At 39.9% G+C, this 269,629-nt stretch overlaps 3 protein-coding genes and 1 long non-coding RNA gene across 20 annotated transcripts; 3 read left to right on the top strand and 1 right to left on the bottom strand.

Moving 5' to 3' along the window:
• Positions 1-48,591: 48,591 nt before the first annotated feature.
• Positions 48,592-64,498, top strand: LOC113972518. Its single transcript, XR_003535930.1, has 3 exons — positions 48,592-49,560; positions 61,310-63,037; positions 63,723-64,498. It is a non-coding gene; the product is annotated as an uncharacterized LOC113972518 (long non-coding RNA).
• A 21,164-nt stretch (positions 64,499-85,662) lies between these two features.
• On the top strand, positions 85,663-165,172 carry ARMC2 (armadillo repeat containing 2). Of its 11 annotated transcripts, none has more exons than XM_027693521.1 (21): positions 85,668-85,719; positions 86,261-86,313; positions 88,712-88,828; positions 90,386-90,617; positions 91,873-91,945; positions 94,092-94,260; positions 95,475-95,685; positions 109,641-109,711; positions 113,418-113,510; positions 117,409-117,587; positions 118,881-118,983; positions 121,863-122,083; positions 127,311-127,456; positions 129,686-129,785; positions 140,957-141,278; positions 142,694-142,816; positions 144,654-144,767; positions 146,476-146,608; positions 147,904-148,061; positions 152,316-152,472; positions 165,059-165,172. In XM_027693521.1, the coding sequence occupies exons 3-21, from the start codon at positions 88,813-88,815 to the stop codon at positions 165,063-165,065; spliced, it is 2,628 nt and encodes an 875-aa protein (XP_027549322.1). In that variant the 5' UTR covers positions 85,668-85,719; positions 86,261-86,313; positions 88,712-88,812; the 3' UTR covers positions 165,066-165,172. The 11 variants fall into 11 exon arrangements, with proteins under 11 accessions (XP_027549373.1, XP_027549322.1, XP_027549386.1 ...); XM_027693530.1 differs by lacking the exon at positions 85,668-85,719 and adding an exon at positions 85,751-85,873 and having other exon boundaries at positions 117,412-117,587; XM_027693510.1 differs by lacking the exon at positions 85,668-85,719 and adding an exon at positions 85,751-85,873.
• SESN1 (sestrin 1) lies at positions 156,574-234,313 on the bottom strand. 2 transcript variants are annotated; one of them, XM_027693610.1, is made up of 10 exons: positions 234,035-234,313; positions 166,256-166,321; positions 165,167-165,367; positions 163,989-164,171; positions 162,446-162,688; positions 161,030-161,177; positions 160,095-160,207; positions 159,664-159,854; positions 159,288-159,432; positions 156,574-157,692 (listed from the first exon to the last, which is right to left on the bottom strand). In XM_027693610.1, the coding sequence occupies exons 1-10, from the start codon at positions 234,296-234,298 to the stop codon at positions 157,606-157,608; spliced, it is 1,641 nt and encodes a 546-aa protein (XP_027549411.1). In that variant the 5' UTR covers positions 234,299-234,313; the 3' UTR covers positions 156,574-157,605. The 2 variants fall into 2 exon arrangements, with proteins under 2 accessions (XP_027549411.1, XP_027549420.1); XM_027693619.1 differs by lacking the exon at positions 234,035-234,313 and adding an exon at positions 173,858-173,874.
• Positions 234,314-234,924: 611 nt separating this feature from the next.
• On the top strand, positions 234,925-260,256 carry CEP57L1 (centrosomal protein 57 like 1). Of its 6 annotated transcripts, none has more exons than XM_027693660.1 (11): positions 234,928-235,039; positions 248,805-248,949; positions 250,748-250,927; positions 251,506-251,627; positions 252,049-252,165; positions 252,437-252,514; positions 254,165-254,263; positions 255,000-255,077; positions 255,186-255,415; positions 257,044-257,188; positions 259,265-260,255. In XM_027693660.1, the coding sequence occupies exons 2-11, from the start codon at positions 248,808-248,810 to the stop codon at positions 259,478-259,480; spliced, it is 1,407 nt and encodes a 468-aa protein (XP_027549461.1). In that variant the 5' UTR covers positions 234,928-235,039; positions 248,805-248,807; the 3' UTR covers positions 259,481-260,255. The 6 variants fall into 6 exon arrangements, with proteins under 6 accessions (XP_027549478.1, XP_027549461.1, XP_027549471.1 ...); XM_027693670.1 differs by having other exon boundaries at positions 234,928-235,065; positions 248,801-248,949; XM_027693632.1 differs by lacking the exon at positions 234,928-235,039 and adding an exon at positions 246,706-247,367.
• Positions 260,257-269,629: the final 9,373 nt, after the last annotated feature.

Raw genomic sequence — 269,629 nt, 5'->3', positions numbered from 1 at the left:
TTTGGCATTGCCCCACTGGTATTTGGCATAAAAGATGAGAACGTTTGGTCCAGTGAGGTGCCAGGGCAAGCTCTGACCTGAATTGAGGCAGGGGCAGCAGCAGCAATGACGAGCTGATCAAATTCTTTGTGAGTTTTGTGCTGAACCTACTTGGTTGTGTTGTACAATGCCTTAGCTGTGACTTTCAGTTCACCTGGCCTTGGAATAGATCATTCTTATCTTTCAGAGTACTTTCAAAATAAGTCCAAACATTTTTAAACTTCTCCAAGTTGTCCCAGAAGACAAAAGACTTTTCAAGTTGCTTCTGAGGCTGGTGAGGCAACCGAGAGCTATTTTAGGAGCTCCTCACCACATATGCTGAGTTGCGAGTTCAACCAGCCCAGGGAAAACAGTATTTTACAGCTCTTGTTTGGCTACTGCTGCCAAGGAAGTTAGGGGTGCTTTCAAGAAGTTTGAGATAAGTAAATCTGGGACGCTACCTCTTTTACTGGTGGAGTCACCGTGACTGGAATCTCCCTGTTCAAAAGGAAGTCTTCTCGGATGATGTGGAGCCCAAGCCAGATGGAGTAGATACTGCTCTTGCTGGTGCACAGATTCATCCTACTGCCAGCGGCTTCTGCAGTGTGTCAGGGCATCTCTGTTTGCCCAACTCAGCCCACAGAACTTTTTTTCCCACTGGCTCTGCCTGTGAAATTTTTTAAAATGAAAATATATTTATCATGTAAACACAAAACATAAAAAATTCCATTAGAACAAAAAAAAAATTAAGCTTTTTTTTTCTTAACTGCTATTTAAATCTTCAAGAAACTTTGTAATTGTCTGACAAAATTCAGTCTTCAGTTTGGAATTTTTACTTTTGCACCTGGATTTTCTTTTCATACTCATGACATGAGCAGTTTTGCGTATGCCAAAACATTTACTTATTAGAACAAAGCATTTCCTGCTTTTATTGTTTGATGGTTTGATGACATACCAAGGAGCAATTTAATCTAGAAAATGAGATAAAATGTCCCAATTCAGTAGAGCAATTGGCCTTAATGGGGGTAACTGTTGCAACATTCTTTTAATTTTACATTATGCCATGCAGGTTTAAAGATGTCTATATCCTATGAATGATATCTGGTGAAATGGGGGGAAAACAGTAAAAATAAATGATATCTCATAAAAAGTATTTCCAACTTCTGAGACAAATATAATCCTGATCAGGACTCCCTTCCCTCAATTTTCACTCTTTTTGAGGTGATACCCTAAAACTTTGGTTTTCCTGAAATTCAAAGCACAAAGCAGTTCCCAAGTTGTTGCCTTTCTCTGGACATTAGCCTTGCAGCAGTGCTTATCAACTGTGCATGCTGCCCTGCAATGGGCATTGAGGCTGCTGATAGCACCTGTGGAGCCTGACCCCATGTGAATGTCAGGCTTTGGCTCTATTTCATGCTCTGGAGGCCTCTGTAAGCCCTGAAAGATCCCATGGCTGGTTGAGCAATGTCCAAGGTGAGAGAATGGGGAGGACATCAGTGCGAGCAAAGCACAGCAGATGCCAGCGCCCTGCTCTGTTATGCGATAACCTCTCTGAAGCTTCATCTGCTGCATGGACAACGGTTCCTTCTTCTATTTGTAACCACATTGGAAAAGGATGACATTGGTTAGAAAGTGCTAATCAAGAAATATGGGTATACACTACCTCTGCCATCCAAAGCAAAAGATGGAGAAAAACTGTGCATTGGCACAGCCACTTCAGAGGTCCTCACTGGGGAGCAGGAGGGAAAGGTCCAGCCTTTCCAAGCCTCTGCTGTGAATGGCTGGCCTGGTGTCTGTCTTGCATTTGTTGTTTCTGTAGAAAACTCATACTTCACTAACCCTTTACTTTAAATCCCTATGGCCTCCTCTTACTTAAGGCTATCCAGGTTTGTACACCATTAACTAGTTCATGGATGAATGTTGTGGAAAAAAGTCACTACTTAGAAAGCAGTTCATAAAAGACATACAGTATGAGTAATTTTTTAAAAAGTAGTCCTTTTACTCATTAAATGAAATCCAATGACATTCTCACTTCTCTTGAGAGTCATACTTGCTATATCAAACTGTGTTGCCAACCTCGGCGTGCATCTCTTAGGCAAAATTTATGGTGAGTCTGTCTCATTTATACAGAAGTTTTGCTATGCACTGTCACTCAACCTAGCAGACTCCCATGGAAAAGCCACAGTTTAAGTAATAATTCTACTGTGCCTGAGCAGTGATAAAATTATAGTGGCTTTCAGAGCTGGGAGATATAAAAATCTCTTCCTAGAGAAGGCACCTACCTTTGCTTGTCTGCTCTGAAGCTTCTGCCTCTGGAGAACATAGCAGAGGGGGAGGTCAGGCACGGATATACAGGGGGTCTTAACTTTGCAGTCGAGTTGTGTTTGCTCTGAAGTCCGGGTGAGGTGGGCTGCAGTGTTGTCCCCAAAGGGTCAGTGCTGACCACGTTACCACAGAGCAGAAGGGGTTATGTGGGAAGTTACCTTGGAGTACCACAAATGCAAAGCCTCTCTTCCCTTTTCCTAACCCATAACTAGCACTTCAGGGTGAGCCCATTTCACTCTGTTTTTCACTAAAGGACTTCAAGGTGACAAGTTGTCTGCAGAAAGTGCCCTGAATCGCTGGGTCTTCGGGGACATGGCTGAGATTCTGCTGCTACATTTCCAGCCTCTTAAATCTCCTGCCTGAATATCTTTGCTTTTCCACAATCACCTCACCTTCCCTTCCCAAAGCTTTGTTCTCTTATTAAGAAAGGGCCTTAGGGATGATGACATGATGTTGCTGTTAGCAGGAGCCTCTCGTGGTTTGGTTTTCCCACACAAATGCATGTGTGAGTAGCAGGGGGGGTGGCCAGCTCCCACCTTACCTATCCTATGGACCATGCATCTGAGCGGACATCTCTGTCTGTGCACAGAAAATGTCAAGAGATAAGAGCACACAGGAATGGAAAATAAAGCAGCATGTGAAAAGGGCTTAATAAACGACTCTGCCATGGGGGCACCTGAACCACTCCTTCATTCCCTTCAATCATTCTTCCATTCATATCTAAAGTCACCAGTGTTTTCCATTGCTGTCAGCAATGATCTTTCTATCTTTTGATCCCCACAAATCTTTCTTTGGAATGAAATATTTTTTTTCTTCTTTTTTTTTTTTCCTTTTCCCATTCTCTGTTTTTTTTACTTTCCCTGTTTTTCTAAGGCCAGTTATTAAAATGTTTGTGGGGTCAATTATGTAAGTTGTGAATACAATTATTTTTTATAATGCTTTTGTTTAAGCAAGAAGCCCAGGTAACACAGTTACCTGGTAAGAGCTCATTGCCATTACAAGTCACACCACTCCAGCTACACCAGCAAGAAACACATTTGAGTCTGAAGATGCAGTTTGCTGCTCTAGCTGCGTGAACCACCTTTTCCTAACACAGGCTAAACCCTGAACATAGTTTCATGCAGAAGAGTAGTAAGTTTGCAGCCAATGTGGTCTGGTGGCTGTATTCAATGGTCTGCTAAGATCAAGAGATGCAAAGCTGAAAGCGCAAATGGTTTGTGGACTTCTTACCACGTGTGGTTGCTCAAAGGGACACGAGCACACCACTTCAGAGCAAACTGCTACGGCCATAGGAATGGGAAAAAATGAATGCCTTGCTCTTTTAAAAAGTGTCTCTCTTTGTTCATGCTCTGCCAAGTCTTTCTGTGAGAAATGGATGTTGTGAGGTAGCTTTGTACAGCCTAGGTGCAGCCTAGAACAACCAGCTACAGAGTTGACTGTGGTGTCTGCCCTCTGGCAGTGCTGGCATTCATGACCTGCAGTACTTCCCTGGGCTGTAATCTGCAAAATAAAATTGAAAAACTCTGATTCTCTCTATTTCAGTGAGTCAAGAATCTGCAAACTTTTCCTCTTAAAGGTTAACAAAATTTCAACAATTCTTGCTGATCACCTCATCCATAAGGTAACAAAAGACTTATCTGTTTCTTTTCCACTATAATTGACAGTCCTCTGTAGGCACATGTTCAGCATTTCAAGACTAACTTAAAGGTCAAATTTACCATATGGGCAGATTGGATGAGTTCATGGTTGAGGAAAGACCATCTAAAGGTGACTTGTCTAACATAGCTGTACAGACACACACACATACACACACAAAGCCCCCACACATTTCTTTTTGGTCTAGCCTTGTCTCAGACATGCCCCATGTTCCAAGAGTCTCAGGATGAAGCTGTACTAGAAGTGTCAGAAGTGGATTGAATTTGGCACCTGAAATATAATAATAAGGGTCTGACAAAGGAAATATTTTAAGAAACAGATAGAGCAGATTTTCATTGTTCTGACCCCTTTTATCTGAAATCTGAAGTATGCCAAACTGCTGAAGTACCTTGTTTGTGTTTAAGCAGTTAACTCCCAAATTTTGTATCCAGACATGGGGCTGTGCTACACCAGAGAAAGTGTACAGACCCCTACACCTCTCTGCACGTGTCCATGTTCAGCACAGGTGCTGCAACAGCCAGTAACAGCACCTGAAACAAACCCTGGGGATCCTTATACCCCACATGTGGGACAGTCATCCGCAAACAATGGCCTGTAACAACACCTGGGCATGTGCTAAGTCTTGCTCAGAGCACAGCTACCAGTGAAAGTACTGCACCTGCTTGGCTTCTTCACACAAAATTAATGTACAGAACTCAAAGTATGATAAAACTGCAGGCACAGGTGAAAGTATGAAATGAGTAGGGAAGGTGCATAACTTTCCCCAACTAAAATTTGTGTTTTCAGCAGCATCCCCTGAATCCTATTTGGTAGGCCATTATGGGATGCAGGCTCTCCTGTTGGGAAATGATTATGAGCTGAAAGTCCCTTTCCCCCAGGAATTTCTCCTTTATGTTCCACAGACTTTCTTTGGCCAGTTGTCAGTTTTCAGCCCATCCTCCTTTCACCTGGCAGAAAAACCACATGTGTTTGGCCACAGAGGAGGAATTTGGAGGTAGCAACTGGTTTTTCACCAAGATACTTCAACAACTATCGGCTCTCTTGTATGTGTTTCCAAAAGTAGAACTTACATGCTATCTCCTCTCCTAACTGTCCTGTTCTCCTCCTGTGAGCCTAATCTCATGCCACACTTGTCCCCCTGGTCCCACTGTCACCTGTCCCACCCAGCTTGGCTGGATGCCCATGGCCACAGGGCCTTGGAAACCCGAAAGTTGGCAGCAGCCTCAGCTGGTGTGTCAGCCAGCCCAGCAGCTGGAGGACACGTGCCCCACACGCAAAGCAAGGCCCTCGTGCAGAATGAGGAGTGCCACCATGTGCCAACATGAGGAACTGGAAGGGAATATCATCCAGGTGAGATTCAATAGACAAAGGTGCTGTGCTAAGGAAAGGGATCAGCTGCGCAAACACCAAGTGGGGTGCAGGGAGCAGCCCTCAATAAAAGGCACTGTGGGTAGTAATGAGCTAGAAACTGTCTGAGCTCCTGCTGTGGTGCTGTGGCACTGGGGCAGTCTCAGGTGTTTGAGCCATCCTGAAGACTAAAATGAGCAGAATCAGTGAGAACGGGGACCTATGGGAGAAGGCTGATTTTATTAGAACGATTTGAAAGGGGACACAAAATACCTTTATATTACTGAATGTAGAAGATTACTTTAAAACCCCCACCCTTCATGCCCACTAAGGAGAGGACATAGCTGTGTTTCATCTGCAACAAATGTAGGTTATGTTCTCTTAGCTATAAGGATAATTAACACATTTCCTAGAGGTGTGGACTTTTCTTCACTAAGGGTGTTTTTGGGAGCAAAATGTTTGCCTGGATTTTCCTTGGCCCTGTCTCAGAGCAGGAGGATGATCTCCTGAGGTCCCTTCTAACCCCATGCTCCTATGGTGGGTCTTAAAACAACTTCAAAAAAACAAGGCCAAAAAAAAAAAAAGAAAGAAAAAGAGTGCAGAGACTTCTGCCCTTTCCTGCCTGAGGCACAGGTCTCTATGTACAGTAGCAAATTGTTATCTTTTTTCCCAGTTTGAGTGTAAGAGGTATTGAGTAATGTTGTCTCAGTGTGGTGACACATGAGCCAGGGTGTGGCCCAGACCCCAGAGAGGTAGTGATGTAGTACAGCCACAGAGTCCTAGAATCAGGGATTAATCTAAGTTGGAATGAACTCGTCAGGATCATTGAGTCCAACTCCTTGCCTTGCACAGGACACCATGTGCCTGAGAGTCTTGTCCAAATGCTTCTTGAACTCAGACAGGCTGGGGTTTGGTTTTCTTCTGTTCTCTAGTGTCTCCCTTTGCCCCAGAGAAGCTGCACATTGTTCTGATTCGTTCTCCAGACACATTTCACTGCAAACAAGTTACTCTCTCCTGTTCCTGGCGAGACTTGAAGCTCTGAGAAGATGTCCTGTCCTGTAGGTTTTGTTTTACTGATGACACCAGTGCAGAAAGTTCTCTTCTTTGTGGCACCCCATGCTCCAGCAACTGTCTATCCCTCTCATGGCTGGATGTCTGCAAATCTGAAGGACTGGAAGTATAAATACAGATGAAAATACAGATATTCCTGCAGTGGGTCAGGTTTATTTCAGAGGTGGCCTGCTTCCCCTGCTGAGGGCACGTGTTGGCTCTTCTAGAAGGGATGATGGGCTAGACCAGGAAAAGATGCAAAGCCCCACCGACTGTGAGCAGCAGGACTGGCATGGGCAGGGACATGGGAGACATGTCAGGGAAAGGCAACTTTGGGCTAGCACCTGCTTCTCAGAAAACCCAGGCCCTGGTGAAAGATGCAGCCTGAAGCCATTTGGGGTGTCCCCATTGCTGCTGTCAGGCTATCAAGGCTGCTGTCTGGGAGGGTGTCCCTCTGGGTCAAAAGGAGTCAGACAGCCCATGCTAGCAACCGTGGGCAAAGCTCAGGTGCCTGAGCAAGCACGTGATGGGCTGTGCCAGAGAACAGCAAGGATGTTTATGGCAGGATCAGCCTCCTCTCCTGCTGGCAAAACAGAATGACAGCTGCCTCCTTGCCCTGCAATGGGGCCAGCAGTAACCTCGCACAACGGAGTCCCAGCATAGTCAATCAGTAAATTGTACCAGATTTGGGCTCCCAGACAGAAAAAACAAACCCCTGCCCGTTTGATGTTTACATTAGATGTTTATTTTACAGTTCATTTCACAATCCGTTTTTCTTTTCCCTTTGCTGCGAGGTGATTTATGGTGCTGCAGATCCTATCTGCCTGCCCTGCCCAGGGCACAGACCTGGAGGAATATCTGCCAGGGGTCTGTCCCTGTTGTTGTTGCTCTTTTGTCTACAACTGCCCTTACCTATGAGTAAAACTAAAGGAGTTTCTTCCAAACAATGGTAAATTAGTCTCTTGCTACCTTGTGCTTGTGTTAGTGTTTTGAGGGGTGGGTGGCACAGAGTCTCTGAAGAAAACAAGCAAACAAACAAGGTGAAAGGGGCTGTCCTAAGTTTCCATCCGGCTGACTACTGCCCTGGTCTGACCGGTGGGGTGTAGAGTACTCCTGGCACACCGTGGAACTGTAGACCCTGCAGCCCATCCACTGTGCCCCTGTGATGAGGAGATGCCATTCCTGACTGTGGGGCAAGTCTCTGAGCTATTGGGATGGTCCATGACTGCAAGAGATGGCTGGTCCCTGCCTACCCTGCACCATAAGGGACTGTCGGGGGCTGCTGGGATTAACAGGGATTACTTGCTCCATGGTACATTTAAATGCTGATTTTTATGCTACTATGTCTTAGCAGAATTTGGCGAGGTGGTTTGCCCTCACTGGTTTAATCAAGTCCTTTCCTCCACTGCTGAACATGCAAAAAAGATATGCTGCATTTTATTGAGAAAATAGGAGATTTGATCTGAAGATACAGTGAGAAATCCCTGAGTAATACTTGACCTTCCTTGCTGTCTGTGAAGGTGAAAGATTGAACTCTTCCTTGTGCAGAGCCAGATGCTCCCTGTGAATAACTGGACCCAACCTAAAAGCAGGAGGAAGTGTATATAAAAAAACAGAGGTGTGGTAATGACACTATCAGGCTTCATGTGCGTTGTGTAATTTATGTATGCATGTTCCCCAGTTGTGGCTAAGTCACTCCTTAAAAACAATGACAAAATTCTAATAAGTTGACTGGCTAAAGGTGTTTGTTCTTTTTCTCCAGGAAAATTATATTTACCTCAAGCAAATCTGTATTTTTGTGGACTGAATGCTCAAGTGACAAACATAGTGGCTTGACATCCAAGCCAAAAGAAGTTTTTGAAAGAAGTTTTCTGTTCCAATTTTTTTATCACCACTAATTGTCCTGATGTTGACAGCATGTATGGATGGTAAAAGACAGAACACTTTCACATGGAGGGCACTGCGAACCTATGATTACCCCAATAAATAGCTAAACAAGTGTCTCCCCGTAAACTTGTTTAGCAATTTACACCTTTCAAATTGCAGTTGTTCCAAGTGGGGAGTTTAATGTTAAGAAATTGTTTTCATGTTCAACTTGATGCAAACTAGAAGTCTAGAAAAAGGGAATTGATTTGGCAATACATGTACTTGAGCTCTAGGACACTGGTCCAAATTTAGTCCATTCCTACACTGGTAGCAGTTTTTAAAGGCAATATGAAAATACCTGTTTTTTCCTCCTTTCCCACCAAAAGCATATATACTTTTATTTAACCGAGGAATCATTCTTTCTTATCAGTAATAATTCTCCAGGCATTGGAGGCTGATGTTGGAAACGGAGAAAGAAAATGGTCAGGGAAGTACGAACTTCTCTGCTTTTGTGCACATGACTAAATACTTAAAAGGAAGATCTGCTACATTTCACTATTTTATGTCAATAACACCTCCAAACAGTACATTAAAAAAATAATAAACCAACACTCTGAGTATAAAAATTGACCCCAGGTTAGCTAGAATTATATCTGATAAGCTCCAGTAAAGCTTAAACCATCTGCACCAGCACTGTGAAGCTGAGGTAGGCGTTGTGGGTTTCTTTTCCTCTAGTTGAAACTGCACATTTTAGGAAAGGAAGCAAGGCTGACACTGCTCAGCAGCCTGGTATAGAGACATTCCTGAAAGCTTATAAGGAAGTCAAAGGTAGAATTGAAAAGCTGAGGGGTGGCAGCACTAGGTAGGGCAAAGACGATTTCTGCAGAGTGATCAGGAGGTGCATTTTGTAAGAGAGAAACCTTCTCCCAGATAATTTTTCATAGCTAGCAACCATGCCTTGCAGTTTCTGTCTTGCAACACAAGTTTTATGTAGAGATTGTGTCTCCCTACCTGACCTGCATGCCCTGAAAGAGGGTCATGAAGCCTCAGGGAAAAACAGGGCCCCTGGGGAGTCCTGAGGATACCTCCTTGGTTGCCTCTTTTCCCCCACAGGTCATGACTGATGGGTCTGCAGAAGGGACAGCCCAGTATTGCAGAGGTGAAGTGGGGAGTCTGACATTGCAGAGATGCCAAAGGTGCCCAGGCTTTGCAGAGGTGCCATGTGGACTCCAAAAACTGCTTCTTGTCCCTGGTGTACTCTCCGCCCAAGAACCATTGCAGAACACATGCAAACCTGCCTTTATGTGGAGCAAAAGTGGAGGGATTGTCCCTCTCAGCTCCTGCCAGCCTCGCCGTCCAGACCAAATTCAAAATCCCAAAGGAAAAGATTCAACTGGTGTGTTGCAATATCCTTCCTCTGTCTGTTTTTGCCAACCCTGTTTCTCAGTCTCTTGGCTAAGATCAAGTATAGTATCTCAAGGACACCTCAGCTCCAGAGGGGAAAAGGAGAGATGCAAACAGTTTTGAAAACACTTGTTTACATTATTTTGTAACTTCTTGGGAATTCTAAATGAAATACAGCCACCCATGAGATGAAAATAAGCCTAGGAAAGCAGTTAGTAAAGGAATTGTCAATATATGCAATGAGAACCGAAATATAACTCTGCTAAAAAGAATAGAGATATAGCTGCTGAGGTCTGTGTTTCTGTGGTTTGTAAGTCAGCGTTAGTGCCCACTGAGTATGCCTAGTTCCCGGTTTCTGAACAGTTTTGCTCCTGAAGCTCTGCTCCTTGCAGGAGGCTCTGTAGGTTTGCGTCTCCACAGTTCTTTTCTCTAAAAATTCTGGCAGCTCATGAGGAATGGTTTTCTAGCACTTTATTCTATTACATTTCCCAAGAATGCAGTGTAGGACTAAGAAAAATCTATGATATCTTTTCAGTGCAGTTTGTATTTAGCAGCACGATACCTGCAATACCTATACTGGTAAACCTTCCCCTAAAAGTAAGTGCCAGACATAGGGTATAAGCACAGGGCTCTCCCAGCCTTGTCTTAAGAAGGTACCCAAGTGTGACAGTGACAGGGCAGCCAGCAGCTGTATCCCAGGGAAGGGCAGCTTCGTGCGAGATTGGCAGCCTGGGAATCTGCCACGGAACAAACCGTGAGAGCTATAGACCATGGGCATGCAGACCAGATGTAAAGGAGCAAGCTGCTGGCATAAAAAGAGTTCCTGCTCTTTATTTGGCATTCAGAAATGGCCTATGATGCTACAAAGGGATGGATCAGAGATCTGTGGAGCACTACTTTTTTGTGCTGATTGCAGGGGACTGCATTAATAGGGCTGCTGAATGTTGATGAGAGCTGCTATAGTGAGAGAACCCAACTGATATGATAAGAAATGTATTTTTGTGTCATGTTTCAAGCCATCTAATAGCACTGGGTGGGGGTGGGGTGAACAGGAGCAAGAGTTGGGTTAAAAGATGTCCTTTATGTTAGAAAAATCTACTTGAACTCACTTTCCTGTAGTCTAAATGAGAAACTTTGTTAAATTAGTCCTGATAAAGCGCTAACTGCATGAATTATTGTTCACAGGCAGGAAAAGTGCAAATTTCTATCACAATTCTGCCCATGCATCCTTCTAGTTTTGGGGTGGGATTTTTATGACCCCCCCCCATAGGACTGTACTCGAGGCCTTTCTCAAATAATAGAATCAATTGTAAGAAACTGCATGTGAGGATTCTGCATTACCACTAACCCAGGAACAGGGTTGCCAAACTTGCTTTCATTGTGGATGATTTGATTAATCTTTTATTGAGTCTGTGAAAGGCTATTGAACTGACTCAGACACCTTTTCTGTCTTTCAAAGACGCAAGGTGGTTTTTTCATCCAGTTCCTCCTCTTTCCCTCTGAGTGCAGAAAGCCTGCAATTATGGGCAGTTTTCAAGGATGGCAGCTTTTGCTAACAGCCAGGACTTGCTGGGGCACAGAGTGGAGGAGCTGAATTGCACTTGGACCAGAATGAAAGTTATTTCAAATGATGCCACTCAACCCCCAGGGCTGGGACCTCCCCTCATTTCTGGATGTGTATGCTTGGAGGCTAGGATTTGGCCTTGGAGCAGGCATCGCCCATCATTCCAGCTGTAATCAGTTTCTCCTCTGCAGTGGGGAACAGACACCCAGTGAACCTATATGCATTTCCACGTACTCTGCTGGCACTTCTAACTTCTCTGGCCATGTCTACAAGTGCAAACCAGGAAAGGGTAACATTTGCATGAAAACTCGCAGGAACTGTGTGATCACAGAGATCCTCACATCCTGCCATGCTTGACTGAAACCAGGTAACGGTTTCAAGAGCTTCTGTACAGGGAGCGTCTGACCTTGTATGACTTGCTTGTGTAGAAAACCAAGCTTGAACAAATCTTGAGCAGACCTGAGTGCCTTTGCAGAAGATGAAATTTCTTCACTTGTCTCCTGTTCCCTGGAGCCCTTCAGAGAGGGTTCTGGGTCTTTTCATTATTTTTTTTCAAGTGCCCACTCAAAGCCTTACCTGAAGCACTTTAATGTAAGGTGTATTTTCATCAAGAGGCTATGGCAGCATTAGCATGTGGTAACACTAGGTGAGGAGAATAAAAAGGGTATTGCTGGAGAAAAGGGAAAGGCATCTTGTATGAGCTCTGGTCTTCTTGGTGAACCTCAGGACCTTCCATTAGAAGATGGTGACCTGTTCCTAAAATTTTACTGTGATGAAGCAGCTTCCTTTTGTAGGACTCACCAATCTGCTCTGATGTATCTCATTCTACATTCAAACCTAGGTGTCCTGGTGAGTGCTTCATGGTGTCACACTTGTCTCTGGATGGGATCTGCCTCTGGCACTGCAGTCAGCTCTGCTCTCTCAGCCTCCAGTCTAGATACTTAGCTGATTTTTACAACAGTGCAGTATGCTTGTGGAGGCAGTGGGATTTTTGCTCCTTGCAGAGGCAATTCTGGATCTTTCTGGCAGCTTTCTGTATTGACTCACAGGGCTGTTAATGTTGTTAATGGTTGTAAAATTATTGCACCCTTTCCTAATATCAGTTGACTTTGGCCTTGAGAGACGGTGCTACCCTTTACACTTTAGCATTTCACAAAGACTTTAAATGTTGGCAATGAGAGCTGGGTATGAACTAATCTGGGCAGCAAGTTACGGGTTGCTTCACTTAAGCTTTTCCATGTGTTGACTTCAGGATCCTAGTTTCTATGGGACTCCAAAGTATGTAAATGTGAGAGTTCATTTTTCCCCCTGCACTTGCGACTTAGCTTGAAAAATTAGTTCCTCTGAAAGCCAGTCTGTTTTAGGGTTTGCTGCAGTGAACCTCTCTTTCCAGGAAAGTGGAGTACTGGGCTAAGACTAAGCTTTATGATTCAATCCTTCAGTTTGCAGCCACTACTCTCCTTGGCACAAGATTGAGGTGACACAAGGTACAGATCATTTTCCTTCAAAGAAAAAGCAAAATGTTCTTCTAAGAAGACCTGAAATACCAATGGCCTGAAAACTCCTTCAGGAATGTAATTTATGGTGCATGTTTGGGGATGGGGGGGCTGTGTCAGGTAGACATACCCCATACATTTTTATCTGCACATCATGCATATTTCTTTCTAAGCTCCTTCACCCAGAATTGTATTTTAATATTACAACTGAAGAAATGTATTTAATTATTGTGGTCCCTATAAGAAACTCCAGGCTATTCTGAAGTCCTCTGAAAGTGCAAAGTGTTTCACAATGTATGAAGAGGTAATTTGCATTGAGAATCAATATGCTAATTATTGTGTCAACACTTACTGTTTTGGCATGTTTCTTGGCTTCTTGTCCCAGAGTATACAGCCACGTATGGTCTTAATTCCTTCGTGAGATGTAAGATGTGCCTTGGCTCTGCAACAGTCACAAGACTTGTTAAAAGAGATGCAAACCGAAGAAGACTGGCACAGTTTGTACTGTCTTGTCCAGTCTAGCTTCATTCTATTAGAGAACATCAATTAAATCAGATGAAGAAATTAAGGAGCTTTTGTCTAGCTGGTAAGTTAAATAAATAATGACTAAAATAAAATGATTGTTAAACAGATGAGTCAAAATAACTCCCATACCAATCTGTATGTTTATACAATGTCAAGTGGTGTGGGAATACACGTGTCAAATATAGGCCTAGAAATGTTCTCCTTCTTCATTTTATTTATTTCGAAGATGGTTGTGCTCTGAGTCAGGGACTAGGAATAGCTGTGCCAGGCACTGCACTTCCTCAGAACAAAAAGATGAACTTTGCCTCTTGGCTTCTTCTGCAGCCTGGCAGCTCTTTGGGACACCGGAACTGTGCAGGTGTTGGGAGGAGGGTGAGAAACAGGCAGACAATACAGCTTTTAACATCATGGCTCCAAGCATGAAATGCTATAAACACAGGGTGCACACAACACGTGGCTGCAGAGCATTGGGCCACAGAGTTTCTGACGTGACTCTGTGACGGGGCTGTGAGCCACCCAGGATGGCAGTCAGGATGGTCCTGGGAGCCTAGAAAAAGCAACCCGAAAACACCATCTCTCCCTGCTAGACCTATTAGTTCTTAATTGCTCCATGGCAACTAATGAATAAGCTGCATAGGAAGAACTATAATGCAAACTTGGATTACGCTTCCAGTCTTAAAGTGCTTGCTTTAGGGGCTATGTATATGTGTGAGGCATGGTGAAGGCTGGTGAAGTGGAAAGGTGCTGTAGGTCAGGCTAAGTAGTCATAAGAGAAGAATGTGACTCTTTTCTCACCCTTACTGTCCCTGGGTACAACGCAAAACAGTGCAGGCAAAAGGGACGGGTGTGCACCTGAGAGCTCCTCACTGTCCAAGTGTTCACAGCACAAATAAGAGTGGCTGGATCTCCTTTAGTTGCCCAAATGACCCCTGCAAACTTTCTGGCAGATCACTTTGCATTTCCCATTGTTTCCTCCTCACCTGGGAAAAAGGCTGTTGGATTATTGCTTTGCCAGCCAGATGCTAAACTGCTAAGCCGGCACACAATCAAGTCTGAGACCCCACTGGGCTTAAAGGCGCTCACCAAACCCCATTACTCACCTTCCAAGCAACAAAACGGCTCTTATGCCCACCCTGTACATGTCTTCCCTGGGACACATATATTTGTTGGGGATTCCAGACATAGGGGAATAAGCCAGGGGCTGGTGATGGGTGATGCTGGGTCAGTCACATACCTTCTCCATGTTTACTCCCCACCACCAGCACAAGGAAAATAGTTACATAGTCTCTAATGCAAAGATAAAAAGTAAAAGCTATGAAGGATTTATAAATCTATTTATATTTACTAATAATTTTCAGATATAATTTTTCTAAGTCTTTGTGATCAAGAGCTAGGAGAAAAATATTTTAAATGGTGCTACTCCCCACCTCAGGCAACCATCAAAGACTTTTTGTCACAAGTAGTTCTAGTTTTACTTTATCAAGGCTACCAAGGACTTTCTGAGCCTGATGACAAGCCTTTTAATTTGAACAAGCACGTATTTGGATGGGTTTTCTCACAAAAGGTGAGAGATGATAAACAAGCAAGGTGAAGTTAACCTAGAGATGGCCTGCCCTGCTGCTGGCTCATCTCATTTTTTGGTCTCTGATTTGTTTTACTGGAAAATTTCTTGGTTTTGTTTGTTAGGTTTATATTCTAACACTTAATATTTTCACTTTACATGTCAGCTTTTCATTTTGAAATTGCTAACTACTATCAAGTAACTAAGCTTAACAGAGGTTTCTTTCTCTAGCTGTAACTTAGATAGCAGAGAAAGAGTAGATAATATTGAGAAATCCCACTCAAAATTTCGCAGGGTGCTTTTTCTTCTTTACCTGCAGTAATTAACCTTGCCTCCTGCAGCCCCTGGTCAGCAGCTCTGCCAGTGGGACACCTCCAGCAGCCGCTCTTGCAGGTAAGCACAAAGGTTCACAGAGCAGAAATGCCTTCAAGCCCCCAGCATGTGAATAGGTCTGCTCAGCTATGCTGAGTTTAGTCATGCATTTTAAGTTTCTTCCTGAGCTGAGGTCTTAATTCTTGTGCGATTTTACCAGAACAAAGAGGTCAGATTATTTATAGGTCAGTCGCCTTTGTGTGCACGAGGCTAGCAATGCCTTCAGTGCTCCAATTTCTGGGACTCTTTTTCCCTCCGGTTCTTAAGTCCCATCTATTCTCTCCTAATGCAATAACAGTAATTATCCTATCGCCGGCCACCGCGGCACCCTCCATTAGCACCTGCCTTACCCAGCGCAAAGCACAGGCTGGCAGCCAGGTAATATCCCTGTAATTTATAGCTCATCAGAGAAGCCAACCAGCCCACGGTCTTCCTGTTTTGTAAAGAGACAGACTTATCACCTAGATGCTGCTGTGATGGGTGCACTGGAAAGGCAGGAAGATAAAAGTAGTGCACAGGCAAGCTCTGGCCCCATCTCTGTTTGTGTTCTCTGTTGTTTCATCCCGGCATGCAGTCAAGTAAAATCATCATGGCTCGATGCAACTAGAAGAAAATATTGACATCTTTTTGCTTCCCAGTAGACCCATGATATTCCACAATTTAATTGTTGTTTCGCATCCAGTTGTTGAACGCAGAATGAAAGATGCGGAGCTGGGCATGCTAGGGTTTCTCTGCTAAGGCCAGGATTCAGCACAAGGATGACCTCTTAGATGTTTTATGTAACCACTGTCCTATAGCATCCTATAGGGTGTGCTGTGTGGTGCATGCACTGACTTCAGTGCTTCTTTGGTCCTTGTACGTTTTCATGACCAGAGGGATGGAGCATCTCTCCAATGAAGACAGGCTAAGAGAGTTGGGGTTGTTCAGTCTGGAGAAGAGAAGGCTCTGGGGAGACCTTACAGCACCTTCCAGTACTTAAAGGGGGCTGGAAGAGAGTTGGAGAGGGATTTTCTCAAGGGTGTGAAGTGATAGGCTTTAAACTGAAATAGGTCTAGATTAGATATAAGGAAGAAATTATCTGCTGTGACCGTGGTGAGGCACTGGAACAGGCTACCCAGAGAAGTTGTGGATGCCTCATCCCTGGAAGTGTTCAAAACCAGGCTAGATGGGGCTTAAAGACCACCTGGTTCCAGCCCCCCTGCCATGGGCAGGAAAGTGTCCCTATCCATGGCAGGGTGGTTGGAACCAGGTGGTCTTTAAAGTCCCTTCCTGCCCAAACTAGTCTATGATTCTATGAAATTCTCCTTCATGACAGCACTTGTGGTGTGTCTGCTCTTGGGAGGAGCAATTCTTTTTCTTTAACTGCTAGGCTGACACATCCAGCAGGACTTGGACAGCAATGGTATTTGGTGAGGATAGATGAAATGTAGAGCAGATCTTGAGAGGATCACTCCTGACACTTATCCGAGCCTCATGCAGGCAAGGCCAGATAGTCCTTTGTGCAGAGGCTGCAAACACACACACATCTACACTGGAGAGATCAGTCAAGTGAAATCTTCGATACCATTTGGACTTGGCCTGCTTCTGTTCTTCAGGTAGCAAGGAACATTTTCCAATGTGTCTTAGAACACTTGAGGGTGATAACCACATGCTTACCAGCACAGAAGTTTCTGGCAATGTATTGCTGAGAAGCTTTTGCACTTCTGATGGTCCCACAGCCTCTGAAACTCAGCAGGAGAAAAGCTGCAGGATCAGAAATACGCTTTCTCTTTGTTTCTTTATCTGCTGTTCGTGTTTTTGGCTGCGATAAAATCTCCTTTGGAAATTATTCATGTCTTCATTCAGTGCTTTGGCAATCTGAGGAGACTGCATTACTCAATGATGCTTCCAGTTAGCAGTGGTAGGGCCCAGATATCCTTGGATTTGACAACCAACAAACATCTTCATCAGTGAAGTCATACAAGGCAATGTTGTTTTGATGTGCAATTAAGTTACCAGGGATCTAGTCACAGAGCAGAGCTTTGAACTAAGTAGCTCTCCCTGTTTGAAGCAAATGGGGGAATAAACACAAATACGTGTGCATCTGAGACTCAGTTTGCCAGCGGGCAAACTAACAAGTGGGGCGATGTTCCTCAGCAAAACTGGCTCTAGTGGAGAAGGTGGAAGCTTTGAGTGCAGGAGAGGCACAGTCAGGTGTGAAGGTGAGGCATCCTGCACCCTGCCTGCTTGCTCCACGTAACTGTGATGCTCAGTTCTCTGGTTAATCCTGGAGAGCCTTGCAGAAAGAGGACTTGATCAAGAGGTCAAGAAATACCAGCGTGAGTGTCAGAAGCAAAGCTGAACTGACACTTGCAAAGTATTCCTGAAAAAAATGGGAAAAACTTCTTCAAATCTCGGTGTAAGAGAGGAAGAAAAGCAAAGTCAGACTGGAGTGCAGTAAATGAGATTAAAGATAATTTAGGCATGGCCTGCAATCAAAGGAGTATTTTACCTCTGCTCTGGTTTAAGGAAGATAAATCCTAGGGGCAAAAGCAGGCTGGTTAATGGGAACAGGGATATGGAAATAGAACTGTTAGTGTGTTCAAAGAGCAGGCAGTGTTACTCTTGGGAGCCTGTCCAGGAGTTCTGGAAAGACCAGCATGTAAGGTGGCACCTCTAATAGCAACTGTTTTTATACATCTGCCAAGTCAGAGAAGGACCCCATGACTGTGGGATATCCATTACAATGTGTTCACTTGTGCCAAGTTAAAAAATAATCCAGTCAACCATCATCGTCCTTGTAACTCTGAACTCACTGGTATGCAGGGCTTTGGAACATGCCTTGAAGGTTAATTAAAAATGCAAAGGCACATCAAAAATGGGATGAAATGCAATGAAAGGTACATCCTGCCAGACTAACCCGATGGTTCTCTTTGATAAAACAATTATTTTTCCAGACAGGTGATATCTGCCAGATTTCCTTTATCTAGACTACTTTAATGTATTTGCTATGATGTCAAGTGAGGAACCACTGATGTTGCTGGAGACAAAATAGATTAATAGAATTGCATCGCTGGTAAGAAGAGGAGACGAGTGCTGATGCTGGAGATCTCAGGTCAGGAGGAGTTATCTAGGAGAGTTTTTCAAATAGGAGTTTTGGGACCAATTTTGTTTCAATGTTTGCATTAATGACATGCTCCTGGCCCATGTGAGCACTGTGTTGATGAAATGTGCTGCACAAAGCCGTGACGCATCACTGGCACAGAGGTGGTTTGCAGGCCAGGCAGGATGAGCCGGGCACCTTGAGAATAGCTGTAATAAAAGGAGGATGACATTCAAGTAAAAGACAAAGAGTCATGCAGGTGAAAACTGGTGTCAGAGGCTGCTTTTGCTATTAACAGTGAGTGAATAAGTTGGGAAAAGATTAAGGAAAAAGTAAAATCAGCATTACATAGTCATAGGAGAGTTGTGTGCTGCCAGTTTGATTCCTAGGCTGCATCTATTTCCAGTTGAGATTAGGAAGAATTAGTGCCTAGATGAAATCTCCTCCCTTCCCACCCCTCCTTTTGGGAATGATGCATTAAGAGCAGAGCAGCAGAGAAGAGCCGCAAGGGAGACCAGGAGACTGGAGATCCTCTTTTCTGGGAGGTAAGTGAAGTTCCTGGAGCACATGAATGGGGTGATGGGTATGGAGTTTGATGGAAAAGGCACCCTCCTGCAGTCTCAAGTATTCAAGTGCTCCTGTTCCAGCCTAAGGCCAGCCTTCATTGTTGCCAGCCATTAGCACATCTGCATCTATTTTCTTTGAATTAGGGTCAAAAGCAGTCCCTGGAATAGGTAGCATAAGTGGGGGTAGGGTAGAGGAGGGAGGAAAGGCCAGACTGGACCAGCTCAGTGGTGCCTGCCAGTGCTTTGGTGCCAAATGAACCTGGATGCAACGTTCCACTCTCCATCCCAGAAGTCCCTTCTACCACCAGTGCCTGGTAGTGGAGCTGTAACCTTGTGGGTCCAACTCCAGCAGTGGTATTCTCTGAGGAGCAGTCGCAGTTGCATGCAATTCCATTGGGTTTAATATTTTTCCTCAAAGCTTGGAAAAGTAACCGAAAAGAATGAATAAAAACAACTGCCTGTCTGTGTGATTTCACAGCCAGAGCAACCAACTACATCTTTCTCTGCCTGGCAATTACCAGGAGTTTTTATGCATATGTTGAAGAGAAGAGAATTTGCAGGAGTGCCCCAGGTGGAGTTTAACCAAACAAGAATGAGCAGAGTCTGACCTTCTAGCCATTCTTCAGGCCAGTTAGACACAGAGCAACATGGATCTGAAAGATGCACTGCTGCCTTTGTTGGAGATGCATTGGGAGAGGGGCTGTTGCTGTGGACTGTCAGATAAGGCCCAGCAAGCAGCTAAGAAATGGCTTCCAGCCCAGGTTTGTTGCCCAAATACTCAGGTCATCAAGGGGAGCAGAAGTGCCTGCAGCAAAGGGCTGCAGGGCTGTGCCTTTTACAGAGGGACTGCAAGGTTACATTCCAGAATTTCTTCAGCTTCTCTAGGAGTTCATATTGCCTCCATCACTACTGCCTTTCTAAAGTGAGGGGTGAGAGGGAAAGGCAGATTGTGAGAGGAGGGTAAATGAGAAAGAGAAGAGCCGGATGCCCGTGCAAAACTGCAACAATTAAAAGTGGCGGCTCTTAAAGCTTGTGTAAGACCCACACAGCATTTCCAGGCCTGGCAAAGCAGTCAGGCAAGCTCTGGCTCCTCTTGCGAGAGCAGTCAGGAGCAGAGTGGGACTCTCCCACAAGGGAGCCCTGGCAGGCTGTTGATTAACCTGTTGGTGTTGAGAAGCTAAGTCAAATACAAGTATTAAACCGATTATTCATATTCCACTCTGTTCACTGTGGGAAGATTTTGGGGTTATATTTATGGCCATACAGATTGTCAGAGTGAATCTAATTAGCAAGAGAAATCCAAATGGAACAATGACTGGTAATTGTTGTTAATGATGCAAGTGTTTTATACCAGCTCAGATGAAATCTTGGGTTGCAAGCAGCACTGAAAGGCAAAGGAATATTTACAGTAGTACATAAAACACTACAAGTCCTTACCTCACTGCTCTCAGGTGTGGTTGAGCTGAGCTCCCACCTGTAAAACCGCAGTGACTTGTCAAATGCTTCCTGATCTCCACCAAAATAAAATGCTGGAAGAAATGAATGACCTGCAGAGCTCTAGTAGGAGAGGTGGTCTGTGGGCTGAAAGCTATGCCTTGCTTTGCTTTCACTAACACAAACCTCAGCTACCTACAGAGCTGATTTTAAAAAAAAGGGCCCTTTTACACTTTACTCTGTCTCCAGCCTGGGGGTCAGAGCATCCTGGGCTGCCAGCCGTTGGTGCTGCTCTTGGCATGCTTTTCCAGCTCCACCAAGCAAGTGTGGGGCGGGCCGCCATCCAAATATTTTGAATTCAGTTTGGATCGTGAATTATGCAATACACACAGGCACACACACAAACCCTATTTTATTGTTTCTGCCAAAACAGGTGGCAGAAACAACAGGAGGTGGGCATGTAGACATTTCTGACTATACAGTGAGCTGTGCATCTGAATTTGTTGGAAAGATCTGGTCCACTGCCTGCATTTTCGTTAGCAGTCCCCAAACTAGAGTGCTGATCACTGGCATTCTCAATCCGCGGAAACTGCCGTGCTTAAACAGCCAGTGGAGCCAAGACAACTTGTAGCAGTCATGGATTTGGTCCAGTGCCGATCTTCAGCTCTCACGTGAGATGGCCCTGATTCCATGCCTTGTTTCTCTCTTTCTAGCTTTCAAAATGTTTTGGACTGGTCTTTAGTTCAAGACCTACTTATTCCTCTGAGTTTTTGTGGTAGGATGGGTTTGTGAGAGATGAATTGTACAGAAATATTGAGAAAGGTGGTTCAAGCTGCAACATTTTGTTACACAAGTTACATGGTTCTTTGGCATTACTATAAATGTAAATGTGATGGGAAGTCTGGACAATTGAAACATTTTCTGCTTATTCATCCTTCCAAATGTGTGTGGGTAACACAACCTGGTACAGGCAAAAATGCAGAATCTCCCTTGCATTATTAACATTTTCTGTGGCATGAAAGATGAGAGTTATAATTGATAAGAGTAAGTGTAAGGAAGTGTAAGGAGGAATGAGAGTGATAGTTTTAAGACCAGTGCATTGGATAAGACCTCCATGTCTGCAGAACACTGTATCGTGGACCACAATGTGCAAGCTGGCTGATAAATATCCCTTCATTCTTATGGTGTTGGAGTGTTGGAGATGAAGTTGGACATTCAGCTAAAATGAAAATATTTTAGTTAAAAGAGAAAACATATTATATTAACATTTGCAGAACTTGAATAAAAACAAACAAGGGGGCTGGTAAAATCTAATTCAGATACTTTTGTTTGAAATACCTTTTAAGATTGGTCTGAGACAGTTGATGTCTTATAAAAACTCTCAAAATTTCAGCAATAATTTTCAGTATTTTTTTAAATATAGGTTTTGCAAAAATTTTAAAAACATAGAGGAAAGAAACCTTTCCTCTGTGTAGTCCTCTTCCTAATGCAGGTTTGAGTCATTATAATGAGTCTATGATAGGCAATCAGTTCTGCCAAGGACATGTAAGGTTAAAAATTAAAAACCTGTGAAAGTACTCAGCACATTTAATACATTTGAAGGACTTTTATTTGAGGTTTTTTCCAATGACTGGCATAGAAGTTTTTTCATGTATCTAAATTCATACTTAAAAATCTATTTTTCACAGCTAAGAGTGTCATCATAACCTCAATTTTGTCTTACAAATAATGATGAGATTTGACTTTTTCTATGCTTTTATTTCTTCAGGATTATAAATGTTTTTTTTTTATTTCTCTTTGCTCTTCAGATGTGTCAAGGAATTTTAAAGGTAAACACAATTTTGCAATTGAAAACAAAATTCCTACACTGTCAGACAACCCTTACTTGAAACACCAGGAGTAAATTGTTTCTTTGCAAATTATTTGCACAAGTGAATACATAAAAAAACAATCTCAGTTTTTTTGAGATATTCAAACTCAGTTGAACAAGGTACTGTGGAGCCTGAACGTAAAACGTGGTGTAAAACCTGGTCCAGCTCTGAGCAGGGGTTTGTACCAAATGAGCTCCAGACGTCCCTTCCAACCCAAATTATTCTATGTTACTAAAATTAAATTTTCTTCACAATTTTTAGTATAGTCTTTCTAGACTTATTTGAATCTAGAGCTCTTCCAGATTTGAATACTTTTTTTTTTTAAAATCAAAACCTGGCTCAGAGTTCATTTATCTTGTCATTATTATAAGTTATAATAAACAAATCTGATATCTTCAACTGGAGGGATAGGGAATGATTAAAAATTACAAGGAGACCTCTTGGTATCACTTTAACAAGAGTGAACAAATGCTCAAGAGGAATCTTCACAAACCATTTTGCTAATTCACTTACAAATACTGTGTAAGAAGGCATAACAGAACCAACTGGATCATATTATAACCAAACTTTATTCTCTAACAGCTTCAATATACTAACAAAAACCTTATGTCTTTATTACCCAAAACCATCACACTGTAGCTAACGTAAATCACCTGGTGTTTTAAATGTACTTTTACAAAGAAATCTCTGTAATGCAAAATTCTCACTTGAAATTATCAGTTGATGGATCATTTAAGAATACAAAAACAGGAGAAGTATGGCAGTACAGGTCGAGATGGGCTCTCCAGTATAGAGCTGGACTCTTTCTTTTGCAGTAACTCAGGGAACATGCCATACCATACATATAGTCCCCACAGTAGTCAAGAAGAATGTAAGTCTTATTTATTCTAGAATCCATGAACCTGCATAAGTGAAAATAGTTTGTGTTGTTAAACCATAGATGAATCTTCCAAGTTTGTTTCTTTTAGCACGGCTCCTGTGGGTTTTCAGAAGCTATAACTATCCCACCTGTGACTGAGTGACCTAGAATGACTCTTTCTGTGTCACAGGTACAGAAGGTTTTTATCAGAAGCCTAAAGAACAAAAATTGTAATTACATTTATTGATTCAATGGCTTCCTCACTTTTTTTTTTGGATGTACGCTCAATGTTATGCCAAGATGTCCAATGTCAGTGTCCACTACTCCTTTTTGTCCACATGACTTCTCTATTCATTTGCTTTCCTATGGGTTGATGTTCTGTCTTATCTATTAATACAGAACTGGAGAAATTTGTTCCCAGCCTGTGAACATGGAAACGTGAGAGAGATCTGTGTCAGAGCAGGATGAGGTTTACAGCTTCTAAATTCCACATCAGTCCAAACACTTAATCTTTGCTGCTGGACATTTGTTCATCTCCTGAAAAACATTGGCTAAAAAACCCCCCACCAATACTTTTTAACGTCACCTCCTGAATGCAATAAACCTTCTTAACATTATTAAATGTGATTATCAAAGAACAAAGAATTTGCCCTACTGTCTTTATGATGTACAATTTATATACTACCCCATCCTTCCAGTACTGGTTGGTAATTTTTAAAGGGCACTAAAATATGATAATAACAAGTATGCTTGCTGATGTATTATGAAATGTATCCCATTAGTCACTTTATATCTGAAAGGCAGAAAAAATTTCCACCTAGCAACAGAAAGGCTTTTAGGATTAAAAAAAATTTTTGGCAGGCAGTAGGCGTGCTAAACTACACCAGGAGGAACCCAATTGGATGTTTCTAGAAACAACAGGAGCATAAATAAGTTGTCATCAGTGTCTTCCACCACAGAGCTGGAAGAAAATTCAAAGCTTTGTAACCTGAAGGAGCTACAGAGAAGCAAAGGGCAGCCTGGTGGCAGCCACGAGCTGGCTGTGGAGATCTCTGGAAGGAACCACTGCCCTCCAAAGCCACAGGGAGAAACATAACAGCAGATACTCCAGCTCACCTGATCCCCTCTGTGCCATGCTCCTGCTTGTCATGTGGGCCACAAAGACGACACTTCACTTTCTTAGCTTAGAAAAAATGATCTACTACCAAAAATGCCCAATTAATGATGGTACTGGTGAGAAAGAGAGTGAGATTCTTGCTAAGACTTCTTTTTTTCCTTCCTAGATAAGAATATAGCTGGTGCAAGAGATCTTACCATTGGAAAGCAGAACAAGCAGAACACTTCAATTTTGGACACAAGGCAAGCCAGGCAAACAACAAGAGCTTTTCCTCTTTATTTTTATCAAACACTGCCTAGAAAATTTTGTTTTCTGTAACTTGTAATTTATTCAGGAATAGAAATGTCCTTCATGGGCCAGGCAAAGGCTTTTTCCAAGAGAAATGTGTTTTAATCACATTAAAATTTTTATTCAATTCTTTTCCTTTGGAGAAGGAGATCTTTTAGCAGAAGAGGACTATGCAGCCAGCAAGCCTCCCTGTGTAGCTCAAGAGTGGCCTGCTGAGGAGAAATAGGAAGCAATACTTAATTTCCCAGATGTGTCCAAGCTCAGGACCAGGGGGTTCAGAAGGCTTTAGTGAAGATCAGAAATATTTTCTTGCCTCAGCAGGACATGTACCTTAGCTACACAGCACTACATTCCCTACAGTCATCCTAAAATGAGATGAAGGAATTGCTTTTTCCCCTTCTGAAGTGACACCGCTTTCATGTCTGATCACAACGAGTAAATGAGCAAAATGAATATAAACAGGAAGGACATCGACTGGTTGGAGCAAGTCCAGAGGAAGGCCACCAAGATGATTAGAGGGATGGAGCGAGCACCTCTCCTATGAGGAAAGGCTAAGAGAATTGGAATTGTTCAGCCTGGAAAAGAGAAGACTTCAGGGTGACCTAATTGTGGCCTCCCAGTACCTGAAGGGAGCCTAGAAGAAAGACAAGGAGAAACTATTTACATGAGCATGTAGTGATAGAACAAGGGGGAATGGCTTTAAACTAAAAGATAGTAGGTTTAGATCAGATATTAGGAAGAAATTATTTATTGTGAGGGTGGTGAGGCACTGGAACAGGCTACCCAGAGAAGTTGTTGGTGTCCCAAACCTGGAATTGTTTAAGGCCAGGTAGGATGGGGCTCTGAGCACCTCTAGTGAGAGGTGTCCCTGCCTATGGCAGGAGGGTTGGAACTAGGTGATTCTTTAAAGTCCCTTCCAAACCAAACCATTCTATGGTTCTATGATACTATTACAAGAGCATAATGAATGCAGATCACCTCTCTGTCTGGCTTCTAGTCCTGGAGGAAGCTGTTTTATTTACAGGACACTCTTTCTGCTGCACATTGAAGACCACCAGAGGAAAGAGGCCTGAGAAAGGACAGGCTTTTTCAGCCCCAGCCTTATTGAAGAGGCAGGAGATACACCTGCAGGAGTCAATGTTCCTGCTCTCTCTCTACGAGTCATTACATGGACGTTTCTGGACGCCTGTTTGTCAGGAGAAATGGACCACACCCTCAGCTGGGACACACTAACACCCTCCTCCAGGAGGAGGCGTTTGCCTTATTTTATTAGTAGTGAGCGACAGTATTTGTGCGAAACCTTCAGGAAAGGCTCTATGCCGCACAAGAGGGCAGCAGGGTCACTCCGAACTGAGTGTTTGACAACACTGAAAGGAATGAAACACTGTCTGTTCCTCCTGCAGCCTGCTCTCCAAATGCCAAGCACAAGTGGCCCAGTGGCACCCCCATGGAGGATGCTAGCGAGCAAAACAGTGCTGGACAGGGGAAAGCGGTGTGCTGCTGGTTATCTGAGAAGACATCAGATGCTTTCTTTCATATTCACACCTACTGGAGAGGGTGCTGGGACTGATAAACCTCTGCCTGGAGTAAAACTCTTCCCACCCTTTATGTTAAACAGAACCCACTTTACTCTAGTTTGGAGACAAGTCATAAGCTATAATTTGAGGATACCTAAAATGGCTGTGCACTTCCCTTCTGTTCAACCTAGTCTTTGTGTTTCCTATCATGAATTAGGTAAGGCAAAAATAGCCAGAAAAAACATGGGCTGAAACCTGCCATCAGAGCTCGGCCCCATCACACAACCACTGCCTGAGGCTGGAATTCGATCATGAGTGAGCTAATAATAACAACACACAGCAAAGAGCAGAGTACCTTGCTGCTGTTGCTGAAAGCATGAAAAATACCATCTTAATTCAAAGAATTATTATGGCATATTATGGCAGGGCATGCCGATAAATGTGGAGCAAGCTAAAAGTGCCGTGATATGGTATGTACTCCTATTGCAATAATAAAAGAAATTACCTTCTGAAAGGTAATTACCTTCAGTTTCAGAAAAAGAAAGTATGTTCTGCTGTTCATTCAACAATAAAGACAAAAAAAGCTATGACAACCACAAAATACTCTTTCCTCAAAGTGGGCAAAAAATAAACTGAGCCAAGTCACTTTTCTGCCTCTGAAAACCTGTTAAATGCCCCCATGGCCCAAAATATATTTCACACAAATTATCTGGATCTTTTTCAGATTTGTTTTCATCATTTTTAATGTGTCCATTTTATAAAATTTTTTTCTTAAAAACAGTAAAGCTCACAGTCAAAGAAACACAGGAACTTCAGAACCTGGTGGCACTTCATGGCTTTCATTTTACCTGGAAGTGAGAAAAAAACTAAAAACCTTTAAGATATTTCCATGAGCTCAGTTAGGATGCAGTGCTTGCACACGTGTCAAAGTCAGCAGCATACGTGCAGGACCCATCAGTTTGCTAGGCTGCTTCTTGTGCTGCTCCTTCTGGGAAAGAAGAGGTGGTCTGCAGACCTGCTGGAGGCTCCCTTAGTTGAAGTAGGATCTCAGCTTCAGAAGGCCTGAAATCCCTTGCTCCTTGCTGCAAGGGCCTTGGCTTCCCAGCAGTCTGGGAACAGTACAGGTGAAGAAACTTAGGCATACCGTGGGGTTGCTGTTGATTGACACCCCTCAGAGCCATCACTGGTACTCTGTCGGCACCAGGGCTCCCCAGTGTCAAGCAGAACTCAGGCTGTTCTTTGCTTTTGCACGACATCCCTGTAGCAGAGTGGATAAAGCCACCATAGTACAGGAGGAGGCTGCACCACCATCCGCACAGTCAGAGCTTTCCACATGCACCCTGGGAGGTGACCTGCATTTCATTTAAGAGCAGCTTATAATTATTATCTGGGGTTTCTTAGTGAAATACTAGAGAAATCCTAAATTCGATTGGAAAAAGATCAGCCTTTTCTGTTTGCAGTTACTTGCTGGAGAGATTATTCTCAGGAGCTATAAACCATTCTCCAGCAAGGAAGGAGTGTTTGGGATTTCCAGCGTTAATGCTCCTAAGAAATCATTTGACTGTCACTAATGTTATGTAAATAGATGGTTCATGTTTATACTTTACAAAATGCATTTACAAGAAAAAGGCTGACTAATTCCGAGGTCAGCTTCTAATTCAAGGTTAGTGCTCAACAGTTTTTTTCCTTGCCAAATAAAACCACTAAAGGCTAAATTAAAACCATGTGCTCTAACCTACCTTTATGTAGTTACTGATATAAAGAGGGTGGAAGCAATTTTGCTGTCAAATTTAATGCCACTGTCTAAGGAGTGAAGTAAAACATCCTACAGAAGCTTTTGCACAAGGACATGCATCACAAGTGCCTGACCTAGAAGGTGTGAAGTGCTCCAGTACATGAAAGCCACCTTTCAGTGACCTGTTTCTGTTATGGATTAGAGGCTTGATTTCCCAGGAATACATTGAAATAAATAGCAATTTAATCCGCAAATTATCCTCTTCATTAGGAAGAGCAATTGGCTACAGGGGAAAAAAAAAAGGTCAGCAAGTAAACATTTGATTCTCTTTTAGATGTTTGGATATCCCAGTGATGGATATGGTGAAAGAGGTTAGGTCCATTAACTCCCTTTGACTCATACTAGATGGTAATATTGAAGATGGCTACCAAATTTCTGAAAACTATCAATTCCAAAATTCGTACAAGCATTTTATTCTCCCTTCTAGCCATTTGTTTATTACTGCTTAAACATTATCTGGTCTTTATCTTTCTTTATTTTAAACATTATCTTTCGCTTAAAACTGAAATGAAAACTAAACCCCACCCTTTCTTATTAGCTTCTTGAGTGTAAATAAAACTTTACCTTCCCTCAGCATCTTCTTAAAACATTTCGCCTGAAGAGAGTGGGAGTGAGTGCTCACTTGAGCAGAAAGCCAGTGATGCTGCTCAACTTCTGCCAGACTAGAAGTAGAGTGCAATGTTTCTGTTTAGACTGATGAACATGCTTCAAAATGGTTTGAGGACAGAGGTCTGTCTCCATGTCTCAATCCCCCTGTGTCTAAGAAATATTTGGCCCAGGTCTGTGAATGTGTGTCAGGGTGACAAAAACCCAAGCAGATGTAGTGCTTGTTGAGCGATGGGACTGTGGGGGGCAGGCAACTAGCTCCCGTGCAGAGCCAGCCTGGTCAGGAGCTTCTCAGCTCCTTGGATACTGAGCTACGGACCCTGCTTGGGGTCATGTAACCTCTCCCACAGATCCCAAACAACACTTCTAGTGATTACAGCTGCAGACAAAAACCTTCAGTTTATGACTGGAGAATTCAGCTGTGAGGCATTCATCTGCAGAGCCAGCTAGCTCAGAGAGTAGATTTCTTTTTGGCAAAATCATTGTGGTTATCTGAAGTAATCTGCTAACTTTGAAGTATAAAATACAAGTTGGATTATGAAATAAATAACAAATATTTGCACTTCATTGCCTCAGTAAAAACAGCCAGTTAATTTGTATTACTGGTGTTTCCACCTGTTCCACAGCATCAAATATTTCATCTGTCCAAGAGCTCAAGTGTCCTATTTCCCACAATGTCCAGCTTTCATAATACACTCATACATCACAGCGGCCAAGTGCATAACACAGACTACAGGGGCTGAAGGAAATACAAATAACAGTTAACTGCAGGATATATCTTCAATTTAGTGAAGGCCAGGAAATAAAGAGCATCCATTTATTTAACAGTGCCGGGCAGGGACAGCACGGGCATATGGCAGCCGAGTGCAGGGCTGGGTTTGCTGTGCTTGGCTGTCTGTTTCCACCCAAGTCAGGAAGGCTCCTCTCCCCTACGCAGGACTGGAAGGGCCCCTGCAGCCCACAGCCAATCCAGGGTGGAGGTGTCAAATGAGTCTCCCAAATGCTGGATATTTGCGTTACCTGCAAATGTGCCCTGTCCAAAATAAAAATAACAGACGTGGCTCCGGGTTCAAGGCGCTGGCTCAGACACTAAACTGAGGCTGAAAACCTTTGCCTGAAAATTACTGAATCTGTCCAGAGCAAAACAAAGATCTCACAACTACTACGAAACGTGGTAAGTATTCACTCTCCCAAGAGGATTTCTCAGATACTGAAGCTTATCTTTCTCTGCTGAAATCTCTCTTATTTCCCAAACCCTCTTCTCATTTCAGGTGTTACATCCATATAGTACCTTTAAATCCAACAAATCCTAAATTTTTTTTGCCAAATTGAACTATCATCAAAATGTAAAAAGACTCCTTTTAAATACACGCCCAGACTAGAGGTGGTGACACTAGAAGAACTGCCGTTAGGATCATCTCATATGCAAAATTTTTGTGTCTAAAAGTGGTGACCATATGCTTTTATAGTAGGCTCAGTACTGTCTGCAGATTTAACACAGTATCCAGGGATGGGACCCGGCACTGAGTGGTAGTAATCAGAGGGATTATAACCTAACATTGGGTCTATATAACTTTAATGGCTCACACTGCATCTGTACCCAGATTCTGACTATGACTGTAGGGGTAACATGACTTCCATGAGGCAGGATATGCTGCCTGAAAAGAAAGAGCTTTAGCTTTTTGGATTAAGTGGAGAAATGGTTTTGAGTGGATCAGCCAAGATAGCAATAATTGTCATGAGGTTTAATTTAGCTTGTGCACTTTCTCAATTGCTTATGGTGGATTTTCAGATATAAGAGTAGGCAAATTGAGAAGACTGTGAAAATAATCCTAGCATAGCTTCCAACAACAGAAGTAAAACTTTTTTGTTGCTAAGAAATGTGAAATTACAAAAAACAGTAATACCAGTTGCTGTAGAACCAACAAAACCATAAAATATTGTTAGCTGCAGTCATTCATTATACATCATCTGATTAAAAGAACCTGAGAAGTAGCATTTTCCAAGACATGCCCTTAGACAAAATTATATGTTTTGGCAGAAAAGGTCTTCTGTAGTGACACGTACATAGCGAAGTTCTTTGTGTGCTGAGAAAACAGTTTTAAAAAACTTTACTGAAGAGAGTATATTTTTGCCACTTTTCAGTAAAGACTCAATCATCTTAAAACACTTCCACAGATTTTTCACTGTTTGAACGGGAATTAATCAGTTATTTGTTTGCATGATTTCAATATGATAATGAAGTAATGTTAGAAATTTTTGAAAAATAAAATAAAAACCAGATCACAACAAAATTATTTGAATTTCAATACTATCCTTAGTTGGAGATGCCAGTATTAACTTTGGGAGATGCTACTTTCTAAAAATCTAATGAAAAATGAGAATGAATGATTGCTGCCAGCTAACTGTTGAAATAATATATATTGCATACATCCATAATAGATGATCATTTAATCTTCATTTAATCTTGAGGGTTATGCTTAGCTTTCAGTCATTCAGGGGGTTTAATCATCTCTACAAATGTCAGAATTACCATCCTTTGTCAAAGTTCAATTCATGGGAAAGATAAGGCATGCTTTCACATAGCAGTTTATAACCTAAAGTTGAAAGATCTTAAAATGTTTTCCAGCTAATAGAAGTTATTTTTGTCCAGTAGCTAAGAATTGCTCAATTGCAATTTTAAAATTCCTTAAGGATGAGAAAGATGATGATGAAGAAAAGATGTTTTCGGTGAGTGAATACTCCTTATCTTCATCTCATGCTGTGCTAAAAGTTTGACTGCTCTAATTTTAAAGCTATCTAATCTTTTATGTGCTAAAGCATATGAAATCATCCATTATTAGAAGTATGAACTACAAGAAGAGTTCATTTATTTGGTGTTATATATAACCTTTATATAAAATACATTATGTGATTAAAAGTTTTTCACTTAGTAATATTCATTAAGTCTCAAACTTTTCTTTCAGAGAACAAAATTGCTTCAACCTGATTGAGATATTTTATCTGGGGAAAAAAATGAATTACTTTTTTACAAAGAGGATAATCATCAGTGAATAGTTTGATGCTTGAATTGGATGTGAATCCCGTGTATAAAGGATGTTCTTTACTGGGAGATCCAGTCAAGTGAGTGTACAGGCCTCAGGAGCCTCACACTGGAAAACAGTCACATATTCTTCCTTCAGAAATGCAAGTTTTTAAATTTCTTAGAACATGTGGAATGTGTTATATTCATTTCACTGTTGCATCTGAGGCATGCATGAATATTTTTGTTGTACACACATAACTGGAAAGAGTGCAAAAATCTATTAAAGGAAAACTCTACTTAAGGTTGAGCTTTCAATTTAGAGTGATTTTAATTGTAAGAAATTTTATAAATTGATTTTTTAAAAGACATGTTTAAGTGTAGGAAAACAATGCCTATCAGTTTACAAATAAACGGAAGCTTATCAGTGTGGAATGCCACTCTTGAGAGCAGTGGACATTTTCAACTTGGAGAAAATCAGACAATACTTGAAAGGCAAAATAGCTTTCCCCTGAAATGTTCTTTAAAATAATGTTCCTAATTCCTACCCAAAACGGTGGCCAATCTGTCCAAGAATTATGCTTTCAGGACAGATGATTTGTTTTACAATGAAAACACAGTGTAAGCCTGCACTCATGGTTTTAGTTTAGTCCTAGGACTTGGGGGTTTGTTTTTTTGTTTTCAAGTGTCACTAAATCTTTCTCCCTGCTCCTCTGCTGCTAGATTAATTATTTTCTGTGCAAGGGCCCTTCTTTCAAAGTCCTCCATTATTCTGTTTTGACCATACTGGGGAACTTATCCAAGTCAACAAAAAGGCAGCCTTGATCACAGAGAGGCTGTTGATGAAGTGGATGGTTTCATATATTACTGGGGCAGAATTGCCTTAACATTGCCTATTCACACTGCTGTGCCAGGTGCATCCACTTACATGGCTCAAAACGCTGCTACCACCATATCCTCCGCTGCCAAGACCATTATGTGCTCTGAGTGATGGAGCAAGAGCCAGGACTTAGATCTTCTCTGTTGGGAAGCAGAGGGAGAGAGACCGATCTTTGTGTCTCAAAAAAAAATCTGCTGTAGGGAGCCTTTTAACTCGCTGCAGCTCTGCAACTGTGAGTGCTTTGGAAGAAGATGGGAAGGAAAATAGCAGGAGTTTAGAACAAGACTCTGCTCTGCATCACTGCCTCAAGATACTGTAAAGAGGACAAAGGGAAACTGGGATATAAATAGAGAATGACATTTTCCTTGCATTGTCCACAATGAATACATTTGTACATGAACAAAATCGTTGGAACGAGACAACATGCATGCCTGATGTTGAAGAAAAGCTTGTTTGTGCTTAGTACATTGGAGACATTGTTCGAAAATAGTTCATCCTTTTGTAAATATTGCCTCGGCATTGGTGCCAGGGTCACTGTTGCTTTGCGCTATCAGCTGAATAAGTATCAGTCATGCACATGCTGCTGGGAGAAATTTTAATATGGGCACCAGATTTAAAAGGAGAAAATTATTCTCTTAAGGACTGTCCCCTTCGTTTGTAGTTAATACTCCCTGCTTTACTCTTACTATTCTTTCTTCCAAATTTGCCCTATTTTCTTGCACCTAAAGGGTGTTTCATATGTGTCACCAGGAAATAAAACTTGTCCCATCCCTCAGGCACTGCTAGTGTGTGTATAGAAAGCAGACATCCTTTTCTGACAAAACCCTGGTTGGAGGACATCTTGCCTTTGCTTTTCATCTCCAGTGATACAGCTACAGTAGAGCCAGGCTATGCTCCCTTCTCGTGCAAAGTGGTTAATGTCAGCTGAGCGGCGCCACGATGGAGATCTTGGCTCTTTGGTTTGTTTGCTTGTTTTCTGGAAAGACATTTATGTGGCAACATTTCTTTTTTTTCTTCAGAAGTTCTGAGAATTCAGCAAAACAAAGACTTGTACTACATGCAAAACCAATAATAAAGTATGTTCTGCACTCAGTGAAAGCCTCCTTGTATTCCCTGAGCAGAAGGCAAATATGACGAACAAGATACTTTTGTATTCATCCCCATACCCAGATATTTTGGCAAGATAAACCACAATCTGAAACTACAAAAATTGCAGGAACCTCCAGCATTTCACAGTAGCAGGCAAATACAGATATCCCTCTGACACAGGCAAATAGATGAGGGGAAAGTGAACTCCTGACTTGACCAAAAAGTAGGCAATGGTAAAGCTGAAAATTATACCTTTAAAAAATGCTATGATGTCCAGGCAATTTTGAAAATGTTTCTCTGCCCTAAAAAAGGTATAGTTCAAGTTCAAACAAGATGTGGTAGTAGCTATTGTACCAGGTTTACACAGTGTCTGAATATAATGATGCCACACATCCCAAAGATTACAATATTCTGCCACTCTCTACTTTTATCTCTATGGCCATGGCCCAGTGCTGAAAAGTGGCACCCTTCAAATCAGGCCTCCAAATTTTACAGTTGGAAGTGGGATTTTCATTAGGCTCCCTGACAGAACAGGGACATCAGAAGTGTTTTTATTGCAGCTTGCAGTGCACCTGGTTTGAAGTTAAGCTGTGTTGTGCTCACCCACCTTCACCTGGGCAAAAGGGCCAGGAACTCAATGGTGGAACAGAGGTAAGGGGACAAGAGTCCTGCTCTGCTGCTGCCTTGCTTGGTGACAGCAAACAACTTCTGAGAGAGCCCTCTGGGAAGGAAAAGGACAGTGGCGTAGGTTGGAACCTAGGGAGGCTTTAAGGTCCTTTCTGACATGACCAATTCTGTGATTTGTGATAGGTAGGCACCATGGGAATCCCAGTTTGCTAGGAGGCCCATATGCTTTAATTCAACAACTGCTTTTATGCATTTGACCTCTGCTTGCATTTATGGCACAGAAGATGTTCTCTTCCCTGCTCAGATAGACTTGCCCTTTTACAACCTTGATTGCAGTTGTGGGGTTTTTTTGCCATGTTATTTTTGTCATGTTATTGCCTTTTATTTTTTGCCATGTTATTACAATAATAAAGATTTCATATTCCGCTATCTCCTTAAAAAAAGGTAAAATAATCTACATGTCAGGGATGAATGTCCAAAGACTGTAATAATTAATTAATGGAAAATTTACTTCATATCTGATAATAATGATTTGCTAGAAATTACTCCATCCTATGTCACTTCAGGCTTTCCTGATAATACCTTAATGCAGGCAATTTTTATGTCTTCTACTTCAGGTCTGCCATTCAGGAGCTATTTGGAGTTTGTGAAATATTAGATAATTGTCTGCATAACTGTTGACCTTTTTTTTTCACAGAAGTGATGCCACAGCCCCACCCAAACTAAAACATACCTATGCTTTCACAGACTTAAGAGTCAACTAACAATGATAAAAAATATAGAATTGGAAAAGAAAAAAAGGCAGACCACTAAAATTCATTGTTCACTCTTTATTATTATTACTCCAACCTTTTGTGGCTACTGCACAAGGTGATAAATGGATTTTTATTTTTTTCTAGATTTGTTCTGTAGTTTTTGTAACTAAAATGTTGAGAAGACTGCTCAAAGAAAACTACACTATCCAGACATCTTTTTTTGAGCTCTGAACACCCTTAGCCCTCATCTCAGTGTAGTTCTCTGCACATTTTCCAGTACTGCAGTGAGGCCAGAATTCCATCCTTCCTCTCTCAATGGTTCAAAAGTAATAAGAAAATCTGGGGGTCAAAGGAAAACAAAATTCTTTTGCAGTAAAATTAGGTTGACTAGAAATGTGAATTTAAAAAAGAACTAGAATCTATTTCTGTAGCATACACTGCAGTGGTTGGCTTTCATATATGGTAGAACTCAGCAGACTTTATGAGTAAAATTTGTAAATTTTATTCCAAAAAATCAGAGTAAAATGTTCCTCCAGTCCAGCAGAAAACGAAGATCAAAAAGTTGCCATTATAGAAGTCTGGACTGATTACTCAAAGAAATAGAGGACTTAGTAGTCAAGGAGACAGTATATAGTAATCCTAAGCAGATATAGCTTCCCTCCCTACTTATGCTTTGCAGTGGGTATAGAGCCTCAATCTTGTGCCATATTTCTGGTAAATAGAAAGGAAGTTTATCCATACCTTCATAGGACAGAATGATAACGAAAACATTGCAATACAATGGAGTTATTTCAAAATACTGCTTCTTTCAGTATTGGGTGGTACCTTGATAGACCATAAATATAAATATTCAAGAGAAAGCACTGTCAACAAAGGAATGTCCTATCTTACATCCTGAGAGTGATTTAAAGTAAGCAATTTTATTAATAGCATTCTAGCAGTAGCCTATACAAGGTTTTACCCCTGTCTTTAGATGACACCCTGACATTATAAACACAATGTATTATTAATTATAATTTGCTTTTATCATCCAGGTGTCCCACTTCAGACCAGGGACCTTTCCTCTAGGCACTGTAAAAATTCATTAGAAATGTGTCTGGAGAGATTAAGATGAGTATCTGGCTACATCTTGGCCTTGATTGCAAAAGAGCACACTGTCAAGAATCTTAATAACATATTTACTGATGTTCAATTAGATGCTAGAGAACAAAATTGATTACCGTGATAAAAATATTTGCTGCCGCCTTACAGCAGTGAAAAGTGTTACCATCCATCATGTATACGGCAAACCCGTTGGCTGAACATCAGTTCCTGCAATCACCCTCCATGCCTTGCAGAAGAGCTGCTAAGTGGATCCAGCCCTGCTTCCTCCTTGCCTTCAGTTTTCCAAGTGTACCTGAGCAGCAGGGACAGGGAAGGCTGTGGAAGTCTGAGAATAAAAGCCCTCTGAAAATATGATGCCCTTCCTGTCCATCTTTGGTTAATGGATACAATGCTTTTTAACTAGTTCTTGCGAGACAAGCTCCACGTTGTCCTGAATAGCTTTCTGCATGTGACTGTGTTTCACATTTTCTGAGCACAAGTGATCTGAATCACAAATGATATCGCAGATGCAATTTAGTCAGGAAACCAGATACTAGAAATCCCACATATGCACTTGCTATAACCTACACGTTTGCTTCTTTCCCAGCTGCATCCCTCCAGTGTCCCACTGGGTCAGTTCAGGACCTTTGCAGACTCTCATATTTAACTTGTAAGCTCCCATCTGCAGTTGAAACTCCTACTAGTTCTTTAGTGTGCAGACATGGATTTAATTACATTTTTACTTCCTTTATTAATGCACGGGACACAGTCATTCACTTCCACTACAACAGCCTAGTCCTCTTGTGTATCAGCAGCAGCAGCTCCCTGCTCTTGCCTTGTTAGCAGATTTCATCAGTACAGTGGATACATGGGTTGTGTTGTTGGCACAGGGTCATTAATGAAAATATTAAATAATCTTGATCTCTGAGTTATTCCCAGTTGCCTCATCTAGGAAATCATGTCAACAGAGTCTGCTATCATGTCTCTTCTGCCCAGTGTTTTGTGTGCTTTAGTGTTACAACCCAGGCCACAATGCTCTCTCTTACTTATCAATAATTTTTAGCATGGCACTGAACAACTCCTTTACTATTATTAATACATTTGATCTACGAGGATAAAAGAGGGGAAGAGAGGTGCAAATGAGGGTCAAAGTATTCCACGTACTCACCTTCATCACCCCTAAGCGTGTTTCCAGCAGTGCCATGGCTATCCTCTTACGCTGTTTCTTTTCCTTTTGGCTTTTCTGAAGGTGGAGGAGAAACCTGTGAAGCAAACTGTTGTTTTCCTTTACTACAGTGGGATTTTTTTGTTTGTTTGTCTGATATTGGCTTTCTAGCTTTGATTTTGCAATGTTTTTTAAACACACGCATTGCCATGCATTTATGCTAAAGGCAGCCAGGCCAAAGAAACATGTGCAAGACTTGGAAAGTGGTAGAAAAGTTTTATACAGCACCATAATAATAGGGTTTTTTAAAATTTTGTTCTCTGTCCCTTTCTTTGTAATTCCTAATGTTTTGCTTGCTTTTTGAACACTGCCAAGCAGTACATTGATGTTTTCATGGAAGCATTTTTTAGAACCTCACGACACTGCTCCGGAGGGGTAGCAGCCAGCTGAGACCCAGTCATTCCCCCCTGTGCATCACAGGGAAGTTATCTACACTGAGGTTCATCTGCTGTTTTGTTGCTCAGTTACTCAGCTTCACAGTGTCCTACCTCATCCTGTCTTCGTGTTCACAGTAATCTCTGCAACTTTTATTCATGGCCCTTCACAGAATATTTCTGAGCATGCTGTAATGCTGGTGGAGGTGCTCTGCTATTTGACTCCCATCACGTTCATTTCTGACCTTTGCTTCCTCTCTTTTCATGTGATGTTTGCCCACGTGAGAAGCTGCCTCTTTGCCCATGCAGCTTAACTCCTTTGAGAGCCTCCGGTAAAAGATGTCAAATGTCTTTTTTTAATTCCTGCTAAGTGTGTTGACAAGATCTCCCCTCCCCATACAGAGGGACTCATGAGGCACCGCTTCCCTTTGCAAAAGCTGCCTGTTTCTTCCCCTATGTCATGCTTACTTACCCATTTGGTCATTAATTCTTTTCTTTAACTAGTTCACCTGGCTTGGTTATCAGGCCTAATAGTCTGTACTTAACTATATCTTTCTCTAGAACCATTGCTAAAAATTAGTAACTTGAGCCAGTGAGTTTTCCCTCAAACTAATTTTTTTATACAGTTGATAGTGTTTTACATATATAATCGGCCAGATAGATGTTCTTTTCTGATTTTTTCAATTGGGTATAACTTCAGGTTTTTAAAGGATGCTTTTTAACTTGTAGCAACCTTAACCAAGTTGTTTAACTATGTTCACACTCTTTTTAAGACTTTATAGAACCTACAGGATATGACCAGCCCTTGGCTGGACTAGAAGGGAGTATGAAAGTCTTGGAGCAGTAAATTGCAGGATTTAGATGCTCCTATGTCTGTGGTCTTCTCAGCTACATGCTAAAGACTCCGAGAAAATCCATGTTTCATCACCATCTCTGTGAGTGAGCTTCTCCATGAATCCTTTAGATGGAGGTAAAATGGCAAAAATCTTTAAGTTTTGTTCTGACTTTCTTAATTTCTGGGTGGGAAAACTTGGTCCTTGAATCCAAGCAGAAGAGCAGTCACCTCAAATAGGATTTTAGAAGTAATCAGAGTTTAAAAGGATGAAAAATTGGGACTGCCCATCAAGAATTGGGATGGGAGGAAGCATGGGATAAAATTGGATAAATAGAAAGTAAGAAAAACACTACCAAGCTTCCCTAAGAATAGATTATGGCACACTAGTCAGACATTTACAAAAAAACACCAAACCCTACTTTTCTACTTCAAGGAAATGGGTTGACCTAATCTGAATTTCAGGAAAACATTTGTTAATATGCTACTTGAAAAAAAAATAAACTAAGGAAGACAGCAATTGCTAAATTAACTCTTAATATGAATAAGAGCCTGCAAAGTCGTTTTGAAGGGAAAGTCTCAAGCTAGAGGAAAATTCATAGTGGACTTCCTTAAAGAATTATCTCAGACAGGTCTTACTAATTATTTTCACTGACTACCTTAACCTAGGAATGATCATCTGAAGGCACAAAGTTGGGGTACTGCTTGAATGAAGTGGGGGTGGAATACTGTATAACAAAGGGCACAAAAGTCCTATTGGACTAACGCCAAAACCAACAACAACAAAAGAACCAAACAGATTTTTTTTGTTTAATTAGAGACAGTAATAATGTTACTTAACTTCCACAAGCACAGCAGAACAACTGATATCCTGCAGATTCTTCTATTAAGAAAAAAAATAAAATTTCCTACTTTTAGATGTTATTCAAGAGTATTATACAACTCTTGTACATCCCGTTCCCCCTTCAATTTCATGGGCATCACCTGTAAACTGAAAATTAACCTACAGGATCAATAGAAACAATATAATGTGACACTAAGTCCATATCCTCTGTTGATCCTGTAAAAATGTTTCAGAATTTGGTTTCTTGCTCCCAGAGCTGTCAAACAAAGCCAGTGCAGAACATTGAGTCAGAAGTACTGTACAGCTTTTGGAAGGCTTACCTGAAATAATACCCTGTGATGTGCCTGAGGTAACCTAATACTAGAGACAACTCTTTCGTGAGCTAAGCTAGCTCACCTGTAACGCCCTGCACCGTATCATGTGCATGTGCCAGCTCACGTCCATAGTCGTGAAAGGCACAGAGGTTCCTGAACAAATCTGGACATGCCAGGAAATTCAGAGGAAGCCCATGGCTTGGATGAAACTGATTACACCCTTTTATAAAAAAGCCTTTTGACACTCTTGTAATGTAATACCATTATGATAGTGCAAAGGTCAAGGTCATAAACTAGGAATGAAGAACTTCTGCTGTCAGCCTCCATAAAAAAGGGGTAAGTTGGGTGTTTCAGTCAGTCCTCAAGGCTTTTGAGATATCGACAGCAGGTAGCTCTAATACAAAAATAAATAAATAAAAATAAAAATATTCCTTGTTGTGTATCTAGCAGGAATAGAAAGGTATTAATGCCACCATGAAAGACCCTAGCAACACCTCATCTGGAGCACTGTGCCTGCTTCTAACCCTGCAGATTAAAAGAGATTTATTGGAAATGAAGGTGCAAAGAAGGGCTAGAAGAACAGTCAGGGAAAAACACTGTTCTCTATGACAGGTATGGCACAGCTGGGTTGGCTGAACTGAGACTGAGCAGGTTTTGGCAGTAACCTATGAAAGCTCAAGGGAGGACAGACTGGAACGGACTTTATGCCAGGAGAGAGAAATACTCTTTAAACTGAAGTCAAAAACCCTGTAGAATGTGAGAGTTTCAGCTGATCATGATACACATTATCTGAAATCTTTAACCATACAGAGGAACATAAAATCAGCTGATGATAGGGGTAGCTTCAAGATGGAGTCTGGTGTCTCTGCATGTTAAGTTGAAGAGTATAACATGGCTGCCCGTGATAGAGAGGATCAGGCCCAACAGCAGAGGAGGTCTTCTCCAGCCCTGCCCACGTCAAGGACAGAGCAGACTATGAAAGCTCAGATTTTCAAAATATGTGTCAGATTTACACATTTGTCACCAGCCAGTTTATCACCACCCGCTATCTTATATTCAATAGTGTTACACAAGAGTGTAAATTAATGTGGAGTGCAATCCTCCTAATTATTACAGTTGGGGAACAAATGGGGCCATGCATATGCAAGTATCTAATTAGTCACGTCGTGATTGCCTGTCTGTGGAAATACCCTGTTTGACTATGAAATCATACAGCCTGCTTTGGCTTATACAATGATGTGTGTTGCTGTGACTCTTGCATAAGGAGAATTAGTCCTTCTGTTTTAATAATACTGCACCATTCTGCTCAGTTCTGAGCCCTTAATCTTGCATCACAGTGAAACACTGTAGTAGCAACATATAATTGTCTATTTTTCAAATTTTCCATTTTGTAAAACACTAATTCCTGACCTCTGCTGAATGTGTAGAGTGGCCTACCTTGACACAATATTAGATTAATATTAACTGAAAAGAGTCCCAGTGCAGCTGTAATAGAAAAAAGAATATGACTTCACCTACCCCTGAATTCCAGGTTTCGGTGTTCTTTTCTTAGAAGAATGTTATCGTCTCACTATGACACATGTGTAGTTTCACAAGTTCTGTTTGTTTTAGACTGAGATGACTTGGCCTTAATAAGGCTCCTTCTATCCCCTTCAGTTTTGGTGGGGCCCCAAGTGCCTCCTTAACAGTATTACAAAAGGAAATCCCCATAAACCATATAAATCCCTAAAAAAGCTGAAGGCAAAACTGAGCGGATCTCTGCTCTGGCAGGCAGCGTCCTCCCCTTGCACCGTGCTGCCACGGGTGTCAATGGCAGCTCTGCAAAGAGACAGAGAACAGCACAGCAGCCTGCAGGTTTTGCTTGCTCTCCATGGCTGAAAGGACACCTGCAACCAGAGTACCTTTCCTATATTTGCTCAATGTTTAAGGGAGCTTATTGCTGGGATTTTCAGGGCACCATCATCACTGTGGCCGTTCTGCAATTTACATATAATGGGTGATGAAACAAATGTAGTTTGGAGGACCAGGCATGATACAGGATCATGTTCTCTCAGGCTGGCAAGATACTTGTCTTCCTGTTCAATTTGTAGGGCTACTTGCTCATTTCTGATTTATCACTACTTAATTTAGATGAGCGTCAGCAATGGACAGTAAAAAAAATGTTTTGTGGTTTTAAATACCTGGACCTTTTCTCCAGAATATGATAATTTCTTATCTTATTGCTTATATATAGCAATTCAGATTCCTCCCAATTACTAATTAATTTTACAGTTATTTTTACCTCCTTCCCCCTCTCCCAACATACAGAAATGTATATGCTTATGTACATGCACATACGCATACCTCATCAAAATTAATTCAGCAGAAGTATGAATACCACGAACCAAAAGTTTGGCATCCCTGCTACTGTGAAAGATGACTGCCACCTATGGGTAAGAGCTCATGTTAACATTTAGATAAAATTTTAATATCATTCCTTTTAGTTAATTCAATTTGTAATTATCTAGCAGGACAGAGTTTTGATTCATTTGATATATATTTTGTCAATAACAATCACTACTCATCCTCTGAAAGTTGGGTATTGAACTAACTCCCTTAGGAAAGAACATCAGCTTTACAACAAATTAAAAAAATAGGGTACGACGTTCTTATTTTTCTTATTCTGAATAAAGACAACATAGAAGTACTCTAATTCCCCATGCAAAGAAAAAAGACTCATTGCTACACAGCATATTAGATAATGCTGTATTTAATTACTATAATTTTAAAGTTTAGCCATCTCGAGGTTTTAATACTTTGCTTGCTGCTTTCTTTTACTAAATACATACAAATAGCTTAGCTACGCAGCCCCATGAAAATATTTATATAATCAGTATGTCATAGTAAGTTTCTTCTCAAAATTTTTCATTTTTCTTAGTAAAATGAAAGCTAAGTGGGGGAAGGGAGGTAGTAGAAAAATGAATGGCTTGATTACGTAAGCCTCGATTTTTCTGATAATCAGTCTATGCAGCATTTACCTAGAAAACTCAAAAGTAAGTACAGACGGGAAAGCCTAACTTTTTATATCAAAAATACGTTTTTTCTGATTCAGCTTTAAGGTACTTACAAGCAAACAGTCCAACAACTCTGTATATCCAACTACCAAAGAGAAAAACGCTCCATTTCGGCTGCTATACTATAGTAAGCTGCATTAAAATGGACATCGGTATCTATTTCTCAGAAATACCACACATAAAAATAGCTGGAAGTCTAGCAAATTAATGCATGTATTTAGGTTTGGGAAAAAATCATTTTGCTCCAGTAAACAGAAGCTAATTGTAGCCATTATATTTCCCCCTTTCGGGGCCAGGGCACAGTATTTTGGAACAAAGAGTGATGGAACTTAACAAAAGAGAAAACTGTATTAAAAAAATAGCAATTAATACTAACTAAGAACAAGTCCAATATTAATTTTTTTAAAAATCTCCGTTTTAAAGTCATCTTAGTCCCAGGCCACCTCATTTTTATTCTACTTTACTAAATATGGTAATTGGCCCATCTAAAAAACCTGAAATCAGTATTACACTAGTGCTTACCTCATACATTTTCACTAAATTTTTATTACTAAAACTATGTTACAAACTTACAAAATACTGCAAAAGCGGTCAGTAAATGTCGCTCAGATATCTGAGGTTCACACATCAACATTTCATGCTTGCTTTCTGACAGCATCGGAACCCTTTATAATCTACATAATTCAGACGCTTGTGGTAAAATCCTTGTGCTTCATAGGCAAAACCATCTTCTGCTCCACAGAAATGTATTAGTGATGTGTTTTCCTGACATGTTTCAAACACTACAAAAAAAAGCATTCTCCAATTTACTTCCTTGCATCCACTTTGGCTACTGAATCAAACTCTCACTGTCCAGTAACGTTTCCCTGTATTTTCAAACCACAGTTTAAACTTAAACCACTTAGTCTCCTTAGATGGGAACTTCGTATCAGACAAAAATTACTCCTTATCGTGTTTGATGAATCTAGCTTAAAATAAAATACCAGCACTGCATGAATATCGGCAACAAATTACTTGTTTCTGTAATTCTGCTCTTTCTTATTTTATCTGGAGAACAATTTTGTAGGTATACTGTGTTACAGTGCAGACCTCCTCTCACCAACCCACTGCTTGCAAAAGGAATTAAAAAAAAATATCTTCCATGTGTCATAACAAAATCTGAACAGAATATAGTTGAACCTTTCAAAATGATTACAAGTAATAAAATGGAAATAAACAAATATGCTAGTACCTCAAATTTATGAGAGCAACAAAAAGATTAAAGAAATTTAGAAATGCAATAGAGGATTGTTAAACTAATAGATCTATCAATGGAATATGAAACCAACCCTCCTTTCATGGTGACACATCACTGAGTTACTACTTGTATACTTCTATTGGTATAAGGGAGAGCAAAATTTTTCTATATATAGTCAGGATGACAAATTTTGAGATATTTCCATTTCAATACCTTTAAAACCGAGGCCTTCTTAAAGGACAGGGCACTCAAAAAGATCTACGTGACACTGGGAAATCCAGACAGGTTTCTCCTGATTTTTTGCCACCAATGATCTCTGTGTTTCACAGAGGAAAAAAAAATCTCACAAGTCAGGCAGTGTTCCTAATTCTCTGAAGAGCTTGCTGTTAATTTTACACCTTTACAAAAAGACAAGTAAAATTCTACTTCCTAAGTAAAGAAATACAGAAGGTTGCATCATGGCTGTAAAAAAAGGATTCTTTCTGTTCTATATAGATGTCTCATCAATTTCACTTGAATGCTGCTTATAACAGAGATTTTACTTTAAATAATAGTACTTAATGCCTATATGGATTTTTTTTGTTACCTAATAGCTTTGCTAGATTGGTCATGGATTTTTTACTGTGCTATGTATTCTTTCAGTACTTAGTTATATGCTTTCATTTTCCAACAGACGTTCAAAATATTACTGCATTCTGGTCTATTCCACTGTGTTTTGACACTGAAGTGCATTCAGATACTCATAATATAAAATGCTTATAGACGCACCTAAACAAAAAAGCAGACTACCGTGTGATATACTGGAATGAGTGGGACTTTCTTCTGATGGGGGAAAACCTGTTTGTTCATAATAATTTAATTTAAAGCTGGGAAAAGGAGCAACGCACCTGGAATCAACTCACTGTAAATTCCAGAAATGCAAGGAGCTTCACAAAAAGTCTGCAGTTACCTTGTTTTTTAAGTAACCATGCAGAGCTGACAGCTATTAGCAGTAGCAAGGACTTGCATAACGACGACTGGAAGGAAAGCTTAGTGCTATCCATGCCGGAGTGATTTTAAGAGAATGAAGGCACGTATTTCTTTATGATGCATTATGTAACAACACAGAGGGCACTCTGAGGCACTAAAAAAAAATACGGGACCCGCATTTGATCCTATACTTGTTATTTATCACACAAATATGTAATAGTGCTTATAGCGCAAGGCTTATGAAACACCTAACATAGGAATGTTATCTGATACAAATTAGTTTGAAAGGTTTTAGATGACATATTTTACGTTCTGTACATCTTTAGGAAAATATAATAGGTCCTATAATTCATTTGCTTCAAACTTCTGCAATACATGCAATCTCAGATAAAATAAAATTGTCAAAATCAGTGATAGCTGGATCTTCTGGTTCACATTAGTGCGAAGAGAAAACTGCTGTTGAGCTGACACATTGATAGATTATGAGTTCTGCTGAAGAATAGCTAAAAATGGTGATTCAATCTTGTCGCTACTATATAAGAAGAATAACAGAAGTGGAGATGGTACTCATGATATCATGTCTTTTATCAAAACCCTAAAGGGTTCTGTGCATCGAACACATTCTCTTCCTGAGAGCTTCTGGCTCTAAAAAATAACTGTGTAAGAAACTGAAACTAAATTGGCCTATTAAAAAAAACAGTTCATTGGTGTCCTAAATTTATTTAAACATTAATATAAAGAGCAGATTGTTAAAAGACTATCTTTGGGAGGGAGGTGGGGAGGTGTTCTCTCTCTTTTTTTTTTTTTTCCTACAGTAGAGATGCTGGTCTTGTAATGACAAAATGGAGAGCTAGGAGGATTATGAAACACAAGTAACATGAAGGGAAAATCTGACTGAAAAAGAGGCAGAATACTATTCTAATTATTTAAAACTTAGCTGGGTTAGTGCCTTCACTAACTTAAATCAATACAGTTCCCCTGAAATCAATGAGGTGACACAGATGCATCCAAGATATATCTAGCATTTAAGATAATGCGGATCATCATCTCCTGTTAGGACAGTAAACATAAGCACATGTGTACAATCACTTTTCTAAACATCTCCCTAATCTTTAGATACGCAAAACAGAACTTTTAAAAGAGGCACCTTAAGTACTTCTGCTATTCTACCCCTGGTCCTCTGTTAATCCGAAACTTGCATGGTCATTTACGCTGAAGCAAAGTTAAGTTTAAACACTGACTTCTGTCCCTCAGTGCTTCATACTTCCCTGTGCTGCTGCATATCACCATGGAAGGCTCAAGATGGAGGGAACAGGGCCTTGGTGGCTTGTGCCTTCCTCCCCCAAACATCACCAAATGCTCCCAGCGCTTACTTCCGATACATCCATGGAGTTCTGCAACAACAGAAGGGAAAAGAAGGCTTCACAGTCCTCATCCTTCACTGAGAGGAATAACAGGTAAGGAGAAGGAGGAAACAGAAACACGGGGGAGAATGGGAGGAACGATTTCTTATTAGAGGCTCACCTTTCCTAAAGGAACAGAAACCTTGACACAAACTTCATGACATCACAAAGATGCAGACAGGCAGGCACTTCAGATTTCTGATAACTCAGTGGGTTTGTTTCAGGGGAAGATTAAGCATTCTTTTAATTTTTATTTTTACTTTTACCAAGGCCTCTCCAGTAAGTATTTGCAGCTTCTCCTGCAATAATTAATGTTTCATGTTGTATAAGAATTTCTTATCTTATTTAAAAAAAAGCTCTCCAACAAAACTGTGACTTAAGCTGTGTTCTTAATTTGAGGAGGAATGGGGAAGAAAAGTAGCAAGGCATAAAGTTCATCACTCTGCTCTAAAATGTAGGGAGAACCAGAAACTGATATTACATTAAAAAAATTGTCTCAAGCCTGTTCTGTGTTTTGCCTACACTTTTTGCACACGCATTTGCCTTTTGAATGCAGGCCGACATCTTTAGGATATTCAGGCGACGTATTAACACATTGTGGATACAGGAAAAAAACAAGTCAGAAATATTTGGAGGGTGTGAAGCAATAAACAGTAACCAAGCAGAAATGTTTTACGCAACGCTATTAGGGCTTGACAGCAAAGTAGATTTATGCATTCTCCTTTCAAGCTTGTAAGCTTGGTAACAAGTGAAATGGGTTAAATTTTCTGAGTTTGGAATGCAATGGATTTATGTTTGTTCCACGATGCTACGCAGCTCTTAAATGTACGAGCTCTTGCGGCTGAAAGTCTGCTTTTAGGACAGGCCCTGCAGTGACAGGCTGCGGCATGGCAGGGAGAGACCCAGGTAATTCTGGCGGGGCAGCGGCTGGCGATGCAGGACCCAGCAGGTATCCAGCCATCCATCCAGCCCGCCTTACGTAAGGACTTCATTTTCGTTAGGCTACATCTCGCCGCCGCGCGAGGCACAGGAGAAGAGGCTATTCCATCTCCCCGTGCAGCCCAGTCCCCTGTGCCAGGCCCAACATCCGCATCCGCATTTTTTAATTTATTTTTTTTTCTCCTTTCCGAACAGCACATCTACACAGTGGCGTTTACCTATTCGCTCGCGCCGCGGCTGCCATGCAACCTATGTGGGCGCCCGGCTGGCACAGCCCACGTTCACCGGAGCGATGCCGAAGAGGAAACCCCCGGTCCCTCTCCGGGCGAGGGGCGCGCTGCGGGCCAGCTCCGGGCGGGCAGCTCTCCCTCCTCGGCGGCGGCGGCGGGAATGCTCCGCTCTGCGGCCAGCGGCGGGCAGCGTCCATTGCAGCTCGGCGGGTCCGAGTCCGGAGTCCGAGGGCTCCGGCAGCCAGCGGGGGGACCCGACCCCCGCTCCCCTAAACACCGCTGGCCAGGTGCGTTTATTTCTCATCCCGTCCGCTTCCCACAAATCCACCGTCTGCGGCCGCCGAGCCCCGGCAGCAGCCCGGCCAGCCCACGAGGCACCACCGATCGCTCTCCCCTCTCTCTCTCTCTCTCTCTCTCTCTTTTCCAGCTCTTCCCGAGGAGGAAGGAGCACGGCGGGGCCGCTCGTCCCGTATTTCACCGCCCCGGAGACGCCGCCACCGGAGCGATTAAAACAAAGCGGAGAACCGCCACTTTCCACACTCTTCCCTTCTCGCGCCGAGTAACGCGGCTGGCTACAGGAGCTCGCCTAGCAGGGACGAAAAACAAGGAGGGGGTAAGGGAGGAGAGCCCACCCTCCACCCCGGCAGCCCCCCGGCTGATGCCCGCGCCCGGCGCACCCCAGCGCTGCCCAGCGCACCTGACAGCCCGCCGCGCCGCGCTGTATTTCCCTCCCTTAGCGACAGGGGAGGGGCGCGCCGGCCGCGGCGCCGCCATTGGCGGAGGGGAGCGGCGCGGCGCCGCCATTGGCTGCGGCGGCGGCCAATGGTGCGCGCTGTATCCGGGAAGCAGGAGGCTGCGGAGCTATTTAAATCCTGCCCGGTGATGTCAGCGCGGGCTCGCGGGGGGGAGGGGGTTACGCGTGCGCCTGCCTGTCAGCCCGCGTTAGGCACAGCGCGACCCCGCTGCCCGCGCGGGGCCGTGAGCGGGAGTGGCTCGGCACCTGCCGAGCCGCCCCTGCCTTACGGGACCCCGCAGCGCCCCCCTCCCCTTCCCCGCGAACTTGTCCCGGTGGCGGACCTGGAAGATGCGGGTTAATTTCGGGGTGTTGGCGAGTGGCGCGCTGGGAGCGCCCGCCAGTTGTGCGAGCGGAGCGCTAAGCTCGCAGAGAAGGCGAAAGGGCAGCTCTCTGCGTTAAAAACGCTTCTGCAGCTGTTCAGGGGGAGAGATACCTTCACTGTTCTTTATTTGCACGCCGTGCCTTCCCACAGGCTCGGTGACATTGCCCCTCAATTCAGGGAGGGCACTGAGTTGCTGGAACGAGTCCAGAGAAGGGCAATGGAGCTGGTGAAGTCTGGAACACCAGTCTTATGAGGAGCAGCTAAGGGAGCTGGGAGAAGAGAAGGCTCAGGGGCGACCTTATCACTCTCTACAACACCCTGAAAGGAGGTTGTAGCCGGGTGGGGGTCAGTCTCTTCTCCCGGGCAACCAGTGACACGACAAGAGGACAGTCTTAAGCTGCAGCAGGGGAGGTTCAGGTTGGACAACAGGAGGAACTTCTTCACATAAAGGGCGATTAGACATCGGAATGGACTACCCAGGGAGGTGGTGGAGTCACTGTCCCTGGTGGAAAGGCTGGATGTGGCACTTGGTGCCATGGTCTAGTTGACAGGGTGGTATTAGGTCATAGGTTGGACTCAAGGACCTCAGAGGTCTTTTCCAACCTAATTCCTTCTGTGAATTTCATACTTTGAAGGCACACAACTTGCCCCTTGGTGTCCCAGGGTCGCCTGAAGTTGCCTCAGGTTTTGATCCTGAAGGACTGCCACAGGTGGGAAATCCTGAAGTGGTTTAAAGGTGCGTGTTTGGGCTATGAAGCACACCAACAGTAGCTATAGCCACCTGACTGATTTTCCTCTTCCATTTCTGATTCTGGTCATGGTGGGTCCTGTTCTGTGGGTCTCAGGGAAGGCTTTTAGATACTAAAACCTCACAGATGCTACTCATCACAAATGTTCTGTTTTCTATTGTCTTCCCAGCACAGCAATCACAGATGGAGCTGAAATGGTGCTAGGTTACAACAGAAGAAGAAGCAGCAGCCAAGATCAAAATGCTCTGGTTTGTCTTGGCAGAAAAGGTAAATTGCGCTGCGCTTCAATATGCTGTAGACCTGTCCTGGAGCTCATCTGGTAGCCTAATAATGGCTGAAAAGTGGGATTAAAGTTGAGTTGTTTGACCTGAGGCATGTAATCATCCTGCCTGCAGTCCAACACCCAGTACCCTGATGGTTGCACAGTTCTTTCCGTATCATGTGACCCAAACTGATCCATCATGTGACCAAAACACAAGCATCTTCCTTTACACAAAGGTATGTCACTTATAATGGGAAGACCCATAAACATCAGGTAAGAGACTGCAAGATTTTCTCAGTTCTCTGCAGATGTATGTGTGCTGTGACTATAGATTTTTTTGGCCTATATAACTACATGCATTTTGGTTGTCTAAGGATGTGTGTTCAGCTCTGTGGCTGCAGAAGAGCATATGGTGAGGTGACATGTGGAAGTGATTCCCTAAAAGCAATTCTGTGATGTGGTAAACTGAATACACAGGAGGTCACTGAGCTGAACATTGTTGGTGCCAGAGATTTATCATGAGGAAATTGGGACAGGAAGCCAGGAGCAAAAAGGCTTCTGACATCTAGAGGACTGAAGATCTCAACAGCTTCCCAAACAGGAAAGCGGGAGCACACAGCCCATGTTGTTTCATGATGAAGCTTCATAAATTCAGAGTCCCAGTTGGTATGAGAAGCCAGGTTTGACCCAGGACTTGACAATTACAGCTGAAGTAGGGAGAGAGGTGGTACCCCCAAGGAAGGATGAAAAGCCCTTACTGTTAGGGCTGGATCTTTTTGGACTTACTGGATCTTTTTGGACTTCACAGTTATGGCATAAACTTACTGGAACAGAAAGGAATGTGAAGAGTTTATATGGTCCATCCCACAATTTCACTACCATAAAGCAGGATCCAATCTCCCCATCTTTTTCCTGGTAAATATCCAAATTATGCAAATAAGGGATGAAATTTTATAACCTCCCCAGGCATCCCTTTGAGTGCTCTGCTTTCCTTAGGCTAGGACAGTCTTCCACTGCCTCCAATTAGAAACTCCTTATGTGCAGTTTAACCCCATTACTTCTTGCCCTATCCATTTAGAGAACAGGTTGTTCCTTTCCTTTTCACCACAGAATTTATGCTTTTGAAGACTATCGGCATGTATACCTCTGGTCTTCTTTTTTTTTATTTTTTTTTTATTTAAGGTTAACTAAACTTGTAATCTGTCCAATTTTTGATCATCAGTAGTTTTTTCTAATTCTCTTCATATGACCCTGGGAGACTGCAATTCCTGACCCCTCCTCACTTTGTTCTACACATCTGCTTAAGAAAGGTCTGGAGAAACAAGGCTAGTAGTTATGCCAACATTTCCTCAAAGTCTTATTTTTTTTCTTGTAAACAACTGTGCTGAATGAACAAAATTAATGGCAGGTGAAATTTGCAGCCCTGGGAAAGGAGGATGCACTGCAGAGGAAGATGGATGGATGATGCTGAAGTGGTGACGTCAGCTCTGAAGAGAAAGATAGGGTCAGCTGGGCGCAGCTCCATTGAAACAGAAAAAAAAGAACAAATCCCAAATTTTAGGATGTTTAAGGAAAGAGGATGTTGGATGATGAGCAATAAAATATTACTGTAAATGATACTCACTGGAAATCATGGTGTGTTGCAGCAGCTCAGCTTCAGAGTTTTACAGGGTCTACAAAGATTGCAGTTAAAGCTGAATAAACTGAGGTGCAGAAAAACTAGGAGGCATGTGAATAACTGAAGCTCAGACAAGGCAGAACTCCTCTGGAAATCTCCTCCTAGTCTCAACTCTGTTTCATCCTGGCCAATCTTTAAAAATCATTCCTGCTTCATACTAGTGATATGTAATACTGTCGTTTTGCAGAAGGGTCTATAACACTGTGTAGGAATCAGCTGAATTCAGGCTACAAGAGGAGGTTACTGCAGTCCTCTGATTTAAAATATCACTGATAAAAATTTTCTTTTAAATGTTCTGGTCAGGACTAGTGAAGCTTTTCAATTTTTAAATGTGTTTTGTGTGGAAAATCCCTCTGTTAAATAATTAGCAAGTGCTTTGAGCGTTACTGCATATTTTATATTTCATATGCCTGGAAGAAATGGATGGTTCTGTTGCTATAGATTAACCACAATTTATTTTGTAATACTCTGACTGCTGGAAGAGAGAGACTTATTAGTTTACTTCTTTTACTTCTGATTATTCAAGGAATGGGGTTGGACAGAAGGGTTTAACTGTAACTTTTCTTCTACTCCCAGTCCCAGCAGACATTTGAGTTCACAAGGAAAGAAATCTGTACAAGCTGAAAATGTGAAAACCAGAGACTGAGGGGTTCAACAGTACGAAGGATTGCAGGGCTGGATCTTATTTTCTTGGCAGGCACTGGCTATTATGGTTTGTTTATTTTACCTTTGACATAGCCTTATTCCACATTTCAGTGTATTTTTTTCTTAGGCAGAAAAAAAATAAATCATTGCTGCAGCTGCTGGTGCGTGAATTAGTCTTAGATACCAATGGACACTAATTGTGTTTAAAATTAAGAATTTGGCACAAGAAGCTGTTCAGATTTAACCTTTTCCTCACAGAAATGGAGTTACAAATGATTTTTTTTTTCATGGAATGAAGGATAAGATCACCTTTTAATTTGTTTTGATGATCAGATCTGGGTTTTTTAGGCTCTTTGAAGAGTAGGTTGTGTCAGAAGTGTGGCCTTGGCTCTACTGTAGGTATTTTTGTACATCTCAGGGGTTTTAGGCTATACCAGTAGGCCTCAGAAAGCAACACAGCATGGTAGCTGTCACATCTGTTTTCCTAGAAAGTTGTTTTGTCCTGTTTTCAAGACAAACTTTGAATTCTGAGATGGCTTTGTATCCTTAGCACTTCAATTGGCAGCATAATTCCTGAAGGAAAAAAATGCTTCAATATTCATGTGTTGGACCTAAGGCCCTCCTGGCAGTCAGTGGGAGGCTTTAGTGTGGCAAAAGATGCAGTCTTGGGCTGGTCAGCCTGAAGAAATTTCCCTATATTACAGAATACAGGCAAACGTTGATTAACCAAATGTGCCTACAACACATAAAAGTTCTCAAAGAGCATAAGCTAACCTCCCAGTTTTCTCCTCTGGTGTAGCAGCAGTAGTTCAGATGTCTAACCAGTCATCTTCTTAATTTCACAGCCCTGCTTAGGTGGCCAACCCAGTTTGTTTTCTGAGCTATTTTATACAGAAAGCCATTACCTGCACATACTGTCTCTGAATGCACTGGGGCTCAGGTGTATGTTTTGCCCACATCAGTTTCTTCCACAGTGTTGCCTGGTTAGCACTTGCAACAAGCATCCTGTGCAGCCTTTAGAAAAGTCTCTTCCAGCTTGCTGGAGACAAACACGGAGGATGCTGATGACCAGCAGGGAGTATAAAGAGGTTGCAGTGGTACTTGGTGGTCTGTTAAGGGCCAGATCCCTAGTCAAGCCAACCAGGATTGCAGGGAAAAAATGAAGGGCTTGAATAAAACTAATTCTCCATTCTGGCAATCCAACTGGGGAAATACGTGTTTCCTTGCAGCCCTGCTGTGGCTTGCAAAAACTCTTCCATCTCCAAAACACTGCCGAGACTGATGCCAATGAAAATAACACGCAGAAACATTTTTTAACATTTGTGCCACTCATTTGCAATTCAAGTATGGGGAACTCATGTGTGCTGAAATTAAAGGAGCAGAATAGAACAAACCAATCTGTTTATGAAGACTGGAGGGTTTATTTACCATCACTGAGATTTAGAGGGGGTTTTTTCATGTTATTTATTGATATTTCTAAAATGCTGTTGAACTGTAGCTTTCCTGTTGTGATAAAGCTGAATGACTAGCATCTTGATACTTTGTTAGTAGCTTGGGAGCACATATCAAAAGGCAGAGGACACCAAAGAAGGGTGTAAGAATGTGTTCAAAATAGCATAAGGAGGAATTTGATGCAGTATTTCCTATGTACAATGTTCCTAAGGCAGTGTGAAATTTTACTTTATTCTTTCATGAAACATCTTTACATATAAGACAAAGTCTATTTTTTAAATATTGGCTTGTTTGGGCAACTACTCTTAGGTTTGGGATGAAGTATAGTGTGACGTGATATCATGTCACTACGTAATATTAATTTCTGCATAATTTTCCATAAAGGGCAGGGAACTTAAGAGGAACGTCCTTTTACAATCCTCTATAATGGAGGGGGAAGCTTGTCCGCTGAATTGCCCAGTTTGTGGATTATTTTTGGTTTTAAAAGTTATCTGTCACTTTTCAGTGTTGCCTTTTTCTCCTCACAATCCAGAAAAAAAGACTATTCAATAGCTAGCATAAAATTTAAGTCCAGAGGTGACTCTTACAGTAAATACCAGCATGACATTTAATATAAATTCTTGCCTAAAATACCTGTGATAAAGCTTAGATCCTATAGGTATGCGTATGTATTGGTCCTAGCGAATGATCTAGGTGGGGGTTAAGCGCCGTGCTCCAAAAAAGCAAATCCATGTAAACCACTCATCACCTCTTCATCATCTGAGCATATGCAGACACCTGCCATTTTTGTGACACTGTTTTAATCCTATGTGGAATGGCTTCATAAGGACAGCTGCATCTTTAGCATACATGAAAGCTTACTGAGCTCAGTGCAGGGCTATTTCCAGCTAAGAATGCAAAACAGCAGAGATCATTGTTGTCCACCTCATTCCTAATGGCTGGCTAATTACAGGATAGAGAAGGACTTACTGAGCAAATCAGACTTTCAGCACCCTCAGACAACAATTCTCACTTATTAGATGACAGATCTCACTGGATGAGAGTGGAATCATGACACATCCTCTTCCATGGTTTTCAGAGTTGATTTATACTCTCTGCCATGCTTGCATGAGACTGTTTTACTTTCTATAACCACTTAAAATGCTCCTCCGGTTTCTCTGGAATTCGTGGTTTGTAGTAAGGAAAGGGATAATTTTAACACAAGAACTGAAATCGTGTCTGACTCCCGAGTAAACAGAGAAAAATATCTCTAGTGCTATTTCCTTAGGTCTTTGATTTCAAAGATAAAAAATGTACATCTTTGTTCTGGTACACATACTTTCTACCTCAACTTCTCTTGCATCCTTTGAATAATTATTCTGTTAGGAGTTGTAAGTCACACAGTGCTTTTCAATTCATAAAATTTAGCATACAGGAGAAGTACATATCAAATTTAAGGACCAAAATGGAGTCATCAACCACTCACGAGGCAACACTGGCAAGAAGGAGCACTCACAGCTTCTAGTCCTGAGCAATACAGAACACCAAGCAGCTACTGGGTTAACTTGTCCTAACACAGAGCAGAAGCCCCTGGAGTGAATCCAGCATTACTTATCTAAGGTTGGTGTCCTGTTTTGGTTTTGTTTTTCCAAGGGAATCATAACTCATTTGCACAATCCCTAGTCCATAATGAATACACCAACTGGGATTTATAACAGATAAATTAAAGGAGATGTGCTCATGAGACAGCAAAGCACGCAGTAGTAGAAAGGATAAGGAGTACCCTTTTCATTCTGTTGGTAAGAATGGTCACTTAGAGCAGGATCTAATTTTAATTTCTAAGTTATCCAAATACCCGCATCAAAAAAGGAAAACAAAGAGAAAACAGGTCATTATGGGCAGACTGGTATCACAAGTGCTTTGGTATCTTGCTTTTGTATGTTGCATTCAATACCTGGTAGGTTACATACAGCACCAAAGTAGACAGGATTTATAAAGATGTCATTAAAGAATGTGACAATCTAGGCTGCAGGAGACAGTAAAAAAAAAACTGGTCCCACTAATAACTTTCCTGAATCTCACATGATGCTTTTCAGTGTAAGCCAAACAAGGACTGTTTAATCAAGTGGCAAGTCAGCTGCTGCTCAGAAAAAGAGGTGCAATGCTGTATGACATCCTTAAAAAATAAGAACCAAGAAGAAGTTGTGATCTGCTGCAGAGAGCTGAGGGTGCGTGTTGGTCTTCAGATTAATTTAGGTAAATTTAATTTATCAGTAAACCAACTATGATAGGATGTTGGAGAGAGATAAACCGGTTGTAAGTGTGGGTGGGAAAAATACATACACAGCAAAACAAGCTGGTTGGGTATGTGGAGAAGCGTGTTGCTGGAAAATCTTGTGAGACACTTCATACTAGCTGCAGTATCATATATAAACTTGTGTCACATGCTGTTGATCAGGCAGAATTCAAATGCTGAAGGGACTGAGCTGCGGCAGAGTCTCTGGCTTTGTGTGATTGCCAAACAACCCAGTATGGAACACTTGGTAGCATCTTACTATCTACCTTCTGTTTGTTATGACTACATAGTGCTGTTTCCTGGTAATTTTGAGGTTATTTGAAGGGCTCTGGAGAAGGGAACCTGACTGGCATACAGCACTGGAATGGACACAGCAACTGCTGGAAGATGCAAGAGGATTCATAGGGGAGGAGAAGAGCAGAAAGCAACAGAGAGAAGCAGAAGTGAACAAGCACGGAGTGTAAAGATGGAACAGAGGTGTACCATTAGGGTATAGTTTAAGATGTTACCTAGGGATGGAAGGACCTGTGGGAAGCTGAGGAGTGTAACAGTGTTCTTTGCTTAGCATGGCAGATCTGTTTATCTAATTCTTTTATCTGTGGTATTTCTAGAAGTAATGTGCAAGCTGTACTGCAATGTAGAGACAAGCAATAAAGGCAGTTCAGCTGCTGGGATCTGTAGATGCTGATGCCTGAGATCCCTCATAATCTGGTATGCGGCCAGCAGGAGAGGACAAGGCATAGTAGAGGAGAGCCATAGTATGCTTGGTTTACAGCTGTCAAACAATAGTGTTTCTTGTTTGGGAGTGAGCTTGGGTTAAAGCTCTTCAGACCTATTTGCCTAGGGCAAGGCTCCAGGCTGGAATGCTGTTAGGAATTTGCAGCTTAATGCTCCTTGGCAGCAGTTACCATTTTTCAGCTTTTGTGGCAGTGGAGCAGATTCCTGAGAACAGTAAGGGAAGTCTCAGAAGGTATTTGTGAGACACCTGGGAGATGTTTGTAGGGATGGGGAGGGAGTCTGGGAGAAGTCAGCAGGGTGTCATGGATCTGTAGCAGACCTGGCAAGGCAGGGGAGGCTGTACTCAGTTTCTTTCCCTCCTCTCAACCTGTTCCCATCTTTCCCTCCCCAGGGGTGGATCCTCATGTTCTTAGGAGTTTGCAACTTTTGTCCAAAGTCCACAACTGTCTCCTTCCCACCTTATAGCTGTCTTCCTCTATCAAGTCTATTCTACCTAGAAAAAAACCCTCCTTGTGGCTTTGTTGTGGCCTCTAATTATTCTCTGCTGAAAAGAAAACAATGCTGGTGTGTCTTCTGTTACAGAACAAAGAGGGGGCAGAAGGTGGGTGAGGATTATTTAGGCCAGAGCAGCAGGTTCTGTCTCCCAAGTCATAGGCAAAATCCTTCACAGTCTTCAGCTGCCTCTAGTGAGCTGATGTCATTCAAGTAGTCACACTGATGTCAGAAGCTCCCAGTTCAATCTTCATTGTTTTGCTATGTAGTTGTCAGAGATGTATCTTTTGTCAGGTAAAGCAAAATCAGGCAAGTGTTATTAAGAAAACATGATTGGTAGAAGTAGCAGAACTAACCTAATACAAGAATACTTGCCCATGTTATACCCATCATCAAGCAACACTTTAGAATAGACCACCAACCAGTAAAGATCAGCTAAACTGAATGGTGCTCTCTACCTCGTAAAACTCATCTACCTCAATCTGAAGGGAAGTAGCAGAGCCCTGCCTTCAGAGACATCTGGGACCAAGCTTGTGTAGGTGGAACCAGCACAATTAATGTTACTCCTCCTGATTACTGACAACCACTGGTCCTGGCAGCAAGGAAAGGGGAAGTAGAGATAGCCATTCTTCTGTAACTTTGTAGTGTCCTTTGCATTATTAATCACCCTTTAACAGAGGTGATGAATAGCCACACTCCTTCCCACATATCCAGTTATTGCATAATAATGAATGTTTGCATTTAGCCCGCCCTGACCTAAACCACAAGATGCTGAAGTCTCTCGTGTCAGTTCAAGACTGCCTTGTAGGTTTCTAAACCGGGACCAATTAATGGTAGGTAATTCCTGTACACTCTCTCCAAGCTCCTCTCCCAGTTTCTACTCTTTCCTTTCTAAGTCTGGTTCCTAGTGCAGTGCTGGTCAGGCAGGTGTGGCTATTGAATACATCAGGATCACAGCTCAGTGGAAAGAGACCTGATAGGCACACTAGCCTCTTTTGTCTCAACACCTTTAGGTGTATATAGAGGCTACATTTACGCAGCTTTGCATCTAGTTTAGATGGGCAACATTTAGTTCCTAACTGAATGTACATGGATGGAATAAGACATTTTTCTCTTCATTCCAGATCTGTTTTCTATCCAAATTAAAATCTTGGCCAGTTGACCTATCCACCTCATTGATAATGTCCTCTGTCTCCTAGCATAAATAAGCCACAGCTGTATGTGTTTCTTGCAAGTTATCCTGACTTAATTGACAAATCAGCTCTTCATTCATGTATTACCTTTGGTCTTCTCAGGGTCCTAATATCCATGCAGTGTGTAAAACTAGATGGTTCTTTCCCTCAGTTATCCCTAAAATAGTTCAGTCTTCTTGAAAAATTGAAACTTATCTGGACTTGTCTCATCCCATAGCTTTATTAATGAAAGATTGGAGAAGGCGTTGGAGAAGCTCTTTGTTCTCTCTCCTGGTTTTCAAGGAAGTTGGTTCCTATCTTTACTCAGGTAATTCTTCCATAATACTTTGTCTATCTGAGTTTCAACTCATGCTTCAAAATTCTTTCTTCCTCACTAGTCTTGAAGTCTGAATTGTCCTTTACAAACATGTAAGGTAGGCCACTTTAAATGTTATCCTTCTTTCAGTCACTCTCCAAAACTATCTGTCAGGATAGGCTTGTCATGGCCAGAGTTTAGTTGCAGGGATTCTGGGATTTACACTCACTATAGTAGCCACACCTCTCTGCATCTACTTCTCTTTTTCCTAATAATTAAATTGCAAAATCTCTGTGATCAAGAACATTGTCATATTGCTTTGTATCTAGAGTAATTTCTATTACGATTGGCTTTTCATTCATGACTGGAATTCCTAGGTGTTACAGAAATACAGATTTTTTTTTTTTATTTTATTCATGTATTCATTTAAAAACACCATGTGGTTTTAGGGATTACTTTAGGAGATTTTAGTGCAATATTCCTGAGAGGAAATGTAAAATGTCAGTGATTTGGGATTCTATCCACAAAATTGTTTCTCCATTGCTCAAATTGCCATGGAATCCTTCTTCTTGTTTGTAAAACCAATATTCTACACTTTTAGTATTTATATGGACCCACACTACAAGATCATAGACTGGATCAACCTTCACTGCAAGAATGCTGTGATATTAGGACAGAGCAGTTTCAAAACCTCAGCAACTCTGTATTCTTTTAGATACTTAAAGTAATAGATTTTCTAAGCTGTATAATCTCACCAGATTCTTAAAGGACACCATCTGTCTGTACCATCACAAAAGTCCAAGTTGGCCCTCCCCCTCCCAAAAAATGCAAAATGTTTTTGAATCATGACTGTTGAATGTATTTTCACGATTTAAGAAATTTAACGATGCATTTGAAGATGAAAGAGCATTAACAAAACTGAGAAAGCAGATTACGGGAATTTTCATCCCTAGACCTGATAGGAATGTGGAATTTGAGCAGTGTTTGTCCTTTATTCCCTCAGCTCAGGAACACCATTCTTTCTGAACTAGGGACAAAAATCATAACACAGATCTCTGGATGTACCGTGGGAATAACAAGGCAGGATACAGAAATTAAATATTTACTTCTGACCAAGTCCCACTCCATTTAGTGCTTTCCCAAATTAAGAACATTACTAGCAGTAGATCTGATGAGCTTTCTCATGAACCTTCTTTCTACTGAACTATGACTTTCTAGTATCCTGCAAGCCCAAAGGACACAGCCCAACTGTGGGCAGCTGAGCTGCATCAGGGCCTGATATTGACAACCCTAAAAGATGAGAAGAGCTCTGTGTGTGGAGGAATCTGAGACTCCATTAAAACCTTATTGCGTGTTACTGCACATTTAAGATGATCTACAACACTCCATCTGGCTGAGGTATGCTACAGCCCACATGTATATGGGCTTGTTTTCCCAATGAAAACCCCTTATATTTTTGTGTACTCCCATTACTGTCCATCAAAAAAGTTTTTTTAGTATACTCAAAAGTGTTCCCTCTCTGCAAGCATCACTCACACTTCTATTCATATAATTTAGAAGTATAAATGTTTGCATATGTGATTTAAAGGAAAGGTATATATATATACACCTATAAGAAGAAGAAATGAGAGATGAACCGATATTTACAGATAGTCCTAATGCAGAACCCCTTTGTAGGCAGGTGGGAAGAGTAGTGTTTCTTTTCATAACTGAAATCACAGAAACATTTACAAAGTAGAAGGAGACTTTTGTTCGAATGCCTATTCTCTGTATACACACAACCCCTGAAAGCTCTGCTAAGGTGAATTTCAGTTCTCATTCTGGATTTCAGGAAGATGCTGAGAAAAAAAGTCCCACTCAAAATGTCTCATCTGATCTTACTTGAATTGGTAGTTGAATGGGCAGAGTTCCCGCTTGTCTCAGCTCTTCAATAAATGTATTTCTTTTGTACCCATGATGGCAAAAGGAGCCATTCTCTATATGTCATGTTGCTGATGAGAGAGCCTTCCTACACTCTCAGAGACGGTCACTCCATCTCCTTTCTCAACAGTATCATTAAATCTTATGCTGGCGTGGGTTTTTGTGGAAATCCCTCATGCACATAAATGAGTAAAATGATAATGATAGCAAACTGCCTCAGGCTCAAGTATCAGGATGCAGTTTCACAATTAGCCTAGGCTGGTCTCAGTCTGTTTTGCTGTATCCTTCCCCTATGCCCCACACCTGCCAACAGCAGAAGTGGTCCTACAGTTAGATACAGACAGATCAGCCACCCTATTTGGCAAAAACCAGCTGATTTGGAGAGGGGATAGTGTTTGTTTTCTGCTTAGGCAGGTCCCTTCCTTGACTATATAGCACCATGAAAGCCAGTACCAACACACAGCAAGGGAGCAGGGGCAGGACATAAGGTTGTCCGTATCTTTAGCAGAAATGCAGATAACTTGTTAAAATCTCTCACTAAAAAAGCTCTTAGAACAGATTGATAAAATTGAATTGTGCAAATTGCCAGGACTTGACAGTATCTATTCCTGAATTCCAGCATAGCTGAAATATGAAATTGCTGTGTTGATTTTTGTGGTGTGCCACTTGAATTGGCTTGGGTAACAGAAGAATTGAAGATGGAGGCTTTGGGATATTTTTGGTAAACATAAGCCAGTATGGCTGATTTCTGTACCAAGAAAATAAACTAAAACTGTAATCAAAACTGGAACTAGTGTTGCAGTAAGTGGCTACTATAAGAAGAGTCAATATAGCTTTATGAGATGGAAATTGTACTCCAAAAATCTATTGGAGTCCTTTATGATGAGTGAATGAAAGCAAACAAGGAGCTGAGAGGGGTCCAGTTTGGTTTTCAAAACACTTTTGACCAGGCCCCTCAGTAAAGGCTCATAAAAAATTAAGTTTCTGATGAAGCAAGAGACAAAATCTGTGGCTTGGTAACTGTTTAAAAGCTGTGCAGCAGTGGATAAAAATACAACTGATTTCACAACAAAGATTTGTTACAATTTCACTATTATTGGTCTTTTATTACTAAGTGATGCTGAAAAGGTGAAGAATATGATACAGTGATGAGGCTTACTGATGACACTAAGTTCTTTGGGATACTAAAATCAAAAGCCAGCTGTAAAGTATTGCAGAAGAACACTACAAATTGCTGACTGAGAAAAAAGCTAGCAAAATTAGGTTAACTTAAACAAATCCTAACTTTTCCATACAGGCTAACGTTTTCTGAACATCACTACCATTCAAGAAAGAGGCCATGGAATCATTTTGACCAGTTTGATTAAAATAGTCACAGTTCAAAGGTAAACCACAAGGAAGGAAACCGAGATTACACAGGAAAACACTGGTATAGCACTCTACTTTTCTCTATCTTGTATTTTTCTAGGTTACAAGGAGGAGCAAAAGGAATGATCAAAGTTGTGAAACCTATCCATCTGAGGAGATAGTAAGTGAAAAGTAAACAGACCAAGATGTTTCTATTTGGAGAAAGGGTATGTGAGGGGATACTATGGAAGAAATCTATAAAATGATGAGGGGTGTTAGGGCAGATAGGGAACAGTCACGTACAGCTTCTCACAATAAGAGAACTGAATGGAAGTCTGTAAAATTTTTGTTTGGCAGATTCAAAACACAAGGAAGTAATTTTTCCCACAATGGAGAACTGAATGTAGAATATACATAGTATGGTAATAAAAATGGGAATGGGTTAAAAAAGGAATCAGAATAATCTTAGAGACAAGCCTATTGAAGACTATTATGCAGCGGTCTAGAAAGAAATCTCCAGCTTGGAATTATTGGGAGCTACAGGATATGCCCTGGAAAGAATCAATCTATGTCTAATGAGCTTTTCATAAGCACCCACAATTCGCCACTGTGGTGAAAAGGGAATCGAGCTACAAATACCTTTGGTCTGGCCAAGTACAGACTTTTTAAATTCTACTTTCCAAACAGAGTAAATGACTTTATTGAGGGTTCTAATATCAACCACATAATTTGAGGTTAGCACAGGTAAAGGATATTTTAGATGTTACATCTAACTCGATATTGCTTTGATTAACAGCTATGAAATATCCAAAGGGCATTATTTTGCATCATTCAGGTGGCATTGGTCTTATGCCATGAATGCAACAAGCTAATGTATGAGACCAGAGCTCTTTCTCCTGGTAAACACCATGCCATATGTTTTTATCAGGCATTAATTTGGAGGAGAATTAATCTTGAGAAAGTTATTATGTTCGAGTGTCCTAGTTATGTCAAAGTATAGAGCTGGGGGCTTCTTCATTTATACAAATATTGCTAAACATTTAATTTCAGATTCTCAGTCTGGTGGATAATAAAAAATGACTACCCACCAAACTTGTAGCATTAAATAGAGACTTTATTTTTGGCAGCTCATTGGAGAGGGATTAATATTACTGGAATGGCTTTGTTTCTCAGCAATGCCTCCTTAAGAACAGCTTCCTCTGAACATATATTTCTATTTTATTGAGAAAAGGAAATACGGTATTAGAAATCAATGTTTTTAAAGGGTAATTTAAAGAAATCTAATCTTGGCAGATGCTGAAATATTTTCAATTTAGAACAAATAGTATTTCTGTCATCCAGTCAGCTTTTTAAAATTAGACCATTACTCCTTGATAAGTTAATTACAAAACAGAAAGAGACTCAACCAGTCTAAAAAAGTGTTATTAATGAAAGTATAGAGCACATCTCTAAAAGCTGCTTTTACTGATTTATGGGTGAAATTTTACTTTTCATATGAAAAACCTTGTCTCCAATGTCTTAAATCATAGGGAAAAATGCTCAATTTTTCACCCTATCACAACTAATTTTTTACACTGGTACACTGATGGACTATTGTTTTTCTGTGCTACCATCCATTATAAAAACTGACAGCATCATAATTGAAATTATTTAAAATATGGTGGATTTAGATAATTCTGTACTTCGGTATAGATATGACTACACAAGAAATGCTGCTACTGGAAATTGCTAGGATGAGTTACCAAAACGGAATTATTGCTCAGCAGGCCATACTCCTCTGGGGGTAGGAAATGAAAAATACCATAAATTCCTTTGAAATGCGGAAAGATACAAGGAATGGAAGGAACATTTTTTGTTGTGTCTGAGGCCTGGTCATCTTTAGTCAAATCTCTGTGCTCCAGGGCAGATGCCCAGTATCACAGACTGCAGAAGTTTCACACTGCACAGACACTCAGGCTCCATGCAGACATAAGAAGCATGGAGTATGTTGCAACTATGAGTTGAAATGTCTCCAGGTCCACCAGCTGAATCCTGGTCTCACTAAAATCCCCAGAAAGTCTTTCAGATCAATGGAGTCACAATTTCACCCCAAGGATTTTGGGTAAAAACAAGTAAAACTCACAAAAAAAATTGCTCTTGGTGATTAGCTTCATAATATCTGCCTGTGGATGTCTCTGTGCTGCATGGCTGCGTTTTGTGATTCTTGCAGTAAGAACCTGCCAAGGTGCCCAGTGGAAATCCTTCCTGGTTAGTGCTGGGGTCTGAGCCAAAGCCGTGTCAGGTATCAGTCAAACAATTTAACAATATGAATAGTGGCAAGCTAAAACCCAAACTAAATGCCCTGCCTCCGAGTAGTTTACCAGTATAGAAACTGAGCCACAGAGCCAACTGGTTTGGCAATCTCTTTGGGAAACTGTCACTTAGCAGTGTGTGATGACTGGTAAACCCACTTCAACTAAAATCATATTTAGCCTCAAACAACAGGAATAAAATATAATGGAAGACGAAAAGGTTTTAAACCGTACTAAAAGTATCAACATACATCTTTCTTACAACAAATGTTGCTGTCCTAAAGTGAACAGGCAGATTTAGCCTTTCCAGATACTGTACAACTTCATAGAATTTCACACAATTTCACAGAACTGGTCAACTGCAGAAAAAGCCTGGCCAACTGCAGAAAAATGGCAGACATAACAAGTCTAGGTTATGGGAGATGTTGTTTCTATGAAACTGTAGAGTATCTGAAAAGGCTAAATCTACTTGTCCACTTCAGGACAGAAACATTTTTAGGGTAAGAAAATATATATTACATTACAAATATATTGAACAGTACTGGCCCTAGAGCTGAAACTGGAGGAGCACTGCTGGTGACTGGTTGCCAGCCAGATATAGCCCTGTTCACTGCAACCCTTAAACTGTTGGACACCAGGTAAAATCATAAGAAATTTAAAGGGAAAATGTTTGCAGGAAATTTCTGTACTTCAAATACAGAAAAAAAAAGCATGGGATACAGCAACCCCCTCCAGCTTTCAGTATATACTGTCCAGTGGTAAATCTAAGAACCTAGAACTTTTGAAAAACAGGTAATTTTTTAAATACATGTGAATTCTTCTTTATACAAGGCCATATTACTCCTCACTGAAAAGTTTGTAACTTTATACTGTTACATGAGAATAACCCATTACACAATTATCTCCATTATCAGAAAGTATACAAGTGCAGTGTCCAGCATCATCTCCAGATGCTTAGCCACATCTCAGGGGACACTGTAATAGGAGAGCTAAGTTTGACCAGTCTGACCGTTTCTTTAAAAGTTGTATAGCAGGTGATATCTTTTAGCATGTATACCTGCAATTATGAAGGTAATTAAGTGGCACATTCCAGATGAGCCCAAGGACCACCTTAAATTAAATCCCTGAGCCTCACAATGATATTGTAATTAGCTGTCTGTCTTAGTAGGGTTTTTTTGTTTATTGCATCTACCCTGTGTGCTAGGGATGAAAAAACATAATTTCACACAAAATATTTTAAATGGTTTATTACTGAGATGAAGGCTTATTTTCATTTTTCCCAGACCACATGTTCTTTCTTTCCTTTGCTTTTAACTACAAATATTCACAGCAGTGAGAATGTTTAAAACTTGAGAGGATATTTTATTGTCTATTGCTTGCAAAATAAAGTAATGATGTTTGTCCCTTCTATTTAGAGGGAAAACCTGTCTGGTGATGTTTGTTTTATCTTCACCTTACAAAGTAACATAGTTTAAAGACCCTTAAGGACAGGCATGTTAGCTCTGCAGTTTTGATCTGGGATCGTTCCAGGTTAGACCATTTTCCAAACACCACTAATTACCACTGTGGAACAGTTTGTATTTTGATATAAATGAACTCCCTTTCTTTAAGTGCGAACTTCTAATTTCTACAGTGGAAAAAAGGAAGTCAGAAGTTCTATATGAAAAATAAATATAAGCTGCATTGAAAATTGGACTAATTATTTATTAGTTCACATTAACATGCATTAGGGAAGTTACTGGGAGCATGGCAGCAGCATTCTGACCCCAGATTCCAGTTCTGTCCCTTGCCTTGTGGCTTTTCAGCAGCAGTTTCTTGCTTCATGGGGGAGCAATGTGCAAGGTCAAGTGGGACTGCATTTGACTCTGTATTTATCATAGTTATTAATGTAGCAGCTCAAAAGGTCAAGTGACTTCCATGAAATTTTCAGGTTTTATTTGAGGAAAAATGTGTCTCTGGCCTTGTGCTTCTGGAGAAAAGGCTTAAGAAGTCATTAAAAGACATAATAAACATGAAGAATCTTTGATCTGATGTTATGATCTGGGGGATGAATTCATGATTTTTGAATCACGGATGGGAAAGATGAGGATGGACAATAGAAAAAGGGGTGGAGCAATCTTCCAAAATACAGATTATTTAAACAGCTGTTGTCACATGTTTAAAACTTGTGAAGATATTTTATTGTCTGTTGCTTGCAAAATAAAATTATGAAGAATCCAAGCAGTGTTGTAGACTATGACCTTTCTGGCTGTTATCTGACTTTAGTCAGTGGTAATTTTACTAACCAATAACTTGACACCTGTTGTTCAAAGTAGATCCACAAAACCCATATCTGCCCATGTAGCACAGAATTTCTCTTCCACCACAAGGGCCTCAAGAATTTCTCTTCCACAAGAGCCCTGCTTCAGGGCTCTTCCATCTCTGAGTATCCATCACAGAGGCTTGGTGATGGAAGCATGGGGTAGAAATCATGGTATCTTGCACAGTGAAGTGGGGAAGGAATGGCTGTGCTGCTTGCATCATTTGCCATTACCCAGTGGATCTCCATCTGTCAGCTGTTGCCGGAGGAAGGTTTCAGTCCTCATTCAACTAGAATGAAGGTGACAGTGAGTAATCACAAGTGCAGTTGCACACTCCAATTCTGGCTTGGAGTTGTTGTACTGGCCTTCAAAAGATGGGATGCAGAGTTTCTATTTTCTACTATGAGTTCTAAAAAATACTGCGTGATGATGGCCTGTAAGTGGTTAATTTATTTTCTCAAATTTCACTATTGGACTGATTTATAAAACTAATTTACAGTGTGTAATGCAGCTTTCATTCTTTTAATAGTTCTCTGTAAGAAGAAGGCGGAGTGGGTTATTGGGGTTTTTTTAATTCCTTTTGTCATGGATTAACCCTAGCCAGCAACTCAGCCCCACACAGCCACTTACTGACTCCCCCACGGTGGAACGGGGGAGAGAATGGGAAGGGTAAAAGTGAGAAAACTCGTGGGTTGAGATAAAGACAGTTTAACAGGTGAAGGAAAAAGGCACACGTGTGCAAAGCAAAACAAGAAATTCATTCCTCACCTCCCACAAGTAGGCAAGTGTTCAGCCATCTCCATGCTTAACAGTGACTTGGGAAGACAAACACCATCATTCCAAGAATCCCCTCCTTTCTCCTTCTTCCCCCAACTTTACATGTTGAGCAAGTTGCCCTATAATATGGAATATCCCTGTGGTCAGTTGGGGCCAGCTGTCCCAGCTGTGTCCCCTCCAAACTTCTCGTACACCTCAAGCCTCCTCGCTGGTGGGGTGGGATGAGAAACAGAAAAGGTCTCAATGCTGTGTAAGCACTGCTCAGCAGAAACTAAAACATCCCTGTGTTATCAAAAGTGTTTCCAGCATAAATCCAAAACATAGGCCTGTGCCAGCTCCTATGAATATAATTAACTCTGTCCCAGCCAGAACCAGCACATCTATGCTTTATTTTGTTAGATTCCTCATTAATTTGCAGTTCAAATTTGCAGTGTGTCCTTTTCTTGGAAAAACATTGCTCCTAACAAAGTGAATTTGTATATCATTCAGGGATCAGGATCCCCACAGAACTTCCTGGAACTAGAACAAGTATTTTCTTATTAGTGTTTGGCATTGCTGGCGGAGTACAAAGAGAGAATTTCTCTATTGAACTTGATGACTCCAAAATTCCATTTTGATTAGCTAGCCAGTAGTCAAATTTTAATGGGCCAAATTCTGAAGCACAGCTGCTTCAGAAGTGAAGTCTACCATTTCTTCATAAATGCTTTTCCTTTCATATCCCCTGATGTAAGGCAAAACCTCAATATCTGAGAATTTTACAACAATTATTTTCTAAAAATGATAAACTTAGAAAATTTTCTTTTAGTGACCATACATCCTTAGTTTTCACTTTGAACCCATTCTTTGTTGTTCAACTTCATTTGTTTGATTCATCTATCACTTGCAAACTGATAACACCCTGGCATCCAGTCACAGCCAAGTCTTCATAATGTGAGATGATATATAAACACACTAGTAAAATGATGTTACATCCAAGACCCAATTGTTGTTCAACACAATCCTAAAGATGACCAGAAAGCCAAGGAAGGAGGAAGATTGTTGGTCAATACACTACAGTACCATAAAACACAACAGGCTGGATTTAGCTTGGCAGTAGGTCATCTTTTGGCACATATTTGTAGTCTTAGGGTTGCAGCTGTACAATAAGAGATCCTTATTTGCTTCTTACAGTTACTAATATTATTTTATTCTTGTATCACAGCTGGAGAGTATTAGAAAGTATTTGAGAGCTTACTGAACAAAGCTCCTTGTGTGGGCTCGCTCCAGAAGCAGTAAGTGAAGAACTGAAAGGTAGAAAAGAACTGCCTGAAAAAGTGGTGTGATGAAAGAAGACAATTAAAGGCAATACTGGAGCTTTTAAACCTCTCCCACCCACCAAATGCTGTTTCTTATACTTTCAGTTTCATCTGCTTCTCACAGTCTGTCTATACTACCAAATATGCCTGCCTTCCAAATTTACCCCAGCTTTGGTCTTGCAGCTGCAAGACCCCATAGGGTGTGATTATCTTATTTCCTGTCTGTCGATTATGTTTAAACATATGCTAAACTGTAAAGGTCATTTTTCTAGCATGACTCCGGAGTACACTTAATGATAGTCTTGTTACTGACTGACCTCCTGTACATGACAGAGATTAAACATCTTGGACAAATTTTCATTGCTTGAATCTGTGTCAAATCCTTCTAATGTGTGAAGGACTGATCACTTTTAAACTAGTGGTGTAGCACAAATAAGGTTCAGTCATTTGATGCCAAGATGCCTGACTGATTTTTGCAGTAAAGAAACAGGAATTCATAAACACCATGGGAATAGCAAAAGAAAATGTATCTGTGCAGTTCTTTGTCAATAGCCTAATCTGATTCCTCAGTATGTCCTGCCTGGACAAGGTTAAGTGATGCTGCAGCAGCCAGCAATGCCACAGCCATGTTACCTCACATGATGAAAACACAGTTTCTGTGTCCATGCTTTATCATCAAAAACAACCTCAGCTTTCAAAATAAGAGGTATACTTTTAAAGTATTCATATTGTGGAAATGAAGGTAAAATAGACCATGTTGAAGTATTGGTTTTAGCAAATTGTACTTACTCTACCTCCAGCGTATTTAGACTTGCACATACCTGAAAAATCCTATTAAATCTACAATGGGGCTATTTTCAGGGGTTTTTTTTAATGTTCCACTGGCTATTAACATTTCACAGCATGTTGCAATGCTGGCCTTTTTGATTCTATTGAGCCTTGCTGAATGGGAGTTTTTGTATCATTTAAGAGCAATTCTTTGCACTGCCTGTATTCTATATCTTGTCCTCAGAAAAAGGGATGATGACAGGTGATGTCTCAAAAGATAAGTTATCTTCCACTACATACTCTCTGTCTACAGTAAGTTCTCTAGATGTTGTAGATGAGGTTCACCAGGAAAATTCATCACGGCATATTACCTACTTTATTTATCCATTCCACTTTATACACCTACTAAAAATAGCTGTTCTTAGATGTGTGAGTCTTTTCTTCTCACATGTGTCAGTCCGCAGGATCTAATTCTGTAACTAATTTTACAAAACTGAAGACTCATAACATGAATGGGCTGCATTCATCTACTAACAAAATGTGAAATTGTATCCTCCAGGAATATTTTGATGATTTAAAAATCCTTACAATAGATGTCAATTAAAAGGAAAAAGAAAGAAGGATTCCATGCACCATTTCATGCTTACTTACTCTTTTTCACTGTGTTTCCCTTTTATTGCATTGATGCCTGCTCAGCTGGTGTTACGAAAAAAATTCAGGAGCCGTAAGCTGGGGTGAGATAAGAAAGGGTTTAATTATGCCAAGGCAAGAGATGTTACACGGCGCGCCGGGCTGTGCCCAAGATGTTACATTTATAGCAATATCTGCCCAATCCCAAGTGTGTCCATCCTCTAACTTTTGGCCTGGTCCACCCCCTGGCCCGCCTCTCGGAATTGGGTCTGGGGTGCTTTTTGGGACCCCCTCTTCATCATCTTCGTCATCTTCAGCGTACAGAGAGCAGGGTGACCCAGTTCTTTGACTCTGTCCTGCGGTTTAGGCCAAGATACAAGCATTCTCCAAACAAGACAGGCTTACCTTGACTAAAAGACTAAACATCATCTACTGGATATGGGGGTAGGGTGATATAGGGAGTATGGAATGTATAAACTAAGGGGTGCTACAGGGAGGAGGGAGAAAGGGTTTCTAAAATCTACTTCTATTACCTATAAAACTTATAAGGTAGAAAAATAAGAAAATCATTATGGGCTTAAGGCATCACATTTATCCTCAGATAAGCTTCCTGTCACCAAATTAATATTGCCATTTTGTATGTCTTTTCTCTTCTTTGCTTTTGCACATTTGCTGTGCTTTAACCTGTCAGGCAGCTAAATACCACAGAGCCACTCGCTCGCTCTTCCCCACTCCAGTGGGATGGTGGAGAGAATTGAGTAAAAAAAAGTAAAATTCATGGGCTGAGATAAAGGCAGTTTCATAGGACTGAAAAGGAAAAAAGTAAAATTAAAAAAAAATAGAATTAGTATATGCAGAACAAGTGATGCACAATGAAATTCTTATCACCCACTGACAGATACCCAGCCAGTTCCTGAGCAGCAGCCTCCAGCCAGCTTTCCCCTTAGTTTATATACTAGGCACGATGCCATATGGTATGGAATGTCCCTTTGGCCAGTTTGGGTCACTGTTTCCGCCTGTGTCTCCTCTCAACTTCCTGTGCCCTCCAGCCTACTTGCTGGTGAGGTGGTGTGAGAAGCAGAAAAGGCCTTACTTAGTGTAAACGCTGCCCAGCAACAAGTAAAACATCCCTGTGTTATCAACATTATTCTCATCCTAAATCCAAAACACTGCAGAGTAAAAGTTACTAGGAAGAAAATTAACTCTATCCCAGCTGAAACCAGGACAATGTTCTAGGTTACACTACTACTATGTGAGATATCTCTACTTATCTCCAGGTATTTATTGCATTTTTATTATTAATGACAATGAAATTGGAACCAAGTTCAGCATCAACCGGTGGCTAATTGGTGGTCTTAGTGGTTGTGATAAGAATGAGCAGATAACAGCCAATTTTGAAGGAGAGGGTAATGATTATAAAATTTTGCTCACACCCCGGACTTTTGTTGATATTCTAAGTAGAAAAAGTAGATAACTGAATTTAACAGTTTCTCACCACTAGGATGGTTTTCCTTACATCATGACTGAAGACTGCACTGACAGGAGACCACAGAAAAGCTTGCAAAACCTAAGCTGCTGGTTTAACATTGACCATAAATCTCCCTAAGACAGAAAGAATGGAACAGATTGCGGTTTACTGGGCATAGAAACAAGGACAGAAGGAAAAATAATTCTTTCACCCAATCCTTCCTTTCTGTGCTCAGGGACAGGTTGTAGAATACAAGAAGTGATGAAAAACAGCAGCTGTAAAAATACAGAGCAGCCCAGCCTTTCTTCAGAGGTGATGCTGAGCAGGCCAGCAGTGTTGCAAAAGGAGGTGGGCTTGGCACAATTATGAAGAGTGTACATCTGCAACAGTGACAAGGTCACGCGAATATCACTCAAATATCTATAAATATTTGGGCTGCAGTTGCTGTCAGAAATTAAAGTGGGTGTTTTTCCCAGTGTAATTCTACAAGTAGAAATACATCTTTGTATGTAGGAGAGTATCAGTCCCCACAGGAAAGTTTGTGTTCCAAAATAACAAAGAATACCTTTTTCCTTAGTTTATTTATCATGGAATAGAAGTGTCCACAAAGAGAGCTTTGCATTCCTAAATACATTGTTAGATTTTCACTGGTTCATTTCTCAGTGTAGGCAAACCCTAAAACTTGTACTTGATTAAAAAAAAAAAACCCTTGAGGAAGAACAGGAATAGTATTGATACTGGTATGTTCTGAGGATGGTTCCCTTGTATGCAAAATCCATTGCTGACTTCAGATGAATATGGACCATCACACAAAACACTGCCAGCTATGAAGCACTGTGTTTAGCAATTTAGGAAAGAAATATGATGCAATGGAAAGGAATCCAAAGAAGCAACAGAGATGGTAGACACTTGGTTGTGTGTTTCACAAGCACACAGCTCTCTTAAAATAACATGTAAGGAAGAAAGAAAAGCCAGAAAATTACATATCAGCAGTACTATTTCTAAAAATAATGGTTTTCAAACTTTTCCATGAGGCATTAACAGCTCTTTAAAGGATAATCTTTATTGCTTTGTAATGTACAAAGCAATAAACAGCTGCTGAGATTGATTAATAGCCAAAGCAAAGTTGAGGCATGTAATCAATCTAAAAAGCCATTTATTTTGAGTATACTACAAAGCAATAGAGATTATTGCTGTTGCACAACAAAGCATAACAGAGAAAACACACAGATTCATACATACACACACAGAGCAAAAACAGTTGTTTTCTTTTCAAGGCTCCCAGTGTCATGCTGCCTTTTTCCTGAGCTTTTCTCTTTGACTAAGGCAGGCGACTGGCCTGCAAACAATCTACTGGGAAAAGTAATGCTCTAATAACTTCAGTGATATCTGAGGAGAAATATTAGTTCTGTAGATGGAAATAAAAAATTCCACAGGTATTCATCTTTTCCTTGGTAGCAGTACTGCTATTCATATTACCAAGAAAAACAAAGAAATGGCTCACCAATCAAAAAATTATCTAATTCATGCTAATGCAGAGCTCATTTAGAAATGAAGGATGTTTACTTCTGTGTTTTTTATGAATGGCTACTAAATCACTTCAAAATTTTTCAGAGGAATGGGACAACTGGATCTCTGTTCCAGCTATTTCTGGCAACTACCTCAACCCATTCTTTTTATACCACTTTAATACAGCTCTTAATATATTTTGGTTTTTGACTCCTCCAGTCTTCCTGAAAGGCTGTTTCAGAATCTTACTTCACCAGTGGTTTTAAATCTTTTAAAATATTTGCATTCTGATTTTTCCAGGTCAAATAATGCTCATTTGTTCCTGAATCAACATTGCCTTTTAGCATAAATTGCTCTTTATCTTCTTTAAAGCGATGATATGAAGAGAATCTCTCACCCTTCCCTTTGGCAGAATAAACAAGCTGTGCCACTGTAGCCTTATGCCATGATAGGCTTGTCCCTCAATCAGTCTCACTAACCTTTCTCTGCACTCATCCCAGTCTCAGTCCCTCTCTACTGAATGTGGATGCTCTGGATGACAGTGAGCTACAGAGGAGCTCTCAGCACTGCCTCCTCCAGACACTCACTTGCACTGTCTACTGAAATATGTCACCCGGTAGACTCTAGGATCAAATTTGCCTTTTTCACATCCCTTTAACATTTGAAGCCAGTCATTAACTTGCATAGGCACAACTTGCATATTTCTGTTTCTGAACTGATGACCTTGCAGCTTATGATAGAAATTTGTATTAGTACAGAAGGGCACAAGCTTCCAATTTGCACTATTAAGTTTCACTCCATTTCTATTACTCTAGTTCTCAATGTTATTCAGGTCTTCCTGTATCATATTGCCGTCCCTTTCCTTATTAATGATGTCTCCCGCTTCCGTGTCATCAGCAAATTTCATTAACAAAACTCCATCTTCCTATTTTAAGGTAATGAATAAAAATATGACTGGAGATGTATCCTTGAGGAACTCTTTGTAAAATACCACTCAAAGTCAGGTATCACTATAGTAGGAACCGAATTCTCTGATGTCACATTTGCAGGAAATACAATTCAGCTCAGTGGAAATTAAATTTTAGATCCTAGTGGATATAAACTTTCCAAAGTATTATCTTCAAAAATCAGAACTATTTCATACCTGAATTTACCAAAAATTTAATAACACCTATTTAATAAAATAGGATTTTCATAAATTCATGTACATACCTCTTTAGAGCTATAAAAATTTGGAGCGTTAGATTTGTACTCATGATGTAGTGGTCACTTTGATTATTTCTATGCATTTGACTCCAGTAGTTAAAACAATTGTTTTAAAGTTATTTTTGCCCTAGCAGTCAATTTTACCCTTTAGCCAGTCCTATATTTAATTTCTTTTCACTTTCCTACTATTCCTGCAAATCACATCTTCCCCAGAGAAGATGATCCCAATGCCTGAGATGACATTCTCCTCCTTTTTCCACTTCGTGCAGCCATACCATTCTTCTTTCAGGAAACACTGGGCCTTGATTCACAACCTTCTTAACCCTTACCCACATTTTATTTTTTATTCCAGTTGGAGAGTTCAGCGTCAGCAAAATCAATGAAAATCTTTCGCAGAATCACAGAATGGGTCAGGTTGGAAGGGACCACAGTGGGTCATCTGGTCATACCTCCCTGCTCAAGCAGGGCCATCCTTGAGGACATGGCAAAGGATTGTGTCCAGAGGGTTCTAGAATATCTCCACAATCTCTCCAGGCATTCTGTTCCAGTGCTCAGTCACCCACACAGTAAAGAAGTTCTTCTCCACGTTTAGGTGGAACTTTCTGTGCATCAGTTTCTGCCCATTGCCTCTTGTTCTATTGCTTGGCACCACCAACAAGAGCCTGGTTTCATCCTCTTGACCCCTTCCCTTCAGATATGTACATGGATAAGGTCCCTTCTCAGTCATCTCTTCTTGAGGCTGAACAGGCCTCTCTTGACCTATTCTCACAAGAGAGGTGTTCCAGTCTCTTAATCATCTTTGTAGCCTTCCACTGAACCCACTCCAGGAGCTCCATACCTCTCTTATACTGCAGAGTCCAGAACTGCACACAGTTCTCCAAATGTGGCCTCGCTAGCGCTCGGTAGGGGGGCAGGATCACCTCCCTTGACCAGCTGGTAATGCTCTTTCTAATGCATTCCAGGATTCTGTAGCAATGGATACATGGAAAAAGTCCTGCCAAAGATGGGCTGGTGAATCAGAAGTTTTTAATGTTGTTTGAACTCATGTTAAGATGGCTCTTTGCAGAGTCACTGCTTTTCCCCGATACCTTCTGTTGACCCCTTATCTCTCAGGTAGGAGTGTCCTGGGAAGATGTCCCAAGGTGCTCCCATTGGTCCTTTGTTAACCCCTTCCTTATTGGCTGTAAACTCCTTACCTGATTGTGACCCCCTCACCTGTGATTGGTCCCCTTTGACCCTCCCAAGGGCTATATAAGCCCCCATCCCTCAATAAACTTCCTCTTTCGTCCGTCTCTCCCCTGGTGGTCTGGTGAGTGCTCCATTGTGGGGTCTCAGGGCCATGTGGTGGGGGGAAGGGTGGAAGGGCATACACCTTCAGGTAATGGACTGAAGCAAACCTGAAGGATCTCCCCCTCCAACGCATCTACCGTAAATGGTGCCACCGTGGTGAGGTAGCGGCTGTTTAAGCTCTTCTGTGAAGAAACGAGCAGCTTCAAAACACAGGAGGGGGCGATCCTGCATTCCGATGGTACACCGGTGCCTAAGCGGTCGAGATATTGGCAGACAGCAGTCACCACGACTCAAACCTTCGGGAAAGCAGTCTGTTGGAATATCTCTCAACCTCCCTGACAACGAAGATCAGGTAGGAGCAGGCCCGGGAAATTCCCTTAACTTAACTTAAACAAAAAAACCAAAAACAACAACAACAAAAAAAAAAAAACCAAAAAAAAAAAAGGGGAAATCTCTCTCTAAAGCGGAAAAACAGAATTATAAGTGTTTGAAAGACTTACTGACTTGTAACGGCAAATCTACTAACAAAAAAGCTTTAAAATGCCTTTCAAAAGTTATGGCAAAGAATGATTTTGAGCTCCCGTTTTGTTTAACATCTAAAGATTGGGACTTATTGGGAAGACAGATTTGGATGGCTGCGAATTCTAATGATAAAGCAGCCATCCATGCGAACATTGCCTGGAGCCACGTTTTAGTAATACTGGAAATGCAACAAACCCTGCAAGAAAACAACGCAGCTTCCCTCGTGGGTGCAGGAGAAGGGGGGCGACCGGGGTTGCCGTGGGAAACAGGTAATGCTCTTTCTAATGTATTCCAGGATTCCATTGGCCTTTTTGGCCACAAGAGCACACTGCTGGCTCATGGACAGTTTGTTGTACACCAGGATCCCCAGTTTTTTTCTCTGCAGTACTGCTTTCCAGCAGGTTGGCCCCAAGTCTGTAGTGGTGCACGGTTCAATAATTATCAGTAATTTTTTTTTCCCCTGCAAAAGTGACACTGTATTTGCAAAGTGATTGCCACTGAAGGACATAATATTTTGTCAAAAAATTTAAAGAAAATTTCCACTTACCGCAGCCAAAATGAAGCTCATACCTGTCTCAGCTGTGTCTAACCCTACATTTGTGCTGCTGATCAGTCTGAGATTGAAAGAGATCTTGGTTTTTTTCCAGCAGAGCGTAGATGCCATTTTGTTATCATTTAGCAGAAAATTACCTACTGGAAGCTGGGTTTACTGCATTGGCACAGTACTGCAGAGAGGGGGCTGCAGGGTGAGTAAGCAAAGATGGACAGTTGCTCTGCAGCCTAGAGAGAAGTGCTGTGTAATGCCAATGTAACTGGACCAAAGAAGAAATCTTCTGTAGATTAACCATTGAATACCAAGACTTCATGCTAGCAGAACTTCAGCCATAAGACCACCTTGCTCAAACAAGGCCGGCAACAGGAGCCTACAGAAGAGGAGATACAGACTATGATGTATGTTGGCCTGGGTGTTGGAGGAGAAGGGCAGCTGGGCTCTTCCCTCAACTCTTGCACTGCTGCCACTGTGAAAGCAGCCACCAGGAACTCTGCTCATGAGGCATCCCGAGGCTGTGTAACTGCTGTTGCTGCTGTTTCTGGCCTTGTTTGAACTAGAAAGTTTTACTGGCAGAAGTTCTGCTGGCATGTGCTACTGACATATCTGTTTTGGCAGGATGTGTTCACATTTGGCTGTTTTTTAAAGCTGCAGTGTGTCCTCAGATCATCAGGTTTTTATCAGCAAAAGAAGTCTGGCATTATTGGAAGCTGACCCAGAATACCTCGTGTTGCCTTCTGGTAATTCTTTGCAGCACATTGTGGAACTGCCATTGTATACTGTGAGATACAATGTCCCATCACAAAATCAGTGTAAATATTGGGTCAGATTTAAAAAAAAATTCTTCTATTTTGTGCAATAACCTATTTTTATACGTGTTGTTTCTCCATATTGCAGATTTCTCACTGCCAGAAGTCCAGACTGTATCAAACAGCAGAGCTCTCTAGTTCATTTAGGGCAGATGAAAGGATTCTTTCATATCCAAAGAGGAGCCTAAAACATTGGGCACTGTGGATAAGTGGGACATAGAAACTATGAATGGGAGCTAACTATTTGCAGTAAGTATTTGCTAAAGTACAAGAACAAATTGTAGTTTCGAGACATACTATAAACACTGGATACAAGAAAATTTCAGGGTTGGATGTCAAGTTTGTGTTATCCTCACAGCACATTCACCCTGAGTTAAAGAGCTGCTTAAAGAGGAGACAGTGGGGAAATAGGTGGTGCCACCTTTCTGGAAAGCTGTGCCAATCTGGATGTTTTGGCATTATTTGAAGTGCTCAAACTCCAGTAAGCTACACAAAATCAAGTACTTCCTGCTGCACAGTCTTTTTATGCTGGGTAATGTACTGGAAGTAAGAGATACAATGGGCTTTGCTGATTGTGGTGGAACAGTAAATAAGGTTTATGTCCAATTCAGTCCCATCTTATTTTGAATACCCAAATGAAAGCAGTGCTTCTCTGTGGTGGTCTCTCTAGACAGCATTTTATATCAGTGTTGTTTGTGAGAAAGCCCATGCTTTCCTTCCCATCTATTCTGTTGTCATTAATAGAGTTACAAGGCCAGCTCTGGCAATGGGACAAGGCAGTTCTGGTTGGAAAGGTGTTTGTAAAAACAAAAATGCTGTAACTGGAAAAAAATAACAGACATATCCATCAACCCACAAAATTTAAATTTACCAGTCTCCTGCAAAAAACATTCAGAGTCTAATAGGGTCCCTCCATTTGAATGGAGTTTTATCCGGTTTCCTGAATTCAACACTGAGTCAGTGGCAGTGCTTGGGTTTTACTCCATGACATTTCCAGATATTAGAGACAACTGCATTCCTTAGATAGCTATCATACATGTAGAATATATAGGTGAATAGAAGACACACAGAGCTTAGAGACCATATGTATGTATGGAATCTGCTGGACTTGTGTATAACCACATGTGTAAGGTGAGTTCCAAACAATGAGTTTGACATGTTACGGACATGGAGCACCTGTGGTCTGCAGGCACCCTGTACACATGAAGACACATTGAGAGGCTTGGGGTTGTTCAGCCTGGAGAAGAGAAGGATCCAGGGAGACCTTGGTGCACCTTCCAGTACCTACAGGGGCCAACAAGAACGCTGTAAAGGGCCTTCTTACAAGTACCTGTAGTGATAGGACAAGGGGAAAAGGCTTCAAACTGAAAGAGGACAGGTTTAGATTAGATATTAGGAAGAAATTCTTTACTGTGAGGGTGGTGAGATACTGGAACTGGTTGCCCAGAGAAGTTGTGGATGTCTCACTGCTGGAAGTGCTCAAGGCCAGGTTGGATGGAGCTTTGAGCAAGCTGGTCTAGTGGAAGTATACTGGCCCATGGCAGGAGGATTGAACTAGATGATCTTTAAGGTCCCTCCCAACCCAAATCATTTTATGATCCTACAACTTTTTGAACTTTTGCCAAATACTAATATTTCAGTACTCTTAATATTCCTTTCCATCAGCAGCTGATAGATACAATTTGACAGGAGAATCTGTTAGGAGGAAGACAAGGAATGCTGATGTAGAGACTTTGAGAAAGTAAAAAAGATCACCATGTTAATGCACCAGCTCTATTCCCTTCCTCTATTATCTAGGTGTGTTCAGCAAGCTCCCTAAAGGGTTCTACATCTTAACCGTTTTGACTTTATCCACATCTCTGTCCCCAACAATCTCTTCAAATTTAGCCAGTTCTTGGTATTCTTCACCACAGGCTTCTGTGAATGGTAAGTGTCGTGTCCGACCTCAGTATGCTCCATAATGAATGCAGAGCTATCGTAAGTTCTGCACAGCAAAATGCTCATAAAAGAAACTCTTGGAATCACTAAACTGAAGGTTGTATCTTGTGAGAAAAAAAAAACGGCCTTTCTTCTTCTTCACCCAGTACTTGTTCTTATCTTGACTTTTAGGCTTTACACTGGATTGCAGCCTCCATAATCTTCATATTTTTCTTCCAAATCTATTTGTTCTTGAAAAAAGGCTGTTTCCCCAATATCCATTCCAGCTCTGGCTGTAGAAATTTGAGTCTTAAACTGAGAGGCAGCACCAAAGTCATGTGGAGCTCTGCCTGTCTAGTTGCATCAAAAGGCAGACTAGAAGAAAAGCAGACATTTTGCTAATAAGCCAGGGATTTCCAGTCACTGACAGAGGCAGCAGAAATATCACGAAATCAATGAAAGCACTCATTGATGTAGGGACAATTGCATAGTGGGTGTACAGCTGGTATTTTGCTCATGATGCTTAGTTAGTTGGTACAAGAGGTCCTTGCATGCCATGTGTCAGCACAAACATACCAACAGAGGGGTATTTAACTTGGGAAGCTAGTGTAACTTCACTGGGAAATCTCAGCTTTTTACTGAAGGGACTGAACAGTGAGCATGGAAGGAATCAAGTGCTGGTCCAAGAAAGGGTAAGGTGCAGAGTTTGCAGGATGCAGTGACCAGACCACACTAAGCAATGGAAGCTAGAGATTGATCACAGCTATTTCCAAAATCTAAAATTTCAGTCAAATCTGAATAAGATTTCAAGGAATTAAAAAAAAAAATTACATCTACTATGGAATAAATAAGGTTTGAAGTAACCTCTGGAGATCATCTAGGCCAAGCCCTTTGCTCAAAGCAGCCAACTAGAGCAGGTCACTCATGGACTTTTTCAATCAGATATTTAATACCTCCAAAGATGGAAACTATACAACCTCTAAGAGGAACCTGTTCTAGCGTTTGACCACCCTCATCATAGAAATTTATTTTTATGTTTAAATGCAGTTTCCTGTATTTTAGTTTGTGCCTTTTTCCTCTTGTGTTTTCACTGGACACCACCAAGAAGTCTGTCTCCATCTTCTTTGCACCCTTCTTTCAGATATTTATACACACTGATAAGATCCCACCCAGACCCTTCTCTTCTCCAGGCTGAACAGTCCCAGCTCTCTCGGGCTTTCCTCATATGAAAGATGCTCCAATCCCTTAGTCATTTTAGTGGCCCCTCACTAGACTTACTCCAGTATGTCCTTGTTGTACTGGGGAGCCCGTGACCGGACCCAGCACTGCAGTTGTGGCCTCATCAGTGCTGCACAGAAGAAAAGGACCACTTTCTACATGCTGGCAATGCTTTTCCTGATGCAGCCCAAGAGGCTGTTGGCCACCTCTTCAGCAAGGGCACATTGCTGGCTCATGTTCAACTTAAGTGTCAGCAGGGCTCCCCAGGTCCTTTTCTGCCAAGCTCCTTTCCAGCCAGTTGGCCCCCAGCATGTACTGGTGCATGGGGTTATTCCTCCCTGGGTGCAGGACTTAACATTTCCCTTTGTTGAACTTCTTGAGATCCCTTTTGGCCCAGTTCTCCAGCCTGTCCAGGTCCCTCTGAACGGCAGCACAACCATCTGGCATACCAGTTACTCCACCCAGTTTTGCATCATCAACAAACTTGCTGAGGGTGCATCCTGATGACTGGCCTTCTGCTGCATTTTGTACTGCTGATTTCAACCCTTTGAGCTCTGCAGTTCTGCCAATTTCAGTGCAGCTCTGTATCTACTCTAATGCCCCATATTTATCAGTTTGTCTGTCAGGGTGTAATGGGAGACAGTCAAAAAGCCTTACTTACAGTGTACACCACTCTCCCCTTATCCACCAACTAGTCATCTCATCATATACTCAGCACTCTTTCTAGTGACAGATTTCCCTGCTGCATATAATGGAGATCTTCATAAACTTGTTTTATAAAACCTACTAGGCCACTTAGTATAGGGGTTGTTTCTAACTGCTGTAAAATTAACTGTTCCACCTGCCTTTGTAATGAGCTACAAGTGGTATGAAACACAGAGCTTATTTAACATCACATACCAGATGGTCTATGCAAAGTTGAATATGACGGGAAGATTTTTGCCCAGATTGGGGGTGGGACTGTTGTTTTGTTTTGAAAAAGAGGAAGGAAATACAAGGGCATGGGGACTGCCTTGCCACTTGTGTTGCTCAAGTTGCACTGGAAGCTGTTTTTACAGGTCAGCTATTGGAAGCAGCAAGTGTAATCAATGAACACTCAGCAGGCAAAGTGCTTAACACTGTTAACTAGTTCTGAATTGCACTGAAATATAGGCCTTGTTTGCTTGGATATTCAGGTAAGTTTCATCTCTAGACAGATTTAAGTTAGCAGAACTGGAAATTGAGACTGGATACCAGCACAAAATCCCTTTCATGTTTCTCAAATTAAAAAAAAAAAAATAAAAAAGAGAAGTAATTTGAATGAATACGACATAATTGGATACTTTGTATTTTTTCATTAGTTAGGCAGAAATGCTCAGAGCACATTCCTTTCACCTCAGCAATCTCTTGAGCAAATACTAGCTTGCCTAGACCAAGTCAGTTTACATGTTTTGATGATACTTCCATCCTAAAGCACTGTTATTGCAAATAAGATTTAATTATGTACCTGCAATTAAAATAGGTGCTGAGAGAGTTCATTCAATAAAAAGCACATAAGAGAAAGGATTTAAGTGAGAAAGTTGTAACAATTGAGACAGAGCAGAGAGATCACAAAATAAATATTTGCTATAATTGCCAAAGCTCAGAAAATGAATAAAATTTAACTCTTCAATTTGATGATCTAGAAAATAGAGAGAGGAAAAATAATGTGCATATGAAAAGGATTAAAGAAGAAGCCAAGAAAGAAGGCTGAGTGGGTTTAACTGGGTGGATTTAAAAATTGACTAAAGAATGATGAGATGATAACAGTAAAAAGAGATTCAAACTGGCTTTACTAAGAAACAGATCTAAACACTTTTCTGTGAAACTTCCCTTGCATTATTTTCATAAAAGAAAGGTGCAGAAGAAAGTAACAGAGAAGAAGATAACTGATCTGCAAAATAGCATGCATGCACATGCACACGCACAGATTATTTTCACTTTTAAGGAAGAATATACAAAGAAAAGCAAGTACAGTAATAACAAGATTTTCATTACTTCTGAGGTATTGAACTTGGCTGCAGAAGAAAGAGGACTAGATGTCTAATAATTAGAGATAAAGTAGAAGTTAGCAGAGATAATGGCATGTGTTATGTAAACCAGGTAGAGTTATGCATGGAGATCTTTTTACTGCTATCATAACGCCTGTCAGAATAAAAAAAGAACTGGAAGATGGTATTTTTGTAGAAAAGAGGGGCATAACAAGACTTATAATAATAATAATCAGAAAGACAAATTAAATTTAAAATATCAACAGGGTTCTTGTCTAACAAACCTAAGAAATTAAAAGTTAGGTTAGCAAGCAACTAGTTAAAGGAACTTCATGCCAGTATATATATATATATATATATATATATATGTTTACATATAAGTATATGTACAAGGTGCATTTATTTGGAGAGTGCTTTTAGATATATCTGAAGCACATAATAAAGGAAGAAGCTTGGTCAGATGGGCCTGTATTTGTTGTGTTTTTCTGTTATTCACAAAGAGGTAATAACTACCCTCCTACAGCAATTTTTAGATAAATTTCAAAACGCATTCAGAGATAGCAAACGAAGACTGTCCTTGTCAGTCATGAACAACCCACTTGCCCCAAAAGGCCTGTCTTTGTTGTTGTTACATATCTGGAGATTTTTTGATACGAGTCATGATCACATCACCCACCGCGATAACAGGAGGCATGCAAGGAAGCTGTTGAGCGAGCATCTGGTGCACCAGGACACTGAGATCCTGAAACCTGGAGGTGGATGCATTTCTGGTGGGACCTTGCCAGGAGGCAGCTTGGGGGAGTCACTGCAAGTGACCCCTTTGTGCCACTCCAATTAAGCTATCAGGCCTGTGGGACCCATTTATGCAAAGCTCTGCTACAGACAGTGTGAAAATGTCCACCTTTTGGCCTTCCAGAGAACAGGAGGTGAGCGGGAGATGCGACAGTGCTTCTGCCCTGGCAGGGAGCTGCTGAAGGGAGCAATCCAACCCTCAGTGCCGGACCAGAATGACCCAAGGATGGGATGAGGGTTTGTGGCTGCTGCTACACTGTGACTGCGACTCCTGGTTTTTACTGTGGAAAACTTTCAATGTCTCCCTTTCCAATGCGTGAATCGGCTCAGAGAGAAGATTATCACAATGATGCTGACACCTCAAGAGTCAGAAACAGTTAACAATTTGCACAGAGAGTTACAGAGAATGAGAAAGGGGTTGCGAAACAGTCTTGCCTTGTCAGTCCTCATAATTTCAAAGGAGGGACCCTGAACTAAGGACCGTCTGGGCTTTTATCGAATAGTCTGGGGTCTTTCTGTGTGGGGTCTTTCTGTGTTGGCTCCTTCTGTGTCACCTATCTGTCTATTGTGTCGTGCTGCGTCTCTTGTCACCTGGTTGGCCACAGATCCCTTATAATGCAAGGGATTGGTGCCATTTCACAGCCTCTTGGGTCCAGCAGTGGGAGATTGAGACCACCACAGACCACCAACTCAAGAAACCCACTGACTCAAAAGAAGAGAAAGATTGAGCATGTGGAGTAATTAGCATGAGAAGCAAGAGAATAATTTAACCAATAGAAGGTAGAATATGAATCAATAAGAGAACTAGCCAATGAACTGCAATGTCTTTGTTTGCTAAAGTGCGTGTAGAGTGTAATTGGAATGGGCTATCCAGGGAGGTGGTGGAGTCACTGTACCTGGAGGTGTTTCACGAAAGACTGGACGTGGCACTTAATGCCATGGTCTAGTTGACATGGTGGTGTTCAGTCATAGGTTGGACTTGATGATCTCAGAGGTCTTTTCCAACCTAATTGACTCTATGACTCTTTCTCAGACAACTGCAAGAGAAGCGTAGGGAACAGAACAAAGGTCTCTATGTAACCTTTGTTGATCTCACCAAGGCTTTTGATACTGTGAGCAGAAAAGGTCTATGGCAGATTTTGGAACGTTTAGGATGTCCCCCCAAGTTCCTTAAAATGATCATCTTACTTCATGAGGATCAGCGCGGCCAAGTCAGATATGGCAATGCACTTTCTGAGCCCTTTCTAATTACCAATGATGTGAAACAAGGCTGCATTCTTGCACCAACCCTATTCACAATCTTTTTCAGCATGATGCTCCAAAGGGCCATGGCAGACCTCGATGATCAGGACAGTATCTACATTCGATATCGTACCGATGGAAGCCTATTCAACCTAAGGCGACTGAAGGCCCATACTAAGACCTTAAATCTTCTTGTCCGGGAGCTGCTTTATGCTGATGGCGCCGCCCTTGTCGCCCACACAGAAGCAGCTCTGCAGCATTTAACATCCTGCTTTGCAGAGGCTGCTGAGCTCTTTGGGCTGGAAGTCAGCTTAAAGAAGACAGAAGTTCTCCATCAACCCACACCACAGGAAGTCTTTCGTCATACCCATATTACCATTGGCGAATCAGAGCTCAAATCACTCCAGCAGTTCAATTACCTAGGTAGCATCATCTCCTTGGACAGTAAGATTGACGGAGAGATAGACAACAGGTTAGCAAGGGCATATAGTGTTTTTGGAAAACTCCATAAAAGAGTTTGGTGAAATAAACACCTGAAGAAAAGTACCAAGATCAGTGTTTACAGAGCCATTGTGCTGTCTACTCTTTTATATGGATCCGAATCATGGGTCATCTACCGTCACCACCTGCGTCTCCTAGAACGCTTCCATCAACGCTGCCTCCGTACAATCCTAAACATCCACTGGTCAGATTATGTGACCAATACGTCTGTTCTAGAACAAGCAGCAGTCACAAGTATTGAGGCCATGTTGCTGAGAACACAGCTGCGTTGGGCAGGGCACGTCTCTAGGATGAAAGATCACCGCCTCCCTAAGATCCTGCTTTATGGTGAACTTGCCACCGGCTGCCACAAGAGAGGAGCCCTGAAGAGATACAAGGACTCCCTGAAACAACACCTCAGCCTTGGCCATATTGATCAACATAACTGGTCTATTCTGGCCTCCAGTCGGGAGGTCTGGAGACACATTATCTTTAACGCTGCTGATGCTTTTGAGAAAGCACGCAGGATCACTCTTGAGGAGAAAAGACAACGCAGAAGAATCGTGTCTTGCAGAATATTCCACCTAAGGAGTCCTTCTGCTGTGCCTTTTGCAATCGGACCTGCCTATCTCATATTGGCCTTTTTAGCCGCCAGCGTGCTTGTAACAAATGTGGGTAGAGCCCTTCCCAAATCTTCGTTCACGAAGCCGAGCCATGATTCTATGATTCTGTACATTTTCGAGAATTGGAGTGCTTGATTTGGGGAAAACTTCCACCTTGCACTCTGTGCAGAATAAACAATGTCTCCTTTCTGAACTGGGCCCCGTGTCTGTGTTTAGAGAGTCCTAAACTGGCAACAGGTCATACCAAGTAACTTCTGCCAACTGAACCCTGGGCTTTTTCCAGCCGCTATCGCTAAACGTGAGGCAGGACTGGCCGGGAAGAAGCGCCCTCCACCAGAAAACCACCGCCCTACGGGCCAACGCTGCGGCACAACCCGTCCCAGACCCCGCGGCTGGAATGCAGGGACGTCGCTGGGATGCGGGGACTCCGCTCCGCTCAGGCAGCGGCTGCGCCGCGCAGGCGCCCGCAGGCGCTCGCGCGTGCGCCTCGGGGTGCCCGGTCCCCCCCGGCGGCGGCGGAGGGAGCGCGGGGGCACCGGCGGCACGGGCGCCGCGGCATCCGCCGGCAGAGGGTAGTGAGGGGTCCGCCCGGCCCCGGCCCCGGCCTCGGCCTGCTCCTGGGTCGGCCCCGCTGCGGCCTCGGCCCCGTCCCGGCGGCGCCATGGTGTGTACTGTTGCTATGGGAACGGCGGGGCGGGAGGATGAGCGGGACCGGGGCCCCGCGGAGGCGGTGGCGGTGGCTGTGCCCGGGGATGCCGCTTCGCCGGGCTGTGGCGGACGGCCGGACTGTGCGGCGAGTTAGCCCTGAGATTAGTTCGGTTGGTTAGACATGGTGCTAATAGCACCGAGATTGTGGGTTCGATCCCCATAGGGGCCATTCGATCCCGTATGGGACATTCAGTTAAGAGCTGGACTCGATGATCCTTGTGGGTCCCTTCCAACATATATGAAAGTTGGGCGGGAGGCTTTGGAAAAGCGGACGGAGAGGGAGAACCCCTGTGCCGTTTCCCGGCAGCTGGCAGTGCCCCGTTCCCAGGAGAGGCTTGTTTGCCGGGTTTGGGCTGGGTCCGCTTTTACTCCACAGGTGCTGCTTATTTGGGGAGTTCCTCTTGGAGATGTTATCTCACGGCTATACTGGAAACCTCGCTCTGTTAAGGGTTGCAGACTTCATTCTGATTAACTTTGTTCTCGTTTCTTTCTGATAGTGATTTCTCTGCTTCAAAATTTCACCAAGCTGAAAGTGTATCAGTTGTGATTGGTAAGTTGCTGGTGTTTAAATTGCTGGTGCTTAAAATCATGTCTAGTAATAGCTATTATTTGCATATTCTTACTAAACCTAAATGTTTGTGTGCTAACTATTCTGGAGATTTACTACAACTTGAGTACGGGGCTTCTCCTCAGTGTGCTTTGTGTTTGCAAGGATACCCACTCTTCACCCTAGCAATAAAATGACACCAGTTTTGGGCTGGGAGAGAGGATGGTGGAGCCAGTATGGCATCTGATGTAGTCAGCTGTGCTTCTCTCATCTTGATTGACTTAAGTGCTGTGAGGGTACAGACATCGCTAGGACTAATCTAGGGTTCTCTGATCCTACACCATTATCTGCTGCTTTCAGATCTTCCTGTACAGCAAAGACCAGACCTCTGGAGTAAACAACTGGGGAAAAAAGACAAGAGCCCAAGTATGGCTTTCCAGACACTGCTGTGATAATCTTTCCAATGGAGAGTCAGAGGAGAGATCTGCATCTGTGCAAGTTAAAGGCTACTTGGGAAATGGTGACAGCAGTGGTTGTGCTGTCCCCATTGACACTGTAGCAGTCCCTCTGTCTGTCTCTTGCTGGGATTGGGGAGCAAAATGGGTACGCTGCTGGATTTTCAGAGAGAAGCACTAATAATTGGAATTATTTCTTTGCAGCTAAGATACTTTATTTTTAAAAGTTCCTAGAGTTCACAGAAAAAATAGAAATCCTTACAAATAAATACAGAACCAGGCTGAACTAGTCTCGTATAAAGCAAGGGTAAAAGCAGATTGTGTGCTGGGCAGCCAGTACAGTCATTTCTTTTCCATTCTTGTGCTTCCTCTTTATCCTATACATCTACCTTGTGCTTGTTGCAGGCTGTTGCAACTTATTTAAAATGAGTCTTTGGTGCTGCAGTTGAATGACTCAGGTACCTTATGCTCATCAAAGCCAAGAAAGCTTCTGGTGTCTTTATCATTAGGAGGCTTATCATCAGAAAGCTTATTGGTACCGTGTCACTAGGCCAAATCTGAGCGTGTACAGCGCTGCCTTACGCAAGTTGACGTACTCCTTGGGCCAGTGCAGGGTTCTGCTAACTTGTGCCCCGCTGAGACACCTCTTGCCTTGCTCCCCTTGCTGCCCTCTGCCAGCCTCCCTGCTCCAGCTGCAGGGAAAGGCTATGCTTTCCCTCTCCTGTGAAGCAGCAGTGCAGCAGTGAGCTCAGTCAAGCATTCAAATGAAGTCAAGTTCCCTTTGTGATTGTAATTGAGTGTTGTTTTATAATGGATTGGAAGGGCGGGTAACAGTGCTCAAATGGTAGGATTAACTAATTAAGCTTTTAGTAGAAAAGTTCCTTTGCCAGTTTAAAAGAAACAGGTGAGATGTGAAAGCATCAAGAGAAAGTTATTATAATGAAAGTTTGGTCTCAGCCATGGCAAATAGATGTACCTGTGTGATAGAAAATTTGCAGTTTCCAGCAGAAGTAACAAAACCTTTGTGGATCTGTTCCAGCTTCTGGTTCTGTGGTCCTATTATTCTATTGGAGATAGTCCTGTTCCACAGAAACACATTATGTCTCTCAGGTTGCTTCTTAGTTTAACTGTGAAGAAGGTATATGTAAATCCCATAAAATACATATTTCAGTGTCAGAGGACAGAATCCATTTTAAGAACTAAAGAAAACTCTGTCCTTCAGAGGTCAAATGTAATAGATTAGATTATGTGAGAAGATTTATTTAAAAATTTATCAAGGTGAATTGAAATATATAGATCAGAAAATAAGAAATGTGAATTAATTCACATTTCTGATTTGTATTCTTGTTGATTATGTTTCAGTGTATATCCACAGCACTTTTTTCCACGTATGCTGGATAATAACACTATCAGACATATGGCTTACACAGAAGACCTTCCACCTAAGGTCAAAATCTTGACTCCAAGTAGCTGGGAGAATAGGGAATGATAATCTACTTTCCCTTTCCTGTGAGGACTGACTGGATAACTGCTTCAAACACTCCACTGCTGCAGTGGAATTCCTTACTTTTTTTGAATCACATTGTAATAGAAGGGAGAGTAGGGAGCATAGAGAACCGAATTCAGTCATAGTGAAGATAAGTAATATATTAAGGGTAATCAGAAATCTTAAAAAAACTGACAGTCTCAGTTTTCTGATCTGTTCCTGTGTTTTTTTAATTACACATCATTTAGTGAAAGAGGTCGGTGCACTTCTCCTTAACATCCAGTTTTATGTTGGGTAGTTCTGCTTTAAGGGTTGGGTGTATATCAGTGAAAGACACTGTGCCAGAATGTAGAGGCTGTCAAAGGAAGAAAAAGCAGTTGGAAAAGTAAAAATGCAAACCAGGAAGAACTGAACTGAGAAATTAAAGAAATAAGATTTTTTTTTTTACTCCGTAGTTTAGAAATAACCAAGATGATGGTGTCTGATCTACTGTCAGTTCATTGTCATTAACTATGTGAGAGAATAGAAGTTACCAGATGGTCTGAGTCACAGTGCAGAAACATGTTTTTCTTTTTAGGTAAGTTTGAAAAGCAGAAGAGGAATTTTGGATGGTTTAAGACTCAGGATAAGTTTGCTGTAAAATGACAAGGATGATATCTACAGAGAACTGCACCATGATAAGCAATTGGGTTTGCGGGGCTTGAGAGATGTTGGAGCAAGTCTTTCACTGGCCACTGCATTTGCCAGAAGATGCAGGAGGACAGAACAATGATTGGAAGTTTGGGTCGACAGCTTATGTTACATTAGTGTTATCTTTCTTTTCATGTGCTTGGGGGTGGGTTGAGGAATAATTTCTTTCAGAGGAAGAAAATGGATTGCTTGTTCTTCTTTGTCTCTGCTTATCAATTGCTGATAACTGTGCTTCAGTTACTGATAGTAATGCCTCTTTGACGTATTAGGAAGCTGCCCTTGGTAAGGTTGATAATATATATTGGGTTTTTCCTAAACTGGAAAAATCCTGTCTCTTTACAGCATATTATTGAATTCTTGTTTTGGCTGTCTTGTTTCCTAAGTAATCAAGTGTCAAGAAACAGATTTTCTATGGTATTGGAAAGGATCGCGTTAGGCCCATGTTACGACCCGCCCCAGGAAAACGGGAGGGGGGGTAACTCAGTTTTTTATCAATAATTCCCTTGGGGTGGATTAGAGTGAAACGACACTAAATAATCGGTGTCTGAAAACATATATTGGTAAGGTTTATTTCAACAATTTTGTATCAACAGGCATGCTAGCATTTTGGGTGTTGTCATACAACAATGCAACATAGAGATAACCTTTGGGGGGGGGAGAAACTGCTTAGGGGAGAGAAAACCAGGATAAGAGTAAGGGAAAAGAAAAGCTGAGAGTGAAAAAGAAACGTGTATAGTCGCCGCCCACAGGGTCCAGCGATGACACTTGGTAGTTGCCGCTTCCATGTCTGTTGGTTGAAGTGGTGGCCTTGATCTGCTGGGGGTGAAGGAGGGAAGCCCTCACACACGAAGAAGTTATGAGTTATTATATCCATGGTTAGTGTCACAAGCCATGTCTTGAGCCTCCAACCTCTCCCTGGGCCTGCGCAGAGTGTTTGAGTCTGGCCTGGTTCCTGCCTTTCAAGATTGGCAGAGAGGGGGGGATGGGCCCAATTGCCCATCAGAGGTGTAAGGCAAAAGTCAAAAGCATGCAAACTCGGCTCTTCACTGGAGGGAGGGGCGGGCCCAGCTGCCCATCAGAGGTATAATGCAAAAATCAAAAGCCTGCAAACTCCTGGAATGCATAAATCATTAACCATTTCAGTCTCTGACAGCCCATGAAGCATGGTGGTATATTTTAGCTCCCTGTAAAAAACTAAGGGTCCTCCATGTCAGATGCTTTCTGCTCTTCAGTATTTTCCTACAGAACTGGGGAACAGAGGGGGAAATGCAGTATCAATGAGTCTTATTTTGCACTAGTTCAGCACCGTCTAGGATGTAGTTATTACGTCCTTTTTAACCACATTGTGGTAGCATTACTAGTGATGAATTAATAGTTTGTGGCTTAAAACTAGCATAATACTTTGTACCTTTCACATATATTATCCAGTGTTCTTCCTGTGCAGTACTTTGCAGAGGAATGCAAGCCTCAAAGAGTGAAAATACAAAAAAGGCAGAACCATTCTACTGGCTTACAGTGGCAAAGCAGAAGACCTGTTCTGAGATTATAAATGAAGCCAGAAATGTTCTACGAACAGTAGGAACTCGAAGACCATTTACACCTACAGATGGTCAAAGGAAACTTTTTGGATCTGGATCCTTGCGAGGTCCTCAAAATAGACCCCCTTCAGTTTTTAGGTACTGTGGCTTTAAGATTTTTTCAAATATCCGTTAACAGCAAGAGATTTGATTCTGTAATTATGTTTCCGGTGATTATTTTCCCTGTGTTAATCTGTATTCCTAATCACATCCTTTGCCTTCTTCTAATGATCCTTACTGTTGGTGTTAATCTATATGTCCAGGAAGTTCCTGTGGATTAGAGCTGCCAGAGGCAATCATTACGCTAGTTTTCTATATGGAGAATAGTATGAGAAAATGGTCTGTTATTTACCTTTTTCTAAAATTCTAAATTGAATGCTTTTAATTGAGATAGTCTTCATCTTTTTCCCAAGAACATGTGAAAGCTTATTTGTTTCCACATAACCTGTATGCTAGATCTTTTTTCAGAGCATTCTCAGATCTTTTAAATGTAAAATCGTAGGTCTTGAAGTTTGAAATGTTCATTTTCAACCAAAATTTATGCTACTTCAGAATTATTTCTGTGTGGAATTTTGTTACGTACTAAAGTTCACAGAGCTCAATAGATCTGTCTATTATGACAAAAGAGAAAAAAATTATATAGTGAGCTATTTTCAACCATTTTCTCAATCATCTTTTAACTCTCCTTATGTACCCGTTCTATAGTGACTGCAGGGAGGAGATATGAACTGTATTTGTAATGTTAGGTGTCAGGCATGCCAGAAAGAATGCTGAAACATGTTTGACCATATAAGCCAGTCAGTGTCCGTGCTGTTTTCATGGCAGCATGACTTCAGGAACTCAATTGATACGATACTCCTTAGTGCATAGTGTTGTGCCCTTACAGAAGGCAAGAGCCTGGTAATCAGGTAATGAGGTCTCTGGCTGACATCCGTGCTTGTTCTCTCTGTGCTGCTTCTTTGTGTGGGAAGGAGCACGTCATGCCTGCACAAGCCTGGATTTTCTGCCCTGAAAGGTTCAGTGGCTTGTGTGAAATAACTTGGGCAGTTGGGTTTGTGCATGAATTTAGGCTTACATTAGAGAATTGTTATAGATGTATAAAATAAACTGTATCATGGCAGGTGTGCAGATGATCTTGTAATTCTTCTTCCTTATTGTGCTGGATTCCCAGATATCAAAGATGAATAGTATTCATGGAAGAAGAGGAATAGTGTGAAGTAGTTTGTCACTCTACCTTTCTTCCTTCTTTTCCCCATATTCATTGGCAGAGTGATGAAACATAAAATTAAAAGAACTAACTGATCGCAAAACACTGGGTCTGCTTTATTCATTTTATGTTCCATTTCTTTGTTAGTCTTCATGCATCCAGTTTTGATTTGGCTGAATCAAGACCAGTGTCTGGTGTTCGTCTTAGTCCACTGGATCATGTGAGTACTCTGGAAATAACTCATGCAGTACTGACATAAATATGTGTCTCAGTAATGTTAGGAAAAGGTATGATGTTGGGGGAAAATGGAGGCCTGTTGTAATTTTAGTCTGAGACTTATAAAGTCAGTTTTGTTATTTTTTCCCCAAAAGAAACCTGAAAATAATTTAAACTGTTAAATTGCATTATAATTCTAAGCGACATTACCAAGAATCAGAAGACAGATACTTGAGTCAGCTTTCTTGTGTAAGTTTGCTAAAATAGAAAATGTTCATGAGCATCAACGTGAGCCGACAACATGCCCTTGCCATTAAGAAGGTGGCTGATGCTATCTGGGGCTGCATTAGGAGGAGTGTTGCCAGCAAGTTGAGGGAATTGATCCTTCTCCTCTACTCAATACTGGTAAGGCCACACCTGGGGTCCTGTATCCAGCTCTGAGCTCCCAGGTACAAGGAAGACATGGAGCTAGTGGAGAGAGTCTGATGGAGGACCGCAAAGGTGGTGAAGGGACAGAGATGGGAACATTCGGCCTGGGCAAGACTAGAGAGGATCTTATCCATGTGTAGAAATACCTGAAGGGCAGGTGGAAAGAGGATGGGGTCAGACTCTTTTCCATGACACGACCAGAGGCAGTTGGTACAAACTGCAACTTTTCTGGCTGTGAGGTTGTCGAAGCCCTGGCACAGGTTACCCAAAGGATCTTCAAAAGCTTCTTGGACATAGTCCTGAGTTTAGGGGGCCCCTACTTGAGCCACAGGGATTGGACATCCAGAGATCCCTTCCAATCTCATCTATTCTCTGTCTCTGTGATCAGTAATTTGAAAGTAAATATGTGGTTGTGCTTTCAGCTTTACTTACGCTTCCATAAAATGTAATGATTGTAGTTTATTTCTAAACAAACAGAGGTACTTGGAGAACCCCTTTTCACTCTCTGGGAAAATTGCAAATTGTTTTTAATTTGTAAGTGTATCTGCTCTTTTAAGTTTGGGATTTTTTTATTTGATCTTTAAATAGAAGATTAAATCACAATCGTTTGTTTACTACCTGAGAGAACAGAGATGCTAAATCAGTAAAATATGCTTGCTGTATACATTGCTTCTTCAAGGCAGTAATGTAAATATAGCATTCTTTCAGAAATTAAGGGAAAAAATCCAAGAAATCCAAGTAATTTTGATAAGGTAATGTATTTATATGAATCAAGTTAAAAAATTCTGACCATACTTCTATTTAGATTAAATACATCTACAGTTGTATTTAAGTACTGGTGTTGAATTTGTGTTTATTTCGTGTGTGAGAATGGAAAAAAATTAGAGAAAACTATTGACCAATGCAAAACTTGCCTTTTTTGCTTTACCAATAGATATAAGACACTACAGTGTAAATGAAGGACTTAGTCATAATGGTTATGGGGAGTGGGTCTCACCTCTTGGCTGTCTTCAGCTAATACTGTGGAGAGCTCAGAAGGATAGGCTGGAGACTTTCTAGTGGATTCTTTATTATGAGGAAATTAGTAGAGAATCTTGGTGTTACAGGTCAGTGCTTTTATGTAGGGAAAGGGCACATCAGGTGTTTTGTACGAGAGGTTCCGGGGGTTGGTCACATCCTCTAAGATGCAAGACACTGGCATAAATAAAACTTGGACTTCGTTCTGGATCTACGTGATTTGTCTCAATGTGATAGGAAGTAGTACATATGAACACATTCAAAGTGTTTTGGAAATACTATTTTAGTGCTCAAATACGAATCAAAGAATAGATGGAGCTCTAGATTTGCTAGCACAAGTCTTTGGCACATTTTCTTTGATAAATAAGCATGTTGCAGATGTAATTAAATGAGCATTTATGAGGAATAAATAATTCTGAGCTTTTCTACTCCAGCTAGTTTTTGTTCTCTGCACCCTGAGTGTTGGCTTTTAATTGCTTTCTATGGTGATAATGGTATAGACATCTGGTTGTTTGGTGGAATGATATCATCAGATTCTGGATATGAAAATTTCTTAATGAGCAAGCCTATGTAATTTCTGTTCTATTCTGAACTTAGCCCTTTGTTATGAATCATGTGGGTTTCTATTTTTTTTTAATTTTTGCTTGTATGAAAATGAAATTATCTGTGCTTTTATTTAAAAGTCTTCTTTATCTTTGTCACAGAAACCAATATTAATCACTTCTGCAAAAGATGAAGATTCTTCTGTTTTCCTTCCAAAACCTCCTGCTGAGGCTGCAGAGGTTAGAAAAGTCAGCACTGCTCGGGCATGCTTATGTAGAACAACTTCTCTGGGAAGTTTATTTTCTGCTAAAGTGGTTCTTCCAGATCAGAGTAAGAATGTTTTGATAAGTATTATTATTTGCTAGAAAAATAACTGCATGATGGGTTTCAATATTGTTAATTACATGAATTATTATATTGAAGGTCCTTTCAGTGTAAATTTTGAAAGTATTAAAACGGCTTTAAGGCAGTTTTGAAACTGTGGTTTCCAAAAACGATGCTGGCCTTTGCCTCTGAAAGTGAGTTGAAAGCTACTCAGGTGCCTCTTTTTCCTATAGGTTTACAAGTAGTGGAATTTTACTGAAAGTTTTCTTCAATGGGTAAAATTAACATTAAATGGTGACACGTTTAAAGAGATAATGAGATACCATTCATCTAAGGAGATTCCCTGATGGATTATTGAGCATAAAAGGAGGAATAAAAAGGAATGATATGTCTTGACAGGCCTCTAACTACATCGTATTTGTTATTAAGAGTTTCTTTAGTGGAGACTTAATAAAGGTCGCTAAATGTGGGATTTAGAAGTAATTTTCTTGCAGATGAGAAAGGCATCTTGGCTTCCTGCATGTTAGCTCATAATGAAATATGCTGGGACTCTTGTCTTTAATGAAGACCCATCTGTAATAATGACAATTCTTACATTGTCTGGGATTGTTACTTTACATGATAAACTGAATATCTCACTTTTTACCTTATTGCAAAATAAGTCTTATACAAAAAGTAGTAAACTTTACTTTATTATTATGTACTTACTCCATAAATATATCTTTATATAATGTCCCCCTATAGGTAGTTTAATACATTAGTCTTATTAAATTGATATTAGTAGTTGAAGAAGTTGAGAACCTAATGTAGTTATAGCCTGAGTTTACGTGAGGATTTTTTGTGGAGATTCTTATCATGTGTACATACCAAGGTACGAGATTAACAGCTATCTTCTTCTTGAGTTCCTTCATAATATTCAGATCCTGAAAAACAATCACTTTTTTTCACAAGGTAAAATCCACTTATCTGTAAAAAGGAAATAAAAAAAGATGAAATGTTGAGATGTTAAAACCCAAAACTGAAAGACTTAAAGAAATGCTGCTCATAAGAAGACATTGATTACTTTACTCTTAAAAGTCTTAAGCTTTCTTTCCTTTTGAATTGGTACAAGCAAATTTTGATAATGTAACACGACAAACAGTAATTAATTTTGAACTCTGTTGTGTGTGTATATTGTGTAAGGACCCTTCTACAAAATGTATTCTTTTTGACTGTTTCAGACAAAATAAAGCTAGATTCTGAGGAACCAGCTATGATGATGAATAATCTTGGCAGAAGTAATAATAACTACTTAGCAGAGCAAAGGTTGTACACACCAGTTAATGATAAAAGTAGACAATTAATTTGTAATGAGCGTATCAGCATATCGGAGAGCGAAGACTTCATGGAAGGGACATCAGGAAAATTTTCATTTCAGCTGACAGGAGAAAGGTCAGTATTGGTCAAGGATGGTAATATGCATCTTCCACATAACCCTCTTCCTAAATGTTCAATTATGCAAGTATCAAAATGTTCAAAACTGATGGAATTTGAAGGTAACACTATATATTCTTTAAAATGAAAATATGTTTAGATTATTAGAAAAATTTACATTTCTTCTCTTAGGAAATTTTTGCACTCAAAAGATTAACTTGTAAAAAAATAAATAACTTCTATTTTGTTTGATCATCAACATTTCAAAACTAAATCTTCTAATCATTGTATGTAGAATACTCAAGTGTAAATTCAGTGTGCTTACTTTTGCAGTTCAGTCCTGTTTTAAGGTGCTATATGTTTTTCCCTTAGCTCAACAGATGAGTAGAGCCCTTTTCAGTTCTGGTATTGGGGAAATAGTGATCATACACCAAAAACAGGCTTAAACTCATTGGCAATAGAGGCAAAATTTTTTGTGGTTTTGAGTTTTTGGGTTTTTTTCTTTTCTTTTTTTTTTTTTTAGATGACTGAACAGGTGTAAGAAATTAATGAGATTTACGTGCATGCAGTCTATTTTTACTGAACCTACATTATTATATCCATTCTTTAATTCACAATTAAGTAAATTGTTTTTCTTTTGATTCCAACTTGAATTCTTGCAGAGGGAGGAATAGTCCCTCCTACTGAGCACTTTGCTCAGTAGGTGTATCAGTTGCTGCTTTAGTGGTTGGATGAACAACCATTTTGTGCTAATAACATTGTCAGATCTGTCAATCTCAACAACAAAGAACGAAACCCACTTTATTTTCAAGAACACATCCTTATAAACACTTGTTCACTCTTACAGATGAATATTTGCCAGTAGATATCTTCTTTCTAGCATGCCTATATGTTTAGGAAAAAACTATTTCCTTGGATATTCTTAAGTATCTCTCACATTAAAGATTATATTCTTAATTTTATAAAATGAAAGGCCTTTAATTTACTAACTTGATGATAGCACTAAATAATGTTGTCCATTGAGGCTGTTACAGCAAATGATACATAGCAGAGCTATCGTAGCACTCTTTTTTATATTAAACTGTAAGCAGAATTTAAAAAAAAGACAGAATCTGAAAGACTGAAGACTTTTGTTAGCAAAGAAAAGGCTTCATGAGTATGGAGGGAGGGAGAATGAGAAAATAAGCCTAGCAGTGAACTATGTAGGTGAAATAAAGGAAAGTACCAAGGATAATGCTTCAGTGCAAAATAATTTTCTAAAATCAGTGATCCAAAAACTTCTTAGAAAAAGACTCTATGGATTATCATACTACATAAATTACTGTAGTTTGAGTTTTATTTAGTAAAGGCGTGGTGGGAAGTACTGTAGTGTTGCAGTTGAAATGAGTAGTTCCTTTTGTGGAATGTGCATCCTGCTGTTTTCAGTCCTGCTTTCAGTTTGGGTTCCTGTTTCAGTTGATGGTATCCAAGTGTCTCTAATAGAAAAGGGGTCAGTTGATATTTTTATTCATTGGAAAGAATGACCTTCCTTCTGAGTCATAATTTTAAAACTTGCAGGTATAATTAAACAGTTAACCTATTAGACATGCTGTCTGTGTGTTCAAAATTATACGTTTCTCTTTATAAGTTTGAGAACTCTGCAAGTTTTTGAGTTTGGGTTTTTGTTACTGGTGCTTTTTGCAATCATGAATCTCATGCATCACTTAAATTAGATCTCAAATTACTGACCTTAGGATAATACAAAAAATTTGTTTTCCAATATTGTTCTGACTAGTTTTCTCCAAAATAGAAGAGTAATATAATATTCCTCCATCATTCTGTGTTGCATGCAAGATCTGTGTTTTTGAATAGTCTGTTTTAACCTCTCCTGTGGATTGTGCATGTTTTCTGTGTGCTTGAGTGAGAGATGGTTTATGCCAGTGCTGCCTAAGCAATGCTGCCTGACACTATTTAGGTGCTCTTACGGCTCAGAGTACCAGACATACCTGCAGAGCTGCAATATGCTCAAGAATAATACAAAATGCTTTCCCTTTAGCAGAGGACAAAGATCCCTCATCTATGTCAGCCTAAGCAGTTCATACTATTGTATGATGGAAAGGCTGTAGATAATCTCAGCTGCTCCAATACGTTCTAACTCATTGCTGAGACTTGCACCAATGAACACATTGGTCCAGTATTTATGTATGATACCACACGAGTCAGGCAGACCTTGATCTGAGTTCAGAGATGTCATTCTTCATCTGACAGGGCAGTTGAATGGTACCACAAACCTAGCCTTCTATATAGTTTGTTGAGTTTGGTCTTCATAGTAGTTGTATATAAAAGGCTCCAGAACCACAGAGGGCTCATTTCAGTAAGAGTGTTTTGGCAGTCTTTCTCAGTAGAACACGCTTACAGGTACTAGATGATTGCTAGGATTAGATTGCATTCTGTGTCGTAAATACTTAAGGCATCTTGTATGAAGTTACAAGATATTTTCTATTTAAAGTATGTTGTATTTGGGAGTAATAGGATGAAGGCTTAAAGGAATGTGAAATCTTTTATTACCTAGAGTCCTGACATTCTCGATATGAAGCAGTTGTGTCAGCCTCCATTCTGTATCCCAGTGATTTAAAATCCTTGCTGGAATTAAGCAAGAGGATTGTAGGATTCTTATAGGAGAAGGTGTTTGAGACTCCTTAATCCCCTTTCCTCACAGTTCCTATATATGTACCGAAATAGCTTTTCTAATAAAACTGGTTTCCTGCTAATGATGAAACAGTAGAGCATGCCAAAATAGCGTGGCAGATCCCTGCCATTAATGCTATCACATTTATTTTAAAGAGAACAGAAGGAAGTATTTTATTCCAGCAAGAGAAAAGGACTTTTTGAGGCGAAAAGTTATTTGTCATTTTGTTTGCAATTCTGTTTTGCAAATAACCATCTAGTTGTAATAGAATAGGTGTATTAATTGAAGCAGATTGAATTTATTGACATGTTGCCTCAGGAAAGCAAGAAACGATCTCTGACAATCATAAAGAAGCTAAGTTTTGTTTATATATTCTTCCAGCCATTGTGCCTTGCCATCTATTGTGACTGCTATAGAAATGAAACTTCTAAAATGTTTTCTGCATTCATATATTTCAACAGAAGTGTCAACAGTAATGGCAGATTTGCTGATGAAGAGCAACAGTTTCCCTGGTGAGAAAAAATGTTTGTTTTTTTCCTACTCCAATTTCTCAAAATTCAGAAGGCTTATCATGTCATTCCAGGACTCCTTAGAAACATAAGTGCCTTCAGTGAGGAAAAGTTTGGTGGCAAATAGTTCATTCCCGAGTGGCCTGTTCTACACTTGTTTTAATAAATGATTTCTATAAATAGCTACAAAAGGTTTAGCAGTTGCTGTAAAGAAGATATACTGTACCCTGTTTTCTCTCACTGTTGCTCTCCTTATAAATGCCTATTTGGCAGCATCCTTGGCATGTATTCATCAACTGCTTCCATGACACTACTTTCTCTTTCTTGTGCTTTTTAGAGTTTTGGAATGTTTCAGTAGAAAACGATAGCACTAGGGGACAAGCGAATGATAGATTCATAGAATAGGATGGGCTGGAGGGAACCACTGGAAAGTACATCTGTTTGATTGCTTAAACTACCTTCACATCTGTCCCCAAAATATACATTCCTTTTCTCTTCAAAGAAAAGGATTCCTACAGAGAAGAGAAATTTCTTTCCTGAAGGGAACACCTTTTCTGCTCTGAATGATTTTTTGAAATGAATTACATGGTGTGGATGTTAGTTTGTTGTATAATTTAGCTGATTCTCCAGACTTGTTTTCAGGATTTGTCTTTTTCTTCTATATGTTGACAACTTCTGAAGTTCTCATAAAGACAGGGAAACAGGAAATTAATCTACTTCTAACTAATATTTCTCTATTTCTGCCTCAGTTCCACTTGCTATTTGGACCACTAATTTAAGAAAGAAACAACTGAGAGTTGGGAAATCTTTCACAGGTAGAACTTTCTCCAGAGTTTTCCAAAGAAAGAATGACAATTACCCTTCCAAGAAGGTGCCTGGTTTTGTATAGGGTTAGGGGATACTGAAAGAACATTAGGAATGAAGAATTGTTTTCTTTAGAACTTTTTATAGACTTTTAAATAAAATATTAACAGGTAGCAATTACCTCTGGTCTCTTCACTGGTGGAAGAGACAGTGGAGGTTAGGTGCATTTTTACTGCGTACTCCAAAGAGAGTCTTTCCACTCTAGTCATAAGTTTCAGGACAAGGTCACTGATCTCCAAATCTGGGAGATCTAGGTCTTGAGAGTCCTTATTACTAATTGAATCCTTATTACATTGAATTGTAATTCTAGAATGGGAAGGTCTGCCACACAAAGAGTAAAGAAGGAATGCCAATTCAGTCTAGGTAGAGCTTTAGTAATAAAGGATTTAATTTTTTGTTTGTTTGTTTAAAATTGGAATACTTATGCAAGATTCAGGTTAGGAAGATGAAGATGGTGTGGTTTTCAGACTCAAATATACTTAGGCTAGTATTTTAGGTATTTTTCATGGTTAGCATTAGGCTATCAGTTGTCTAGTGGCTTAAAGATGCCCTGCCACGAATCGATATTGTTAATATTTTCTCTATTATGCAGAAGGTGCAAAGACTGTGAAGAATAAAAAGGATAAGGATAGAGACTTCTTATCAACCTTGATTATTCTTTTAAGGCATACTGTTTAACATGTGCATGAAGTTCTTCATTAACAGCCTGTGTAAATAAGAATACTATCTTCTTTTTATCACTGGAGTTGTCATAAGAAATGAACTATATGTGTAATAGTGTTTATAGAAGAATTGTTATTTGGTGATATCTAGGATGACTCAGAGTGTAGTTGGCCTATTCGTCAACATAATTTTGCAAATTTTGTTGCCTTTCTGCTGGTTATCCTTTCTCATATCAGTGGTATCAGTTATAGAGCTGATTATAGTTTTCACTCCGTTTATTTTTGTCTTTTCTTATGATGTTCCTTATGATATAATCCTCTACAATTTCTGAAATAATTTCAGGACATCTATATTACTAGTTTTTCAATTATTTGCATGCTTTTGAAAAGTTCTAGAGTTGAGAAATAGGACTGACTAGAGGCTTACTACTTCATTTTATATCTCTTTTAGCTGTCTGCAAGTAATTTGCTGTCTCCATTATTTTTTCTAAAAGAAAACAGTGTTTAAAAATTGAGCTGTTATAGTTCTTTTTTCTTTGAGGCACACCTATTGCTTATTTCCAGATTGTGTTTGTATCTGTCTTGTTTGTTCCTCATGTGACACCATAGAATGGAAGATTCTGTGGTAGCTGAGCAAAATAGGGACACGTCCTCTTAAGTGGCTCAGTAAAGGTCAAGTCTTCGTCTAAAAAGATAGAGTGCCTTTCAAGTGCTAAGTTATGGGTCAGGAAGAAATCCCTTGCTTTAAAACAAAAACCACAAAAACATATTCCCTACTATTCAACTAATGAAAGACAGTACAAAAAGCTAATTCTGGTGTCCTTCTGGGAACATAAAAGGTCTGGATAGTATAATGAAATAGGAATAGGGGGATTAATAAAAAATGAATATGTTAATTGGCATGTGGAAAAATTAATTTCTATGAGAGTAAATGACAAAACAAAATACATATTTTTCTCATTTTGCCAAAAGCTAAAACCAATTCCTGTTAGTTGCTTTGGCAAAAATACTAGATGTTGTTTTTTCTTCCTTTCAAAGTCTACAGAGTAACGTTGTTAACATCAGTAATTATGGTTTAGAGTTAGCACTCTTACTGATCACTAAACACTTACGGGGGAAGAATCATGGTAGCAGGGGCTTGTGTCCTGAAGCAGTGGTTCCTAAGCATTGTGTAGATGAACCTTCTCTGAGAAGATCCGTTGCAGCGTTTCTCACTCGCTGCAGCTCCACATCTGACTCCCCTCACTTTAACTTTCCCTGGAGCTGCTGTCCTTCTTTTTGAGATGAAGCTGCTGAGTCTGGCTGCGCCCTGCTAAACTTGGTCTAGAGCCACGTTTATCTTTGCCCAGTGCTCCTCAGTGATTCTGCCAAGAGATCTGATGCACAGTTCTTGAGACCACAGTTCTGAATAATTTAGAAAAAATGATAACTGACAGTCAGGATATAAACAACCCGTTGACTGATACGCCAGAGGGTTGTCTGGAGGAACCTCGACAGGCTGGGGAAATGGTTTGACAGGAACTTGATGCTTTTAACAAAGTTTAACAAAGACGAGTGCAAAGTCCTGCATCTGGGGAGGAACAACCCCTGGCACCATTATATACTGGGGACTGTCCAGCTGGGAGGCAGCTTTGCAGAAAAAGACCTGGTATCCTGGTGGACACCAAGTTCATAGAACAGCTCAGGATGGGAAAGACCTCAGAAGATTGTCTGGCCCAATATTTTGTGGAAAAGAGAGCCTAGATGAGATTACCTAGCACCCTATTCATGCACGTCATGAAAACCTCCACCACACCTGGACTTTTCTTGGACCAGTTCTGGGCTTCCCAGTGCAAAAGAGATGAAACAGCTGGAGAGAATCCAGCTACTAATATATGAAGGGAATCCTTTGTATGAAGAAGGGCTGAGAGATCTGGGACTGTTTAGCTGGAGAAGAAAGGCTCATCAGGGGTCTTATCAATGTATATGATACCTGAAGGGAGGGTGCATTGTGACACCGTCACTGACTGTGTGAGGAGCTCGCTCTTCTCCCCCATGGCAGGCACTCAAAACAGGAAAGGGTATTTACCCATGCCTAACTGTTCTTTTTAAGGATTTATTGGTTGTATATACTTTCACAACCTCCTTGCAGCTTTTCCTTTGTAGTCCATGTAGAATTTGTAAATCTTTGGTTGAAAGTACCCAACTGTTTAAATAGCCAAATGATCCTTATCAGTAGAAGGCATGCCGTCCTGGATACCTCTAGCAATAAAAATAAACCCAGTTTACAGTGTAGATGTAGTCATACTCTGAATATACATGTGAGTAACATATCAAAGAACAGTCTTTTTAAATGGCATATCTGTTTAAGGAATATCCACAGTCGGGGGAACTGAACTCTGATCTAGTCTGAAAGAACACCTTTGTGCCTAGTAGTCCTTTTGATACATCTGGCTTGCCTAAGTAGGCCCCCAGGATCTGCTTAACATTTCTGTAAATCTGTTCTTCATAACACTTAGTAAAATGTCTTGATTTTTGGGTGTAGATGCATCATGTCTGGCATTCCAATGCACACAATGTATGTTTGTAAAATCAGATGTTCAGTGCTTGTATTTATGTATAAACAGTCTGCATCTTTTACTCACTGCCTAGTGCCTAGAATTTTATCAGAGCTTTGTGAAAAGTTAGAAATTGCTCTCCTGGACTTTTGCAGACCTGAAAACATTGATATATGTAGGATCCAAAATCAAATTTGTAAAAATTTGACTCACATTTTTGTATTTTAAATAAACTAGAAAAAGAAAAGTTTTGAGGGCTGAAGGGAGTGGAATGAAGGAAAATACACTGGGGACAAATTGAGTGACTTTGGAGGGAAAATGGAAGAAAAGAGAAAGGAGAATGGGGAATGCATCTGGGTGAAAAACATGAAGGCAGAAACTGAAGGAGAACTGTAGGGAAGGCACCCTAACAGCACCCTCACTTTGCTGCAGGCATCTGAAAAGCTTTTTGGTCACTGTTAGAGGACACTGAGCAAGGTGGACTTTCAATGTGACCTATTATGACTTCAGTATATTTTCTTTACATAAATGGCTAGTGTACTTTTAGATTAAGTAGGACTGGGTTTGTTTACCTTACCAAAATAAAGACAAAAAATAAAAGGGCTCTCAGGATAAACAATGAAACTGTCTGCGTCTTAAATTTCCTTATGATGAAGGAACTTAGAAGATAAGATTTGTGGTTCCATGGGTATAAAAAAGATTCTGCAGATACAGATGTTTAGAAATTGTGCGCTTATAATTACAGTTTTCTGACTGAATAAAAAGGGCATCAAAGAAACAAATTGAGAGGCAATGAACTCAATTACCTTAGAAATTTGTTTAAAATAAACAGAATCCCCCGCCCAACTAAATATTACTTTACTTTAGAACATGCTACTTAGCAGTGAGGCCAGCATTTTATCGAGAGCACATGGGTGATCCTTCAGATGATGGCAGCACAGACTAAGGCTTCTTAGCAGGAAGGAGCTTCTGAAGAGGTTTTTCTGTGAGCGTCTGTACTTACCAGTTTTATGTCTTATTCTGATACACTGTAAAGTTGAAGACAAGCTTTTGGACCAATTGAAGCATGTTCTGTTTCATATTTTTATTAACTGTATGTAAACGTGGGTTCTGTAAATGTCGGTGCTGTTGTAGTTTATGCAGGTGATGCCTTCAGAAGGCAACGTGCTGTATGTCTTTCCAAGTATCTTCCAAGGTACCTTTTTTGGTTTAAATGTTGCTAATGATTAGATTTACAACTGTTTGGGAAGTTTTGCATGGAGCTGAGTGAGAGAAAATGGTGTTTTGTTAGTCAGTCTTCAGAAAGTCCTCAGATGTTAAACCACCTTTTTCTGTTAGTGGAAACCAGTTTTGTGGATCTGATATCTTCAACCACCCCCTGCCCCAAAGAAGTTGCCTTAAGCAGTCATATAGCATTTGCCAACAAAATATACCCGTAAGTACAAACTTAAGGGTGCTCTGCGGAATAATGTTATGTTCTGGATCACAAAGCTGGCAATCCATTTTCACTTCCTTGTTTAAAAATGGAAAAGAAATCTGTTTCCAGACGCCAGATAATGTCTCCTCTACGACTTTTTCAGAGCATTTACTCACGGCGTGATGCACAGTCTGTGTGTTAGTAGCTCTCTGCCTTTTAAGAGTCTGTTCAGATTCCAGTTTACATGGGATAGTCCCAGTTCCTGTCTCTACTTCAAGAGAGAGTCCACGGATTCAGTTTACATGGGTGCAAAAGAAGAGCCTCATGACCTCTGGACAAGCAAAGTTGTGTGAGGCCTTAGCACTTGCAGAAGCAGATAGTGTGGGGCTTACGATGTTTTGCATCCCTGCTGCCCTTGTCTTTTGCTCATTCCGTGTTATTCCTACTCTTCTCTCTGAAAACAAACCTGTATATTCTTCATCCTATATTGTACTCTATCAGGGTTTAATTATGCTGATACTTTTGGTCTGTGTTTGGCCCAGCGACCTGTAAAAGTTTTGTTCTTTCCCTGCCAAGTTATGAGAAAACAAGCACTGATAAAATGGGAACTTCATCCTTGAAGAGAGTTCTTGTATAAATTGTTAATTGCTGTTTTATGATTGGCTAATCATCCTCCAAGGTCACTTGAAGGAGAAATTGAAGACTATAGCGATGAAGTAAACCCCTAATCTCATCTGGAAAAGACCCCCCCGGGTGCAGTATGCAGGCACAGGGAAAGCCACACATGCGCAGAAGAGATATTACTTGCATAATGGGGGGTGGGACTGATGGCCTCTAGCTGAGTGGTGCTGGTCACGCCTGCCTAAGTTGAGGTCACCCAGTTAATTGTATAAAAGCAGATAGCTCGTTTTTGGGGGGTTGCTAGCTTCACATCAAGGACAACGTTGCCTTTGTTTTGCGGGGACGCCCACTATGTGTGAACCTGCCGACTCCCTGAGTATGCAGCTTCTGCTATGGGTATTTCTAGGCATTTGGGGTTGGTAAGATAACTTTATAAGCAACAGCTGGGTGACTGGGGGAGTCATACTGAGGGCTTATTTCTCTCCTCCTTCCTCTCTTTTGGGTTTGTTCCTTTTGTTGGCCACCTCTTGGTAATAAATATCAGTTTTGTTGAGCTTTCAATGGTGTTATGGTTTCAGCTTCAGTATGTTCCAAACTCTCCCTAATATATGCACTATCTCACTTACTGTGCTTCTTTGTTCTTCTCCCACTTCCATGTTATCTAGCTTTGCTTCCCAAAGCTGTAAGGATATGTAAGGTGTTACAGGAACCTTACCATGAGGAGAGCAGGTAGTGTGGAGAGGGAATGCCTTGAAATTGGACAATTCAGAAAGATTATCATGTTCTCTTTTTGTTCTAGTTAAGCTTTGTTACCTGACTTATCACAGGTGTTTGGTAGAGACAACTATGCAGAGAAGCATTAATTTGTTAGTATTAGGCCATGTGTCTCTCTTAGCTAGTAACTAAATAATTGGGGGCACCAGGGATACATGTGTACTAATAATTGATAAAAATTAAACAAAGGAGTTAGTCTCTGGATTGGTGGTCAACTGCTGTGTCATGGGTTATGTTAATACAATTAAAGTATTTTTAATTCCCTCCCTCCCACACACAAGGTACTGTCTGGGATTTTCCCTACCTCTGCTTATCTGTGCCCTCTGCCCAGCCATTTGTCAAGGAAAGTACCACCTTTCTTGGGCCAAAACTGTACTAGGGACAATGCTAAGGGTCTAAATCTAAGGAACAGTGTCACCCAAAATTCAGGCCCATTATCAGACTCTGTTTTGCAAGTAAAGAGATAGCCAGGTTCTCAGATGTTTGAGGCTCAGTATGAGGAAGGAGCCCAAGCACTGTTCCTCTATTGGAATCTTACATTCACATTTGTGATTCAAACGTTGCTATGGTGTGCAGCTTCTTTGGAGATTACTAGTTCAGTTCTTTGGCTCTGGAATGTAGTTTGCAGAAATGTAGTTTTCCCTGGAATACCGTTGAAGGTGAGAGTTTGCAGATTTACCATTAACAAGAGGCTCATGGCAGGAACAAACAAGTAAATGTCTAAACATGCAGAAAATCTGAATAAATGCTGCTTTCATTTAATTATCCATTCTTTCATGAGGGAAAAGTACTGAACATGTATTGGGGCTAGCTGAGATGGAGTCAGTTTTCCCCGGAGCAGCCCTCACAGTGCTGTGCTTTGCATTGGTAGCTAGAAGGTGTTGATAACATACCAGCGTTTTGGCTGCTGCTGAGCAGTGCTCCACCAGCATAGTGCTGTCTCTCCAACATTCACCCATCACCAGTAGGCGCCACCACTGGGGGTGGGCAAGACCTTTAGAGGGGACATAACCAGGACAGCTGGCCCAAACTGACCAAAAAGATATTCCATATTGTGTGATGTCTGCTCAGCAATAAAAGCTAAGAGAAAGGAAGAGTGTGGGCATTCATGGTTATGAGGTTTGTCCTCCAAAGCAACCACTACACGTACTCAAGCCCTACTTCCTTGAAAATGATTGGACATTGCATGCTGGTGGGAAGTTGAGAATAAATCTTTCAGTTTCCTTTCCTTTTTCTTTATTAAACTGCCTTTATCTTGGCCCACAAGTTTTTCTACATCTTGTTTTCTCCCTCGGTCCTGCTGAGGAGGGGAGTGGTAGAGCGTTGTGATTGGGTACCTGGCATCTGTCCAAGGTCACCACACCACACTACTGCAGTGCTGGCTCACTTTCCTTTTGGAAGTCCTCTCACTCTGTGTACATTCAAGAAAGCAGCATTCTTCATAGAGACTACGATGATTTCTTTTATTTGAGAAGGATAGAGATGATCCAGTTGCCAAGTTCCTTTTCTTCTGTTGATCATCAGAGCCTCTGTCAGTTCATTTCTTGATGAGCCCCTTATCAGATGATCAGATTTCTGCCAATTGACTTTGTTTCCTAGGCAACCACTCTGAAGCCAGTTCCCTTCAATAGTAGGTAACTTATTTTATAGAGTAGGTTGATTACATTTTAACTGCATTGTTCTTAACAAGATACTTAAGTTTTAGTAAAAAAATTTAAAGATATGTAAAGATAACAAAGCAAAGGTTTCTGTAACTAAAATGAAGTTGGCAGAATGGTGAAGATATATAAAGCGATTTTATAATCTCTCACGAAATTCGTAAATTGGACATACTCCCTAAAGATAAGCCTGCCCACCAGTCATTCTCATTTATGTATGTATTCAGTGTATTCTTTTTTCTGAAAATAATGAGAGTACCAGTAATTTACAAGGATGTTTCCCAAAAGCACAGATAGTTGGATAGAATACCAGCAGTACAGCAATCTGCTTTCCTACTCATTTAAGTCTCTAAACTGGTTGATACTGGTGTTTAAGAAACAATAGGTTCCAACCAAACTTTTTTTTTTGTGCAGTTGTCATGGCCTTACTCTACATCTCACATATATGGTATTTCTATCTAGTAAGTTACCATATCCTTTGCTTCAGTGTCTTTTTCTATTAATCTGCTTTTCTTTCCAACAAAACTCATAGGATTGTCTTTGTTAAGGTTTCTTGGATTCATTGTGGGGATTTACATCTTCAGGGAAGAAGCACAAATGGGATATAGTTACCAAACTCTTCTTCTGAGGAAAGCAAACTCTTCATACAGGCATGTGGTATCATCATGCTGAATTTGTTCTCGTGCTTATCCAGTGACCTTTCAGGTTATAGTCTTGGTTTCAGGGATGGCTGAAACTTGTAGAAACATTCTGAAACTTCTGAAGTTTATAGGACAAGGTATTCACATAAATGGAATCAAATTTTAGTTTCTGTCAAGGCGTTGAACTGTATTTATTTAACGTGTGCTGTAAAATTCTTCTTTCTTAGAGGTGTCAGACGATTTTAGAGATGCAAACACTTGTCTTTTTTAAAAATTATTATTATTTTTTAAGGCATTACTTCCTCAGAGGAGTAGAAATTGCTGTATATGAGCTGAAATAATTGTAAGATAGTTTGTGTAAGCATTTGGGTTTTGGAGCACTTAAATCCACATGCTGTAAAATGAAAGCATTATTCACTGTTAGCCATAATGAAGCAACTGTTCCTCTGTAATGTGATTGCTTGGGAAATTTTTGACTGATCACAGTGAGCTCTCCAGTCCCTTTTGTAGGCAACTGATCTTGCAAGAGCCTTGTCTTTTATTCTGTCTCCATCTGTTGATAGGATGACTTACATCTTCTGTCTGGACTGACGGACAGGATTTAGGCGCCAATCCAGCAAACCACTTAAGCAACAGTTCAGCTTTAAGCCTTATAGTAACTAAATTAACTGTTTAAAAAAATCAAAATCACATTGCTAACACACTACTGTCATCTTTAGAAGGAAATTCAGGAGATTGGGTTGTATTGGTACATGAACTTTAAATGGAATAAGAAGTGTTAAATTAAAGATACATTGAGAATAGAAAACACTGATTAAGACCTTTGTCTTTAGTACAGAATTTAAAGGAGGAAAGACTCTAGTTTAGTAATAGAGGGTCTACATCTTGTATATTGCTTTTAGATCAGTGCTGCTTGACTATGCAGATAGGCAAACAGAATAAACAGACTTATTACAGATGTATGTAATAGTTTCCTCTGGCCAAAGAAAGACTGACCATAAAATCAGCAGGAATTACAGCATTACTTACTGTTGTTTGACAAAGAAATGGCAACATTCCTGCTTCTTGTACTAACAGAACTAGTGACCACTATGCAGTTAGCAATAATTTACTGGCAGACTTGGAAATTCTAGTATATTCTTTCAAGGTTATTAACATGTTTGTTTCTTTGAAAAGTCTTCTCATTAAATCTTTTTAAAATGGTAATTCTGTCAGAAAAATAATACTGTCCTTATGAATGGATGAAATTACGGTTTTAAGCTAGTTGAGTTTATATTCAGTTAGTAAAACTGATGATAAAATAAAAATTGGCTCTTTCTGAATTGAGTTTCGTTCATCTTTTAGTTTTATTGTATGAATAGAAATGCTTTAGGTTTTGTGTTCCATAATGGTGACCTCTTGTGGTGTGAATATGTCAGTATTTCTGAAGGAGCTTTCTGTAACTGGTACTGGAGGAAGTTGTATTTACATGTCACTTTTAATGCGCAGGTAACTTACTAACTTAGTAAAATAACATAATCTTTTCCAATTAGCTATTCATATGCTGAATGTATGTGAAGAAACAAGCATTTTGAGAATTGCATTCTGATATTACTTTTGTGTGTCCATACTGTATCTTTTAGTGACCAGATGAAAAAGCCTGGCACAAATCCATCATGGCCAAGGAGTTCAGACTGGAAGAGAAGAGTAACAGGTACTTTGTAAGGCATTTCAATGTCCATTCAAAAATGTGAAATCAAATAGCAATAATCTAATTTTTTGTGATTTGAAGATCTCTTTATTATTCACTGAACAGTATTTTTGTTTGTCTAGGTATATTGGGGTTTTTACTGAAGTTAGTAAAGAGAAACAATATTCAAGAGATCTTCATTCTAAAAGTCTTTTGATATTTTTCTCTCTTGCTTTTCCCATATGTGTAGGCTTAAGAATTTGCCAGTTTGTTAACATCTTGTTTGCCCATCACTTTTTGTAATCTGTTGTAGTTGCACAGAAACTAATAACGTTATGCCAGGCTATATTATGTGAAGAAACAGATTCTGGATTGCCATGTAGGGATGGGTTTTGCTTATTTTACATACCAGATTTTAATTAATATTTCCTCGTAGCTGGCACGTTTGGTACATCGCAAGTGTGTATTTGAGAGTCTGGTATGGAAACCTGAAGTTTCTACTGCAATGTCATTATTTTTTATTACTATTTTTCTAGAATTGAGAAGTTGTGTTATTCTGGATCATTCTGGACAGGGCTGTAATGTGCTCTGCTTTCATTTCCTTCAGAGAGGCTGAGAGTATTTACCATGTCATGGGAGTTAGTATTCTTAAAAGCCTTTTAATTTATTTGTGCTATTTTATTTGTGTTATTAAAAAAATCATGTGTGCTATTAGGATTGTTTCTTTTTATATCTACTTTTCTTAACATTATGTAGTTTCCTTAGTCTGTGCATGCTTCATCTTTAATCCCAGAATAAACAGTAGGATAGCAGTAGGAATCCTCCATCATTTCTTCTCTATAGTGGGGTCCTGGGTGGAGTGTTCATTTAAAGATTATTTCTATATTCTGATATGATTTGTGTTCATGTTTTTACCTTTTAGAGAGGAAATACACTGTTTTAATATTGATCTGTTCGTAGCCACTCAGTATTCAGTGAAAAGGCTAAACATTTTAAGTCAGGCAGCATACAGCTTTTGAAAGCTCAGTGTTGCTAAGGCTCTTGTATTTACATGCTAAAAACAGCAACCAATAAATGTAGACTGATTAGTGATTTTTTTTTTACCAGAATGCAAAGCAGCATTTAAGGCCTATGAAAAACTGAGACAACCAACTCCAACTTGCTGCATTCTTTTGCTTGAGTATTTTTCCTGTTCAACTGTGATTCACTCAATTGTAAAGTTCAGGACAGCTTCTGCAATATTTTAAATACAGCTAGTACCCTAACTTTTCATCGGCAAAAAATCTCCCAGGACTGAGACACATACAAGTTTACAATTTATTAATGATTTATTATAATCATGTATTTTCAGTTCATTCTTATTGCTAGGGTTAATATTGTTTAGTAAAAGCTGATTATCTTCTTTTTTCCTAGTTATAAGAGATATTTGTTTTAAAAAATTATACCATGATGACTTTCATTTTCTGATGAATATGAGACAAGTGAAACAGAGTGGTACAAAAAAATCTGTTCTTTTTGTTCTGAACTAAAAATTAAATGGCTTTGTTAATTTTTTTTTAAGTGAGAAGTTTGGTCCTATCTGCAAATGCATACCTGTACTATTCTGTTTCTTAATGCCTAATGAAGTTAAGCATGTGTGTACTTAGAAAATCAGTCTCATCTTTCAGTTTAAGAGAGGTAACTACAAATCGGAAAGAAAAGAAATAATTGAGTCAGTATGTGGGTTTTGTGGCAGGAAGGAACAGTGTAAACTATTCTGGTGTTCTCATTTCACCTGTGCTATTACATTTCCCCGAGCAGAACTTTCACTTTATTGCAAATGCTGCATAGTGTTTTATTAATAAAGCTACTTATCAGTCTAAATAAGATTATCAACTCATTTGATCTAGTAGATAAAAATGGTCTGCAAAATAAGTAACAATAGTATTAGCTAATAAGATGTACTACTATGTATATATGCAAAACCCAACAATATATAGTTATTCTAATAACAAACATACTTACCAGTGTATTACTTATGAAACAGCATTTTTGTATAATCTGTTGAAATAGATGTATATGATAGATTCATTATGTAAAAAATGTAGGTAGACAATTAAAGTTAATACAGATCAGAAAAAGAATCTGGATTATTTTCTGAAGAACAAGCTTTTAAATTAGGAAGTTTTTAATTGTTTCGCAGTTCCAAGTAATGCCTAGTAGACAGTCATTGTTTCAAGGTCTGAGATACTGCTCTCATGATGCAACCTTCTCATTGGTGTTCTCATGTAGTATGGTATTTTTGTGTTTGATGATGATTATGCTAAGAATTTACATTGTCATTTAAATGCAAGAGCTAGTAGTGAACAGCAGGAGACACTTTCAGACAAATATGTCACTTAAAAAAAAAGTATGTATTCTAGTCTTAATGACTTTTTTCATGTTATTTAGTGGTGCTCTGCGACTTTTATTTCCCTTTAAAAAAAACCCACAAAACAAACACAACACAAGCCAGACCCCATCTTTATAACAACAACGTTGGTTGCTTGCAGGATAAAGAGCTTAACCCAGTCTTGAACTCCAAACATATGCCTGTATGCACCTTGTAAGCAACTGTTAGATCCTTTAAATCTCAAGTTGCACAGAAATTCTGGCTCTCCATCTGTAATGGGCCAATGGTTAAGGCCAGAATTCTGTCATTTCTCATAGTGCTAGGTGAACATGAAAAGAATGTTCAGCAAGTCAGAATAATTCCCTGTGATACTGCATCCATATGAAAGTCAGTCCTGGAATCCACTTTTTAAATAAACCGTGTTTCACCAGCTCCCGTGTCCAATCTGAACATAGATCCATGCTCCCAGTCCTGTTTCCAGGAGAATTCTAGTCCACTGATTTTTTGCTCTACCAATTTTTAACTTGATGTCTGTGATAGATTTTTTTTAAATTATTTTCTTTTTGAAACAAAGTATAAAAAAAGCTGAAATATTTTTAAACACTTATCTTTGCAAAGAGGTTTCTGATAATGAACAGCAGCTTTTTCTCAGTCACAGGAAATTGTTTGAGTGTGACCAAGAAAACTGGGAGCTGGTTGCCTTCAAGATTTCTAGCATGTTTATTGGAGGCAAAACATTTACTATTAATTCCCAGGTTGCTGTGTGAAAAATTGTTGAATGCAATAAAGAATAGGAGGGAAACATGCATTTTACAAAAATTTAGTTGTAAAGTTCTCAAAAATAATTGCATGAAATAGTTAGAATGGCTAACAGGATGTAATAACTAACAGGACTGTTTTCACTAGCTGACCAAAGAGTCGGTGAATCAGTTTTAGTATAATATCATGCACGTGCACTAGATAAAATTGTACAATCCTAGAGGATTGTCTGTAGTATGAATTTTTTAAACACAGAATAAGGTGTCATGTGGACACAGAGCTGAAAAATAGTAGGACATGTTGATATACAAGTAGTCATTACCTTTAAATTCAGCAATCAAATGAAACATTGATGTCAGCAAACAAAAGCTTTATAGTACAGCTTTACATATCAAAATACTTATCCATCTAGTTTTGTTTGAAACTTTTCTTTTTGAGAAAATGTAAATAAAAATAAAAGCTTGAGCAGGTGGAGTAGCCCAGAATATAGCAAAATGGGTTTTTTTTCTGACTGGCGAATAAAGTATTTGTAGCTATTTATTTGTGTAGAAATTGAAACCATCACTGAATGTATCCTTTTGTTTTGAATGTATTTTGAAGGCTTAGAGAATGAAACAAGAATAAATGAGTGGGAAGAGGAAGAAGTCTTTTGGCGTATAAAGATTCTGCCAATTCTGCATGAACTGAAAAAAAGTGGGTAACACTTTTTGAAAGGGTTTACTTTCTGTACTGTTTCCTGTGGGAAGCATGGGACTCATTTGTGTTTACTACAAAATAGTAACAGTAATTGGACTATGTGGCCTTTTATGCTTTCATATGTTCAGTGACTTCACTAGTATAAAACTAGCCTGGTCAGTCTAGGGATCACCTGTCTCTAGGTGGCCCTCCTTGACCAGAGGAGTTGTACCAGGTGACCTGCAGTGGTCCCTGCCAACCTTATCCATTCTGTGATGCTGTAAAAAAACAAACCAACAAACAAAAATGGTTTAGATAAGATCTTGTCTGACTAAATTACCTTACTTTAGATCACATAGCTCTGCTAGCTTAGCAGTCAGTGATGAGGTAATAATTTTAAGAATAAGGTACTGCACAGATTTACTGCTTTAACCATAGGCTGTATTGAAGGTCTCAGTTAATTTTAGAAAACTAAGGAAATCTTAATGAAAATTTCCATTTATGCTTAAAATATTAGATGTATCAGAAAAGTATGTAATGACCCAGAATATTGAAGCAAAATTGAGTAAATTAAATATGGTTTGAAAGATTAAACTTTGAAATCCATTTTAACATTTCATTCAAAGGGTTGTTCAGTTGCTTTCAGCAGACACTATGTTTATCTGAATGGTGGGAATATAGAAAGTAGATTTGCTTTTACAAGTGGTTCTGTTTTACAGGATCCTTTGCAGTGTTTGTTATAGCATGATACAGATTGAAATTTTTTTTGCATAGTTTTGCAGATGTTGATGAGTATGAAACACCAGTACAGTACTAAGTGATTCCCAAAATATGTAATTATTTTAAAAAGACAGGATTCTCATTCCCACATCTGTCACTGATGGGTAGAAAAACAGTGATCAGGAAATTTGAAAACAGCTATGCAACTTCACATTTTTGTTGCTTAATGCCAGGATTGTCAAATATGAGCCACTGAGTTATAGTTTTGCGTAGTGTGATATTTTTATTGGTAAGCAAAATAAAATTTAGAGGTAAAATCTAATCATGTCTTTCCTTTCTCATGAATGTAGCTAAGGGAAATCAATTTTCATGCTCCTTTTCCTCAGCCTTTACTTGTTTTTTTTAGTGTGTTGGGGTTTATTTAGCTTTTTGAACACTTGATTAGGGCATAGTTTTTCTAATAATAGTTGACATTATCTAATGATACTTTCTCACCAGTTGATTGAATGCAGTGGTACAAAAACCTTAAAAGCTGAGTTTTGCTGCTTCTTGAATATTCACACAAATTGTAACTGAATTGCATCATTACCTCCTGCAACCATGTGATATATTGCTTTCTTTAGGCTGTTTGGTGCATAGTTACAGTTTTTCTTATAAACTTGAATATTAGAATTCCATAATTTTAATGTTTTGAGTAGGCCTGTTAGTAATTTAATATTTTTTAATTTCATGTACAGTCATTTGCTTCATACCTTGCAGCTGATTCCCTGCATATGCATTTAGTTCACATTTAGCTTTTCATATATTAATAGAAAAGCCTTTTTCCTCCCCTTTCTCCCTCAAAAATATTTGTGGAAAGCCTTCCATTCAAGAACAAATCTGAAGTCTGATCTGGAACTTAATTATTGTCTAAAATCTTCTGATTTTTGCTTCAGATGATTGTTATATGACAAAAACTAATAGAGCCCTGAAGTCTCTTTTTCTAGAGGAACAAATAATTCATTTTGTTACATACCGGTGCTCAGGAGTATAAGCTTCAAAAACGCCCCATGGGATGAGTGGTGAATAATTTTTGTTGTTGTTAATTTTGATGAAATGGAGTGTAAGACCATTCCGTTTTGGTTCCTTGCTACTCCTGTTTCACAGCTTACTGGAGCAGAGGTTTAGAATAATGCTAAATTTTGTTAAATTTTCTGTCATGGTGGGAGTAGAAATGGAATAGTCATTGCTGTTCCTCGAGTGTGATGATTGCAAATTGAGAGCTTCCAGGCACTACTCATCATGAGAGATGGGTCCTTAAATCTGCCGACAGGTTTGGGGCATCAGACATGTTTTTTGTTGTAATTTCCTGGCAATACATATTTCATCACAAGTGCTTTACCTCCTTGAGTATGATCCCCAGGGATCAGTGTTGGGCTCAGTTCTTTATATATCTCTATATATCTTTATTGATGATTTAGATGAGGGGATTGAGTCCACCATCAGCAAATTTGCAGATGTCACTAAGTTGGGGGGAGTGTCGATCAGCTGGAAGGCAGGAGGGCTCTGCAGAGGGACTGGACAAGCTGGAGGTTTGGGCTGATTCCAACGAGATGAGGTTCAACAAGGCCAAGTGCCGAGTCCTCCACTTAGGCGACAACAACCCCCTGCAGTGCTACAGGCTGGGGACAGAGTGGCTGGAGAGTAGCCAGGCAGAAAGGGACCTGGAGTTGGGATTGACAGGAAGCTGAACATGAGCCAGCAGTGTGCCCAGGTGGCCAAGAAGGCCAGTGGCATCCTGGCCTGTATCAGGAACAGTGTGGCCAACAGGATCAGGGAAGTGATTCTTCCCCTGGACAGAGCACTGGTGAGGCCACACCTGGAGCGCTCTGTCCAGTTCTGGGCCCCTCAGTTCAGGAAGGATATTGAGGTGCTGGAGCAGGTCCAGAGAAGAGCAGTGAGGCTGAGGAAGGGACTCAAGCACAAGTCCTATGAGGAGAGGCTGAAGGAGCTGGAATTGTTCAACCTGGAGGAGGCTCAGGGCAGACCTCATCACTCTCTATAACTCCCTGAAAGGAGGTTGTAGCCTGGTGGGGGTTGGTCTCTTCTCCCAGGCAGCTATCAGTAAGACAAGAGGGCATGGTCTTAAGCTCTGCCAGGGGAGGTTTAGGTTGGATATTAGGAAGAAATTCTTTGCAGAGAGGGTAATCAGGCATTGGAATGGGCTGCCCAGGGAAGTGGTGGATTCTCCGTCCCTGGAGGTTTTTAAGATGAGACTGGATGTGGCACTTAGTGCCATGGTCTAGTAATGACAGTGGTGTTGGATCAAGGCTTGGACTTGATGATCTCAGAGGTTCCTACCAACCCGTCTGATTCTATGATTCTATGATTCTATGATTCTATTTTAGCTGGGAAGTACATCCTGAGTAAATGCAGAATTTATACAGGCAGCTTAAGTGGATTTACATGGTGCTTTGTAAGTATCACCTTATAGACAAAAGCAAATGTAAGAAAAAAAAAAACTCACTGTTGAATATTAAAAATAGACAAGAGTTTTCTTTTTCTCTCTAAATTAAACATGTACTTGATTCCATTGTGCTGAGATGTGATTTTTGTAATAACTTACTGTAGGTTTTATCTTTGTATCTTTTAAATAGAGTTTGGGTGACTTGGGTGAGGAAGTAGATGGTTTTTTTGTCACTAGGCCAACATCCTGCTGAAATATATCTTGCACCTCTGCTATACATTCTAGTTTTTACACAAATAAACAAGTTTTTATGTTCAGTTACTCTTAATCCCAGCAAGGTTTGATATATAAGTTTATGTATATGGGGAGAAAAATATTCCTTAACTATCTCTTTTTCCCATGTAATGTTTGGTGGGAGCACTTTAAAGAATATATTCAGAGCCACAGTTTCCTGGTAGACATTTGATCAATCTGATTATTAAGCATTAAAGGTGAGTTTCATTTTAGCTCTAGGTGTTATTTTGGCTCTGTGATTTCTTGTCTTGAGTCTCCTCTTTTTGAAAAAGCAAAATAAAATTCTTTCTGAGGATCATATTATCATTTTAAGAGGTTTATTTGGTGCCTTATTTTTGTTGTTGTGCAACCCATTCTTTATTCTGTTCTCCTCTGTCTTTATCTGTTGAGATGCTCTGGATAAGGTGGCACTGATAATTATTTTTTATTTTTCTCTCCCTTCCTACACCCTTCAAGTAGAAGACAATATAGAAAATCTTTGTCTGGCTTGTACCAAGCTCTATCAAGCATTGAATGAAGGAAATATGCTTGGAAAACAATTTAAAAGAAGAAGTGAGCTTCTGAAGATATTGTATAAACTTGTAGATGTTGATTCAGATCCACTTTGCCTGAAGCTGGTAAAGATTATTCTGGCTGTAAGTGTTTTGAAATGCTCTTTGGTAGAATGTGAAGCTCAAAATCATGAATTACAGCTTGCATTTAATTCTTTATTTCATATTTTTAAACTGCATCTAAAGTAACACTTTCCTAAGTACAGTTCACTACCACGTCTCCCATTCATCTACATCAGCACTTGTTGAAGCTTATTTTTTTCAGAGAAATTACATCTGGAGGAGGAAGGAAGGGCATAAAATAGGATAGCTGGTGTATGTTAACAGGAATATTGTATAGGCATGGAAAAGAGGCAGTGTCCTAAGCTGGGATACACATGCAGGGATTTGAACAAAACAGCAATTAAAAATTTACGCATGGAAATGAAACTTAGTTTTTTAGTAATATCTCGACCTTATTAAACACCTTTATCTGAAAATACCAAAACAGAATTTTGGGGTTTTTTTGAAAGTAAGTGTAATTAATCTCTTTCCTTTAGTATTTCTGGTTAAACCTCTTTGAACCTCTTGATTCATGTTCTATGAAGTATGTATGGACGGACAGTCACTGGTGAAAGGATGCCAGCTAACATTGTGTTGGAGACATTTTAGTAATGTGTGTGTGTGTGTTGGGGGAGGTGTGTGTGCTCCTTTAAGGCAGTGTAAGTTATTTTAATCAGAAGATACAGTTCTTTACTCAAATACTACATAGATGTTAAGTGGTGCTTATTAAAAGAAAAGTTCCCTTACAGACATTTTTTATGTGGAATCTTTTAAAAAATCGTGAATATAGAAGAAATTGTCTTTGAAATGCAGAGGAAAGGAAGACATATGTCATTGTATTTTTAGCACTTTAACTTCCCTTTCATGATCTCTCAGTGACCATTAGTACATCATAAGATCTTTTCTGATATCTGAGCATAATTTTCGTTATGACATGTACTGTTGTCCTGGAGTTGTTTGTGGTATGACCATAGATGCCAAACCAATGATTTCTGTACAGAATTTCTCTGTAAGAGTGAATTAGAGGAAAAACTACAAGTTACTGATATACTACCTGCAGGTTTATATACTTACTACATTAAAAGTTTGCATATCACCTTATTTTAAAGTCAGTCAGCGCAGTGCTAAATAAAGCTTAAACTATCTGTGTTTCAGAGTCCTTTGATTCTGCAAACTTTTTCAGTTTGGTTTAGTATATTGTTAGGGTTTCATCTGGAATTTAATAGTTCGCTAAGAATACAAGTTTGCCATGGTGTCTGAACTTGTAGAATGTTATGGTGCATTTTTGTGTGTAGATTTTAGTTGTGATTTTTATGTCTTTTACTTTTTTTGCAGATGAAAGTGGATGGAAAAAATCTTCTTAGTGTTTGCAAGCTAGCATTTAAAATTTGCAGGAATGAAAAAAATGATTACATCGTTCAAAATGATAGATTATTGGGTATGTATTCTGTTCTTGTCTGTAAGTTAGACATTGAAATTCAACAGATTGTTCATCTTTCAGGAAATGTTCTCAGAATTAACTTAGTCACAGATTAAAAATTGCTTACTACATCAAACTAATGATTGGTCTAGTCCAGTATTCTGTGTCTAACTAACAATGGCAGCAGGGGATGCTGTCTAGGGACAGCATCAAAGCCTACATGTTTTCTGTGATGTTTCCCCTGTACTCCCCCAACATTCAGAACTGTTATATTCTTTTAGGGACATTAGATGGTGCATCCCTCTCTAATTCCTTTTTAATCTCTGTTTATAGGTATTTTGTTCATTAATTTGCCTGATTCCTTTTTGAACTTTCTGATTCTGTCTGCTTCTCCAATTTCACAGAGCAACAGTTTCCAGAAATTCTATGTCTGCTGTTTTAAATCTATGTACTTTTCATTATCTCCCTTCTTGTAGTTTTTGCAGGATTTGTGAGAGTTTCTAGTCAGCTTACCCTTCACCTTCATGATTTTTTAAACCATATTCATATCACATATCTCTGCCTTATTCTTTTCAAGACTGAGGCATCTCAGCCTTTTAGCTCTCTCTTTGAAAGGATATTGTGTCATTCAGTTGTTTTATAAGCCCTTCTCTGTAGCTTCTCAAACTCCAGTAGATCCTTCTTGAGATTTACAGTACAAAACTGTATAGAATTCAAGCTCTGTCTGCACCAAATTTTATAGGAACAAAATAATGCTGACTGTATTGTTGGCCATCATCAGGGAGGATCTTGAGAACAATCACTGGGGTTTTTTTATAGCTGCTGCTGCACATTGAGGCAATGGTTTTGGAGAATTGTCAGCAGTGGCTCTAAGATCTTAGTGATTGTAACGATGTTTGTCATGCACACATGCATGACATGCAAATATGAGAAATATGAAGAAAATGAGAGTATATGAATGACACTCAGTATTCATTTGATAGTAATTTATTTCATTAAAACTTCAGTATGTTTTGTTATTGTGGGCCTTGATCTTGCAAACCTTTATTGCATGTGTGTAAGTTAAGGCATATGTGTATCTGCTTAACTAGATGAGAGTCATTCTTTAAGTTTAGTACACAATTGTTGTCAGAAATAAAGACAAGATAAGCCATTCCAGTACAAAGGAAAGGACTCACAGAAAAGAGAACAGCTCAGGTTGCTTTGACTTTGGATACTGAAGACTACAGTTTTGTAGAGGTTAGCATCATACATAGCATCTGGACAAGTCACATGGCTATGTCTATGTCATCATGGCTAGGCTTTGCGAACGAAGATTTGGGAAGGACTCTACCCACGTTTGTACAAGTGCGCTGGTGGCTGAAAAGGCAAGATAGACAAGTCCGGTTGCAAAAGGCACAGCGGAAAGACTCCTTAGGTGGTATTGGCAGGACACTGTTCTTTCTGCGTTGTCTTTTCTCCTCAAGAGTGATCCTGCATGCGTACTCAAAGGAAGCGTCAGCGTTATAAATAGTGTGTCTCCAGACCTCCCGATTGGAGGCCAGAGTAGACCAGTGATGATGATCAATACGGCCAAGGCTGAGATGTTGTTTCAGGGAGTCCTTGTATCTCCTCTTTGGGACTCCTCTCTTGCAGCAGCCAGTGGCAAGTTCACCATCTTCATTCACTTTTCTTTCACTTGCTCTTCTTTCTCTGTATTTTAAACACTAATGAAGGAAAGAGCATTCTTGGTAGGGGTTAGTTTGTTTGCTTGTTCACTCTATGTTTTGGACCCAGCTTATCCAGGCAGAAGACATGAACCTGGATTTACATCATAATCACCCAGATCCCTGTTGCAGTCACTGGCTTATATATTTAATTTCTTTTTCCTCCTCTGGCCCTGTGAACTATTTATGTGCAATGGAGCAGCTCCAGTAGAAGAAATAAGTTAATTGTTCATCCCAAGATAGACAACTACTGTTCAAGACCCTGTTTGAGCAGGAACCTGAAACTGATTTCTTACATTCCCACAACCCAGGTGATTTAGTTGGTGAGGGGGAGAGTTTGAGCAAGAGCCTGGTGTGAGTGTACCTCATTCATATAACCTCATATACTTGAAGAGAGTTTCAGTTAGGGTTGAGATAGAAAAAAATTTTAAATATCTAAAAAACTCTTCAGTTTAATGACGTAGGAAAATGTTTTTATTCAACTGGAACTTGATGGAACATAGTAAGCAGAGATAAATATCTGTTTCAATCAGTTACTAGAAATTCAAAAGTATAAAGTTGGTCAGGATTACTTATTAATTTAAGATGCCCTCACCAAATTCAGCATGTCTCAGTTTAACTGTGAAAGATACACTGGGCTTGTGCCCATTATCAGCTGTTAATTTTAACAATTCAGGTATCTGACAGTGGTAGCATAAAACAGGACTTTTACAGTAACTTTACCTACATAAAAAGTAAATCTGAAAAGGCTACAAACAGGTTTCAAATGTGAGATTTGAATTAGGTCCCTGTGCGTTTTAGTGGTCCATTAGAGAGGCTTTAAGACATTTGATTTTTAAGGAAGTAGTGAGAATAAACCTCTTTAGAATGCGTCAAGTTTAGTACACAAAATTCCAGGCACAGACAATCACTTTTGCAAATCTTGACTGGTGATTTCAATGATTCCTGCTATGTGTTTACAACTTATGCTGATTCTTGAAGCCTGGGAGAACAAAAGTCAGGCCCATTCTCTTATTCATTGATAATTGTTTCTTGGTTTCAATCCAAATACCCAATTTTTCTAGCCCACTTGCTAGAAATGTAAGAGTTCAATCTGAGTTTTTTTTCCCAATTGTTAATCTCTTCAATGACTGGACTGTATCAAATATAAATGTTAATATTAGAGTTTCTGAATAATAATTTTCCTTTTAGATTGTTTGTTGGAGGTTCTGAGAAATGAAGATATACACAAAAACAACGAAGCTCTCCTCTATTGCATGGGAGCTATAAAATTCATGTCTGGAAATGCAGTACTCCTTAATGAAATGGTCAACAAAGGAGCTGTTGAAATGTTGCTGCAATTAATGAAGCAGATTAATAACGTAAAAGAAAATGACACGTATTTCTCCAACTTGGGCCACTTATTAGTCCAGGTTAGCATTTACTTTTATTTCTAAAAGTACACACTTCAAGGGCAAATTAAAAATTTAATTAGAGGAGATAAGCTAACCCTGCATGCCACTGACAGAATTGTATGTATATTTCAGTAGACTTCTTCTTAAGAAGTTTAATGAAGTTGTTCAGGACCTAAATTTAATTACCATAGATATTTTTTGTAGTCAGTTTTAAAGGCTTTAGAAATTCTGAAGTTAATAGAAATATTTTTAGGTACCTAATAAACCAGTTTCTCATTATTGCTTTATGATGCTGGCAATGTTCTGGATATTATAGTAAACAGATAAAAATGTGCTCTCTGTTTAAATTCTTTAGCTGAAATACTAAATACAAACTGGTTCTGCAATACTTTAGGAGATTACAAAAAGCTTTTTGTTACAAGAATAATGTATTTTAAATATGCATAAGAAAATATAGCTATGTTTCTTTGACAAAGTGTTTTTGAAGAACTGTAATATAAGGAAAAAGTGGATGCAAAAGCGAACACTTTTTGAATCTTTTGAAAGTAACAGACTCAAGCACCTTGATGAGTGGTGGCTATGAAAACTAATCCTTTGCTCTAAAGCTGTTTAAACCTTAGTGTTTTAGAAACAGAGTTTTTTGTATTTATCAAGGTAGATTCCAGGCATTTGTCGCTTCTGGGGACTTCATAGGAAAATATATTGGACAACTTGCTGAGGTAGTATTTGCACTAAGTTTGTTACTAATTATGCCAGGTTTCTTTAATTCTTTACTAACTTACAAGGAACGGATATTGTACTTCTTGAAATTATATGAGAAAACAAAAAGCATGTGTCATCATGTTACTGTTACTGATTTTGATCTGTTTTTTTAGTGGTGCTGTGAGGTATGTCTGTGCAGAGTAGTGTGTATAATCTTACACAAACATAAACAGATTGGGAGATGCTATGAAACACTGAATGAAATGGTGTGGCTTAATACTTACATTTTGCTAAAGAAGTGGCAAATTGCTTCAGGCTGGGAGAATATATGATGAAACTGGAAATGTTGTGCTTGTTGTGTTCCTATTTCCTTCCTTTCAGGTCCCGTCATCATTAAGTTCCTGTATTTGACATGTTAACTTTCTTGGGGCACTGTGGATTCCCCAAACAATTCTAAAATAATCTGTGCCATTTTTTTGGTATCACACCTTATATTCTGTACAAAAATTGTATATGGGATTTCCAAGCCTTTTTTTTCCCAGAGAAGATGTACAAACTTCAGGGTTTTGCACATGGTCAAGATTTTAATGACCATATTTTTCTTGAATGATGCTGGTTAGACTTCAGAAGTCCTGGTACTACTGCAGTGTCACCTTAGGCAATCATTTTAGGTAGAAACGCCCTATTGAGGGGTCCAGAACAGATTCTGTTCTCAGTGTAATTTGCAAGATGATACTGACTTAAAATACCTAAACTATAAGGAAAGTAGCTTAGATGAAGAAGTAGAGAGTGATGCCTCACATATGGAAGCTGAGTGGTCATTTCAGTGAGTGCATAATCAGGTTGTATTTTTGGTAGGCATTTTAAAACCTAAATTAGAGACATGTCCTTTATCTTTTTTCATGTCTGTGTATTTTAAAAATATTTATCCTTCTGAGAGCAAGAAGAGAATGGTTAAAAGCAAAGTATATTACTTACTGACATTTGATGGCTGCTGTTGGCATCAATCGTATAATACATATAATGGGAATATTGATGAGTCGAAAGAGATAGAAATTTATGTCAGTTAGATATAAAAAGAAGTCTTTGCCAGTGGGGGGATTTAAAATAACAAATGATGTCTAAATAACAAAACTAATGAATCAATTTATTTTCAGCATTTTGACTAGCTGTCTGAACTTACCCAGAACTTCGCAGAAATGTTTTTCTTCCATTATTTGCATGCGGATGAATTTAGTTTTTTAGATCAAGGGTTTAATTTGTAAATGTTACATTTTACACCTCTTTTTTTAATCTCTCACTCTCTGCTGTTTTCGGTAGAATTGGAAGCGTAGCAAAACTGTTTTGTACAGTTTGGATAGACTGGCTGTTTCTAAGAAGGCCTTGAGTTCCGTGGAGAAGTCATACTGACAACTGTCTCTCACTGAGGTTGCTCTTTCACTTGTTTGTCTTCTCCTCTATAGTAGTACAGATACTTCATTTTTCTTCCTCTTGTGAGAAAAGTAGTGATTCCTACTGCTATGGAATTCCTGTGCAACTTTCTCATATCAGTTCCTTCAGCAGATCTGTGTGCGGCACTTCTTCCATGTGAGTTAATTGTTCAGTTGTCATAGATGAAGGAATAGTTCTGTTTCCAGGGATAGAGTATCAAAGGAAGTTTTTTTTCTGTGATTCATGTCCTCAGAATAAACATGATTTTTGTAGCATAGTGTAACTTCTAGCAACAGATTGAATATCCAGTGACATTCAGAAATAAAGAATAAATACAAGTCTTCAGGGATAGAGAGCAAATTTTACTGGGGAAGAAAAGCACCTTAAATAGTCACAGTGTGGTCTCTGAGGGAGGCTCTGCCACCTTTTAATCCTGATAGCTGAAGTATCTCAATTAACTGGGACCAACTCTTCATTCCTTAACTGTATAATTGCACAATCACCAGATGGCAGTGTTATACATAATCTTGCTCAATCCTTTTTGTGGGAATAAAGTCCCTATCTGATTTCTTCATTCTTCCACAACTGATTTTATGGAGAAGTCTCACAATACAAGAATAAAAATGTTTGCAATAATTTGGCTTTTTTTTCCTTAACAGAGACCATAAAACCGAGGTCATCTTTGGCTCATTTTGTGTTACTTAACCTAATAGTCTGGTTATATTTGTACAAAATATGGTAATGCTTATTCAAAAGCCAGGGTTTTTGAGGTGTCACTGATGAGACTTAGCAAGTACTCCATTTTCTTTAATTGAAAAGCATTTAAATGTCTTCTCCTTTAAAAATAGCATTTGTCTACAGTTAAATTTTCTATTTGGGTGAATTTGATCTTTCACATGGCAAGATAAGGATTAGGGCTGGTGGGGAGTGCTAGAGCCAGTTGTTATGCATTTCTCCCTGAATCATGGCGTCTGCTTGAAGCAATCCGAATCTCTCTAGAATTCATCTGCTGTCTAGCTTCTATCATTTTTTAAATTGTACTCTTCAAATTTCAGTTGCATATTAACTGTTCCTTTGTGGATATATATATTAATGTTCCTTCGTGTTCTATGAAGTGCTGAATATCATTGTCTTGCCACATTTAAATGTATATGTTATTTTGCCTTGCTTTTCCTTTCCAACCTGTCTTTGTCTGAGAATGGCTCTTGATAAAATTTACTGCTGGAGGATTTTGAACCATCTGTCTCGGGCAGTGAAAAAGTTTACTCTCTTTTTGGAGACCTCTGCACCATTATCTAGTGATAAAGATTTGGGGTTTTTTCATTATCTAATATGTAAGTCTCTCTTCTTCAGTAAAAGCTCTGGTCTGCACTTGAGCAACACTTTTAATATGTGAATTTATCCTCCATTTTCTTTGTTGCTAAGCTTAGCTAGAATTCAACAAATATCATTCTAGGCTGACTGTGAACATCTTGTATGCGAGCATTGAATGGAGTCTTTTGTGTCTATTCCATTTGACACTTTTTCTCCCAAAACTTTTGAAAAGTAAAGTATTTCCTCAAAATATTTTTATTAAAATATGTCTCCAGTATTGTGTTAATTTTTGAAGCATCATGTCTTGAAAAAGAATGTGCATCTGCAAATGTCTGGTTTTTTGCACTTGTTAAGTTAAAATAACAAAAAAACTCCAGGTATCTTCTTAAAATATGAGTGATACGATGCAAATGGCTTCTGTAGGTCCAGTTTCTGTGTATTCTGAGTATAGTATGGATTTCATATTTAGTGCTGAAGCTAAATCCATTCACGTATCACATGCACATTATCACATAATTTTTCCCCCCCTGTGCATTGCTTCTCCATTTTGACCCATTGTTTCTTCTCCTGTTGCTCCAGAACATCCTTTGGTAATTGAAGACATGTCCACTTTTGTCAAATTTGTTGAAATAGGACAGCAAATTTGAAAGCTGCTGGAGAATGGACAGAGTAGTGCATAGAATCCTATGTGCAAAAGCTCAAACACAACAACTTAACCTGCTCCTTGTCAGAGTTTTTCTTTAAAATTAGCAATTACATATCACTGGACAAGCCGTGCAATTTAGCGATAGAAGACTTAATTTCCAGAGCTTTTTGTGATAACAAACAATTTGAACAGATAGTTTGTGTGCCTTATCAACCTGCGTTTAAAACCAAATTAATGTTAATAACTTCACTCTTTGAATAAGGGCAATATGAAGAATTCCCATATTCACATAAGGTTGAATGACTTCACATTCATTTTATAGTAAGTTCTGGATTAAATCAAGATTAATTTGCATGTCATTGTCTGTCTGACCTTGGCATTTGAATACTCTTACCTTGGAAGACAGCCGGAATATTTTATAATATGCAATAGCTTATTCATTTTGTATATCTCCAAATGTTAGAAATTTTATGCATAAAGCTCCTTTAAGTTGAACAGTATCACATGAAAATATTTTGATTGCTCCAAGTAAGCTTGAGCACTTAAGCTTTTCATTTTTATATTACAAATATATATTATAAATATATATTATATACATAATATATAATATACATATATTACAGTGGATTTCTCTTGATCTTGATTAACTTTTAATTTTTTTAATTGGAATAAATTTTATTGTATTTTAGAATAAATTCATTTTAGTTTGCAACTTACAGTTATTATTAAAATTTATATTATATATCAGTATTAGTTTGCAAGACTTAAATATAAATTTTCAAAATCAGACATTATGCAAAAAATTACTTTAACCATGTACAGCATTTCACCTGTTTTCCAGTTGGTACAGGGTCGTAGACACGCACGAAAGATTTTGAAACATATTAAAGATCATGTGTCTCTCAAAGGAGGAGGTTACATGCACACAACACCAATATCTTTCATTTTCAGTTATTTCAAATACACAATCTTGTTGCTTACATGTTTCCTGTTGTTATTTATTGGTATATACATACCTGCAGAATGTGAACAGGACATTCAGACTGCCTTAGATGTTACAAATCAGACATGGGCTTTATTAAATTTTCAAAGCAATGTGTATTCTGTTGTAAAAAGGTGTGATTAACAACTGTTGAAATATTCTGCATGCAGCTGACAGCTACTCTGCGAAACCTGGCTGACTTGCCTCCGGCAAGGTGCCAACTCATTTGCAGTGGTGCCGCCTCTGAGCTCTGTGTGGCGCTGGAGCAGCGTGTGAATGATCAGGACGTCTGCACCTACATTGTCAGGATACTCAGGTACCTATAGAACACAGTGCTAGTTCTGCGTGCAGTCAGGTCCCTGTTACTGCTTCCAGTGACCTCAAAGGAGGCAGGATCAAGCACTAAAGCTGGAAGATTTACATCAAATTGTGGTTTTTAAAAAGCTCTGTGTAGAATTTAATGATTTTGTATGATAATTGTGTCCTTATTAATACTTACAGAATTTTTTATTTGTAGCCTTACAAACTCAGATTCATTGTGCCTGTGAAGAATGTTTTGTTATATTGTGTCATCCTTTGATCCCACAGATTCTGATTGAGATTTAGCATTTCTTGTGTTTTAAAGCTGCATACATTATTAGGTATTTATTAATCCTATTTTAGGCCATACTTTAAAAAAAAGAATGACAGAAATTACCCAAACTGAAGTTATATCAGGGACTGTGTATTTTGACATAAAATACAGAAGAGAGAAAATGTGACCAGTGTTCATTGTTCTGAGCTGTCACAGAGTGTTTGAGGGGATTAATCTCTGGGATCAGGGCTTGAGTGTGCAGATGGAAGCACTGAAAGAATCTCAGTTTTATGAACAGCTCAGTGGCTGCTTCCCAAGTTGTGCTTTTGAGAGGGAGATCAGCATGAGTGAGTCACCAAAAAGATCATTTTGCAGTCTGAATAGTTTCTTAGTCAAAAATTACCAGGTGCAGTTACCAAGCACCAGCTTGTAATATCCAATGCTAAGTGGATTTGCAAACAATTTAAAGATTTTGAAGAAGTTGTGAAATCAACTGTTCGTAATTTCAGGAGTTAGTTGGGTTATAACGACAGTTTATGCATGATGTTCTGGATTAAGTGTTTGCCATTGCTGTTTTGTTATTGTATTGAGTCATGTTGCCTGTGGCTCCATGTTCATTGAGATTCTGATATGGACTTCTTTTCCTGTTCAGCCCCTCCAAATCATCTGTCGTATTCTCCTTTCTGGATGAGATCGGGTCAAAGAGCAGCTACATATAAGGGGCTGTCATTGCTTCCTCTCCACAGCTAAAAACAGGCAAATCTGGTCCTTTGCTATCCGTAAAGCATGTGAATTGCTTCCCCAATTCCATGCCACCTTCTCCACATCTGTTTCTAATTTTATTCCTAAAAATGAGTTCTGGCAATGATTACAGCACTTACAGCGTATTTGCTTCTTCTGAGGAGAGAGCATTTTTTTTTACTTGGAAAATGCCATGGAAAGTGGGGTAATGGGTTTGTAATTAAGTGTAATCAATAGTTACACTGTAGTTCTGATAAGGACATTAAGGACATTGAATCTAGAATTCAATATGGAGCAAAAATAATCTGTCTTATTTAAAGTTTTCTACTGCTTCAATTTTTTTTCATAAGTTTAGAACTGCATCTTCCAAGGATACAAATTAGCCATAAAATCAATTTAATTAGCTTTCTGGAAATTGCAGTCACAAAAAAAAGTGTACTGTGCAGTACGGAGCTCAGATTTGAATTTTGTTTTGTCTTCTAGTAATACAGAATGATTATTCTTTTCTCTCAATCAGTAACTTTAGGCAACTTCTTCGTAGAGAATATGTTCAATCTCTTTAGATTATTCATTTCTCTAAGTCTGTAAGTCTTCCTGTAGTTGGTTGTAATTGAACATCAACATGGATCTTTCCTGATTTTGACTATGTGGGAGGTAAGAGGTTATCCTAGATCATTCTGTTATTGCAGTATTTCTGGTGTGACCGAAGCATGTCTGATTCTCTGTTTTGGCAATGGTCAAGGTGAGCAGTGTGGGGCTGGAGCAGCTGTCAGGGAATGCACAGAGATGGAATTGTGTCTGTAAAGAGGCAGGTTCTCCAGTTTGCTGGTGAGAGATGTGTTCTGTTAGTGCTGTCATTGGATTCTAGACACGCAGTAGGAAGGGACCCTCTATTTCCTCTCCTGTCTGACTTTGCACGTCATCTTGACATTACAGTTCTCCCATTTAGCGCTAAGAAGTGCTAGTGTTGGCATACTGTGCCCATATGGCAAGCAGGTTGGGAAGCTCCTTATGTTCGCTTCTTCCTGTAATTCACTGTGGCAAGGATATCTAGACTTCTGTTGTGCTCTTATGTAACTGCATATGACTGCTAGAAGTCAGAGTATTGGCATTTACTTCATTTGTTGGAAAATACAGCTCTGAGAGTCAAAAGCAGAGTGATTTTTTTTAAAAATCTTTTGTGGAAAAAAGTAATTTCATTCATTTATGTTTTATTTTTTCTCTTTGTAGCAAACTTTCTTCCTACAATGACTTCTGTGCAGCTTTAGCAGACTGCTCCAGATGTTACACCTTATTTTTAGCCCTACTAAACAAACACCAGAAGCAGCAGGTCAGTTTTTTCATCTCTTGATTTTTATATGTTAATCCTCTGATGTGTCTGTGTATTATTGTGTATAAGCTTGTTTTCAGTGACCTACTTTTAAGTATTTACCAAATAAAAATTTTAAATGGTTGACGGCATTTCGAAGTAGTAAATAAATGAAGTTAAATAATTTAGGTTAAAAATTCAAAGCAATATAGAGGACAGTTGATTAACTTGTCTGTCCTTTGCATGTGGAAACAGTCATTTGAGTACTTTTTTTTCCTTGGTTTTAAAAAATACTTTTGAAAGCAAATAGTTTATTTGAATGTTTAATAGTAGGAAATTGTTGGGATTTCTCCTGCTGTCCTCTCGTGCAAAAAAAGTGTGAATTTTCAAGAGTTAAGCAATGGGAAAGCAGAGAAAAATATGTTACTTGTTAACTGCACAAGCTATCAAAATGTATCTCTCCTCTACTAGAGAAAACCATATACCTAGAGTACCACATTTGGGACATTCATGTAGAAATAAGTGTTTAGACTTTCTCGAAATGCACCATATAAAAAATAAAATTCTGGGTATAATTACTACCAACTTAATTAGAACTTCAAGACTTGGGTGTTGCTGTATTGTCCTGCTATATCATAGTGATCTTTCCTGCGTTTACTGGAGCACTGGGCTCTTAGAGTTTGGTGCAGGATCACAGTCTTACAAGATTGACATGCTTGTAAGACTGGGGAGCAAATTACTCAGCTCTATTGCCAGGTAAGTTGTAAAATGAAAATAATTTTTAGGTAAGGCATAAATGTTCAAAGGTGGAACAAGGTTTCAAAACATAGAACATTAAATCACATTAAGATTATTCTTAAAAGTAAGGAACTTTCTTGACTGCTCCAGCATTTAAACTAGTTTGAGGACATTTAGTTATCCAATGTATTTATCCCAGGGCTAGTAATTCCTGGAAATTTGTTGGAAGGATGGCTTTTGTGCTGCTGTTGTTAAAGTGAGTTAGGGAAGGTAACCAGATTGGCTACGCTGAACAATCTATTCTTTCTCCTGCCAAATAAAAAAATGGCTTCTCCCTTTCCTGTTTACCTGCATCCCTGTTTTCTGTGAGAATACACATAGAAGAGGAACAAAGATGAAGTTGTTTCTAAATGTCTGCTGATTACTACTTCTGCAGCATATCTGAGTATTTCTACATTCAGGTTGCTCTTGCATTTTATAGTCTTCAGAGACACTTTAGTAAAATGCTATGTAAATGCTATGTAAATAACATGAGAAATATCAAAGGCATGATATTTTCCTAGACTTACAGTTGTTCTTCCTTGTGACCACTGTATTAAAAATGCAACCAATTATGGAATTGGGAATAAGGAGTTTAAATTAAGTAACATCTTCCTCCCAATTCTTAATCTGTAATTTTAAGAGGAACTTTTCTAGGCTCCTGAGGTAATAGCTTTGTGTCATAACAAATTATAGGCTCATATATACCTTCAAATTCTTTGTTGTTAGGTAGTTCTTGTTTGTCTGCTTTGTTAAGTGGTCCTGAAATACATCTTTATTCACTAGATTAACATTGCTTTTTGTGTTAAATTGTCAGTTATTTTATTAAAATACAAATTAGTAAAGAAATAGCTTGTGTATTTAAAAAACTTAGCTATTATGTTGTGATGATTATATATGCAGCACTTTCAGAATAATTATTTCTTACTGCAGTTTTGAAACAAACATGCAATTGTCAGTTGTCAGCTTAGTGAAGCCCTGCAGAAAGAAGAAAAAGGGATATAGATAATGTAATGCATCACTTTTTCTGTAGTGTATAATAAACACTTGAGCTATGGGGAGTGCAAATGTTTTTCCTGAGGTGTAGTTGGCGCTGTTAATCTTTGTTTTAAAATGCTGACAGCTAGTGACTTACAGCGTGAGTTGGTATGTGTTGAAAAGAAATCAAGTAACCGCAGTGTGAGTAAGATTGTCTGTGGTGGGAAGAAGCAAAGAAGAGGATAAAATCATCATTATTAACACAAAGCATTAAAAGTCCTCACGACCAAAAACTGATACGTGAAGAAAGGAAGTATGTGAATGTTTTCTGAGTTTTCAGGTTGTAAAGTTTGTGATATCAGGCTTTTTACTGGCAGTCATGGCAGCTAGAGACATACAGTGGAAAAAAATAGAAGAAAAATAGCATTCAGACTTTCTCAGGTGCTTTTATAATTGTGACTTTAAAAATAAGTATTAAGTATCATGAAAGTAAAAATGTGAGCACTGGAAATAGGATTAATGATTTGCACCCTCACCGTAGACTGAATTCCACAGATGCCACCCAGATAGTCTCTGTTCTTCTCACTACACTGCAGTTTCAGCTCTTTTTTTTTTCTCAGCTTGTTTCTCTCTTGGGTAAAAGAATCAGATGGAATGGAAGAGTAGTGATTTAGCTCTATGGGAAAGACTTTTGGAGAGACTGAGTTAGCGAGACTTGCTAAATTCCATGTGTCATAGTCTTAGGTAAGGAATACAGAAAATTGCAAAGCTGGATCTGCAAGGTAGAACTGGGGAATTCAACGGTGCTTTTGTACACATATGAAATATGTTTGTGGTTGGTTTTGGAGCTTATTTGTGTGGAATAACAAAAAAATCTTTGGTGGCTGCCACATGCTGTGAAAGCTGTCAGAAGTATTCTTGTAGAGCTTGTCTTGCAGGATGAGCTTTCACGCTTCTGTTTCTAGTCAGCATTGTAGACTTTTGCCCATCTTGAGAAATCTTTCAGCAAGTGGCTCTTCCGCTTTCTCACATCATTATCATCTCCAAAGTTTTCAGATAAACTATATAAAAGGTGACTTCCTCAGGCTGTGGTTATTGTCATAAGTCACGAGAAGGCCATGCTTTTGGAACAGGCACATTGCCTAAATAGGGCAGTAGCTTCTGTCAATACTGCAGGCACTACCAGAGCTTAGGTGCCCTTTTGGGGCCCTGCCAGCTCCTGTGTAATGTTTTAGCAGTTAGGAATCTATTTTCAATCCTAAGTGCACAAACGCAGAGTGTGATACTAAAATTTGTATCGAAGCAATCTTGTGCCTGTTGTATAGCAAAATCCCTTTATACTTCAAAGTATCCAACATTTTAAATTAGGAAACATTTGTTTAAGAATCTGACATCACTGGGTGCAGTAATTGCCCATTCAGCAAAATAATAATCACATTGGATCATATGAACAGTTCATCTAGTCTACTATTCATACTCGGCAATAGTGAAAGATGTCTAGAGAACAATAAAAATAGGCATGTGTGATACTCCCTGTGTATACTTACCAAACCTCCAGCTCTTTCCAGTTTGGAAACATCTTCAGCCAGCTGTGTATGAAATAAACCTCAGTTGACTTTTATTCTGTGAAATTCTAAAGTCTCTTCTCTACCTCGCATAAATATGTTAAAGATCTACTGGCAAGGAGTTGCCATAGCAAGTAATTCCTTTTGTTTGCTTAACTATCTTTATTTGATACCTTCTGGTTCTTGTATTGAAAAGGCAGTGAATATTTAAGCCCATTGTTCATTTCACACCTCCCTTGGCTTTCTAGACCTTTATCATATCCTCTTTGAGTTATCTCTTCTTCATGCTGAAGAGTCCTTTCTTAGACCTTTCTGATATAGAGACTATTCCATACCATTGTGTATCCATGTTGCTTTTCTCAGGGTATTTTACAATCCTGATTCCTATCTCTTTTTTTGAGGAAACCAGAACATGGCAGTTAAGATGTGGCCATATCATAGATTTGCATACCTGCATAAATATATTTCCCAATAATTCCTAATATTTTATTTGCTTTCTTGACCTTCCATGAGCATTGAACTCCCATAAGGAATCTGTCATTAACCCCAGGATTGCTCTTCAGGTGATTATGGTTGGTTCAAAGGCAGTCATTTTATACATGAAGGTATATTTGCTCTGGTTTTTTTCCACACATCATTTCATGTTCATCTGCATTTAAATTTGTGCATATTTTATTACCAATTGACTACAAATCCTTTTTCTGCTCTTTGGTCAGCCTTCATCTTTGCTACTTTGAATATCATAGTGAAGTCAGGAAACTCTCCCATATCACTGCTGCCACCCACTTTTCTATGTTGTTTATGGACAAGTTGAACACAACAGATCCCAGCACAGAACCCTGTGTAATTCCACTGGTCATCTTCCACCATTGCAGGAACTACTAATTTACCCTGTTTTCCATTCTCTAATAATTTATCTGTACCAAGACATTTTCCCTTACAGCATGAGTCCTTAGTTTTGCTAGGATTTTGGTGAGTGACTGTTAAAAATCTCCTGGAAAGCCCCGTGGTGATCTCAGATGGGTCTTAGAAGCTGATTGTGTTTATCTGGCTGTCCACAAATTTTTTTGTTCTTTTTCTTGTGGTCTGTATTAATTTATCTAGTCCAGACACCAGACTTGAATCTCACTTGGGATGTTTTTGTGTGTGTTACCCTTCCAGTTCTTAAGCATAGAAGCAGTTTTGGGAGGTTGCAAATTGCTGTTAGTAATTAAGCTATTTCATTAATTAGTTCTTTTAGAACTGTTGGGTAATTATCCGGTCCTGGTGATATGTTACTCTTTATTTTGTCAGTTTGTTCCATAAAATCTTTAAGAATTGTGATTGCTTGAGTTTTTGGACAGATCCTCTGATCAGTCTTCCCTGAAGAAGGCTGTAGCATTGAGATCTCCCTCATTGCTTTCAGAGTGGGGATGAATCAATGCAAAGAACTCATTTAGCTTCTCTGCAATGACTTTTTCTTCTCTGAATGCTTCTGTTTTATCCTGATCATCAATTAGTTCTGCAGATTCTGACAAACTTCCTGGTCCTAATGTGTTTGAAAAGATTTGTTGTTATTTTTGCATCTCTTGCATCAGTTAGAAAAACTGGACTGATTTTCTGTTGTAATTTGCACACTGCTGTTTGATTTAACAATCAGTTTGTCAGAAACAATTTATTAAATGAAGAATAGATTGGTGTTGCCTTATTGTCCTCTCTAAGGATATGTCTACATTTATCAGGTTCACTGTGCCTGGATCTGCCCAGCTTTCTTTCCAAATGCATCTACCAGGTACTGGGTCCCAAATCAGCTTGTGGTCCTCTGTGAGCAAGCAGGCTTCTGCTTGTGAAGCTAGTTTTTGTCGCCACTCCCCCCAAAATATCCCCACTGTTGAATGCCCTTTTGGCTCTTAGAATTCCTGCAGTGGGGAAGGTTGTCACAGATGAGGCCTGTAACTGCAGGGAATTTTCCCACTTTGTTTTGACTTTATTTATTAGGCAAAAGCATATCTGCATGCAGTGACTGGTCTTTCTGTCTGGTGTTTTGGCTGGCTTATGGAGAATTCTGTGATGAGCTCCCAGGAACCTGTTTCAGTCAGTCATATAACGTAAGTCATGTAATACCCAGAGGCAAACACAGGCTCTTCACAGTATAGTGTAATGTTGCAGCTCTGTTTAGTTTAGATATACATGTTTGCCTTTTATGTGCCTTGAGAGTGTTATTGATACTCTGCTCAGTGACATCACAGTCTTATACCAAAGGTTTTTTTTTATTATTATTGTTATTGGGGGCAGTGGTGTGTTTCTTTATCTATTGCTTGCTTTTAAAGAAATGGTCATCAGTGCTGACCTAAGTGTTCTTTGTGTTTTGGTTACTCACTTTTTCCAATTGTGCTGTCCCTCATTTGGACTGAGGACAGTTTGTGTGACAGCACGATACATCATGTCAGAGAACTGACCCAGCTTCCAATAGCCTTACAACCGAAAAAAAGAATCCCAGTCCTTTCTTGAGTTATCACCTGCATTGCTTTCCAGTCTAGTTTGTTGAACAGCCACACAAATACTTCCTTGATCACAAATGCTGAGGAAATAATAGGTGAGAAAATAAATTGTGAGTGGAAAGGAGATTGAGTGCTGCTTATGCCATCACTTCTACTGAAGTGCTTGTCAAGGTAACCCTACAAAGAACTTGCCTTGATAATGTGGTTCTTTTCTCCTACATTTACAAATACATATTTTTAGTTGTATTCCTCCTCTATCTAGCCCAATATTACAATAGTGCCTAGGACAGTTAAAAAAGGGAATATAGTAATTGACCATTAAAGAGCAAAAATATAAGATTTTCTCCTGTGTTTTGTGTGTGCACATGCATATTCATAACTCATTATTCATTCTCTCTGAATTAGCTATTTTTTTCAAGAAGGAAGTATCAACTTTAGGATAAATATTCTGACAAATGTGAGTAACCACAGAATGTCACTCTTTCCCTACAATATGATTTCTGGTAGTATGCCGAGCTGATAGTGTATTTGCATCTTCCTAATACTTTAGTTGTGATATTTTTTTCCTTTTTTTCCTTTTTTTTTTGTCTGAAAGAAAAAGCAAAAATGGTAAGAAAAGGGCAGAATATGTGATATATACTCTGAGTATAAAATTACCAGGAACATAGAGCTCAAAGTTTGTAGTCAACCAGCCTTCACTGGTATGTATAATATAGAAGCCTGCTGTTCTGATGTATCAGAAGATGCAAGTGAATGTATGTAATTACTAGATAGGTAAATATTAGAGTATCAAATAAGAAGAAGATATTACTGCTTGGTGAGACACTCTCACTAAAATATGTTGCCTTAGTTTTTGGTATTAATTTCTACGAAAGATGCTGAAAGTTTGGGAACACCTCTGAAAAGAGCTAAGGAATGATTAGAGTTAAAAAAACCCAAGCAAATTAATTTATCCATGACAAAGGTCAGATCATTAGCAAGCTGCCTGTTCATAGAATCTGCACAAGGAGGACATTTCTTTTAGTAGACTAGTCTTTAATCTAGAAAAAAGAGCTAATAAGAAATAGTGGCTAAAGCTGTACAAATTTAAACTAATAATAAGAATAAAGATTTTAACTAGAGAGATCAGTAATCAGAGTGATACTGTGAGGGATGTGGTTTTCAACTTTTTTTCCCATTCATTTAATTTCTGAAATTTTTTTTTTAGAGAACGTACACTGCCTTTCATCAAATGTTGTTCTGGTGGCACCGTGCTTGCTTTTCTTTGTTACCTTTCCCAGATCTCCAGGTGTCCACAAACAAATCTAAGCACATGAGTTCCTAAAAGTCACTAAGTGCAAATGAATCCTTTTCTGAAAAGTTTAGCTTAACAGATCATATTTTGGGGTGTAGAAATTATCAGGTAGGGTCCTGTGATATGGATACACAGAAGTATAATTACATACTTCTAATGGCCTCTCCTTATCAAATACATCCATATAGTCATATGTGGGGGGGAAGGGGGTTCCCTTTTTACTGACAAAGTACTCCCTGCTATCACTATGGCAAAGCTTCTCCTCTCTGCTCTTTATTTCACATTCCTCAGTCAAGAACTTCTTTATTTGCTTTCGATACTTCCAGGTTATTCTACACCATTCTAAGCACAGTTCCCCCTCCTCCCCCCGCCTTTTTTTTTTTTCTCTTTAAATTGAGTTTCATTTTGTGTCAGTTGTTATTTCTGGGTTTGAACAAGAACTTTCACAGCTAGAATATCACTTCAAGATGAATCCATACTGTGTTTGCAAGAGATTAGCTCCAGGATGGTGTAACTACTGCAGTTTTTTCTGTAAGTAGACTATCAGACCCTGCAAAGAGAACTCCCAGATTTTCTTTCCAAGGTGCATAATAAAGCAGAAATACAAATTTGGAAGTGAAGTGTAAATTAGATTTGAATGAGAAGCAGGGCAGATGGTAGAATTTTGACTAACTCCATTGAAGTTTGTGTAACATGGAGAGCACATTTCATTTACAGCTGATGATTCAATAGGAACGCAGCTGCTGGCATCTGACCTTTTGTTTTGTACTATCCCTCCCCTTCTGAGGGCGCAGGCACCAAATAAAGTAACAACAGGTACTTGGCCAGCATGCACAGACTCTGGAATGGACTCCCCTTCCTTATTTATCTTGTTTTAGTTAGAAACTATTGACCTAATTTGCTTTCCTTTCCTACTGATAAGTAAGCCTGTACTGTTTGTACCTCTGTTCATCAGGCTTTACACTGAAAGGCAGGTATACTTTAATTGCCAAGATAAACTGTTGTCAAGTTCTGTGACTCAGCAAGTACATGAGGTACCTTTGCTACTAGGGCAGTGCAAGGAATAGATTTTTACAAGTAGATAAGCGAAGAAATCTTTCATATCTGTGATCAAATGTGAATGTTCCAGTTGCCAGAAGAATAAGAGTTAAATGCTGATGGAGTACATGGTGGCACTACCACCTTAAAAACAAAAATATCACAGTTTCTTCACAGATAGCAGCAAAAAAACCCCCCATCTTCTCAAGTTTTTATTGATTTTTTTCTTCCAATTTGTTTGTATAAGTGAAGCTGTGTGGCCTCATATATAGCCTTCCACTCAGGTTTGGGTACTCTGTGGACAGCATGTCTCACATGAATGCCTCACTCTAAAAAGATGAAATAACTGACTGTAATTCCTACCTTTAATTTATCTTTAGTGTGATACATGTTAAAACCTCCATATTATATAAACTGATCTGATAAATGTAATTTTTCTGTAAGTGTGCAAGAATGTCTGAAATTCCATATGCAGTTAATACTCAAAAAATTTGGAGATGCATAGTAATCTTACTTATTTTGTTATTTTTTTTTTGCTGTGTACAAAAAGGCCCATGGGCCTTGCACAGGTTTAGTCTTGCAAGCAGTTTCAAGATGTCATTCAACTTTGCATGTACTTTTAACACAGAAATTCTGAGATGTGTTTTTTACTCTTGCAATACTTACCCATGAGCATTTAAAAAAATATAGCCAAAAATAATACAAACCCTTGAGCATTGTACTACTCAGGAGAAGTCAATACCAGCTTTCCTCTTTGACTCTGTTAGTTAAATTTTCACTGGAAGATAATGAATCTTCGATACTATTCTATTAAAACCGGATATGCTTAGCTAAAAAAGAAGTGTTTTATAAGTTTGTTTTGCTAGGCTGTAGGTGGAAAGCACAGCTGAGATCACACTTCTCAAAATATCAGTTGATTGCTTTGCGGTACCTGTTTGTCTGTTTCCTGATTGGACAGAGCTGTTGCTGGGCTGATACCATTTTGACCAAAATTAGAAAGTCAATATAAACGAGTTGAACTAGACTGCCTGCTTTTTTCAGTTCTCTCTTCTGATTCATCAGTTGTTTGTTTCAAATTTTTACAGCCTATGTGAATTGGGTGTTATGCCAGCAAAGGTGAAAGCTCTTAGTGGTTAGTCAGTAAGAATGCTCATAAAAAATTTGTCTTGATGACATTTAGATGCTAGCAAAAAATATGATGCCCAGTTAAAAAAAGTGGAAGCAGGTCCTACAAAATGATACTAAAATTAAATATATGGATGTGAGAACCTGTTCCTCACTTAGAAGACTGCTGCTTCTCATGTACGATGATAGCACTCGTGTTCCCGAGAGGATGTTATTGACAATGTCTTGTGGCGGAGGCTCAAAACCTGGAACTTACTGGTGAAGGCCTGTAGGAAAGAAGAACTTGCTGCTTACACATCTTTTTTTCCTTCAGTATTAGTATGTATACTTCAACAGAGTTCGACAGTGCCTGGTTAACTTACATTATTAATACCAGGGAGGATTAGAATATGTGTAAATATAATTCAGATATTTGAAGAAAAACAGCATGTAAATTGTTTAGCAAAATTCTAGGTTAGTGCAAGTGCATCTGTAAGGGTAGATGGCCCTGATATACTTGAAGAAATGCTGTTACTTTACCTGCACTGTTAAGATAAAGCTACAGATTTTTCTTTTTGGAAATGAGTAGGTTTTGATACAAGTGACAGAGGCAAATGTTTTATTTAGTTTAAACTTGGGTCAGTTCAGACTTTCAGAATTTTTTTTTCTTGCCTCATACAGGCGAGTAAGAAAAAGATGGGTATGTTGGTAAATGCCATTCAGTTAGGATCCACTAGTCTTGCCACACAAAGGCTTTATCTCAGTATGTACAAAATTAAGCAGCAAGAAATGTAATTCTCTATCCCACTGAAGATCAGGCTAGAAAGTGCTTTAAGAGAGCAACTTGGTTAAATCATGAGATCTCGAGATACTTTATGAAAATAGAAAGTAGGCTTCACTTAGCAATTATAAGAATAAAAGGGTAGGAAGAGCACATAAAATCAACATAGAAAGAAAAAACCACCAAATGAGATGCAACCAAAAAGGGACATAAAAAGAAACAAGAAAACTTTTTATAGTAGAGCAAGGTGACAATAAGGAAATAATTGCTCTAGTGTTCAGAAGAACGTGAGCATTATTGACAGATGTCACTGTGAATAGCGAAGTGGATTTTTTTGTGGAATGCCTTTTTTTGCTTCTTTTCTGAAAGGGTTAAGTATGACCAAATGAATAATCTGTACTTCAGCCTGAGTTCTTTTATCACTAAGAAATGAGCTGGAGCATATTTAAATGTCTTCAAAACAGCTAGGCCTGATGCAGTTTACCTTTGGTGTTTACAAAAGGACAGAAAGGGGATTCCAATCACTGGGATTCTTGAAAAATTATATAGAATTTCAAGGTTGTAGGGCGCTTGTTTTTAAAAGGAGAAAGAGGAGGAACTGGAGAATAACAGACCAGTCAACTTAGATTACATTTCTGGTAAAAATCTGGAACAAATAACTTGGCTATCTGTAAGCAATTGAAATTAACAATGAAATGAGTAAGAGCTAACATGGCTTTAACAGTAATAAATCAATGGAACAGAGTTTAACCTCTACAATCATTACCAGGCCTAGAGGAGGAAAGGTTGTGGTCTTTGCCCATCACAGCTGACACTTGAAAGATTAGTAAGCTCTAGCCCATATGATTATTCTAGTTATATAAAGTGCTGTTTTAAGACGTTTTAAGATTACTGTGGGCTTGGTAAAAATAGATGACCTATACCAAGTATATCCCATTAGTAATTACCCCAATGCTATCCTAGTTCTCTCAGACATTTTTGATTTCTTATATGATTTGGGTTATGAAAATGGTAGCATAAAAAATTATTTCTAGGTGCTGTGTCTGGAATTCCTTCAGTCATTCTGGATGTGCTATTACCTGAATTGTGAAGCAAATGAAGTATTATTGTTTTAAGCAGCTAATACCTTCTGATGTTTTCCATGTAATATGGTTTGTTTATTTATTTTACTGCAGGATTTAGTTATCCGTATCGTCTTCATTCTTGGTAATTTAACAGCAAAGAATAACCAGGCCCGTGAGCAGTTTTTTAAAGAAAAAGAAAGTGTTAACACCTTGACATCATTATTCCAAACCTACTACGAACTTGATTTGAATGCACAGACATGGTACCATGATAGAGAAGGAAAAGGAAAAAACCACCTAAAGCATCCTTCAGAAGCAGAAGATGTTATGATAAAACTGATAAGAGTGCTGGCCAATCTCTCGATTCATCCCAGCGTAGGAGCCACCCTGGCAGCTGTTCATCGTGTTGTTGAATTACTTGTTACAGTACTAGGTAATAAAATCTATGTTGTGTTTGTTATCTTCCTTCAGCCTATAGTAAGAGTTCAGGATTTTTCATTGCAAAAAAACCCAAAGTCAGTTTGCTGATATTCATGAAGTATTTTATGTGGAAGGCCTGTTTGAGACAGTGGCTGCATTGCTGCTTTGGTATGGACTTTTCAGTATCTGGGGAAAGATGTTGTAGAAGTGTTTAATTCAGTGATTAGATTTGCAGATATGATCATTAGGATAAGAAAACAAATTTTATTTTAAACACATCTCACTGAGAGTTCATATATAAGGGAAGTTTGTTCTTGTCAGGTGCTACATAGATGTGTTTGGTGGTGGTATTTTTTTTAAGGTTTGCATTTTTTGTGCAAACCTGCTCTCAATCAAGTATTCTTTTTGTTCTCTGCGCCCATAACTTTCAGCCTGCTCAAAGAAATTTCTCATATTTTTTTCTTCTTTTTCCAACCTTTTAGCTCTTTTGGATGGAAGAGCATGTCCCTCTCCCGCCAAATGGAGGCTTAGGACTGTAGTTCCTTTACGACTTCCCGATCTCTTTGTAAATCTAATTACAGAGTGGGACTGGGTTTGTTGTCCCTGTAACAGAGTTTAGCACTGACAAGATACATCTCAGATGGCTCAGTATATTTTACTCTGTGATGAGAACATTAAATATTACATTAAGACAATCAACCTGATTATACACTATCTTGTCAGTCATGGGGGATTAGAGAAGGCAGACTCACAACTGCATTCTCTGTCATGGGTTGAAACTGTCTTAATGTCTTAATCAGTGTAAGTGCTTTTGAGCTTCAAAGCTTCTCTCTGCTAGCCTCCCCTCTTCTTGAGCACTCAGTTTACTACATCAGTCACTTTACTACAAAATGTTCTCTCTCCCCTCTTTTATTTCCTTCACTCTTGGTTTCTGAGGCCAGAAACCTCAGATAAATCGGTATTTTATGCCAGTTAACATTCTGTCTGGAACTCTAAGATACAGAATCTTTCAAATATTGTTAAAGATTTTTTATCCAATTTTTTTTTCAAGGTACCTGACATTTCAGTATAATAGTCCTTGGTATTTCTCTGTGTCTATCCCATAACCCTATTTCTGCATGTGGATTCTCCTCAGTGCCATCTTAAAATAGCAAATAGGTTCTGTAAAATGCCTTAACTAACTAGATTTTAAATCATGTTTCCTTACTCACAATGATTTCTGTAAATTAATAGTTGTAAAGAGTGACTTTGTATTGCCATTTTTGGATCGGGTGTTCCTGTTAGCTTCTGCCATGTTCCTGAAAAACAGAATAGTTGACTATAAGAACGGCCGTGTAAACTATTACTTAGTTTTGAGATCTAATGCACTCCTAAATTAGAATCATGTGCACGTGAATCTACATATGTTTTGTGGTTTTTGACTCTCAGAATACAAGTCCATCAATGACTGTGAAGAGCTGGTCATCAATGCTGCCACAACAATCAACAATTTGTCCTACTACCAAGTGGAGAGTTCTGTGGTTCAAGACAAGAAGCTGCACATTGCTGAAAGTAAGGACTTTTAAAATACTACTTTTTGTACAGCTTTTAGAAAGTGGAAATATTTTGACATAACAGAAAGTAAAGACACTGATAGCATTTTGTGGTATCGTATTGTAGGAATATAAAGCTCATAGGGCTAAATTATCCCCATAATGATTTCTGATTCTTTTGGAAAGTAATTCTGTGACTTATATGAAAGTAGCTGGGTTGTTGACAAAACTCCTTCCTTGACTCCCCAAAGGAATTTGCCATATTGTTTTCTGTGTAGCAATTTTTGCTAGATTTGTTAAAAATCCGTATACCTGAGCCAAAATAATCATGTGGCTCTTTACTTCTCATCAGAGTACAGTAAGATTTTTTTTTCTTCTTGGTACTTTCTGTACCTGCAAAATCTGATTTCTGTCCCTTTCTGGCTTATAAATCCATTGGCAGTATTGTATTGGGGGATTCTCTCCCCCCTGACAGTATGGATAACAATAATTTAGTGATGTGTAGGAACTGCAACTGAGTTCTGGGTCTCATTGTGTTAATGTTGTGCAAAAGGTAGAGTCTATGCCTTGCATATCTTTCTGTCTAAATAGACAAGGCATGGGGGAGAGACAGAACCTGAAGTTTGCACAACAGGTAGAATGAGGAGTAGGAAAAAATATCCTGGCTGTCAACCTAGTGTCCTGACTGGTAGAACAGTTCTGCTGTTCTGTCATGACTCATTTTGTCACCTGTAAGCCGGCTGCCTCTTACTGCTGGTTGGAAAATGTGGAAACAAATTACTTCTCTGCCTGTCCCATTTGCTCTCCCTCTTCTGTTTTTGTTGTTAGCATGTGAAACTAGTGCCATCACCTTCCCTCTGCCTGAACTGAGGAAAGAGAACCCTTTGATGGAAGACCAGCAGGCTTCCTCCTCCAGGAGACATTTTGAGAATATTTGCTGATATGAGTGGTGGTTCCCAAAGACAAAAAAATAATAATTTCAGATGTCTCTTTAAGACAAGTTCAAGACATGTTCAGTATTGCAACATTCAGAGATAGAAGTAATTGGAACTAAGCCAACCTCTTTTCTATATTTATTTCCTTCACTTTTCTATGGTAGAAGGGTTAAGGGTTGACTTATTTAAATCCTGTATATGATGGACTGATTTCAGTGGTTTGTGTCATACTCACAGAAGACTGATAAATGTAACTTCTGTAACATCACTCCTTTGCCATGCAGCAAACCCCCCCATGATGATAGCTCTTCTTACAACATGCTTAAGTTCTCATTCTGCTGCTGAAGTTACACACTAATCATATATTAAGCTGCTAAGCAGGAAAGCAACAAGGAAGTGAATGCTTTGGATTGAGACAATATTAAGTAGCTGCTGAGAGAAAATGTGCTTCCTTGTTATAGCAGCAATGAGAGAAAAGAGAGCTAATGTCAGAAAATAATTTGAGTTTTAGGAGATATCCCACCATAAGACCATCCGTTCAGGATCTGAATAAATTCTCTTATATATTACATTTTTTAATTATGTCTTGCTGGATTTCCACATGAGCCCACTCAAAAATGCATAGCAAAGCTGGCTCCCATTATTACAACTGTGCTTGGACTGTGTCCATAACTCTTTGTTTATTCCTTTGCATTTAGCCCCATATTGGAGCTCTTTGTCTCATCTTCAAAACCCTACACAATTTAGTTCTCACTCTACCATCAGCTCACCCCCTTCACTGCCACCAGACAGACAACTGTTCCCATTTCTTATATTTATTGCTGTTGCTGCTTGCATTCTGATACTCATTGATAAGAAGCCAAGCACTTATTTGTGATATACAGATAATTGTTTTTTTTTAATTTCTCTGCAAACCAATAGTGCTTTTGAAGCTGTTAATGAGCGACAATATGGATGGAGTTGTGGAGGCTGTCAGAGTCTTTGGCAATCTTTCCCAGTATCATGAGGTCTGTGACTTCATCATGCAGAAAAAGAGTGAGTTGCTTTTGCATTTGTACGAGTCCTGTTTCTAAATGTCCATGGTTCTGAAAAGAAAAGATTGTTAATAAGCTGTCTCAGTTAAAGGGTAGAAGCAATCTTCCCTGATGTTTTGCAAATAAGGCAAACACTAGAATCCAATAGTAGTCATTATAAACACCATTTTATTTCAGTTTCATTAAAATGGAAATTTTAATTTAATGGCCAGTCTTCGCGAACGAAGATCTGGGGAAAGGTCTTTTACCTTTCCAGCCTGCGCAATGGATTTTTTAGGTGAGACACAGCCTGCGCTGAACTGAGCCCACCCTTTAATCCTAAGGTTCATCTGCCGGGGCCAAGCAAGCTTGGACAATGGCAGTGAGGTCCTCAGGACGTAGGTTTGTTTAGAGTGACCTTCTCATAGATGGATGGCCTCACAGGGCTAACGGGCTCCATCTGCCCGGGAGACCGAGGAATCGAACCCGGGTTGCAGCAGTGAGAGTCCTGCATGCTAACCACTAGGCCACCAGGGGTCTCAAAATGGAAATATTGGATTAGCAAAATACACCATGGTGCTTTCACAAAGGTAAATACTACAAAACCTCTGTTTTTCCTAAAGATTCAAATTTTGAAATTTCCCTTCACTCATCAAGCTTTCCAAATCCTACAAGTTAGTAGTGGTATGATATAAAATGAAAATCCAACTAAATTCTCATTTAGGTTCATAATCACGTATTTTTGATACTCATGTTCAGCAGTTAGTTAGCACTTCATAAGATGCAGTTGTTTCACTGCCTCAACAAAGAGACCTCCTATTTGCCTCTGGGTGAAGTAGGATACAAGTCTTCTCAAGTCCTTTTGCTTTGGGTATCTAAAGAGCTTTGGGAAAAATGGCAACTCCTTGCTATGCACAGAGGGTGTGTCATCAGTTTAATTAGACACCAGTTCACTGTAAATTTTCTTGGTATCTACCTGTCAGTGCTGGAAGCGAGGTGATACACCACAATATGCAACCCTTTATATCAAGTGTGGACAAAGCACCATTTTTGGAGGTGAAGGGAGAACTGACACTTAGTAGCTGGTTGCTGATGAACTGTCTCAGTCAAAGGCCTGAATTTTCCAGCTGGGAGAGGCTGTGGATGGTGTGCCAAGCTCAGGAAGAGCTGAGAGGCTGCCTCTCCATTAGGCAAGACTGACTCCCTTGCTGGGGTTGCCTCCACAGCGTCCTCAGCCAGTGTCAGCAAGCACTGCGAGACGCTGCACGTCCAGCCTCTGCTTCTTGCTTGTCTCCTGCAGGAGCCCCAGGCTGCAGCAGTTCCTGCTGGACTCGGTGCAGTCTGGGGCAACCCTCCCATCACAGGTTGAAGAACAGTGCCAGATGCCAAATCCTAGGAGTTTCTGCTGACTATGCAATTGAAAGGAGGGTGATGCTTTTAAGAAATAAACTTCAATTCAGTTTGGTTAACTTGACGTCTTCTGAATTGGATTTTCACATTTCTTTAGTGTATTTTTATGAAATAAAATAAATTAAAATACAACAGTTGTTCTGCATGATGTTATACTCTCAGTCATGCACCTGTTCTACAAATGTCACAGTAATATGCTACAAGGCTAAGTTTTTGGGTATCCTGCTTTCTAAGGATACATTTTTAATAAGTGTGTTGTAATGGCACTTGTATGATAAGTCCATCTTCCCAGTAATACTGTTTCCTTCTTTACAATCCAGTATACAAGTTCATGATTGCTTTGCTTGATTCCAAGAACCACGATGTCTGTTTTTCTGCCTGTGGAGTTCTGCTCAATCTCACAGTAGATAAGAACAAACGAGCTGTTCTGATGGAAGAAGGAGGAATTGGAAAGTAAGTTCCTGATTGTGCTTATGAAAAAGGCAATTTTGAGTATTTTGTCCGTAACATTGCAATTGGATTGTTTTTTACTGGGGCTGGTAACTTGTAATAAAGATGCCAGCATAGAAGATAAATTGGCACCTAATGTTCATCGAGAAAGAGCCTTTCATATGGGGATTTTTTTGCAGAGGCATTAAAATGGTTTAGCCTACTGTAGAGCCAAAACCCACAGAAAAATCTCCCAAAGATCCTGCTGATATATACAGCAGAGGAGAGTGCCATACGTGCCAGAGCAACTAAGGCACGGCTTTGCAGTAGCTGCTTATGCTCAACTCAGCTGGATCCTATGTGGGCTCCAGTTAATAGGCAGCTTTAATGTGTATCTGGTGTGACTGTGAAGATTACTTCAGGAACCATGATATCCCATATGGTGTGTTGAAATTCTTGTAACTACTTAGTGCTGTAGGAAGAACTATCTGATGTAGCCATGCTCAGCAGAGAACAGCTCCTGAGTCTCCTCTCTCTGGGAGTTCAAGTTTAAGGCACTGATATTATAAGGGATATTAAATCTTGATGCAACACTTGTGGCTTTGATGTTCAGATAATAGCGGATCCAGCTTAATTGGAGGAACATGAAAGATCATGTTCCTGTGCTTATAAAGCAGTTGGTCCAACCTACATTTATGAAACAATATGCTTTCCTGTTCATACATTGTATCATTACTTTTTTATACAGTGTAAACAATGCATAGTCTTCTCATCCTTCCTTCCCATGTTTTAGTTAACTTACAATATAAAGCTGAAAAAGTAGAGTAAAAACAAGTTACAGGCAAATTGAATAATAAATGTGAGAAATTTCTACTATATATTCTGTAACATATAGAATCATAAATTTGGAATTTTCTGTACTGTCTGAAAATGTGTGAAGGAAAGAAAAACAGTAACAGCATTGGGACAGTCACAAATTGTAATGAAATTTGATGGAATTTTAGTGTCCTTAAAATGGTTACATTTATGATGCATGTCAGTGAAATTGGCCAATTGGGTTAAAAAGTTATAGGGGATGGACAGGTACAGGCAGCATACACACGTACATGTAGACAAAAGGCATGTTCACATCCTTTGGGAACTACGCTGAATGAAAAGGGTGAAGTTAGCGAGGAAGAAAACAGCATCTGAAGTTTATTAACATAGAATTTTCCTGCAAACTTTCATGGAGTTTGCTGACATTTCTAGACTTACAGATTTTGAAGGACTCAGGAGAAAATTAGATGGAGCAAACCACTGTTTTTGTTTGGTACTGACAGGTTAGTTGACTGTTTGCAAGACTTTGGGCCGGCAGACTGGCAGCTGTCTTGTTTGATATGCAAAACCCTGTGGAACTACAGTGAAAACTTCACAAGTGCAGCCTCATGCTTTGGAGGAGATACCGACACGTTGCTACTGCTGCTCACATCACTTTTAGGTGAGATTTGTAATCTTGGTCTCTTTTCCTCAATAAAAGAAATAGAAGAAGCAAAATCAAAGCAGTATTAGTTTGGTTGGGAAGCCTGTTATGTGGCTTTAAGTGGTTGGCTGGTATAGACTATCCAGCAACACAGTGGTCTGTTGCCATTCAGCACATTCCCTCAGGTCTTACAGATTGCCAAGATGGAATTTTCCGCTATCACTGCCCACTCTAGTTTGCCTACTTGGCATGCTCCTAATGCTTTCCACCAGCTGCCTTTTTGCCTGCTTAGACCTTTGACTGGGTGTGGGCCCTTCTGGCCTCAGAGGTTACTGCAGGTGTGAGGAGCAAGGGCTTGGCTGTGGTGCACCTGGTTACTGCACAGCACACACTGGACACCACTGGGGAATATGGCTTTTCCCTTCAGCCGGAGGGCTCTGGGGTGTAGCAGGCTGAGCTTGCTGCTTGGCCACCCTTCTTTGCTCAGCGTGGCCTCTTTGCAGACAAGGACAACATTGTGACAATTTCTCATCTGCTCCCAAAAGCCAGGGAGGGTGTGCTTGCTCCTTCACAAATGCAGGCTGGAAGGTGAATGTTTGGACCCTGATGCGCTTACCCAGTTGGATCTTTTCATCTGGACACTTAACTTTTGCTTCAGATTTTATAGACTTTAGTTGCTATGTGATAGTCCTATAGTCAATAGATGTAATTTTCCTTCCTTATTTTTTGAGCACTGCTTTGTTTATGATTTTATTTTGGGTAGGTCATTTCCAATTATCTTTAAGAACACTTGAATCTTTAAAATGTCAATGAAATTGAAGGAAACTAATTTTAATTGAAAATCGACTAAAGATGTATGCTTGCAGTCAGACCCAGACAGAATGTGAGATCCCCATGGTCTCTTGTTTTTAGACAATGAGAAAAGTGGGTGAATTTGTGAGGATTTATTTACCTGAAAATATCAGTATTTCAAGGTTAGTAGTGCACTTTTTAACATTCTGCAGCTTTACAGCCACAATCATGCATGAAATTTCTGGCATGCAGCAAGGAATATATATATCTTCGTTTTAGAAAATTTGTACTTACTTTTTCCTCTGCATTTAACACTGCTTATTTGAGCAATTGATTTGATTGCAGAGTGCAGGCTGTATAGTAATTGTGACTCTCATTAACAGGTACAACTGTCATGAACTGGAAGTTCATGTATGATTGCAATTGCAGTTGCAATTGTGATTGTAATGCAACTGTAATGACAAATTAATTAAAAATAGGTTAGAATGAAATCAGAGGGATAGTCTTTCTTCACACTGTAGTCAGAAGAGTAGCTGTAAAAGAAGCACATCTTACTCATTGGATCTGGTTCCTCTGTGTGCAAAGAGCCAACAAATCTTAGTAATAGCAGCTGGTTAATACTGTCTTATATCTTCCTCCTCCCATTGTATTCAGTAACAGCCTTGAACTGTCATTGCTCTGATTCTATCATTCAGGAAGCAGGAGGCAACTGCTGACCATCAGTGAACTCTACTTAAGCGTCAGCACACCCTCAGGAAGCGGAAAAAGTGGAGCATGGCACAGCAACACCTCACTTCACCTGCTGTGCTTGGCCTCCTCCCCTTTATTTTTCCCTCCCCTACCTGGCACAAGATGACAAGAGATTATGAGGGAGCTAAAAGGGAGTGGAAATAGCCTGGAAAGATGTTGGGCCCAAGAGAAACGCTGGACAAAAGACACCATTTGTTTTTCTTTTTCCCTGCCTGATCCCCGCAGCCTGATATGCAGCAGCACTGCTTTCCAGTGGCACTTGTCATTTGTCTTCTTTCAGCTGCTCTAGAGTTACATGTCACTTTACTGGCTCAAAGCTTCTGGAGCCTGATGTTCCCAGGCCCCTGGCAGCAGCTTTGCCTTGCTCCAGGCCCTCAAGAATAGCAGTGGAGATGAGCCTCTATCTTGATATAATTCTTCTGTTTGGTCATTCAGTGAAATTTCTTTTCTCCTTGCTCTTTCCAGACTTTTTCTTCTACTCATCTTTACCTCCACTATCAATTCGAGGAGGTTATTTTGGAATCTCAGTACATGTGAACTCTTGCATGACATGCTAGTAGCTTCCAGGGCTCCTGGCCCCTGTCTTGCCAGTGTTACGAGGATGGGTAGCCCTTGCAGACCACTGAAGTCTGCACTCTGGTCTTCAGCTTCCCCCATAGTGTGCAGACCCAGTGCGCTTGTCTTTTCCCTGGGCTTGCAGCCAGTTCATATGCTGTTTGGCCAGTACCCAATTTTCCTAGTTTTTGAGGAGAGTCGTGGGAAAATTAAATTATCTGAGGATGTACAGCTTGCATGTGGAACACTGATCCTTGCTGATCCACAGTGTTACTCACGTACTGTTTTGGGAAATTTACTGTTTCAGTTCAACACTTCAGCTTTGAACTGGTTCTGACCCTTGTTCTTGTAGTACTGGAATTCTTGACCTTAGTGATTCCATAAACATTCAATCAACTTCTGGGAGCAACAGCTGTCTACTAAAAGGGAGAAATGTTTCTTGCTCTGTGTTAAAGATAGTTAATTTGGGTAGAAAAATCAGGAGTAGCCAAAGCAATTCTCCCTCAAAACAAGGCCCATAATCCCTTATCTACCACTTCAGGTTCTTTCACTTCTCTGCTGCTGGGAGTCGTTTTAGGTATGTTGGGTTACTGTGCCATTGATAGGACAAGAGCGGACTGGCACAAGTTGCAATAATATGAAGTTCCAATTAAACATTAGGAAAAGAAATTTCCATCATGGCAGGGGCCAGGCACTGGAACAGCCTGCCCAGAAAGTCTGTGGAATCTCCATCCTTAGAGATGTTCAGTACTCAACAGTACATGGACCAGAGCAACCTTATACATGGTGGCTCTGCTCCAGAAGTCCTGTCCAACCTAAATTATCCTATGACATCATCAAATGTGGATCTGATGACTGAGGCTGGATTTTATCTCTGATTACAGGTTTTCTTCCTGCAGAGATATGACATCCATCTTGGAAAGAATGTTTCTTTTCTCTTTATTTTATTACAGAAAGGCTTTAAATGGCATCTCTTTATGCAGAACCCCTTCTGTAATCTACCTCACATTTAATTTTGGTAGTTTCGAAACAGTGTAGTGGTATAGAAGTCAGGTACTGTTTGCAGTTGCTGGTAGCTTTGTATGAACCAGAGCCCATCTCCATGCACAAGGAATGTTGCTCTTTCCCTTCTAGCTGTTGCAGCTCAGGCCATCTGCTCTGCGCAGGCACCTGGGCATGCTTTTGGATGCTTGAGCATCTCTTTTCTACACAAAGTTTGACTCAAAATGTGGGAACTGAAGTTTCTCTTCAGCCCCAAGTTGTCTTACTTGCTGTGACTGTGGAGTAAGCTCCCTGACAGAGTTACTCGTTTAACATGTTGTGAATCTGGTGCTCTTTCATAGTCTAGGCCAAAGGTAAGTCACGCTTGACACTCCCATTTGGAGCAGGATTCCACCTTCATTTTAGGCCCATTTATGGTCTAAAGCAAAATACCCTAATGTCAAATATCCTCCCGTTAAACTGTATGAAAACATTTGTTCAGCATTATCAGCTGTGTCTGTGGATTCTTGGATTCAGGAGAATGCTTCTGGTTGCAGACTGATTTCTTTTTTCTGTAAGAGTTTGTCTCTTTGCCACATCCAGTGCCAGGCATAATGGAAGGGGAATAATGAGTGATGACTTCCCTTAATTCCTAACATTGCTTGCCTTTATTAAAGAGTGTTCTGTTGTTTTATTTTTCAAATTTGTGAGGAAGGGAGGGCATCTGTAATACAGTAACTAGTGTGCTTCAGTTTCCCTCAGTATGATAGTAGATAAGAGTTTGAAAGGGTCTCCATGAACCAGATTAGCAGAGCAATTTGTGACAGGGAAAACATAGTTGCAGTTAGATGAATTGATTCCTTACCTTAGCAGAGTTGCTGGGGGTAATGTTAAATCCTGGTACTTTGCAGAGCGACAGTCCCAGTAAGTGCTTGGTCTTGGAGACAGTTTAGCTACACCTGTAAGAATAAAAGAACCTGCAATGCCCTTTTCACTGTTTTACTGACCTTAACATCCTTTATTTTCAATTCAATCTAAATCCCTCAGACAGTGATGCTCAGCTTATCTGAAGTGCAGAGTTATTTTTAAGCCATCAACATGCACAACTGGTAAGATGTATGTGCCGTAGTCATAAAATACATAGTTGGGTATATTTTTATTCGGAACTGATGATGATATTTTCCTTGATTACAGATGAAAAGCTAGTGTTGGACTGCAGCCTCGACAGAGAGGGAAGGGACTCCCACAAACTACATTGGGAAAGAGAATTCAAACCTGTGGCAGAAAAACTTCTTGATAGAATTCAAAGCCATCACTCCTTTCTTCCAGCTGAGCCTATTACTCCATTTTAGTCAGTCTTTTCTCTCTTTTTTTTTTTGGTGGTGTAAATTGTATAGCTTTATATTTCTAATATACCTGTACATTGCCATGAGGAAGAATGTTAAAGAGCGTGGCTATCTTTTGAAGAGCTTGTATGAAATTTTTGCATGTGTAATTACTTTTTACAATAGACTTGAGCTGATCAAGCGGCTGCTCAGTGTGATTTGTCTGTTGATTCCATAATTTCCTGGCTGGGAAAAAGAAACATGTATTTGCTGAACTTTTAGTTTTTAAAAGGTAAATTACCACTGAGTACTTGGACCTGTGTGGTACCAAAAATGCTGTGCAGTACAGAAGAACATAATGTGACAGGAGCCACATTTCACCTATAGACTTGTATATGCTTTTACTTTATACGAAATTGTGCGATGGAGTAACCCAAATGCTACTTGGGCATTGTGCTGTGTTCCTTCATGAGCTTCACTCTTCAGACTGAATGCTGTCAGTGGTTGGGGGAAAGTCACTTCCCTTTCCTTTGGAGATCCCCCTTTCTTTTTCTGATACTCTGTGACTGGGGTCTACAGTATCCCAGCTATCCCAGCTCCTGCCTTGGCACTTAGAGGATATAAGCTGTGCTGGCCTTTCCTGAATTGGGACTTCACATCTTAAAGCAAAACACTTGTATCCATGATCAGAGAAGATTTTAGCTGGTCTGTTGTGTTCTTCTTTCAGTTATTCCAACACTCTGAGGAGCTGCCTGTGTGCCTCTGCTTCTCAGACTTCTTGGCCAGTTGTCTCCCCTGAACCTGCATCTCCATCCATGGGGCAAAAAAGGCCTGTTCCTCCATGTTCCTTCTGACTGCTGCTGGCTTGTTTGTTGCTCAGTTTTCATCCCTTCAGCATGTAGAAGTCCCTGCTTGTAGCCCATGGATTAGCTCAGCAGGCGCATCGCTGGCCTCAGGCATTAACAGCCTGGTTGGCTCCAGGGAGCTTTACAGACCTGACCTATTTCTCTCTTTTCTGACCTCAGATTGCTAAGAATAAACTGCTGTGCGGGGGCTGCCGGGCTCCTGCTCCTGAGGGTCAGCAGCATCGCACTGTGCTGTGTGCAGCAGGAGAGTTTCCAGCCTGGCAATCCCTGCTGGAAGAAGTTGTCATTCTAAGGCAGCGATTCAGAGCTCCCTCAGTGGCACTGCTGTACCTTTGGTAGTGCCCCGGCCTCTGCTTCCGGGTGAGGAGACGAAGAGAGGAGGCTGGGAAGTGGAGCCATAGTAGAAGAGTAGGGAGACCTTTTTCCTAGTTTAGGCCCCTGCTTCTATAGGCCAGGCACGAGGAGATTTCATGGTCCAGGTTTTGGAAATGGTGAGAAGGAAACTTCAGTTAAGGTAATGAAATGTTCTATGTTCTTTGTGTCTCAGCAGCTCCGTTATTTCTTGTGCCCAATTGGCTCAGCCCCACAGTGAGTCGCTTCAGGAGTGTGTGGCAGCCTCCATTGCTGCAATCCACAGGCAGGAACTGCTCAGCAGTTCAGTGTGGTTTGGCTCTTAAAACAGCTCTGCTGAGCTTGAAAATATCTCAATTATCATCCCTTCTTTTGCCATTTTAATTTTAGCTGAAGTTGAACGGAAGATAAATGGCTCCATTTGTTTCTTGGAGAAAAGAATGGATTTGCTTTTGGGGAGTATTAAAGAAAGGATGACGAATAAATACTCCCTGGGGGGAGGGAACATTTGTTCTTGGCATTTGCGTCATGGCAAGGCAGGCAAAGACCCGGCTGTGCAGGGCAGAGTGGGGGGCAGTGGAACGGGCCTCATGGCTAAGCCCTGTCAGCAGCCCTGATCAGAACCGACAAGTGCCGAGACTGTCAGAGGCAGCCCGAAACTGAGGGCTGGCTCAAGTCAAGGTGGTGTGTAGGCGATTAAGATTTGTTCAAATAAAACACTAATTACGTCAAGTCATTGCTGATCAAACTGTAACCAAGGACCTGGAGCGCTGTGTCCTATAGCACAGGGCAGATCTGGGGATCCCACAGCGGGGACTGAAGCTGAGGCAGCCGCTGTGTGTGAGCTCTGGCCTCTGCTTCAGGAGGAGGTGCCTTCAGAAGTGCTGGATTGAGCCGAGAGGGCAGCACAGGCCTCCAAACACCCATCAGCAAAGACCGGCTGTGGCTCCAGTGGAGCTGCATGGACCCGTGTCTTTCTCTGGAGAAAAAAATTGTGGGTAAGAAGCAGCAGCCCCAGAATGCTAAATTTCAGGTGTGTTCTTATGGCATTGTCTACTATTTTTGGGTATCTTTGCCACAAACCTCAATGAAACAGGTCTCTTATGTGCAGGAGCCCATTCCTGTTTAGTGACACCTCCCTTTGGGGAGGGTTGCCAGTTCTACAGCCGAGGGGGGTGTGACACTGCTGCTGCTGCACACACAAGGTGCTGCCCTTCCCACAGGCCACAGGCTGGGGCTCTGCAGGGCTACCTGGGACTGTCAGGGCTGAGAGCTGAGGAGCACAGTGCACCTGAGGTCACTGAGGCAGGGCTGGGGCTGGTCCCTTGTGCCCTGGCATCACTCACAGCTGCTGCTCCGGGCAGCCATCGCTACTGTGATGAAGCATCTGTTGACTTAACCATTGTCTTGTTTTTAAAGACTCACCCTGCTGTCTTTTGCTGACACTGTGCTTAACAAACAGCCTCGCTGGTTGTCTTCTACTTAGGACCACAAACCCCTCTGCATTTTTTAATGAAAAATCCCCAAAAACTTTCAGGCCCTTTCTCTAAAGTAAGTAGCTTGGTGTGTAGTTGGGATTGCCTGCATGTTGTGGCTCGTGCTCTGATGGCAACTGTGACCATATGCAGCTACTCACACACACATATGCTGCCGTGTTTACTGCTCGAAAAGGAAGAGGACACTTGGATGTGTCTGAAGAGCCTTGGATGGAAATGGCCAGGTTAGGTTTCTTGGAAAAATTCATGTCTACCTTTGACCCCAAAAAGCAGCAGGAGACTGAGGTGCTGCAGAAACATCCTTCACAGGCTGGAGAGGCACAGCTCAGCTGTATGATATGCCCTTAGACAGGAAAGTTTTGCTCTGTTTTTTGGAACATTAAAAATCCTGTATTTTCAGTTAAGAGGAAGCACCAGATGCTTCCTGTTAGTCACAATTTTTGATGGTTTATTAATCTTTCTCCCCCAGATTTTTTTTAGGTATTTTAGCTTCTTGGACTGTAAACTAAAACTGTTCCCAGAATGTTCTGCAATAAGAGAAACCAGTCTGAGCTGAGACCCAGGCCAGAGGACAGAAATCAAATGGATTCTACTTGTGGGCTTGGGAAAACCATTTCATAGATTCATAGAATATGCTGAGTTGGAAGGGACCCATCAGCATCACTGAGTCCATCTCCTGGCCCTGCACAGAACACCCCAAGAATCACACCATGTGCCTGGGAGTGTTGCCCAAATGCTTCTTGAACTCAAAACACGCTTTCCTGCCTTACAAATAAGGCTTCTACCTTCCTCTAAACAGGTAGGAGTTTTTACACTTGGACTATAACCCCTGTTACAACCAGCTGTAGGAGTGTGTCCAAAAGAGTCTGTCGCTCCCTTTTAGCAACCCCCCCTCTCTGTTACCTCTTGCCCTGAGTGTTATCTCCCTCTGACTGCACAGACCTCACGACCCTTCTGGCAGTAGCCAACGAAAATCAGCAGCCTAATCTGAAGTTAAGTTGACTACTGAAGGATTTTAAAATCAGTTTAGCTCTTAAAACTATATTTAGAGCTAGTTATTGAAAATAAGTGATTGCATTAACATATATTGGAATCTCTGAGCCCACCATGTCTGTTGCCTGTGAGGAAAGAGAAAACCTTACATGGCAGAGTATTCCTAATTAGAAGGTGGAGGACCATGGGAAGGGCGAAAACATCAGGAGTATAAGAAAGGTGTTCCTACTACAGTATTAATGAAGATCTAGATCTATGTTTTTAAACTTCATTTTCTCCCATCATTTTAGACTCAGTTGAAAAATTCATGGCTCATCATTTTAAGTATGTTTGCACAGTTACTGTTTCAAACATTTTTAAGTGGTCTTTGACCCAGTAAGAACAGAAGCTTAAAGTTAAACCACACAGAAACACCAAGAGAAAAAGTTGTTACCTTTATTTCAAAAATACCAGTAATACTGACAAATTTAAAAAGCAATTCACACTCATACAAAAGTATTCATGTGTTCTCCAAAACCACTGTATATTAAACGTCAGCATTTTAATCATGTTTTGATTTACTAAAAATAGATGGTTTTTAGCCTAGTTATTTAAGCAACTGCAAAAATCAGTAAGACCAGCGTTGGGCATGTAATACAGTAGGACTGTTTGGCAGTCTAGAACAACATTCCCACACCTTGTCCTAGCTCCTTCTTGGTTCATCTGTGAAAAAGAGGACAAGAAGCTACTCGACACTTTAGATAGATCTCTAAAAAGCTCTGAGGACTCCAGTCCCCTTTTTTCCATAGGAAGACCATTGCACTTTGGAGCTCACGAAATAATGCTGAACAAACATTCTGTAGCATTTTAAGGCTAAACTAGTTGAGAAAATTGACTGCTATCTTTCAGATTATCACTGTGGACAGAAGAGGTTTAGTTCTGATTAAAAAGGGAATCTAAATAACAAGGCTTTTTTGAAACCACACACAGTAAAGGCTCAGACAATAGCAGTGCTCACTTCCACTTCTAGCTTAACTGGAACAGCCTGGGTCTGTTCACTCCACCTGCACAAATAGCAGCATCAAGATTTTCTAAAATTATTCTTGTAGGGAAAGCAAATGTCATCAAATCCCACTTCTTTTCGCGCTCCAACTCCCGCAGTATTTGCCTTAACACAAGATCTATATATCTATAGTTTGCTATATTGCCACAAATTCATAGAATGTCCCATACTGTCTAAAGCCAAAATACCATGAGCAGGCAGCACTTCTGCACAACCCTGTCTTTTCCACTGCCAAGCATTCACTGCCGAGTGGCAGCAACGATATTCCAAACACGGAAATAGCTGAAACTAAAGGAGATATGGCACAATGGGCATCTTAACTTATAGCTACTGTTGGTCCTGAGGCTTCGTATCTTCCTCTGCCACACTGCAGCTGCAGAACATTCCAACGTCAACAGGCAGCCGGAGACATCAGGTCATATAGCGAGTAATAGCTCTCAGAGCATAAAGTAGTTCGGCTTGCATCCGAGCTTCTACCAGAAGCAAATTTACATGGACCTTCAGGAAAGAGAAGTCAGGCTTTAGTGGTGTGCTCACAATGATGTGCTGCAGCTAAAGGAAGCCTGCAGGGCTGTGGTTTTCATGTCAGTGCTTGCAGCAGCAGCCGCAACAGCAGCAGCAGCAGGGGAGCACTGCCTGTGTGAGCCACCCAGACCATCAGTTCTCGCCACGAAGCTCCTTGGGGACAGAGCAAGTGGCATTGCACAGCAGGGGGTCACACGTGCACCTAAACAGGGCCACGGTCCCAAGAAGAGGCAGTCACCCTTTAGTAGACCAGCTGGTTTAGCTGGAAAAAACAGACAAGCTTTCAAGCACACAAGCCCTTCTTCAGCAGCAGCAGAATATGCACGGCCTGTTCAAATTTAGCTTAGTGAGGGTAATCAATTAAAGGCAAAAGGGCAGCTGGTACCTGTGGAGCAGAGCAGGGTGTTAGCAAAGGCAGAGCTGATAAGATAGTTTGCCCCTGCTGAAACACACAGGTAGTTATCACCTGAACAATGTGGAGTGGTTAGCCAAGGTGAGGCACATGAAAAACTCTAAAGTGCCACAAAACTGCTGTCTTTACTGAGACACAGGTGTTCAGTAGCTACCAGTGTTGCCCAGCTCATCTCCTCAATGTCTTTAATGTTTTTCTTTGAGGATGAGATCAGAAACTGCGTGGAGGAGGTTCTGGAAAGTATTTTCTCACTGACAGCAGGTGGCTGTGAGTTTGCTCCAGCATGTGAGGGCTATGTGTGGTTTCATTTGCATGATTTCCCTGAGGATGACTGGTGACACTGAGCGTTCAGTGACACGTACATGCAGGATCTTTGGATTTTGATGGCTATGGAGATGCAAAGTTTTGGGCTTTAAAGAAGAATTTGTGTGCTTGAAAAGCTCATCTATCAGTTAGTCTAACCAAAACATAGGTAGTGTTTTACTTGAACGCCCTTAAATCACTGTAGTTATAGGACCCTGTTTTAGGGGGTTTAGCAAGAACTAGAGCCTTTGATGATTTGAACACTAATGATTCAAGCATCTTTATGTTTCAGCACTGATTTTAAGCAAGGCCAAGAAATATTTTTTCAAAGAAAAACTGGAGAATGTAAACTTGATGGAGCATATATCTGAGAGTTAACAGCAAGAAATATGACTGGGAGGTGCAATTCAGACTATAACCCAGAAGCAGGGCTTCAGGCTTTACCATAAAGGAACTGCTTTGGGGCCATCCATGCTTAAAGGACCAGGGAAGTGCACAGACCCTGGCCGAGCCAGCAGCTGCTCTGAGTCTGAGGCCAAGGGAGGGAGGGATTTCACATCACTTCCCTGCCTGTCTGGGATACAAGCAGTACCAACTGCAGTTGAGGTGAAGCTGTAGCATTAACGTGTCTAACTCCCCCATACTACTCAGAGCTTGCACAGTCCATGTTAGCTGTTAGCTAGCAAACATGCAGTAGGAAATGGGAAAGTATTTCAGCCTGGGAATACTACACTTCCTAACAAATTTACTGAGTGGGAGCAGAAGCTGATGTTGCTGGCTGGGTAGCTGTGGCTGTCAGGGTGGCATCGGTTGGGGGCCCATGTCTGTCCCTCAGCGTGCATGCAAACTGTACCTTCTCAGAGTGTTCAAACTGCCTCCAGAAGCTATCATACATTCTTTTTGTGGTCTTTTCAGGAGTGCAAACCACAGTCTTGATGTAAACTTTAAAGCTGCGGTCCAACAACTGATTAATTTCACCATAGTCATAATCATCGTATCTGTTTGGAATTGAAAGAAACTCACTTTCATTTTCAAGAAGCAGTTATTTCACTTGCATTGTTTCTAAGTTCCTATGGCAAAAGAAGTTGTTGAGTCATTTGTACCACTACTGGTCCTACCCCATAAACACAAACATGTTTAAAAAATACACACATTTGCTTAAATAACAACTCTGCTTCAATCTGAGAAAGAAAAACTAATGCATTTAGAACAAAAATAGTAAAACTTACCTTATTCCAAACATACAATGAATATAGTTCCAAATAGCTCGTCTTAGCATTGAGGTATCCACATCTTTGTGCATGGCCATTGTGTTGTAAGTCAGATTATAAGCAATATGAAACTTCTCGTCAAGTAGTTGTCCCACATCTGGATAAAGACGATTAACCAAGGAATAGCCATGGTCTTCCCAGGAATAATCCTTAGAATAAGTAAAAATGCAGAATGGAGATTGTCAGAAATGACCTTGTGAAGACCCAATGCTTTAATGTAATTGATCTCAGAGCAGGTAATCCACTGGGAGGTGGGGTTGTTCATTTGCTGGCTTTAAGCCTCATCCACAGGGCAGTAAGAGACAGCACAGTGATTTCCATGTTTGGTATTGGGCACAACAAACAGATTGTGCACTAAGCCTCCCAAGAGCAGCCCCCATCCTTGTTACCTGAACACGAAAGGTGGGCACATGCATTCCGTGTCTGGAGAAGTCTTTGTAACCATAGCTGGTATCCTCAAAGTGACGAGACACATCTCTTGTTGCTGCAGATTCTTCATCTTCTGTTAATATCAAACAGAATTTCACACAATTTTGGTAAGAACAAAATGAAAGTCTCCTAGCAGAACTCTTGCAGAAGAATGGGAGTCTTTGTGCTTTTTAAACAAACACAAGAGTTTCACTGGACTACTCGTATGAAGATTCTTTGGTACAGCTCAGTGTGACTGCAGCTATGGTGTTCAGAGGCAACTCCATGAAAAACACTCAGATTCTTTCTAACAGACAAACATCTTTTTCTCCCTTCTTTTGTGCACCAGTCTTCACCCTGTCCCCTAAGTCTAGGGGACACTTTCCTCCTAACTCAAGGGGTCTGTAAAAATGTCAGGGGAAAAACCCATTTTGGAACAGATTGCTTCTTAAAAAAGAGACTTCTGAGACTTCCAGATGAAACTGTTGAAGAGCCCATGACAACCCTAAACCTGTAAGAGGTTAGGTATTGTCTCTCAGTCACCTGAAAGCAACATTTCATACACTTAAACAGCAAAGTGTGTTAAGGCCTTTTTACAGTGTCTTGTGAGATGTTTAAATCTCTTGTGAAACTTTTAAATCTCTGAAAAGAGAGATTCCATTTCTGCTGGAGGTTTTTATTAAACATAGTATTGTTATGGTATGTTTCAGAGAAGCCACAAATTTTGGCACTACTTTGCTTTTAAGTGTTCTGGAAGAAAACAACGCATCCCTAATCTTGATCCTTTCAAAGAAATGGTAATGTTTTCGAGACATCTAATAACACTTTCTCCCACCCCCTTTTACAGTGGTAAGTATTTCTTCAAATATTTTGAGAAAGTCTAAATAAAGATATATTCACTCTACATCTGTTCTACCTGAAGAACACACGAACATGCTTTCTCTCTTCTCCCTTTCAAAACGTGTAGCCATCTCTTCCTGGCTGGCCTCTTCTTCGTCTCTGCACTCCTGTAGCTGCTTCATTTTCTCCATAAGAGCTTCAACTTCACAGACCGACTCTGTAGACTTAAAAAGAAGAGAAAGACATTTAATTTTCATGCAACAAGAACTGACAACGATGGCAGAAATTGTCAAGCCAGAAAATTTAAATACAACTGATATCCTTCATTTACATATTTAAATATGGATTTTTCAAGGAAAACATTTTTTGAAAGAAACCTGTATTGACCCAATGGTTCACATTTAGTCATCATCTCTTCTCAGTTAAATTGCTGGAATTTTTAGCATGATTTAAAAACTACAGCATTTTGGAACAAGTGGTTCGCACACTAAAATTAGTTTCTTTTACTTAATCTAAATTAACAACTGAAAAACAAGGAGCTGTAACAGAAATTCTGATAGAGGAAGTAACCACAATTTACTACCCAACTGTATTTTTCCCCTTCTCTGCTCACAGAGAAGAAACACTGAAGGAAAAAGGAAGAATGAGTATAAATGTAGAGTTAATGAAGCCTCAAAAGCAAGCTAGTTCAAGATAATCATATTTCACAGGAGCTGTTTTAACACCACAAGACTATTAATTCGGCATTCAGTCTTGTAAAAATCCATCAGCACAAAGCGTAATAAAGTTATCTTTAATTTATACAGTTCTGCCCCTTTCCTCTCTGCCTTTTGCAGTTTGCTCCTTCAGAGAGTCAGCAAGCTCCATCTAACAAAATTTAAATGCCATTTAAACCCACACCGTTGCAGTAAAGTCTCACAGGCAAGGAACCTGCAGTGGAAAATGCCTTCATGGCTGTTCTTAAACCAAAGTGCAGTTCACGTCATGCTTTTCACTAAGTGGAAGCAAGCACAGATCAGCATAACTGCTGCAGGCAGGAAATGCTGTTTTAAAGACAGTCAGAAAACTATGAATGATCTGTTAAAATGATCTGTTGTGTGATGCATCACAAATACCTCAAGGCAACAAAGTCAGAGGCTGGAACCAAAGGAAGAGCCCACTTTCCACTGCACCCATGAAAAAAGCATTCCTGGCCACTGCTGCTCAGCACACATGTCATGAACTAGTTGAGACCTGGAGTCATCTCAGTTTGCTTTTATGAATGACAGGAGATCAAAAAAAACAGACAACAGAGATTGGATCTCTATCCCTTTGGTAGCTTCCCCCAGCTTACCACTGTCATTTCAGCTCCTCCTAAATACACTTTTCCAACTGGTTTAGGCTCATCAATCCCACTCCCCATGAATGAAAAGAGACAGGCACCCTCTACGTGTTAAGTTTACAAAGAAACTACTACTATAGAAAGAGATTGTTTGTTCAGACAGATACTTACTGGAATACTTCCAGTTGGGCTGACATGGATTTCCTCCACCCCGTGGTAACCATTTGTAATATCGCATATGCAGTAGTTACTGACGGAAGGGGGCCTGAAAGTGTGACCCCCCTCACAGTCGATCTCTGGGCTGATCCCACAACCAAATGTGAAGGAAGCAAGGGAGTGGTAGTGTGTAAGGAGAACAACTGCATGGATCAGCTCTGCCAGGGACCAGCTGTTCTCTTCAGTCTTTAAAAGTTGCTTAAAAAGTAATGCAAGACAAAAGTATTAAAGTCATTCATAAGACCTCCACCTTAATGCAACTGATCAACACATTTCTTTACCAGGTAAAATTATTTTTCCAACATCCAATCTTGCTTCCTAACTCTCTGCTGCCATTAATGTGCTCAGTGTCCTGTTACCAGATGACCTGCCAGGGTTAAGCCACAAAGGAGATGACTTCTCTCCCCTCTCTGGTCCTCAGCGATTGAATCAGTTTGGGTCTCCCTTTTGTAGCGTGTGGTTTGTATCGAGGCCAGACTGACTTGCATTGAAATTTCACACCTCAAATGAAGATGCAACCACAACAGTTGCATGTTTCTTCAAATGGTCTTCGCAGCATTAGAAAACCCTGGCAACTCCTTGCAGATCAACTGTGTAAGAACCTGGCATCAGGGCCGGGCTCCCTCCATCTTGTCCCTGGGGGTGGAATGCTCTAGATTTGACAAGAAGCTTCAAACCCTCAACTTCCCCTTCAGGCAGGAAAGTGTGGGAGGTTTGGGGCCTTCTGGCAGAGCATGAGCCCTCCCCCACAGCCCAGCGCCCTGCCTCCCAGCAGGACCTGCCACCACCTCTCTGCTGGGCAAGGCAGCACCGAGAAAGTCTCAGCACCCACGTCCTCCTTGCTCAGGGCACAGAGAGGGCAGAGGAGGTGCTCCAGTAGCCAGGGCTTGGCCCGGGGCAGGCCATGAGAGCTGCCATCGCCACATATGCTGCACGTGCCCTCGGAGCTGGCTGGTCCAGGTGGCCCTCAGAGGAGCAGCCCTTTGGTGGCTTGTTGGTGCTGTGGTCCTGGCTGGCTTCTACCACCACTTCTCCCCTGGGCAGCTCTGCCAGCCTGCTCCCTCCAACCCAGCCTGAAAACTCAGCATTTGAACCAGGCAAAAATGCGGTGGCTGATGTTCTGCCTAACCTCTGGCAGCATCTCAAACACCCAGCGGTTCTGGCTACTGAAAACACATGACTTAAGGAGGTGCAGACCTGAGCACATCGTCATTGCACCAACGGAATTCCAACATGTCACTCTGAAATGTCAAATTACAAATGTGTTGTAAATTAAATTTTAGTCATTTAAGAGCAGTTATGATCACTGGCACATGATCACATTAGTTTTACAAGGGCACAAGTGATACTGTATCATGCTATATCACAGTGATGTAGTGCTGAAATCAAAGTCACTAATAGAGAACATCTTTAACTCAGTCTGGCTCTTAATCCTAAGAATCTGTGATTGCATTACTGGAAAAAAGGGTACATTCACATTACTTCAGGAAAGACCTACCTCAATATGTTCCTTGGTGATAAGCCAGGGTCGGTGAGCCAACATTTTGTTCAGTTCTCCTAAATTTTGCAGTTTTTGAGGTGCGTTTTCCAGACCATTCAACCATTTGGGGTCTCCACCAACATGAAGGAAGTCATTCACATGGAGATTAACAAGGTAAGAGCACTGATGTCGTGCTGCAGCCTAGAAAGGAAAACAGTGTGATACAGAAAACAGTTACAGAAAGTGCTTTATGACAAGTAACATAAGTCATCATTTCCTCAAAATATTCAAGAATAACACTTGCAGTGATCAAAGGCTGAAGTAAAAAAAAATTTCTGAGATGAACACATCAGCTTGTTTTGATTATTGTTCTCACAACATAAATATCCCTCATTCATATACACTATAACTATGCTGGCTACTTTTGCAACAAACGTGGGTAGAGCCCTTCCCAAATCTTCGTTCGTGAAGCCTAGCCATGATGCTGGCTACAGGTGCAACATGCCTATACCCAGGGAGAAGTAAAGGCATGGATTTATTATATGTCCTGAAGCAAGTAATCCATGCTGCATTATACTCCCCAGGGGATAGAAGCTGTCTCTAGGTGAATTTTTACCAGCAAAAGCAGGTTTTAGAACACTATATAGCAAGAGAGACTACAGGCAGCTTTTCAGCCAAGACAGACCCATTATCATTTATTCAAACACTAATACTTTCTGCATCAAATTAAGACGCAGCCCAAAACTTTAATTCAACTTCAGCAAGCAAAGATCATTGAATGAGCAGATTGGAAATCAACCACTTCTGGCAGAAAACTTGCTTAGAATTTAGGTACTCAGAAACAGATGATGGGACTGACTACTGATTTAGAGGGAGGTGTATTTGACAGGACACACACATAGAAGCAAGCTTTCTTGAGAAACAGTTTCTGAGATACTAAGGACACCAGTAACAAACAATTGTCTAATTTTTATAACAGATTTTTCCCCTTTTTCTCACAGTCCTACTAAAACTATGAATTAGTGCTGATCTTATGAAACAAATCTGTGAGCCGGACACAAACAAACCTACTCTGCTTTTCCCCTTAGCTCCTGATGAAATGCCTTTCCAACTAGAAACTGCAAAACACAGTAATAAGTGCTATTAAACAAGACAAGAGACTGCTGCCAGAGTGGCTGTTTCTGCTCACTGCATACCATTATCCCGATGTAGTGTCGGTAATGAAGCGGGAGTGGACCATCCATTTGCAGCAGATAGTGCTGTGTTTTTAGAAAGCTTTCAAGATACTGCGGGTGGAAAACCATCACCAAGGTAACATTGTCCAGTCTACCCAGCGTGGCAAAAGAATCTGCAAACAGCGTGTGCATCGTGGCGTCTTCGTTTCCCACCTGAATTGTCTGATTGAACAGAAAGAGCAATGAGCAATATTGTCCAAGTACCACCAATAAAATAGTAAGTAAATGTATTACCACAGCACTCAGAGGCTCTGAGTGAAAGCAATTATATTATAAATCTATTAATGGCATTAGTGCACATCAGGAACATAAAATCCTTTTAATACCTCTCATTTAGGAGATCACAAATGGTTATAACAGCAAAAGAAGATTTTTGGCTTTGGTCTTTCTCTAGTACAACACTGATTTCTCATTTTTAACTGTCTCACCTTCACTTTCTTGAACACTCAATTTTGATCTAACTTAGTTCATTATAACTAAAATTTAATTGAATAATCACTTTTACTACAGATAAAAGAGGAAAAGAGGTAAAAAGTTAGCTAAAATGACGAGAGAGAGAAATAAAAGGAAATTGAAACTTAAGATTCTAAAATTCCTAGAAAACCACAGGCATAATACTAACTTATCCTCTGCTCCAAATTCTCTTACCAGACAATCAGAAGAGAAGCAGCAGAAATGCTCAGCCACGACACTCTGAAGCTTCTCAGATTCTTCAGAATGGTAGCAGCAGCTCAAGAAAAAGCAGTCTCAGAGCAGGGGGGCAGGTACCTTGTGGACCAGTAGGAAATTACATCCGGATGTTCACAAGGAAACAGTATTGGGTTTCTCTCATGCTAGATAGCAGTATGGGAGGGGTCATAACTATTCCAAAGCTCCCCAAGGCTCTTACTGTTCTAGAACTGTAGCCAAAGTCTTCCCAGGACTGAATGTGATCACTACTGAAAATGTTTTGCAGCTCAGCAGCTGTCCTGAAAGCAACTGTGGGCTACTACTAAAAGGATGTTCCTTAAAAGCATAAAGTTCACTATGTACTTGAAAATACTACCACACCTCCTTCTCAGGGATGAATCTGCTTGGTCCGTGTCCCAGTGGTCTAGGAATTCTTATTCCAAGTTCCTAGAAGAGAAAATTACACCACCTCAGCATTTAGTTATAAACAGCTTTTTAGCTGTGGTTGCAAGACAGAAGAGAGTTCTCCATTCAGAGCTGGGCTTATTTGGGTACTTGTGGTACTCTTACACAGGCACTTTTACTAGTACTGTTTGTACAAATGCAGATCATTTTTCTATGCAAGTGCTTTATAATTAGCTGTGCTTGTTTACAGCACACTGCCCCACTCCAGCAACAAAAAGTTCAACAACAAAGGCCCTGTCAAGTGAAGAAAACACATACAAATTTATATGCACACACACACACACATACACACACAAACACACTACAGCCTGGTTCACAGAAAATTCTGCATAAAGCATATTTTGGCAGGGTGTCCAGGACAAGGAGTTCAGAACATGCCGGCTGCTGTGTGGTTATGCCACTGATACAAAACGAGGCTGCTGTGTGTGTGAACATCCGCAGTACACCAGCACACAACACTCTGTGCATCTGTCAGGAAATGAAACAGCTGTAACCCTAATCAGATTTCTTTTTCCCAACCTCAAAGAGCACTTAAAGTGCTGAAAGTACCTGATCTACATTTGCATCTGCTTTCTTTTCAAGGCAGGATAAAAAGCTGTTTGGAGGGAAGGAGGGAGGGGATTTTGCTCAATCAGAACAGCAGCAGCCACATCTTTGCACACACTTCTGTGGACATGTTACCTTACAGGTAAGGGGGAGGTTGGATACCCCCTGGCAGTTCACTCCTTGTCCTCTCCCTCAGCTAGATGAAGCTTACTGACTGGCCTACAGCACTCTGGGCCCTTTGTGCAGCCAAGAAGCAAATGCTTAAAAGACTTGGATGCATTTGTGTCCTGCCTGTTACACCGTTCCCTTTGGAAGGGTGGGAGCCGTATGTTCAAGGGCAGTCTCTGCGTTTAGAACAGAGCAGCCCTCAGAGAAGGCACAGCAGGGTCCAGGGGGCACATACCAAAGCAGGACATGGCCTCACCACACACATTCACACATGCCCACCTCCCCATCACTCCAGAAGCTCCCTCCGTCACATGTGCAGCATTTGCTGCAAACCAGCTCTCCTGAGGGATTAGTCCCCACCAAGCAGCTTGGCTTCCCCAGGAAAGATGGGAGCCCTGCCACCCAGAGCAGCTTCCTGCAGGCATGGCACTCTTACAGATGGAGGGAGACCTGGGATTAATGCAAAGGATGGAGCTGAGTGCTAAACACTAGGCTATATATAAACTAATGGTTTGGGCTCCTTATCTGTTCCCTCTTTCTCAACCGTCTTTGAGAACATATCCATTGCTTCCATTCCATAGCCCAAACCATCCATTTTGTGATGATATCAACTCCATCCAGCTTCTCAAGTGGATTTCAATGAATAAATAACCATATACTGAGCCAGTTCAGGCCACACAGAGCAGAGGGGCATCTTCAGATGGTTTAGGCCTCAAGAGCAGATGAAGCCCCCAAAACTTCTTGCCAAATGCAGTTTTTAACTTTGCTACATTTTCCCCACATAAATAAAGGCTGTTATAAACATGAGATGCTGGTTGCACTCACTTCTGTACTCTTTCTGTCTTTAGCTGAGGTTTCTATTTGCATGAGTTCACTGTACGAAAGCAATTTTATTAATCAGTTACCGTTCCCTGAACTTTCCCCTAAGATTAAAAACCAGCTTCAGAGCCAGAAACAATCAGTACAGGCCTAAGTGGCAACCATCAAACTCTTCAGACTCTGAGTCTCCTTAAATCCTAAGTCAGATGCCTTATTTCTCAAGTCTTATTTGGATGAAGTAAGATCAAAGGGCAGCTCTCTACTAGTAGTCTTTTCACTTTTTGTCTGCAATACAGCTTTTTCCTGCTGAGGGTCCCAACATTCACAAGCAAATTTTCCCTCTCAGCCAAGTAATGTCACTTGTAGGATGGAATTTATTGCCACCTCTTCTCAAAGCTCTCACAGAGCTTCTTATTTCAGCTACAACTACACTAGCAAATTAGAGAAACATCTTACATCCAAATGACAGCAAGCAAAAAAAGTTTGTAAGCATCATTTAAATTAGCAGCCTGTAAGCAGCTTTTCATTTAGCAGATGTCTGCAGGTGTATGCCAAATCAAGCACTCCAAGAAAAATACCTTAAAGTTTAATTCTTGAACAACTATGTTTCAGTCTTTCCCTTCCCCAGAACAGTAAGAGGAAGAAAAAAAACCCCAAAATTTAAGAATCTGAGATGAGCAGGCTGCTAACATATTTTGCCTGGCAATATAAAATACATCACTATCAACACACTTCATTTTTTTAAAGCAGAGGTCAAACTTACGATTACACTGCACATAACAGGTTACACATTACTTAACTCACCAAACACTCTCTGCAAAGTGACTTAAGAGGTTTTTTAAGGATTAAATAAGTTGCTTTGTTTTCACTGAGGAGGGGGAGCATCCCCCTGATTGTTATCATGGCACCAACCCAGTCCTTGAGAAGTCTGGGTTCAAGTCTCTATTCTGACAGAGAAGTTGCAAAGGGTTTGTGAAGATGACCCTGTTTCCCATCTGCAAAAGGGGGGTTTCTCCCAGAGTGTGCTGAGAACAGAAGCAGCTTGTCATGAGGTGCATGCTTAACACAGTCATGAGACTTGTGTAAAATCTGACCTGTTAGAAGTCTTTTGAAAACTTTTATTCTTCAGTTAAAAGCTATGGCAAACCTTTTATACTGCCTTCCCTTCTTTTTCGGAAGCATCATTTAATAAAGTTCTCCTAGTACTTCAGAAATAGCAGGCATCTTGGGGTGCTCCCAGTATATCAACTTTTCAAATACTATATAGATAACACAGTAATAATTCTCAAAACAGTCCTAGTGAATCGTCCCTTCATTTTAAACATATTTCTATGCTCCACAATACCCTTCACTAAGCATCCATCTTCCAAATACACTCAACTCAAGGAGCACCACTCTCCTTCCATTTCAAAGGCAAGACCTGCATCCTGACCAGACACACCACATCTCTCTCCTGCACCTTCCCCCTCAAGCTCCACCTCACCTGGAGCACGAACAAGCACTTGGTAAAGCAGTCGCGGCCAGGACGAGCAGCAGTTGGAAAAAAACTATAATTATTTTGGTTATTACGAAAGTATAAGCAGCTTTCATGCGATTCCAGACCACTGAGTTGCACACCAAAGCGACCTACTTAGTGACGTGTTCTCTGCATCAAACTTCTCCCAGCTCCTTTCCTCCTGCCTGTCAACCTCACCACACCACTTCCATTCAGTTTAGAAACTCTGCAGCTGAATACAGCTCCAAGCTCAGCAGAAAGCCAACCACAACTGAGGCTTTAGGTGCAAATAAATAATAATAACAATAATAATAAATAATAATGATGGTGCTGCATCAGAGGCACTCCATCTTCAAAGCTAGACCATAAAACTCAGGTTTCTGCAAAGCTGAGGACCAAGGGTGGAACAGATTTCACTTCCAACACCCAGAAACTCAAGCTAATGGAAGGAGGTGGGCCTTGCCTGGTGGCAATCCACTCCACTGTTCACCTGCCATAAAAATGCTATATTGCTATGTTGGCAGAGACAACTCTGGAAATCCCAGAAAAGCCTCCGCTTTCCCCTTATGTAACATAATTTGTATTTCTCTACAGCCACTATTATTATTTCTGTGGGAACTATGTTCAACAGGAAGCTGGTGAACATAGTTCATCATCACCATATCATCTGAGGAACTCATCTCGTGTTTAGAAAATGCAAGATTCCTGTGAGGTAGGACAAGTGATCTCCCATTGCAGGAAAAAAAACCCCTGAGAAACAGAAAAGCTACACGTTACAGAAACTGCTACAGAAGACTGGTGGCTTGAGCTCCAGTCACGGGGTAATGCAGTAACCAGCAGACTGAGAGCCTTTTCAGAGACTTCTCAGCCAGGAAACGTTTTATGCAAATTCACACCAAGAAACAGCTCTTCAGACTGAGACAAAAAAGTTAATGAGACAAGTCTGCAAACTTAATTACATACTTCCCAGTTACCATTCTCTTTTACCAGTCTGGCCTACTTAGCACATCCAACTCCACAAGGACAACCAGACCAAAAATCTGTACTGCATGCACATACATGCTCAGAGAAGACCACTCTAAAGCCTCCAACACATATAAACTCACACAACTGACAGCTTTTCTGTATCTTACAACTGTCAATCAAGTCCACTTTTTAGGTAACTTTTTAAAGTGCCTTGACAGGAAGAGCATTTCTATCAATTTAAGTAAAAGCTTGAGATGGAAAACTGAACACAGATGTGTAGAAGAGGTTTATAAATATTTAAAAGTACAACACACATCACCTCTGCTAGTAATAGAACATCATCTGCTTTGGCTCTGTCTCTTAAAAATGTAAGTGAAGAAAATAAAAAGTCACAGTCTAAGCAGATATCCGGTATCAGAAATTTCACCTAGAAAAGCACCTTCCGCTTCTTCACCTGAAGCAGAGCTAAGCTACAAGCCAAGACGCAAGGCCTCTGGAACAGGAACAGCTATTAAACCTTAGCTGCAGTTCTTCTTCCATAGTGTTCCTAAACGCTTTTTCAGCAACCCTGTTGCTCCCTCACTACTGGTTCCTTGCAGCTAGAGGTCTGTCTCTTACCACAAAACCTCTCCTAAGACTCAATGATAGTTTCGTCTGATGAGTTTGGGGACTGTTACCAAACTGCTAATTTTCAGTCATCCAGGATTCATGAGCTGAGCACTATCTATGACCCACAATGCTCAGACTGCTTCCCTGGTGTTAGCAAAGTGAGTCATTTTGCTCCCCTCAAGTATAGTCAGTACCACTGTCAAATGTTATATCTCGCAGGGAGACTTATTTACATACTTATTTAGGCCTTCTCTAAATGGCAAAGAGAACATTTTATCATAGACAAGCCCCAGGCAAAATAAAATTGTAATTATCAATTTACTTCACTAAATCACATTTGGATGAACATTTTTATCTGAATCATCTGTGTCCTGATTAAGCACTAAAAGCTGCTAGATTCAAACAAAATTATATAAAAATCACACCCCATGATACAATATAAAACAATCTAAAGTAAGGAAACAGAGAAGGAAAATGAGTTTGAGGTGATTTTTTTTGGAGGTAACATTTTCCTAGAAAACCAGTCATCATTTTATGTAATCTAAGTGCATTCCTACACAAGCTTAGGGTTCAGAAAGGCACGATGGGTTAAAAACTCTTCAACACAATCTCCTAATAGAATTAATTCCTCCAACGTGCCAGTGCTGAAAATTCAGCTTAGTATACTACAAAATGGATTTGAGGCATGGGCATTAAAAATACCCATTTAGGGCTTTATAAGCTTATAGGATGAAATGCCCCTAAGCATCTAAGTGTCCAAGAAGGTTGTGCTGCATTTCCCGGAGAGACTTTGGCACTTACCAGGCTAAGAGGCTTCATGCTGCCGCTGCTGCTGCTTCACTCACTGTGTCTGGTTCTTACTTCCCCTTTAAAGGTCACTGACAGCAAAACCTCACTGGTGGTGACACTGACAGGCTACAAATGGAGTTTCCTTGTTTAGGACCTTAACGACAAGGACTGGCACAACTGGCCCCACAGGACAAGCTGTCACCAAGCTGATACATACTCAGCCTAAAAGCTGTATTTTCAGTTCTGCAAAATGCAGTAACTACCGTAGTTTCATATCAGATGGATAGCTTTTGGAAAGGAAGGGATTAAGAAACAAAGAGAAGTGATTAAATATGTTTCTTTTCCTACCAACACACACACACACACAAAACACCCCACAAATCTTACACCTTTTGTAAATGTGGGTCTATGCAGAACTGGCAGTTTTTCCTATTTTATTCATTTACCTAATCCTGAAGTAACTCCAATTGTTGTGGCTTTCTCAAACAAACCATGATTCACATTATAATGAGAGGAAAAAAATTACCCCAAAAATGCTCACGTACTCTAAATTTTTGCAGTGGATCCATTTGCTGGGCATCTGAGACCGTCGTTCAGCTGAAGCACCAGACATGTCTCCACTTGTACAGATTTAAAGAACTGAGAACAAGTACTCCCCCTCTGTTACAAAGCACTTTGTTCCACAGACCTACCACTCTTCACTGTAATTAGAGCATGGCAAATGCTGAACTGTTTCTATTTCACACAGAATATATTATTCCTATATGAATTTAAAGACTTAAACTACATTAATTTCAATATCAGTAAGTGTACTTTCTCTGAATGTCTCTAAGTCCATTGAAATTTCTGATTTTAAAAACATCCCCATCTAGTTTACATCACTTGATTCAAGACAGAAATCAAGGCAAGTGAGTGTGTCCCCAAGGTCACACACACACACACACACACACACTTTGTTCACAATGGGAGGAATAAAAGCAAAGCCCAGACTACTCTGTCTCCAGCTCTAACACCTCTTCTCTGGTCATCTTCTAGATCTGAGTAGTACAAACAGGTCCAACTGGAGTAGTCTCAAAGCATCCTATTCTTCCTCAGTAACAGCTCTTCCTAAAGTGGTTTTGTGACACAACTGCCTAGAGTCCACAACCCAATTTACTTTTGATATGAGTTCACTGAAACTGAGGCTGAATTTCACTGATTAGTGCCCAACTTTTCTAGCTGGCACTTCTGTAATATGTACAATGAAACAGAAAGATTAAACAGCAAAGGATTTGAAATGAATGTCTGCAATTTCCCTGCTGTAAACACTGTTTAAATACCAATAAATTGGCGACACAGGAGGAAACAAGTTTAAATGTGATACTTAGTGTTTGCATTACACAGAGGGTATTGTTGGATTATGTCAAAGCAATATATACGTATCCATATGTACTGACGAGTTACTAGATCAGTGCAAATCAGAAAAATTCAAAACAAGTTCTGTGGCAACCTGCAGCAGTTTTGAGGATTTAAAAATTTCCTTTGAAAGAAAAAAGTGGTGACACTAAGAAATTTACAAGAGAGATCTAAATCAGCAGGTTCATTCCTGCCCAAAATAATGCTCTAGACTTGCACTTGTTTACAATTACAGCAAACTCTCCTCCATCAGCACTACAAGGACCAGCCTTACTGTTTCAAAAGGATAATCCAAGTCTGTGCAAGAACGAAATAAATACCGGGCAATTCCGAGGCATAAAACCACCTGGGTGAGCCTGAGAACCCACAGGAGACACCCTGCCACCACACACACAAGCGGTACACAGCCCTTATGGGACCAGGGGCGATGGGCAGGATAACGACAGGATCTGCACAGTCACCGCAGGCAGCAGCTGGTTATCCCGCAGCTAGTCAGGACCTGCGACCCGCGAACGACACCCTCCAAGAGAGGCCCCCGCAGGGCAGGGCTGCTCCTGCCTTCCCGGCCCCGCGGCTGAGCCGCAGGGAGCTGCTCGGGCCCCCACCCCTCCCTCCAGCAGGGATTTCTCCGGGGGATGCGCTCGGGGATCGAGACCCCCGCCCCTGGGGAGGCGCAGCCCCGCGGGGACCAGGTGTGGGGACACCCCCGGTCCCTCGGCACCCGCGAGTACCTGGTGCTGGCGGCGCAGCGCTGCGGGGCTCGGCCCGGGCTCGCTGCTCTGCGGCCCCGCTGCGGCTCTGCCGCGGCACCGCCGGGCCGGGGCGGCACCGAGCCCCGTCCCGTCCCCCCTGCCTGACAGGGGCGGAGCCGCCGCCAGGCACCAGCCGCTCGCTGCGGCCCCACGGCGGCTCCCGCTCCCCGGGAATGCCAGCAAGCGCCCCGGGCAGGGGGGATAAGAGGCAGCGGCCCCCAGCCCACCCCGGCCCGGCAGGGGTGCCCCGAGCTCCGGCTCCCTCGGCTCCGCTCCGCTTCGCTCTCCTCCCCGGCACAGAGACGCTCTTTAGACAACGCTTTTCCCAGTTCCTTATGCAAGAGTTTCTACCTTCTCTTTAAGCAAGAAAATAATTACGGCTTTTAAACCGAGAAATCGCAGGAGGTTCACATTTTGCAGATATTTGTGTGACTAAGTGCCTGCTGCTGCAGCAGAAATCTGGCCTCCTGCCTATTCCCAAGATCATAACAGTCCCAGGCAAACATATGTTTTGCAATCGTATCAGCAAAACACTTGGCTTTTGTTTGCAGGAGGCTGTGCTTCGCCTGCCGACCCCCCAGGGCTGTAAACTCTGCCAGATGCCTTGCATCTCCCACCTCTTTTGGTCTGCGATTTTATGGAATCCATTATTTCAAAAGAAACAAGTCTCTGAGCAGGCCTACATGATTTTTTTTTCTTTCACAGCAATATAAGATTTATAACGTTACATTCTGTTACATCATTTTCCTTCAAATATTTTGAATTAAAATAAAATATGATAGACACCAAGAGGATAACTTCTGTTGCAGTTTTGATGGGAGGAGGGCCAGGACAGCTCTGAACCCCTGAACATACGTACCTGGAGGAAGAAGGATTCTGCCTACAATTTAGGCTGCTCGGTTTTGAGCCTGAGCAAGCTAGCTAATAACCAAGCAGGGAAATTCCATGCCACTGAACTTTACACTTCTGTTAAATGCAAAACTGAACACTGAAAAATTGCTCACAGACTGTTCCTGTTATGGGTGTACAAACCTTGCAGCTAAGTGCAGAAAACACCGAGGACAGTGCTGTCAGGGGAACTTGACGCAAGGCAGCAGTTCTGCACATCTCTAATTGAAGAGCTTTAAAGGCTTCCTTTCCTCTCCACCTTTCAAATACCACCACCTTTCTGGGCTATGCAACTAACTCTGAAAAGCCAAGGGATACTCTACTGCTGAAGGCTTAGCAGCAGTTATAAGGTTAAATTACCTAGAGATGCCCAGGTACCATAGCTCTTTCCTTTCTTGGGGCCTTGGCTTGAAGCTGATAAGTTTCTCCAGAAGAAATGGAGTGTGATTCCTACCTTACTTGCACTTCATGAAATGTTCCACAGAAGCATGGAGAAAGAAGAATGCAATACTGGCAAGGAAGGTTGCATTTTGTGACCTAAAAAAATAAACTAATTCCCACTGGTTACTTCCTTGCTTCAGGCCAAATCATAACAAAAAGAAGGGACGGGCTCCTCTTTTAACACAGGAAAAGAACTGGTTTGCGCTCAGAAAAACTGTTGAAAAGGAATTACCTGAAAACTGAAATGCAAGGAGATGCCTCACCATAAGGAGTCTTCCTGAATGACAGATGAGTGGTCATCCCCTTCAATGAATTTGTTAAGACCCTCAGAAGAAGGGGTGAGGGGAGGAAGGGCAGCACTCCCTCACTTCCAAAGTGGTTTTGCCCCACTGTGGTCAATTGCCCTGCCTGGGTATTTGCCTGTTTATATTAACAGTCGTTCCTATACAAAGAACCTTGGCAGATACAGATTCTTCTCTGACATCATCCAAGGGAAATTCTCTCTCTTTAAACAACCAGCTCAACAACAGAAGGTCGGAAATTATACAGTGTCCTTTGCTTTCTCTATCAGGATAGATGGAGGCAGTGACAGCATGTCAGAAAAACTGTGTACAAAGGGGAAGAGGAAGTTGCACAGCCACAGCAAACAAATAATAATGGACTTAAAAGCTCTCCCATATGGCCTGAGTACATAAGCTCTGCTCAGGCCCCAGGTATGTCTCTGACTTAGCAGAATCCCATCACTCCAGCCTGATGCAAGCCTTTTCTCCACTCCAGCCCTCACACAAGTATTTCCAAAGTGCAACTCCTCCAAATTAAAGAGCACACACAAACCTGAGCCACCTGCTCATCTCATCTATAAACCAGTACACCATTGCAGACTGAAATTATTTCTGTTTGGAAGCTGGTAAGACAAATTACATGAGCAATTTCATCAGCGAATATGGTTTGAGACTGGCATAGAGCTCATTTGGGTACTAACGAGTGCAAACCACAGCACAGCCGGAGGACATCGGGACAGATCTATGGTACAGTTTGCATAACTGGAGCGTTCCCCTGGGGAAACACAATAGTATGTTTGACCCTGTATCGATGCAAGTAAACAGAGATGTAATGAAATGCTCCTAAGGGAAAACACAGCAACAGATGTTTAACATGAAAATATCGATAGGTACCCAGTTTCCTTTCACCCAGAATTAGCTCATGAGAGATACTCAAAACAAATACCACCTAAAGCATGGAAGCATACTCCTTCATAGCATGCACTTCCATAAAAGTCGCTTGCATAAAAGAGTGGCATTTAACCTCTGTGCACTCTAAGTTATCAGAAATGAAATTTTTCCTTATTGCTACGGTTAAAAGAAACGTCCTGGGGAAGCTAAAAGGAGACCAACCAGCTACAGTGTGAAAAGCCTGATCCTGCAAACACATATGCCTGCACTTGACTGCTGTAACTCGGAACAGTTCTGTTTCAGTCCAATAGAGAAACTTTTTTGAGTCAAGTTCAGCACAAAGAGATGACTCTAAAAACTGGCAAACCAAAGTCTTAAATTCTTTCCACAGAAAAGCTATCCAAGCTGGAACACTTGAAACACCTGTCACTGCAGTGCTCATGGATATCAAACTAATATTTTGGAGGATGATCAGATGATTCTTTCCCAAGAACATTTACAAATAAAACCAAACAATTCTTTGGGGCTCTGAGCTACCTGATTTGTTTTAGCTCCACCTAATATATGTGAAGCCTTAATGAAGTCACCAGGTGTTTCAGCAATGAATAAGCAGCCCCACACCAGCTGTTCTGAACATTTCCTTGTGGAGTCCTCTCGTTCCTCACTGTCCGCAGCCACTACCCTTTCAAATGTATCTATTAATCTCTTCTATCCCTTTATTATACACTTGTTATTTCTAAAACAACAAAAATCATCATGATAATGATATGGCACAGCAATCAAGCCATTCATTACAGTGATGAAAGAATTTAAATTAAATAGAAGAATGTATCATCCTAGCATGCGAGTTAAGAAAAAAATGGTCAGTATTTCAAAGCATTCTCCTTCATTTAAACTTAATATGATGGTAAGTCTTCAAAAAATTCATTCTATTATTAGAAATGGTACACAATTCTAGGGAGGAGAATAAACTGTGTTCTTCCTACAGTCTAAATTCTTGCTGTATGTGTCAAATAGGAGCAGCCCCTTAGGAATGTCATTGCACCTGATACCTTTATAATAATAAAAAAACCAAGTTGTTTAGTAGAGTGGAGGGCTGACAACTGGCCACATCAGGAGATGAGTTTAGACCAATATACAGAAGCTTTCCTTTTGTAGTTTTTAGGATTGTAAAGCTGGCTAAGACTGATCATTTTACCATATTCAGACATTATTGTCTTTTCTTTGAACATTATCTGTCCTTGAAATGCTATTTTTCTATTTCTAGATCTTTCTTACATTCTGCTTTCTTAATGGCCACATCTTCAGCTTTAATGGGCAAATGACCTGCAAGTAATTATGGGGGTTTGTGAGTCATTATAAATCAGGCCATTTCTAGCCCACTGTATTCTCCACCAAAGACACACCATCTTTTTTCTCAGAGGCTGTGAGACTCAGTTTTTTCACCTAAGCCACAGCTGTTTCACCTAGTCACAGCTACTGACTTTAACTCACTGACTTGCAAGAACTCCAGTGACTTCATTTGTTCCCTGAACTATTTGGTTCATCACTTAGGACTCTTACTCCCTGCAAAGAGTCACTTTTCTGTTAATTTCTGCCTTTAATATTTCTACAGTTCACCCACCTCTAAATCACAAGTTGGTTGTTTTTAATGTCACCAAGGCTTGTCCAAATTTAACATTTCCTTCAGCAGTTATTAGGTAGCAGAAGTACAAAGTTTAATTCGGGGAGCTCTAAGAAGTTGAGATCTTGAGATTATGCATGCTTTGGCAAGGACATGAAAACAGAAGTATGGTTTCTAAGACTACTGCAAATAGGTAGATTAAAGATGCATATCTAAAGCTTAGAAGATTGAAAGAATGTCTTACCAGATTATTCTTCCCTCTTTTTATGAGGGTACGCAGCTCTTCCTAGGCTGATAAACAGCAGCTAAACTATAAAAGTTGTTTGTCTGGCTAGCTGTGGGTTCTTCTGCTACTGTTCTGAGGTGGCTCTAGACTACTGCACCACACAAGAATACTCTGGTCAACAACTCTCTCCAGACCCAGCTCTCCCAAAATCAAAGTCCGTGTCAGGTAGTTTCAAAGCTGACCTTGGTAACTCACAGGTAACTTCTGATCTTTTGGTGGCTAGAGGGTGTATAGGGAGGGGATCAGCTGTCCAGCTGCTGATTGTCACACCCTGGGGAATGGAACATCTGTGGGCTGCCAGTCACTTTGCAGTCTCTCAGTACTAAACAAGCATTAAGGTTAAACAATACTGGTTTAACTTTAATAAAAGAGTGTATTTGGAGTTGAGTCAAGAAAGATAAAATTTAACAAAGCTCACAGCTGTCTAGAACTGGTTTGACCTAAAGGGGTCTCCTCTCTTTCCTTTAGTTAGTGAACTGCTGGGTCATGCTAATGTCCAAGACATTTTTCACAGCTCCTTGAAGCTGAGATCCATGCTACCATCTTATACTCCAGTCCTTTCTCTCCAAAATGAATACTGAAAATGGATGAATATCCTGTCTCCACTGGGTGAAAATTCACCCTTGGAAACTTCCTGTAACTCTTAGTCCTCATGACTGATTCAGTGAAGAGCAATGAGACAATGCAGCACCTTACTTGCTATGCTGCCTGGAATGCTGTCTGACCCTGCTTCACCACTATCATGTAAAGATGAGGTTCTGGAAGGCCTGTCCTGCACGGATGGAGGCAGCCTTATCACTCAGTGGGCAATCAACTGCAAACAAACCTTTTACACAATGCAAACATATATCCTCAAAGCAAGGGAAGGCCAGCTGAATCATCTCCGTGAGTTTAAAGCTTCTGAGTTGTTTTTTTTTAACTGCATTTGACCTCAAAAATAGTCTTTATATGAAAAGAGAAGAAAAAACAGTGAAATGCATCTCATTATTAGCTTCTGACAGAAATCAGACACAACAGCAAACACACGGGGAAAAAAAAATGCCTGTAGGAGTACTGAAGTGTTATACTTGGCTTTACTGGAATTAGTGTTACCATGAGAGCAAGTGATCCAGAGTTGCACTGCTGTGAAGTTACAGCGAGTGTGCAGGAAATGCTGAGTAGATGTCCTGTGAAAAAGTTGCAATTAAAACCTGACTTCATATTCTGGAACATACAGACATGCAACCCAGAATCAGAAGCTTTTTGCCATCTTTACCTTTAGGGGCTCAGGTGTGTTTCTAGAAAATTGCTTGCTACTCTGACCTGAGGCTCATGCCTGACTTGATTCTGCAGATACAACAAACAAAAAGCTTATTTCTGCAGAGCCTTCACCAAGGAACAAACTAGCAGTTTATAAAATGCTTTGTCAGGCTTCAAGTCAACCCTTAATCTCACATATATCCAGACTGCAGTCAAAAACTAAGTGATTTTTTGTGGGGTTTCCTTTTGTGTGTGTGTGGGGTGCGGTGGGGGGGAGGTATTTAATGAATTCAATGTTTTCCCCACAAAAAGACAAGTAAGAAGAATGGACTGCGACACAAGCATGTCATGCCATTTAGTGCACTTCAAGATGACTCTCAGCTATTTATCTGTAGCTTAATTGTTACAAAGAGATAAGTTAAATAGTACTAAACTAATACAGTTACTGCTAGAGATTCAGGAACTCTTATGTTAGTAACTGCAGTTTGGGGAACTGTTTTGTGGCTTTCTTCGTACACTTGCCACTTTCAGGCACATGCTCGGAGTGCCTCAGAGCAGCAGACAATAAAAAAAAAGAAAAATCAGTTATTTTATTTCCAGTTTTCACAGTCTAGCTGTGACCCACATAATACACATTATTTTTCCGAGTCTGGAAGTTTTGGAAAACCATCAAAGTTTTTTATTAGGAAAAAAAATCAAAATAATTATAAAACTGTATTCCCCTTGCACTGTCTGTAATGACTGACTTGACAGTTTCAAGTTCCTCAATACTGAATCTCTCGCCATATTCACCTAATATATAAAGACAAGTACAATATTATCATATAGGATTTATCAACTCCTTTAGAACATTGCCTTGGCAAAAAGTTAAGTACAAAAGCAAGTAGCATTATCCTAGAAGAGTAATTCACATAATTGATTTAGTGATGGCCATTAGGAAAACAGATCATCCTCTAGTTCAACATCTGATTATTATAAGTTAAGGAGATAACACCAGATTTGTCATTTTCATATCAGATGTGCTTCTTTTTGCTTTTATACTCAAAACCAAACCCAGTAAGACCTCTGCTTGGGGAGAATCATGAAAAAACATCACCTAGATGAATCATGTATTACTTATCATTTTTGGCAATTATTATTGTTTAAATTCAGACAGCACTGTATTTTTCATTCTTCCCCTTTTGAGAAGATGACATGGCTAAGATTTTTGACACAAACCATTTTATTGCCCTTTGCTTTCTAAAACAGAGGAACTGAGAAAAGCACCAATTTCCTGCTGATACAAATCCTAAAAGATCTGGCTTGTCTCCTACTCAGCAATCAATATCCTTTCCTGCAGTGGGTTTTACTATGTTGCCACTTGCGGTAATTCGCTGGTTCTTTTTCTCTCCGTTAAAGTTAAGTTAAAAGGTCACTGACACCACCCGGAGGTACAGCAGGGTGCAGAAGCCTCCCAGCCCATGAGGAGCCACCCCTGCCCTGTGACCAGGGACAACCAACACCCGCTCTGATGAGCCCCAGCAACCTGCAATGCCACTGCCACGTGCTTCAAGGACATCGTACACGTGCCCCTGTTTAACACAGCACTTCTGCTTCCTTCTAAATCCTGGATATCTTCAGAGCTTGGAGAGCTAGCTCCCTCAAGGCCCTTGGGACAAGCTGGCCTGGCATCAAGCTGCCTGTGGGACTATCATCTTACCCTCCTACCGCCACTGCCACCTTGGCACTTTTCCACTGGCCACAGAGGCTTTGGGTCCCTGCAGGACAACTGTAAAGTTGCTGGGAAATTTCTGCAACTGAGCTGCTCGGGATCTGAATAAACCCATATACTGTTCTGGACTTTGTAAAACTGCTGTCTCCAGTGGTAACATCCAGATCATGGAACTGTTAATACCTTCCCCCACCTACCTTCTCAAAAGCATATTTTCTTGAGGAACTAAGTTAAAACAGGCTTGAAACCAATTCTAGCACTTTCTGTTCAAATACCACTGTGTCTTTTTTTTTTTTAAGTTAACCACAATATTGGAACTTAGCCTTAAAACCACTGTTTGTAAACAATCATAATTTTACATCAACCACTTGCTGTTGAGAGAAGAAAGGCCACCTACTGTTGTTGGACCACCCTGTTACCTTACTATACAGCATTTTAAACACTCAGTACTGCTGAAGTCCAAGCTACCATTGAAGCTCAATCTACAGCAGTTTTCAAATGTAAAGTAAGTAAAAATGTACACATACTATACTAAACACCCACATTTTTACTAAGATAGTATTAAAATAGGAGCTTATAGATCTGGTTTACTGGATATGAAGCTATAGCATTCAAACACCCTCTCATTTTGTCAGTAAAGCTACAAATCTGTACCTGTCCCTTTGTTTTTCACCAGTGTGACAACTGCCTCCTGGACACTCAGCAGGGATTCTAGGTCAGCAAAACAAGGCAGCAAATGAAAACTCTGGCAGAACTGGAACATATTTCCAGTACCAATTAAGATGCAACAATAATCACTGAAGCCTGTAAACTAAAATGCTACCAAAAAACCTCTGGTTCATTTGCTGACTTACCTATATTACTAACAACAGCAGAGAGGATGCTTTCTCTTTATCAAGGTGCGTTTGTCATCTTCCTGAGAAGTCTTCTCTTGAGACAGACTACCATAAAAATATTTTATTATTTTTGTAGATGTAAAGATAAATTTCATAAAAGTAACAAATTATTATTTATAACTTAATGTGTAATGTGACTTGTAAGAAATCTACATGTCCCATCACACTCCTCTGAAGCTGGCAGGGCTGAGGCTAAACCAAGCTTGGATTGTAGCCAACAAGGGCCAGAGGCCAGCTCTTTAGAGCTGCAGCAAATACGGAATTACTTGGCAAAGCGTAGGTCTGGAGATGTCAAGGATCACTGCACAATGGCTAAAACAAATAAGAATGGGATGAGTCCAGGAGAAATCATTTTGGTGAGCTTATGCCTGGGATTCACAGAGAAAACAGAGTCAGGATCTGCACTAGGATTCGAACCAGCAAAAACTCAGCCATTGGGCTATGGAAAGAAAGAGGACTCCTGAGGATCACCTGTCTAGATTTAAACTTAAGCCTAGTGGGAGTCATTTTGCTAAGGTTAGGTGTTTGTACGTCCACAGCCAGCAGCTGAAGTGTAGAGCTTGCAATAACCAGGATCCAGAAAGGGAGGTTCAATTATGGCAAATGAGAGGGCTCCCTGAGCTCCTTATTGTTTCTAAGACGCTGATTCTCTGCTCTGTAAGAATTAATAAATAAAACCCCATGTCCCTAAATTCATACTGCAATATCATCTATATTCTTTCCTCCATGTGCAAGGGCTACATCTTCTACTATAAATTCATAGAATATAGATGAATAGAAGAATAATGCAGCATTACACAGACAGGCAAGCACTTTCTTAATAGCTGTCCTGCACTAATTATTTTGTTGAAATACAATCAAGACATTGCCAGGAGCGAATGTTTTAAACTGGGGTCACTTGAGACTTCAGGTTGTTTCTGGCAGCACATTGCCCTGGCTGAGGGAAATGGTCTTGTACAAGAAACCAAAATTAATTGTCTGACCACGCCTAAGCTGACCCAAACAGGAAAGAAAGATAACCCCCAAATAAGCTTGTACAGCAAATATGTCAGGAGTGGAGGACTTTGCCCAGTTTCACATGAAACAGCAACTGGACAAATTCTCCTAACGGCTGTGAATCTTTAACACGGGCTGCTCTGAGGGGCAGAGGGAAGAAGAATCAGCTGGAGGCAAGCTGGGGAGCTGGTTCGCAGGGAGAAACTCAGTAAGAGAAATCACAGGATAGGGGCCCTACATTTCTGTATGGTAACACGGGCACAGCCCAGGTGGGCACCATACATGTTGTTAGATCAACAAATTTTGAAAACACATGAAATGTAACAGCAGTGCACCCAGAACCATCTATCTCACTGGGCACTACACATATAATAGGTCTGAAACTGCTCCAAACACATTAGACACCTGGGTTATGCATGCAGCATTTTACAGAGACTCCGTAACCAGCTAGCAGAAGCCCCAAATGACCAAATTCCTTTTTTCCCTTGTCTATACAACCTTCCAGGAGGGTAGGGGAGGGCAGGGCAGGGGTGGAATGGAGAGGAATGTGTGTGGGTAATGACAGCACTATTTATGAAGTCCTAAAAACAGACTAACTCTCTGCATGGGTACTCACTGATGAAAAAAAAACAACCCACAACTGCCTGCTCTGTCTCATAACCAGAAGTTCACATAAAACAAAACACACATTTAGATTTTTGGCTTAATATTCTTGTCTCTGAATTGTTGCTCTACGTATCAACAAATGATCCTTTGTTTTGAGAAAGCCTTACCGGCCACAAGTTTCCCAAGAGAGGGACACGACATCCTCAGGCACTGACAGGCCTGCCTGGTAATAAGTAACCCGCATGTATGGGATAGATGGCACAAATCCAGGGCTGAGTATAGAGGAATCACAAGAATACTGGCCAAGAGAGAGTTTAAGTTAAGAAGGCACGTGGATACAAGAACGACAGAAAGGTACTGGTACTGGACACGGTTATCCTACAACCCTGATATGCTGCCTTGCGTGCCAGCTGGTTGACATTTATGTGGCTATTAAAAAAGAGAGAACAACCACAAACAAGTCACTATGCAAAACTTTTTTCTAAAAGTACAATGCTAAGGAACATTTGGCACAGAGGTGTCCAAGCCAGTCTTAAAGCAATCAGCCTCACATTGACAGTTACTAGCTAGCAATTCTCAGTCAACAGTACCTAAAAACATGTTCAATCCCAAGCACCTAGGGCATGGGAAAGACTGTAGCCTATTTAAAAGTCAGGAATATCATCAAAAGCTGCAGTAGAAACAGAAGTCTGAACTTGGCAAGTACATGCCTTTTCCACTCCTTTTTAGACATACTTTCTTGATGGAAGTTGCCTATTTTGAAGCATTTTGCATTTGAGTATCGTACTAAATTCTTAACTGAGCTATGTATGGTTAAAACTTTTTTACAAAATACAAGAACATAGCAACTGTTTTTTTATGAACAGTTTGTTGACAGAATAGCAACAGCACTTACATTATAGTTTTCAAACAGTAAATAAAATCTCTAAAAGCAAATTTATGTTTTCTGTCAACTAGCAAAGTATCAACTAAATGTTAATGGTATTTATCCTGCTATTTTGGTCACCATCAGATTTGAAAGAATACAGCTGCATCCATTTTTCCCATATGTTTTATACAAGTGTCTCCCTAAATGTTTTCCTCCACTCATCATACAAAACTTCCACCAACTGCCGGAGAAGCAATGCAACTGCATTTGACACTAATGTGAACTTCCTGATCAGACCATCTACAACCTTCAGCCCATGTTTCCAGTTGTCTCAGGGAGCAAGGGCAGTGGGCAGCTGCTCAGAAAGTCTGTTACTAATAGAATATTGTGAAAGGAACACGAAGGGAACTAGAGTCAATAAATTAGATTTGAGGATTTTAAGCAAAGTGCCTGAAGAAACAGCACATATTTTCAGTCTGGTAACAACTTGGAACATTACGTAAGTGTACATCACCCTGGACAGAGTACAGTTCCTGGGGAGAAGGGCACTTGATCTCCCTGGCTTGCTGCTTACAAACAACAGTTTACATCAAGCAGAGGATCCCATCTTAGGTGCCCTTAAACCAATGTGAAAACTTTTTAAAGTAGTGTTGCAATTATGTGAAAAGGTGGGGAAAGACCCAGAAAGCAAGCTTCCAAGGTTTTCAATTAACTTCTAAGTGGCACTTCTAAGAATCAGCACATCTGTTCCTTACTGTGAAATAATTTTCCAACTGTTTCCTTTGCCCAGTATTTTTCCAAATGGACTAGTACAGCCAAATGCAGCTAGGTGACTCAAAAGAGTGCACACTGAAAGACATTTCAGCAGAATCCTGGATTCATGACCTATTTTATGTAATAGAAAACCTACGTAAATATGAATCAAATGTAGATATGAGAACTCTTTACATTTACATAATATCAACATATGTGTGTATCTCTCATGTACCAGCAAGGCTTGTACAACAAGTTCTTCCCTAGTAGGAAGCTCCTTCAAGAAATTCAGTCCCAAAATTCAGAACACAAAAGCCAGTTACTGAAGATGTCTAAAAGAGATAAGAATGTATAGAGAACAGCTGGGCTTTGAGATTCAGATAAGTGCACACTAATCGAAACTTAGTCAAAAGCTGACTTCCTTCTTGTCAGCCTGGGCTCCCTCCTCCATATATCAACCCTCCTTCATTTCTCTCACTGTTTCACCTGCACCACCATTATTTCTCTATCTAATTTCAAAGAATCAGAGACTACTGTAGGACAAATACAGTTTTTCTCTTCTTACTACCCTGTCTTGAATTGCTTACTGTTAACCTAGTTGGGCTGTAATTAACTGAATTGTGCCCTGGATCTGTACATCAGCACCGCCTGCTCACCTGACTCCAGACACTGCTACTATGAGCACCAGTGATTACTTAATGGTGCCATATCAGAACAAGGATATTTCTCCCTTCCGATCATGTACTAGTTCCAGCAAATGCAAATATAAAAAGTCACTGACTCAGGTATACAGACAAAAATTAGGACAACGTTTTTCTGATGTTTTATTGTTTTCAGTTTCTTTTGCCCCCACTACTTCCCAAAATAGCTCAGCTCTTCAATGACAGGAGAACTAGAAGTAAAAAGGGTTAGAGTGATGTACTAAAGCTTCAGGACAACACCTCACAACCAAAGCAGGCCTGCAAAGACTTTCTACCAAAGTATGCAAGAGTCTGATTTCTGCTCCGCTACAGGTTGCTACTATTTCCAAAAAACTTCTAGCAAAGTTGGTCATTACTTTGCCAATGTCTCACTATCAAAGCCACTTGAAGATTGAAAATGTATGGACTGCCTCAGGAAACCAAGTCTGGCAGAATGTATCTGGATTTGAGCTTATTATGAAGATGAAACTTGCACAAGTTCAGTAAATGCAGGCTCTGTTTCAGCTAATATCACACCACAACTTCCTTCTGCTTTGGAAGAACTCAGAAGGTAGAGGTTGGAAACTCTCCCTGTATGTCATATACATGTAAAAGTAGAAGAAGACAGGCTGCACTCCTCCCTAGTGCCTGACGGCTGGATCCACTGGTCATTAAGGACAGGGGAGAGTGCAAAGCCAGAAAAGGCAGTTTCTGGAAATGAAGGATGGAAAACCAGAGGCTTAGATGGGGAGAGCAGGAAAGAGCATCCAGGTCCAAGGACTCCTAGGAAAAGATATCCCTCTACTTATCTGCCTTAGGGACAACCCCCCTTAGTATAGGGACTCACCCAGGACAGCAGCTTCATAAATTGCAATCAGCAATGACTGGAAACCACACATCCCAGGCTAAAAGCAGCTTTTGGGAGGTGAGGTTTGGTATGTGATTAAACTTCATTGAAGTTTCAAACACTGAAAGTTTTAAGATGGGGCAAGGACTTCATGGAAGACATGGTTTTACCTGAGTCTTTGACCAAACTGCAACTAAATCCTTCCCAAGGGCCTGAGAGCTTTGTATAATCTGTTCAGATGGATTCAGTTCTTAGAGTTGAACTTTCAAGTTTTATTATTAAGCACAGCTGCTAGCAAACAGAAACACATAAATCCAATGTGAAAATAAAACTGTAGCCTATCTATTCCTTCCGCTGCAGTTACTGTATTTGCTTTCTCTCTTTGGACAAACACTCAGCAAAACTTGGGACAATTCCAGCTGGTTACACAGCAGTTCATACAGCACTGGTTACCGACAAAAACTAGTCTTCAGTGTTACCCAGTGGACTGTTATTACAATTTCCTTCTAAAATCAGCAGCATTATTTAGAGACAACCTTATTAAATCTATAGCATCTGAAAAAAAATTGAGATGCCTTTATTTTTCCTCTTCGGAACAAATACAATAAATCACAGTTACACAGAGTATCTGATTATCACACAGATTTTCAGAGACATCGAATTATCATTGTGTCCTAGTTACAGGGGCTGGGACCAGTTTATCACTATGTCTGTATAACCAAAACTGTGTATTCTACACCCTCTGTGTCATTTCTGATGGACTGTTAATAAATGGATCATTTGCAGCAGCTGCCCACGGCATGCCTGACACCTCAGGCTACAAGCTGGGTGTTAAAGAAACCCTGTGAGGCAGGGGAGTGTTTCTTTGTCTTCACACCAAGGACTCAGCTGTGATAACTCCCCTCTGGAAAGGCATTAACACCTTCACATGAAGCCTGAGGGGTCATCTCTGCTCATGGGCCACCTTGCACTGGTGGCCCGTGAACATAGGCAGCTACAACAACCTAGACCATCGAAGATTCCAAAAATATCCCACGACTCACAGAGTTAAATCACCCATCGTGAAACTGCCTATCCTGGGGAGGTACTGGGCATTCCCACCTGAACTTGAGCATATATAAACTTCGGGTTTTGGGACTTCTGGTACCACTCGTCAGATCAAGAGGAGGGCCAGAACTTCAACAGGACTACAACTGCCACTCTCAACAGAACTGCGACCATCACCCAGACCAACAGGTTTTCCTTTCCTTTTACTTTGCACCTGGGGGGGCCAAGTTTTGCTCAGCACACGGGCCAACAAACACCATTCTGTTCTTGTCCCAGAGTACTGGATCGTACATCTACCTTTGGGGGTTAAAACCAATTTTTCTCTGTATCAATGTATTTATTGTAATCTTCTTAGTAAATTGTAACTCTGACTTGTAATCTCTCCAGTTGGATTCATTTCTCCCACCAGTTTACTTTGAAACCAGCACACATTGATTTCGCAATTAACACTACAGGCCATAGACAAATGATGTAGGAGTACTTGTTAACACAATTTACCAAAACCAGTTAAGTCCCAAAGCAAAGAGGGATTCAAAGCCTTTCAGAAGGCAAGAAATAATGGACAGCTGGCACAACTATGACAGTTAATGAATACAACAGCATTCAGCAGTAATTTGAAAACTGTCTACTTGGGTAAGGCTGAGTTATTAAAGAAATCTCCATTTATAAACAGTGTTGATGGGATTTAAACAGCCTGTGTAAGAAGGCTTAAAAGTCAATTGAAAAGTCTGTACAGATAAGAAAGCAAAAAGAAACCGTGGCCTTGAATTCTGTACATAGTGTTTAACCTTATCTCAGTCTCCTGGCACACAGCAGGGGTAAAACAAGCTGCCTTATGCACAGCTGGTGAGGTGGGCTTTTTAATGCTTGTGCAGAGCTGTACTGTCCCCACTCTCCCCTCTCCCTTTTTTCAAGATGTGTACTAAAAATCATCATTTACCATTCCATCAGTTACATTTAGCAGATACCAATAAGAGACATAAATTGCAAGAGTCTGTCCAGACATGCTTTAATGATTAGGTGTTTTCTTTCCTTTATGTAACTGATGAGCTTGCTATTCTCCATTAGACTTTTATAACTGTACACCTTCAATATAACTAATGTAAATATTGACAATAGAGAGGCAGGTGGGGATTTCTGGGAGGAGGAGTGGGTGGGAGATGAGAACTTAAGTTTTTTTCCTTCTTGCCTCCAGAGTATCCTGTAACACTCTGCTTTACACAAAACTTATTACGGCTTTTAATTTATGTATCACTTCTTAGAATAAGACGACAGACAGGAACACAAAACTAGCTCTTTTCAGTCCATTAATCCCTCTCCTATCCTTTCTCATCTCATCCAAAATCCAGTCTATTCTGGTAACATAAATTGCCTATTTCTGACGTGCCTTTTGTAAAATGGCCAAAGCTAAAGAGTATTTAAGGCGAAAATGTAGAATGCCACATCTTGTCTTGGTTCCCCTTGCCTGTAACATAGCCTAACATTTGATTTGCTTCCTTTGGTCTCGTCCAAGATACAATAAGAGCCTTATGAAAAAGCTCTGTAAGAATCTGGGCCATTGATTTGAACAAGGACTATTTAACCATGACACACAGCACCAAAAAGAACTGCTTGACACACCACCTCTGGAAGCAGCATTGCCATTTCAGCACAGGGCTCTTAACAGTAGCACAGTGCTCGGCAGCAAAGCTGGACAGCCTCTGGGACCTGAGGTTATCTCTTGACACAGTAATTCACTGCACTGTACCAGCCTGTCAGAGCTAGTTCAGGTGTGTCCAACACAGCACCATAAAACATGATGTAAACATATTCCAATTACTAATCTGTGATATTTATCAGCCTATGCTTTTTCCAAGGGATCACACAAATCATTACATAAACAGAACTAGAATACTATTTGAAGAATGGGACAGCTATTCCACTGGGAAGTGAAGGTATATATTTAAGAAACAAACAAACAAGCCACAGACATTTGGGAGTACATTGCTTCCACACAAATCTAGGGTAGAAATGAAGAACATCAATATACAATAGCCATGGGGATATTCAATCAGCTCACTTGCTGTATTTGTATAAACCACACAAAACACTGAAATTCTGTAGGAGACATATTTTCCTAACTCTTATGGCTGCAGAATTCATTTTTTAAATGCAGTTTTACTGCAAGTCAACACAACCCCATTCTCACTAGTCTGCTAGAGCACGAAACTACCATGATAGCAGCAACCTTCTCAGTCTTCTCGCTCTCCCTTACCTTCATGTAGGTGAAGAAGCTAAAGTCCTAGTAAAAATATTGTTTGATGAATGCCTGCTTTAACAGATTTCATCATACAGTCGTTACCTAGTTACTGCATTCTCTCCGTATTCACGAGCATTCGTTGCATTTTATAAGTATGGTTTTCTGTCCTTCAGAGTAAGAGGGATGTTGTCATCAAAACACATTTGTGACTACTCATTTGGCAGCAACATGGTCATGGTCCAGTCCTTTCTCTGGAAGACATACCCAGGGAATTCACATTGAGGAGATAGAAATAAACTTAGCAAAACCAATCCCTCATTAAAGCTCATCATTTTTTTTATGCAGTTTCTCCCACTGAAAAAAAGGAGGGTTTCTTGGTACTTATTTCTGTTTGAGCTGCAAAGTCAGCATAGGTGAGATAGCTGAGTCTCCCTATTTGTTGGTGCCCCTACCAGTTTAACACGATAATAAAAAGGACTGGATTGCCTTTCCATAAGGGCTATGAAGGATGAGGCGAACCTTAAAAACTGAAAAAGCACCTTGCATCCGAATGCAGTCCAGCAAGTGCCTCACAGAAACTCCTTAAAAGTGTCAGTCACAGGCCCCCTGCTTCAATGCACGTAGTTAGAGGATTATGATCTAAAAATGTGCAGTTTGGCTCCATCGCTGTAACCTCATGATGTTATTTGGGCATTTATGAATAGCCAGATCTCCATGCAGCTGAGCTGCTAATAACATGCCACGTACCAATCACACTGCAAAGCAAGTGATCTCACCTAGGCAGCATGTGTAAACACAGCACAGCCACACAAATATGACAAGCTTCTGAGCATATTTAAGGTTATTCCATGAAGATTATTTACTGTGTTGCCTAGGAACACATAAATAGGGCTTTTGGGGTGCTATCCCCCCAACTTTTCATACAGAAAACTTATGCAAAGAACAAGAATTCCTTCAAAGAAGACATTTGCTATTGAGGTATTATAGTACACCATATTCTGAAGAATAATTTCTCTAAACAGCATTTCCAAACCCAGCAATCTTCCTTTCTGAATACCTATTTCCATTAGGAAGTATCCCGCTGTTATAGCCAAGAACTGATGGTCTATTTGAACAAATGTACCCTGCTGGAATACCACCGATTCTCCCCATGATTGCACGGGGAGAAGTACTCCCTGGACATGACAGTGAAAATGAATTCAAATTTTGGAAGGAAAAAAAATTCAAACCCTTTGGAAGAAAATATAAAGATCTGTGTACCTTCTTTCTTAAACCAACAGATATTGCTTACTTGTTGGAAAAACTGGTAGGAAAATTGAGTCTTTGGAATGGGTAGATTCAACTGTCTAGTGGTCTTACAGAGAAACAGCTAAATCCCAGTTCCGCCCAAATAAGAAGAGGGTAAATCCTATTCACTAGCATTTAATCTCTCCTATACTACATCTTCCATTAATAAAGCTTAAAAGTAGAAATCTGTTTCATGTGGACAATGTTACAGAACAGAAGTTCCATAGGAGTAAACATGAAGATCACTGGATACGCAATTTCTGGTTTGAAAAATATTTACCAAGAATCCTGTAAGAAAATAAAGTTTATTTTTAAAAATGTATTTCATTGTATCAACTAAAGCAGTTGGAAAACTACAGGGGGCAAGCTCTACTTCAGATCAGGCTTAAAAGCTTATCTACTATTATCAATTGTACGAGCTAGTCTAAGAAAAGTGAGTACCTTTCCCCACAAGTCTGATATGCTGTTGCAAGAGCTACAACACTATTTTTATTCAAAAAAGAAAGAACAACCTTAGAACATTTGCTTAACACTTTTGGTTGATTTTTTTTTCTCCCCATCAAAATTGCCAGAAATTCTCTCCTTGAAGTCTCCAATGCTACAAATACCAGAGCAGGAAAAGAAATACTGGTCAGACAACTTATTTTAGAGATATATGCTCTGGATTAAGCGTGATTTCTGAGAAAAATTGTGTGATAAAGAGGTTTAGCCAACAACTTTGCTATTTTTGAGGTAACTTTGTAAAGTAAGCAGCTGTTTAGTTTCAATATATAGTTATTGAACTCTGCCTGGCTTACCTGGCAGGTGTAAAAAGGTCTAATGGAAAAGTGACAGAAAATTATTTCATATTCTTGAATATTTTAATCTCCCAGACCACTAATAAAATGCAATTTTCTGAAAGAAATTTGTGCAGCACACCATGAAGAATACTTCGGAATACTCCAGCAGCCCCACTATTTAGGAAACACTCACAAGAAATCACAAAATTATCCCAGCTGTAGAAAAAGGACAGATGGGATCCTTGAAAGCCTATTCAAACCTCCTGTTTCAGCAGAATCAACTACAGCTTTGTCATTCTGACAGATGTTTGCCTAACCTGTTCAAAGGCTTCTAATGACAGAAGTGCCATGACTCCCTAAGTAAAGAGGGCTTGAGCATCCTTATTATTAAGATCTATATTTTACCTGGTACCATTATCTGAATGGATTTGTGAACCCAGAATGACTCTTTGGTGTTACACAAAAAAAAAAAATTATCTTTGCTTTCTAACTGCTGAAGAATTTAACACACCACCACACACACCAGTTTTCACAGAACATATTGCTAAGAAAGACTTTTATTCCTATTATATCTTGCAGTGTGACTCAACTGTTCAACTGTCTTTTCATCCAGATATAAAGCCAAACAAACTCAAGTCTAGGAGCAAACAGCATCAAATATAGTGCATAACAGAGTACAGTTGACAGCAGGTATTTCAATTAATGTGAGGCTCAAAGCCTTTTTATTCTCAATCCTTTTATGGCCACAATGCATTTGTAACTGAGAAACAGAGGGACAAAAAATTCTTGAGCATTTTTTGTTCTTCTCCAGCAGCCCCACTATTTAGTTACTCTATCAGGGAGAGGTTACTTCTTCAGAGACAGGGAATGGCCTTGGACAGCAAGTAAGTTGTTTCATCTTTGCCTCGGAAGATGGGGACAAAATGTTCTACTTGTTCTGCACAACTTCTGTTACTGAAGAAAACAAGTAATGGCAAATGTACTGTGGTCTCCTCTTCTCCAGGCTGAACAAGCCAAGTGACCTCAGCTGCTCCTCATATGGCTTCCCCTCCAGACCTTTCACCATTTTTGTGGCCCTCCTTTGGAGGCTGTCTCATAGCTTTATATCCTTCTTGTGTTGTGGTGCCCAAAACTGCACAGAGGACTTGAGTTAAGGCCACACCAGCACAGAGTAAAGCGGGACAATCACCTCCCTTGACTGGTTAGCCCAGCCAGAGGTCAATCTCTGTGCTTCCTTAGCAGTAGCTTAAATTCAGAAGGAACTTTCCGCCTATGCTCTCTTCTATTGTTTCTTTCCATATTCCCTGCTCACACGAACTCTGCAAACAGAAAGCAATCCTGTCCTACATCCTGGAGAGCCCATATTTTTTTTTCCTCACACAACAGATGTCATCACATCAAAGAACAGAGATGATTATCAGCAAGCCTCTCAAGCACACACAAAGGGAAACAAAAATACACAGCTGTTCAATAAGTCTTGTTGAGGACCCTCAGTATACTCAGAGTGGCCAATGAGTCTCCAAGCAAGATCTCCCCCAAGCACATGACGTTCAGATTTCAAAAAACTAGTCACACTTGATAAAAGGAAGGAATGTGTGGAAACTCTTTTCAAGTTATCCTCGGTAGAGCTGAAACAAAATCGTGGAAGTCCAGACCCCTGCCAGGGTGAGATGTAGGTGATGGGCAGATAACAGTAGGTTTTTCCAGTTTTCCAGAGTCAATGTAAAAGGATATTTCTAACTCTATTACAGAGGAAATTCAGGGTAGAAGGGAAAAGACCTTCCATCAAATCTGAAAAGATAGGAAAGCAAAAAAGATCCCAACCAGCTTCCGGATGAAAAGACAAATAGGAGGATGTGATGGGGAAGGGAAAAAAGATCTCCAGTTAGAGCTGATCCAGGTGGTTAGATGTAAGCACCTCTAAAAGATTCAGAGCACTTGAATTTACGAAAGTCAATAGGCACAAAGGAAACAGACAAGACAGTCAGCTAAGGGAAGGAAATTGACAGTGATTCAATGTGACAGAAGCAGCAATTCTTGTCAATCAAGATAGCCAGTGCTGCCTTAAAAAGAGCCAAACTGGGGGCACAGTCTGATTGGAAAATAAGAGATGCATACAATGTTTCCAGAAAGGTCACTAGCTCTCTTTCCTGCAGCTTGTTTCAACCTGTGGCTCTACAGAACATTCTGCTGTGACATTAAGAAAAGACCTTTTTAAAAGTCCCATGATACGCTCAATTTGTTCCAGCTGTTACCTCCAGTCTGTTCCCAAAGAAGGAATTCAGACTCGTAAAAACTTGGTACATACCACTGTGGGTACGTTCATTCACATGGATCTTAGGAAAGCCCAGTAGAATACCATTCATCATGTCCAGCCATAGAACAGCCACATATTGCACCTGTGATAGCTTGAGGACACTACCGGTAGCTCATCTTTGAATGACAATGCAGCTCTGACAGACAGTGTTGTAGCTGAGATGAGCGCCTTTCCCTTCACTGGAGCCTCGGAATAATTTGTGAACATTTGCACCAGACGTGTGTGTACAACTGCACAGTAAGGACAGAGAAAGAAGACTGATGGAAAACTGTAGGTCTCTTAACACTCAGTGTTACCAGCCCTTTCCTCTCATCCTAAAAGTAACTTAGGACTCCCTGCCTCCTTTCAAGAACTCCTTAAATAAAACGATTTTGCCTGTAGTCATGCACATAAGCCCTGTTTCCACCTTTATTTGTCAATCAGTGCTAGATTTTCTTCTCTGTTAAACTGGCTTCTTATTCATCATTATGGCTCAGTTTGAGGCAATGATCAGGCACTTCAGTCTACATGGAATAATTTCCCATGAGAAGTCTTAAAAAGACACTTTTTTCCCACTTACAAACTTACAATCTCATTGGCAGAAAGAAAACATCACGCTAGAGCACTTACCATAGTGGGAACCCAGTCAATGACTACGATGTCTGGGAGCTGTCACAACATAATAGCAATAAATTAATACCTAGGGAAAAAGACTAAAATCTGATGTTTGTCAAATTATAACATGCATTAGTATAATAATCCATGAAGGAAAAATGCCTACATATGTAATCATATTCCATGTGAAATCCCCCTCTACAAATATCTGAGATTATTATTTATTATTATTGTTGTCTTTAAATACATTGATCATCTCTATCCAAGTGCTGTACTTATCTGAAACTGAAAGCATACCTTACCATCTGGAGAGGCAATTCTTCTCCTACAGCTTACATCTGAAAGAGTTCTTTTACATCTGCTTAAAAATGTAGTTGTGTTCAAGCAGCATTATTTGGTTGCCTTTGCACTGTATCTCATAGTCTAAGGGCAACTAATCTCATATAATTAGTGTCCTTGCACTATATCTCATATAATTCCATAGGAAATATATTCAGTCCATAAACAAAAACTTTTTAAAAACAGTTTTATACAGTTGTGCAGCTGAGCCTGCAAATTCATCCAGGTTCAAAAGTCTAAAGTGCATGTCTGCAGAGCGTCAGCGCAAGAAGGTGTCTGAACACAAGCCAGCTTTGGTGCAGAAGCCCTACAACTGTGACACCGTTTTAACCATTTCAGAGGTAATAAACTCTGCCTCAAAGTGAGAAACAGCTCTATGCCTCCTAGAAGACACTCAACTATAAAGAAGGTCAAGTTATAACCTAGATTCATACCTGCAATATCACTCTGTTTGCATCATTAACAACCACAAAAACCTAGATTTCAGGCAGCTAAAATGGTTTTGCTGATGCTGCTTAATCTTGGACGACCACTAGATTCATTCTTACTCTACTAGAGAGTTCACTGAACTAACAAGAGTCAAAAACAGTTAGCATTCATGCAAGTTGCTGTGCTCAGCAGAGAGCCGCACTGTGAGAGGAGACAAGATCCATTGAGAAAGCAGCCTTTCCAAGGCCTTAGCCATATGCAGTATTTGTAGTTAAACTGCTACCAGTTATTTAAAATGGGTTTGGTTAAACTGCCACAAGCTATGTGTGTACCTTTTTAAACACTGTTTACAAATGGCTTAAACAAGAAAGAGATAAAACCAAATGAACAAGAAGGTTTTACAACCCAGCGTACATTTATTTACATCAGGATTCAAAAGAGTTTATATTTTACTGATGAGCTGGGTTGTGTACGAACAACACCCGCAAAACAGACTACTGACAAAACTATGCAAACGTTGTTCTTGTACTACTGTCAAGTCAGCTTGGGAACAGCTACTGCTGTGGTTTCCTTGTGAAAGTGTAAGCACTTTACCATCTGATAAGAGAGTCTGTAGGAGTATATTATAATACAGAAATTCAGTTCCAATTCTTTATCCTCATAAGCTCACTAGGAGTAATCACTAGGTTAAAAAAAGCACATGAGACAGATGTGCAAGTAACTCTAGGCTTTAAACATGAAAACTACAGGTTTGAAGCTTAAGTAGTTGAACTTGACACTGCCTATCAATACTGGATGAGCTATAGCAAGATTCCAAATTCTGGCCCTTTTCAGCCTCAGAAAAGAAATTTACGAAAAGTTTAGCTTCCAAAATAGCAAATTTAAATATACGTAATCCAAATATCTGCACGTTGTTTACTTTTAATTCAAAATTAGCATACAGCACTCTGTAACTGCATTCCAAACATTCTGCTGGATTATTGATGTCAATTTATTGTTGAAATGCTTATTTCAAGAAATGAGTATCAGTGGGGAAGGGCAGAAAATAAACTCAAGAATCACTCACTCAACCACTACCTGGACATCAAAACGTTTGTATGTTGAAGAAACAACCTCCTTTATTTCTCAAACATGGTAATATACCTTTTAAAGCAAAACTTCTACCTGAACTGTAGTAATATGGTTTGAGAGAGACGCATAGGTAAAGCATGAAGAGGAAATGGCTCTCTCTGTTGTGTGTCTTCAGGTACAATGAGGAAGTCCTCAAAACCAAAGAACCTGCTTGTTGTATAGTCTGTGTGGTAAAGCTCAAAATTATACTGTATATTTTGGTATATTCTGTAATAATCTTTGGAAATACTGTCTGTGATAAACATTTGTAAAATAAGAATACTTCAATGCATATAATTTTTCAAAACACCAATTGGCTAGCAGACATTGGTTATATTACTCCAAAAACGTATGCTTCATTGCTCAATGACTCTAGCGCAAAAGTTTAAATAAATCTGCAATAGCCTTTAAAGTAGTCAAGAAAGCCTGTGTGATATGCTGCTCTTCCCCCTTCAAAAAATGGGAGAGGTAAAGGAAGTTTTATTTGCCAAGCTTAGAAATTCAGGTCTTGTTTACCAGAGACAACAGAGAACTAGCATAGCTACACTGCATATCTGGCCATAAATTACAGTATATATAGCCAAGATTGGCATGACTAATCCATTTTGCAACTGTGTTTTAATATCTAAAAGGCTGCTTTAATATCTAAGCAGCCTGTTTCCAGGAATACAATCTTTTTTGCACACCTGCCTAATGGATCACAGAATTCCAGGGTTTTGTTTTTGATGAGGGAAGCCTGAGCTTTAACACCTGCCTCCCAAGACCAGCTCTGCACAGCTGTGACACACACATACAAGTGCAAGCGCCTCTGGTTTAAGTGTCAGCCTTGTTGACAAGGCACTTTCCTCCAGACTCTCTGGTCCATGGCCACATGACTTGACCACTAGAGAATGATTCTCATCTCGGGAAGCACAAGGAGAAAATTACAATAAAGAGTGGCTACAAAGGGATTTAATTCTGGATGAGAAGGGGATTTACTCAAAATGAGGAAGGAAAGAATCACAGGTAGGCTTCACTCATCTTCTGTTAAGAAAGGATATTTTCCTTTTTACTAGAACCACATTACAAAGATTAGAGGCAAAGTATAGAATGATATCTCAAAAAGTTAAATATATTTACAGTTTTAGAGAGTTTAAATTAACATGATGCAACCACTCCTTTATAAGGGAACTTTTATACTTTGAAAAGGACATTTATCTTTTCATTTTCAATTTAATCAGACAAAAATTGTCAAAGTCTATGGCCAAGAAAATTTAGTTGTTTCTCAAATTCTGAAAACTCAAGATTTATCTCTTCAAATGTGCCTTCATAAACCAAAAACATCTAAATCTTTAAATATCTTGGAAGATTTCTATAATTCATCTGATTGTAAATTACTGGGACTTTGGTAAACAATTCACAGCTATTTGATAAAGGGCCTACTGCATTCTTTAAATGCTATTCATAAATTGAAAAGACTTTCTTCCATAAAAGTTTGTATTTCAGATGTCTGGCTTTAAACTTTCTGTGCTAACCATAATGTAATGTGTAAGCATGTGTGTACACAACATGTATTTTTTTAAATAATAGGATTTTCCTGACAAGGAAACTGGTCTCAGCTACAAAAGCCATAGCTGACTTCCTGCTCTTTCATTAGACCTAAATAATAAGTCAAAGCAAATAAAAAAAGAGAGTGCACATCACTGCTTCTCTGGGAAAAATTAGTACAAGCCATCTACATTCAGTAAAAGCATTCCAGTACCAAGGCCAAGCCAATCTAATATTACCTTAATAGAAATCCTTGTCTGGATCTTCTGTCCATATTCCACTTGGAAACAACATTATCCTTGCTTGTTTATTGTATTTTGGTCTATGTTGTTAATGGTCAAAAATAACTTGAATTATTTGGTATAGCTGCTATTTCCACTAGCATATACCATTAGGACCTAATAAGATGTTGTGACATAGGCAAGAGGAGGACACTTGCATAGCCCTAAAAGGTAAAAAGACTGCCAAAACCTCAGAAATTCAGAAGGTTCAGTATTTCAGCATCCATTGTCCTCCTAACCTGGAATTAAAAGCAAAAATTTTGAAATTCAGAGATAAGAATATTTGGATGGAAAATAACAAAACAATAACATTACTCATACAAAACCATCTGAATTTCCTCTTTTAACTCTCAAAGCTCAACATCAACACAAGTTGCCAGACTAGAAGACAGAAAGTCAGTCTAGAGAGAATTAAAGAAGCTCAGCCAATTAAAAAAAAAATCGCTTACATTTCACCTTACATTTATAAAGAACTGACTGAAGGGGCTAGCATTGTTTTCAAGATTTTATGGAGGATGGGCAAAGTACCAAAAACTAGAGAAACAAGAAACACAGTGCTTTCATTTAAAGAAGGAAATAAAAAAGGAACCAGTTCAAGCCAGATGAATTTCAATTCCTGAAAAAACTGGTGAAAAAAAGAAAACCCAAAAATTTGGAAAAGCACTTTGTAAGCACTTAAACAATAATATGCAACTGAGTGCAAGGCAAAATTCAGTTTGACATGCATGTTGAGGACAGATCCCCAACAAATCACTTACCTTCCACAACAGGTAATAGGTTTGAACGAGGGAAGACATTGGCACGTGTTACAATTGTGACTTGAAGCTAAGGAAACTTTATGCGATTTCAGCAATATGAACACAGAACTGTCTTATGCTGAAAGAGCACTTGATCAGTGGCTCACTGCCAGCATGAAAAAGTATACCATGTGGGATTCCACAGCAAATACCTCCTAAATCTGGTTCTACACAGAATGGTGACCTGAATTATGGAATTGAGAGAATGCTTACATAAATGAACCCATAATATAAAGCTTGTAAGGACTGAGGGAACCTGAGAGGACAAACCTGAACTTCTAAAGGTGCTTGACAAATTGGAGAAATGTTCTGAAATCATCTAAAAATAGGGAACACAACTCTTAGGAAAAATACTTAAATTATTACTCTCCCATAGACATTATCAACTATACAACGACAGGAAAGGGAAACAAAATGCTAGAGACTCTCTGCTAGAGACTCTGCTTGAAAGGAGTTAAGGTTATAAAGGATTATGGCATCATGAGGTCAACATGAAAAAAAACAACAAAACCTCACTGTGATTCACACACAGTAATTTAGCTTGCAAGACAGAGGAAGCAAACCTCTCTGTTCTACTCAGCAGGAATACCCCATCATTTTGGCCAATGCACCTCAAAGGTATCAACTGAATGCTGTCCTCTGTATTCTCACCAACAAAAGTGATCAGATGCCTAGAAAAGATGACTGAGAACGGACAGTAAAGCCAAAACACTGCTAAGACATTTGACATAAAGAGGAGACTGAGAAAAGACAGTCTGTATAGTCTTGACTGCTTGACTGCAGTCAGATAAAACTTCTCATGCACAGCCAAATATAGTAATTGGTTCTTCCCTGGGGCATCTCAATAGATCTAACAGCTCTCTTCAGGTTCTTCCCTATCTTCCCTATTCTGTGGTTCCATGAAAACACATTTTAATATATCCAGCTATCCCACACATAAGGACAAAGGAAATAATCAACATGTATGCTTGGGAAAGTAATTTGGGAAGTACTATCTCCAAAAAGAACATTGGGAACTGCAGATCAGGCTCCACTCTGTATTTTTTAGTGTGGTTCAGCTGTCTAGAAGGCTAATTTGATCTAAAATGTATAAAAATGGAAATACCAAGTAAAACAAACAACCACCTTCCTGCATACTATGCCAACCTGACAGTTTGAGACTATGACTTTCCAAAATTATTTGGAAATAGTGGAAGAATTTTTACGGCTCCTGTTTGATTTGGTAAAGAAATGGGGTCTCTCAGTACACAGTTTAAAAACCTCAGTATAGGTAAGTCATAAAAGTTGAGAGATGACTTGATTTTTTTGCATCTATATATACACGTACATATATATTTATATACAAACACACCCTTAAGACTCATTAAAATGTCTAAAAAATAGAAAAAAATTGGGAAAAAAAATTAAGATTTTTTTTCAGATTCATAAATTAACTCACAGAAAATTGTAATGAATGGAAATTGACATTGCATAAATACATCTTGCAGAGGTACCATTTCCTGTCAGCAAGAAAATTAAACTCTGAAAGTTCGTACTACAGGAAATGTATGTCACTGCTTCAATTTTTTAAGTAAGTTTAGACATCTTTCAGAAATATATAGTTATATTCAGCCTCTGGCAGAGAAACAAAATTCCCTGACCTACACACATGAGATTGAATCAGATTATCACAGTTCTCTAACCTGGCCTAGTAGCCTAAACATTTCTTTCTCTCAACTATTCTGTGAGATGCTTTCTAGTCTGTGCATTTTGCATCAGAGAGCCAAAGGGACTGAATATAAAAGTGACCTGATGCAAAGATTGACAAAAAGAATACTCTTCCAGGTACCTCAAAGGCAATAGTTATCAAAAAATCATTCCTTAAATTCCACAAAGTAAGAAAGGTACTTTAAGGCTTTGCAAGTAGAAAACTCAAAGGGCCCTAGGGAAAGGAAACACGGAAGGAGAAAAATTAACATATCAGGAGGAAGATACCCCCTTATCCACCAGGGAAGAAATGGTGAGTCGCCTCTTGAGAAGGCTCTGGGCATGAAATACATGCAAAGAGAAATTAAACTCATCTGCTCCCATAGCCTGGGCTGCCCGATATGTTTTATGTTAATTGTGCCTGAGGCTTTCTGTTGTCCCTCCATAGGCTCAGACTTGCTTGACAAAGCAGTTCCAAAGTCACTTTGCTTTCAGGGACATGACAAAAAGCAGGCATGCATTTTATTGTTATTGCTGTACTGATTAATCCATGTTTAAACCTTCCCTGTACATTACATACAGTATTTGTTTACATTATTACTGTACGAGTTGTTCCAAAGGAATCTTTCCCTTCCCTACAGTAACATTCAGGAAAAAAAATTTCCAATAATAGATTAGGTTTCCAAGTATGGTTATTGTCATAACAATTTAATCTTCAGTCCATCCTAACAACTACTGCTAGAACAATTTCTCCCTTTGGCCAGCAATGCATCAAGTTCTACTCCAAAATATCGTCAAGGCTGCTACTGGGTGATCAACAGAAGACTTCAACAGTGTAACTAGTTCATGCTACCTGCCTCCTAAAGAAAATTTAGGATTGCCAGTACAGGAAGAAACTTTTCTGTGACAGCAAAATAGCATATCTAACATACTTACAACTTACAACTCCCAGGCTTAAGGTATCAATATTTTTGTCACAACGTTATCCCAAAGAAATGGTAACAATGGAATTTCGTATGTCAAAATAAGTTCTGTTTTCCAAACACTTTATAATTTAAGTGAAATATAATTAGTTTGTTAAGTTTAAACATTACTGTAGAAAGGATTCTTAAAAATTTAATAATGAGAAAGATTTATTATACTGCAAACACATATAACATTCCAGACGAGACAAAATAAGATACTTATCTTTAATAAAACAGGAAAACCTTAGGGCTTTTTTGCTGTTTTGGAAGACATGCCAGAATAACTTAAGTTAAAAGAGATACAGAACACACTCATACTCTATAGCCTTTTAATCAATATATTAGTGACATTAGGAGAAATAAATACTTAGATTAAATTATAGTTAGATTAGATGCGTACTAAGGCTTGGACAGGAACACTTAGAAAGGACTCCTAGGAGATAATTACCAGAGCATCACAAAGTCCCCAGAAAGAAGAGTGAAAGGATGTTACATTACAGGGTTATCAAACTTTTGGAGACTGCTAAGAGATGCAGGGGAATACAGGAGAAGAAAAGCAGCCACAAACGGGGTTAAGTGAAGTACATGTTAGACAAGAAACTGGCTATGGAAAGAACTTTCTGACTTGGGCCTAAGTCATGCCACGTGCGGGAAAATAACAAGAGATCCTGAATTTCCTCAGAGTGAAAACATGATTTCATAATACCAGTTAAGTGTAGGGTTTTCTTACATTATTCTCAGGGGAAAAAAAAAACAACAAAACAAACCAAACAAAGTGGGATTTAGATTATATATATGGTAGATATACCATATATCAACCATGCTGTTTGTTCAGGCACCCACAGAGAAACAGAAGGTAATATGGAAAGTTGCCTTTTAAAAAATAGTCCCAGAGCAGCTCAATCCTGAGCCTGAATTAAATTTTGAGTTCCTAGAACACAATGACAAAACCTTGTTCTATATGACATGGAAACAACAGAACATGGAAGAATTTAGATATGTGAAGAAATATATATATATATATATCAGTGATGTGCAGGGAAGAAGAAGCAATTATAACATAGCACTTATTATAGACCTGAATAATGAAGAGCAGGAAAATGTCATCAGCAAGGCATACAAGAGGAGAACAGGCTGATTGTGTTAAAGCTCTTCAGGAGCTGAGCCATCTAACAAAACATTCTGAGAGATAAAACGCTCCACAAAGAGCACTGAAACAAAGTGTTTGCTTGGGAGATGGGGGATTCTATTTTCAGAATTGTAAGGTAGGTTCTGCTCCTCTTTGTAATGTTTGGTACTTTACAGACACTTGAACATCGGGCAAATTAATATTATGATCTTCTAAAAACTATTAAGATTATCAAAACCTCTAAACCGGTGATTTTAAATGTTCATAACACTTGAATTGAACTTCAGATGTCTTATAAACAGTACTTCCTATGCAGAAGAACAACACAGTATCCCCAAAGCAGAGCCTGAATGACAGTACAGCCCATGACACTGGAATAGAAGCATCACTTTCTGAAGTACTTTGGAGAATTGCATTTAATGTTGATATTTAACGTTAGTTCATATTTATTATCTCCAATTAAACATTGTAAACATTTTTGTTTGTTTGTTTTTAAGTTGAAAGTGAAATTTAAAATTTTTCCTAATTTAATACCCAAGGGTCACATTAACAGCAATACCTCCTTACTGATACTTCCATATTACAGGAAAGTATTTTTCAGCTGAACAAGCCAACCAGGAGTTGTCTGCTTCAGTCAAAACTTAATTTTCACATGAAAGCTAAGAACATGCACACCTACCGAGGAAAAACAACTCTAAATGTGGCAAAACAGATAGGGTATAGGTTTATTTTTTACTGTAGCATCTGTATCAATACCAACGGTGCATAACTGCTTCCTAGTCAAACTACCTCAACAAGCCAACAGAAAATTCCTAGGAGATTAAATACTCAGTTATCCAGAATCCAGAGCAGGTTTGAATTTTTCACTTATCATCAAATTCATACTGTGACGCTGTTATTCTGGAAAGCAAACTAACATTTCTTATCTTCTTTTCTTATTTCTGAGTCCGTGGGCAAAGAAGCAGTACCAATAGGCTTGCATTTTAATTGCTGGTGTAAAACTATTCAGTCTACCATTTATTGATTGATAATGCTCTGACAATCCTAGGAAAGGTTTAAAATATTTATTTTTATAATTTCCATATGTAAATCGGACATTAGAATAGGGCTGAACTACAAATTAAATTTCCCTCCCCCCCCCCATGATGAAGAGATACAGTACACAGCTTTCACTGTAGGATAAAGTTGATGAAAGCGATTAAAACAGAACTTGCTGTACAGTTGCTGAGAACCACACTCTGGTTTTCTGCAGTTTCAGCATTTCCAGAACTTGCAGGAAAGCATAAATAGACTACAACAATGAAATAGAGCTCCACCAGAGATCTGAGACAATGTGTGCAAACACAGGAACTTCCCTTTTTCAACTCTTGGTAGTCCCTGATTTGTAGAATATCCTACATCAGAAAGTTTAGAAGATATAAGTTGGACATGGGAAAGTGCTAAATTTGCCCTTGACTAAATTTTGAGTTTATACTTCCAGAATTTAATCGGACTGTGACTATGGTGAGGATTGCATGTTCTATGTAAGTGAAGAGAATGTCAGCACTCAAGGTGTGAGAATTTAGGTTGTGTGAATGATTTCAAACACAAACAGCACCTGCATAAACTCCCACTAAGCTTCAAGCCTGCAAACTTGGCACTGACATAACACTGCTGTTGGTGCTCTGAGGTACAGGCATAACTTTACTCACAAGAGGAAGTTTTTTTACACATCACAGACTGTTAAGAGTCCAGAAATTCTAGTGAACAGCAACATTTATACCCGTGTTCCACTGTAATGTTTTCCCCCCATTGCAGCTCCAAGGAAAATTAAAATCTACCCTGTGTACAAGACTAGACTGCAGAATTGAGGACAGAGCCCAGTTTTACCCTTACACCTCCACTCTCACAACTGATCTGATAGCTCCTTCAAACTCTCGGGCAATGCCTGCAACTGCTGCAAAGTTTTCAGAGGTATGTAACTGCACAAAGGGAAATCCTTCTTTTGAATATTTAGAGTCTTGACAAATCTGAGTGGTAGTCATGAGAAAAAAGAAAACACCCCTTGTGTAGTTGAAGTGCTCCTGTCAAATATCCAAAGATCTGCTGAAAAAAAAATTGATAAGACTCTCTCAAAGGTCAAAACAATCCTTTCAAGGAGAAGTTAGGGCATATCTAGGCAGGTTTTGCACATGGTATTGCCTCATAATATAAAGCAATACTAATTTAGAAAGAAGTATGGGTATAGCTATAAAACTCCCAAATAAATACATACTAATGACAAGACAAAAGTTACAGTTTATAGCTGTGGATAAAATGGAGAAGAATTTACATTGTGGTAATTTTAGACTGACAAACATTTCTGAGGTGTAGCATTATGAAACAGCAAAAAGAAAAGCCCTAGAATGTGCAGAAATAACAAAACTTATCTCGATGCAGAGTGATTTCCATAATCTATATGATCTATAAACTGATCAAACAACCCAAATTACTGAATCATGCACTTATTCCTCCCAAATCAAACCATATTCAGTGTTTGCTCCAATTCTGACTTAGTGGCCTTAAACATTAGATTAGTCACTTGCAATCTATTTTTTTGTTTCAAGTCCTTTTTTACTCTTAAGTGCATTTACTTTGCAGGATTTCATTCTTTTCCCTAGTTTTTCAATAGAGAGATTACAGCCACCTGTCTGCAGAAGTAAAGACAGAGAAGAGGGGCTTTAAGCTACAGTATCTGGAGCTTTTACAGTGACTGAACAAACTGTTTACATATTTCTGCCTTAGTTTCCACTTTAAGCAGCATGGTATAACTCAGTCCAATCCCTCTGTGTAGAAGACAATTATTTATCAGCTTCCTTTTGGCAAAAATTTCTTTCACCTCTTTTTTTAAGGCACTGAGGGTACCAAGGTGTTTCCTGCTCAGCCATTTATCACAGCAGGCTTATGATTTATTTTCACAAGAAACACAAGATAAAGAGGATATCACAGAGAGCACAATGCCCCACAGTAAAAGAAATATAATTCTAATAGCCACCAAGACAGGGTTCCAGCACTGAATATTCTCCTACTAAAGCAAGCGCTGTTTATGCATGTTTAGTCACAGCATCGTACAGACTGCTGATGTATTCAGGAATTACTGCCCCCTCCCCATTTCCCCCCAGTTACTCTGTTACAGTAATTTGAACAAATTACATCTAACACCAGAGATTACCAACAGTTTTATATACACACAAACATATATATGCACACATGTACAAACATTCCTCACCACGCAATTAAAACTCCAGATTTCTTCTGTCAGGTCTCACCTTCTCACAGGTGTGTACATGCTGTTCCAAAAACTAGTTAACTCTCATATGGCTTCCACCTTTATTTCTAGGTTAAGACTGTGCATTGTAAGAAACAATTAGCACCAGCTGGTGAAGCTGGTTACTTTGGTTGAGCTTTGAAATTGATACTAAGTGCACAATAACTTTGAAGTCACTACAGACTTGATTTTTTCTTTGCTGACACAACAGATATGTTCCTACTTCCTCCAGGAAATATGTAATTAAATTCTAGAATTCATTAAGTGTTTGTGCTTTGCCTATTCCCTGGGCTGCATGATAAAAGGTTCTGGACAAGTGAGCGTGGTGGAAGCTAAACATTTCCATTATTCAAGGATAAAATTTTGGCTTCTATTATCTAAAATAAATCTGAACTTTTTTAAAAAGCTTCACCTTTTCCTTGAAGATTTAAAAGAAGAAACTCATCCATAAGAGGACTTTGAACTTTCCTCCTCTTAAATTTATCTTTATTATTTGTAAACACTGCATCCTCTCAACAGAAGGAATTAATCAGTTCTTCTCTGAGATACCCAACCAATCCACTTTCCATTTTCCTATCCAAACATCTGTACTTGCCCTCCCCCATCTGCTGTTCTTATTGTTGAATTAATTTACCATCTCAATCGCTGCAATTTTCTTCTCAGTTTCATTAGACAATAGATTGGTGCTTTCCTGAACAAGGATGCCTTCCGTTTTTCTATCACTCCATCTTTGCAGACTAGGGAGAAGGCCATTTTGAAGCAACACAAACATATTCCTATTATAACCATTGTTAAGCATTTACTGCCTGTGTGCAGTGTTACCCACTAGGCCATTTCCACTGTATTTAATAAAGTAAATGTTCTGAGATGCTACCAGTACCCAAAGTTGTCAATTCATGACACATTTTAGTCATATATGTACTGCCTGTAAATGTAAGAATCTTAAATGACCAACAAAACAAATATGTAGTACATGAATTCTAAAAGCTGAAGACCCAGAAGGCAATAAACAAAACTTACAACTTTTTCTTTAAGTCTCACTGTTTTGTGAGTTGGTGGGAGCCAAGAATGACCTAATGGATCAGACTGAGGAACAGACCTTTCCCAAGAGCAGACTCAGCAGCTTCAAAACCAAACCATTCTACCATTTTATCATACTGATCTACATTAAAATATAAGACCTAAAAGAATTATTTTAGACAACAGTAAAACAAATTTAAGTAATTCCTGGTTTCCTTGCAACTAATGCACATGACCAAAATCTGAAATTTCTTGGGAATTTTTTATTATTATTTGAATGGTGTGTGAGCAAATGGAACTATGAATCTCATACCAACAGTTAATACCAGACTGACCTGACTCATACAATGGTGCTAAACCACTTATACGCAGACTTTCAGTTCTGCTTTGTGTAGGACTCTCTTTTGCCATTACCAGCACATCAGTGCCTTACAGCAGTATGCAAAGTATCATGAAATTTAGCTACTAGTAGTTTGCATTCCTCTCTAACCCTTCTCCCAGGAAGAGGACTGTATGTGTGATATTTTCTTCTTGTATAATGTTTGATTTATTTTTTATATTATAAGCATCATGCTTTATTTTTTCAATCACAGTCTTGGGGTCTGAGCCATTTGCAATCTAAGGATTCCTTTTATGATACTAAGCCTTGGGCATCTTTAAAGTACTGGAAATAACTGGTGATCTGACAAAAATTCAGGACTGCTCTGCAAATTGAAAAGAAAAAAATGACAAAGTGCAGTTGTTAAAAAGAGAGATATTACACTGTTTGCATAAAATGGGAGGTGACAGCCTCTCTGACTAAAACGACAAGCACACCAACATTAAGCTCTGTCCTATCAATGTCTCTGGATACCCATCTCCCACTATTATTGAAATACACTTACTAAAACTAACGTCTTCATCAATTCATTCAAGAATTTTAAAATATTATCTTAATAACATATTCACCTCTGAAGATGAAACCTGGTCCAGGTTTTTTGAGGTTGATGGGAACAAAAGCCAAATCTCCTAGCAATTCCTTGAAATATCACGTTGGGATTTTGGTTGCACTGCTCCCCTCCTCTTTTTATTTATATCCCTCCCCACATGAGGGCTTAAAACATTGGGGAAAATGGTTCTGCTGAAGTCACAGCTACCCCAGCCACTCTGGAGTTTGCTTTGTGTTACCCACTTCTCATTTCATATATGTTAAGCAGAGGACTGAGAAAAAGCACGTGGCCACTAACAACCCTCCTTGGGACTCCTTCAGCAAGGTGCTTCACTCAGTGTCCTCTCATTTACATTTCTGACCCTTGGCCTTTCTACTTTCTCCCAGCAGTGTGGCTCACTGTGTTTTTGAGGGAGTGCTACTCCTATGTTTGGGACAAAGGCAGAGTCATCCCTTGGTTAGTGCTAGAAGGAACAGCAACCAGAACCAAAGGCCCAGAAAACAGCATAAGGTGGAAGTTTCACAGCCCACTTGCCTTGCTAAGGGGCTGCTTGCTTCCTCCAGCAACCTGCCACTCAGTGTGAGCCAGAGGTGGACAGTGCATTTAATACCCTTCCAAAAACCTGTCCCAGTTTCTGTGTAGTTGTCTAGACCAGTATAAGCTACTGTCAGCCATACCAGCCTACAGAAATAAAGTTTCAAAATTTAGCTGTGCCTCATTAAAAATAAATAAATAAATAAAAAAGCCATCTCATCTTGCTTACAACCTACCACCCAACGATGACATTGAAAACTCTTTATTCTGTCACATGAGTAGGAAATAGCACAATACTATTCTAATTCTCTAACAGGAATTAGAAATTAGAAAATTTGAACAGACAGCTCTATTGTAATTTCACTATTTTCTGAAAAGTAAACACAGAGCACAGCCCATCACAGTATGTAAAATGAGAATTTGTTTCCTTCCCTTACACACACGTCTTGTAGTTGTCAGTCTGTAATGCCATCTGCTATCCAATCACACTTTTTGAAGCTTTCTGCTACCAGCTTCCAGTTTTACTAACTAACTATCAGCAAATATTTTAAGAGGTTGAGTGTCGATTAAGACAACAAAACAAGAACTCTCACTAATTTTAAACCAATAACATAGTCTTTTAAAAATCTTGACATGTTAATTCTATATAGATAAGAAAAATATAGGTGCTTACTCAAAAGCTGATTGGCAATTCAAGTATTACTAACTACTGCCTTTATCCCTATTTAAATAAAACAGAAGCAAAACCAAATTAAGAGCTTTCTGGTAGTCAACTTCTCTTGCCTTTAATCTTCTCTCTCACCCATTTCCATTCCCATGCTCCTATATATCCTTGCCTCTTCTACTGAAAGCAATAACCCCTAGAGCCAATACTCCTGCATTTGGTGCTTGTCCAAATCCTTGTGACTGGATAACAACCACAAGGTCCTTCTTCACAAACTAGCTTTTCACAGTCTTCTGGTTCTGTATGCATCCAATCTGAACCACAACAAAAGTCATATGTATTTTCCATATAATTTTCTACCTTGATTTTTTTTTTTTTTGAGAGAGAGGAAGTAGGTTAATGAGTTCTGATGTATTCAGTTATGCCAGATACTTACTCAGCTGGAACACACACAGCAGCTGATCAAATCTCTCATTCAGTTATGGTCTGGAGCTATTTTACATAGGGCATTACAACATTTTAGGTCCCTAACTTTAAAAAAATTTCCAAGAAAATTCAAGATCTATTTAAATTGATTAAAATAATTTAAAAAAAAGCCATAGATCTCTAAATCATGATCAGAAACAGCAATTTGATATTTACAAAAACAATGAAAGACAGTACTGCAAGTGTAAATATTTTACGGAACAGACATAAAAACTGCTTTAAAAGAATAACTGCTTCCATTATAAGCTGAAGTCAATACACTATAAAGTCAGAAAACAACTTTCAGCTCTAGTTGAAATACAAGAAAGCTTTTGAATATCATATATAACCACCCAGAAAAATACAAACAGATCTAGACAACTCACACAGACCTCATTGTACTCAGGAGAAAATAAGAAAGAAAAAAAAACCAACCCAAAAAACGAACCCCCCAAAACCTGAATTCATTCCACTCATCTAAAGTACTACAGCCGTTCCAAAGAGGTTAACTGTGTTTGCTCTAGTTTATTTGGATATTAAATGCAAGATAAAAGATCTCTAGGCAAAATATAAGAGATTGTATCTTATTTTTGGGAAATAAACAGATTCCAGAGGTGTGTTCTCGCCCAGCCAATCCTGAGGCTGTTGTGCAGCTCTGCCACCTCTCCAAGCCCAATCACAGCCACGAAGGGAAACTCGTTTCGCAGTTTGTCTCGGCGGTGCTGATGATGAATGGCTGCTTCAGGGGGAGAGATCAAGCTGTGTGGTAAATCTTTCTATTTGTTCCATCTGCTTTTCTATTTTAAACCGTTGTAGTGATCAGCTTGGCACCCTACATTAAGTACATATGAATTTCATAAGAGAAAACACTTATGTAAGTGAAAACATGGCTTACATTTGTCCTCCCATTCTCAAAGTGAACACCGCAACTTCTGCAAGCTCAGAACTATTACTTTGTATCTACCTTCCAGAAAAGATATAGCATAATATAGCTTGATTTTACAGTTTTTAGAAGGTCAGCTTTGCAGCCATAGCACATTTCAAGATGATGTCATTCTCCACCTTCCTCCTGCCTAGCTCCACTTTGCAATACAACTCGTAAGATGGCAGGAGAAGTAATATGAAAACAGAGTATGTTTATCAGACTATGCCCTTCAAATATACAAGGGCCTATCCTACAAGCCTCATTTATCTTGTAAATGTGCTGAGGTTGTGCTAGTCTAAGGCATGCCAATCCAGCCTGGCTCCAAAGGTCACCATTTTAAAGGAATGCTTTACAATAAAGCCCATTGCTGATTTCTAAGCTAAAAAGACAGGTAAACATACTGAGACAAGCAACAGGGTTTTTTTTTCTTTGGTTATCACACCATTCTTGACTGGTCAGATTGCAGTTTGGCCAAATCCTGCTTTCCCTTATACTTTCACTATGTTGTTCTTTATATCCTGACATATTGTGCAGCACTGCTGTGTTCTGCTAAACAGCTTCCTTGCTCCTCAAAGCTAACTACATTTCAATGGCCAGCAAAAAAAGCTCAGTGTCTTGATATCTACCCTACCCCCAAACTGAAATGTCTTAGGATTCTAAGGAAGGAAAATGCAAGCACATGTAGATTCAAAAACGGTTATTCTCACCTCCTATTACTCCTACTCTATTTCTCTCCCTCGACTTCAATTCAGTTTCTTTGGAAGTTTGAGCAAGTTTAGCCACTTCTGAATTAAAGCACATGAAAAGTGAAGTGAAATAGCAATAAAATGAAAAGGCAAGTAACAGCACTGTATGTTGCCTTTTCACAGTCTCAAAAGAAATTACAACATCTTTTAGGTGAGTTAATTTCCACCATATTCCATCTATATATAATTTTCATCACATTATTATGTCACGCTATAGAAGTTTTCTAAAGTGCAGTAGTGTATACAAGTTAATTGGAAGTATTGCAACTTCAACTAAACATATCTCTGTAACTTCATCCTAGCAGCTTTTCCCATAACTTAAAATTACTGTAAAGTTCCATGAGCATTATTTCCATTTTACAGACAGGCAAACTGAAGAGGCTATAACTCATCTGAGATCACACAGCAATTCAGAGAGTGGCAGGGCAAGGAACAGAACTCATCTATACTCCCAGGCCATTCCCAAAACTGTTACACCCATTTCAATACTACTGAAGAAGCAGAAGGTGCATTTTGGGGAGAAATGTCAGAGAAAGATCTCTTAGCAAGGAGTCTTGGGAAGTCAGAGAGAACACTCACATGCCACATCCTTGAGAGATTATATTTCTGTCCCCTCCTTGCAACCAACTTATAAAGTACCTTTTAACAGCAGGACACTGGAATGTGAATGTGACACCAAGTTGGCAAAGGCTTCAGAAGTTAAGATATGATCTTAAAGGCTAACTACAGTATCTTTGATTAGCAGAATTTAAAGCTGACAAGTTTATATATTCATTGTAAAAATTTGCAAATACAATGGCTGAACAACAAAATAACCACAATCCCAGTGTTAATCTCTTAGGAAGAAATCAAAATTATTTTATTAGAGAACTGTCTATTTATATAGTTTATGATTTCATAACTTTCATTTTAGAGAAGATTTTAATATTTAAATAAGTTTTAAGGTTGTAAGAGAAACTTAGCACCTTCAAGAAGAATTTTGGGACAGGGAATGTAATTTTCTGTGTTCAGACAGACCCAAAGGAGACATTTTGAATAACACTCTAATGGTAGCAGAATACACAGTTACATCATCCTAGCAAGGGGTTTTCTTTCAGTTGATCAGTAAGGACTGGAAAAATAGTGCAAAAAGCCTCTCCACAAGTATCTTAAAAAAATCTTTATCAAAATACCAAAACAAAAAAACCCAAACAAACAAAAAACATTCTACTACACTTACCTGCTTTCAGCAATATCTTAGATCTATGCAGATGATCCTAAAGTGTCATACCCTGTCAAGGAGCTGCAAGACTAAATTGTGACTTCTCACAGGCTGACAGTTTTTCTTTCATTTAAGATGTCAGGCAGTTCAACATTGTTTGCTTTATTTCCTCACCTCCCCACCCCCATGTCCTGCCTCAGCAGTATCTTCTTCTCTTATGCCATCATGCGTCAGAGGGATGCGTTACTGCAGCCCCGCATCCTGCGTGATGCGAGTGTGTGCAATCTGGAAGTCCCACCGTGGTATGTGCTTCATGGGCACACAAAGTTGGGCAGATCCTGCCTGTACAGTCAATACAGAAATCAATAGCTCCATGGAGTAAGTAGCAGTGGAACTGAACAGATCTTTAAAAATAATGTGTTGATTTCATGGCACATCATGAGATATTGTAGGAAAATAGTACGATTATGGTAAAGGAAGAAGCAAGAGCAATGAGATGATGATGGATTAGGGAAGGGAAAACCTGAAAGGAGTTCAGCTTAGGATACACTAACTAAGGCAGTCATCAAGTCATCAGACATGAATTTGATTTATGCCCAGAGACCTCAGACAGAAAATAGAATCTGCAAAACAGAGACCAGAGATGATCTACCTCAAAGGAAATTAATAACAAAAACAGTGATGAGTTTGATGGTGTAGAGTAAGTGTAAAAAAAGCTACAACAATAATACCCTGCACATTTGGTTAACATGAATATAGAGAATTTGCACAAAAACATTACAGTTAAAAATCTGTATTAGCCTGGGAATAAAGATATTTACTGAATGAATTTTACCATTCATGTTGCTTTCATTTTCAAGACTCTGCCAGCCTAATATTTGCAAGTTCTGCTCTTCCCTTATAATCTCTGGCCATAGAGCTTAGTGAAAGGATTGGCTGCCAAGTATTCTTGTGCTGTAGCAGGATATATGCTACTTCATTCCAATAATATGATTTTATTTGGCAGTTGGTACAAAACAGGCATTAAGGTTATGATTCACTACTTGGTTGTCTCAACAATCTAACACTGAATGTTCTTTCTCCTCATTCTATGAAAGCCTAATGCCAGAGTTAAGTATCTGATTTCCCCTTCAGCTTATGTTGCCCCAAACAACTGGGTCCACTAACTTAGAAGGGGTCCATGTGGAACAAGCCACTGTGGGATAAATAAATGTACATTGTTTAGGCCGGGGACATTCCCAGATTTCCAGCAGGGAGAAATCAAGTACTGTCATCCTCACCAGATTCCATTTTGCCTAAACTGCCTCTTTCCCTGGTTCCACACACTAAGTGTAATTATATACAGTAAAGGGCTGAATGGAACCCGTCCATCTTTTCAAGGACATTGATAATTATCTTAAAAGGACAGCTATGGGGGTTTTGTTTGCCTTTGGTTTTCTTGCCTGTTTTTCCATTTGATATTTTGAAGATTAAAACTTCACAGAAGAGGGAAGGAATCGCCACAAAGGAAGCCTGCTATCCTGACAATGGGCCAACCTTCAGTTCTATACTATCTATTCCAGAAACAACCAACCAAACAAAAAACCTCACACCATTTTGAAGTTCCATATTTATAACTCCAGGCTTCTGATGTTTATAAAAGCTTTTACAACTAGGAGGTCACTAAACAGTCACCCCAGGTATTGTATAACTAATTAATGTTACTTGAGGGACGTGGGGGGATATTAGCCCAGTCTTATGGGAAAACAGGGAAAGAAGTGGCCATCATGAGCCACCTTCTTTAATCTACTGCCAATAGATTAAACCAATAATTGTCTGCAGCACCACTGGATGTTTGGCATTTGCTACATTTCCTTCCTTTCCAAAATCTTTTAAGAAAAAGTTTTGAAGATGCTGGAATATATGCCTTAGCATGCAGGCATACTTTAACACAGAAGAAAGAGTAAACATTAATAAGAGCTGTTACCAGAGTAAGCTCCCACAACTGCAAACAATCAATTTACCACCACCTTGTCAGTTAAATCTTGTCACTTCAGCCACAGCAACTGACAGTACACTCCCTGCTTGACCTGTGTTACACAGCAAATCAGACAAATCAGTTTTGACAGATGAGCTACTCCAAAGTTAATGGTAATTTAGTTCACATGTAATCATGTGATGTTACCCTAAAATCAGAAGGCCTAAGTATGAAGGGAAGTGTTACAGCCTACCCTGTGAGTTCAGTCACAGAAAAACACTCACTTACTCTTCAGGTTGCAGATTTTCATGCTACTGTTCATAGAACCTCTGGCATTTCAGGATACCCATGGCCATCCACAATGAGCAAGATTCAACTGCACACAGATCTAACTTTGAATGAAGCTCTGTTAAAGAGCTGAAGCACAATATCACTAAAGAGACATGTATTTCATCTCCTATTGTTTGATGTAATTAGGAGATGGGGAAACAAAAAGGCCTCTGCACCTTTAATATATGGTATTATGTCATCTAGTTGCATGTTTGCTAGAGGCTTACTTCATTTGGCCTGAATATAAACTTGGAAGAACTTCAGGTTCTTTTAATGTTAATGATCTAGTTCCTGCATAATATAGTCAAGTGAAAAAGCCTGACATGGGAAAATTTAAATAACAACAAGAGTACACAGTTCTCTTCAAGAAGAATTTGAGCTTCACCCTGTATTAAACTCAGCACAGTGTACAATACTTGTTGACACTGTTTTGCTCTTCCTTCAGACTGTTCTGCTGGTTCTGTAACCCCGTTTCAGCCACTTAGCTGCTGTAGTGCAGGTTACTCACATCTCATTGCACTTAAATTTTGAAAGGAAGTTGCAAATCTGCTCGAGACTAATTTTTTCTTTTCCACGTGCCAAACTATTCTATGAAGTTCCACACAACCATCACTGATATTTTAAAGAACTGTTTTTCTTTTCCTTTAATGGCAACTTCTAGATGAGAACATTTTTCTCCAAAACTGAAGATAAATAAAGAGAAAACTTACAAAAATACCAAGAGACACACGGTTTTGATTTAGACCTCCACCAAGAGCTTGTAGCACCTTTCAGCTATAAAGGAAGAACGAACCTACAGTGCCCTCAAGTGTGAGGGGACATGAACTGGAAGAAGTCTGGAGATCTAGCAGGAAGAGGAAAGCTCTCAACCCTTCAGAAAGGACCCTCACTGAAGAAAAACATGCTTACCTGTACTGGGGAGGGGAAGATAATTGTCTTTATGCATTAGGATAGACTATGTACTATAAACACGTGCAAGAAACAAATCACAAAACATCTCCACTTTCAACTGCCTTTTTCAAATTCTTGTAAACTGGAAGTTTTGTCTGCATTCTCACCACAGGAACATAGCAAAAGTAGTTTATTTAGTACAGAAGTCTCTAAATAGTATTTAAAGGAAGAAGTATCTTAGTAGAAGGTCAACATTTACACTTTACAGACAAGTCCAATGATGCTTAAGACAACATTTCCTCAATATCTGAATCTCTTAGCAAAGATCACACTTCAGTCTATTACCCAGGAACACAAAAGTTTTATCTATTACAGGAGGGTAATGCACCTTAACCAGCACTCAAAAAAACCTGCAAGTCAAGTTGGAACTCACCTAAGCTAGCTAATGGGAAGCACTGAAGACAGGAGCGCATCTTCAGTCCAGAGTCCCACTGTGCTAGAGCTTTCTGCCCACCATCAAAAGAAACTCCATTTATTCAAGACCACAACCTCAAGCCCAGAGACTGGTGCTCTCACCTCTGCAGTTAGATCACTTAAGACAGAGGCCAAGTCCAAGTCATTAATAAACTCAAGGCGATTTCACCTTCTCCACCCTAAACAAAGTTAAGATATTTAATGATGGCAACACTGTCAGCACTTCCAGTTGCATTAGTCCTGCTTTACATACAATTCTTAAGGCGTTCACTGTCCCAGAAATTAGAGCAAAAGCTAGCCCAATTCTTTCCTCTTGGGAGCCTAGGCATGTAAGGGGCATGACTTCGAATCACCTCAGGGAGAAAAGGTGCTGAACCTAGAGTCCTCACTCTTTGGGAATGCTCTAACCACTAAGCTATTACTCAGGAGTGGGAGGGGTAGCTCTGGTTTGTTTTGTGCAAAGCCCATCTGATAGGTCTTCAGTAAACATGCTCCAAGAACACCATGTTCTGCAAGCCCTGAGAGGAGATAGAGGGAAATATTTAATCTCTGAATCCAGAGTGAGCTTGAGCATAGGCGTGGAACTACTGCCCACTGTCAAACCTGAAACACCCTTATTCATGGCACCTGATGAGGTTCTGCCTAGATGTTCACTGACTTTAGCTACAGGGTTAGAAGGATCTTGGGTTTTGAAGCTCTAAGTTGGAGCAGAAACACAAGCTTCATGAACTCATTTCCTGTCTTTGGACTGCACAGAATCTTTGGCTTGCTGAATAATATCAGAACCTTTGTCTTGCTGAATAATACAGGACAGGGAATTCCCATGTTGGTGACTATACGTGCCAGAAATCTGAAGAGATCTTATTCTATTAAAAAAAAAAAAACACCAAAAAAACCCCAAACAAACAAAAACCCACCAGCTGTACTATAAAAACATTAGGTTTGAAAAGCAAAACATTCTGATGGCTAGCACCTACCAGAAGTTGAATCTATCTGGATGATTCCAACTTTCAACTTTTAAGTTGACATTCTGCTATAGGGACAACTTTTTCCTATTAGGGTTACCTTTTCCTACAGTGCCATCTGTTGCAGAACCTCACCTCTTTTATTGTTATTGTGAACAATATATCTCAAACAAAGCAAGGACAAACTGTTCAATAAACATACTGCGTAGTAAGCTCTGTCACAAACATGATCTGAACGTATACCAACTGGCTGAATTACCATTCACCTGCAGGAAGCTGGTAAGAAATCGTAAGAAACACTAGAGTATTGCATATGAAAACACCTCAAAGATGCAAGCTGTGTTAACTCTTTCTGTTGCATACATACAGGAAAGGAATTGAAACAATTTGAAGAGTATTTTATTTTCATCTAGAAGGCCACAAGGTCCAGCACCCTTTCTCCCCCTTCTTCAGTTAGAACCTATGTTCTGATGCATTCAAGACTGGTAGTAAAACTTTGAGGACACATACAGTCTGTTGGGTCATTGCTACAGCCAGGGCTGAACTAAGTAAAGCACCCTTCCCACTGAATGAAGTCTTTAAAAGCTAAAATGCTGCCAGGAAGTTTCACTGTCAGGGTCCCTCTGAGCATGCCTGAGTAACTCCTGTGTAATGCACCACATTCACACAGAAAGCAACACAGTTTCTTCTAGCAAGCATGGACTCCCAACGGCAAAGAATTATCTTCTTTACTATCTTTCTTTATAATAGTGGACAATTAATGGCATTTAAATAGATTTTAGCCTGGACAATGCAGTAGTTTTAATCTGCTCGTATTAGAAAAAAAAGTAACAAATAGCAACACTACCACACAACACATGATTTTACTTAAGATAATAGAGTCCAGCAGAAAAATTTATTTTAGTCTAGAGATAGCTTAAACATGCTCAAGGGTTAAGTTTTGTTTAATAAGAACTAAAAAGTCCCAAAACATTGAATGTCAGCCCTTTCCTCCCAACTAAAATCTACTCTTTTGTAGAATCTACCCTTAGAAAGTTAGTCAGCTGCCATGTGCTAGTTTAAAATTTGTCATTGGTAAGCTCAAAATAAAAGGAGTTATTCACATAAGTTCTCTGACAATTTCATTTCCCTCAAGGTCCTTCAGAAAGGTCTTTGCTAGATCCTTCGGAAAAAGAAAACAGACTGATTATGGCTATTATTTTTACCTAGTACCTATACTAGTATTTTCTCATTAGATGAGGGACAGTCTGTGCCACGAACAGCAACAGAAGACACCATCGTACATACTCACAACTGATTTCCTTCACAGACCTCAGCTTTTTGACCCCAATTGTTTCAACAATTAAAACATCACGATAGTTGAGTAGGGGATTTTTTTGTTGTTGATTGGGGGTTTGGATTTTTTTTTTAATATGTGGGAACATATGCATCCTGTGTTTAGAAGAGGTGAATTCTAATAGCTAGTACCTTCTTTCTATTTTGCTTTTCTAAAGACATGTTGATGTGAAGTCCTGATTAACACTACAGAGATACAATTTAGGACATTTCAGTTGAAGATAAATACATTATAAAACTGAAATTCTGACAATCATAAAATAAAAATAGGCATGCCCCTTGAATATAGTGGTGAGCATTCATAACAAATATATAAACTGCTGATTCACCTACTATCACCAACTTCTTATTTATGCATGCTCCTCTTCTCCCTTTTCTATACCTGTATCACTCATCATTGCTTTCATATCTAGCTAGAGAAATCAGTCAGTTACAATTATATTATTTCTAAAAAAAACTAGCAAGATACCATCACCAACAAAAATACCTAAAAATATGCCCTATGTCAAGAAGCTTTCATGCTACTATTCTGTAACGTAGCATAAGGCAATAAGGACAAAAGTTTCATCCTTCAAGAGTTTTAGAATAATAGATCTCAATTCACATTGATGTTACTTCAAACAAGTCAAAAAAACTGGAAACAAAACATGAGACATGAAGTCTCCCCCAAGTGTTCCTTCAAATTCATTACACCTTTCCAGAGTGGGTCCATCAGCTTCAGTTCATTCCATGGGGCATTCTGTGAAGCATGCACAAGTGAGGAAGAGCTTGCTTAAGCTAATTGAACTGTTGCGGACTTTATCTATTTACTGCTGTGGTAAGTGGCACACCTGGTAGCCCACAGTGAGCCAATTTAGTCCTGAAAACACTGCAGCTGCATTCATTAGACACCCAAAACATGCTTCCTGCATGTCTCTACTCAAGATGTAACTTTTCAGATTAAGAGGCAAGCGTGAGTGTCAGTTTGGCACAGTGATCACAAACTCTAGGGAACCTGAAATCTGTAAAAGGAGATACAAGATTGTTTATAATAAATGGAAGTACTAAGAATGTTTTGAAAGGGAATCCTGCAGCCAGGTAAGAGGCTTTTGGATAGACCAGCCAGCACACAGCCTCAACCCTGCAAGCTCACGTATGCTTCACTTTAGCACACATGAGCAGTAGTTGTGTTAATTCAGGGACACTCCCAGGAATAATATTAAGATTTTTTTCAGGATAATGTCAAAATTGTATGTTGTACACAACACTCCTAATGAAGTACCTGCTGGTTTATTTGTCATCTATAATTATTAGATTATCAGATAGTAATAATGTAACTGCCCTCAGTAAAGCAGTTCCCTCTGCAAATGCGACAGTATAGGTGGCCAAAATACTACTGCTAAGACAATAAATACTCCAGTTCAAAATTAAACTTTTCAAAAAAAAATAAAGGAAAAAAAAACAAAACCAAAAATCTATCCACAACAGTCTAATAAACAGATGTGTTTAATATCATAATAAGTCTCATCTGAATACAGAAAAAATGCCTTGCTCTTGTGGTACAAAAAAAAAAATCTGACTTATTTTCTGTAGCACAACATATTTTTCTCCCCCTCTTCAAAAAAAGATCCCAGAAGCTGAAGTTTCAAAAAGCCATGTAAACTTGTACTCCATCCTAGTTTTCTAAAGTTAACACATTTAGAAGTGTTTTAAAAAGAAACTGACGGTAAATACTAAAAGTTATGATTGGGAAAATTATTTTACCATGTTTCAGTCTTCACCAAAATTGTTGTTGAACTCCATTTATTTAAAAACTGGATTACAACTACTTAGGTAAAATCCTTCACCCCACCTCACAGGGCCTTCAAAGCTTCCTCACTACTTTGGCTTTAATCTAAAGCAGTTTTGTACTCAGGGCAAATGAATTTCACAGCAGCTGGACAACAGGTGCTTTTTCCTAACTTGATGAAATTTTAAGACCTCAGTTACTTATTTCTCCAGGTACTTATTTCTCCAAGTCAAGTTTTGAGATGAGGTAGACCAGGTTTCAAGTCCAGTCCAGTCCAGATCCCACTCATGCTTAAATGAGATACTCCTATATCCAAGGCAAATGTAACATTTTTACTGCTTTAAAAGAAAACATGCAATTTCTACTGCTTAAGAAGTTCTACTTTGTTCAACTGCCCTCTCAAATCACTCATCTGAGAGGGGCAAAGCATAGACTTGAATGTGAGACCTTCATGCTCAAAGCTTTTGGCTATTTTAAGTGTACATTTCTTTCTGGTCTTCATGGGACTTTCACTTATTACTGAGGAAATCTTCCCCTGCAAACACTTTGTTAAAAGCAGTACATTTTCACAGAAAGTTTTTATTTTGAGACACCAATCAGCTTTGTAACAACCAAGCAAACACTGATATCGCAGCAAATTTTGAACTTCACTCTCAAAAAAACACACCAAAGAACTAGTTCAAATACTGTGGTGGGTTGACCCTGGCTGGACACCAGGTGCCCACAAAGCTGCTCTATCACTCCCTCCTCAGCTGTCCAGGGAGAGAGAATAATAACAAAAAGCTCATGGGTTGAGGCAAGGACAGGGTGAGATCACTCACCAGTTACCGTTGTGGGCAAAACAGACCTAACTTGGGGAAATTAATTTAATTTATTAACAATCAAATCAGAGTAAGATAATGAGAAATAAAACCAAATCTTCAAACACCTTGCTCCCCCCCCCACACCTTCTTCCTGGGCTTAACTGCTCTCACAATTTTCTCTATCTCCCCTTTCCCAGCAACACAGGGGAACAGGGAATGGGGGTTGCAGTCAGATTGTTACCTATTGTCTCTGCTGTTCCCTCCTCCCCTGCTCCACTGTGGGGTCCCTCCCACAAGAGACAGGTCTCCAGAAACTTCTGCAAAGTGAGTTCTTTCCATGGGCTACAGTTCTTCACAAACTGCTCCAGCATGGGTCCCCTACAGGGTCAGAAGCCCTGCCACCAAACCTGCTCCAATGTGGGCTCCTCTCTCCAGATGGCCACAAGTCCTGCCTGGAGTCTGCTCCAGCACAGCTTCCCACAAGGTCTCAGCCTCCTTCAGGAGCCTGCTTTGGCATGGAGTCCTCCAAAGGTTGCCAGTGGAGAACTGCTCCACCGTGGACCTGAGGGGTACAGCTGCCTCACCATGGTCTGCACTATGGGGGAATCTCTGCTCCGGTGCCTGGAACAGAGAGGTGCCTCTCCTTCTCCACTGACCTTGGTGCCTGCAGAGTTGTTCTTCTGATATATTCTCGCTTCTCTCTTCTCTGACTGCAGTTCCTGTTACCCAGGGTTTTCTTTCCGCCCTTCTTAAATACATTACCCCAGAGGTGCTACCACCATCACTGTTGGGCTCAGCCTTGGCCCGTGGCAGGCCCATCTTGGAGCTGGCTGGTGTTGAATCTATCAGACGTGGGGGAAGCTTTTATCAGCTTCTCACAGAAGCCACCCCTGTAGCTGCCCCGCTACCAAAACCTTGCCATGCAAACCCAATACAAATGTAGAACCAAGGTGGAAGAAAAGCCCAGAACATTATTTATTAAATATCCTGCCTCACACATTTCCTACACTTCATTTCCACTACAAGAGAGAAATGAAAAAGATTGCTGCAAGATTTTTCTAGAACTTTAGAATTTGCTTCAATAATAAGAATATTCCCTTTAGGATATTCCACTGCAGATGAGTGGATTTCCAAATCCAACCATACTCTGCGAACAGTCATTATCCCATCTAATTAAATGAAGGAAAGCAACTGCCACAAAGACATAATATTTGCTTATAACCAGATTGTTGCAACAGAATATTATACAGCATGCTGGTTCAAGTCTTTATTCATTCTACAATCTTCAGAATTGTTAAGAATTCCAGTAAGTTCTTACAAGAAGCTTCCCCTTGCCATCTCAAAGTCTCAGAGTTCAATATTTCCCAGAGCTCAATGTTCAAAAGCACAAACTATGTAAAAGGTACCACTCATTTTGAAGAGAAAGTAGTTTACAGGCTCTATTATCCACATTAAGACTATCTTAATCTCTAAGAGATGGAGTCTGATTTCAGTGAGCATCAGAATCTACTGTTGCACCAGAAAAAGGAATCAAGTCTCAAATGAGGCTATTAAATTATATTATTCTGTTACATACAGAAGGAGAAGAAATTTCACATATTATCCCTAGTAAAATCCCTCAGTGCTATTTCAAAGTGAAATAAATTATGCTTGGCTTAAGAATTTAGAGTTAGGTCTTCATTATATTGCCTATCTTATCATATTGTACATACATAACAACAACTTCCAGCACATGCTCTTTCCAATTTGATTTCCACTTACATTTCTTGGAAGTTTTGGACAGCAAAAGGACTCAATGATTTTTACAAGTTGGACTGTCCACTCTGATTTTAAACAAATATTCAAGTAGTACATAGTGCAAAGATTAGTATTCATTTTTCTGCCAAAGTTAGGAAAACACATGATGATATAGATTTGTATGTTTATTACAGAATCAAGAAGACATCTCCTTATAGCTGCCTAAACCAACTACACATAAAGAAAAAAAAAACTGAGGGTTTTTTTTACTAATATAATTCTAGTACATAGTATTTTGGAAAAATGATGGCATACCCAGTTCATATCTTGACAAAACTGTCATGTGTTCATTCTGAATGAAACCTTACTCAAAAACTCAAATCTTTTAACAGAAAGTCCTGACACCAAGAAATGAAGGAAAGAGAAGCAACACTTGACCTTCCCGATTTACACATACTCTTCTGACAGATTCCAGACAATATCCACCAGAGTTGTCATGTTATGAATAGATAGAAAAGCAGAACACTACAAAACAAGATAGCAATATGCCTTCTAAAAGCCAGACAAAAACATTTCCATTTGGTTTATTTTCTTGCATCCTGGAACAGAACAATAGCAATAAAAATGTCAGAATTAAGCCTCTCTTATACAACACTATTTATACATCAGTTTCTACGTAAATACAAGTAACCATTATAAATGTTACATTATAAATGTAACTCTTAAAAAAAAGTAATCTGGGTAAAGTTACAAGGCTTCCAAAACCTTTTCTGTAACATAAGTGGGAAGGATAGAATGGATACATATGATGTTAGGGCAAATATCAAAAGCAATCTTGTCCTGGTAAGGACTTATCTTCATAACATGATGAGCTTCAGAAAACATTTTGTGCGTGGCAGCTGCCAAATATTTAGTACTGTTAAACCAACACAAATTTGCACTAAGCATTGATTCGAAATTCAGAGAAAGATTGAGAAAAACTTTTCCTCTCTTCAGTCTTTCTTCTATATGGAAATCAGTGTGAATCTAGTTTAAAACTTAAATAAATTGAAAATCCAATGAAAAGTTTAATCCGAGTGGAATGTGGTGTTGGCAAACAGGCTGCATTTTAAAGCTAAAAGTTTTGTTGCACCAAAACACTAGGAACAGTGGAGGCTCAGCAACAAGCTGCAATGGAAAAAAATCTTTCAGAAAAGAAGTTCTCCTCCCCACAAGAAAAAAAAAGGCACATAGGAAAGGCTTCAGAGCTTTAAATAAGAAAGGTTGTTCTCCCTTTTAACAAATATCATATTATTTCATGTTTACTCTCTAGGAGTTAAGGAATTCTTAAAACAAAACCCTGTTTTGGAGGAAAATTGCTTAAAACCAATTCAATAGCAAGCAAAAATATCCCAGAAGGGAAATACCTTCAGTCTCAAAACTTAGGCCCACAAAGCCAGTCAGCTATTTAGGTAGACAAAGGACTTGCCAGGAAAGACCTGACACCAAGAAAACCTTATTATTGACTCCAGAGAGCATAGAATAGAGAAAACAAGTTACAATGTCTAATTAATTTACAGTAAAAACCCAACCACATGTTTTCAGAAGCACTGTGTTATCCTTTAGTACAATGCCTGAATTGAAAGTAAGTTCCTGTAGTTGCCCAGGACGACACATATCAGATTACATGACATAAGTACCATCACCTCTATTTTTAAAATACAAGCCCAGTGTATTTTGGGGTAATATTCAGGCATTAGAACACAACATTGGTTGATACTTTTAACCCAAAATTACTTGAAAGAACAAGCTTAGTTTCTACATAAAGCTGAAGTAAGGAAAATGGTTAATTGTTTACTAGGTTTAAATAGAACTAAACCAGTTCACCTTCCCAAATCGACTTTTGGCAGGCATCTAACCTAAGCTTTCCAGAAAAAAAAAAGAAGACAAAGGAAAAAAACCAAAGTCAAAGTCATTGGAAACATCAAGAAAGCAGTAAACAAGAAAAAAACCCACCACTTAACCTTTTGGATTTAATTTATGTATGTAGCTCCAAGTGAAGATTTCCATCTTTCACTTGATTTCTGAAGAGAGACCTAAGCTATTCCCACCCTCCCATCCCCCTTAAACTGTAAACAATTTACTGGAATAGAAAAACATACTGACAGCAACCATATTTTTGGAAATTTAAACACTCGGTATCCACAGGAAAATATACTCAAGCTTTCAAAACCACTTTTTCTGGCCCACAATGGTATATTCAGTACTTTTCCACTATGTTTGTTTTAAAAGGAGAAACCCTGACCTGAAGAAAAAGTCAAAAGTAAGAAGATAAAACAGCAAGTATTTCTTCAGTGCTCACTTTACATTTGTCACAGTAAGACAATGTAATTTTATTTTAAGTTACCTAATAGAAGATGTATTATCTTACACAACCTAGGAGCCCATACTTTTTTTTTTACTTAATACCATAAGCTAATTTGTTTTGCACATTGTATGCTAATTAATAAACCCTTTCAAATTCTTAGTGCTTTTCACTTTGCTTGAACATCTCCTCAAGATGCATAAAATTTTTTCATATGTGAGCAAAAAGCATCCAAATGTATGCCAAGATCCCAAAATGAAGACAGTTATTTACATACTAAATAGGAAAAAAAAAATTTAAGATTCAAGTAAAAATAAATTGGCTTTTTGGCAACTTAAAGAAGAGCAGAACTTCTAGCAAAGTAAATGCAGAGAGGGGAAGGATCACTTCTACCCACAGACTATTAGTATCAGAGTGAGAAAAATAATTTAAGATAAACATCTAAGTTGACAGTAGCACACATGAGTGTAGACTGGAAAGGATCATCTCCAGCTCTGACTTGAAATGAACAGCCAACTTCTAGAATTACCTCTAGAAAGAGAAGCAGAAGCAAAAGAAAATTTAAAAAAAAAAATCTAAAAAAAAGCTTGTATGACTTAGCAAGTGCTAGGTCAGGAGAACAGATGCTGTTATTTACAAAATGCATTCAAGCTGAAGCATTTCTGGTTTCTACAGATCTCTAGATATTACCTCCTATAAAAAAAAGACAGGAAACAAACCTTTTTATCTAAGTCACCGATGTACACCCTATAGTTGCTTACCTCATTACTAAACAGTAAGAGATAAGGAAACGTTTTAGTTCAATTTCTTCAGTTTAAAGCACTTCAACGCAGCCAAAAAATAAAAACCAACCAAGATAATATTATCAAATGTGTGCTTCACTCTTCACTTCTTTTGAAAATAAAAATTCTAGTTATGACACCCTGAAAATCAGTTCACATAAACTCATAACTTTATGGATCAAGTTATTCCAAACAATTATAAGAACAAGTTGACTAAGCAAAACTCATTTCCATACAAGAAGATTGGCATACAGTTAGCATAGAAAATTATGGAATGGCTCCAAACACAAAAACAGCATTAGAAGTGACCCAGATACCTTACTTCAAATCACTTTTAGAACCTCCACTGTTTTCAAGCACCTCTTTATTCCAACCAAAGACATTTCCAAGGTCAGGCAATTCTGCTGTTGACAAGCTCAACAAAAGAAAATTTCACTTCATCTCTCTCAACTGCCTGAAGCCTGAAGAAAGGATACAAATAGGCTGAAAGAGCGAGGAGGCAGACAATGCAATCTTAAGTATTATTGAAAATTTAAGTTTTTTAAGAAATATGTTCACAGCCCTGCTCAGAATATTCCCTGACACATCAAGATTAAGTCTTCTCCCTTAACTTCTCCAGCCAGTCTTGCCCCACACGTGATACAGACCATCATCAGAACATGTTTACAATAAATGCTGTGGAGGTTGCAGAAGCTGCAAATAACACTAATCGTTTAAGTGCATCATGCGATTACTTCAGTAATCTCTCCGAATATTGAGAAAAGCAAGAGTATCTGAGCACCACAAAAATACCCTAAAAGACAAGATGTTTTCTAAACTAGTGATCTGATAAAGCAACGTGTGGATTTTGAAGGGAGCACCCTACAGTAAATAATCAAATCCATTCCACCTAATCGCTGGAAGAGACAGAACAGACTTTTGCTATGAAGTGAACTCACAAAAAAGGATGTTTTAATTCACTTTATGTAAGAGTACTACGGGAAACAGAAACCAATTTGGGTACTGGCATTGTGCAGGGAAACTAGTCTGCTTCCAGATGGTTCAAATTCATCACCACCAGTGAGGATACTATATTTAAATTCATAAGCTTCAACAGACAATAAATTTCATCTGAGACACATTTCTATGGTGACTGACCAACAGTAAGCATCACAGGGCAGCATCCCTATCATGCAGCAGGACACAGTCAAATTCACTTGGACAAAAGTAATCCCACAACCTAACAGATGTGCCTAGCTACAGATCTCAAAGTTCATCTAAGAAAGTTACTTGTGCTGTGCATGAAAACTAAAAAAAGACTTTAGACAAAGTTATAAAGTCGTTTATCAAAGATTATTCCAAAAGCAGATAAAAGATTTCAAAAGTTAGCCAGTCTTCTGTAATACCAGAGTCATTAGGATAAACCATTTGAGAGCAAGGATCATAATTAAGTTTCACCCTTATTACTCTTAACAAGCATGCACCACAGAGCTCAAACATGGAGCATCCACAAAGCAAAGAGTGAACTCTCTTGTGACTTCACATTGCTAGAAAAAAAATCTAGCAATGAAACAGAAAAATAACTCCTATTTTATCCTTTATGAACACACACACACACGAGAATCAATACCTCCTCTCCTGGCTTTATTTGTCCTACCACTGTGGCAGAGGTCTGCTTTGGCTGTGACAAGAAGTCTTCTCGTCCTTTCTGGATGTTCGTTTCATTTAAAGCCATACAACTATTTTGACAGGATTTGGAAATGTAAGGATATTCCATTCCATGTCCACTGCCAAGCAAGCCTAGATCACAATCAGTGCCTGAAGGTTGTAAGACGGATATATCTGGCTGCTGACACGACCCCTCTCTTCTGTGCTGTAACAGCCCTCAGCAAACTATGGGATTCTATTACATTTATCCCCTAGAGCAGTAGGCCTTCGAAAATAAAGAGGTACTCAAAGCACCCCCCAAGCCCAGCTGATGCTTTAATATAAGAGACAGGTTCCAGATCACAAGTTCCAGCGCTACCTGTCTGGTAAATACAGTCTTGGAGACCAAAGGACCAAAGACTTAGATAGTGTTCAAAGTGCCTCCAAGTAGTTACCAACACAAAACACAGAAAAAGAGGCTAGAAAGAAAAATCAAACAGTTTATGTTCTTCTGCCTTTCCCAGGGAGAGATCAAATAAGCATATTGCTCCTGACTGATTTTTAAGAATAGTTGAGACAAAGAGAGTTCTAGTGATGAACATGACATGCTTTACTATCCTAACCTTGAAATTTTCCCCAAACATCTAACTCAAGTCTTTCTGGACTTTACATCCATTGATCATTCATTCTAGCTCATGTTTCCTTCCTTTTTGCAGCAGTCTTTTCATCCCTTCCAGCCCCCATTTATTTGGGAACATATTGTCTTAGCCTCCTTTTAGCCGACCATACCACCACTAAATACTTCAAACTTTCTTCACAAAAAAATCAGAGGACTAGATTATACAAACTCACATAAACTATTAAAATAATTTTATATTATATGGTTTTTCTCCAGTATTCTTACTTTCCCTCCCAGCTTGTAATCTACAATTTAACAAAGTGTAAAAATTGTTACTCAAGATTGTGTTGGACAGGACCTTGTAGAGTCTGTACCAAGTACTTGTTACCTGGTCTCACTTGCCTTCTGGGTGTGGTTTTCCAGCTAATTTTACTCATTACAGGGTAGTTCATAGATCATAATTCCCTAGCTTGTTAATAAGAATATTATGTGAACATTGAGGACTCCAATATAACAACCTATTAACATTATAGAATCTCTCTGCACCACAAGGCCTGTTACTCCATCATAAAAGTAGTAGCAATGCTGGATTTAAAAGATTTTATCCTGTAAAAGTCTGGTTTGGCTGTTACTCAACTTCTCATAGTCACTAAAAATGTGTTTCACCACAGGTCCAGTATTTTTCCTTTGAGCTAAAGTTAAAATCCACCAGTTTCATCTTCATCCCATCCCACTTAGCCCACACTGAAGAGGTATGCACCAATTAATCTCTTCCAGTCTGCTACTTCCCTCCACCATCTCGAGACTGCAATCCACTATATGAGATTGCTTCAGCTAAGTTGGTTTTTTTAAGCATCTTGGAATTAATTTCATCAGGCCCCACCAGATTGAAAATCTGTTGCTTATCCAAGCAACCTATAGGTTTCCCCCCCCTAGCCTAGGAAGGTACCATTTATGCTTCTATCATGGCTATTGACTACACTATCTGGATCAACAATTTAAAAAAAACATTTCAATCACCTCAGCATTATCTGTTAATCCATTAATCTGTGGATCTTTTATTTCTTGCTTTCTTTCAATACTCACTTTAGCTATACCTCCTTATGTTTTTGACCATCCCAGCATTATTCATGTATCTTTGTGCGCTTTGCATCTTCAGCAACATACGGTTTCCCATTTTCTGTATATCTCTCTTGTTTACATCAATGAAAAGATCAATAGAGAGCAAAGTTATTTTTTTCATTATTAATTTTCCTCTTCAATGCAAGGGTTTGGTATAACTACATTACTTCTTAGAGGTTGAGATTAGTTTCTTTCTTCCTTGTATTTGTCCCCAGTCAAACTTTACATGCTAAGCTTTTTGACATTTATGGGTTTTATTCTGCTGCTCTGTCATCTTTTATCCTATGTATGGTGACATCTTGTCACACCTGCAGAACCTGTCTCCCATCTATGCATTCTCTTTGTTTGTACAAAAAGCTATTTTTACGAATTACATACCGTTCTGCTCAGTCTTTTCCACTGGATGGTTACAAGAGATTTTAGTTACCAAATCTCACACTTTCAGTGGTTCTTCTCCAGCTACATACATACACCTTGTATTTATATTCCAGTCTCATAAATCTAATTGATCCGGTGGAGGCTGGCAGAATACTTTTAATAATCATGTGCTTAGACATTCCTCTGCTGTTCTTTCCCAATATATTTGTGTTGGTGTGCAGACACCTAGCATATTAGGTGGAATGACAGGCTATTCTGCAAGGTCATAAGCAATATGGTATAAATACTTGCAAAATACTATGTGTGCAAGAAGTTATCAAAAGCCATGACATGTATTTGGGGTTTTAGCTCAAAAAAATACTCAAGTATTTTCAAATGCAAACATTCACTTCATTAAAGCATGGCAATTTAAATATTCATAAAATATTTTAAAAATTATCTATTTGGTCAAAGTGGCTTTAGGATCTTGCTTTTATTAATAAAAGTAAGGAGGTTTTAATGAAAAAAAGGAGACTAGTTTGCTGATATTGCCTTTGTAATAACTCTTACAAAAACAACTTGTCTAATCTAAATGAGAAATTAGATATATTCTCTCAGGCTAAAATGTATATATTATTATATATAAATATATATATAACCTACACTAAGAAACTCAATATCCTGAACATAAGTCAGATCAACAGGACTTTATGCTAGGCAATAATTAATTTTTATAGATTCTTATACTATTTATTAATAATAGCATTAATAATGCTATTTTTAATAGCAAAGAAGAAAGTTGCACACTTAGCATTCCACCACATATCAGAGGAATTTTTATCCAGAAAAGAAAAAAAAAAAAAGACCATAACAAAGGCAGGCTTAGAGGGATGCCACGCTGACACAGGCTGTTGCCAAGCCTGCAGCTTACACCAGCCATATAATGCATTCTACCAACTTGCTCCAGACACAAAGCTGCAAAAACACCAGCAGCACAGTTGCTCATGCCTAAATATTTGCTGATTGCCCCAACAGGCAAGAAGGCACTAGCCCCAGAAAGAAATAGCCATTAGACCACATGGAAAATTCAAATCTTGGATTTCCTCACTGATTTATCCTGGAAGCAAAGCTGAAAGATGAAGAAAGCACATTTTACAATTCTCCATTTTGAGGGGAATGAGGGAGGGGGAGAGAGGGAAGGATAAAAAAAATAAATCAGTCCAGGCTCAGACTACTAGTCTGATTTGGACCATCTGACAGGAGAGAGAAGGAGGGGAGCCCCAGTCCCCAGGAGAACTTTTGGATTTCAAGTTGCCTCTCCTGCCTTGGGCTCTGTGTCATTTAATAACCTGCCAAAGAATAAGGTTTAGATAGCATAATGGTACATATTTCTGTGGACTTAAATATTGTTTCGTATCCCAAAACAAGGAGCTAAAGTAATACAAGTTAGTCCTATGAGTACTGATGCTGTTCTGAATAGAATTTCACATTTTTACAATGTTACTAAGCTATTTACCTTTGGAATCACTGCTGAAAGCCACAAGTTCTATGGGATAATTATATTTAATAGTTTGCTTTATCTGCCATCTTCATTGCAGAGATTTGAATAAAATTCCCCTTAGCCATGTAATCAACAGAAAACCATTTCACGTCTGACAATAGTCCTCAGCATCCAAAACAGGATACTTGGATTGGATTATTTCTTCCACACATGTGGATCCAAATATTGGAACAAATATTTGCATTTATGAGTACAGACACAAGAAATAAGATTTGCCACCCTAAATTCATAAAATATAGAATACATCTCTCTTGCAGCAGCTTTTAAAGATTTTCTTAAAATAATGTTGTACTTGATTTTATTTTGCTTAATTTGCTGTTAAACTTTTACTGCAGCTTGTGTGCATTCAATTGGTTTCATATCTGTTATACCTTTCTCATCTATTTTTATTAGTCAAGCCAGCTATGACCATAGGATTTGAGCTTACACTTGCTTAATGAAGGTGGACATATTTTCTGCCAGAACTTTTTTGCCTAGTTAAAAAAAGTTGGTAACAAAGTTTCTAAATAAGACTAGTAGTTGATCATGCCTTTAATTTCAAATACAGAAAAACCTAAGAGGGAGTAATCAGGTCATGTATTCTGACCTCCTCCAAAATTTAGGTGAGAGATCACCATCTGTTTGGCCTTTGAATTGACTGATATCTTGAACCTGATAAAAACAAGTCTTCCCTTAGCAGTCTGTTCCAGTGACTCATCATTCTCACTGGTAAAAAACTCACTTCTCATTTGAATCTTTAACAGGGAAGATGACATAGCAAAGGTGCCAGATTAAGTTTACAACCTAATATTCAAGTTTGGGGTGGTTTGTTTCACTGGTTTGGGTTTTTAAAGAAAAGCTGTCAAGCTTTTCACATAGATCATGTGAAAAACATCAGCTTCTACTGATAAAATCTGCTTTGAGAAAAACATCCCATACAGCCTCAACTGTACAAAATAAATTATACTGTATCTACCACATTGCACACTATTGAGAAGTTCGATAAAATAAAGTGTCTCTTTCAGCTCCAATAATCCAAACTCAGAATGTATTTTAACATATATTATTATATATAGTGGTTTTCATGTAATACATATGTATGCAATGTATAAATTATTAGATCTATAATATTTTTAAATATTATTATTATTATTGTTGTTATTTTTCCTAGATTCCCCTTTATTCAACCTGTTAATGTTCAGGGAGAAAAAGCACAACAGTGGGAATGGGGCAGCTAACTCCAAGCATAGTTCTATGTACTCAGTTGTGATTAAAAGAAATACCCGAATTTCCTTTTCCTACTCTCCAGCAAGTAGTATTTTTAGCAGTGCTGCTGGACCCATTAATACAAGAATTTCAAGACCTGCGCAAAAATTTGAGGTGAGCAAGAGAATTGCGATGTGACTAACTATAATTAGATTGTAACAGTGGAAGAGTACAAAGTAACATTTATTTTTGTTAGCATTAGGTCAGTAAAAGTAATCCTCTACTGGCTAGGCCGCCTATGAGCTGTAAATAAAAAAAAATAGTTTGGATCCTATCGATTCCAGTGGAAAAACTATTTTCCAATAAACAACAAGAAGGGAATTTTGACAGGCTCTGACTAAGTAGCCTTGAAGCTCACATGGCTGTAAAATGCTCCAAAACTTCCCATTTATATTTTCAATTCGCAACCTTGAATGTTAATACTTCCAGCTTTTCAGTTAAAGGTAACCTAGTAATATCACGGCACTGGTCATGCAGACCGAAACTAGAGTGTTAAAGTTGTCATTTCAGCGCTTCCTTCGGGATGTCCCAACTTTCCAGCTATTCACTGCCAAATCCTCTCCGCTGGATTGCACTGAAAGACTTCACGCTTTTTCACAGAATCAGAGAATACTTAGGGTTGGAAGCGACCTCTGGAGATGATCCAGCCCAATCCCACTGCCAAGGCAGGGTCCCCTAGAGCAGGTTACACAAGAATGCGTCCAGTGGGATTTGAACGTCTCCAGAGACACTTCGCCCCCGGCCTTGCCTTTAGGAACGCTTTTCCAAATGTTTCTTCGCGGGGAGAGGGGTGGGGGAGACCATTTGGCACGTATTAACGCACGAATAAACCTGACAGAGCGGGTCAGACCTCAGAAAACCGAGGGTACCCTGCGTGGGACGGGTCCGGGAGAGTCCCCGACCCATAGTCAAAGGGGGTGGGTTCTGCTGCGCTCACCTGCACCCCGCCGAGGATCGCCTCGCTCTTCTCCCTCACGTCGGGGAAGGGGCAGCGCTTGGAGAGCATGAGCAGGCGGGCCAGCGCCTCGCCCAGCCCGTCGCGGGCGGCGAGCGCCGGGAGCCCGTCGGCGGCCGCGGCGGGGGCGATGCTCTCTGCGCGGCGGAGCACGGCTTGCCCGATGGTGTCCAGGGCGGCGGCGCGGGCGGTGGCGTCGCGGCTGCACAGCCCGTCCCAGCGCACCTCGGAGTCCCGCTCCTCCATGGGGCCGACTGGCTGCCGCTCCCCCGCCGCCGCCTCCTCCTCCTCCTCCTCCTCAGCAGCCCCGCCGCGGCCGCCCCATGGCGGGCTCCTGGCAGCCGCCAGCCCGCCCACACAGACGACGACGAGCGCAGAGCCCGCTGCCCGCGCCGCATGGGGGGCAGCGCGGGCGGGCGCCGCCTCAGCCCCGCCGGGTGCCCCCGACAGCCGCCGCCGCCCTCCCGCGCCGAGGCTGCCGAGCGAGCGGCGCCGCTGCGGCTTCGCCTTTCCCGGTGGGGAGAGGGGCGGCCACCACCCCGCGGCGCCGGCGGCTCCTCCTCCTTGCCCCGGGCATGGAGGGAAGGGGCCGCCCCCCAGCCCTCCCCGCCGGGGCCGCCACGGACCCCCGGCAACCCCTCACACCGGGCGAGGGGCAGGAGTTCCGCCAGCACCGGGAGCCCGCATGACGGGCACGCCGATCAGCCAATCGTCTCTCAGCGCTCGCTGGCGGCGGCCCAATCGTGGCGGGAAGCGGCAGAGCCAGGAGGGGGTGCTGGGACGTGTAGTCCGGCTGAAGGGCAGTGAAGTGGCGCCCGTGAGGGAGGACTACGTGTCCCGGCAGGCAGCGCGGGGCAGCGCTGGCCCCTCCGGATCCTGCTGGGGTAGGGTAAGAGGGAGCGTTCGCTGCGGGAAGCGCCCACGGTACGCCCGTCATGGAGCGCAGGGGGCAGGCGGCAGCGGGGAGCGAAGCAATCCCCGAATCAGGTTTGCCTCAGAGCTGCGCACCGGCAATAGCTTAAGCACGCACGTGTTTTAAGCGACCCTGAAGGCGTGTGAGAGGCGCGCTTCAGCAGGAGCCTTGGACACAGCTTAAGTAAACTCGTCAGAGGGAAGGGAAAAACAGTCGATGCTAGTGAAACATGGAACCATCATCACTTGAAATGGCAGGGGGAAAAACATCCCCGCAATATTTAAACTGGGCAACAGTTCTGCAGTGTTTTTATCCAAGTTAATGCAAGGGAAGGGTTTAATCCAAATGATGCAGGGGCTGATGAACTTGGAGAAGAGATGGCTCAAGGGGAGATCTGGGAGATCTTGTCCGTGTATATATCTATACATTTATGTGTACTTGGAGGGAAGGTGCAATGAGGACAGAGCCAGGGTGTTCTCGGTGGTGCCCAGTGACAGTGTCAGAGGTGATGGGCACAAACTGAAACAGAGGATGTTCCCTCTGAACATCAGGAAATACTTTTTTACTGTGACGGTGACAAAGTGCTGGCATAGGTTGCCTGGAGAGGTTGAGAAGTTGCCATCCTTAGATATTTTCCGGAGCCATCTGGACATGATCCTGGGCAGCTGTCTCTAGGTGGCCCTACTTGAGCAGGGAGGTCGGACCAGAAGGTCTCCAGGGGACCCTGCCAACTTCAGCCATTCTGTGATTAAGTGTAATCTGCCACCAAATGGGCTGGTATTGCTGTTTCCCATGCTTTTACTTAAGAGAAAAAAAGGTGCTTTTTTTTTTTTTTTGATAAGGTTAATTTTCAGCCAAGTCAGTTCCCTGATGCAGTTCACCTCTTGGCAGAGAAAAGGAGAGGGAAACAAGGGCAGAACTGTTTACAGCTCTCACATTAAAGCAACTGTGAAACTAAAATTTTGAGCATACTGAAAGGCAAAAGAATAATTGGAAGAAAATTAGGAACAGGACATTGGGCGTATATTACTTTTTGTTTCTCGCGTACACATTTCCCACTCTAAAGTTCAAACCTCAAAACTGAAGTTAAATGCAGAACAATCTACTCTTCTGCCACAGAAATATACAGAAGCTGCTTCTGAGTCCCGGAACAGAGCTTGGGCTGGCTCACCAACACCAGCCATCAATAGCTGTTTTATTTGTAAAGAATCTGGTTTCTTCATCTGACATCCCTTTTTTTTCCTGTCCCTGTTTCTTTAAAGCTTGCAATATAAGTGTTATTCTGTCATTACCTGTGCCTTTCAAGGAAGATCGGTCTCTTTTTCCCATAAAATCCTTTCTGCAAGGAGACTGCATTGCTATTGTTTGGCAGCATGCACAGGCCTGGACTGCTTCACACAGCTGCTTCCTCCAGGCCTTTGGCACCCTCACGAACAATGTATCTGCCGAAATCATCACTACCTGTAATAAATATGGGTCTTGACTTCTCTGAGCACTCGAGGCCTCCACCCATCATGACGGATGGGTTCAAAGAAAATAATTCTGCCACTACTCTTTATGTTGTTGGGGTTTTTTTTGTTTTTTTTTTTACATTAGCTACCACTTCAGCCTCCTATCCCATTCTGTCATCACTCACTATGGTCTCCTAGTTACCTATGAATAGACATGTTGAGCATGTTTGCTTTATTTCTATCTAAATTTTGATCTTCAGAAGTTGGTAGATCTTATTTTTCCTGTGATAAGTTTGCACTTGTTGGGTGTCTCTGATAATGGCTACATATATCCAAGATCAATAAAGTGAACAAGAATTAGAACTGGAGCTTTGGTTTAGACTTTGGTACAGCTATATTCACATGCTGAATGGTAAGATTGATAGAAAGCCACAGCACTGCCTTTTATCTTTTAGAAATTGTTTTTTCCACTGGCTGCAAGTGAACTCTGGCTACAGGAAACAGATTGTGAAACTGGCTCCAAGGCCTGAACTTCAGATTTCAGCTCTTTGTTTTATAGATTTTAGTGTAGTACTTTGGTAATTGAGATGAAGGTGGTTTATATTTTCCAAACCAAATCTCTGCAGTTTTCTGATACGAGGTCAAGCTTCCTTGTGCACTGCAAGACATTGTGGAAATCAAGGTCAAAGGCTACCAGTGGAATTAATCAGAGCCTGAAGTTCGGGGAATGTGTTTGTTTGATTTGCGTGTTCACTGACTGAAGTTAATATGCTTGTTTTTGATCTCTAAAGAATGGATAAGAGAAAGGCAGAATTATGAAGGAAACAATCTGGCAGCTCATCCAGAATTACAGCATTTGAGTTTTCAAAATGATAAGCTGAAGAAAAACAAATTTGTGGCTGTTTTAAACCTCACTATTTCCTTCCTTGATGACTTATCAACTTCCCTCTTTTTTAACTAGATAAGGACTTCTATAACCATATGCAAATGATACCCAGTGGCAGAATTATGTTTGAAAATACAGTATCTAGTGGTTGTATTCATGTCCTTTCTAACATCTAAGGCCTAAAATATATTATATTTACTTTTAAAAGTGTATTCCAGTTTCTGTATGTCACGAAAGAGCAGTTTACTGCAGAATACATTTAGTCGATTACTGTAGAACTAATGCTAACATGCAGCTTAGGAGGAACTGCTTTTTAAATTACATTCTTTCAACTGCTTTCATATACACCTAGTTTTGTTAAGGCTTACTTCCTTCCAAATAGTAAATACCTAGGATGGGATCACTCTCTTCTAAAAGTTCACCCTCCCTCTTTAGATCTGGATATTGGCATGTTGCCACAATAAATAGCACTCCACAATATAATGCGTTTTTCTTCACAGTAACCTTCTGAGGAAACGAAGTTCTGTGACTCCTGTTTTGCAGCGAGATACCAAAAAGCCAAAGGCTACTCCTTTACTGCCTTTGAACACAGGCTCAGGCTTGGTGTCAAGTCCAGACTTGTATATCATTCCAACAGACTATCCTCGAAGATTGAGCAAACTACAGTTTAAGATGTTTAACATCTGTTTAACATCTTTGTCAGTGACCTGGCCAGTGGGATCGAGTGCACTCTCAGCAAGTTTGCTGACAACACCAAGGTGTGTGGTGCAGTCGATGCACTGGAGGGAAGGGATGCCATCCAGAGGGACCTTGACAGGCTTGAGAGGTGGGACTGTGTGAACCTCACGAAGTTCAACAAGGCCAAGTGCAAGATCCTACATCTGGGTTGGGGTATCCCAAGCAAAAATGTAGACTGGATTGAGAATGTGTTGAGAGCAGCCCTGAGGAGAAGAACTGGGGCTCCTGGTGGATGAGAAGCTAGCATGAGCTGGCAATATGTGCTTGCAGCCCAGAAACCCAACTGTGTTCTTGGGCTGCATCAAGAGAAGCGTGGCCAGCAGGTTCAGGGGAGGTGATACTGCCCCTCTACTCCACTCTTGTGAGACCCCACCTGGAGTGCTGTGTCCAGCTCTGTGGTCCCCAGCATAAGAAGGATGTGCACCTGTTGCGGTGAGTCCAGAGGAAGGCCATGAACATGATCAGAGGAGGCTGGAGCACCTGTCCTATGAACACAATCTGAGACAGTTTAGCCTGGAGTTTAATCTGAGAGTTGTTTAGCCTGGAGAAGAAAAGGCTTTGAGGAGGCCTTACAGCACCTTCCAGTACCTAAAGCTGGAGAGGGACTTTTTACAGAGGGACATAGGGATGGAATGCCTCACAATGGCACAAGGGGGAATGGCTCTAATCTGAAAGAGGCTAGGTTTAGATGAGGTATTAGGAAGAAACTCTTGATGTTGTGGATGCCCCATCCCTGGAAGTGTTCAAGGCCAGGTTGCATGGGGTCTTTGAGCAGCCTGGTGTAGTGGAAGGTGTCCCTGCCCATGGCAGGGGGTTTGGAACAAGGTGGTCTTTAAGGTCCCTTCCAACCCAAATCATTCTATGATTTTATGTGGGAGAAAAGGTGGCCTTGTTTTGCTTCTGAGGATGTGTTTGTACATTTAGCATGTGCTCTGGCCTATTATGCGTTGCAGGTGTACGTTTGCACCAAACTCTGCCACCCTGCCTCCTTAGAGGTCCCAAATACAGCAGGGATGGGTAAGTTAGTCACTGACTGCTTCTTAGGAGACCAAATCTTTCATGCAGAAAGCCTTTGGAATAGGTTTGTGCTGAAGGGTGGGTTGCTTTGAGAAAAGCTGGGCTGTGATGTACCAAAACTACAGGCCACTTAAAGTCCTGCTACACTTTGCCAACCCTCTGATTGTACTACATTTATACTTAACTGTTTAAATATAGTACTTAACTATATAAATGTGGCCTGAAACACTGAAGACTAAGAAAAGACTATGGGTGAACTAAAAGTTCAGTTCTGAAAAACTCCACTGAGCAGCCACCTGAACTCTGTTAGTCTGTTTCTGGATAGAAATATTCAGAATTGCTCCAAACTGGGCATCTTGGTACCTGTCTCCCCTTTGTGCCCATTTGTGGTCTAGGAAGTAGGTAGAGCAGCTCCAAGAGAGGTCCAGCTGAGTGAAACCTCTCCAAGCCCAGCAAGTCAGGTTCTGCTGTTGTAGCCACAGCTAGCTTCAGCACCTGGCTGTATTTGGTAGAGTGCTGACCTTCAGTACACCGTCAGTGATGAGAATATTGGCTTGTAGCTCAAAGGCATTTATGTCAACACCTCCTAACTCCCAGAAAAGTATCCCAGGTGCTTAGAAGGACTGCAAAATGGAAAGGAAACATTCATCACCTCGGTTGTTGAATTTGTGCCCTATTGGAAAACATGGCAAATGTGTGACACTGGTGTGAACTAGAAGGAAGGAGACACAGGAGCTGTAGGCAGTTATTCCTGGTTTCTGGTAACTAGTCTCAAGCCCAGTGCTGTTTTTTATCCAGGAACTATTTACTACAAAAATGCATGAATAAACCCCTGGTCTCTGTTTTGACGATTAAACTAGATGAGAGAGACACATCCTTGTTTTACTCTGTCTATTGCCTCAGCTGCCTTATCCTTGTTCTAGACTTTTATATGCTTTTCAGAACAGGGTCATAACTTCAAACAAAAAGGTGGTGACTCCCTGTTTCCTTCCTGTTCTTCTTCCTCTCAGTCTAGCATGATTGTCAGGGATGAGACATGAATGTTCCTCAGGAACTCCCACTTCCAGGCAAGTGCTATGACCACTGGGTAACAGCACAGAGAATATGGATACTATTTCCTCCAGCTGCACTTTAAAAGAAAATGAACATTGCTTATTGGGAATTTATATCTGCTGACAGGCCAGAAGGCCTTTTAATCACCTTTGGCAGGCTGTCTGTTAGTAGAGACCTTGGTGTTTTCCAGCAGTAACACAAAGAAAAATGCTGTGACCAGCAGCTGCATAAAATGAAGTCACAGACCAGAAAAGCTACAGGGACTCTTTATTCATTGTTTTTAAGAATGGATTTTGGCACTCACTGCCAGAAAAGGACTCCAAATTCTGAGTCCAAAGAGTATAAACGTGCCAAGCACCAGGGTGGGTCTTCACACATATCTATGTTCATGGAGTCTCCCCCAACTCAACTTTTGTTAGCTCCTCACTGAGTTTGCTGCTTGCTTTGGACCTATACTTGCACTTCTTTTATATTCAGGGAATGTAAGCCTGTCATCACCACACTCAGCCCTGAGGCTAAAAGGTTCGGGTATCCTGGAACATTAGTCCCTTATCAGTCCCATCCCTCTAACTTATTAAGATCACACAGAATGGCAAGAATTTAAGACAAGACACTAGAGATTCACTAAATTGCCTTGCAATCAGAAACTGCATTTAGTTAACAGGGAAGAAATGCCTTTAAAAATTTTATAATCAATTGAAGTTAGTTTTCTGTCTGCAACATTGCGCAGAATTTTGTAGCATCTTACTCAGATTACTTTACATCTCTGAAGTCATGAAAGTTTAAATACACAGAAGCAATTAATGACTTTGAATACTCAGGGCAGAAGTAGTGATAGAACTATTTTTGCATTTCTGAGTACTCATTATACCATATGATATATAAACTGTTTGGCAGTTATACTTAGGACATTGTGCTTGGTCAGGATGCACAAAGAGGATGCGTTGAAGTTGCAACGAATATTCTGAGTCATGTAAACAGATAATATTATTTAAAATTATTCTTCAACAAAATAGGTCTCCAAAATAAGATTGAGGAGTTTCTCTGACTCAGATCTGCTTGCAATTTTTCTGCGTAGTTAAAGACAACTGTTCCTGACAAAATAGGATTTTGGGAATAATTTCTTGCCTGGAGTGAAACTTATGTTTTCCTTGTTAGCATCTTTTTTTTTTCTTCCTCATTCTGATTCCTAGGTTGCCTGATGTACAAATGAAGAATGGAGTTCTTCTTCCCTGCCAGGTGCCTAGCTATCAGTAGCATAGGAATATATGGAAAAAAAAGTAGGTGTGGTAGTTGGTAAAAGGAGACAAATCCTATGAATGATTACCTTCTTTGTGCTTCTCTTCTCATCCATGTCAAGTTTTTATAGTTATCTGTCTAAAAATCTACCTCCTACTCTCTCTTCATGCTAGGATACTGGATGAAGAGACTGACAGTTTCCTTGAGAAAGTATTGGTAAAAACAGAAGTTTACTTTAAAAATAAATTGCGAGGCAACGGTGACGACAGAATCTGTGTGTTTCATCTGCCTAAAGGGCAAGTTGCAACATTCATAACAATCTGTCAATGATACTATTAAATATTTGAGACACAAAAGGTGAAAATTATCATGCAGTAAAAGTGTTTACTGTGAATGAGTCAGTACCTGCAAGAACTATCCCATACCTTGTAATATTTCTTCACTATGATTGTCATTTCAACCCACTCTTACATTTGCCCTGCCCTACTCTAATATGACTTTTCCTTTTTGCATTTGCCTTTCTAATCTCTAATTATTCTGCCTGTGCACAAATATAGTCTTTTATACTGGAGTCAGTTGCCCTTGAAAACCTTCCCTTTCCACAACAGCAAAGCCTTCCTCCTTTTAATCAAGGGTCTATAGCCAAAGCCAGTAATTTCCTCCTGCCTTCCAATCTGTCAGGACACACTAAGCTAAACAAACTACATATGGAAGACAGTGTGATGGCATCAGCAAAAAATAATAGTGAAGAGAAAAAGGAACTTCTTACATTTTTTATGTAAAGTACGGAGGAAACCACCTTCAATTACCACATCAGTCAGTGCACTAAGAGCAAACAGCATCTGTTGGAACTGGATTTTAAGTATAAAAGGAAGAAATTTGATAGTTATTCTTGTTTGAGGGAAAACTGGGTATTTTTACTTTGAAAAAAATCGTAATTTTTTATGCTAGAAGAGGGAGTGGGAAAAGAAGAATGCCAAATGGAGAGGGGCAAGGAACAAAGCTACAGGATGATATAAATACAATGAAAACAGAGGAGATGAGGGGCAAAACCCAACTGCAGAGTGGGGGTGGATGACAGGAGAAGAGGAACTATGAGCGAAGTGAGGAAGTATATTAGTGACCATTTATAGTATTTGAGTTTGGGTTTGAGTATAGTTGAGTTGAGTTTGAGTATAGTATTTGAGTTTGGGTTTGATGCTTATTACAAAAAGGTTATATTTGATTACTTTGGACTGATTAAGGATTTATAAATGTAATTATTTTGATAACACTATATTCCAGGCTAGATGCCTTCGTGCTAATGTATTACTAGATAGGAATTTGCAGTCTTGCTCCTCTGAATTCCAAGTTCAGTTATTGTGTGCACATACAGATTAAAGCAGTTTGCACCAACTGGATTTCCCCACAAAGTATTAATTATGAGTCCATCATGCCCTTTTGAATGAAGGCCCAATTGAATGAGGAATTGGGTCTGCTGTGCTCATTGAAGAAAACAGCAAAACTCTAATGACATTATGACCCAAATTTGCTTGCCCGGTTCTAACTGCCAGGTTAGAACCTATTCCTAAAAAAATTGTCAGAAAAATATCTCAGTTTTTTCCCCACCAGGTTATTTTTTTGCCTTGTTCACAAGGTACTTGTATAACTCATTCCATTTTCTTTCTTCCTCTTTTTTTGTTCTCTTTCTTTTATCTCTAGCAGTTAGGAAGTAGAAAAATATGAGTATAAATGCTTAGGTCTGACACAGTGAAAAGTCTTAGGAGCTTGTTGGTTTTTTGGTGTTTGGGTTTTTTTTTTTCATTAAAATGCCAGGTTTTATCCTACTTGACAGTACATATGGTGTCATGAGAAAACATAAAATGCCATTTCTTTTCCTTCTCTTCCGAGACTGAAGAACAATGATTGTATGAAAGTTCTGCATAAGACTTGAGATTCAGGAATGAATAGGTTTTACTACAGTAGCATCAAAGAAGAAACTGGGCACTTAACCTTTATATATCCAGGTCTGAGACTGCCAGTGTGTATCTTGCAGTTTGTACAACACACTGAGTCCCATGGACTCATCTGTGTCAGTTTTTCAAAACACCCCCAGGTTCCTTAATTTCTCTAAAATATTTTTGGCCATTTTCTCTAAACTTATTTAAACTGGAACATGACAAACCTTAAAAACATGTTGAAATGCTTTATTGATTCAGTGAGGTTTTACGTCCTTTTATTTTGCAGCTGTCACCATTTCACTTCTAACCCACTTAGATTAGAGATGGCATGGGAGTACCAGTTACTTAGATATGTCCTGAGCAATGTCATATGTTTCAGGCTGATTAAAGTAGTTGTGTCAGGATGCTAGAGACTGGATGTTCCCAAAACAACAGTGCAGTTTGCATACAACATTATTTATTTCTTTTTTTGTCTGTGGAAGGGCTGTTCTTTTTCTGTTGGGAATAAGGCTGAGTGTTGCAGCCTAGCTACTACAGCTGACCAAGCTTTCCCCCTGGTTCTCAAAGGAAAGGGTGGAAAAATAGACCAATTTGGATTTTGTCAAGAAAATGGCTTCTCACATAGCCTTTTGCCAGCAAAGCTTGGCTCAAACAGTCAAAGCAGCAGCCAGAATTCTGGGAGTTTCTTGGTATAGCCTGTGTTGGGGCAGTTCTTAAAACTTCTCCTAGGTCAGATAAACAGTGAATCATTCCTTGGTTCATCTGAGACTTTGTTTTCAGTTATGAAAAAAACCACTATAAATTTTGCATGCCCAGTAGGCCAGGTCATAAGATATATATCTTTGTATTTCTTTCTGAAAAATGCTTTGATCTGTTTTTTCTTTTTCTCCTTTGAAGGTGTTCTGACAGCACCTCTTTCTTTGGTTCTAAAAGGTTGCCCTCACAAGTGATTTGAATGAACCAGTGTCTCCATGAGATAACAAACATCAGAGAATTTAGTGGAAACATTCCTTACGTTATCACATTTTTCATTTAGTATCTTTTGGGAGACTGTTAAGCCAGCATTGTTCCCTGAGTCTGCTGTAGTTCATATGTGGAAAAAGCTTTTCCATATGCTGCTTTATAGTATGGGACATAATTGTGTATGTGGCAAAATGTTTCTGGACTTTTCACTTTGGGAGACATTTTCTTAAAACTTTTTTAATGATGTGGCTAGCAATGCAGGGGAGGAATGGAAAGGAGAGGAAGAGGGGGGATGAAAAAGTTATAACTGATCTTTCTGTAACATTTGGGATTTCAGTTGTATTCTGTAACTCCCTAATGTTTTTATGGTGAAAGACAGCAATAAATGTCAATTGATTTTTACAGCAACCCAGTCCAGTACTCTGGCATTTAATGCAGGCCACATGCAGCAAAACTAAGTGGAAACTGTATGAAAGTAAATTGTGTTAGTGCATAGATGACCGAGATGAAGTGGGAAATTCCCTGTTTGTCTTAAGGTACCAAACTCCAGCTTGCTTGCTCTCCTTTGAGGCATGAAAGTCACATATACAGGTATGGACCTGATGATGGGATTGCTCCCCAGCATACTTTGTGCAAGCTCGCTCTCAGCCTGCATGGGTTGGTGAGCCAGCAGGCAGAAGTGGTCCCACTGAGGGATGCTCATCCAGCCAGGGATGAGCACACTGGCTGCAGCAAGGTAGGAAGTAGACACTGCATGTGCATTAATGCAGTACTGTCACAGAGCTAATCTGCTGTGCCTGGCATCATGCACCATGCACAGGGTTACAAACATGTGGCACAGAACTCTTTGAGCCTCCTGGCTCAGACTTGGAGAAAAACATAGATGGCTTGGCCAGGCTGATGGTTAAATGGAAAGACCATGGTCAGCACCAAATTGCCCTATGCTTGATGCAGAGTATGTGGGAACCGGCTACTTTGTGTTTTTCTTTATAAAATAACATTGGGTATCTGAGCATCACTGCTGCATCCACCAACACAGGCTGGGCCACTTCTGGTTTAAAAACTCAAAGAGCTGATGCTAACTCCAGACGTGACCTGCACAGCACAGGTGCTTCACCCTGCTTACCACAGCAGTGCAGGCCACTGGGGTGGGAGTGCAGCATTTCTTCCTTCTTCCCCTCCCCTCTCTGTGTAACTAGGGTATTTTGTCAACCTCTGTTTAATATGCATACTTCTCCCTTGGCTGTTCCCCAAACTCAAAGGAGTGCGCTGATTTCCTCAAAGAAGGGCTTGTCTAAACAACGGTGTTCTGGCTGCTTTAATGAGTGTTGTTCAAGTGCTAGATCCCCCTAAGCCTTGTGGAGTTACATTAGTACAAACATCACTGTTTGGGAAGCAATATCTGCTTTAAAGCACCTCTCTAGGGCAGGTGTCCATGGTAGCGTGGAATAAAAGAGTGGTTTAAGCTTGCAATGGATGTGGGCTGTGTTAGACTTTTTAAAAAGCAAACCTGTTTGTGATGGTTTTATAGAAGCTTAAATACTTGGGGAAAAAGTTTGTGGTAGGACAGTTGACGTTAAAACATACGTCAAGCTACTTAATTATTTCCTGGTAGGTTTCTTGTCGCAATGGGCTGAAAGTGGCCAGGATGTTTAGTGATGTCTTGCTGCTGCAGAGTAACTTGGTCCTTTTCCTGGCACATCTCTTTGCCTGAAGTCTGCAGTGTTGGCATTATTCCTGTGCAGTGTGATCATTACAAACTATATTCACCTGCTATTAGGACTCGACAACACCAGAGCACCTCTCCTAGAGTAATTATGCTGACAGAGCCTCCAAGCACTATAGCAACCATTCCTTCAGCCTACTTCACACAGCCTCTGCATCTGAGGAAGCTGTGGTAAAGCAAGGCATCCGTAACTATGTCTGCAGCTGAGTTTCTGCAAACAGAGGTGTCTCGGTCCTGTGGTGTTTTCTTTCACACCCTTTGCTGAGACTGTGCTATTCGGAGCAACCTGGGGATCTCCCCGCTCCAGCTGCAGGGGGTATGTTACCCTCTGCTGTGCTGACAAAGTTGCAGGTTTTCATGCTGAAGCCCACACTGGATTAGCTGGATCACTACCACCAGGTGGGTGAGCTGGCCTCTTCTCTTTCACTTTCCTCTGGCTTCGCTTGCAGAACTAAAGGGGTTTTACTTCTCTTTCTCCCAAGTGGGTGTCCCCATGTTCCTGCACCTTCGTGTTGCTGAGCTTGTCCCAAAACTCTCACATTTTCTGGTGCTTTATTCCCTCCTTCTCTTATTCGTTATTTGCTTTGGATCACCACCCTCCTTATAACTGCCCACAGATCCATCTCCTTGGATACAGCAAAACTTGTTTATGTGAAAGTAATAAGGAAACTAATTGGTGCATAGCTGCACAGGCATGCGAGGGAGCCATGTTCCATCGGAGGATGTTGGAAAAGCAAGTCTCCACTTATGCTGACTGCCAGAAGGTTGGGTTGTGTGAGCAAAAAACATCTTCTTCCTCTGGTGTTTCCAAAGTTGCCTTCCTTTGTTCACAGCAGTGGTGGGAAACTTTTTGCATGCTCATATGCTTATTTTTATGGACCTTTTTTACTAGTAATTTTTGTCACCAGCATGTAGGGGTTGAGAAGCAATGGGAAAATTGGTCAGTCTTGCTTTTCTCTTATTTTGTGGAACACTGCTGGTGTACTGTGCCATGCCAGGACCATCTCCTCACCTGTCTTGGCCCTGATCACCCCTGTGGCCACAGGACTTTCCCATCCATATTTTGAGGTTTCTGCAGCTCCCTGCTTTGTGCCCCTCACTGCCCCTGCCCCTCGTGTTGTTGGACAAGGCTGATAGGCCTGGCAGGCTGTTAGAATTAGTCAGGTGTCCCTGCATGGCCTTTCCGGGTCCTCCAGGACAGAGCTGTGCAGGCCTTATAAGCAGATTTTGTGGCCATAAATGTGGCAGGGTCACCAGGTGGGACCTCTTACCAGAGATGGTGGAGGGCCTGGCTGCCTCCTGCTGCCGACCCAGCACTGCCAGCTTGTGGCCTGGGCTTGGAAGGGATGGCCCATGGGAAACTCTTTGGAAAAGGCCTGTTGTACAAAGGTAGCCTGGATAGCTTCCCACTTCGGGGCAGGGGGCCCACCCTGAATGGTGTGGTCTGCCTTGGGAGTGTTAGCACACAAAAGTAGTGGTCTTTAGGAGGCCTCAAATCAAGCAAGCCCTGGTGAAGAGATGCTTATGTAGACATCTCTGTGATGGCAACTTGGAGGAGGAAGAAAGGGCTTCTGCATACCGTTTGTTTAGTGCATGTCTTGAAAAGATGGTATGGATGGGGGGTGATTTTTTTCTTGTTTTATATGGCCTCTGCAACAGTGCTGTAAGAGCTGATCCTGGAAAATTTTTCTGTTATTGAAAATTTTTTTCACCCAGTATGAATGGCTTTTCCCAGGGCCTGCATCATCCGCAGGCTCCAGTCTTGGTTTATGTTACTTCCTCCTGTTACTAGATACCTCCTTTGGGTGACCTTCTTGGAGACTAACATCTGTAAATAGCCTTGCCCAAGCAGGAAGACTGTTCCAGTTGCATGCCTTGTATTTTAAACTCAAGTGATACCATAATTGTTGTATCACTGAACCTTCAAATAAGCTGTTTTTCTTTTAGCTGAAGCTGTATATGCTCTTCATTTCTTACACTGTATCAAGTGAAATGCTTGATATTATTTTGCTAGGTAGCAACAGGTTGATTTAAAACTTGCTTTAACTTCCTAGAGGTTGTAACAGCGTAAAGCAGTTTCTGCAAATTTCACTGTCCATGTCTTGAGTATCAAGGAAAATCACTATTTGACAGGCTGTGAACTGTCTTCAAATGTGCTTCTGATAAGGAATGTGAAAGGGCAGGGGAGAAAGGGAGTAGAGAAACAGGACTTAATACATATCCCTAATAATGGGGATAATGCTGGGGCTATGGCACATTAAATATCCTTCTGATATCTCAACACTAAATGTGGAGAACTGTGTCTTTATTATGTAATAATGGACATTATTTACCATGTGTAATTTGGTTTTTCATCCAAAAGGATGAAGAGAAAAGCATTTAGGAGGCTGCAAATGGAAACAGGCTGTATATGCTTGTAATGCTTACTCTGCAGCAAGCACGTAGAGGCAAGACATTGAAGTCTGTAAAACAATTAATAGAAAATGCTGTTAATACTTGGATTTTAAAAGTACAAAAATCAGCATAAGTTACTAGAAACCACCGAGAAAAATCTTGGAAAATTTTGAGCGGTCAAAGAGAGCTGTGTTTAGCATTATGAAAGGCATTGTTTTGGAATCACTTTAAAATACAGGACTTGTGTGGGGGTGTGGAGTTTGTTGCTATTATTATTATTATTATTATTATTATTATTATTATTATTATTATTATTATTGTGCACATGATCTGGTTTGATATAAACAGAGCCAGGGACAGCCCAGTGACATACTTTGAAAAATCCTACATAGTCTGTTAAACTAATAATGTTAAGTAGCTCTCTTTCTACAGGCTATGGATTCTGAATCAAAGAACAGTTTCATAGGAAGTTTTCTTCAGCCACCAGATCAGATGTTTCCTGCAGCTCTTGCTTATACAGAATCAAAGAAGTTGGCAGCTGTTGCTGGTGACAGGCCTTCTATCCCAAATAAGCAGGGTAAAGCCAAAATATGTCCTTAAAGTGATCTTTTTAATTGTTCCATTAAATCTCCTGAGCAAACTCCCCATTCTGTTTTACTCAGTTCAATGGCTTTTTGTGATTATCAGGCTGACATTGAGACAGGATGTATATGTGTCCTGAGGGAGTAGTCTCCCTGAAGTCATATGTCTGGAGTGGAAACCTCTGCAAGTCTTCTAACATCCTTATAAACTTTGCCTTTGAAACTTGTTTAACTTAAAGTTGTCAGACTTCCTCTAAAAGCAAAGGAGGATGCTTCAAACTCAGCAGAAGCAGTTCATGACTTTAAATACAGTAAGAGAAGGTCATTAGTGTGGTACCTCCAGTATGGTATGACTTGAAATTGGCTTTACATAGCCAATTTAACTATTTAACTCCATTCAGCTTAAAATCACTTCTAAGTGATTTTTTGTGTGGTATGTTTCCTTAGGAGAACTTCTGAACTATTCAAGCTCTCAGGAAAGTTATCAGCATGAAAGTTAGTCTATATGAAATATGGGTCCACTATGGTGGTTGTGTGCCTTCATGGGTGACTACTCTTTGGAGCTCACAAAGCAAATGCTTGGGGGCTTAGCGTATCTGGAGAGCTTGGTGAATGATAAGGGTACTCATCCTTGGACTCACAGTCATAGCCCATGAGTGTGCATGTGATCATTGTTCTTCACCTGAAAAATCTACAACTTTGGTGGTAATCATATGTTATGCAGAGTTTGGGCGTTTTGGATTAAAATGTTCAGTGTAGTGTTACTTAGCTAAGTGTTTAAATAAGGAAATGTTTGGCATACCAGTAGAAAGATGGAAAAGGTGGTCCCGCTTTATTCTTTTGGGTATCTGGTTTTTATTTGGGGGGGAGGGGCGGCAGGGGAAGTTGTTTGTTTTTGTTTGATTGATTTGGGGGTTTTTTAAGCTGATGAAAGTTGTTAAGGAGCTAGCAATATTTGATGGGTATTCCTTTAATGAGAGAATTGGAATAAGGACTTACAAAATATCAGAAAATAAACTTGACTTGTTACAGAACATGTCTTAAACTTCCACAGGTGTATATACTTTTTGGAGTGTTGGTAGACTTTCTCTTGTAGCTGAAATTACAACTTTTATTTTTGGCATAATTTTGACAAATACTGATTTGTCAAAAAGCTAAAAGCAAAATCTTGCAAACTTGTTTCTGTGGTTTAAAGAATCATCAAATACAAGAAACTAGGTATATTGCTTACAGTATATTGCAATATATATTGCAGTATATATTGCTTACAATAAGCAATCATCAACTTTTGAAACAATAAAGTGTTGCTAAATTTTCTCTTTGTATCTGATTTCTCCCCCTGTTCTGAGAATGTTTTCTTTTTCTAATCTGTGCAGACCAGTTGTATTACACCAAAACTTGTGACCTCACTTGGATACCTGTGTTCCCTGCTTCTATGTAAACAGAAGTCCCAGGATTTATTATACTCTATTTGTCATGATTTCTTTGTGCTTGCTGCCATTTGGAGTGAAACTAGTTTTGCTCATAGGACCAATGTTTTATACCTCAGTTATGCAGGAAACATGTCCATTTTCTCCCAGATATGTTGTGCATATGTTAGTATATTTAATAATTAATATAATTAATATAATTAATATAATTAATATAATTAATATAATTAATTTTAGGAGTGATCCTAGGAAGAAAATTTAGGTATTATATTGCAGTGTGAAGCATTTTCTAATAATGATCATCATCATCATCATCACAATTGGGAACTGTTACTTAAGGTGTAACTGCTGCATTGTTTGCTAGCTGTAGTGGCAGCCCTGAAAACTCTTCAAGAAAAGATCCACCGTCTAGAGCTGGACAAGTCACAGGCTGAAGCTGATCTGTGCAGCCTCTCCAGAGAAGCTGCTCAGTATAAGAAGGCCTTAGAACATGAATCCTGTGAGAAGGACACAGCACATCAGGAACTGATGCAACAGAGGAAAGGTATTTCTTTTAAGTGATAAGGTGTAGCCACAGCAGCTCTAAGACTATATAATCCAAGGAATGTTTGTTTTGAAAAACTCCTAATTAACACAGCCCCCCTTCATTCTTTGCTTCAGAACTGGGGAGGTATAGGAGCTTGATAATTGTGGATCAAGTTGAGGTATTTTCTTACATATATTAATGAAGTATTGCATAACCCATTAAACTATTTTAAAGACTAAGCATATTTCAGGTGGTATGTTTAACTCTTACAATAAGCAAGCAGCTGCTTACATAACACTGCTAACTTGAGAAAAGATAGGAGAAGGGAAGAAACCAGAGTCTGGTTAGATAGCTGCTGATACAAATCGAAGTAACTGCAGTGCTCATGTCTTTGGAATTCAAATTAGAGACTAGCTCTGAAAAAACATTTTGATTCTCATGTCTTATATATAAAATACATTGTAACCGTATGATTGGTTCGTACTAACAACACTTTTCTTCCATGTTTTGAAGACAGAGACCTCCTCAATGAAATTACAGTCTGGCTAAATGTGTAGCTCCCTTTGCTGTACCAAATGTCTTGTTTCTCTCTGTAGATGCAAGTGAGCAGTTAAATGCAGCACAGTCCTGCTGCTCCCTGCTGGAGAAACAGCTGGATTACATGAAGAAAATGGTTTCCAGTGTGGAACTGGAAAAGAAAATTATTTTAGAACAACAGGTGAAGCCTTCTAGCATACTAACCAAGTAGCTATATAGTTCAAAATTATAGAAATATGCAGGATCTGAATTTTTTTATGGCCATCATTTTTTCTCAGCTTTGCTCAGGGTGGTAGCAAACAGAAGCAATTTACTGTCTGACTGGCTGATGACGACCATTCAATGAATTGCATGAAAATCTCCCTGGGTGGAACTCCTAATGAGAGAAACCATGCTAATACTTGCACATTTGGTAGACAAAAAGGTTGCTGGAAACTTAAGTCATCTTTGTCAGCCTGGTATTTTTCATCACTTTGCAATTTAAAAAATATGAAATTTAAACTAGTCAAACACCTTTGCTGTAGTGTGGGATTTTATTTTTTTTTTTCTGTCTGAAACAGTTTCATTCAGCTGCCAACTCCTTTCTTGCTTATTTTTTCCAGGCCCAGCTGCGGAAAGAGGAAGGTCAGAACTGGCTGGAACTGCGTGCAAAACTTGAAAAGCTTGAAATACTAGAAAAAGAGTGTCTTCAACTTACTGCTACTCAGAGAATTGCCGAAGTAAGCATCCATGGAATGACAGTCTGAAAGTCATTTGGTATAATTTTATGGCATACTATCAATAGTAATAAGTTTTGCAAAAGTTACTTCTGTTAAAGCATACCTGACTGAATGCCACTTTGGCTTCATTTGCATGAGTCTTTTTTCAGTCTGGGCTTTAAAAGTTGCTACAATCCTTTGTTATCCCACATTACAATTGCAAGCTACTTCAGACTTCTGATTCAGCATGGCAAACTGAATTGTGACTAATCATTCTTGTCTTCAAATTCAGGACAAGATCAAACACTTAGAAGAAAAGGTTTGTAAGGAAGACCATCAGCGTAAGCTAATACAAGATAAAAGTTCTCAGGTAGACTGAAAACGTTTTATTTTATCTTATTTTTTAGGACTGAAGAAAGCTATTCTCTCATCCAAAATACCTTCTTTTTTTTATTACATTTTAACTCCACGTGTTTATTACCCAGGGAGAACTCCAGCAATACTTCTTAGACTAGTTATAAACTACATATTAGAAAAGCTTGCCAGGTGTGTTGCATATCTCAGTGAAGACTCTACTTGGGTTTGTATTAATAACACAGTTCATCTGCCTCAATGCTGCTTTAAGTGATCTAGGTAGAAAATTAATTTCTAGAAAATCTGCAACTAAATCAGATAACCTTTATTTGCAGTACCTAGGAATAGAGCTATACTTGGAAGAATCTTTGATCAGTGATTGTTCATCAAATGAGATCTTGAATAATTCATTATTCTGTGAAGCCATAATCAGTTTGTTGGGCCACCATACATCTGAGAGAGGAGTATTTTTGGAAGAGAGCAAAATCAAAGAAACCTTTTGTTGAAGGGGCAAAGTAGTAGCATTCCAAACCTCACTTTGTGGATAAGTAGCAGCCTTTTGAAAGAGAGCAGTTGTGAGGGATTCCCTTGGGGTGGGGTGGGTTAATATAGAGCTGAAGAGTAACTTTGAAAGAACCTAGCCATAAACAAAGCTGATACCTTAATTTAATTCATCCCTGCTGTCAGTTTTTGTACCTCATCCAAGGATGATAGGTTTTCATCAATTCAGAAAGCTTTAAATAACATGCAGATTGTAGCCCAGGTGTCTGACTACCTCCATAATCTAGCAGAATGACACAGTTGAAAACTTGCAGGCTTTTGGGTTTCTTGCTTAAATGGCTTGCTGCTGCAGAGCAGAAAGCCTAGAACAGAGATTTTATCTTCTGAGAAACATACTAAGAATGACTTTCTCAGAGCAGGTGGTCTGACTTTAGCAGTAGTATAAACATTTGCTCAAGAAAGGACTTAAGTGCAGTAAACTGAGTCCTAAACTAGTATTGGTGCCATCTTAGTGCACTGCAGAATGGATTTAGGTCTGTTGAATCTGGGCTGGGAAACACAGGGTGTGGCATGGTTCACTTCCTTTTGATGACAGAAAAGCCAGAATATTCTCACTTTAGTGGTGGACCTCCAGCATTGTTTAGCCAGAACTGTTACACATGCCAAAACAAAGTCCTTGTCCTATGTTTAATTGAGAATGATTATTATCCTGTTTATCATGGGCCTTTTTGATATCAACTTTGAACTACAGAGCAATCTAAGGATTGTCCATCAGCTTTGACCTCAATGTTACACAGAGGCTTAGTTTGTCCCCAGATTGCAAAGCCAAATGCTCATATTATTTCGATTTTATGATCAGATCCCCAGCATGTGGCAGAATTGGCTTATCTCAGTTGCTGATTGTCACAGTGGAAAAATACAGCTGCTGCAGCTGGATGTGAGAATGAGGAATTCTAAGATAGCACTGTAAGATCTGCCCAACACCCTGCCTTCCAAGTAATCTGTTCAGTTTTTAAGAATAGCTTATGCCTTCCAAGCAGGACAGTTAATAGTTCCCTTAATTGGTTCTTATCCATGCATGAAAGAGGGAATTAATTAAACCATGATATTTCATACTTCTAATATTACATTAAATGGTTTTTTTCTTTTTTGCTTATTCCCACAGCTTCAAACAGGATTTCATATAAACAGAATTTTGATGTCTATGGCAACATCTCAACGTGAACCTGAGAATGAAAATGGGAAGAAGAAAAAACCTAAGAAGGTAACATGAAAAATTTTATTAGCATACTGTTGCTGATAGCATCTGGCTCACACAGAGATTGGAATTTGTGAAAAACAGTGATGTAAGAGGCACTTGATTCATCTGCTGCACTTTACTCCATTTTCAAAATGACAAACAGTGCTGAATAACTCTTTTTTTTCCTTTTCTTTTCCTTTTCTTTTTCTTTCCTTCCTTCAGTAATTAAAGTGATACTAGGGGTGTTAGCACCTCACTGGAAAACCTTCCCTTACCAGCTCGACGATAACCTTTGTTACAGTCTTCCTGCTGTCCCACATGTTTCATAGCTGCCTTTCAGTTTATGAATCTGGCAAAATTAGTTTCCAAAGGAGTTTTAACTCAGCATCTTAAGATGGTGTGTTTTGAGGGGATTGCTGAAATCAAGAGAATTCATTTTACAACACATGTTGCAGATCAGTCAAAATTTTGCAACTGTGGTTTTGAAAACTTAAGCAAGGTTCAGTTTCTTTAATGACAACCTAATTGTCAAACTATCTGCTACATGCATATGGAATAAAATTTATTCATCTCAGCTATTACAAAGTCTTACTCACTGCACATACAGGAGGGAAATTATTTTTTTAAAACCAGAGGGAAACTGAGGTGATGCATTTCTCTCTGAGTTTATTTGAATTTTACTTACTAAAAAAATGAAGTTTAAGATTGTGCTCTTGGGTCAGCAGATTGGAATTTCTTGTCTTATGTTTTCTTATGGCAGAGAAATCCTATAATGAAGAAAATGCACCTTTCACAATTACATGTAAAGGCTGGTGAACTACCTTTTGTGGCTGGGAAGGTGGGTAGAAATCAATGTTCTCACTAAAGTGGCATCTACAGTTTGAGTAAGTCTCTTTACTGTAATTGCTATTTACTTCTGTAAACCACTTAATAATTCTTCTTTAAGTCTGTCAGCTCCAGCTATTCTGTCAGTGCAAACGTACAAAGCGTGTTGCATATTATGAAGCATCGCAATCCATGTATCTCATCACAAAGACAAAGAGGAGCTATGTCTGGGATTTGCAGACACAGTGCCCTTTCAAAATGTGTATCATCGTGTTCCACGTCACCTACTGCCACCAGAAGTCTTTCAGACCTTCTGTTGGCCACACAAGATGAGCTGGGCCAAATGAGCTCGTGAGTACTCATCCCTGGTGTTATGAGTAAAAGTGACTTCAGCAGTAGCCCTGAGAAGCTACAGGTGTGCTATATATAGTTGAGCCTAGCCTTTTTTAGGTGTAGGACTACTCCTTGACAGAATGACCTGAGCAGGCTTGACTGGTAGGATTTTTCTCATTCAAAAAATTTTTTCTCTCCTAGTGTTTAACTGGTCTTGTGAGCAAGCAATATACTTTTCATCTGGGTTTTTCTGCTTCCACATCGTGTATTTACATGAGCTGCTACTGAAGTAACAGCTGCAGCAAACAAAAAATCTTTCAAGCATGTGCTTTTTAGAAATTATGAACATACTCTGGGATTTACAGAGTAGGCCAAAAATGTTCTTCAGGACAAAACTGCAAAGGTGGTGTTAATACTGAGTAGCCCTGCAGGATGCAGTCAGTCTGGGTGGTGGAATAGGTTAGTACAGCACTGGTATGAATAGTCTTGTCACAACATCTGTCCAGTTCCTTTGTATCACTCTGTGTTCTCTCCATACATGCGTAACTGATGGGTCTTTGTGCTCAGTCAGTCTGCCCTTCATACCCTTTGCTTGTTGCAGGAGAACTTGTTGGTCCTGTAAGGGGGTTGTGAAAGAGGGACAGTCTCCTGCCAGAAAATGGGCAGGGTGTGGAAGAAGCTAATGCATTAAATGGGAGTGTATGTATCTTTCTAGCCATGCAAGTAAATGGGGACCACAACTTGTGTTCTTAGGCATCTTCTGATTAATGCAAGCTTGTACAATTGTGGGCCAAAGCTATGTAGCTGGTCATAGCAAACCTGTTGACACGATGAGCTGTGGTTTCAACAGAGGAGGGTGTGTTGGTTAAACCAGTTAGGATGTTGACAGTGATTTGAAACCCTTGATGTGGAAAAATTTAAACTGGCAAGCAACCTCATCTTCAAAAAACAATGTCTGGCTTACTCATGGCAGTTCAAGGACAGGCTTTGGGTTTTTTTTTTTATAACAACAACCAGTTGCTTCAATTAAACTGTCAAGGAGCAGCAATTACTCGGAAGTCAGAAAAGAAGCCGTGACTTTTGTAAAGAAATGACTTATCTAAGAGAGGGTCTCTGGTTTCAACTAGTTCAGATATCTAAGTATCAAGCAGATCTACACAATTTCTTTTAGTTAAACTGGTTAATTTAATTAATTTTTGAATAGAATATTTTAATTTGAGTAATCTGTCAGAAAAATTGTAACTTGAATGTACTAGTTTAAACAATACTTTTCTGTTCTACGCTAAGCTTTCAAAATCTGCACTAAAGCAGGCAGGAAGTGAAAATGCTGTATTGCATAGCTGCTGTTTGCTTTAAAAAATCTCACATACACTACTGTACGTGTAGTTGTTAAGTCTGTGAGAAGAGGGAGAAATAAGGTGGACATCAGCTACAAGTTTGGAGTGAGAAGATCAGATGCATGGGAAAAGCTTTTCCTTTTCTCATGTTAATATATACCGGATTAATGTGTTGTGTAAGAGGGTAAATAATGCTAAATTGTACTCCAGACAAAATAGCTAGCAGCTCCTACAATACACTGGAAGTATTGAAAGAAATCCTAGGGACTATATCGTAAATACTTAGCGTGCCATTCTTGTCTTTAACAGTGAGCATCGAGAACTTCTGAAGCAGATACAGGAGACTCAGGATTCCAGAATTCATGAAGGCCTGGAACAGGAGCTGGATTGCCTTGTAAAACAAATGGAGATTAAAGGAGAACAAATATCCAAGCTGATAAAGCATCAAGCTACTGTAAGAATAACGTGTAAAGTCTCTAGCTAGTCACATTCTAGTTGAAAGGCTGCCACAACTCTGCCTCCTGTTGTGATCAGCTAGAATGTCACTGGAATGTTTTAAGCCAGGGTGTTCCACTATGAGTTATTGTAATTAAACTGCTACCTTGTGTTCTTGTACCTCCCAATTCCTTCATTTGATCAAGAAAAAGTGCTCACAGCTGGCAGCTAGGAATGTATGCTAGTGGGAAAACTTCCTGCCCTGTGTCCATTCTGCAATACAGAGCTGGGTTGCTCAGTCTGTCACTTCTGCTCATTGTGTTAAGACAAACTGTTGGGATTTCATTCCTTTGTGTCCCTCTGGGAAATGAGAAAATAGAAGCTATAATTCCTGTACAGACTGGATTAAATGTCTTTTATATTTCTGAAATATTGAAGCTTTTTGTTAACTAAATAGTCTGTTGACCAGAGCTTCTCCAAAATCATAGCCAGACAAGACTTTCAGTTTTGTTTAACCCCGAACCTGTCTGCATTCTGTCAGTATTTGGTTTAGAGCCATAGATAACAACTTTTCATACATGCCCGTATAAAATCACTCTTCTGTAGATGAACAGCTTAACTCTTTCATAGCAATTTGTTTTGGAACATATGATTAAAAATTAAATCCATAGTTCTGTCTGATAGCTTTCTGTTCTTCCATCTTATGTTTCAGGATAAATAGATTCACCCAGGAATTTTGCTTATATGGGAAACAAAACAAAACTCAGTGTGAGGGCTTATGAAATGGGGAGGTTATAGTTAATTTAATTTAAATCTGACCAATTTTATTCATGCACATTCTGTGATAGATTTTGTTCACTCAAATTTTTTATTGTCCGTGTAATTGCAAGCATAAAGGTGCTTTATATCAAAGCAGAATTGTCAGTGTTGCATGTTAGCAACATGGATTGGGTCCTCGTTGCCTCTCTTGGCAACGTCAACAGTTTTTTGAATAAATCCCATATATTCTTGAGGAGCCAACAATTATGGTGTTTTCCTTGCCTCAGAATCTTGCTGACTTCATCATCCAGGAACCTAAGTGGATAACTGCACCTTTATTTCTTTCTTTTACATATCTTTATGGCTACAGTTTGCGTTTGTTTTGCACATACGATGTGGTGCAACCTTGTTGTCATCCTTGCCTATTATCTGAGTGCAGATCTTCTGGCAAGTCTCTGTGCTCCTGTACAGCCTTATCAGAGCACACCCTTTAGGATCATTATGTAAATAGTAACATCTGTATGATTGCTGTCTGTCATGCCCTGGTTATCAATACAGGCCATTCCCATAGCTCCTTTGTCTATACTGATGCTTTTGCACACACGTCTGTATTTTGTACAGACCACTCTTAATATTTCTGATGTATATTTCTACTTCTAGAACCTGTCATACTGAAAATGTCATAGTCATCTCGGTGTTTCACAGTTAATATTATGTTCTAGAATGCAATTAAAGTTAATTATTTTTAGAAATGGACTTGAAGCCTAAATTGGCATTTGGAATGCTTCCAGCCTAATTTTATCTTTGGGAAGTGACCTTTTCACGCCAAGTGCAAGTCAAGACTTATAATTTGACATTTAAAAAAACATTCTTTAGCAATTAACCCTATTTATTCTGTTTTCCATTTTTGCTAGGGAGACCTCAAAGTAAGCTGCTTAGATACAGTAACCAATAAGAAACAGTATACATTTTAGAGGTTTATTGCTTTTTTCGTTTGTTTTTTTTCATTAGGGTAGTACAATCTGAAATGGAAAAAGACTTGTAAATATAGATTGGTAACAGATGATATTCTATCTCTCTCAAGCAAGCATTTCTACCTTAGGGAGTGATGGGATTCAACAACCTATTGGGTGTGGGTGAGGTTAATTTTCTGTAATTCTTTCTGTATGGTCAAGGTCAGTTTTCTGTTAAAGCAAGACAATTGTGCAAGATCAGTAAGTTTAAACTTTTTTTTTTAATATTCCTTGGACATCTGTAGTTTGGAGTTTGGTATAAATCCCATAAGTTCTACAGTTGTGGGTCTTCGGAGTATGTAACATGCTATCTTTCTTCCTAGGTACAGAAATTAAAGAGAAAAACTCAGAAATTGAAGCAAAGGGCAACTCATGTCAAACTAAAGTGTGGTGACCAAAAAGAAGCAGCAGAGATTGCAGTCACTCTAAAGGAAAGTAAGTCTAAATCTTGTCCTGGGCAGAAAAGCAGAAGCTCTCTTCAGCTGCTAAAAACTGTGAGGAAACTTCAGTCGTCTCTGAAAAAAGATGATATCATCTGAGAATAATAGTTCTGAAGTTTGCTATATTAGTTTTTGAAGTTGTCTGACATCTAACAAATTTTTAATTGCACAAAATACCTTTTAAAAATAAAATAGATACAGTATAGATGTAGATATAGATTCTAAACTGCTTATTCTCAATTTGTTCACCTCAGAATTAACTTTCATGTAGGGTAGCTGTAACTGGATTACGCTTTCTTGTAATAAAGTGTTTTAATGGACTAATTAAATGCTTATTTATTAACTTGTCAAATAAAATTTTATACCTTTTTTACCCCTAAAATAGAGTGCGATCTTTGGTGTCCTGTTTCTCCCTCTGCCAAGGAGATACTTAGAGTTTGCTTTTCCAGAATAACTAGGGCTGGTTCTTCTATGCAATTAAAAACAGTAACTGTTTTTCTCTAGTAACTGAAGATTCAGATAATTGCAACTGAGGCAGAAGAAGACATATTGTCTCTTATTTATATATTTTTTCATTATTATTAATATTATTACTCTATAAGCTTTATTGACAGTCTTAGGCACAGCTGGGGTCTGGAAGCACAACCCATGACTTGGTTTAACCATGATAATATGGGAATGTTCTTGATTAAGTGCATGGAAGGGGCCACTACCAAACGCTTGGGTGCTTGTCTTCTCTTCAGCAGAACCTGCCTCTAGCACAGTGTACAATATCTGAGCTGTCATAGAGGAGACCTTGAACTGTGTACCAGTACATGTTGTAGAATTTGTGAACTTATACAAATGCTTATGCAAATACAAATCTTTATGCTAATGGTAACTCTGTTCTTTTCCACCCCACACTATGTATAGTAGTAAAAAACGTAATGGTGACTTCAAATCAACACTGGTTATTTAGTTGCAATAAATTCTTGTCTTGAGGTTTCTGACTGATACTGAATTTCCTGGGTGTTTGCATATTGCAGAAAAAAAAGTAGCTTCTTCCAGATGTGTAAGTTCTGCTGCAGATCTGTTTTATAAAAAGAATGCAGTGGTTTTTTCAAGCCTGTATGCAGGTAAGAATAAGAATTGGAGGCATACTGTCAAGGGTTTTGAATAAAGGCTAGTAATGGGGTATGGTCCTAATGGGAGGTTGAGTCTTTGGATCAGTAAGTTTTACTCTGGCACCCTTCAAGGCAAAGGATTAGGAAAAATTTCAGATAATTAATTTATATTTAAAAGAGAGTGTTACAATCTTTGACAGGAGTTATGTGTGTGAGCTTTTTAATGTATATGTGTGTGTGTGTGTGTGTGTGTGTAGTTTATATGCCCTAAATGTATTTATCAGGACCATGGAAGACCAGGTTGTTCAGGCGATATTCAGGGATGGGTTTCCTCCACTCTGTTAAATTGCACAGACATCCTTCTTATGGATTATTTCTGGTTTAGAAAAACACATTGTATGCCTAAAAACAGACAAAATTCTAAGCATGGTATTTTCCTGGTGTAGGTTTATGCATTCTTTCTGAGGTAGGTTTATGCATTTCTGGACACTGGAATCACTGATACTGGCAGGGATACAATGCGTAAATCACCTGTTCTCTGTGTCTTGACCAGGTATTTTAGTGGACTATAAAATCCTGGGGAGAGGGGGCTATTTTGGAGCTGTAACTGAAGAAGGAGCTGTAACTGGCTCCCCTCTTGGACAGGGGCTGTGGTGGAGGGCTGCAACTTTGGGTCAGTCAACAAGGTACTGGATGAGGCAGTGCTTAAATGACAGCAGTCTTCAAAATGTGTGCATTGACAGGACCTCTCTATTCCCAGAATAAAACTGCTGTGTTTGCCCTTCTCAGGGGTGAGTGGCTGGAGGGAAAGGGAAACAGGTGAACCTGGTCCTGCTGGCAGCTGGACATTTCTCATCTCTGCCTGCTTCAGAGGTGCACCATGAGCTGAAAAAGCTGTCTTGCTCAGACCCAGGAGCTGGGATTTGAGAGGGGAAAATAAGAATGGATAATGCTTGAGATTACATTGGTTGACAGGGTAAATCACTTGTATTTCACATCAAAAAATTTAATTACATTTTAATTTTTTTTGCTTTTTTTTTCTGAAGCTTTTGTTTCTCTAGCGCGTGTGTTTTCACACACTAAAGCAAAGCAGATACATTTCAGCATGGGCTGGGAGGTTCAAACCAGATACAAAGGAATTGTATCCCAAACCAGTTTTCTTGCTTGAAGAAAGGCAGAAAATTTGTTTTCAGATTGTATCTTGGGAGGGTAGAGTAGGATGTCAGCTGAAGTATTTATTAATTAGTGTATTCACAGTTTGAGGCAATTGTCGGTCACATAAAATAAGTCTTCAAAGAAATATACAGCAGTGAATAATTCCCTAAAAGCTGCAGGGGTAAAGTTAAGCTGGTGCACAACTGTGGCGAAGTTCAACTCCACGAGAATTAGGCAGATGACAGTGAATTTTGCTGGGATCTGAATGCTTCACGTCTTTGTGCTCCAAAAATGTTCTGGCCTGGAACTCCACAAACGTACATTGGAGAAAGCATAGTGGTCAGAGCAGAGTTCTTCACAAGAACAGTATGTTTTTGGCTCAATAAGTGCTTACTCTACTCTTTTACAAATCCTTGTTTTGATTTATATCCTGCGTGTTTTTGTTTGTCTTCTCAGATGAAACTGTATATTTATTTTTTATTAATGTTTTGGATCTAGCTATACAGGGCAGCAGACAAAAACACACAGTGATCCCAAAAAAGGCTAATTGGTTTATTTACTCCAAATCTGGATTGTTTTACACTGAGTTAGGCAAAATTGCCACAACAGGTTCTCTTGGTATTTGAATCTAGAGTCATATTTTATGGCTGGACATTAAGGAAATTGGACAAAAGATGTAGGTCAAACAGTATAATTAAAAATACAGACCAGCAAATTGTATCCAACAATAGTTCACTTTCCTGCTGCTAATGAAATATGCTAGCACAATTTAATGGTTTATTACTTAAGCCTACTGGAAGGGCTTTGTCCTAGTACAAAAGGCATTCAGTTTGAGCATGTGTGTTACAATATTCTAACCAGCAAAGCTGGAGGTTGGACATAGCTATAAATCTGGGGTGTTCTGGGAATAGAAGCTGGCAAAAACATTCAGAACAAAATAATCAGGGCAGGATCTTGCTGAGATTTGGATACTGGCTAATATAACTAAGTTCAGATGTTTATGTGGACCAAAAGACATTCCCAGAATAAGAATACTGTACAAACACATGATGATTTTATAGCAGGAAAAAAGCCAAGGAAGTGGGGATAATAAAACAAGTGCTCTTATTTCTGATGAAGCATTTTCTGATTTCCTCTGCTTGCCTGTACTGAAGTGGTCAAGACTGCCTCTATTGTGTCCCCTGCTGGGGCCTGATGAAGCTTGTGCAAGTTGCCTGTGTTATGGCTCAGGTGCTTACCTGAAGGTCTCCATGGGCTCCCCATGTGGGTGCCATAGTCTGTCTTAGATTAGCAAAGAGAAGCAAGCATTTCTGATGAAAGTGTTACAGCTAAAACAGGTCAGCTGAATCTTATCCCAAATGCCTGGTTCTCTCTACTGAATACACAGGGAGTCTGGGGTGATAGGTAAGCTTAAATTAAGGTATTTATATGGTACAAAGAGTTTGAGCAGGTAATTTTTGATGAAATGTGAAGCTTTTTTCCCTAATTTCTGGGGTTCCTGGGTGAGCTCTTCAAAATCCAGAAGCACTGGGTAAGTCCTGGGCTACTGACAGCCTGGGAATTCTGTGCATTGCTCTGCATACAACCATTTTTCCTCCTGTTTTCATGTCAGCCTCTTGTGCATTGGTATAAATGTGGGTGCCTGTCCTGAGAATGCACTTAGTGTAACTTCCCCATGATGAGTAGTTTCGCTAATCCAAAATTAGGATATCAGGGTCTCAGTGCTGTGTTCTTTGGAAAGACACAGTATACTAGAGGATTTTATTTTGTTGCTACTTAAGATGATTTCTTTTTGCAACCTGAATTTGTTTATGGGCAGCTTAACTATTTTGCCAGAAGTTTTTTCTTTGTACCCAGAAATGGTAATTTATATTCCCACTGCATCGCTCTGCTACCCTAAGTTTACTTCCGTGTTATGAAATAGCTGAGGTAAATAATTGCCATTAGTTTTATAGCTATATCTGAATTATTTTTATCTGAACTCCACTTGGCATAGTGGCATCATTTCTTTTCTCTTGGTTCCTTCTTATTTGTACAGCTGAAGAACATCCTGCTCTTTATTTTCCTTAGCAATTTTTAATTTAGCTGATATTTCTTGCTTTTGTTTTGGGCTTCCCAGCCCTGACTTTTGGGTTAGCTCCACCATCGTTGCTTCCAACCTCTTCCCTCTGCTTTTATTGTTGAGGGCAAGTTCCATTTAACTTTTAATCATTGATTTAAAGATTCTCCAGCTTCTCTAATATCAAAATCCTTGAGGTATTGGTTGCTTTTGAGTTTTCTAATTGCTTTTATTAATTTATCTAAATTAGATATTTTTGGGTGTTAGCACTTTACATTCAGGTCTAGTTTTGTTCTTCTATTCTGACCCAGATTATGATGGCTTCTCTAAATGTTCTCCTCACTTGCCAGAACTGTCTGGAGTATCATCTAGGTTCAGTGACCAGCTGAAGGCATTTGTAGAGCATGGCACATTTTTTCTTTTTAAAATCTAGTAGAAATCTTTATCTTCGTTCCCCAAAGTAAGTAAATCTACTGCACATAGATTCCCTTTGAACTTTGGTGCTATTCAGTCATAAATGTCAATTTGTTAAAATAGCAGACTATCTTATTACCTTTAACATAAATTCAGTCTTTCCAAAGCATCTCATATCCTGCTGCCAAGGTGTAGTTGCTATTCTACCTTGTTTATATTATGCTTTTAGTGTCAGATTTCGTGTCTTGTGTAGTTAGTTCAAGCTTGATAGGCATCTCTCTGTAAATTGATTACAATCCTCTTACTTGCTTCCTTTGCTTCCAAGAAACGTCAAATCTTTCTGCAATTACTTGCTTCTTCCCTTAGAAGCAATTTTTTTCTTTCTATTTGATTATGCCCCCCCTAAAAAGTGAATAGAATAATTCCAATTCCAGATGTTGAGGAGAGAGCAAGGCTACTTTAGAAATTATCACAAACCAAATGTTTCCTGTTAGAACTGAGTGAATTTTGTATTAGTGGTTATTTACAAACAGCACATTTGTTAAAAAGTGGTGTTTCTTGCAAATTCTTTCATTCCTTTTATTCTGGTCAACTTTAAATAATAGTTTCAGGTGAGAAAAATGGGGAGAAAATAGATTTTGAATGTCAGCATATTTGGTTGTGGAAAAAAAAAAAGGCAAAAAGTTTTGATTCTTCTTGTGTAAACTGTTTTATTCAACACATCAAATTTATGTTTAATTACCTAAACTTTCTGAGGTGTCATTGAGAATGGAGGTGAAGGAGGGAAGAGATTGCATTTGTTAGTGGGATGCAGGAGACCCAGTTTTTCTCCTGTTTTCCTCAGGCTGGCAGTTAAACTGGGAAAAAATCACATTCACCCAGTTCTGTTCCTGATATTAAAAGAAAAGTCTTCTTGTTAAAGGAGATGCTGAATAAACAATTATTTAATGAAGTTGATATTGTCTATATAGCAGTGGAAATTTGTACTTCTTGTGTGCACAGTTCTCCAGGTCCGGAGTTCACAAGTGATTTGCTCTTGTGTCTCAGTTTGAAAAGACTGGAATGTTTGCTAAAGAGGATGAGTTATGAGACAGACCAAACTCCTCTCTCTCAGCAATTGTAAATCCAAAATTAAGGAGCTCTAATCAAGGAAGGGTGGAAAAAAAGAAGAAATAACAACCCTTTATTAAAAGATATACATATATTGGCAAGAACAGTAACAGAACACAAAAACAACTAGACAATAGTCCTGTACCCAAAAGTCCCCTTCAAACAAAAGAAAAAAAAAGTCTGAAGAATTCTCTGTCCTCTGGCGCGGTTCCAATCACAGTTGGCAGGGGGCGCTGTTGGGTTCTGGCGGTCACCACGCGGGAATGGGGTCTGGGGGGTGGTCTCGGATCGCGGGAGAAGCTGAAAAGAAAGATGGGGACCCTTCCTCCAATGGGAGAAGGGGAGAAGGAAAAGCAGTCCACCCCCACAGAACTCACAGTCGTTCTTGGCTGACGGTGTCTCAAGGCTCCTCCCTTTCTCCCAGTGAGCACAAAACTCTCCGATGAAAGCACAGCAGGTTAGGCTGGAGTCACGGGCAGCGTGCAAGCCAGCCAAGGCCAGTGGTCAGGCCTGGCCAAGCCGAAAACCAAAAAGACCAGCCTCCAGGCTTTTTCCCCAAATGCACGCACACAAACCCCGTCTCCGTTCCAGAGAGAAAAAAACCCAGCAATCTGTACTCTCCCTTGTGAGGAGGGCCAGCGAATCCCCCAAAAACTCCTCCCCCCTCCCCCAGTCTCCAATCGGCCATTCGTTAGGAATGCGGCTTGGCCAGCTAGGTCCTTTGTAAAGCTAATCGCCCCCCTTTCCATTCAAACTCAGTCTTTCTTACAGTGGGGGCAGGGGGAAGAAAATTTCCCCCCTTGGATTTATAACCTATAACATCTTGAGAAAGGAGCTGCTTCTTGACTGCTTTGTCTTTTAGTCTGCCAAAATGAAATAGGCAAAATGGCTGAAGTATACTAGTTCTCTTCTACTGAGAATGTCCAGCAGCTGGAACAAGAACTAGCAGCACAGTTGACAGAGCTGAAGGCGGAAATACAAGACAACAGGATACTCCAGGGAATGCCTAGTGGGGCATACAGGTACCAAGAATTTGCTGGGGAATGAAGGAGAGTGAAGTTACAGCAACGTGTTGTATCTTCTTGTTTTTTTTTTTTCAGTTGTGATACAAAAGTTGTGTGTGTATAACTGTTCAATTTTGAGACCTGAATACATACATGGGAGTCAAGAGTACCAGCTTTTCCATTGTGTGTTTACCACAGAATTGTGGCTGAAATGGAAAGGAATGTCAAAACATGAACTAAATTGATTTCATGGTGCATATTGTAAGCAAAACTTTAGATCTCCCTAGCATTTCAAGTGTGTCCTTCTTACAGTGAAGAGGAAGCATCTCCAAACATAATGCTACAATGTATAAAAAGAGTGGTCACATATAAGGCAGCTGCTCACACTTTCCTCAGTGGTTATGAGATGCAAACTATGGCAATGTACCCAGGTTTGGCACTGTGCTTCAGGGAAGCTGTAGACTACCTGGAGAACATGTGGGGGAAAACAGAGGTGAAGAACACTTGATTAGGACAGTTAAGACAAAAAGGAAAGGAGCTGGATTTATGTCTCCACTCTGTTTTCTCTAGATTATAAATCTTGAGACACATGGGAGATTGCTGTAAAGGTGAAGAGATAAACTTCTGTTTGCACTTATGAATAAGGCATAAAATAATGGGCTAAAATTCAAGCTTTTCAAAGGCAGTGTAAATAAATACTGATCTCTAGACTAGGAGGTTGCTGACCATCTGTAGTGACCATCCATCTTTAAGAGCAGGATAGATAAATACCTTTAGGGAACAGATTTGCTTTTTCCTGCCTTAGAGCAGTGGAAGTGGTAGATGATCATAAACCCCCTCCTGATCCTACCTCTTTAAGGCTCTGAAGTGTTTCATTAGAGTTTGCCATATATTGCTTTTGGATGAGACTTAGGAGCCCCTTTTTTTAATGGTCCAGTTTTTCACCTGTTTTTAATTTTCATGGATTTGTTTCACTCAAGTACATAAAAAATGTGTAATTTATGGTTCCTGTAAGTATATTTATCATAGAATCTTAGAATATCTCAAGTTGGAAGTGAGCCATAAGAATTAATGAGTCCAATTCCCTGCTTCTTGCAGGACTACCTGAAACTAAACCGTATGACAAGGAGCATCATCCAGACACTCCTTGAACTCTGCCAGGCTTGGTGCTGTGGCCATTTCCCTAGGGGCCTGGTCGAGTGACCAACCAATGTCTGCGTGAAGATCCTTTTCCTAACGTCCAATGTTGATACATGGGAATTAAAAACCAGTTCTTCTCCAAAAGTTTCCTCAGCTCCCCCTTCTGTGACACGGGCGTACTAGGAAGGTGACTAAATTGTGAAGGATGCTTGTCAAGGAGCTCCATTGCATAGCTGTGCATTGTAGTATGAGTTCATAGGATTGACAAACATCCTGATGGACTTTTTCAGGGCTTTGAGGTGGAAGAAAGAGTTTGCCAAAAAATATCTGTTAATTAAATAAATTCTACTGGTTTAATATAGTCTTTTCATATCATTAAACTTTCTTACTCTTAAATTCACCATCTGAGCTATGCTGGGCCTGAAAAAGGTTTGGTTTATACCAGCTTGTATGTAGCATCCTATTGAACCTTTCTTTTCCCTGTGACTCTTGGAATTCCAAAGGATGCATCTTGTTTCAGAAAAGAAAGAGAGGTAATACTGAAGAAAGGTTTATGGGTAGGTGGCTAAAATATACACTGGTTTAAAAAAAAGATCTCTTTGCTCTTTACCAAGAAGTAACTGAAAATTAAAACAGAGAGAATTATATATTTTTTTGAATCTGGGCCTGTAAAGACAGAATGGGAAGGGTCGTAATGTTGTTTTCATAGTAGTAACACAGCATGACCCTATTTGAATACTGATCTGGACCTGGCTCTGCAGCGTTTATTTATGTGACAACTCTCAAATAAATTCAAAGCCTAATGATTTTTCTCTATTTACCACTTCTTTAGAACTTTTTTATGTCCTGAAAAATAGATAAATTCAACGCGTTCTCCTTTTACAGGTGCCAGAAGCAAATCCCTGTGTTATTCAGGCTGCTGTCATACAGAGGGAGGTAGAGAGCTGGGAATAACCCGGAGAAGGGAGCACACAAGTAGCAAGCTTGTCCCGCTGCTGGCCCAGGTAGGGATCCCACTTACTGCAAGGACCCAGGAGCTTTCTCTGGCCCAGCAGGTTGCATTGTGCACATTTGAAAATATAAAAACAGCATGAAACTCCCTTCTGAGAACAGGAATTAAAATATCAGTGGTTGCAGTTCCCTTGTATGATATGAAAATTTTCTCTTCTTCTCTTTCTTTAAAGGACGGGAATCTATGCCAGATCAGGTGGGCTGGGACAAAGTTCTCCCAATTCCCTGATGGTTTTGTGCTGTTCTAGGACATCTGTGTTGCAGGTTATTGTTATTTTTATTTTCATTTTTAAGAGGAATTCAAATTTCTAGGTTCAGTGGGCTGAATTCTGCCATTTTCCTTGTATTAACTAGGGTTTTTTTAATACCCAATAATACTTCCACTGGGTCAGCTTAGGGGAAGTACACTTCGGTGGCTGACTAGCTGCTGTTTTGGTATTACTCTCCAATGCTAAGGATGATCTATATGCTATCCCAGTTTCCTATAATGTCAAGCTGCTATTGTTTACAAATGTGTGATTTGCTGGTTATTTCTGATTTTATTCGCAGTTTTTGCAGACATTATTACTCAGCTAGCCCAGAGTAAATATTTGCGCATGCTAAGACGGAAGAGCTTTTGTGCGCACGACAGTGTTATTGGACAGTTTTATCCCCTTTATCAGGAGGGAATCAAACCTAGGATCTAGCATGTATGCATCTAGCACAGCAGCTGTTCACGAAAAACAATGTGTCAGCAACTGCTTTTTTTTCCCACCCAAATTAAAAGCTATTAATGCTAAGGGTAACTTTTGTCTAGACTTTCACTCTCAGCTGTCTACTTATAGTCAGAATTAGCTGGTCAGAAAAATTCACTTTTGGGACTGAAATTCCCTTTTCCTCATTGGGTCAGAAATACCATTTGTAATCATTTAGGGAGGAATAAACCTTTGAGATTACTCACAAGCTATGATTCCTCATGCAGTGAGAATGCAATGGCCTGCTAGCTAATTCAGGAAGAAAGTGCAAAAGTAACAGTCTCTCTTTTATATATATAAACAAAAGAAAATTAGCAACATATACAATGTTCAGAGGGCTGCAAGGCTTTCAGTGGCAAGGCAAAGGTGTCTGACAGGAAAGAAAAATCCAGTGGCACAGGAAGATCTGATGATTTACACCTGGTGGTTATAGTGTGTCACCTACAGTCTCTGAAGGTAGCTTTCTCCAGGTAAGATGAGCATTTTTTGAACATTTTTTGAACAGTGAAGTATAATTA

This window comes from Neopelma chrysocephalum, unplaced genomic scaffold (genome assembly GCF_003984885.1).
Source record: "Neopelma chrysocephalum unplaced genomic scaffold, ASM398488v2 Primary Assembly neopelma1_23, whole genome shotgun sequence".
Taxonomy (NCBI): domain Eukaryota; kingdom Metazoa; phylum Chordata; class Aves; order Passeriformes; family Pipridae; genus Neopelma; species Neopelma chrysocephalum.
The sequence above is the reverse complement of the archived record's forward strand: the minus strand, read 5'-3'. Positions and strand labels throughout refer to the sequence as shown.

Coding starts and splice junctions, on each gene's coding strand:
- SESN1 (XM_027693610.1), bottom strand. CDS start 234,298: ATGGAGGAGCGGGACTCCGAGGTGCGCTGGGACGGGCTGTGCAGCCGC. Junction 166,322..234,034: donor CGATCCTCGGCGGGGTGCAG/GTGAGCGCAGCA, acceptor TTTCTCTTCTAG/GAACTTGGAATAAGAATTCC. Junction 164,172..165,166: donor GACACTACATCGGGATAATG/GTATGCAGTGAG, acceptor TTTCCTTTCTAG/GCTGCAGCACGACATCAGTG.
- CEP57L1 (XM_027693632.1), top strand. CDS start 247,218: ATGTGGCAGGGTCACCAGGTGGGACCTCTTACCAGAGATGGTGGAGGG. Junction 248,950..250,747: donor TTCTATCCCAAATAAGCAGG/GTAAAGCCAAAA, acceptor ATTGTTTGCTAG/CTGTAGTGGCAGCCCTGAAA. Junction 255,416..257,043: donor GAGCTGGGCCAAATGAGCTC/GTGAGTACTCAT, acceptor TGTCTTTAACAG/TGAGCATCGAGAACTTCTGA.
- ARMC2 (XM_027693521.1), top strand. Junction 91,946..94,091: donor GTCTTAGTCCACTGGATCAT/GTGAGTACTCTG, acceptor TCTTTGTCACAG/AAACCAATATTAATCACTTC. Junction 129,786..140,956: donor ACAAACACCAGAAGCAGCAG/GTCAGTTTTTTC, acceptor ATTTTACTGCAG/GATTTAGTTATCCGTATCGT.